The 203,716-nt window shown below is 36.1% G+C and overlaps 1 protein-coding gene and 1 long non-coding RNA gene across 2 annotated transcripts; one reads left to right on the top strand and one right to left on the bottom strand.

The window, feature by feature from the left end:
- Positions 1–21,632: 21,632 nt before the first annotated feature.
- LOC138145695 (uncharacterized) lies at positions 21,633–25,470 on the top strand. Its single transcript, XR_011164295.1, has 3 exons — positions 21,633–21,874; positions 22,390–22,463; positions 23,847–25,470. It is a non-coding gene; the product is annotated as an uncharacterized lncRNA (long non-coding RNA).
- A 12,073-nt stretch (positions 25,471–37,543) lies between these two features.
- Positions 37,544–177,718, bottom strand: LOC138145692 (heparan-sulfate 6-O-sulfotransferase 3-like). The gene is made up of 2 exons (XM_069067356.1): positions 176,425–177,718; positions 37,544–37,647 (listed from the first exon to the last, which is right to left on the bottom strand). Exons 1-2 carry the CDS (start codon positions 177,102–177,104, stop codon positions 37,629–37,631), a joined length of 699 nt encoding a protein of 232 aa, XP_068923457.1. The 5' UTR covers positions 177,105–177,718; the 3' UTR covers positions 37,544–37,628.
- Between the last annotated feature and the right edge of the window lie 25,998 nt (positions 177,719–203,716).

The following is a 203,716-nucleotide window of genomic DNA, read 5'->3' as shown; positions in this document are numbered from 1 at the left end:
AGAGAAGAGAAGAGAAGAGAAGAGAAGAGAAGAGAAGAGAAGAGAAGGCTGGATAAGTTATAATTTTTTTTTTTTTTTGCTTTTTGGAGGACAATTGGGGTTAAGCAACTTGCCCAAGGTTACACGGCTAGTTGTGTGTGTGCGCGCGCGTGTGTGTGTGTGTCTGTGTGTGTGTGTTAAGTGTCTGAGGTTGGAACCAAACTCAGGTCCTCCTGACTAGGGGGACCACCGTTTTACTCACTGTGCCACCTAGCCACCCCCGATAAGTTATAAATTAACATTCATCCACCAACAATTGAGAGGAAGTACCAAAAATCAATGTTACAAGTACAAAATGTAAAAATTTTCTCACTACTAGAAGGCTTGAATCTGCCTGATCCTGTGTCCCCACTGCAATACCTGAACTCAAGTTCCTTTGTTGAATTTAGTCAGATTCATACTCTGACCTCTTATTTCTGACACCATAAGAACTAGATTGGTAAATAACTCCATTCTGATGACAATTTCCATCATTCCATTGATATGCTGAATTCACCATTATTCTAGGGTTCACTCATTGGTTTCATGTTAAAAATAGCAAGTGTAGCAAATTTAAGGTTAGAATCATATTCTCTTAGTTAGGAGTCTCATAAATTATTTAGTCGAAACCTCCCAACTGAAGTATGAATTTCTTCTACAACATTCCCAACAAGTAAACATACAGGCTCTGCTCCAATGATGGGAGGCTCATTACCTAAGAAGTTATTCTGTTTGAGGAAGGAAGGAAGGAAGAAAGGAAGGAAGGAAGGAAGGAAGGAAGGAAGGAAGGAAGGAAGGAAGGAAGTAATTATTCAAAGTAATTATTCAAAAGGCTTTTGGACAGGAAAATATCAATTAAGCAATAGATAATTATTAAGCACCTATCATTACAAGATAACACATCAAGTGCTATGAAGGAAGGAAGGAAGGAAGGAAGGAAGGAAGGAAGGAAGGAAGGAAGGAAGGAAGGAAGGAAGGAAGGAAGGAATGGAAAGAGAAAGTATTTAATAAGCATTTACATAAGTATCCAGTACAAATATCTCATTTGATCCTCACAACAACCTTGGGAAGTAGGTACTATTATTATTCCCACTTTATAGTTGAGAAAACTAAGTTAGACAGACATAGCTAGTAAGTATCTAAGACCAGATTTGAACTCAGGTCTCTCTTTACTCCAGGTCAAATGCTCTATCCATTATGCCATCTAACTGCTTCTAATAACACTAAACAACAGAGAATTATGAAATTAGCTCCCAGTAACTTCCATCGCTTGGCCCCAGTTGTGCTTTCTGGGGCCAATTAAAATAATCCATCTTCTATGTGAAATTACCTAATTATGCCTAGCAACTTGCAGATAAAAAAATTTAAAAGGGAATAGTCAACACTAGATAAGAATATTAAGACAGATAATAGAAAACTTCAAATAAATCATCAGCAATTTTAGGTCCTTAAATGTTAGCTGTTCTGCCACAAGGAATTTGGTCATAATACCCGCTGTTTAGGTAGAGCCTCATAACCAGGGTGTGAGGTCTCTTTTGGGGGTAGAAAATGAGATAGAAGGTATTAATGAAGAAGAGATCCTTGGAATTTTGTTGCTGTTGCAGCTGAACACTTAGTTCAGGGCTCCAGTTGCACTCCTCAGGGCACTTGTTGAAATGGAACAATGACAGACAGCAACATCCCTACTCAACTTGGCAAAACTCCATAGCACTAGTGACCACATGGGTCTATGGGACTATGATCTAAATTCAACTGGAGGACAAAAGAATCTATTGCTGAAATATTCCACCTTCCTGATGAATTGGATCCAAAATTGATTAATTTCAACCACAAATAATTTGGGGTTGACTGTCTTATGTAAAGACATCTGGGAGGGAAATGACTGTACAAATGACAAACTATTGGTTTTTTAATGATTCCTGACACACACTACTGCTGCATTCCCCCTGCTCATCAGAACTACAACTCTGCCAGTAATTATTCAAAAGGCTTTTGGACAGGAAAATATCAATTAAGCAATAGATAATTATTAAGCACCTATCATTACAAGATAACACATCAAGTGCTATGAAGGAAAAATAAGTTTAAGCTCAGGCCCCTTGTTCTTAAAGAACAAAAACTCTCGTTAGCTTATAAAACACATTAATGGGGTATCACAAGAGCCTCAGTACATCATAATGGCATTTCTTTTTTCTCAATTACATGTCAAAAAAATTTTTAGCATTCATTTTTATAAGATTCTGAGTTCCAAATTTTTCTCCTTCCCTCCCTTTCCTGCTCTCTTCCTAAAATCATAGCCAATTTCATAGAGGTTATACATGTGCTAGCCTGTAAAACATCTTTCCATATTAGTCAGTTATGAAACAAGAAACAGATCAAAAGGGAAAAAACAGGGGTGGCCAGGTAGCACAGAAAGTAAGAGCACTGGCCCCAGTATAGGGATGACCTGGGGATTGAATCCAGACTCAGACACTTAGCACCTACCCAGAAACACCTGGCCATGTAACCTTGAGCAAGTTACTTAATCCCAATTGCTTAAAAAAAGGAAAAAACACAAAAAAGAATAAAGTAAGTGAAAAAAGTATACTTTGATCTGCATTCAGAATCCATAAGTTCTTTATCTGAAGGGGATACACTTTCCATCATGAGTCTTTTGGAATTGTCTTGGATCATTTTATTGCTGAGAAGAGCTAAGTCTATCATAGTTGAACACCACACAATGTTGTTGTTACTGTGTACAATGTTCTCCTGGTTCTGCTCATTTCCATCAATGTATACAAGTGTTTACAGGTTGTTCTGAAAATTGCCTGTTCATCATTTCTTATAGCACAATAGTATTCCATTACATTCATATACCAGTTTGATCACCCATTCCCCAATTGATGGGCATCCCCTCAATTTCCAATTTTCTTTCACCATGAAAAGGGTTGCTATAAATATTTTTTAACATGTAGGTCTTTTTTACCCTTTTATAATTTATTTGGTATACAGACATGGTAGTGGTATTTCTGGATCAAAGTATATGGACAATTTGCTATTTTGGCCATAATTCCAAATTACTCTCTAGAGTGATTGGATCAGTTCACAACTCCACCAACAATGCATTAGTGCCCTCATCTTATCCAATATTTATCACTTTCTTTTTTTGTCATATAAGCCAGTCTAATAGACATAGGGTGGTGCCTAAGAATTGTTTTAATTTGCAGTTCTCTAATCAAAACTGATTTAGAGCACTTCTTCAAATGCCAATAGATTGCTTTCATTTCTTCATCTGAAAACTGCCTATGCATATCCTTTGATCGTTTATCAATTTGAGGATGATCATATTCTTATAATTATAAGAATGATCATATTCTTATAAATTTGACTCAGTTCTCTATAAATTTCAGAAATAAGGATTCTGGTTATTGATTCACTCTGCTATCCACTTCTGTTTTATGGGAGACTTCATCTCATTCATATTCACAGTTATGATTACTAACTGTGTATTTCTCTCTATCCTATTTTTCCTCTTATTTTTCTTTCTCCTTTTACCCTTTCTCTCCTTCACAGAGTTTTGCTTCTATCTACAACCTCCCCCCATTTTCTCTTTCTTCTGTCAGTCCCCCTACCCCTTTACTTAATCTTCTTCCTACTTTCCTGTCAGGTAAGATATTTCTATATTCAACTGATTGTGTATATTATTCCTTCTTTGATCCAATTCTTATGAAAGTAAGGTTCAAGCAATGCCCAGTGTGTACATTCCCATTTCTCCCTCCACTATAATAGGTTTTTTTAGACCTCTTCATGTGAAATAATTTACCCCCATTCAGCCCCTCCCTTCCTTCTGTGCTTAGTGTACTCCTCTTTCTCATGCCTTAATTATTTTATGTCAATCCCTTAAATTCACCTTATACCAGTACACTCTATTCATACATATTCCTTCTGCTTGTACTATTAGTAATTTTTAAAATTACAATTATCACCTTCCCATGAAGGCATGTAAATAATTCAGTTCCATTGAATCCTTTATGTTTTCTTTTTTCCTTCTTAGTTTTCTCTTAGGTCTTCATGTTGAATATCAAATTTTTCTTGTTCAGTTCTGCTCTCCCTTTATGAAAGTTTAAAATCCCACCATTTCATTGAATGACCATATTTCCCTTGAAGGATTATGCTTAATTTTTGCCAGGTATGTGATTATATGTTGTAGGCCTAGTTCTTTTACCTTCCAGAATATCATGTTCAATGACTTCCATCCTTTAATGTTACAGTTGCTAAATCCTGTGTAATCCTGATTGTGGCTCCCTGATTTTAAATTGTTTCTGTTTTACCATTTGCCTTATTTTTTCCTTAACCTAATAGTTCTGAAATTGGCTATAAATGTTTCTTGGAGATTTTATTTTGAGGTGATCAGTGGATTCTTTTAATGCCTACTTTGCCCTTTGGTTCCAAGATATCAGGGCCATTTTCCTTGAAAATTTCTTGAAGGATGCTGTACATATCCTCCTTTTGATTATGGCTTTCAGGCAGTCCAATGATACTGACATTGTCTATCCTGGATTTATTTTCCAGGTCAGTTGTTTTTCCAATGAGGTATTTTGTATTTTCTTCTATTTTATCATTATTTTGAATCTGTTTGATTCTTGATGCCTCATGGAGCCACTAGATTCCACTTGCCCAATTCTAACTTTTAAAGTGCCATTTTCCTCAGTTAGCTTTTGTATTTCCTTTTCTACTTGGCCAATTGCACTTTTTTTTCAAGCAATTGGTGTTAAGTACTTGCTCAAGGTTACACGGCAAGGTGTTTCTGGGTGGGTGCTAAGTGTCTGAGCCCAGATTAAATCCCCAGGTCATCCTGACACTGGGGACAGTGCTCTTACTTTCTGTGCTACCTGGCTACCACATCAATTGCACTTTTTAAGAAGCTGTTTTCTTTTTCCAATCTATTGCTTCTTTTTTCAGATTTCTCTTACATCACTCTCATTTATTCTTCCAATTTTACTTCTACCTTAAGTATATGATTTTAATCTCCTTTTGAGCTCTTCCATGAGTTCTTTCTGGGCTTGAGACCATTTACTGTTTTTCTTTGGGACTTTGCCCATAGGTATTTTGACACTGTTTTCTTCTTCTGAGTTTGTCTTGATCTTCTCTGTCTCCATAATAATTTTCTATGGCCAGATTCTTTTTTTTGTTGTCATTTTTGTTTTGTTTTTTATCTTTTTTAGTCTTTTCCTTTTCTTTTAAATTTGAGCTCTGTTCCCAGGGTGGAAGGCCCACCACTGTCTCAGATTTCTTGTGACAGGTTCTACTGGCCCTGGTTGTTTACCTGGTATTGCACTGATGTTACCCTGAGGCCCCAGGGGACCCTGAGGTTCAAGTGTGCCTGGTGCTGCTGGAGACAATAGGGGTCTGACAGCTTACCTGGTATTGCATTGAGGTCCTAGTGTTGGTGTCTGGTATATGCTGAAGGTGGTGGAGTGGTTCTGCATTTCCCTAGGCTACAATGAAGCATATGGCAGTTGGGCTGCTGTAGGCTGCCTGTTTGCCTGGGTCTATGCTGAAGCACTGTGGTAGTTCTCTGGAACTGGCATCTGCCTGTTCCCCTGGCTATGTTGAGGCATGTGGAGGGTACTAGTGTTGACATTTGCCTGTTCCACTGCACTAGGGTGTTTGCTAAAGTGGAGCTTGTTGCTGGCTTGCAGGGAAGCTTCCTTTCCTGGACTGTGCTCCCCTTTTACCTGAGTGAGATAAACCTTTCCTACCAACATTTCAAGTTTCTTGGGCTAAAAGATTGTTTCAAATCATTTTTGCTTGTTCTGCTGTTCCAGTATTTGGTTTGGGGTGCTATTTTATGGTTGTTTAGAGGTGATTATGGGTGAGATATGGCAATTCATGACTTATTCCACAATCTTGGCTCCTGGAAATCTTCTAACAGACCATTTTTTAAGAAAAAATTTTCTTAAAAATGCATGAGACTCTTGTGACACCCTATATAAAGATGATTAACAATATAAGGAAATATATAAATATCAATTTTTTAAAAAATCTATCCTTGGACCAAGGATTAGATGCTTTGCCTTTCAAAATTTGAAAGGATCCAAAGGTGAGAGATTATAGATTGGGTGCCAGACAGAAAATATAAAAAGACTTTGAAAAGACAGAATAATGGAATCAATATGTGAAATTTAATAAGGCTAAGTATTTATATGTATCTAATTACTATTATTTTAAAATATTGCTACTCATCTAATATTTGTTAACTACACATGGGTTACACAAAGTACAAGATATGGAAGAGAAGGCTAGTTCATGTCAAGACATATGGGGTTTAATAAACTATTTTTTTTTGCCTTTTGGAGGGGGGAAGGCAGGGCAATTGGGGTTAAGTGACTTGGCCAAGGTCACACAACTAATAAGTGTTAAGTGTCTGAGGCTAGGTTTGAACTTAGGACCTTCTGACTTCAGGGCCGGTGTTCTATTTATTGCCCCAACTACCAACCCCTAAAGTGAATTTTCAATATGACTGAAGTATAATAATACAGCAACCTTAAAATATAAAGTAATCTAATGTTGCATAGAAAGACTTTTGTCCAAAAAGAGAGGGATGACATTTCTATGGTCCTAGTCAGAATACATCTCATATATTAAGCTCAGTCTTTTCTTCAGTATTTTAAAAATAAAATAGAGAGACTAGAAGACAGAACAGGATAACCAGATGGTTGGGAACCAAAGACAATTTGTGAATTGATGGAAGGAATTAGTGATATTTACAGCCTAGGAAAGAGAAGATTCAGGGGAGAGTATAACAACCTAAATTTTTTAAGACCTGTCCCATAGAATAGTACTTGGTGAGAAAGGGCAGATCTAGGAGCACTGCATGGAAGATATAGTTTTTGACTCAGTATAATAGAATGATTTCTAATAATTAAAACTCTCCCATAACAAAAGGGGAAGCCTCACTAGGTAGTGAGTGAGTTAGTTCTCCAGTGATGGAGATTTCCAAACAGAATCTGGATAAGTACTTCTCAGGTCCCTCCCACCTCCAGATCTATGACCTTGTCACCACTAGTTGGGCACATTATATAGAGTATTCCTGCTTAAGCTGAGATTGGACTCAATAAACTCTTAGATCCTCTCCAATTCAGATTATGTGACTCTAAGTCATTCTATTCTAAGGTTCCCCTATCTTCAAAAGAAGGAAAGGAGATACCACAAAATAACTCCATGGCTCTAAATTCAATGCCAGGATTTCCTTTTTTCTTCTCTTACTCAAACTAAGCATTGTCATTTTTCTTAGGTTTTGTGTGTTTTTTTTTTCCAAAGAGCTTAATCAGTTTTGTTACTTTTCCCTGGGACAGACCTTAGTTTTCTCAATCTTATTAAAGTAATGGAAGTTCATATCTGGACCTAACTAATACCTAATCAACTCTAAGTAAAATAATGGAATTACTTCATGGTTTCTGCCTGTTATGCCCTAATTCCAAATCAGTAATGGAATGATGATTTAGATTATATGGGATGATCTAGCAATAAAAGACAAAATTAGTGCCACAGTTCCTGATCATGTTCAACTAAATGGGTTATGAAGTAAAATTTCAATGCTGCTGATAAAGATTAAAATTAATGCTCAGAACATGCTGTGACTTTCAAGGCTTAGGCAAGTGAATTCTATTGAATATTGCTGTATATTAGCAGACACAGCATATGGTGATAGTACATTCTAACTTGATTTGGTTAGAGAGAGCTAGATGGCTTAGTAGACAGAATGCTGGGCCCAGAGTCAGGAAGACCTGAGTCAAAATCTGGCCTCAGACACTTACTACCTGTGTGACCCTGAACAATTCATTTAACCTCTTTGCATTAATTCACTGGAGAAGGAAATGGCAACACACTCTAACATCTTTGCCAAGAAAAACCCATGGACAGTACAGTCTATGGGGTTATGAAAGAGTCAGACACAACTGAACAACAACAATCTCAAACAAGGGGATGGGAAATCTCTATTCTCCTTAAGCAAAAACTAGTAGCTTGACAATAATACACAGATACAGAATATATCATATTTGGCTCAAATTGTGAGTAGGTTTTTCATGAACATTCGCAAGTTAAAGGATTCATCTCTATAACTAATACCAGAGATTTCAAATTCTACCTTCATTCTCTTCTGACAAAGTTACAAGAACTAGCCTATTCCCTCTTATTCTTTCTTGAAATTCCATAGACTTTATTCAAAAAAAGGTTTTTTTTTAACTTTATTTAAATAATGCAGAAGCATGTAGAAAGCATAGTGTCCTAATGTGTTTTGTATCATACTGAGAATAAGCAAGGCCTAATCCTTAGGCTGATTGCCAGTATTCCCTTTAAACTTTTGGCAAACCAATTATATTTCTAGGAAATAAATTAGTTTACCCTCCTGATCTTTTCAAACATAGCAGTCAAGTCTGCTGATAAAGCATGGTCTTTTCATGTGGGAGATTTGAAGTCAACAATTTCTACAAGGCTCTTTGTTATGAAACTGGCATTGAGGTGATAAGACTACTTTTTGGTTTTCAAGTCTTTAGAACAAAATGATCACCATGCCAACCTTCCTCTCTTCTCAGTACACCTAAAAAAACATTCTAATCTCACAAAGCTGCTTGGCCTATTGGATTCATCATTTACTGCTATAATGGGTGAGTATGATCAAAAAGAACACCGAATTCTGAATAGCTAATAAATAATTCTGCTTTTTTCACTAGTTATATTAATAAACTGTCTTTCACTCTTGGCAGGTTTTTGTTTTGTTATGTATTGCTTCATTCTCTTCTATTTGTTTGATTTGGATAAATTAAGATTCTTAAGAGTCCAGTTTCCTTTCATATTCAGGCTGCTTACGAGGGCCACTACTTTGAGAACAAAGGCTCATAGAAAGGAGATAATGATATGGAAGGATGTAGAGAATAGAAAGGTAGCCCACTAAAAGATTAATTTCTAAAGCAGTCTTTAGAGCACCTATATCAGCAATTTTCAACCTGAGGTCAATGGAAATTGAAAAGGATCCACAATAAAACTGAGACAAAGACTCATCTTGCTTTTAGACACTACTTTCAGACCATTATTCATTATGAATCATAGATAGGATTTAGAACTGGAAAGGACCTGGCAAATCACCTCTGCCAGACTCCTAAATTTACATAGGAAAAATGAGGTGATCTATGAAGTAGCAAAACTCATATTCGAACAAGCTACCTTTAACTTCAACACTTACACTCTTTATAAGTAATCTAAGACTGTTGTCCCAGGGTTACATGCTCTGGATTTACACAGTTTCTATTTGATCCCAGAGCTACCTGAAAAGATCTTTCTCTGGTTCATTTAGCTGCCTATTCAGAGTTCTCTTTGGGAAACCTCACTCTATAGGTTGTGTCTAGCTATACAAAAAATGTAGAAAATAGAGTATCTAGGCATGCCACTTTGTAACACAATTATCCCTGTGCTACCAATCCCAGCACTCCTTCTCCTGGGTCCTGCCTTTCTCTCCATCCCTGAGAAGGTTAGTACCAGACTCTATAAGGGATAAGCTGCCCTTTCTCCCAGCACAACAGTACATCCACAGTCAGACTATCCCTTTGCAGAACCATACATACCCACAACCCACCCCCAATTAAATTTGCTTTAGGCAAAATAATTTCTAATTATATTTCTGGTTCTACATAATCAAAGGCATTTTTGAAATGTTCCATCCATTTCAAAACCACCACCCTCTAGGGCCAGAGAGCAAAGGATGCATTTTACATCCTTGGTTCTATATGAAATTATGACTTCCTTGAAATGCTAAATTTCCATTCTTACATTAGCCACTATTTTAAATAAAAAATAAAGGTTGCAAAAACAGAGATGGAAATGCTATCAAAGTAACTCCTGAGCTGTAAGTGGGAAAAGGAGATAGTTACCAAAAGAGAACAATGAAGACCCATTTGTTTTGCAATGCACAAAAGGGAAGGAATAGATTTCTAAAATGTTGATTTAAAATTCCAATTTGCAATACTGTTTTGAGGTCAAACGAAAACGAAGAATGTGGCAGTATTAATCAGGTTGATAAACCTGCTCTAGACAATTCAGACTAATTTTTTTAAGTCCTTCACATTGTGGCATACACACACACACACACACCCCAACACGAAGATGATGAGTTCTTGGAACAGGAACTATCTTTTGCTATTTTTGGTACTCCTAGCATTTAGCAAAATGCCTGGTGCATAATATGTGCTTAATAAATGTTTGTTGACTGGTTTTTTCTTTTTTTTGTCTTTATTGATTTGTTTGTTTACTTTTAGTTTATATGATTCAGTTCCACAAGGCAGCATGCAATCAAGTATAGGATCTGTAAATACTTTCACATTAGACATTAGTCAGGTTGTAAAGAAGGATTACAACTGATGGAATGAATAATGGGAAAGAGGAAACAAAACCAAACAAGAAAAAGAAAGAGAACAGGTAGTTTGCTTCAGTCGCATTCAAACTCTGTTCTTTCTAGTACTTTCTCTGAATGTAAACATCTTCTTCCATCATGAGTCTTTTGGAGTTGTCTTATAACCTTGCATTGCTGAGAAGAGTCCAGCCAACAAAGCTGGTCGTCACATATATGTTGTGTCTGTAATTGTGTAAAAATTTCTGCTGGTTCTGCTCTTCTTCAGTTCATATAAGCCTCTCCAGGTAAACATGAAGTTCATCTGCTCCTCATTTCTTATAGCACAATAGTATTCCATTACATCATATACCACAACTTGGTTAGCCATTCCCCAATTGATGGGCATCTGTTAATTTCCAGTTCTTTGCCACCACAAAAAGAGCTGCTATAAATATTTTTGTACATATGGGTCTTCCTCCCACTTCTATGATCTCTTTGGGATATAACCCTAGAAGTGGTATTGCTGGGTTAAAAGGTCAAATAACTTTATTTATAGCCCTTTGGTCATAGTTCCAGATTGCTCTCCAGAATGGTTGAATCATTTCACAACTCCCCCAACAATGCATTAGTGTTCCTATTTTTCCACATCCTCTCCAGCATTTATCATTTTCCTGTATTGTCATTTTAGCCAATCTGACCGGTGAGATGTGGTACTGCTTGATTGATTCTAAACTACAACTGATGCTGAAGCAACATACATGTCCGAAACTGCTCATGAATCAGTCATTCTTTATTAGTTCATAGAGATATAATTCTTTCCCATAGTAACCTGCCCTTCATCCAAAAAGTGCTCCCTTGTAGCTGCTAATGTTATAACAAGTATAAGTTAATTTGTCTGTTGCTGTTGTGTTTAGTAGTTTGTAATATTGGTATTAAATGCTGCATTGTCAAAAAGAAACATGAATTTTGAGCAATCATAGAAGTTATTAAGAATACAGGAGCATCACAAGACCTAGAATATTTGACTTCAGAAGGTATACATTCTTTAATATAACTCAAACAAGCATGAAATAATTAGTAAATAGGACAGTATTTAATCAAGTGCTAAACTTTGTGATGAAATTTTATAGGATTACTGAGAAGCCACAGAAAGCTTCAAGAAAGAGGAAGTGTTTTAGTTTTGCCCACAGGGTGGGGAAGATAAGGATAATTAGAAAGAAGAAAGAAACATCCAAGTAGAGGGGAGGCACAGAAAAAAATTTGAGCATGTCATGTTCATAGGACAGTAAATGGACTGAATTGAGTGTATTCTGGGAGAATTATAAGAAATAAGTTGGGAGAGTTAGGATCTAGAAAGAACCTTAGAGGTCACTGAATTGAACATTGTCATTTTACAGAAAATGAAACAGAGAAATTCAATGACATGTTAGAATCACATAACTTAGCAACTAATCTAAAGTGGGATTAGAACCAAGGTCTTCCAAACTCCCAAATCCAAAACTTTATTCACTACAAAATGCTGCCTCTAAGACTGGGAAGAGATTTGAAAGCAAGCAAAGCAGCACAGACAGAAACATGGATTTATCACATTTTACTTCCCAAATTTTCTTTCAGTCAGAGAATAATTGATAAATTGGGATATATGGGGTATTCAAGGAGACTAAAACCTCTGGTGTGAGGGTTTGCTGAGCCCTTTTCAGGGCTTCTCATCTTCCTTTGCTGTTTATCCGCCACCCAATTCTCACCTGTGGCTGCAAGAAGCTGTAGCATGTGCAATGTCCACACATGTAAAAATGTGTCAGAAGAAGGGTTAAAACAGGTTGAGGTTAACCAATGGGTCTCAAAACCATCGTGAGTTAGAGAAATGTCAAAATGAAGCATGTGAAGACTTCCCCCAGTAGAATCATCAGAGGAGAGCAATTTGTTCCAATGGCCATGAAGATAGCTGAAGCAGGTGCTGTGGAGTGCTTAGAGCTTGATCAGACATCAAAGATACCAAGATCATCCACTGGATCCTTGGCCATAGCCAGTTACCTTTACTAGACTCTGTGACTCAGGAATAGAAAGTGAGGCTGATATCTTTGTGGCTCACTTAAATCCAATGCATGCTCAAGTCAAGACATTACCCCTGTGAAGTCATTGGTCCTCTTCAAAAACAAAGAATGAACAACAACAATTGATAAATCAAGATTGATCCCTTTGTTTTATTTGTAAGTCAAATATTAATAAGCAGGCAAATAAATAAGTTCAGTCAAAGCAGTTGAATTTTTCTATGTGTAGCTAAAATTACATAACTTTTTTTTTCGTTGAGATACAGCAATATTCCTATATGATTGCATAAATAAAGATCCCTACTATATAAATGATCGGTTTTTAGAAGTTCTAACTGAACAGAAAAAAGTGTCCAAAAAATGTATATCACTTAGCTTTTGGTGTGCTCTGTGGAAGTGATTCAATTCAACAATTCAATTCAATTAATATTTATTATTCCCCTTTATGCAAATTACTCTATGTCCTGGAGATATTGAAATTTAATTGTAAATTATAGTAATCGTGATGGTGCCAGTCTCTAACTTCAAGAACTTATATGATACTGTAAGCATCTTTCTCTAGTCATTCTACAAAACCAAGGATCTGTTTTCATCAATATGATTCATGTAAAGATGAAGTCAGAGATTCACAGAGAGGGGGTCAGAAATGCAATGATTTCACTAAGAACTCTTCACATAATAGTTAATGGTTTACTAAAGATATGAAACAGTAGTCACTAATTCTTGAGCAATTCTCATATATTATATACAATGTCTGCTTCCCTCTTCTACAAAAACCATGCAATAATGTAGTACTCATTATTTTCATCTTCATGTTCATAGTAACTGACAAGAAAAATGCATAATTGTTTTAAAAAAACAATGCAAACAGAAAAAACAAATATGATGGCTAGCAATGGAATTATGCTGTATTTTCTCACAGAGTTGACTTTATTTAACCATGAACAACAATTTCTTCTTTGTATGTCATCTTTCATATAAAAATGTTTAACCAATTGTCTTCAATTGATTGCTGACACATTTGTAACTAAATTAAGTTAATCCACTGCAAAAAAAATTCTCCAAATATGAGGGATATAAAATCTACTTACGTGATCTAACCATTACAACATTGTGACTTTTAATGCATTAGGGATTAAAGGACTCTACTGACTTTATTCTTTCTGGAATCTACCCTCAGTTGACTATTCTTCTTGGTCTATAGGACATGAATTGAGTACCTTACTTGATCACTGGGCCTCTCTATTAACTAATAATAATAACTGGTTTTTATATAGTTCTTTAAGGTTGGCAGAGTGCTTTACAAATATTAATTCCTTTTATCCACACAGCACTATGAAGTAGGTGCTATTAATATCCTCATTTTAGAGATGGGAAACTGAGGCTGGGAGAGGTTAAGTGATTTGTGAAGGGCCAGATAGCTAGTATCTGAGGCTTGATTTGAGCTCAGTTATGTCCTGCTTCCATGCTGAGCACCCTATTCACTGTAGCACTTAGCTTGACTCATTTAATTAGCTGCCTCCCATTTAACTTGTGGAGAATATTTACTAAACACATACTTTCCCTCCTAAATTCTCTACAAAATCTCTATACTTTTGTCATCCCAAAGGCACCATGATTATCCCTGTTTGCAAGCCCTATACCTTGTTATTATTCTGACTTTTCTCCATTTTTGCTTATATATTTCATCTAACACCCCATTCCTTGAGAAATGAGTTATCTTATTCACCAGCTTTTCTATCCATTTCCTCTTCCATAATGCCATCAAATTCACTGAACAAATATTGAGGCATGACAATATCTTGATACTTCAATGGGCTCTATGATCTTCTTGGTGTACATATACCCTCTAACTGTTCAGGTAACAACTTATCCATACTTTCTAATCATGTGAAATTCGTGTTCCTGCCCTCCCAAAATTCTCCTCAGATATCCCATGCAGAATACTAGAGATTTCCCTCTAGGTATCTTGTCATTAAAAAGTACTAGTGAAACACACGGATTAAGCAACTGTTCCTCATCAATTCCTCCTTCTTCTATTTCACACTGGCTCTAGAGCCTACCTAAATCTCTAAGAGAAGAGCTCATGTCTATTTCAGGACATGAATGCTCTGCCAAAAGGTTTCTCTAACAGCTACAGCCCTCATGATGGCTCTCTCTACCAAGATGTTTCTTTTGCAAATATATTCTTAATTAACCATAATGTTTAACTACTAAAACTATATACACTATCCTCTAATGCAGTAGATAACAGTTTCTGTTACATACCTTTCTCCATTTCTCCCTGCTCCAATTTGATCTGCATCCTGAATTCAAAATTACTTTCTCCATGTTTGACATTTTGACCATGTTAGTCCTCTACTCAAAATCCCCAAAGCTCCTTATATTAAATTTTATGTCTTTCACTATTTCAACATTACATTACAGCCTTCACTCTAGTGAGATGGACTTCCTGAAGTACCAGATTCCCTCCCTTTTCCCCTATGACAGTATCATGAGCTCACTTTTTTCCCTATAGCAAGTTTGGTCTTTGGATGAAAGACATATAAACACAAATTGTTATTTCATCTCTTTCTAGTCCCCATTTCATTATCTGCTTCATTATTTTCCCAATTTTCTTCTGTATTTTCTCCTTAGTCTTATAACTGACTTTGATTTGATTGCTTGTGTGTCTTTATTTTCCCTTCATTATCGCTGCATTTCTTTCCATTTCGGATTTTATTTATCTGTATCTCTACAAACAATATTTTATTGCCCAGGTGCTCTAAGCCCTTTGTAGGAACAAAATAATTCAATGTTTCCAAGTCCAACAACCACACTTCTGACTTCTGCTTTCAATAAGCTATAATGATTAATCTGTCAAATTAAATTGGAAAAAAAAGAGTGAATGACCAATATTGTCAGAACTGGAACACTTCAAAAGATACCAAGTCTTTCCTTGCTTCAAAATCCCATCTTTTCAAAAATATTCTTCTCCCCCTGTTGCAAGATTGTGAAAATCACAATGTCAAATAAGTCAAAATTGTAAGGGGAAGATGAGAGATAAATTTAAAAAAGAAGGACCACATTGGAAAGATGAACAGTAATGTGAAAGGCATTAGCCATGGCATGTACTTCTGGAAAAAGAGATGGGCTAGTCATATAGCAAGATTGAAGTTAAGAGAGGGATAGCCCAAGCTGCCCTAATAAGCACACAATGCTGAATGAATTCTAGCCTGCTGGGCAGATCCTCTATAAAAGATCTGGAGAAGACACAGGCAAGAACTGAACAGGATGAGAAGATATAAATGGGTTATAATCTTCATAGGAAACCAAATGCCATATGAGAACCAACTAAAAGAAGTAAGGATTCTGGAATCATGGTGGCTGTTTTCAAGTATTTGAAGGGTTGATATACAAAAGACATAAATACCCATAGAAAGAGATTAAGCTCATTATTTTTTACCTCAAAGAGTAAGAAATAGGTAGAATTGCTAAGAGGCAGATTTGGGCTTCAATGTAAAGGAAAAATTACCTATAGTTGTAGCTATCCCAAAAGTAGAAAGGGCTCCCCAGGAGGAAATAAGATCTCTCTCACAAGAGGTGTTCAAATAGAATTTGATTGGATGTAGACTTGACAGGCATTTTGTAAGGAGAACTTTTGTTCAGATAAAAATTGAATTAGATGACCTCTCCCTTCCCTTCCAACTCTGCTACTCTGAGATTTCTACTTAAGGTAAACTTGTCATATACCAATTATAAATATTTTGTGTGTCATGTAGATGCAAAGGTAAAGGTACTTACAACTCAACAGAAATTCTGCTATTTCTCATTCAGACATTTCTCCTGAGAGGAAAATAGACTCTTGAAAGAGCGCAAGGTCCTGGTGACTAATGGTGGGAATGGTAGCAGTGCCATATTGTTATCATAACCATCATGAACAAAAACCATAGCCAGCATTTATAAAGAGCTTTAAGATTTGCAAAGCATTTTATATGTATTAACTATTTCATTTGATCCTCACAAAAAAATGGTATGGTAGGTATTATTTTACAAATGAGAAAATTGAGTCTGGGAAAGGTTAAGAATATGAACCAGTGTCATGTATAGTATAGGAGGAAATATACGAACTCAAGGCTTCCAAGTTGAGCACTCTATCATACCTATATACCTAACTGCCTTGTTCTCACCAGAGGTGAACACACACACACACACACACACACACACACACACACAATTTTGCTCTTAAATAGTGTTTTTTTGGAGAATCTAAGAAGTTGCCTAAATCTCCTTCATTTTCCTCAAAAATGACAATAAATCAAGCCTCTAAAAGAATTCTGGAGCAGCAGAATCCACAAAAAGATGGAGTGAAATGATTTTGCAGTCTAAGATAACTGAAAAGGACTTCATGAAAGGTCTGTCTCTCTTGGGTAAAAGGGGAGTGCAACCCAGTGCAGGCAGTGCCCAGGCAAGCCAGCAGGAGGCTCTCAGCCACAGTATAGATCAGCAACCATGTCCCCATGGTCTAGGCTCAGCAGGTCTGTGTCACAACAGGATAGTTGTGAGACCTCCAGCTCCAGGGCAGCAGGCAAACTACCAACCCAAGAATCCAGGGCACAATAGGTATGATTATACTAGGCCACCCTAGCAAGGTGGGCAAGCCACAAAACCAGAGGTCCCAGTACAGAAAGCCAGTGACCAGACCCCTGGTCCCCAGTGCTAGAAGCTTGGGACAGTGCCCCCCATATTCCATTAGCACAGTTCAACTTTTTTAAAATGATCAAAAGAGAGCCCTGACCATAGAAAGTTACCATGGCAACAGGGAAGATCAAAACACAAAATAAGAAGAGAACAACATTGTTAAAATGCTGACATGCAAAGACTCAAAGGGGAATATGAATTGATCTCAAGCCCAAAAAAGTCGTCTTAGAAGACCTCAAAAAATATTTTAAAAATCAAGCAAGAGATATAGAAGAAAAATTCAGAAAAGAAATAAGAGTGGTGCAAGAGAATTAAAAAAAAACGAGTCAACAGCTTGGAAAAGGAAGCATAAAAACTGACTAAAGAAAAAAAATCCTTAAGAAATAGAATTGGTCAAATGGGGGAAAATAAATTCACTGAAGAAAAATGCACCTTATAAAATAGAAATGGCCAGATGTAAAAGGGAGTGCAAAAACTAATAGAAGAAAATAATTCCTTAAAAAATGGGATTGGGCAAGTGGAAGGTAATTACTCTATGAGACATCAAGAATCAGTCAAATAAAATCAAAAAGAATAAAAAAATAGAAGGAAATGTAAAATACTTCTTTGGAAAAAAAAAAAACAACTGACCTGAAAAATAGATACAGGAGAGACTAAAAACTCAAAAAGGAAATACTTCAAGCAGCCAAAAAGAAACAATTCAAATATCAAGAAGTATCAGAATTACAAATAACGGCAATTTCTACATTAAAAGATTGGGAGGCCTGGAATATGATATTCTGGTAGGTAACAGAGCTTGGATTACAACCAAAAATCAACTTCCATCAAAATCGAGTATAGTCTTTCAGGGGAAAAGATGAACATTCAATGAAATAGGTGACTCAAAATTTCCTGATGAAAAAAAACAGAACTGAGCAGAAAATTTGTTCTTCAAATATAAAACTCAAGAGAAGCATAAAAATGTAAACAGAAAAGAAAAAAAACATGGTATTCAGTAAGGTTAAACTGTTTGTATCCCTACATGGGAAGATAATGCTTGTAACTCCTAATTTGTGTGTGTGTGTGTGTGTTATGACAGTTAGTGGGAATATACTTAGATGCAGGATGTGTGTATAAGTTGACTTTGATGTGATGATTAAAAAAATTAAGTGGTGAAATAAAAAGGATTGTACTAGGAAAAAAGGAAAGTGAGGGGCAGAATGGGATTAATTGTATCACATGAAGAGGCATGAAAGACCAGTTACAGCAGAGGGAAAGATGGAAGGGGATGGGCATTGTTTGAACCTTACTCTCATTGCATTTGGCTCAAAGAGGGAATAACAAACACTTAGTTGGGTAAAGAAATCTATCATACCCTATAAGGAAGAGGAAAAGGAGAAAAAATAAAGGGAGGGGGGAGACTGATAGACAGCAGATCAGATTGAGAGAGGCAGTGGTTAAAAAAAAACTGGTGAGGAAGGACAAAGTGAAAGGAGAAAGAGAGATAAAAGTATGAACAGGGGAAAAATAAGATGGAGGGAAACACACAGTAATCATAACTGTGAATGGAAATGGAATGAATTCTCCCATAAAACAGAAGTGAATAGCAGAGTAGACTAAAATTTAGAATCCTACAATATGTTGTTTACAAGGACCATATTTGAAGCATAGAGAAAGAGTGTAAAGGCAAAAGACTAGAGAAGAATATATTATGCTTCAACTGAAGTAAAAAAAATTTTAAAGCAGGGGTGACAATCCTGATGTCAGATAAAGTAAAAGCAAAAACAGATATAATTTTAAAAGACAAGGAAGGAAACTACAGCTTGCTAAAAGGTAGCATAGACAATGAAGTGATGTCAGTACTAAACATCTATGCACCAAGTGGTATGGCATTAAATTCTTTTTTTTTTTTTTTGCTTTTTGGAGGGTGATTAAGTTTAAGTGACTTGCCCAAGGTCACTTGGCTAGTTTTTGTGGTAAGTGTCTGAGGTCAGATTTGAACTCAGATCCTCCTGACTCCAGTGCACCACCTAGCCACCCAACATCAAATTCTTAAAGGAAAAGTTAAGTGTAATTCAGGAACAAATAGCAAAACTATACTAGATCTCAACCTCCCCCACTCTGAACTAGACAAATCTAAACACAAAACAAATAACAAAGAAGTTAACAAGATGAATAGGATTTTAGAAAAGTTAGATATGATAAAATTCTGGAGAAAATTGAGTGGGGATAGAAATGAATATAGCTTTTTCTCAAAGTATATGGCACCTACACAAAAAACAACCATATATTAGAGCATAAAAATTTCACAATCAAATTCAGAAAGGTAAAAATATTAAATGCATCCTTTTCAGATTATGATGCAATAAAATTACATTTAATAAGTGATCATGGAAAGACAGATAAAAAATTAATTGGAAACCAAATAATCTCATCCTAAAGAATGAGATCAAACAACAAATCATAGAAATAATCAATAATTTCATCAAAGAGAATGACAATAATGAGAGAACATATCAAAATTTATGCAGTCAAAGCAATACTTAAGGGAAATTTTATATCTCTAAATGCTTACATGAATAAAATAGAGAAAAAGGAGATTGATGAATTAGACATGCAATTAAGAAAGTTAGAAAAAAAACAAATTTAAAATCCCCAATTAAACAAGTTGGAAATTGTGAAAATCAAAGGAGAAAATGATAAAATTAAAAGTAAGAAAACTATTGAACTAATAAAACTAAGATCTGGTTTTATGAAAAAATAATAAAATAGATAAATTTTTTATTAATTTGATTTTAAAAAAGAAAACCAAATTACCAGTATCAAAAATGAAAAGGGTAAATTCACCATCAATGAAGAAGAAATTAGATTAATAATCGGATATTTTGTACAACTATATGCCAATAAATCTTACAACCTAAGCAAAATGGATGAATATTTACAAAAATAGAAATTACCCAGATTTTTAAAAAGAGCAAATAAAACACTTAAATAATGCCATTTTAGACAAAGAAATTGAACAAGCCATCAATGAACTCCCTAAGAAAAAATCTGCAAGGCCAGATGAATTTACATGTGAATTCTACCAAACATTTAAAGAATAATTAATTCCAATATTATATAAACTATTTGGAAAAATAGGCAAAGAATGAGTCCTGTTAAATTTCTCTTATGACACTAAACTGATACCTAAGACAGGAAGAGGCAAAACAGAGAAAGAAAATTATAGACCAATTTCTCTAATGAATAATGATTCAAAAATTCTAAATAAAATATTACCAGAAAGATTACAACAACTTGTCACCAGGATAATACATTATGACCATGTGGGATTTATATCAGGAATTAAGGGCTGGTTCAATATTAAGAAAACTATCAGCATAATAGACTGTATCAATAACAAAACCAACAGAAATCATATGATTATCTTAATAGGTGCAGGAAAAGCTTTTGACAAAATGCAGCACCCATTATTACTGGAAAAAAACTAGAAAGCATAGAAATAAGTGGAGTTTTCTTTAAAATGATGAGTGGTATCTATCTAAAGCCATCAGTAAGTATTATCTGTAATGGAGAAAGCTAGAAGCCTTCCCAATAAAATCAGGGGTGCAACATGGTTGCTCATTATCATCAATGCTATTCCGTATTGTACTAGAAATACTAGATTTAGCAATAAGAGGAGAAAATAAAATTAAGAAATTAGAATAGGCAATGAGAAGATAATACTAACACTTTGCAGATCATATGATTTTAGAGCATCCTAGAGAACTGACTAAAAAACTTATTGAAATAATTAACAACTTTAGCAACATCACAGGATATAAACCCACATAAATCATCAGCATATCTACATACTACCAAGAAGGCTAAGCAGCAAGAGATAGAAAGAGACATTTCATTTAAAGTAACTGTAGACAATGTAAAATATTTGGGAGTCTATACGCCAATACAAACCCAAGAACTATATGAACACAATTACAAGATGCTTTTCACACAAATAGAGTGAGATCTAAATAACTGGAAAAATAGCAGTTGCTCATGGGTAGGCCACATAATGAAATAAAATGACAATTCTACCTAAATTAATTTACTTATTCAGTGCCATACCAATCAAGCTATCAAAAATTATTTTAGACAGCTAGAAAAAATAATTTTAAAAATTCATCTGGAAGAACAGTCAAAAATATAAAGGGAATCAATGAAAAAATTTCAAAGGAAGATGGCCCCATTTTACCAGACCTAAAATTATATTATAAAGCAGCAATCATCAAAACTATTGGGTCCTGGCTAAGAAGTTAAGTGTAGGGGCCTGTATCTCCTCTTTGGGTTTCAGGCAGCCTCTCTGAGTTCAGATCTGACATAACAAAATACAGAGCAATCAGCGATATGTGCTGATTTCATCTGTGGTCAGGGCACCCTAACTTCTGGGAAGTGCCGAGGCACCCAGATTGTGTGCTGTCACGCAATGTACCCTGTTTCCCTGAGATTATCTCTGGGACTAAGGGTCAGTGTGCAGGAGTATGCAAGCTGTTCTGGACACAGCCTCCCTGTTCTCTGATCGGCCCCCTACTTTCCTTCACGAGCTGTCCATGAGCACAGCAAGTGCACTTTGAGGATTTAAGGGCTGAAGCATGAGGAAGCTGGGATAGAGGAAGAGATGTAACAACACACCTGTCCTGCCTATAAAGCTGTGCCTCTTTCCATTTCCACTGACTCGACTTCTCCTTTATGAGACCATGAAGGACATGGCCAGCATGAACACTGGGGACCTGGGAAGGTAAGACTCAGTTAGAAACCTTGGGGTCACAACAAATGGCGCCCAAACAGGGACAAATAAAGTATGTGTAGTTTTAAAAGGGACCTTTTAGCTGAGCCCCCATGCTAGTGGAGAAGATAGAGGAGAAGCCCCAAGGGACCAGAGGAATTCTGGGGTTGGCTCAGGATGAAAATTGGGAATCCCCCCCCCATAATTAAGTCAGAGGAAACAGAGATTTGGGCTCAACAGCTATATATATAAGGCAGTTAAAGGCCAGGAACAGACCTTCCCACTTAAGGACCTGTGGAGATTTATTGAAAAAATTAAAGTGTTCTCTCCGTGGATAGAAGACATGGGCTTAGATAATCAGAAATGGGGCATAGTTGGGGAACAAATGATAACTTATTTGGTAAGTTGGGAGCCAGCCAGGAGAGAGAGGAGTGAGGGACTAATGGAAAAAGGACTCCAGCATTTCTTATGTCTCCCTTTTTTTCTATGGAATATATTAATGATATGTTTAACATCAAAAATAAAAGTTCCAGGGGCGGCTCGAACCATTCACTGTGATATAGCTGTCTTTGTTGGAAACAGATAAAAAGAAAATGATAAAGTAAGTTTTGCAAAAAATCTTTAACAATTTCTGAGCGCACTCTTCCTGTCATTTTCTCTCTCTGTTTTGTCTATGTGTCTCTGTGTGAAAGTGTGAGTAATCAAAAATCCTGTAAGGTTCAATATGCAGCTGGACTTTGCTTGGAATATTCTTATCTCTTTCCCTCCCCCTTCCTGAGGAGAGAGAAGGAGAAAAGAAAAATATTTTATTTTATAGATTATATGATGGTTGTATTAAGTCACAGAGTATAAAAAGAAGTATCAGGCATAAACTATTTGCATTAAAAAGTGTGAACAGAAGTTTTAAGATTGGGGCTGCTAGGTAGGTCAGTGAATAGAGAGCCCCGGTCCTGGAGTCAGAAGGACCTGAGTTCAAATCCATCCTCAGACACTTGACACACACTCAAAAAAACCTAGCAGTGTGAGCTTGGGCAAGTCACTTAACCCCAATTGCCCTACCTTCCCCTCCACTCCATGAAGCAAAATAATAATAATAAATTATAAGATCTTTAAAGTTTGAAAATCTCCACTTCATTCCACTCTGGCCAAGTGGAGTGAGGAGAAGGTGATAAGAAATAATAAGGGAATTTTTCCCTCAGACCAAAGGGCATATGAACAAGCATTTCCTGCCTCACTTATTAGAAAAATAAATCTGTGTATCAGAAAGAAACTGTAAGTCAATTGAATTCATGTGAAAAGTAAAAAGTATCACTCCTAATCTGATGCTAAAGATAAGTCAGATTCATTTTACTATTTGGCATTTAGGCAAATTGGAATATTTTCTAAGATCTGCTAAGAAAGATGAGATTTTGGGGGGAGTAGGCACCACTCCCCAAAAAATCACTTTTTCTAGAGAGGTCAAAGCTATCACTTTCAAAGAAGCTTTTCAAGGAGTGGACACATAAATAAAGTTTATTGGAGTAAAAGGTAAGACAGCTAGAAACCTTGGGGTCACAACAAATAGCACAATATATAGTTTCTTCACCTTTTTCCCCAAATATTCATAGGACTACACTAGATTACTCTTATTTTGATCAAAATGCTTATACTCTATGTAATCATGTTATAGTTTTCTGCTTCTATGGGTATTCTGACACAATTGAATGCTGATAATGTTCCTGCCACTAACAAACTTATTTCAATCTTTTTGTGACCATTTTAAAAATAATATTAACTATAGGCATACCCCTTATAATCAAGATATTACAACCTAGTTGCTAAATAATAAAAGGGGAACAATTAGCTGTATTAGCTACTGCTTTATGTACCCAAAATACATTAGCTAAATAAAAACATTGTTAAAAATGAGTATATACCAGCAGTAAAACAATGTGAAAGGTGCATACTCCCCAAAATGAAGGTAATGTGGAATTTATTACTGTAGGGGCAAGGCTGTGCTTACATATTTTCCAGAAGCTGGGGAACAACCAGTGAGGGTGCCAGAAAAGAAATGTCAAGGTGTGTACTCCGAATCACCAAGGAAGATGAAAAGGCTCCAGCAGCAGAAGAACTCACAGAGACAGAACATGGGAATAAAGAAGAAGAGGTCTCATAATGCAACCAAAACAAAAAAGTTATGCCCCCATGGGGGCAGATTGAATATTTTTATATCGACCCAAAGGACTGAAAAACCTGTTACCCCAGGATTTATGTTTCTTGCTGTGATCACTCTTCTTTCTACACAAACTGAATTGGTTCCATCCTGATTTATGTTTTGATATACCTACCCCTGTTGCATCACTTGTTTCATATATAACTGTAATTGGTGACTACATGTATTTAACCTCCTCAAGCCTTCCTTACTTCTACTAATGTAAATCATTTATAGATGATATAAGTCCATACTATAATTTATTGGAATACAACCTGCTTTAACTGTACTCTCAAACAATGTATTAGTGTTTATGATGTCATACTGTTTGTAGAACTACCCTCATTTGATTTTAGACTTTGGGGGAACCTGCACAAAAGCAATTTCTGGACTTTTACTCATGGAGTAATTGCAACTGTATCTTCTATTATTCTTCTCCAAAGTACTTATGGATACACCTGTCTATGTATGACTCCTCTGTATGGGATATTATTTTCATTCATTGTACTCCTGTGCTATGTATATCTAGTAGAGATTTGTACTATTCTTTTGTCTACTATCATTGATAATTTCAGCCACTGTGCCTTTGTATTTAGATAATAAGTTAAGGCAGAGACTTTCAGCAAAAATTGGATGCTTTAAAGGAAACTAGAATTTGTGAAAGACAGGCTCGCAGAAACTGAGTTTTGTTGAAGTGTGATTATAGATTTCATCCTATTTGAGTTATAACCAGGAAATATAATAGGTCTAATTATGATTGGCAAAAAGTTAAAAATAGTTTGTTAGGGAATTTTAGAAATACCTCCATAGGAGTGAATTTGGCACAATTTGATAAATTGATTTCCTGTATTAATGAGGCCTCCCTGGATAAAATTAAGGTGGACAATTTGGCACGACAAATTTAGGGTTCATTTCAGAGTTAAGTCCTTTGCATTGGCTATATATATTGCTTTCACCCCTTCTTCCTCTGGTTATATTGTATCTCCTTGCAATTTGCATTGTGAAATATGTAGTAGGTATTTTTATACAAACTCTCTATGCCTGTGTTTCCACCTCGTTATCCTTTTCCCCGTGATTTGTGAATAGTACATAATATGTAAATGAATGGCTTTTTGTTTATGGTAATTATCTCCTCATCTATTGCCCTCTCATGCAGAAATCCAAGAATCCCATGTCTTGCAGGACTCATAAGATTTGGTGCTCTGCGCCTAAAAGGAAGGGGGATTTGTAGGGGCCTGTAGCTCCTCTTTGCGTTTCAGGCAGCCTCTCTGAGTTCAGGTCTGACATAACAAGATACAGAGCAATCAGCGATATGTGCTGATCTCATCTGTGGTCAGGGCACCCTAACTTCTGGGAAGTGCCAAGGAGCCCAGATTGTGTGCTGTCACGCAATGTACCCTGTTTCCCTGAGATTATCTCTGGGACTAAGGGTTAGTGCGCAGGAGTATGCAAGCTGTTCTGGACACAGCCTCCCTGTTCTCTGATCGGCCCCCTACTTTCCTTCACGAGCTGTCCATGAGCACGGCAAGTGCACTTTGGGGATTAAGGGCCGAAGCTTGAGGAAGCTGGGTATAGAGCGAGAGATGTAACAACATGCCTGTCCTGCCAATAAATCTGTGCCTCTTTCCATTTCCACTGACTCAACTTCTCCTTTATGAGACCATGCAGGATGTGGCCAGCATACACACTGAGGACCTTGGAAAGTAAGACTCAGCTAGAAACCTTGGGGTCACAACAGTTGAGTAGTGGATCAGTGGAATAGGTGAGCTACAGTAGTAAATGACAATAGTTATCTACTGCTTGATAAACCCAACTCTCCAGTTTCTGGGATAAAAACTCATTATTTGACAAAAACTGTTAGGAAAACTGAAAAAAAAAAGTATGAAATTTGGCATAGACCAACATATCACATAGAATGCCAAGATGAAGTCAAAATGGGTACATGATTTAGACACAAAAAAAGTGATATCAGAACCAAAAAGGAGAGCAAGAAACAGTTTGTCTCTGAGATCTGTGGAGAAAGGAAGAATTTATGGTCAAACAAGAGACAGAGAGAATGATGTAATGCAAAATGGATATTTCTGATTACATTAAATTTTAAAAGTTTTCCACAAACAAACCAACACAACCAGGATTAGAAGGAAAGCAGAAAACTGGGAAACAATTTTTACTGTCAGTTTTCTTAACAAAGGCCTCATTTCTCAAATACATAAAGAACTAAATCTAATTTATAAGAAAACAAGTCATTCCCCAATTGATAAATGGTCAAAGGATGTGAACAGGCAGATTTCAAGTGAAGAAATTAAAACTATCTATAGTCACATGAAAAAAATGCTCTAAATCCCTCTTGATTAGAGAAATGCAAATTTAAACAACGCGGATGTACCATCTCACATGAATCAGATTGGCCAACATGACAGAAAAAGAAAATTATAAATGTTGGAGATGTAGGAAAATCTAGGAACACTAATCCATTGTTGGTGGAGTTGTGAACTAATCCAATCATTCTGGAGAGCAGTTTTTGCCTGAAGGGTAATGAAACTTTGCATACCCTTTGATCCAACAATACCATTACTAGGTCTGTATCCCAAAAAGATCATAAAAAAAGATAAAAAGACTTTCGTGTACAAAAATATTTATAGCAGTTTGTGTGTTATAGCAAAGAACTGGACATTGCAGGAATGCCCATCAGTGGGGGAATGGCTGAACAATTTGTCATATATAAATGTAATGGAATACTATTGTGCTATAAGAAATGATGAGCAGGTGAATTTCAGAAAAACCTGCAAAGATTTACAGGAATTATTGCTGAATGAAGTGAGCAGAACCAGGAGAACATCATACACAGTAACACTGTGCAAAGATCTATTATGATTGACTTAGGTCTTTTCAGAAATACAACGATCCCAGACAATTCCAAGAGACTCATAACAGAAAATGCTATCCACATCCAGAGAAAGAACTATAGAGTATGAATGCAAATTGAAGCATATTACATTTTCATGGCTTTTTCCTTTTGTTCTATTTCTTCTTTCACAAAATGACTTACATGGAAATGTGTTTCCATGATTGCACATGTATAACCTATATCAAACTGCTTGCCATCTTGAGAAGGGGCGAGGGAAAGGAGGAAGGGAAAATTATCTGGAACTCAAAAAATGAATGTTGAAAATTATCTTTATTAACCTTGGACAAGTTACTTAACTCCAAATGCCCTCCAAAAAAAGGCAAAAAAAAAAAGAAAATTATCTTTACATGTAATTTAAAAAATACTATTTATAAAAAATATCCTCCAAAAAATAAATAGTGGTTTTCAAAACCCATAATAGTTTTATTGACCAGCTAATTAACTATATGACTTCATTTTACAAATTTTACTATGTGTAGCAAGAACATAGAATGAAAATGCAAAGATTTTCTTATTTGTCAGGAATAGCCTATAGTAATAACCAAAGATGATATGCCCCATTAATTTAATAGTGACACAGGCCCAATCAAATTATAGTACAGAGCATTTGGAGGATGCATGGGCTAAAGCAGTGTCAAACCTAAAGCCAGAGGGCCATGGGCAAAATTCTGAAGTGCTGCCCAAATAAGATTAAAATGTTTAACAAAATAAATAAAAATACAATGTAACATTAATAATGTTAAATTGTGGCTTTCTAAATCAACATGCAGTCCACCTGGAACCCCTTCTATATGATTTTGATACCATGAGCCTAGAGTGCAGACAAATTCTGCATACTACTTCTATCAAATTTTGGTCAAGCTGTAGCTCCACGGGAAAAAGTAAATTAAAAAATACTTGCGTACAAAATGGTCCAAGTTTGTGTTGTGATAGTTCACTCTCACTTTCTCTTCCTGTGCCTAAAAACAGTCCTCATAGACTCACTTCACCTCTAAAGTTCACATAATCTATTCGACACTTTAGTATATTTTTGTCTTGGCTCTCCAATCAGATTCCAAATATCTTCAGGCAGGAACAATGTCTTGTTTCATCTGTATTTCCCACAGTGTTTTACACAGTGCTGAAACACTTAGTGGGTTCTCAATAAATAATTAGCAATTGATTGACTAATTAGAACAGATCTATGAGATACTATAGAAATCTGGAGCAGCTTAATTAAATTTATTACACTTCTCAAAATTCTCTTGTAGAGAGAAAAGTACCCACATTCAGACCCAAGAAACTTGGGTTGTGGTTTCAGTTTTGCCACCATCTTGCTATTTATTATATAAACTTTAGAAAACCACAACCTCTGTGAGTTTCAGTTCCCTGGTTTTTAAAATGGGGAGAAACAGTTGTACTAGATGATCTCTCCTTTCTAATACAAATATTCTATGTTAAATATCCCCCCTCAAAGCACCAGAGAAATTAGTAGAAAAGATGGAAGAAGTAGAAATTATTACTAATAGGTCTTGCCAAATAACTGCTCTGCATGGAACACTGTGTGTCATGTCTGGTGCTGCTAAGCACATAGCAAAATATATTTAAGAGAGAAGGAACCAAAAATGACTCCCTGGGGTCTTTAAGCAGAGATAACCCCAAACCCCCCTACTCCTACTTCTTGAATGAAATAGCCATCTCAGAAAGATAAGAAGTCTCTCTAGTTCCCAGTAAGTCACCCAGAGTGTGTTCTTAGAGACAATGACATAGGGTGTTTTTGTCTGTATTTGTCTGTCATTTTCCTTTTAAGTCATGGCCTTTGTAAGTGCTACAGAGATTCTGCACCTCATCACTTTCTGAACCTTCTCAGTTCTTCCTGAACCAACAGCACCTACCTCACAGGGTTGTTGTAAGAATCAAGTGAGATATTTGTAAAATGTTTAGCTTAGAAGCTTCCCCTGGTACCCACTAAACACTCTTTTTTTTTTCAATTGAACTGTGGTGGGTGTATGGGTGGATCTGGGATCTTGGGCAGAAGCTGAGAAGAGACAGGCCATCTTTCTCACACACTTCCATTTGACAGACTTCCAAGCCATAAAAATGATTATTCACCCAAGGATAGGGCTAAGAATATGGCTTCACTTCTGAAGATCCCCAGTCCTCAGAAGGTCCCAAGTGAGGCCTGGCAAGCCCAATCATTAATCCAGTTTGCCTCTTGGGAGACCAAGGTCATGCTAGTGAGTATTTATACTGGATATACTTAGTATGAGGAAACAAATCATAAGAGAAACAACCCTGACTATTCCTTAACTAGACAACCTATCCTGAAATTAATGAAAGATGACATAAAGGATTTTTGTTCACAACAGTTTAAAGCCATATTGTGTGGAGAGAATATGAATCATGTGCTAAAAACTATGTGGCTTCTTATCTAATTAATCATTTTTAAGCACGTCTCTCACTGCAGGATAGGGATTAGTGAAAAATGACCTGAAGGGGTTGAAATGTACAAAGCTTTTTTTAAATACCACAGTTAATAAATAAAAGCTAAAACCAACAGTTTTTCATGTTCTTTGATCAAATGTTGGCGAATCCAAAAGTGGGTGCCTTGACTAAGTAATAATGCACTACATTTATTTTATTTACAATCTGTACTTGTCTGACTACAGCCAGATAGGTGCCAACACATTAGCTCAATAGAGTTTCTACCTGAAATCTCAGCTTAATTAGGACCATTTATCACAATGACATCTGTTTTATAGGACCAGATCAAATTTATTACTGTTGTTCTGCTGGATCCCCACAAATGCTATTAAGATACTATTTTTAGCAGGAAAAAAACTATAGTTAAGTATTTATCTCAAAAAAGTATAGTAAACATATCTTTAGGGCTAAAGGAAAGAATTTTATACTTACAGAACTCCCACATTTACAAGTACAGCCTGATTTTCATTCACCATATCTGATCTGTGAGATTGTGTATGTGTTTAAAAAGCTAATGTATCAGCAACTGTTCTAAAAAAAAAAGCAACAAAATGTCAGTAACAAATATAAAGTTTATAAACTGACTAATCCAAATAATTACTGATAAGTAGCTAGGCGGTGCAGTTGACATAGATTCAGGGCAGACATCAGGGAAGACTGGAGTTCAAATTCAGCACTGGACATTTATTTGGCTGTGACTTTGGGCAAGCCACTTAAATTCTCTTTGCCTCACTTTCTCCATCTATAAAATGGGGATAATAATAGCACCTACCTCAAAGGGTTGTTGTAAGAATCAAATGAGATATTTGTAAAATGCTTAGCTTAGACAATATACAAATGCTAACTATTGTGATCATCATTGTCATCATCAATCACTATTGAACTGGTTAAGAATATAGCAGAGTTATTATCTCCATTATTCTAGCTGCCACTTTAATTAATATACCTAGATCATATTGTTTCTCCTCCTCCTTCTCCTTCCCCCATATCATACTTTTAATTCAGACAGAACTTGAAGTCCACTGAGACCCTCAGGTCTTTGTCATATAGCTGTCACCTAGATATTTCTCTCCCAAGCTAGTCTTATGCATGTTTGACAAGAATTAATTACTTCTATGATATTTCATCTTGCTAAATTCAGACAATTCCAATTTAGTGGGATCTTTTATCACTTTTCTTCCTACCCTCCTTCCTAAACATTTCTTCCTCTTTTTAACTTGAGGGACCTTTAAAGTGACCTTTAAAAAGCCAGGACAGACTTCCTTTAAAATGGGACAGTTGAGCTTAGCTTTGAAAGAAGCTAGGAAATATACTGGAGAGAGGGAAAGGAAGAAAGCAATCCAGAGATCTGGTACAACCTGGGTAAAGGCACATTGATTCAAACTCTTCTCAGAACTCTGCTCTTTAGGTATTATGACCTCTGAGACAGGAATATTAGGAGAAATGGACAATGCTATCATTTGAATTTCACCAAGTAATTCACCATACCACCAAAATCAGGTTCAAAAGAACAATTCTCCTGTATGTTTGTTTTGCCTCCTTGAAATACTGAATTTATTAGCAAATAAGTTATACATATCCTGATTTTAGCAGAAAGACATTCAATACTGATATAAATAGTTGAAATCCCCCATCACCACAACAATCTGCTTGTATGGTAGTTGTTTGTGATCTGCAGCCATCATCCATGTCTTCTCTCTGATTGAATGGTCTATAGTATAATCCTACTATGATGTTCCTTTTTTCCCTGAGATGTTTTCTATTTTGTCTCGCCTCTCAAGGGAATATAATGATGGTCTTAATATACATGCTGCTTCACTGTTTCTTTTAGCTAATGTTTCTTTATATAAAGGTTTATCAATACTTCCTTTGTCGTGCTCCAGTGAAGAGTTGCATTACACTAAATCTCAGTAATATCTGTGAGATCGTATTAACCAAGTAATAAAAATTATAAAATAAAATGTATTGCAGACTCACAATTAGGATTAATAAGAAAGAGTCAGAAATAGAAGAACTTTATTATTTATGTAGTCTTCTCTTTCTGTACTTTTCTCAGCAAAGGAGAATGACATCCATTTACCAATCCAACAACAATTAAGCACCTTTATGTTCAAAGCCTCATACTGAAAATTATCTAATGATGGAATTTAATAGAAAAAAAATTAATAGGTGGCACAGTGAATAGAACACCGGCCCTGGAATCATGAGGACCTGAGTTCAAATCCAGCCTCAGACACTTAACACACACACACAAACTAGCTGTGTGACCCTGGGCAAGTCACTTAACCCCAATTGCCCTCCAAAAAGCAAAAGCAAAAAAAAAATTGATAATGGAATTTAAGAGGAAAAAAGCACACTGGGCTCATCTGGGTATGATTCATTTTTCTTGCCTCCTGAAACATTTAAATTGTTACAGCAAAAGCAATTCTAAGTACAGATCAGTTCACCTACAATAGGTAATTGGGAAGAACAAGGTTTGATACATACTGACTTTGAAAATAATTTCACCCTATAGATACCTCTCATCTAGCACCAGTTAAATTTCCTGTTTACAAAGGATATGAGTGATTAAAATTCACATTTTGGGCCTCCAATGTACTTATAATACATACAAGAAATAAATTTTATTGTGAATGATTTCCTCAATTACCTAGTTACAAGGTAATACATTGCTGTGCACAAACCATGCACTGAACTTCAGAATAATTCAATTATATTTTTGAAAAAAATTTAATGTATTCCTGGTAACAATGCAAGTATGTTCCCTTTTTTAAGAGGCATGAATACTTATTTGAAGTGTTTAAAAAGAAAAACCTAAACTATCAGTAAGGCATGCAGAACAGGGCAGATAGTTTTTTTTAAAAGTACTAGAGTTTATGGGAAGTAATCATTCCAGATAAAATCCTGAGTACAGAATTAAGAGCATTGCATGCTAGGCCTGGTTCTGCTATTAGTTAGGTGTGGAATCTTGGACAAATTGTTTAGTCATTCTTCAACTGAGTTTCCTCATCTTTAAAATAGGGTAAATATTTACCCTACCGAAATTATAAAGTTCTGAAACTTTTTTTAAAGTTTTTTTTTATTGCCATAAACTAGTAAGCCACTTAGAAATTTTCCTAGTCAGAATTCAGATGTTGTTCACAAGACACTGCTGATCAGTGATATGACTAGAGCACCACACTAAACTTATCATGTACTGATGGCTGTATGCTTGACTAAATCTAAAGTAATACAATATTTAATGAGAAATTAGAGTCAAAGGATGTGAAGAAACACATGTGGCTCTAGGGCTAGACTGCAACTTGATATCATTGATCTTAATCCTTTCCCGCACACATTCGGTGAAATGATCTATATTCTCAAAATGAAAAACATAAAAAAGTAAGAGATTGATTCAGCCAATGGTTGAGATTGAATGCAGAACTAGTTTCTATTTCCCAGTCATTTTCATGAAAGGTGGTTTGAAACAGGAAATCAGATAGATAAGGCTAGAATTTGGGTTTAATGGCAGTATTACAGTAAATTAGATAATTGTGAAAAAATCATAGTGGTATGGGCATATAAACCAAAATATCACTGTGTAGATACTATATGATAAAGTAAAAATTGGAATTTTTTCATATCTATTTGAGAAAGGATCAAAATTTTTACACATCTCATGTTATTTCATTGTGTCATCGCAGCATAAATGTTATATTTTTAAAGGTTTACATTTAGAGAAAACCATTCCACTGACAGCATTACCAAAGTTGTGATTTTCGGTGCTACAGACAAGTTGGAGGAGCTGCTGTGTACCTTTGTTTTTCCACCCTCCAACCAGACCAAGGAACTCAATATACTGGAAGGCTAGGAAAGTTGTGGTGATTATTAGCCATCCCTTCCCTGAGCAGAGAAAGAGTGTTCCTAGCTGTGAAGACAGATTGCTATCATACATACAAAGGGTGCCCTTATACTTGAAGTTGTAGTGCCTTTGCCATTGGACAAAGACTACAGAATCTGCATTTAATGCTATGAGTTTATTTCAGTACTACCTCTTTGTCAGGACCTCCTCCTCTCTTCCCTTTAATTAAACAAGCATTTGCTAAGTAGCTGCTGTATGGAAAATATTGGAGTTATATGCATAAGATAAAAACTATACAATTTCTGCCCTTATGGAGCTTACCTTCTATTGGAGTGTACTAATAACAAGTATTTATTAAGCTTCTTCTGTGTTTCAGGTACTGTGCTATCCTATTAATAAGCAATATATTACATATAGTATTTTCTACTTTCCTGGTGGATAATATTCCACCTCAGATATAGCTACATATGACATATAACATAGACTACTTACATCACTATAGGTGACATGGGCCTAGAGAAAACAAAAAACTTTGTTATAATTTATTCATTCACATTAACCTCTTTTTAAAAAAACCTACCTATCAGCAACAATATTAAGAAGCCTTCTGATGAGACAACTTTTACTGTACTATCTGCCTAGAAAGCCCTACAGCAACACCAAAATATTTATGCACTAGCTATAAAAAGGTCATTTTGCTAAAAACCAAGAAGAATTCTATCATTAAATTGTGTGAGCTGAAGCATGTTTTAGATAAATGAAGAAAATAATGCTCTGAGAGGGAAAAGGAGGGAAACTAAAATATTGATAGCATCGGGGCCCCAAGTTTTAAACTGCATAATTATTCAACTAAAAATTCACTAACACACATAGTAAATCTCTGTAAATAAATTCATTTTGATTATCCTGCTGCTGATTCAGGAACAGTTACAGCCATCAGCACAATTACTAGCTGTTAAGCCTGAATAATGTGCTCCTATTTAAGCAGCAACACCAGAAAGAGAAATTCTCAAAAAGCTAGGCATGGCAAATAGGTTTTCTACAAAACCAATTAGCAAGTATAATTTCAGTGGACAGTTTTCATCAAGGAAAGCTAGGTACTCATGTTAGCCTTTATTGATCTTATTAACTCCTTGCCTTGGTACTGACCTAGTTCTATCTATTTTGCCTCTGATATTCTCTGGACTTTGCTCTTTAATTTCCTGTAGGATTAATCTCTGGCACAGAGAGAATGGGGATGGTGCGATTCCATGAGAGATGATGCTGGTCACCTTTCAACTACCAACATCTGTTGCATCTTATGAGGCCTGGACATTATGAGAAGTCTATTTCAAAGCCTTTATTTGCTCTCTCCATTATATGGGTTATGCCTCGTTAGGAAAAGAAATCAATTTTTTCCCCTGTGTACATTCTAAAGTAACTGGGGAGAAAATCACATTTATTGAACATTTCAAATGCCTTATGATGTATTAAATAAGGAATTTGATTTGGTATATTATTTCTTGAATTTTGCTGCCCACAGAAAAATAACTGATTTTGCCCAATTATACTGTCACTATTCACCATTCATGGATTTGAGTCATTATAAGCTTCAACATGCTGCAGTTTATAGCTCAGTCATTAAAACCACTCATAAAATTAAAAATGGTGCTATATAAGAGCTCAGCTGGGGGGAGAGGAATTTATATTCATGGTTAAAACCAACTATTTTTCCCTTAATTTTGAGTATATAAACTAATTTCTATCACATATATATGCAATCTAAACACACAGATTAGTTAGTGGGAACTCGTATTTTAAAAGCATTTTATACAACTCTATTTTAGACATTTCTAAATAAAACTTTAAAACACAGAAAAATGGACATAGTACCAATTTCGGGAAAGTTACCATAATATTGGAAAAACTCATTCTGACTTTTACATCCCTCACCCCCAATAATAGTTCTGTGAAAATGAGATACTCTTCATATTTATGCATGAAATAAATGTGAGATAGGAGACACAAAGAGGGAAAATACTTTAAAAACACAAAAAGGTTTTTTTTATGCTGTTCCTTACTTTTTGGACTAAACCATTCTGTGAAGAAGATGCTTGCTTTCTACATAGGTAATGCTCCCTCATGTTTGTAAGACTACTAATACCAATGAGTCTTAGGCAGCTGACCAAGGAGGTATATACAGTCATGTTCTCACCATTCAGCTGGTACCTCTCCTGTAAAACTTTAAAAATTATATCTAACATTGAAAAAAATAACATTTTCCTATCAATACATTTGACTAATTTTAAAATGTAAATATTGTGTGTATTATTCTATAAATCCACTGAGTAGGAAAGAATAAACTGATTGATATTAAAACTATTGTGTGGCAGTGGCAAAGTGACTAGAGAGGTCCTTCAAGTCAGCAAGAATTGGATTCAAGTCCACTAGCTGTGTGACTTTGAACATGTCATTTAATGCCTCAGTGCTCCCAAACAATTTTCTAAGATTTTAAGTTACAGGAGTTAAGAATCTATATTGGGTGGAGGCCGTGTTTACAATAGTTTTTCCCCATACTAATGAAATATTAAGTCCAGACCAATTAAAATTACTAAAAGATCAGGGACCCACAATTTGTTTTTCTCTAATATGGTTTAACTACCTCAAAGATAAAATAAAATCTCCAAAATATATTTTCTTTAATGAAATCAAATTTCCTTTAATCAAATCAAAATTCAAATAAAACAAGCAAAATTATGTATTACAATTACACTTGTGCATGTTCTTGTTTTATTCCTGTGGCTTTATAAAGAAGTTTTGTTTTGTTTGAGGCTAACTTTATCATTATATTTGTAGTGGGAAACCAAGGTTTTGGTGGCTGAACCACAATCCCTCAAGTTTTTCCTTTGACCCTAAGGCATAATTCATAAGAAGACCATGGCACCCCTAGACAAGATTAATTCCAATGACCACAAGATCAAATTCAGGAAGTTAATGAGGTGACCACAAGAATATCACATCATTTGGTTTGGCTAGATAGGATATGAGTCTGTAGTAGCCCAGAGTCAGATACAAATAATAATAATAATAATAAAAATGTCAATCTTATGAAACTATGAATAGTGAGAGATTCTTTGGAATAAAGTTTTTTTGTAAATAAAATTAATTAAAACAATTTCCACAGGAAGTATGCATGTAGTGGAAAGGGCACACAAGTTTCAATGGGCACAAGGTTGATAGAGCTTACTAGAGTCCTTTAAGAGTTCTTTGCATCAGAGAACCTAGATCAAGGCATGGCTGGTTCAGATAAGTTGTTTATGCTGAAGGTTAAAAGAATTACCAGCATTTATAATTAAAGCTATTCAGGTTATAAAAGGAGAGGGGAAAGACTAAAAAACTAAAAGTATTAGGGGTGTTTAAAATTTATTCAAGAGTCTGGCAGAGGGAAGATGCATTGAGCACTGCTTATCATAAAAATCACAGAAATTTCACTAGGAAAATCTTGACCTACTACAGTGTTGCTAAGTGATCTTAAATGATTGGACATACGGAAAAAAATACCATGAAAATTCTGCTCACCTCAGGAAAATCCAACACTAATGCCCACAGCAATTAATTGGCAATAATTATGTAGTTTCATCTTTAAAGTACCTTAACGAGAGCATACAAAACCACACTTCAACCTGTACCTCTCTGTTTGGACTCGCAGTGCTCTCCTTGTGCCCCCTTGGCAGAGGCTGGGCCCACTCACATGCCATAATGTGTAAGGCTTTATGTAGGCCGACCTCTTCCTCACTCACCTCCACAAGACTCCCTCTGTTATGCCCTAGAAACCTTCGTACCCTGGAAGCTCGCTCCATCCCATACTACATGATTCCCAAGTACCCTCCACAAATGTCGTCTCTCCCTCTGATTGGCTGATTCCTCCTAGAACCTTATTTTAAGGAAGAGGTTAAAAACAATCATGGTTAATAAATCCTTCTTGAGTTGACTGACCAAACTATCTATGTATTTAATGCAGAAAGCAGAGCAGTACTTTTGATGGTAGCTCTTCAGTTTCACCCAGTTACATAGGGTTTCAAAAGTGAAGATGTGATTGTTTTTGCTCATCCCACTAACTTTGAGTTTAATTGATTTTGCCTTATTAAGAGTCATCCTACTCTAATGATTCAGCCCACACTATAGGTGCCCCTCAATTCTTGGAAGCTGCACCAGCAGAGTTGGTTCTAATACATTCAACAGTATTTGACGGTGATTTAAGTGACAAGGCATTTGCCAGCACAAGACTAGGCTACTTACGTTTGAAGAGGCTGATCACTGGTGGGGTGGCCACCAGGAGATGACTTTGAGCCACAACAGTTCATGAACACACAGGAGACCGATTCTACTGAAGCATAGAGGAGCTAAAATAAACCCAACGCATCAAGATGAGAAACAAAAGTGCTTAGTTTGGAGGCAGAGTGTTTGGGCTTAAATCCCTGCTCTTAAATACTTAAATATGTCTGTATGATCATGAACAAGCCACCTACATTCTCCAGGCCTCAGTTGTCTTCAATTGTAAAATTAAGGAACTGGACCCAATGACCTATAAGGTCTTCTCTACTTCTGAAGCCATGATCCTTTGTAGTTGCTGATTCCTACAGTAGCTAGAAGTCTTTATAAAGGCTTGTAAATAAAATCTCAATTTCCAGGTAAAACTCTTTAATTCTGCTAAAGTGCATAGAAGAGAAAAAAATGCTAAAACATTGCAAAAGGAAAGTAAGTATGCTATTGACAAGGAGCACATGTGGAGGGGGAAAAACAGGAGAACATCCCCCTTAACATTGCTTACTTGATTGGTCGGGTAAGCCCCCTGATATTGGTTCAAGTGTATATCCAGAAGTTAATGTAATGGAATAATCAATTGTTTCTACATGTTATTTATTTTGAGAGCCAAATGAACCATTAACAGCCAAGATAATTACTTCTCATTCAGTGTGTTGAGTGCCACATTTAAAAAAATAGATATAGCATCTGCTTTCACACAGCAAGTAGTTTATATATGACAACTACAAGATAATTGAATACCTACCAGATACACAAAAGCACACATTCTTTGGGAGCATGATTATTCAGTTGTCATAGAGGTAGAAAAATGTATTCATACACTTTGCCCTCACCTCAACTATTAGAATAAAATAGTAAAAAATTCTGATTGAAGGGGAGAGAGGGCTGTTATAGGCATATGAAACAGCTGAAAATCATAACAAAAGGATCCAGTATAAGAATTGAGGTTTAACTTTTGTAAATACAGTGCAGGTAGTGAAAAATAGGAAACAAAGGTCAAAAATACTATCATTTGAACTGGACATAAAGCACTGCTTCCATCCATAATATCAGGGAGGGGAAATGAGAGGCACATAGGGGCATAAATGGGGATAGAACTTCATTGGAGCAAAAATGAAAAAAGAAACATTCTGAATCTACACTGTAAGGGTCATCCTAAGAATGATTTGTTTGACAAACTCAATAATCATTTCTCAAGTGTCTACAATGTACAGAGTAGAAGTAACCTGGCAATGTGAATATAGAGCTGATTTGGGAACCAAGAAGACCTGAAAGCAAGTCCTGCTGTTGACACATGCTGCTGGTACAACCCTGAGCAAGTCATTTAGCATTTTAATAAACCCAAACAACTCTAGAAGAACATAAATTACAAAGCAGGTGCTACTCTCCATTGATAGAATGATATTCCTCATCACTCCTGCCCTAACCCCACCCCTCCAAAGACCCTAACAATATTCTAAGTGATGAGGGAAATGTGAACACAAGACATGGTTCCTGGTCCTTGCCCTCATCTTCTAACATTGTATGATAAGGAATGTACCACGAATATGTACATTAGAGAGCCTACATCTGTAGCTTCCTTAATGAAAACTCCATTGGGGTAATATGGGGTAATTTTTCTGAAAAAAAAAATCAGTATTTAAATTTGTAAGGTCCAAGGTAAGCTGGTACAAAATGGTATAAAAATCCTTTGACCTAGCTCACATTTTATACATTAAGTCAAACCAAAAATAAGTTATCAACTATTCTGTCAGTACAGAAAATCAATATTTTCCTATCATGCCATCTACTTCAGTGGTGCAAGTTCATAAATTTAGCTACTGGATTTTCTTCTCTCTTTAGTTTCTAAAGGAAGAAAATAGCTTTTCAACAGTTAATCTTAGCCACTTACTATACAGAAGAATGAAAAGTGAAAACACTGTTATTTGAACATATATGTTCACCTTGCAAAGGATAGAATTCTTCATCATTGATGAGTTTTCTCTGGTTGAGAATTTTAGATCGATGTGTCCAATTTTCTTCCTTAAAGATTTAGCAACCAAGTAAGGCTAAAGGGACAAGGTGAAGGGACAGGCTTGATAATACTTTACATTTGTAAACACTTTACAATTTACAAAGTATTTTGAAAACCTAACTCCAGGCAGAAATTAAGCAGTTGAAATCCATGGGATTTTGTATATTTTGTTCATCTGAGGTGGGGACAAATTAGATTTATATAATACATATACATCAACATTGATATAAATGAGATTACTGGATTTATAGCTAGAAAAGACCCCCCAAAGTCCCTAATTTCAATCCCCTCAGTTTGCAAATAAAGAACCTGAGGTCCAATAAATAATTTTTGACTTGACAAAGGTCACAAAAGTTCTAAGTAACAGAGCTAGAATTTGAAATCGGGTTACCTGACTTCAAATCCAATACTTTTGCCACTAGATCAGTTTCTACAATGAGCCATTTTTTGGATAGATGGTTATGTAATGATATTTGGTCTGCCTGCATACTTGTTGACATTTTAAAGAAAACTATGGTAATATATATTAGCTATTTTGACCTAGTTATAAAGGATGTCATATTAAAATGATGCCCAGGGAATTTTTCACACAATTTCTATTTTTTTAGTTTATTTATTTACTTTTAGTTTACAACATCAGTTCCACATTCCCTTGAGTTTCAAATTTTCTCCCCCTCTTTCATCCTCCCTCCCCTACCATGGTGGCATGCAATCAAATATAGGCTCTACAAATACCTTCACATTAAACATTAGTCAAGTTGTAAAGAAGGATTATAACCAATGAAGTGAACAATGAGAAAGAGGAAACAAAACAAAGAGAGAGAGAGCAAGTGGTTTGCTTCAGTCTGCATTCAGACTCTGCAGTTCATTTTCTGAATGTGGATATCTCTTTCCATCATTAGTCTTTTAGAGTTGTTTTATAGCCTTGCATTGCTGAGAGGAATCCAGTCTATCAAAGTTAGTAACCACACATATGTTCACACAATCATTTCTTTCCTAAACACCCAGCAATGCCCAGTAAGGAGTAGAGTGACATGTGTCAGTATGTGGTGCTTTATAATAGGAAACACACATTTACTTAAACAGATTAATTATTGTAGCTAAATGATATGTTCATATAATGTCAAACTGTATACAACAAATTGGATTTTGTAAGTTTGATCCCAGAAAAGTTTCTATGTTCATCTTCTTGGCCACACTGGGTCAGACAAAAAAAATTCACTCTGACACAGATTGTAAGCTATACCTCAATCACCAGCAGGACTCATTATTTGGGAAATTGTGTGAATATACATTTAAGACTAGAAATCAGAGTTACATAGTCTTAGCATTTTTTATAACTTTATGAAAACTATCTAACCCTGTGTATCTTACCTTTCTACCTCCCATGTGTCTTCTTCATATGTGGTACAATGTACAGAATGCTGGATTTGGAATCAGGAAGATCTAAGTTCAAATCTTGACCCATATATTTACTGTTACCCTGGGGGAGTCATTTAACCTCTCTCAGCCTCAGTTTCTTCATCTGTAAAATGGAAACAACAAAACCATCTACCGCACAGGGGTGTTGAGAAGATTAAATAAGATGACATATCTAAAGCACTTTGCTTTAGAGTATCATATAAATGCTAGCTTAAAAATTGTTATTATATATGAGAATTCATCACTACAAAAGTCTTTGAGCTTGCCTGAGGAGATGTCAAGTGATAACAAGGGCTCAGTATAATACTTAGCCATGAATACTAAAGGTAAACCTTGTTGTGCCATCAGGATATAAAATATAAAATCATCTGAAAACACAACCTGAAAAATATCTCTGTATCCCAGGATGAAAAACAGAGAGAGAACTAGAGAGGAAGTTTGGTACCATGGACAAGGTTATGATAGCTTTGGAATCATGGGGCTTGGATTTAAAATCTGGCTCCAACATTTACTGCCTGCTTGATCTTGGATAAGTCACCCCATTTCACTGAGCTTCTATTTCTTCATCTATCAAATGAGAAAGCTAAAGTAGATGATCTTCTGATTCTAAATCTCCCATCCTGTGATCATGTGACCATAAGCACCAATGAGAAATGAGGAAGAAGGAATTTACAGAAACAAGGAAGACTCTCAGAAACCAATGTAGCAAAGTGAACAGAACCGATAAAACGATTCACAAAATATGTAAATGTAACAAGATACATAAATAGGACATATTAATGAGTGGAACATATACAAAAATAGACGTATTATAAAGATTAAGCTTGACCCCCAAAAAGAAATGAAAAACTCCCTCCTTTCTTTACAAAGGTAGGAGACTGGTTGCAAAACTTTGCATATAGGGGGGTGGAGCCAAGATGGCGGAGTAAACGCACGACCCTCCCGCGGCTCCGGCTTCCACCCTCCCCAATCCATGTAAAAAGGGGACTCTAAACAAACTTTGGAGCTGCAGAACCCACAAAATGACACAGAGAAGCTAACCTCCCACCGAGGACACCCCAGCAGGCCAGCAGGAATTGGCCAGTGCATCGCTCTGGGAGCAGAGCACAGCACCACACTGAGGCTTTAGCCCCAGGGCAGGCTTGACCAGCCGCCAGCCAGAGGGACTCCAGATCAGCAGCAGCTGTGGCCGTTTCCAGATTTATCAATACATAGATGCGAAGGACAAGGTGAGAGGCCAGTGCAGTCTGGACTTTGGGATCCAGTAAGTGGGAGTGCCTGGCTTTTACCCCCGGGGCAAGAAACCGCTGAGACGCCAGCACAGCCAGCCAGTGCCACGTGGCGGCTTCAGCTCCTGGCCTGCATAGTGTAGGGGGACCAAGCACCAGTCTGAGGGGTAATCGCTCTTGCTTTAACCTGCTTGGATCTGGATTGCAGTCTAGGGTGGAGGTCCTGGGGTGTGTGTCCAGCTTGCCAGAGCGAGTGGAGACCTCAGAGAGGGCACCCATCTAATACCTCTGGCAGCTGAGAAAACCCCAGCGTTTGGGGCGAAAACTCCCCTGTCTGGTGGCAGAGTCCTACTGTGGCAAAAAGCCCAAAAGTCAAATCATTGAGTGGCAAAATGAGCAGGCAAAGGAAACAAAGCAGACAGAAGATTCCAACATTACACTCCTATTTTGGGGATAAGAAGGAGCAAGGCATGGAACAGGAGGAAAACAGTGAAGTCAGTACTCCTGCACCAAAAGCTTCAAAGGAAAATACAAGCTGGTTACAGGCCATAGAGGACCTTAAGAAGCAGATAAGAGAAGTGGAGGAAAAATTGGGAAGAAAAATGAGAACAATGCAAGAAAATTATGAAATGAGAGTCAACAGCCTGACTGAAGAAAATAATACCTTAAAAAACAGACTGACTCAAATGGCAAAGGAGGCTCAAAAAGGCAATGAGGAGAAGAATGCCTTAAAAAGTCGAATTTGCCAGATGGAAAAAGAATCTCAAAAGCTCACTGAGGAGAATCATTGCTTCAGAATTAGATTGGAGCAAATGGAAGCTAATAACTTTATGAGAAATCAAGATGATGTTAAACAGATCCAAACAAATGAAAGAATAGAAGGCAATGTGAAATATCTCATGGGAAAAACCACTGACCTGGAAAATAGATCCAGGAGAGATAATTTAAAAATTACTGGACTGCCTGAGAGCCATGACCAAAGTAAGAGCCTGGAAAGCATCCTCCAGGAAGTTCTCAAAGAAAACTGCCCTGATGTTTTAGAACGAGAGGGCAAAGTAGAGGTTGAAAGAATCCACCGATCACCTGCTGAAAAAGATCCCAAAAAGAAAACTCCTAGGAATATTATAGCCAGGTTCCGGAATTCCCAGATTAAGGAGAGAATATTACAAGCAGCCAGGAAGAAACAATTTGAATATTGTGGACATACAATCAGGATAACCCAGGATCTGGCAGCTTCTACACTGAGGGATCGAAGGGCCTGGAATGTGATATTCCGGAGGTCAAGGGAGCTGGGATTAAAACCAAGAGTCACCTACCCAGCAAAACTGAGTATCATGTTTCAGGGGAAAATATGGTCATTCGGTGGAATACAGGACTTTCAAGCCTTCTTGCTGAAAAAACCAGAGTTGAATAGAAAATTTGACATTCAGATACAAGAAGCAAGAGAAGCATGAGAAGGTAAACAGGGAAAAGAAATCATAAGGAACTTATCAAAGTTATCAACTTATCAAAGAACTATTTTTTTATTTAAAGCAATCGGGGCTGAGTGGCTTGCTCGGGGTTGCACGGCCAGTTGTTGTTTCTGGGTGCGGTGCTGAGTGTCTGGAACCGGATTTGATCCGGGTCATCCCGGCACTGGGGCCGGTGCTCTTGCTTGCTGAGCCACCTGGCCAAAGTTGAACTATTAACATTCCTACATGGAAAAACAATAATTGTAACTTATGAAACTTTTCTCAGTAGTTGAAGGGATTAGAAATATATGTGTATATATATATATATGTGTGTGTGTGTGTGTGTGTGTATGTGTATATATATGTCTTTATATGAGGGTATGTGGGCATATGAATACATATGTGAATGTGTGTATATACATTTACAGGTATACATAGATAGAGGGCATGGGACCAATTTAACAGGAAGGGATGAGACTTAAAAGGTGAAATTAAGAGGTGAGAGGAATATAATGAGAGGAGATGGGGAGAGACAGAGTGGGGCAAACTATCTCATACAGAAGAGGCAAGGGAAAATGGTTACAATGGAGGGGAAGAATAGAAAGGCAAAAGGGAATGGGTCAACCTTATTCCTATTGAATCTGGCTTGAGGAGGGAGGGAAATACACACTAAATAGGGGATCTCACCCTCCAGGAGAATAGGGGGGGAAGGGGATGTGAGGGGGGATGATGGAAGGGAGGGCAGGCTGGGGGGGAGGGAATGAATCTGGAATTGAAAGTTTTAAAATCAAATATTCAAATATATATATATATATATATGTATATATATATATACTATTATTAATACCATCTTACATGTTATTAAGAAAAAAAAAGATATACAGGCACTGAGGCATAGAGATCCACTGGAAAAGTTGAAACGGGTATGGGAGAAAATATGGGAGAGAGCAGATTGGAGGTGGGGATATCCTGTGGGACTGCTGTTTTGGGGGGATGGGTGGGGGAAAAACGGGGAGAAAATTTGTAACTCAAAATCTGGCGGAAACGAATGATGTAAATTAGAAGTTAATAAAGCATTAAAAAAATAAAAAAAACAAAAAAAACTTTGCATATATTATCTAAATTGTTTAACGTGTTGTTTAGTTGAACTAAATAGCCTTTCTCCTATCTTTGAATGAATCTTTGTTATAAATGAAGCTATCCAGGGAGGGATATATTCAGGAATTAAGGTATTATAAAAACAAAAGGTATTGAATTTTTTAGAAAAAAATTTTTTTTCCTTTGGTAATATGGACCTGTTATTTTATAACAGGTAGGGAATTCCAAGTGCAACTTGTTCCACCAGTATAACTTGTCAACTCATATCCAATTTATACTTTGGAACTTGACCTGGGCATTGAGGGGCTGAATGACTTATACATGATCACCTTCTTCTTGGAGTAGAACTTGAACCCAAGCCTTTCTTATTTCTAAAGTCTGCTCACTATCTACAAGGTTATACTGTTCCTTGGGGTATTCTAATTCCATGTTTTTAAAAAAATTTTCTTTTTTCCTCTTCCCTACAAAGAAAAACTGAAATTTAGGAAGAAGGAAATTGCTGACAAAATAATCAAAATCAATAAAGTTTAGTGACTTTGATACTCTCAACATTGTCAAAGAAATTTAAGCAGAATATAATTGTGTTCTTTGACTTTACTACAACTATCACAATATACTGTTGAAAAATACCTTCCTGGGATGAGGTAAAGAACAAAACTTCCATTTACTTTGGTTAGCTTCCTGTTATCAGCTACTTTTACCAGTGTCTCAACAAAGAGCAGACATTTAGTAAATTTGTGCTTGATTGAATGATTGTTCTTCTAAATACTGCATCTGATGGATCCACAGACATGGATTCTTAGATACAGGCTTCTGGGGACCATTCTAAATATAAATATTCCTTGTAAATAATCATCAGATATTATGAGCCTCAATTTCTTCTTTAAACAAATGTTTACTGACTGCCTACTATATGTCATTTGCTTTTCCACATCATCAAAAAATATAGTACCTAGGGAGATACCTAAACTTTTAAAAACTCAAGATTATTTTCTTTAGTGCAGTGGCAAAGAATTGGAAATTGAAGGGATACCCAGCAATAGGGGAATGGTTAAACAAGTTGTGGTATATGATTGTGATGGAATACTATTATGCTAAAAGAAATGATGAACAAGACGGTTTCAGAAAAACCCAGGAAGACTTACATGAACTGATGCAAAGTAAAGTGAGGAGAACCAGGAGAATATTGTAGATAGGAACAGCATAATTGCAATGACATTCAACAGTAAAAAGACTTAGCTACTCTGATCAAGACAATAATGCAAAAAATTCCAAAGGACCCATGATGAAAAATGCTATTCACATCCAGAGAGACAACAGGTGAACTCTAGGTGAAGATTTAAGCATACTTATTTTTCATTTCTTTTTTTTATTTTTAATAACATGGCTAATATGCAAATATGCTTTACACCATTTCATAGATATAATTGTATTATATTATTTCCTTTTTCAGTAAGTGTGGAGGAGAGTGAGAAAATTTGGGACTTGATTTTTTAAATGAATTCTAAGAATAAAATAAATTATAGATGTAAACATAGACATAAATTATATTGTTTAGGAAAGTATGCAAAGTTACATTCACTGTGTATGCTGTTCTGTAACTTCTCTATAAGACATCTGACAGAAAGAACTTTTAGATATTCTTCACACTTCACCAAATTCAACTAAAGAGAAATGGGGCTAAAGAGAAATGGGTTAAGGTTTTATCATCTTTCCCACACCCTAATTTTAGGACATGAAAATGATCCTAGGGTCATAGATTTAAAGCTGAAAGGAATCTTAGACATCATTTAGTTCAATTCCTTAATTCTACTAATGAAAAAATAGGCTTATAGTGTAGGAGTAATTTGCCCAGAGTTACACAGATAGTAAGTGGCAGAACTCAAAATTGAACCCAGGCCCTTTAACACCAAAGTCAGCCCAAAATGAATTTACCATAAAACATTTTCATTGATTATATACAATATTTATTTCTGAGATGGTCTGTCAGTGTGGAATCTATCCAAAAAGGAAACAGTTATATTCAAATATAGAAAGTAATAGGGTTTTACTCACTCACCCAGATACATTAGTCTTCAGCAAGAAATATTTTAAAATGAAAGTTCTCATAGCAGTACAATGTGAATTGGGAACTTTCCCATCCATAATCAAGACTGGGGATTTTCCTGGAGAAACATTTTCCTCTCCCCAGGAAAGTGACAGGACTTAAAAGTCTGTAGCTATAGAAGAAATAAATATGTGATAACTTCTATCTGCCTTGATAATACTGATCCATCCTGATGTCCTTTGAGACAGCTGAGTCAGTTCTGAGGTCCCAGTTATTATGGAGGCATCCCAATGTTATAGAAATGTAAATTTTTAAGATCTTCCCTGCCCCTAGGTTAAGTGCACCTGGAGCTTGTGGTGGGAGGCTTATTTTTTTCAGGAACAGCCACACCTTGGGGCTTTGTGATTGGACAGTGGGTCAAGAGGGTTGTTACATTCTCTGACCAAGGAGAAGGCTATATAAACTCTGATATGAGACTTTGTTTTGCGGCTCATTTTGAGAAGTGTGTGACTTGACCAGATGAGACTCTGGGCAACCATTGTTGAGCATCCCAGGTTTGAAAACCCAGATGTTGATGCTTCCCTCTCTGGTAACTGTGATTAGGTATGGATGTATGTAATGGTTGGACAGTTTTGGAAGCCTGTCTGCTGAAATGTTTCTCTGTCTTGTGACTTCTGCTTGTAACTCTGAAGTTCGGGCTGCTGACTTTTTTCCCCTGAAATAGGTAAATGATATGTTTGATTGATTAAAGCAAGATTGTTAACCCATTTTGAGTTGCTTTCCTTTTGAAAAGCAGATCTAAGAAGCCATGTTGGCAGCCACACTGGGGATGCTGGGGTGCTTGCTGCTATACCCAAGGAGGACTAACTGGAAAAAAAATGAATAACCCTGGTTCCTTCCAATATCAACCTAGAATCTGAACAGAGATATAGAGGAAGCTGAAACATATGCTTTTTTCCATTTCTAGAAGTATCACAAACTAACAGCAGTTGCTGGTTTGTTATAAGCCTCTGTCCCAGCCCAAATTCTGAGAAGAGTCTCAGAATCTCTGAAAGGCCACCATGTATCAGTGTAAATAGAAGAGAGAAAACTGCAGCGAAATTTAATCATTTCAGCAGAGTGTATGGCCCCTCATGAGGAATGGAAGATTACTGAACAGTCTCTCAGATAGCTGTCCTATGTGAGGAGTTATGGTATATGTAGTAGCTTAGAAGCAGGAGAGGGTCAGAGACATACATGGAAAGACAAGTAGGCTGATCGGGCTAAAGTAGAGAAAGTGTACAGCTGTATACAAAAAGATAAGAGGAGTTTAAATCTTTCTTGCTTAATACTAATGTCACTGGGTGAACCAGTAAAATCCTATTACTTCCTATATAGAAATATAGCAGTCTCTCTTTTGTATAGACTCCACACTGATAGAGAATATCAGAAATAGATATTGTATATAATCAATGAGAATGTTTTATGGTTAAGTTCATCTTGGACTGACTTTGGAGTTAAAGTAGCTGGACAAAGAGAAAGGAAGACTACAAAGGGGTTAGTAGCTGGAAGGTCTTTACAAGTTTCACAACAAATTTTAAACTGATGTTAGAGGCATCCAAATAAGAGAAAATCTTTTGTCTAAACCTTCTGCTCCTTCCTTCTTTCCATAGAGAGTAAAAAGTAGATCTTTGTAATGTTAATGGGATTGAAGATCTTCCTCACCCATTAATATGCCTCTAGTGGAGCCCACTAAGGAAGCTTGCTTAGGGGAGGCTTGCTTGTAGGAAAGCTTTCACACCTTTTGTTAATTTCTAATTAGTCACTGTGCTGTGATACCTTCTGGATCTGAGAAGTGTATACCAACTCTGAGTTGGTATTTTGCTTTGGAGACATCACCTATGAGAAGGATCTTGTGACTCCCTGGTCAGATTCTGAGTGACCATATCTTCAGAGCTCCCTGACTGCTCAGATGTAAATGTTCTCTTGATCCAGGGATGTATATAAAGTGTATACTTGGTTCAGGCAGTCAGAGCCCTCTCTGTTGGCCTTTATTTCTCTGATTATATTTCCTCTGACATTCAGGGTGCTGACTTTTCCCTTGAGCTAGTGAATTAGTGAATGTTATGTTAAAAGATTGTTGACCCCTTAAAGAGTCATCTTTCCTAGTAAAGCAGATATAAGAACATGGGCTAGCAGCCATCCTGGTTATGCCAGTGTGGTTGCTGCTACAATCTTTAAAGAGATTCACTATAAAACCTATATTGGTGTCAGATAATTTATTTTCTGAAAACATTAGGAAGAAGATTTGTGGAAAGGGAAGAATTTTTATAGCCACTGCAATGTATCATATTTCTCAAAAATAAAAAGGTGTTAATCTTGGGTTATTTCAAAGTAGAACCATATTTGTGTCAGTTTCTGTGTACAAAACTATCACCTTTTTAATTACATATTTTATTCAAGCTTATAATTTACCAGCTATTGACTAAAAAGTTTTAATTTCTTTGATCTCTTATGCAGCATAAATCACTTATTTTCTGGGTAGTGCCAAAACAATGAGAGACAGCAGGGTGGAATGGAGAAAGGACTAGCCTTGGAGTCAGGAGAATCGGGTTTTACTATCTGTCTCTGATACATACCAGCTGTGTTATCATGGACAAGTCACCTAACTTCTTTGCACCCCAGGCAAATCTCTATGACTATGGGTCACATACAGTTGCCAATTACATTAAAGCTCCAATCTAGATCCATAAAGATATGGGGAAATTAGTTTGTATGGAAAAGTGTGATAAAAATTTTTAATTATTATTGCTCAGTATTATCAAGCTTTCACTAAGGTCATTATCTAACAGCTTTTTATAAAAAGACACTCATAATATGCTTGGTGCTTTCAAAACAGCCCCTGACTATTGTAGCTTTCCATCTTAATCTGGAAACCTACAACGTTTTACAAAGTAGTAAGACAAACATATGATACGGTTCAAAAATTCACAGAATTTTAGAGTTGGAAGGGACCCAGCTCTACAGGAAATTAAAATTTAATATAACATTATATTAATATTACCAAAGAAACATAACTATTCATACAAAGAATTTTTTTAGTTTTCTCTATTAATTTTTAAAATTTATTTGCTATACTTCCTGTGTTTGTTCATAAGAAAAACAACTAGACCAAAAATGTTATAAAGAATACAATTCAACTAATCTGAAAAAAAAATAAAGTTTCTTATACATTTTATGAGAATGGTGATTAAATTGGACATACCCTTTGACCCAGCCATCCCACTACTGGATATATGCCCCAGAAAGGTCAAAAAGAGAGGAATACAAAAGTCCAATTTATAGCAAAACATTCGTAGTCCCACATTTTGCAATAGCAAATAACTAGATAACAAATAATAATATATCATAATAACATAATAAATAACAAAGTGAATGTGCATTAACTTGGGGATTAGATGAGAACATTATCATTTGTAAATGCAATGAAATACTATTGCACAATAAGAAATAATGAGAATAAAGAACTTAGTGAAACTTTTGATGATTTGTATGAAATAATTGGGTTATCAGAAACAGAACAAACTCAATGACTTTAATAATATAAATGAAAGGAATACTGAAAGAAACCAAAATGATAACTTTAAAAAACATACTTGGCCCTAGGGAACAGAAAATGAAGTATAACTCTCCCTTCTTGACTGAGAAGTAGGGAGCCATATGGTCAGAGTGCTATTACATTGTCATAAGTGGTCACTTCTACCACATGTTTTTGTTTAACTATTTTTCTTTGCAACAAATAAGCATCCATTTTGGGAGAGTGGAGAAGTGTGAAGTAGAATATCCAGAAATGAGAGAGACAGGAGAGAGACCATAATAATAAAATAAATAATTTTATTATTTCAGAGATCTCAGGGATGAGAAAACTCCCTATACTAATGTAGATTGTCACCTTCTCAGCAAAGTATAATCTAAAAAACTTGCAATAAGCACTGAAAGGTTAATTGCAAATGCCTAGGTCAAACAGTCAGGTGAATTAGAAGCCGCTCTTGAACCCAATCTTAATGTCTCCAAGGCTGGAAATCCATCCATTATGCCTTTCATCAAAGAAATAACTAAAGTATAAAAACTGAAAGCAGCAATACCATATTTTCTTTAAAAGGGGCCTCCTATACCAGGTGAGAACCAGGAAATTTAAATGAAAAGAAAGAATGTTTGATGAGAAAAATGTGAGGCAACTTTATTTCCATCAGCAATTTTAATAGTATAGGGTCTCTAACAGTCAGAGAGCTTTACACATTAAATAGCACCAAACTCTAACTCTTTCCATATGCTTATGTCCTATCATCTGAAAATCTGGTAAAGATAAAACAAGTGAGTTTAATCATACTTCAGCTTGAAGAATGAATAAAAGTATAGACAGTCCAATACCCTAGAAGATAAGACTAACAGAGGTTTGAAGCCTATCATTTGGCATTTCTACCTCTCCATTCAGTTATCAGGCAGTGTACCACTTGCCACCAATAATCATATAACAATAAGAAGTTTCTAGCCTTGCCTACCAATTGGGGAATGACTGAAAAAGTTGTGATATTTGATGGTGATGGAATACTATTGTGCTATAAGAAATGAAAAGTAGCCTGGGAAGACTTACATAAACTTATGCGAACTGATGCAAAGTGAAGTAAGCAGACCCAGGAAAATGTACTACATAAGAACAATGTTGTACTATGATCAACTGTGAATGACTTGGGTATTTTCAACAATATAATGATCTAACACAATTCTGAAAAACTTATGATAATAAATGCTATCCACCTCCAAATAAAGAATTGATGGAGTCTGAATACAAATTGAAACATACTTTTTTTAGATTATTATTTTTCTCATTTTTTGGTCTGTGGTTTCTTTCACAATGTGGTTAATATAGAAATATGTTTTGCATGACTTCACATGTATAATCTATATCAAGGGTGGGGTAGGAGCAGGAAGGAGGGAGAGAATTTAGAACTTAAAATTAAAAAAAATGTTAAGAATTATATTTACATTTAATTGGAAAAAGTGAAATATGGAAATCCTCAAAAAAAAGTTTCTAGCCTGGACCTTTCCATGATGGAACTGGGTGTAAGTGGCAGGGAAATAAAAAAAAATTTAAAAACTTGGTCCAAGAGAGCCAAGAACAAAAGACAGGAGCCCAGAAGGGGAAGAGATTGGTAGAAGGCTCGCAACACAAAAGCTGCAAATGTATATTGTGAAAATCACATACACAAGAAATTAAAACACATTCTGTAGGTTATGACAAATATGCTTTCTCATAGATGTTTCCTAAACAGTGGGCCACAGGGCAGCAATTTGAGAGATATATACCCTAAAACGTTGCTTCAACACTCCTTCCCAAAGGGGCTTCAGTCTTTAAAACAACAGAGAAGTGAATTTGACCTATAGTTATTAAAGAAGCCATGTGCAGAGATTTGGAAATGAATGTGAATGCCAGTGTTATGTTTAAGGCATTTTTATCCTTCCTTCTAGTGGCAAAGGGAGTGCTTTGCCCTTAGGCTAGTAACTGCTTTGCATTTAACTTAATTCTTCTGAATAAAGTTTAACTTTGTTTTGCTTCTCTCTGGCCTAATAGTAAAGCCTCCAAAGCCCATCAAACTAGAATCTAAGTTTTCCTGCACAGCCTTTGAACAGGCTATTGGCTGAAAAATTTAAAAAGTCCTTATGCTGCTTTGTAGCCAATAGGCTAATAATATTTTAAATCAGTTGTTCCCTGCCTCTAGCTTTCAGTGCTAATTAAAAAGTAAAGTATGTTATAATTCGTAAACTCCTCGATATTGCCTTGGAACAAATTATAAGCTAGCTTTTGAAAATCAAAATAAAATTATGTACACAGAAGCAAAGCAAAGCAGAAATTAGAACAAAAAAAATCAATAGATGTTTAATGGTTCTCATTCCTTTGTAGCAAATACTCAGTTATTAATATTAATTGAAAGCTAAATAGTCACTTCACTACATAATGTAGCCCACTGTGAGTTCTTATCCAATGAGTTTATAATCACTAAAGAGTTCAAAAGTAAGATGACTGAGAAGCTAATGAGGAATACATAACTAGCATAAAAGCTTTCATAAATGTTCCATTTCCTTTAACTAAAGCACTGTACTGGTAACAGAGATTATGGCTATGTACAGTCATGCCACCATATAATTTGTAATAGAAATAATAGTTCAGCATTAGAGAGAGTCTGTACTAGTGGTTTCATTTATATCATTTATTCATACACATAGGGAACTCCGGAATGAGGAAATTCCCATTACCAAATTGTCAGCACTTTTTCTGCAACTTAAAGTGTTAGACAGTTTCCTCCAGTAGTAGAAGTGTAAAGTTACTTATTCAGGTTCCCAAAGAAGTTAGTCTTCCCAGTTCAAAGATTGGCTCTCTATTCACTGTGCCATGTTGCCTCTTGGTTTAGTATTACACAAGAAAAATGTTAAGAGCTAGTGTTGTTGCTGGTTTCATTCTGACACTAAATAAAAACCCAGACATATATTATTCCCTGCTATTATAAAAAAGAGCTGAGAAGGATTAGCTTTCCTGGTTTCTCTTACTGTTCACATGAGAAAAGCTTTATGTCTATGACAGAACCAATAATCCTAAATAGGTTTGAATCCATAGTGTTGAAGAATTATCTCAAAACATGGTAAAGAGTCCTGGGTTGATCCACAATTAGAAGGCATGACATGGATGCAGAACCAACAAAGGAAACTGAGAAGTAGATGTCAGATAGAAGAAAAGAGCTGTGTCATGAAAGTCCAGAGAGGAGAATATCCAGGAGGAAAATGGTGATGAACAAGTTTGAAGCATAGATACCTGAGAAAAGGACATTGTATTTGGTGAATAATAAATCACAGATAACATTGGATAGAGTAGTTTCAGTTAAATGATATGGGGAAAACCAGATTGCAAAGGGTTTAGAAGAGAGTGACAAGATGGGAAATGAAGGCATCAAGTGTAGATGACTTTCTTCAAGGAGTTCATCCAAGGTAAGGGAGGGATATAAAATGATAAACAGGGATTGTAGGATCAAGTAAGGGGTTTTGTTTTGCAGGCTGTACTAGAGGAAGTATATGGAAAGGAGTTGAGATCAAGGATACATATAGAAAGGGTGGCCTGGGCGAGAATAAGGTCACATTTTCAGTCAAGATTGAAGTGAAAAAAGAGTAGAGGAAGATGTCTGAGTACTATGAGATGAGGAAGAGATGAGGCCATTTGCAATGGCCTCAATTTTTTCAATGAAGTATGAGGTGAGGTGAAATATAAGATAAGTAGTCCAACTCAATTGAAGCAAAGGGTTCATGAAAGGGAGGACAAGGACATAAGGCAGCAAAGGTACCCTGGGACTGGATCACGAAGTGTTTAGAATGTTAAGCATTAAACTTCATTCAATAGGGAATAAAGAACAATTGAAGATTTTTTTTAAAGCAATTGGGTTTAAGTAACTTGCCCAAGTTTACACGGCCAGTTACTTCTGGGTGTGGTGCTAAGTATCTAAGCCCAGATTTGATCCCCAGGTCATCCCAACACTGGAGCCAGTGCTCTTACTCACTGAGCCACCTGGCCGCCCCACAATTGAAGATTTTATACCAAAGAAATTAATGATGAAGAAATTCTCCTTTCTCACCAGCATGTCCTACTGACACCTCAAAGTTCAACACATCCAAAAATGTACCCATTTCCCAAAAATACCCTGCTCCCTTCCATCTAATTTTTCTAAACATGGCAATGACACCACAATTTTCTCAATTACTCATATCTGTAAGCTTAATGACCTTCCTTCTCCCTCATCTGACACAATAAGTTACCAACATCTGTCAATAATATTACCCTAACATCCCTGGCTTTCATCTCCTTTATACTTCCACTACAACTGCTCAATTTTATGTCCTCTTTCATTTCCTAGACTATCATAACAATTTACAAATTGGGCTTCCTCAAATCTTCCCATTCCAATTCAATGTTCATACCACTCCCCCAGTTATCCTAAAAACACCTTTACTCAAACATCTTCCCTGTCTCTTTTGACAACTGACTACAATCTGAACCCAAGTTATCCTTCCTTCTTTGTCTCATACTCCTCTCCATTACTATTCTATGTTCTAGTCAAATTGGTTCATGTTTTCCATGTCATTTCCCTCCCCAGTTCTTACCCAGCTTTTTCCCATCTCTGTGCCCTTGCTCACCTCATCCTGCAAAACTGGTAGGTACTCACCCTCCAGCACTACCTGACTTCCTTTCTATTGAAATCTCTAGTTTTGTTCAAAGCCCAACCCATGTGCAACCTCTTTCATGAGGGCTACCCTAACCCCTATGACTTCTCTGCTGAAAGATATCTCTACCCCTTCTAAATCCCTCAGAGCCTTTAGTCTAGACCAATGTTTCTTAAACATTTTTCTACTTGAGAACCTTTCAGCACTTCTTAAACTGGGGGTGGTGACCACATTTGGGGGTTGTGACTCACAGTTTAAGAAGTACTGGACTAAACCACTCTTTTATGTTTGTCACTCTTAATTTCATATTTAATTTTTATATGTTTTTCTCCAATTCATTTAAAGGTTCCTTTAAATAAGGATATGCGTCATATCTATCTTTGGATTTCTGGGGCTTAGCACAGCTCTTCATACATAGCAGAACAACATGTTTGTTTAATTGGATTGAATAACTTTTAGAATAATACTCTGGAATCATTGTGGAGAATGATCTGAATAGTGGAGAAACCAGAAAGAAGATGAACATTTCTTCTGGACAAGAATCAATGAAGGCCTGAAGCAGGATGGCAATGAGAATGGAAAGGTAGAAATAGGCTTACGAGATATTTCAGTAACATCTAAGAAAAGCACAAAATCATAACACCTGAGGTTTAAATCTGTGATTCTATAAAAAAATGATGAGAAACATCCATTTTCAATCTAGTAAAAAAAATACATTATTTATCTAATAGCATTAGGAACTCTAGAATTCCTCCCTGGAAATGTATCTTCTCCGTCTTAGAGCTTTAAAATGATTAGGTTAAAACTGGATCAATGGCTTATGTAAAACATAGCTGACAGGAAGGCTATGCAATATTTTTGTGGCCACTGTCAATTTATAGGGATAGAATAAGCTATGTTCCTTAAAGGAGAGACCTAAAGAAGATGTTCAATAACATAGCACCTGATGATGAAGACTATGGCAAAAGAAATGCAATGAACACAATTGAACTTTAAAATCACAGTGCATGGAGTGCATAAACAATTGTCACCCTTAATCAATTTTTACATCAAGCAGAACTCCCTGTACAGTCCTGCTGGCAGCTATCCACTATGAAGCTGTATTCTTCCCTGACAGAATTTATACACACACTTGAAGACATGTAGTGCTATGAAGATGGATTGAGCATGCCACTGGGATTGTGGGTAGGCACTGAGTAGAGAAGATGCATTGGAAAGGATAAAATATCTCTGCAAGAATTTTTTTAAAGCTTTGAAGCTAAACAGTGGTTCCTTTTATCAACCAAAAGCCCAAAGACAGCATTAAAGATTTTCTTGTATTATTCATTATTATTTTCAGGAAGAGGTAGAGCATTACTAAATAGGGAAATTTACAGGAAACATGCTCCATCTTCTAGTTTGACACCACTGAGTCCACTAATGTGTTTTTAATTCACTTTTGAAGTTTTAGTATGTTAAAAGGAAAATTCTCATTCTAAGAGTAACTCTGACCTATGAGTGGTCCAGGCCCAGCCCTTTCCAATATGCTCTTCTTATGAGAGAGATATATTTTATTTCCAGAGATCAGAATGTTGTCCTCCCAAAAAATCATTAATTATATTATTAGCATGAATTCCAAGGAGTACATATGAATTCCAAGGCTAAGCAAGAGAAAAACTCTAATGAATCTTTAAAAGTCAGACTGGATTAAAGATCTAGAGAAGGAATAGATGTTAGAAACATCCAGCTCAACTCTCATATTTTACAGATAAGGAACCTGAAGCCCAGATAAGTTAAAAGGTAGCTTGCTGGTAGCACAGCACAAAGAAGGCATGGCCTGGAGTCATGGGATACCAAAATTCAAATTTGGCCTCAGGCATTTATTGGCTGTGTGACCCTAGGCAAGTCACTTAACCTCTGTTTGTTCCAGTTTCCTCAATTGTAAAAGGGGGATAATTATAGGAGCTACCTCCCAGGGTTGTTGTGTGAATCAAATAAGTTATTATTTGTTTTAAAAAAGTACTTAGTTTGGTGCACAGTAGATGCTATATAGATGCTTATTCCCTTCTCTTTCCCTTTCCCCACTTCTTAAGTGACTTGCCCAAGGTAAAACAAACAGAAAGCACCAAAATGAGGAAATATATAGGTATAGATACAGATAGGTAGGTAGATAGATGAAGAAGTGTGGATATAGGACCTCTGACTCCAAAGTCAATTGGTCTTACCAATATACCATATTATCTTCTAGAAGATTAATGACCTAATAAACATCATGATGAGTAGCTTTAAGAAGGTTTGAAACATCAAATTTTCAGTAAGAACAGTTAAGTATTTAGATGTTCTTTCAAATATAGACTGACCCTTAAGTCATGTATCTCTACTACAGTAATAAGATACACAGACATATTAGCACTTCATAAGGGATAGAAAGATCCAAGTCATATCTTTGTGACAAGGAACTTTGAAGATGTCCACAAAAGTTCTATTTACTCTCATTTTGGGTTTTTTTTTTCCAACATCTGTCTTCCATTTCCCACCCAGTTATCTTTGCTTAAATTATCCCCTGAGCCTCCACAATCTGATAGGTAAGGGGTAGAACCTCAGAATTTCTTTAATTTTCATTCCTATAATTATTAGTGATATAGAGTATTTTTCATATGATTTTTGATAGGATTCCTCCTTTGAAAACAGTCTGCTCATGTCCTTTGACCATTTATCATTCAAGGAACTGCTATCCCATTAGAGTATGATAGAAAAGCATCAAAGGAATTAGACACTTGTTTTTAGACAGGAAGTCCTCAAAGAAAGTTATTTTCTCAGGAGAGACTCTTTAAATCAAAATAAAGGGAAGTACTTAATAAAGGTGCCAGTAAAGGTGTCTGGGTTGAATCTGGTCTTGCTATAGAAACAATCTTTAATGGTGTAATGGCAAGCAAAGGAGTACTTAGCTCCTTGTTTTAGTTATTCAAACACTTAGCCCTTAGTTTCAGCTCTTCAAGTGCCTTTGAACCTCTGCCTGTGATTATATCAAGTCTTTGTTAGAAACAGAACTTGCCAAACCCACAGTGGGAGGGACTTGCCAAAGACTAGAACAGGAAGGACATAAGAGGAAGGGGCAGAGCAGAAAGGAGGTGATGATATAAAAGCTGGGACTGAGCAGAACTGAGAAGAACACTTGTGGTGCCTGGCACTCTGTTTGTTCTGTCTGTGTTGATTTGTACTTGTGTTACTTTGTCAGATAGAAACAGCCTGTCTGTTGACTTCTGCTGATTTCACAGACAGAAAGTGAATTGAAATGATAGTGCTGGTAACATTTGTGAATACTGTTGTGACTCTGCTAAGCTTGATGTGTGTCGATATTATTGTGGCTCTGTTAAACCTTGTCTTCCCAGAAACAGGAGCTGGAACAGGAGCTGAGAGCTGCCTAGCTGTGAATCCAGGTGACAGTTGGGTGAATTCAGTCAAGAGCTGGGAGCATGGAAGAAGAAACATGGGATTTGGAAGTTATCCCTGAGTCAAGATGAAAGGACTTCTACTTGGGTACTTAGTGCTGACTGACAAGATTAAGAATGTGACCTAGGGGTGGGACACCTTTGTATTTTGTACATTATACATCTTAAGGATGATTGCTCCTTAAGGATGATTCAGTTAAAGAAGTCAGTCTCCAATCAAGAGGAAAGAAACACTTTAGATGGGTACTTTATATTGATTAATTCAGATTGTGACTTATCATTGTGAATGTTGAACTTTGGTTTCTGTGAATGTTTTGCTTTAGTTTATTGATGAATAAATAGAGAGTTCACTATACTATGTGGTCAGAGTCTTAAAAGCTATTCATAGCAGCAGTCCTCAGGAGAACTGTTTGTGTTTGGCTTTACAGATGGCTAGGGGGGAGATGACTTGGGGGGGGAGGGGAAGTGCGGTACTACATGTTTGACCAAAGATAAGATGTTTAGCCTTTTAAAGAAAAGGACAAAAATGTCATATTTAATCAATTTTAAATTGTATGTAAACTGGACAAAAGAAAATAAGAATATACAAAATATAATAAAGAACTCTCTTTTTAAACACAAGTCCAAAATTTAAAACTACATTGTAAGTTTAAAGTTACTAAACAAATCACAATGAAAAAAAAAAAAAAAAGAACAGTGCAGCAAGCCTCAAATCTAGGCAGGATCCTGTCTCTGACATGTGACCTGTCTGAGCAGAATTAAATGTTACCTATTCTAAAAGGCAATGGGTCAAAAACTAATTTACATTTATATACAGAAAGAAATAAGTTTATTTAGTGCCCATGGAAGATATGCACTGATAGAGGAGCAGGTAAAGGCAGGTATCTGGAGACCTCTCACTTGCTTTGGACTGTAACAGTTTCAGATTCTTTCAGGATTTGAGGGTCCCCAGCCAATTCTTGAGTATGAGTCATAGCCATTATTTCCTTAGATAAATAAAGAACTCTTAATGATTGGGTGACCAAGGATCAGTCATGGCCTGTAATTATTGTTCAGTCTTATCCAAGTCTTCATGACCCTGTTTGGGGTTTTCTTGGCATACCAGATCCTGGAGATACAGGAGTGGTTTGCCATGTCCTTCTCCAGCTCATTTTACAGATGAGAAATTGAGTCAAACAGGGTCAAGTAACTTACCTAGGGTCTCACAACTAGAAAGTATTTGAGGTCAGATTTGAACTTGTGAAGATGAGTCTTCGGACTCCAAGCCTAGAACTCTATACCTACTCCATCTAACTGCTCCATGGCCTACCATTGCAAGTGGATTGATTGAAATTTCAGGTGTTCTTGAGAAAAGCTTCTTTTTTGTTCTTATCTTATAGTTTCTTCCAAAATGCCAGGGGAATAAGGATAGGGTTATTGGGGGAAGGAAACATTTCTCCCTTGCTTCACTATTATATTTTGAGAGCTGCCCAAAGGCAGTTATCAGGCCAGCATCAACCTCTGCTTCATTGGGATCAGAGTCTCATGAAGTTTGGTTATTTGGGAATGAAAGTACCATATGGTGGACTCCATCTAACACTAAATAACAGCATGAGAAGGGATAGCTGATCTTCATTTGCCACTTATTAGAAGTTCCCTGCATGTCATCTGTTGCCTTCAAACAAAGCCCTGCATCCTATTAAGTCATAAGGATAAATGAAAAATTTGGCAACTAAAGCATAGACTCCCCTAATCTACCCAACCCTACACGTATATAAGACAATATTTAGTCAGGTTCAAGTGATCTGGGTTCAAATCCTAATTCTTTTCTTTTGTTGAATTTATTATGTACTTTACTTTTTTTTCCTCTTTTTATTTTCATTTTTTTTTCTTTTTTCAAATGCTTTATTTACTTCTGATTTACATCATTCATTTCCACCAGATTTTGAGTTACAAATTTTCTCCCTGGTTTTCCCCCACCCACCTCCCCAAAATAGCAGTCCCACAGGATATCCCCTCCTCCAATCTGCTCTCTCCCATATCTTTTCCCATAATCCCTTTGACTTTTCCAGTAGGGCATGGTGGCTCTCTATGCCCCAGTACCTGCATATCTTATTTCCCAATTACATGTAAAATAGTATTAATAATAGTATATATTTAAACATTTGATTTTAAAACTTTGAATTCCAGATTCATTTTCTTCCTCCCTTGTCACCTACCCTTACTGGGAAGATAAGCAATTCAGTATAGGTTGTACATGTGTAGCTAATGCAAAACATTACCATAGTAGTTAAATTGTAAAAGACTGACTATATTTCCCTCCCTCCTATCCCACCACCCACTTGTTCTATTCTCTACTTTGATCCTGTCCCTTTTCAAAAGTGGGTGCTTCCAATTTCCCTGCCCCCCAAGCTGCCCTGCCTTCCATTATCTCCCCTCTCATGCCCTTCCCCCTATTTAGTGTTTATTTCATTCCCTCCCCAAGCCAAATTAAATGAGAATAAGGTTGACCCATTCCCTTTTGCCTTCCTATTCTTCCCCTCCATTGTAACCATTTTCCCTTGCCCCTTCTATATAAGATAGTTTACCCCATTCTGTCTCTCCCAATCTCCTCTCATTATATTCCTCTCTCACCTCTTAATTTCACCTTTTATGTATCATCCCTTCCTATTAAATTGGTCCTGTGCCCTCTATCTATGTATAACTGTAAACATATATACACATATTCACATATGCATTCATATACCCATATACCCTCATATATAGACATATATATATATATATTTATATTCCCTTCAACTATTTTCATACTGAGAAAAGTTTCATCAGTTACAATTATCATTTTTCCATGTAGGAATGTAAATAGTTCAACTTTGATAAGTTCCTTATGATTTCTTTTCCCTGTTTACCTTCTCATGTTTCTCTTGCTTCTCGTATCTGAATGTCAAATTTTCTATTAAGCTCTGTTTTTTTCTTCAAGAATCCTTGAAAGTCCTCTATTCCACTGAATGACCATATTTTCCCTTGAAACATGATACCCAGTTTTACTGGGTAGGTGATTTTTGGTTTTAATCTCAGCTCTTTGACTGCCAGAATATCATATTCCAAGCCTTTCAATCCCTCAGTGTAGAAGCTGCCAGAAGCTGTGTTATCCTGATTTTTTTTCCCCACAATATTCAAACTGTTTCTTCCTGGCTGCTTGTAATATTCTCTCCTTAAACTGGAAATTCTGGAAGCTGGCTATAATATTCCTAGGAGTTTTCTTTTTGGGATCTTTTTCAGGATGTGGTCAGTGGATTCTTTCAACCTCTATTTTGCCCTCTGGTTCTAAAACATCAGGGCAGTTTTCCTTGAGAACTTCTTGGAGGATGATTTCTAGGTTCTTTCTTTGATTATGGCTTTCAGGTACTCCAACAATTTTTAAATTATCTCTCCTGGATCTCTTTTCCAGGTCAGTGTTTTTTTTTTCTAATGAGATATTTCACATTGCCTTCTATTCTTTCATTTGTTTGGATCTGTTTAACAGCATCTTGATTTCTCATAAAGTCATTAGCTTCCATTTGCTCCAATCTAATTCTGAAGCAATGATTCTCCACAATGAGCTTTTGAGATTCTTTTTCCATCTGGCAAATTTGGCTTTTTAAGGCATTCTTCTCCTCATTGCCTTTTTGAGTCTCTTTTTCCATTTGAATGTCTATTTTTTAAGATGTTATTTTCTTCAGTCAGGCTGTTGACTCTCATTTCATAATTTTCTTACATCGTTCTCATTTCTCTTCCCAATTTTTCCTCCACTTCTCTTATCTGCTTCTTAAGGTCCTCTATGGACTGTAACCACCTCATATTTTCCTTTCAAGCTTTTGGTGCAGGAGTTCTGACTTCACTATTTTCCTCCTGTTCCATGCTTTGATCCTTTTTGTCCCCAAAATAGGAGTCTAATGTTGGATTCTTCTGTTTGCTTTGCTTCCTTTGCCTGGTCATGTTGTCACTCAATTACTTGACTTTTGGGCTTTTTGCCACAGTAGAACTTTGCTACCAGACAGAGGAGCTTCATTCCAAATGCTGGGGTTTTCTCAGCTGCCAGAGGTATTAGTTGGGTGTCCTCTCTGAAGCCTCCACACGCTCTGGCAAGCTGGTCACAAACTCCAGGACCTCCACCCTAGATCACAATCCAGATGCAGGCCGGTTAAAGCAAAAGCAGTTTACCCCTCAGACTGGTTGCTTGGTCCTGCTACACTCTGCAGGCCAGGAGCTGAAGCTGCAACATGGTGGGGGCTTCACCCCAGGTGCAAAAGCTGATGCACTCCCAACTTCTGGGTACCAAGTCCACACTGCACTGAACTCTCACTTTGTCCTTAGAATCTATGTGTTGATAATTCTAGACTGCCACAGCTGCTGGTGATCTGGAGTCCCTCCATCTGGTGGTTGGTCAGGCCTCTCCTGGGGCTAAAACCTCTGGCTTGGGCAGGGCTGGGCTTGGGTCCCAGAGTGCTGCTCTGGCTGCTTGCTGCCAGCCTGCTGGGCTATTCTCAGTGGGAAGTTAGCTTCTCTGTGTCATTTTGTGGGTTCTGGAGCTCCAAAGTTTGTTCAGAGTCCCCTTTTACATGAATTGGAGGTGGTAGGAGGTGGTAGGAGCCGGAGCCGCACGGAGGTCCTGTTTCTACTCCGCCATCTTTCAAATTCTAATTCTGAGAATTTATCTGAGTAACATCAGTTATTTAACATTTTGGGGCTTCAGGAAAATGGAAGATGTAGGAAAGAATAGATCCCTATATTCCCTTCACCATCTAAATCTATTCTCCAGCTTGTTTTGGTCTTACTTATAGCACCTGCCACAGGCAAGTTCTATACAGTGTAATCTGTGTGAAAAGGATTCCTAACCATATATTAGTCTTTTAATGTTTGCCCATTGTGTTCATGGATGAAATAAAAAACAGAAGTGATAACTTTGAAGCCAAACAACAAAACACATAAACTACACATAAGTCTATTGGGCAATGAAGAATAAAGGCAAATAAAGAATATATAAAAAACATTGCAAGGATCAAGAAATTACCTTGTGTTGGAGAAGAGGAAGGAAGAGAAAGAAACTGATTCAGAGAATTTTCAAGAGCTTGATCAATAATGCATATATATGAGCAGAATGGGGGCAAATGGAGTGATACTACTTAGAGAGAAAATCAGAACATCTCATAAAGAAATCCCCTTCATATTCTTTAATTACTTACAATAACAGAAAATGCTGATCCTGGTATGTACAATTTATTTGCATTTTCAAAAATTCTAGATCAGACTCTAAAGTCCTGGGGTATTTTATATACACACAGAGAGAAGAATCACCTCTGAAAGCAACTAGACTTTCCCCTATATCATATCATCAAACTTTCAGCACTCATTCACAGAACCATAGAGTGAATGATAATAAAAAGTCAAAGTTTAACTTGTGTATGTGTAACAGAGGATTCAGCAGGAGAAAGGGTATAAAAGAAAGGTTAAAAAATGGTCCAGCCATTGCCTAGAATCAGATGTACTCTCTCTTCCAGGATTTGGGTCAGGATGTGAGGCCTGCAAGGGCAAATTCTAATGAAATCTCCAGGGCTTTACCCTTCTCAGTTTTGAATTGCAGAAGATGGGAGCATGTAACCTTTGCTCCCTAAACCATCTTTATCTTTCCTTCTCTACTTTTCTCAAAGGGACAGCAGTTTGTGAAGCAATTCCATTTTTATTACTCGCACTGAAAGTGCAAGGCCTTTGCAAAAATACCTAGACTAGTCCCTTCATTGTCAGGATTTTTAAAAATTATTCATTACTGAGGATCCAGATTATAGATACCTAAAAATGAAGATTTTATTAGTCCAGAGATGGGCTCCTTCATCACATATGTAAAATCAATCCATCACTTCATCTCAAGCACCTGCCATGTGCCAGGCAAAAGACAACCCCTGCACTCAAGGATCTTACAACCTGATAATCTAATGGAATAGATGATGATGAAGTTCTATAACTCTCCCTTATTCTGAACAACTTTCTCTACACAAAATGATTTTCCACCTTAACTTTTAAAAAGAGTCCTATATAAAACTTCAGAAAAAAGAACAGTTTAAAATTAGTAAAGAATTGATCACCTTTCATAGCAAAATCTGGAAACAAAGTAAGTACCCATGAAAGGACAATGAAGCACAATTGAAAGAATGCTTTCTCTGCAGCAAAAGAATCTGTGTTCAAATTTCACTTTTGCCCATCTCTAGCAATATTACCTTGGCCAAGGCATTGAATCTCTCTATACCTCTCTTCCCTCATCTATAAGATGATATGTCTAGATGGTCTCTGATGTCCCTGCTTGAGATCTACGATCTATCCCATAATGAAAATGGCAATTATGAAGAATGCAGAAAAACACAGGAAGACATACAAAGTAAAAGAAGCAGAAGCAGAAGAACAGTGCACTTTGACTGCAATAATGAACCCAAAAACAACACTCAAAAGAAATTCAATTCATGATAATGACCAGTTTTGACCTCTGACACCTCTTTTTGATGGACAAGCAGAAGACTTCATGTGCAGAATGCTACTAAGCCCATTAGTCATAATCACTAAGACTGTTCATTTAGGAGAACTTTTTGTTTTCATTAAAAGGAAAGATTCGATTTGGGGGAGGGAGGTGTGAATGAGGAGGAAGACTGTGGAGGAATAACTATTGTTACTATGTAAAAATAAAAGGCATCAATAAAACAAAATTTGTAAAATACTCATGAAGAAAAAAAAATATATTCTTTCCTTCTTTTTAGCCTTGCTATTTCATTCTTATTAAGGTTTCTTCCTTATTTCTTATAGTCTTTTAACTTGGACTTTTTTCATGGGTTGTTTTTAAACTACTACATGGTAAATATATTAGATATTACACATTGTCCACATTTTCCTCAAAGAGGATCAAACTTTACCAGTAGGACATGTTTGCAAAGCGAACCCCCCCCCCATATGATGAATAATGTATATCCTTCTCTGGAATAAAATTCTTATCAAGACAAATGGCATATAACTGGGTGTCTCTACTGACTTTAGAGATCTGTCAATAGATAATGGTCAGCATCTAAACAAAACATACTCAAATAAACATTCAAGAATTGCCCATGATTTTCTGCTTCTAATTAACACCACATGACAAAATCTATTATTAATAATGGCTAATTTGTTAATGTTTAAACAAGAGGAGTTTACCACAGAGAATATGTTCAGCAAAAGCAATAGGAAAAAGTAGCTGAAATTAATTGTCAGAGTGCTATGTAATTTTGAGAAACTTTACATCTTCTATCTCCAAATTCAACAAGCAATGTAATTCAGTGCAAACAACATTAATTTTCTGCTATATTCAAGGCACTAGACAAAGTGCCAGAAAACAAAGACAAAAAATAGTCATGACTCCATGAATGCTTAATCTCTACTTAAGGAATTTATATTGAATCTTAAAATTTTGTGATTTTGTTCAAAGGATTATAAATGTACATATATGCATACACATATATTGGCACTGTTACATACACATATGTGTGCACACATATGCACATGTATACATAGATTGACCACAGAAATACTTAAGGGGGAAATTGTTTTTATCTTAGCAACAAAAATAAAAATATATTTGGAATTTTGTCATGCTATGTCAATCCCTAGAAAACATGATGCAGTTCTTTTGATTTTTAGGTTTGTTCTTTTTTTTTTCCTTTTTCAATGCTGCCCAATATTATTAATAAAATAAGAATAAGAACATGAAAATCTGAATTTAAAATATACTGGAAGTGATGGTTGAAGAACAAAGTTTTTCAGCTTCCAACAGATGAGGTGATAGAGTGTGACAGAGTAGAATGAGTACTGAATTTGGAATCAGAGAACCTAGGTTCAAATAAGAACTTCATCACTTCATACCCACAAGACTTTAGGCAAGTTATTTTACCAATATAGACTTCAGTTGTCTTTTCTTTCACTGTAAAGGATTAGACTAGATTGCTTAGAGGGTTCTTAATAGCTGTAAATCCTATTGTTTATAAGAAGAGAGCAATTCTCCCTTTAAATTGTTTATAGGGATATATAAGATTAACCAGTAATCTTACTATTTTAAAAAGTAATTGTCAGCTATAAGAAAAAGCAATACTTTTCATTAAGATCTTACTCCCCAAATGTAAAAATTTATCCTGCAAATATTTAATTAGTGTTTTCCCTGATGAATTACCTCCATTTTCAACCTTGGTCAACCTAAAAATGAGCTTCTTGATCAATTTAGTAAGCAAAATTATTTTAGAAATGAAAGATTTATTGTGATATCATTAAGATATAAGGGCTCATCACATTTTTAGCAACTGCTTGGAATTGATTGCTATGTCCCAGGAGCACTGGCAACTTCTGAGTTTTTGTAATTGTAGCATTTACCGAGTTAAAAACCCAATAAAACCAGACTGAGAATATTTTTCCCCAGACCAGAAACGTTCTTCTTCCTCACCTCTGTCTGTTAGAAGCCCTGTTTTCCTTCTAAGATCAACTCAAGCACACCGGGCCACTTTCTATATATGTTTCCCTCAAGCTGATATTATCTTCTATACCAATATTACCTACCTTGTATCTACTCCATATAGATTTAGTCTATATCTACAGATGTACATATTGTTTCCACCATTAGAATATAAGCTCCTCGAGGGGAAGGACTGGTTGGCCTTTGTCTTTGCATTCTCAATTACTAGCACAGTGTCTGGCAAATAGTTGATGTTAAATAAAGTTGTTGTTCAATCATGTTCAATTCTTTGTGACCCCATGGACCATAGCACACCAATACTGTTCATGAAGTTTTCTTGGCAAAAATACTAGAATGGTTTGCCATTTCCTTCTCCAATGAATTAAGTCAAACAGAAGTCAATTAATTTGCCCACGGTCACACAGCTAGTAAGAATCTAAGGCTAGATTTGAGCTCTGGTCTTCCTGACTGCAGACTCAGCACTGTGTTCACTGAGCCAACTAGCTCACCCCAAGGCAAACAGAGATTAAGTCATTTGCCCAGGGTTGCACAGCTAGTAAATTCTAACATTGGATTTTAACTCAGGTCTTCCTAACTCTAGGCCCAGCACTCTATCTACTAAGCCATTTAGCCTACTCTGTTAAATAAATACTTGTTGCTTAAGTAAAGACCAACAAAAATTATAGAATAAGGAATGTTATATAGTTCTGAAAGCATAGCTCTGTGTGTGTTTTTTAAAAGAAACACTCTAATATACTAAAAAGATCACTAGACTAGAATTCAGAAAACCTTAGTGGTATTTCTGGCTCTACAACCAACTAATGAGGTTAATGTAATGGTATTTGGTCTTAAGGGAGTAATTTAATCTCTCTGAGTCTCACTTTTTTCATCTTTAAAATAGAGATAACTGACTTCTCCTTCCTACCTTACAGAGACATTGTGAAAATCAAATGAGACAATGTCTACAAAAGAGCTTTGAAAACTCTAAAGCTACACACAAAGACAAGCAATTAAGATAATGATACGAAATAAAAATACTGCTAGCAGGTTCCATGTGATAAATATTCCCAAACAAAGAGCATTCAGAGATACAAACCAAAGAAGGGTTCCTTCTGAACTGGAAAAAAAAAAACATTTCTGGGGGTGGGGGGCAAAGACCTGATCTGGCTTCAGGTAATATTCATAATCTGTAGGACTGGCTTAGAGGTATGAGGTTGCTCCAAGGGAAATCAAGGGTGGATATGAGTTTCTGGGTTGAATTAGACCTCTCCTTTACTGCTCTACCCACCTGTAATATAAAAATTTAAAGAACAACTATAGTACTATCTGATCTTTCCATGAGGCCTTTGTAAAGGTCAAAACCAAACCATTCTTCTGGGAAAGGAGAGTGAAGCAAAAGTTGAAAAAGGTATTTTACTCTGTTAGATTTTCAATATGGTGCTAAAACAAACAGCCACAAAAGCAATTTCCAGCTTGACAAAATACCCCTAAGTTGAATAAATTTGAGTATCTATAACACTATTAAGTGCCTAGCACAAGTATGTTTGATCTCTCATTTCTTTGAAGGAAGGACTCTACAATTAAATTAACATTTAGTCTGTCAGTGGTCTTACTTCCAGTACTCTTTGGTCCTGTTAAGAACAAAAGAAGTACCAAGAGACAAGGTTCCTACTCTTAAGAAACTTACAAAATTTTGCTCTTCTCAGAAACTGTCTCTAACTCCAGCCACTCAGACTGTATAGTTAAGATTCTACTGTGTAACTTTACATTTTTCCCACTGTTTTGTAATTATTTTATAGTGGTTTGATATATACACACATACATACACACATATGTATGTGTACAATAAAACACATGTGCATGCATATGTGTATACATATATGTTTTGTGTGTATGTACAAGTTCTTTCTCCCTAGATTACAAACTCCTCAAAGAGAAAGACCTTGCTTTCAATGTTTTCAATCTCCCTAAGTGGTTGGAAAAGGTAAGGAGACACAAGTGTTACATTGGATCCTCCTCTAAATTAAAAGAAACAAAGCAAAGTTTCCAGCATATTGAATAGGTTGGCTAAGGAAGACTTATGGAAAAATTGATGATAGTAACTTAGAGTAGAAGCATAAAACCATCGAAGATGTTTCTTGGCATACAGCCTGAAAGGATAATTCAGGGAAACCCAAACAGTGTAGACAAAGTAGCTTTCTGAATCCTCTAGAGAGCATGATTCTAAAATTTAGCCTTTCAAGAAATACTGAGGACTTTCCAGGTAATATCAGCTCTAAGAGTTGTCTCTGGATCACTCCAAGTTCAGGAGTTCCTGAGTTCAATCTCCAATCTTCTAAAGAGAGACTTCATAGTATTTCCTGATCCTTAAAGAAGAAAGAAGATCCTCCTGTACCATGTTCTACTTGGAGCACAGAAAGCAGAAGCAACTTTAGGGAAGTATTAGCAACAACTTTAAGCCCAAGGTTGCAGGAAGCAGTATACTAACTTTGGGTGTATTTGTGAAACAGTGTGCATCAGGTATAAGGGGAAGATGTATTATTACTACTTTTCTTACTATGACATTTCAGTAAATGTCTTTAAGATTCATGAGCTATTCTTTTTGAAGTATAGACTCACAGAGTGCTTTGAACCTGGATACTTGTTTCATTAGAGGAACCCACACTGAAAGAACATTTTTTTTGAGAAGGGACAATGACACTGGTATGATCTCTAAATATGTATTTGTTTATTATGAATAGGAGATACAAATTGAACTGGGCCCATAACTGAATATGAGAAGAAAAAGAGTCATGACTAAATTTAGAAAATGGTATAACATTTTAAATAATTCCAAACAATGTACTCACTGCCATAGAGTCATATTTTCTAAATCATTAACATTCTCCCAGTGATATTACATAGATGTGAATCATATTATACCATGATCTCAGAAGAATCAAAATTTCAAAAGACATAAGGGACAATGGAAAAGCATACAGTGGGGCAGCTAGGAGGTGCAGTGAGTAGAACACCAGCCCTGGAGTCAGGAGTACCTGAGTTCAAATATGACCTCAGACACTTGACACTCTTACTAGCTATGTGACCTTGGGTAAATCACTTAAGCCCAATTACCCTGCCTTCCTCCCTCCAAATAAAAAGAAAGAAAGCAGAAGAAAAAGAAAAGTGACACCAACATCAAAGACAGGCAGGGTATAAAAAGATGAGTCAATCATTTGTTATGAGGAACGGGTAACAAATGATAAGCTTGTATAAACAAAATATTAAATGAACAGTGATTTGCAGAGATCCTTGAGAATAGAATCTATGTCTGTTGTTAGAGGATCTGGGTTCATACTCTAACTTTGCTATGGGAAATTTTCTTGGGAAAATCCCCTTACCTTTCCAGGTCTCACTTTCTCCACCTGTAAAATGAGGGGATTGGATATAATGACCTTCAATATCAACTTCCAACCCTAAATATATGTTTCTATAACTTATTGGAAGACTTAAGCCTCAAGAATCAAAGAGGATAAGAAAGTATGGTTGGATTATGATGATAGTAGTGGAGATACTACCCACACTGATAAAAATATGGATTATATAAAGGTCTGCAAATTCAATTGCATATTGAATATCAATTATAATCAAATACAAGCTCCTTAAGGGCAGAAAATGTTTAATTATTACATTTGTAACTCCAGCATCTACAATAATTCCAGGTATACTCCAGATGTTAAATAAATTTCTACTGAATTGAACATTGGTAAACAACCTCTTGCACAAATACAAGGGATAATTAAGTGAATCTACATCTGGATTCACAGCTTTCATGTATCAGTCTTTTTCATATTACCTTACGCGAAATTTTTCTTTTTGCTTTTCTTTTTTTTTTTTTTTCAGACCTTGCCAGAGACTGTTTGCAATCTAGAAAGCTGCTACTGGTTTCTGGAGTCATTTAGTTCATATCACCTATTGGCACTACTAAACAATAAATGGAATGTCATGATAACCAATAAGAGGTCCTTGAAATGATCAAATCTATGACTCCATTGGGTTGGACATAAAAAGAAAAGTGGATAAAAATATTTCAAAATGTTTTTGTGTTGTGAGCTGAAACATCCATTCATTCAAACATTTATTGAATATCTATTAACTGTAATGCACTTCCATGACTAAATGCTAAATCCTGAGGGAAATGCAAAAAGTAAACAAAATAGGGACTTTGCTGCCAATGACTTTATAATCTACCAGTAGATGTTAGGAAATGTACACAAACAGTATGATGAGTGCACAAAGAAAATAATATTAAATAATGTGAAATCAGAGAAGGAAAAAATCAGAAGGATCTCAAAACAGGGAAAGCAGAAGAAACACTTAATTTCTTTTATTTTTTTTTTCTTTTTGTAGGGAGGAAGGCAGAAGGAGTCAGGTCCTCCTGACTCCTGGTCCAGTGATCTATTCACTGCATCACCTAGCCATCCCAGAAACACTTGTTTTCTGAGGAACTTTTTTGTATATGTGCAAAGATTTCTACTCATTGCTAAGCATAATAATCACAGGTGACATTCTAGGAAAACAGTTCAATTGCCAAAATGTCTGAATCTAAATGGCTTATAGTAAGAAATACAAATGAACAGAATGTCAAAGACAAACTGAAATTTTTTTTGAAATATGTCTTCAGTTTATCACAATTAAAAGTACAACAGTTTTGCACTGTGCTATGAATTTATACTGTGTTGAGAATCAGACTAATTTTTTTAAGCTTAGTACTATATATAGTTGAAAATGAATTGTATAAACTTAGCCACATTGGGTAACTTAGATTGAAATATATGACAAAATTATAAAATGTTCCAATTATGTAAAGTAAAATTTAATAACTTAAATGTAATTAGCTACTATTTACTAAAAACCAAATATATACAGTAATAGGACATGGACACTAAGAAGTTGGTATTTTCTTAATCAAAATTTCATAGTTAATTAACTCATCCACTCAATCACACCAATAGGGTCACATATGCATTCAATCACAAGAATTTTAGACTCAGAAGGAACCTCTGTGGCTATTTAGTCCAACTGATATTTGAAAAGGAATTCCCTGAAGAATGATCACCTACCCTCTATTTGAAGACCTCCAAGGAAGGGGAACCCACTACCTCCAAAATCAACATGAACTACCTGTGGGATTGTTCTATTTCTTAGGAAGTTTTTCTTGACATCGAGCCTAAATTTGCATTTTTTGAATTAAAGGCTTAACCAGGAAGAATGAGTAGAAGTTGCACCAGAGCTGGGACTGCCAGGCTTGCAGCACCCAGGAAGGCACACAATGAAGGATTTTTAAATATTATTTTTTATAAATTCATATATTTTTAATGCAATACAATTATGATTGCCACTGCTTGAAGATATTTATTTTGTGAGGTCACTTGTCTAAGACTGGAGCTGTGAAGAAAGCACAGTGAATAGTAATACATACAACATATAATTTTTAAATGATAAGGAACATAGTTTTCAAATCTTGCCTTAGACACACAAATACATTTTTTGAGCTCTTACAAATCTACTATTTTCTAAATTAGAAGACATGAAAATAAATAAGACATAGCCCTGGCCTCAAAAAGCTTACAACCCTGTAGTGGAGACAAAGTGTATATGAATCAATACAATACAAATAAGAATATAATTTAAAATTACAATGTACTGAAAAAAATCAGAAGAGGTAGATATCACTGCCAGGTGTGATAAATTGGGCATAGGCTTCATGATGAAAGTGTTGTTTGAGTTGAGCGAGTAGGGTTAATAGGACTTTATCAGTCAGATGTGAGGAGAGGACTTTTCATAATAGGTAAGGGTGTGGCTAAAACCACCATACTCCATTTTAGCCTCAATACCCAAACTAGGTAAGGGCATATGCTTTATACTTAGTGCTAAAACTCAGAATTGGATGCACGTTGCACAAGAAATATGTTGGGATAGATTGAAGAAACTTGGCCATGCCCAGATTGTTCTCTATAAATTAACAAGTAACCATTCATATGAAAGGTTGGAGGAGGTGTAAAGAAAAGATAAATCCCCCGAGTAGAAACTTGTGAGAGAAAAGAGAAGTCTTGGGTACAACTTTAACTTAGGTCTCCTTCCTTCCCATCACCTTTGGTCAAAGGAGGAACTTTAAGCCTCAGATGGGTTCCATCTTCCCAAGAGTGCCATAGTTGCATCCCTAGATCAGCTGATGCTTGTTTATTCTTTAGGAATTTAAAAGAGAAAGTATATAGATTCATGACTCCACAAAAGGAGCCTCGGAAAGAAACAACAGTATACGTAGAAGGAACTTCTTCCAACTAAAAGAACTATGACTTACTCCTTTGCCTCATGTGCTCTCTAAGCTTGAGCCTGCTTTCACCTCTATGCATTCAACTTGCAGGAGAGTGTGTCATAGACTTTATGGGGAACATTTTAGGGGAATGTTTGTACCAATTTCTTATTGTACCATCTTAGTAAAGACTCTATTCTAAGAGGGAATTAAGATTGACTGACCAAAATGATTCAACTGAATAGTCTTGTGGGGAAGCAAAAAGAGGGGAGTTTAAATTGATGGAATTAGAGAACAGACTTGTATGGGGATCTAACACTTACCTTTGAGAGGGGAATTGTGATAAAGATGTTCATGGCTAATTTGGGCTATAAGCAATAATGTACTTAAGCTTAAGCAAATGTACAGAAGTGGGAGATTACATAGGATATATTTAGGGACATTAAGTAGCCTAGTTTGGATGGAGAATAAAGTACCTAAAAGGGTACTGTGTGAAATGAGACTGAAGTCAGCTTCACTCTCATTGCGAAGATCCTTGAATGTCAGCTGGAGTATTTTGTATTTGTTTTGTTTTGGTTTTGGGGGCTTTTTTTGGAGGGGGTAAGGTAGGGCAATTGGGGTTAAGTGACTTGCCCAAGGTCACAAGGCTAGTTTTTGTGTTAAGTGTCTGAGGGCAGATTTGAACTCAGGTCCTCCTGACTCCAGGCCCAGTGCTCTATTCACTGTGCTACCTAGCTGCACTAAGGTGGAGTACTTTGAATTTTATATAAGTGTTTATTATTGTTGTAGGGCATTGATTAAAGGAGTAACCTGATAAAACTAAAGATCTTGTCAGAAGATAAGCCTTTGTATGGGAATGTTGGTGTAACTGATAATCAAAAGACTTACCCAATCAACTTGATGTCTGCTGCTTATAGGGTATGAGTCTCTCTGTCTCTCTGTCTCTGTCTCTTCCTCTCTCTCTCCATATAGACATATACACATATGCACAAAAATGTATCTGCATGTATATATGTATGCATATGCATACATATGTATATGCATATTATAGTGTATATGTGTGTACAGTAGAGAGTGTGACCATGTCTTCTGGAGGATGGGTTTCAATGACTGGAGCTATTCTCAAGAATAATTAATTGGCTTAGTCTTTTGGGACAGAATCTGCCTCATTGCACTGGCTTATAAAAGTAGTCTTACTGAGGACTCAGACTTCTTTTTGTCTTTTCACTCACTCTATTCTATTTGAGAGATACTGAAAGTTCAATCTTGGGAGTTTCTTGAATATCCTACCTGTCCAATAGTCATTTATGTCTGCCTGCATCAGAATAGACATATGCTCATCCATGTGGCCCGAGAAGAGTTTCAGGATACTTGTGCCATTGTTTTTCACAAGAAATTTTTAAATGGGCTTTCCCAGATGGAGAAACAGCTGTAGCTGGGACAGTGGTAGAATATTAAGAGTTTCTACAGAAGCACAATGGTAGACTTATCAAATTGATTAAGGAACTACATTGATTTACTGGACAGTGCCTGCCCTGCAAGAAATCACAAAATCAAGAATCCTAAAATCTAGCCATCTAGTCAGAAAAGAAATATTTGGGGGACAGCAATAGCTAAAGGGGTTGCTTTATGAGGAGCTCCAAATTCAAGTGGTTGAGGAACTTATTCTCTATCCAGAAAAGGAACATTTCCTGAAAACTATACTTTTTGGGGGGAGAGTGGGGGAAGGGAGAGACAAAAGGATTGCCTTTGTAACCTGGACAATGTAAATGCCTAATGACTAGCTTTTCTAGGGTAGTTCTGAGGGTTGTCTCTTTTGAAACCTAAAGTTTAAGGTTCATGGAATCTATACTTCTAGTCAGAGAAGAGGATATTTCCTGAGCAGTCTGCTTCTTGTAGAGAGAAGAGAATTATCCATGAGGCTCTCACTGTTAGGGTATCATCAAGGAATGAAAAACACAATAATTGGAATAAAAGGCCAGGACTTTGCTCTTCTCTCTTTCCTTGAATTATTTGAATAGTACAGGTCCGACAGAAAAAGAGCTGCCTATTTAGTAGCCTCAAAATCAATTTACGGGGTGGCCAGGTAGCACAGCGAGTAAGAGCATCAGCCCCAGTGTCGGGATGACCTGAGGGATCGAATCCGGGCTCAGACACTTAGCACCCACCCAGAAACACCTGGCCGTGTAACCTTGAGCAAGTTACTTAACCCCAATTGCTTAAAAAAAAATCTATTTACATTCTTGGGGATTTCAAATCCCCAGATGTCTCTGAAGAGTATAATAGGGATACAACAGATTATTGGGGTACTACCTTTCTCCTTTTCATTACTACTGTAGCAACAATAGTTCATGCCACCATCTTCTTTCCTAAATTATGGGAAAATCCTCCTAATCAGTTTCCCTGACTTCAGAATTATTCTCTCTCTAATCCATTGTTTTACACTATTACTAAACATTACAAAATATACAAAATATAATGAATTTCTGTGATCATTTCACTTCCTTTCTCACAAATCTTCAGTTTTCCACTACCTAGAAAATGAAGCATAAATTGGATCCTGGCATTCAATGTTGCCCACAATTTGTCTTCAACCTAACTTTCTACCCTTGTATGATCCTATGTTTCTTAATATAGTCTATATTACAATCAAACTGGATTACTCTCTGCTCCCTATTTTGATCCTCCTCTCATATTACTATGATTTTGCTGAAATGTATCATCCATTATAGGTGACTAGGTGGTACAATGAATAGAGTACCAGCCCTGAAGTCAGGAGGACCTGAGTCAAATCTGGCCTCAGATACTTAACACAAAAAGTAGCCTTGTGACCCTGGGCAAGTCACTTAACCCCAATTGCCCTGCCCTCCCCCCTCCAAAAAAAAAAAAAAAAAAAAGAAATATACCACCCATTAGTCCTCTCTGCCAACTTAAACTCCCTATGTGGAAGTTCCTTCATAAAAGACCCAGAGCTGGGAGCTTCTCCCACATGAAGATTTTAACTTTCCATCACTATACATTCTAACCTGAAAGAAATCTCTCCTTGCTCAAATTTCTAAGACCAGCTTTGTTTAGAGCTCTACTCTGCAAATACTTGTGCATGAATGTGTCACCCCTTTGACACCATAGATCATTTAGGGGCACATTCTAGGCTTCCCCCCCAACTCCTTGTATAGCACAATTCTTTTACTAAATATTTGTCGAATTTGAAATAAATATAGGGTGAGTCCCAAAAGTCCTAGTGAAATTTAAGCTTTAACACAGAAATTACAGAATTTTAATTTAAATTTACATATTAAATTTAATTTTAATTTAAATTACAGAAATTTAATACAGAAAGACAACTAGATGGCTCAATGGATAGAGGGCTGGGTCTGGATTTAGGAAGACTTGAGTTCATATTCACCCTTAGATATTTAGCAGCTGTATAACCCAGGGTAAATTATTTAACCTCTGCCTTAATCCACTGTAATGGTGTAGCAGCAAGCACCCCAAGCATGTCCTCAGGGTTTGCTGCTACCACAGGTTCTTGGATCTGCTTTGTTAAAGGAAAGCAACTCAAAATGGGTTAACAAGCTTACTTTAATCAGTCAGACATATATCGTTTACCTTGTTCAGGAGAAAAGGTCAGCACCCTGAACCTCAAAGTATACAGGCATAATTATCAAGACAGAAACATCAAGTACAGATTTCCAAACTGTCCAACCATTATATCCATACCCAGTCAACATCTGGGTTTCCACATTCTGGGTTTTTCAAAGCCGGGGGACTCTCAACAACTGGCTTCCCAGAATTCAGATCAAATCACAGAATACTTCTCAAAGTGAGTCCCAAAACAAAGCTACACATCAGGGCTTATATAGCCTTCTCCTGGCTCAGAGAATGTAACAACCTTATTGACCCACTGGCCAATCAAAAAGTATCTACTGAAAAACAAGCCTCCCACCCCAGGCTCCAGGTGCAAGTTAGCCTAGGGGCAGGGAAGATCTTTAAAATTTACACTCTCATTACAAATGGCAAGCAAAGGCAACTTCCCAAGGTTCAAAATACCAGCATAGGTGCTCTCCATTTTATTCACTGACAAATTAACAACAGAGAGAATCAACATATAGCATAATTCAAAATATGGCATTTACCAAGTATAATTCAATAATCTCCAAGTACTACCCCACCCATGGATATTATAATTCATTTAGTCAATCCCAAAGACCCTCTTCTAAGTACTACTCCACCCCTAGGCTATACATTCATTTAGTCCATCACAAAGCCCCTCTTCTCAAATGGAGATTGGTTTTCAATCATAAGTAAAGTACATTCATTTGTTTAATCACAGAGCACAAAAAGGTCAAAAGTTCCCCACCCTTGGATTACAAGTGAATAGGCCATCTACCCCAGAGTTACAACAAGCTTAAGCACAGAATTTAATACCCAAAGATAGGTCTTTTCTTCATCTTGATAAGAGGCAAGTTCTCAGCAATCTTTGTTCCTAGGGAGACAAAGCCTAGCATGGCCACAAGATACATTGCCAGTATCTTCAAGAATTCACTCTCTGTCTGCAGAACAGTCTCAGGAGCTCTGAACCAACAGCAATGTTCTAGGACCTCTGCAACAACAGGACTGTCCTTCACCAGTGGACAGATCTGGCAAAACAACATCAAAACAGACAGACAAAGTACCAGCATAACAGCCGTGTCTCCTCAGTCCTTGGCAGCTCTGGGTGGCAGCTCTCAAAAGTCCTGGGCAATTCAAACTGGCCCTCAGCAATACTCTCAGTTTCTCTCTGCCTCCAAGGTGCTGCTTCCAAAAAGTTCTTCTGCCTCTCACTTTTCTTGTGTCTCTCTAAATTTTTGTCACCAGCTCCTCTCAGTTCAGCCCTCTCTTTTCACGTCAACAAGTCCATCCCACAAGTGGGATTCACAAGCTCTGGGTTTTAACACAATCAATTTGAAAACCAAGCCAATACAGGGGGATCTTTCTATTCCATTACTATTACATTCCACCTCTCCAGGATCCTTGGCCTTACAATCTCAATCTAAATGGCCATGGATCCTGGAACAAATAGAGGCACTATGCTTTCTAATCCTTGCCGACTACGTCATAATGTAATGCTAAGCAAAGGCAACTTCCCAAGATTCAAAATACCAGCATAGGTGCTCTCCATTTTATTCAGTGACAAATTGAGAACAGAGAGAATCAACATATAGCATAATTCAAAATACAGCATTTACCAAGTGTAATTTAATAATCTCCAAGTACTACCCCACCCCTGGACATTATAATTCATTTAGTCAATCCCAAAGACTCTCTTCTAAGTATTACTCCACCCCTAGGCTGTACATTCATTTAGTCAACCACAAAGCCCCTCTTCTCAAATGGAGATTAGTTTCCAATCATAAGTAAAGTACATTCTGTTACATCCACTGGAAAATGAAATGGCAAATTATTCCAGTATCTTTGCCAAGAAAACCCCATAAGAGGTCATGAAGAGTCAGACATGACTGAATAACTACAAATATTCAGGGATGCTTTGTATATGGTCATATTTATTTTCTGTTTTTAAATTGATAAACTGAACATTTTATACCTTCAGAAAAATATTTCCCATATTTTCCCCAATATATTAAATATAATGGTTCCATCTTCTCTCACACATTAAGGAACACAGAAAAAATAACTGTGTAGCCAATAAATGACTTTCAAAAATAGATAAACCAAAATGCTAAAGTTGGAACTTGAAAATAAAGACAGAAAATCCCAGCAGTTAAAAAATGTGACTGCTCTGTGTGAGGGCAAGTACAAAGAAGTAATAGAAAAATACATTTATTGAAAACGCTATAGGAAGGTGAAGTGAAAGAGAAAGCAGAAATATTTCAAATTGATGAATTATAAATGATCAAGAATGAACTAAGCTTACAGGTGACAATTTCATGATGCTTTAGAACAAAAAAAAACTAGAATGAAGCAGGATTGGTTACAAGCAGAATTAACAAAATATCAGGGTGGTAGAATAAGGGAAATAAATTCCCAGTCCGATCAGTTCAAGGGATCACAATAGCACATACCAACATGAACATTCGTTTTCACTGTTTTGCAAAAAAAAAAAAAAAAAAGGATATACCTGATGCTATGCAGCTGCTGAACTATACAATCTCTGTTGGATAACCTGACTATTCATTTAAGTACCTAAATACCATTTTCTTTTCCTGTTGACTTTTAGAGGGAAGAAAAAAGGAGAAAACCAGAAAAACTCAGTGCATCATGACTGCTGCCCATATTTATAACCTTGGGGTTTTAATCAACATAATTTATTCTTCAAAAGAAAAAAATTAACAGTCTCCTAGAATATTAGCCAATGGATGACTTAGAAAAATTACATTGTTGATTAATTCAATTTGATGAACAATTACTGAGTGTTTATTATTTGCTAGCCATTGTCTTAGATGATAGGAATACAAAGACAAAAAGATTGCTTGCTCAAGTAGTCAATGTCCCTGCCTCTTATCAGTGATTCCATTTGCTTATAGAATTTAACAGAAAAGGAACTCTCTAAACCCTGGTTTTCAGGGGGATTTCACAGATACAGGTTACAGTAGAAATTCTCACGTCTTCTGACATAAATGCCATTTTAATATGCAACTAAATATTTTGGCCAACATTTTATAAATTTCATCCTCAAGTTAAGAGCTCTTGAGTAAAAGCTACCTAGTTCTGATAATTTGCTTCATCTAATTCATCAGTTCGTGCTAATGGTAAACGTTACCTAAAACTAATATGGGGAATCTTCAGCGAAGATGGCAGCTTTGCTTATGTTCCTGCCCTGTCCTGAAGCACACTTTTTACACTATCAAGTGTTTTTTTACTCGTTTTCTAGCTGGCTTCCTCGTTTTATATTGTTTTAAAGCTTTAATCAGCCAGTTGTCCTGATCTATATCTTTTTTTTTTTTTTTCGCCTTTTTGGAGGGCAATTAGGGTTAAGTAACTTGCCCAAGGTTACATGGCTAGTATTTTTCTGTGGGTTTTAAGTGTCTCAGGCCGGAACCGAACTCCAGTCCTCCCCACTCCAGGGCCGGTGCTTTACTCACTGCGCCACCTAGCTGCCCCTCCTGATCTATATCTTGCCACTGGACCCAGATGCCTCCAGAGGAAAGAGCAAGGCTGGTGACTTTGCACATCCCTCCGCACTTAAATCCAGTTTGGTCCTAAGTCATGACATCACCTTTCAGAAGTCATGATTCTCTTCAAGTACTAAACACAAAGAACAAATAATGAATAAACAAAATCTTTAATCATAACCTTTGAAATCCCTTGAAGTTATTCCCTAAATGTTTTAGGATTCTAATTTCTTCTTTCCACTTAACCTGTTACACTTTGTCTTTCTGTTTTTTTTTTCCAGAGGTGCATTTTGTCTGCCTTTGAAAGCCTCACTCCATCTGCCAAAGAGTCATAAAGGTTTTTTTGTTTTTTTTTTTCTGTCTGATGTTTTTTCTTCTATGGCAAATATTTTTCCCTCTCAGCTTCCAATAAAGTGTTATTGTTTGGGGGGGAGGAGGTTAAGTCTCTTGACATCCCATGATATTTTAACTTTCATCTTTTTCTGTCCTCATACTGTTCTTTGATGATAGTTACCTCTCCTAAAACTGAATAACTGAGTAATGGATTATGGAGTGAGTTAAGGAATGGGAAGGACTCCTCTCTTCAGCAACAAAAATGAATTAGTACAGTATTAACTGTTTTGTGGCAGTCCATTTAACAAATGCATTCTGTATTCATGTTAGTTCCTGTCTTGGACTTTAGGACTGAAATATTTCTTTTCCTTTTGAATTCTAAAATGCTTTAATCTGAAGTCACATGTTTTACATCAAAACAAAATCTTACACTCCTCTTCCCAACGAAATATTCAAATGATCTAATTAAGGCTCTCATTACTTTTACCTAGCTCCACCTTGTAACTTCCCAATGTTTTAAAATATTTCCACTTTGGTACCATCTGCCTTGACAAATAATTTATAATAGAGATATTTGACCATAATTTTTGTTATTTTAGTACTAATCTACCTATACATATTCATAATAATACCGTTCTATCAAGTTTCTCGAGTGCCAAATGTTTCAAGATCTTCCCTTGCTGCCAAGAATTCACTTAACCATTTAATTCTCTAGTCTTATTAAAAGTGAAAGCATTTCTTTTTCTTTAATACATTTCCATATTACTTTATTTATTCCCAAGTGTCCCAAAATATTTTTAGTGTCTACTGTGTTTTCTAAAATATTAATTTATTTTTAGTTTTCAACATTCACTTCTATAAGATTTTGAGTTCTAAATTTTCTCTCCCTTCTCCTCCTCCATTCCCAAGACAGCATGCAATCTGATATAGGGCTCTACATATACATTCATATTAAACATATTTTCATATTAGTCATATTGTGAAGAATAATCAGAACCAAGGGAAGGAACCATGAGAAAAAAAAGAAACAAAAAAAAGAGTAAACAGTATGCTTCAATTTGCATTCAGACTCCATAGTTCTTTTTCTGAATGTGGATAGCATTTTTCATCATGAGTTTTTTGGGGTTGTCTTAGATCCTTGTGTTGCTGAGAAGAGCTAAGTTTATCAAAGTTAGCAATCTCAGTGTGGTTGCTACTGTGTACAATGCTCTCCTCATCCTGCTCACTTCCTTCAGGATCAGTTCAAGTATGTCTTTCCAGGTTTTTCTGAGGTCCACCTGCTCATCATTTCTTATAGCACAATATTATTCTATAACATTTGTACTCCACAACTTCTTCAGCAATTCCCCAATTAATGGGCATCCCCTCAATTTCCAATTATTGGCCACCACAAAAGAGCTTCTATATATATTTTTGTATATGTGAGTCATTTTCCTATTTTTATGATCTCTTTGGAATACACACCTAGAAGTGGTATTGCTGGGTAAAGGGGTATGTACAGTTTTATAGTACTGTGGGCATACTTCCAAATTGCTCTCAAGAATGGTTGGATCAGTTTATAACTCCACTAACAATGCATTAGTGTTCCCATATCTTTTTTCCCATATCTTCTCCAACATTTATCATTTTCCTGTTTTGACAAATTAGCCAATCTGATAGGTGTGAGTTTGTACCTCAGAGCTGTTTTGATTTGCATTACTCTAATCAATAGGGATTTAGAGCCTTTTTCATATGACTATAGATAACTTTAATTCCTTCCACTGAAAACTGCCTATATGAATAGGCAAGAATCCTTCATGATCCATCTATCAATTGGGGAATGACTTGTCGTCTTATAAATTTGACTCAGTTCTGTATACATTTTAGAAATGAGGCCCTTATCAGAGATACTAGTTATAATAGTTTTTCCCAGCTTTCTGCTTCCCTTCTAATCTTGTTTGCATTGGCTTGGTTTATACAAAATATTTTCAACTTAATGTAATCAATATTATCAATTTTGCATTTCATAATGTTCTCTATCTCTTCTTTGGTGATAAATTCTTCCCTTTTCTATAGATCTGACAGTTAAACTATTCCTTGCTCTTCTAGTTTGCTTATAGTATCATCCTTTGTATCTAAATTCTGTACCCATTTTGACTTTATCTTGGTATACAGTGTAAGATGTTGGTCTATGCCTAGTTTCTACTATACTATTTTCCAGTCTTCCCAGAAGTTTTTGTTAAATAGCGAGTTCTTATCCCAGAAACTGAAGTCTTTAGGCTTATCAAGCAGTAGATTACTATATGCATTGACTACTGTGTCTTGCGTAACTAACCTATTCCACTAATCCACCACTCTATTTCTTAGACAGTACTAAGTAATTTTCATGATTGCTACCTTATAATACAATTTCAGATTCAGTTGGGTAGGCCACTACCCTTGCATTTCTTTTCATTAATTCTTTTGATAATGTGGAACTTTTGTTCCTTCAGATGAATTTTATTATAATTTTTTCTAGCTCCATAAAATGATTTCTGGTAGTTTGGTTGGTATGGCATTAAATAAGTAAATTAATTTAGGTAGAATTGTTATTCTATAAATATGTAATATTTATATTATATAAATACAAATATATCCAGCAATGGATATTTTTCCAATTATTTACATCTGTCACTTTTCACACAAATAAAGTCAGGTCTAAGTTATTGAAAAAACATCCATTGCTCATGGGTAGGCCAAGCTAATACAATAAAAATGACAATTCTACCTACATTAATTTACTTATGCAGTGCCATACCAACCAAACTACCAGAAATCATTTTATGGAGCTAGAAAAAATTATAATAAAATTCATCTGAAAGAACAAAAGGCCTAGAATATCAAAGGAATTAACAAAAGCATTTCTACATTTCAGATTTACTTTTATAACACTTTCTACACTAACTAGCTGTGTCTAAGCAGCTATATTTTTATCATTCTCTCTGTATTTAAAAAAACAACAACAACATTTTCCTAACAGTCTAAATAAAACTTTTATCAGTCAGAAAGAGCTCTGAAGTCAGAAATTCTGAATTGAAATCGTATTTCTAATACTTGCTAGCTTTGGGACCAAAGGCAAGTTATTTGACCTCAACTTATGACTCAATAAAATAAAGTTATACTTGCATCACCTGCCTCAAAGGGTGCTTATGAAGAAAATGTCTTGTAACCCTTAAAGTACTACATAAATGTGGATTGTTATTGTTTCTTATTGGCTGTCTCCCCATTTCTAAGTTTTCTACCACTTTTTTTTTATTTTTCAAAGAGGTTTTTGTCCTTACAACTTGAATTTAAGTAAATACATTGACTGGGTCATTGCCATACAGAATCAAGTCCCTGGAAGATCTGAAGGACCATCTTAGGGGTTTCCAGTAGCATACCAAAAGTAATGTTCAAATTCCTATGCCTAACATTTAAAGTCCTATACAATGTTTGTACAATACTAATATGGTAGCCAAGGAGTTAATACTGTGTTTGAATACTGGGGTCAGGAAGGCCTGGTAAAGAGCTGGCTTAGAGTCCTGAGATGTTAAGTGCCCCACAATGGTATTTTCATCAGCCTCACTGGCTATATTTTAACAATTAATCTCAATGATACAGGGAAGAGAGGAAGGAGTATGTAAGTACAACAGGATTTATCAAACAACATGAATCTCTAAGAAAACTATAGGAATGCTAACCCAGAAAAGACCCTGTCAGGATAACTAGAGGATGACCCGAGCTAATGATAAACAAACACAACAGAGAAAACCTTTATTGTGCAGAGCTATACCATTGTATGCCAGTGATATTATGAAAGTAAGCAACAGCAGAAGTAGAACACTAAGTACCAATGCTTATCATTTGAAAAAAATCAAATGAAAAGTGATGAGTATAAGGGATATAGTAAGAAAAAGAGATGTAGAATACTGAATATAAAATGCTATATTCCTACAGGAAGTTCAAACTAGAGCTTTGAATGCACCACAGTTTCATTCCCTATGACTACTATGGTCTACATGTTCTCAATAAAGTAATTAGAAAAATACTGGTTTCCTTTATGCTAAATCTGATTCCAGAAGTCCATAATGGAAAAAGAGTCAGAGATCAACATGTTACTTTTCAGACTCATTTCTAAGCATCTAACGCTCAAGATAAAGTGAACTGTTTTACATCCTTTAAATATCCAGTGTTCTCTCCCAGTTCTGTCCCTTCACTCATCTTATTTCTTGTGTCTGAAATTCTCAACTTCTTGACCTGATTATTTCCAACCCAAATGTTCCTCCTTGAAGCATTTGCTGGTCCCCCTAAGATATAATACTTAGTTTAATCCATCTCTGATGCCTGTAAAACCTAATACTGTATAAAACTCTTACCCTATAATGTTATACTTTTACTAGACTAAAAGTTCCATAAATAAAGGAACTATATCTTGTCTAAACTTTATACCTATCCAAATTTCTAAGATAGTGCACTATATAAGTGGGTAATTAACAATATTTGTGGACACACTACATCATTGTTTTTTTTTTCCACTACTACATTCTTGATGGCTACCAAAAGGTCCAATCAGACTAGAAATAACTTGAAAGTATGCTAAGAAAAAAAAAGTAATAAAGAATGCCATACCCTTCCACCTAGACCTCCCATCGCTAGATATATATCCCAAAGAAGTTAAAGAGTTTTTTAAAAGGGTCCCATATGCACCAAAATATTTGGAAACAAAGTAGGTATCCATCAATTGGGGAATAACTAAACAAATTATATCACATTAATGTTATGAATTATTACTTTACTGCAAGAAATAAATATGAAAAATAAAGAGAAATAGGGAAAGACACATATGAACTGATGCAAAAGAGGTAGAACTAGAAAAACAGTACACATGAGGAATACAATAATATAAATGGAAAGCACAACAATAACAAAAATAGAAACTGAATGCTACATAATCATAATGAGCAAGTTTCACACCCAAAGAAGAGTTATAAGAATGCACTACCCTCCCTCCTTTTCAGAGATGGAGACACTACTGTTAGGGAACACTACATGTAATGTTGGACTTGGTTGATGTATGGGTTAGTTTGGCTAAACCATTTTTTCCCTTTCTTTTTAATTTTGTTATAAAAACAGCTGTTTGAGTGAAGGCAGGGGATGGAATATTCTGGGAAATGTAAGTGATATCCATAAACTATAAATGAATAAATATATATTTAATAAATTTAATGCCTATTTAACTGATATTCTAAACACATGTAAGTATAGTTTTTTATGATATCATGATATTAACTAACTTAAAAATTTGTCCCTTTGTTTTACTCTCAACTGCTTTAACTAATTACTGGCCATTTAGTAACATTTGACCACACTCTCAAAAAAAGGATATGAATACATTTTGAAAATTGGAAGGCACTATGCAATTGTATATTTTATCATAAGAAATGAACATTATTTGAAACAACAGTCTCTGAAACTAATTCTTCCACTATCGGCAGGAACACATGACTAGACATTGAAGTCAACAACTGCCAAGGTTAACCTGAGGCAAAATGCACATAAGCAAGAATATAGTTAAACAAATAAACTCACTGGCATGACCAGCTGTAATGGGAATGTAAATTTTTAAGATCTTCCCTGCCCCTAGGCTAGAGTGTACCTGGAGCCTGGGGTGGGAGGCTTGTTTTTCAGTAGATACTTTTTGATTGGCTAGTGGGTCCTAAAGGTTGTTACATTCTCTGAGCCAGGAGAAGGCTATATAAGCCCTGATGTGTAGCTTTGTTTTGGGGGCTCACTTTTAGAAGTGTTCTGTGATTTGATCATATGAGACTCTGGGAAGCCATTGGTTGTTGAGAGCTCCCCCCCCGCCCCCAGCTTTGAAAAACCCAGATGCTGATTTGGTATGGATGTAATGATTGGACAGTTTGGAAATCTGTCTACTTGATCTGTTTCTGTCTTGATAATTCTGTCTGTATATTCTGAAGTTCGGGGTGCTGACCTTTTCCCCCTGAATTAGGTAAACGATACTTAATTGACTGATTAAAGTAAGCTTGTTAACCCATTTTGATTTGCTTTCTTTTATCAAAGCAGATCCAAGAACCTGTGTTGGCAGACACCCTGGGGACACTGGGGTGCTTGCTGATACACCAGCATAAAAGCTATGCCTTTTTAAGTGTTGATAAAGCAAAATTGATGAAAGTGGAAGATTAGCATCTTCCTTGCCCTACTTGTCCTCTCCTCAATGCTGTATTGCCAGAAGTCCTAAATGCTCATCATCAGGTGGACAAAGTCAAATCAGTTGCTCATAGTATTAAAAGCTCTTATGTTAGAACATGAAAATAGGATAATGGATTATAAACATTTTCAAGGTTCTCTTCCACTCTATGATTCTACCCTTATAAAATTTTAACTCAGAAAACTTTTTTTAGCTGTAATACTTTAAAAGGAATGATCCCTGCCCATACACAAAAAGAGGTTGTTTTTTTTTTTCTATTTGTCTAAATTAGTGTTTAGTACACATTACATGAGCATTTGTTGAATAATCAATTTTAGACTGCTATATGACTATGAGACAGTGTGGTATAATGGATAGAGAATAGGCCTTAGAGTCAAATAGATCTGGCATTAAGTCATTCTTAGCTCTGATACATGCTAGCTATGTGACCAAGAGTTAGTCACTCAATGCCCAGATAATTATCTGACACAATAAACTACAAATGAACTGCTGAACTTCATTGCTGAAGGGAATTTTCATACCATTTTAATGGCAGTTAGATGACCCAATATATAGAGTACTGAGCCTAGAATTAAGAAGACTTGAGCTCAAATCCAGCCTCAGACACCTACTAGCTATGTGAATCCTGGCAATTCACTTTATCTCTGTTATTCCTTGGTTTCTACAACTGTTAAATGAAGGTAATAATAGCACCTACCTCTCAAAATTGTTGTGAAGATCATGTGAGAAAAAATTAGCAAAACATAATGGTGGGCAGATGGTAAAAAAAAAAACTCTGATCATACCTTTATTATCTCTGGGATGAAGAGAAATGTACTGAAAGCTAATGAAGTAATTTTTAAAAACACTCACCATGTACTCTCCACATAAAAGTCCTAGGAGATAAGTAATGCAAATAGTATTATCCACATTTCAAATATAAAGTAACTGAAGTTCAAAGAGATGCTCATTGTCACACATTAATTAAGTCTTAGACAAAGGATTCAAATCCAAGTCTCCTGGCTTCAATCCCAATACTCGAAGCAACTGTATTTTCTTATGCTTTAAAGACATCATTTTAGAATTGGGAAGATTGCTCAACATGTACCCATGAGGAGGAAGTGGTCTTTTTGTGGAAGCTCTGGCAGTGCTTCTATGTGCTCAGAGTAAAGATGATTTGAAATGCTCAAAGAACTTTCTTCAATGACCATTGCTCTATCATCACCCTTTAGGGATGATCTTTCCTTCACGCTAAAGAGAATACTTAATCAGGTCCCTCATGAACTCTCTCTCCCCGCCAAAACATAAGTCAAAGTAGAAATTCCTTACAATACTTGTAGGCCCACATTTTTGTTCATTCCTAAGGTAAAGAAGGCAACAAGAATTTCAAGCACATAAAATTTTATTGCCAATAAAAACTTTCCGATTTGTGAAATTCTGTAAAACAGTCTACAAATGGAAAAAGTAAGGTTTTAATGACACCTAGAATAATTATAAGCACTGACTTGTACTTATCAAATTAGGCCCATATCTATAAAAAATTAATCATAAAACATTAATGTAGAAATTAATATTTAATATATTAAAATCATACATTAAGTACTTCATGTATATACCAAGTGAATTTATATGTTATATAAAATATATTCATGTGCACAGATTTATAAATAGGTTTAAAGAAGTTTTCATGAAATTTTAATGATTTCTTACATGCATTGCCTGACACTTGCAAATAACATTTTAATTAATTACCTATTCATGAAACACTTGGGTACTTGAAAGATTCAGTATGATTAATGTAATATTAGTATATCTATGGACAAAATAAAAATTGTCCAATAAAGCTTTTCTCAAGACACCTTGTATATGGAAAACACTGCAGCTCAGTAAATGACCCAATGGACTGGCAGATAATGCTTCATTCTGTTCTGGAAGAGGTCTGGTCTCTTCTTGCTCTATTTGATTTAGGCCAGACATATCACAGGGGAGATCCTCAGAGAAGATGGTGCACACACTGCACTTAAGAGCCTCAGGAAGCTAATTTAAAAATAGACCAATGTCCTCCTGAATAAGTACAAAACTCAGGATTGTAATGAAGGAGGTAGATGGAAAGAAGATAAAACTCTGCTGACTGGAAGAAAAAATATCCAATGTTCAAGAGCCAAAGATATAAGAAGAATAGCAAAACTTTCATGACTAAGGGGGAAAGGATCTCTCCATGGTCTTCTCCAGTAAGTTCACATTTAGATGCTCACTTCTGGCACCACAGTTTAAGAAGGACATGACTGAGCAAAATAATGTCCAGTAGAAAGGAACAAAAATTATGAGGGGCCAATATGGACTTAATTCGATGAGTACAAGTCAATGCTTATAATAATTCAAATATCATCAAAACCTTACTTTTCCCATTCATAAGGGTTATCTGTTAAAGTATTTGTTAACTTTATCTGTAATCTTTCAAACATTACAAAATTCAGGGAGGACAGGACATCTGGCTTCAAGTACGTAAGATCATAGGGTCACCCACTGAAAACTGTACGTGACCACAGAGGCAATCTTTTCCAAAGCACTACCGCCCTCTTTTCATCGCTGAGTCAACTGAGAATAAGGAGGATTAAAGTTATTTACCCAAGGTCACAGGCTGTAAGCACTAGAGGTGTTCTTTGAACCCAAGCTATCTGACTCCAGAACCAATGAATTCTCTCAACTTTAAAGGAGCACTGGATAAAAGTTGCAAAGAGGAAAATTCAATCTTGATATCAGGAAAACTTTGCAATTAATTATAGCTATATTTTATCCCAATGTGGATTGGGCTGCCTCCAAGAATAATGGATTCTCCCTCATTTGAGATTTTTGGACAATGACTTCTTGCTGAGGGTGTTTTCAGATATGGATTTGTCTAAATGGTCACTAAAATCCTGCCCCAAATGAAGATTCTGTAATTCTGATTTCCTTCAAAGATACACTAAGGAAACTGTTCTATACTGAGATGAATAGTTTTACTTCATCTTGTGGGGATCAGGGAGTTCTGAATATGTCATTTGCTTTCAGTGAGAGAAAAAAAGGTTGTGGAGAAAGGAATTCATAAGATCAAAAATTTAAAGCTAGAATAGGTCATAGATACCATCTGGTCCAACTTGCTCATTTCATACATGAAGAACCTAAGGCACAGAAAGTTGCCTAAGGTTAAACAAGCAGTAAGGGACAGAACAGGGATTTGAACCTAAATCTCCTGATTCCTGATCCAGTATTCTTTCTGCTGTTCTGCCTTGCCCCCAATGTAATAGTGAGTGGGATGCTAGGAAAGAGAAACTGCTGGCAGGTAAAAGACGCCAATGATTGGTTCCAAGTAAATCAGGGACGGGGAACTTGTGGTCTTGATGCCCCATGTTGCCTTCTGGGTGCTTGGGTGCAGCCTTTTGACTGAGTTCAAGTTTTACAGAACAAATCTTTTTATTAAGGAGATTTGTTCTATGAAGTTTGGATTCAGTAAATGGGTCACACTTGACGACTTAGAGGTCCACATGTGGCTTCAAGGCTGCAGTTTCCCCAGCCCTGATTCTAAGTCCAAAATTGCTATTGAGTACTTACTGAATGAAGGACAAACACCTCAGCCCTTTACAATCAACTCCAATTTATCTTCTCACCCTTATTTTCCCCTTCCCTTCAAACACAGACATTCCACTCAAACTAAACAACTTATTATTCCCAGATCTCTTCCTGCATTTTGCTGCCTTTGTGCTCAATGTCTGAAATGGTTTGCCCCTACCCAAAGCTTAGCTTCACTTCTTTCAAATGTCAGGCACTGCTTCCACCATGACTATTTTCCTGAGATTCTCCCTTCCTGCCACTGATTAACCAATCAAGAAGCATGTGAGTCCTCATTTATTTTGGAAAGTTACAGGGATGGTGAACAGACCCCTAGGGGAGTAGATTGACATACCCTTTCCTGGAGCAGTGACAGAATTGATTTGATTATGGCTCAAAAACTGGAAGGGGAGCAGCTGGCAAAAACAAACAAGGCCCACATGCTTGTTGACTGATTCATTACAAAGGAGAGGTCAAATAGTAGCTGGAAAGATTCCAGAAATGGAGCATCTCAGGGAAGGGGTTAACTATATAATAAAACTAAATTGTGTTTATTTAAAAAATGCATCCCTCGTGTTGAGTTATTTTTATAAAAGTAAAAATATAGAACTATCTAAAAAGCTTAGGAATCATGGCAAGGATTACAAGATTAATACAAAATTGACTGAGGGAGTGTCAATGCTATTCAATGCATATACTCAGAGTTTTAGTTGAGAACATAACCATGCTTTAGACTTCATATTTGGTCATCATGAGTTCAATAAAATTCCTGAAAAATTATTTAAAACTTGTCACACTTAAAATCCTTTATGTAATGACCCTCATTTAACACTGCACTAATAAATTTTCACTTTAATTAGAAGTCATATAATTTTCTAAAAATTATTTGCTGTACCAAAGAATTGCTTATGTTATAGTATCTAACAAAGTCTAAAAAAAGGAAGAAATCAATACATCAGCTCTCCCTTTTCCCCATATCCAATCAGTTACCAAGTCCTATAGTTTCTACCCTCATAACATCTCATGTAAACACTCCCTTCTTTCCCCTGACTCAGTCACCATCCTGGTGCAGCCCCTATCATTCAATGGCTAGACTACTGCAATAGACTTCTGGTTAGCTTTCCCACATCAAGTCTCTCCCCCACTCCAATCCCGCCTTCCACTCTGCTGTCAAATGATCTTCCTAAAACATGGTCTGATCATGTCATCCCCACTCCCATTCAACACATTCAATAAGCTTCAAAGGCCCTCTACTAACTTCAGCACTAATTATAAAACCTCTGTTTAACATTCAAAAGCCCCTAAAAAATCTTGCCCCTTACTGTCTCTCCAGTCTTCTTACATTTTACTCCACTTTCTCCCCACCGTACAACATACTTTTTTTTAAAGCAATCGGGGTTAAGTAACTTGCTCAAGGTTACACGGCCAGTTATTATTTGTGGGTGTGGTGCTGGGTATCTGAGGCCAGATTTGATCCAGGTCATCCCGACACTGGAGCCGGTGCTCTTACTCGATGAGCCACCTGGCCACCCCTAAGCAATTGGGGTTAAGTAACTTGCTCAAGGTTACACGGCCAGGTGTTTCTGGATGGGTGCTAAGTGTCTGAGCCTGGGATTCAATCTCCAGGTCTTCTCAACACTGGATCCGGTGCTCTTACTCGTTGTGCTACCTGCAACATACTTTTCTATCCAGCGACACGGAAGACTTCCTACTCCTCTAGCAAGACACTATTTCTTTATTCTGGTCATTTGTATTAGTTGACCCCACACCTAGAACTCTCTTCTTTCCCAGCTCTGCCTCCATATTTCTTCCTTCCCTGACTTCCTTCAAATTTCAGCAAAATGATACCTTCTGCAAGAAGCATTTCCCTACCCCCTTAATCATAGTCCATTCCCTCTGAAATTACCCCCCCCATTTTGTCATATATATAATCATTTGTACATAGTTGTTCACATGTTGTCTTCTCCATTTAGTCTGTGAGGTTCTTGAAAGCAGGGGCTATTATTTTGTTGGGTGGTTAGTTTGTGCCTTTCTTTGTATGCCCAGAGTTTAGCACAGTGCCTGGTACATGGTAGCTACTTAATGAATGTGTGTTATTGACTTGATTGGTGTTCTTAGTTACCTAGTACATCCAGGCATCTTCCAATCAACTCCCTAGTCATTCAATCACTCTTGGCCTTCCCAATATAAAAATAGATAACTATAACACAATATGAAATACTAAATTCATTAGAGGTGCTAATCAAATGTTATGGGAGGTCTGGGGAAAAGGTTTCACTAACTTGGGGTAAGATTTGAGTTGAGCTTTAAAGAATAGGTAGGAATTCACTGGGTGAATAAAGTGAGAAGCGGGGTTTTCCAGGCAAAGGGGAACAGCATTAGTAAAGGGGTGAGAAAGCATAAGGTATGTTTGAGGATAGTGTAGTATAGTTTGACGGAGGACAGAATATAAAATAGTGTTGGAAAGATTCAGATTATACAGTTTCAAATATTAGGCAAGGAACTGAAATTTATTCAGTGTTCAGAGGTAAACTAATGAAGATTTTTAAGGAGAGGAGTTACACCCGTCAGATTCATACATAAAACCATAGCATCTCATGGGCTTAGATACATTTGTATTGTAGCAAAATCGTACTTAATCTTCTGGGAAAATCTTATCTGTTGTTTCAGGGAAACTATATTTAGCACTATGTTTGAACTGCCTTTGTTATGTATATTACAGATTTACCGAAAGATTTTATACTAATATGTATTTTATGGATTCATAAAATATGCCTAAAAAGAAGCCCTAAAGCCTTTTGAAAGGAATCCTTCCAAATATCATGGGGAAAAATCACTTTACAATAACAATTCTAGGATATCAGAAGAAACTATAGCAAAGTACCAAGAATCAATCTTGTGGCTTCACTGAATATTTAAAACTATATTTTCCACAACTTGGGTCATATTTCTTAGAATGCCAGCAAACCATAAAATGTTTTTCCATTTTTATACATATTTAAGAACTCACAGGTAATATTTCTAAACTCTCATACCAAATGAACCTTTGCTTGCAGCTGTACTGTTGAATAAGAAATTGCCAGTGTTGGCAGATTCAAAACTTCTGCTGAGAAGAATTTACCATGTGACAGGTAGCAAAATAATCTCACTGGTTGGGAACTCATCTGGGACAATTATTCATGTCAAATTTGCTTCAATCAAGAAAGCTTCATTATGAACTCTACAAGCTTGCTGACCTAATAGCATAACATTTAAGAAATCCTCCAAATTCAGCATTGAAACAGAGGATATGACTATGCAATATAAAAGTCATTCCATCACCAGACCATTCATCAAGTAATCTAGTGAATCTGTGATGTCATCAATATGGATATTCCAGCAATGCTGATGGAAATGTATGACTCATGTCAATGACCTCCATTATGTTCAGCAGGATGTGCCAGGGGCCTTTATGGCCTTCTGTTGACATTACACCAGTGTAGGACATAAATAGTCCATCAGGTATCCCCTTGCTTTTGTTATATAACAAACACTAATTCATCTTTTATCATAGGTACCTAGTGATGTCTTTTATTATGTATCTATGTGGTTCCTTCTTTATTATATGTTGTAGGATGCTTATGACTACCATATACTTTCAGATTGCTCTTTCAGTGATATTCACATTTGAATTTTAAGACACTATAGAGTTCCATGTCTCACAATCATACACCATCTCTGTGAAGCATTACTCTTACAATGACCAATCTTTGTCATTAAGTCATTAAGAAGTTTTGCAATTTCCCCAAGGCAGTCCAACTTGCTCCCATTCTAGTTAATTTCAGGGCAATCTCACAGTCCTTTTGTAGAATTGATTAGGAAATATAAATGACTGAACAATGAATAATGGTTCTGGTGAGAAGTCTATTTTAAATAAATGGATAAACATCAAATATCTTAGTTTTAGGTAAAGCAGAGCTATAAGGGTCACATTATAGTATCCCTGGACCCCATAAACTATTGTCTTGGTATAGAAGCAAAGTTGTCCTACATGAGTATCTGAGGATACTTTAATGATATCAAGCCCTACAACACAGTAGCCATTTTAGAACAAAATGTTCACAGATTGCAAGGTAAAGGCCATATTAAAGTTTTTACCTAAAGGACCAGAAAGAAGAACTACATTACTTTCCATTATCCCTCATAACAATCCCTTAACCTCATCCCCAAAAGGTGGAATGTGTTTGATATCAGAGAATCAGCAAGAGATAAGCAGGCCTTCACTTAACAACCTGTTTATTGCTATAGAACTACCCTGACCAAAACTACATTTTAGAAATCAGTATAGTCTCAAAAGAGAATAAAAAATAGAACTCAAAAAGAACCAGAAACTTAAAGGAACTAATTAAGAAAAGGAAGGAAGGAAGGAAGGAAGGAAGGAAGGAAGGAAGGAAGGAAGGAAGGAAGGAAGGATTAATAACATTGCACTATATCACACCTGATATCCATGCATGCATGATATTGAAACATAAGACAAAAAAGGGGGGAAACAAAAAGTACTGTTCTTTTATATCTTCACCACCTCACAATAGCCCCAAACAGACAACCTTGTAAAGTTTCATATTTTCTAGGGTTGTGTATATGATATTTATATCTTTGTCTGAGATTCTAATGTGCTCATATGGGCCTTACATTTTGTTCTCCAGGTTAGGTTTGCACATCTATTTTTTGCCTGTCACCAGGAAATTGTTGGTGCTACTGCTTAAATCAATATAGCAATTTAGGAATGACCAATTTTAGGACTGAAATGAATATATACTTATGGAAAAGGTATATATTTATTTAAGTATATATTTTGATAAAAACTGTATTTTCTTTTAAAATAACAACACAAAGCAGCTAATTAATTTACCCAGCATGGATAAGCCAAACAATAGCAAATAGCACAAAAAGGTGGAGAGTAGGTAGTGTAGAACCTTATAAGTACCCCAAATGTATACTTTATTGCTAGCTGTGATAACTGTGCTTTGGGCTTCAGAATATTCTCTTTCTGTCCCTTTTTTTAACTATTATGTTCACACTACTTTATCACTGCCTGTGTTACTTAGAGCCACAGGGTAGCCAATATCCACTCTGGCCTTTCTGGAACAACTACCCCTCTGGAACTGGTGGAAGCAGCCTTCTCTGCTAGTTTTCCTTCTGAAGCAAGCCCTCTATATTGGAAGTCTGGCACCAAATAAGACTCGCCACAGCTAGTTCTAATTAGCAGTCCTTGGGGGAGATGATTCAGAAGTCTCACTTTTTAATCTGAACAGGATATTTTCAACCACAGTCAAGGTAGTTTAAACAAAGTTAAACCATTTAATACAACAATCATTAGTCTTTTTAAAAATAGTTTTCTTCACATTAACATAATACTTAAGTATAGTTTTGAAAATCATTACCCAGCTTTTTTTAAATGTCATTGATACTTTTTGCTTTTTATATAACCTTTCTTTCCAAATATATCCCCTCTCCTCCATTACCCAGAGAGCCATCCCCTGTAATAAAAAAGAGGAAGAAAAAGGTCAGAGTCTGACAATATATTCAGTGTTCCACAAGACATAGTTCCCCTTCCCTATAGGAAAAAGGATCATATTTTTCTATGAGACAAGTGATTCCCCAGCTATAAACAATGCTTTAAGGTATATTTATACAAATAAAGCAGATTTCTGTTTGAAGAATTATATGAAATCTTTCAGAGGTAATCTTACATTGGATTTTAAGTCAAAAATTGTGAGTTAAGACCCTGACTCTGCTACTTATTACCTGAGGGGCATGTAAAAGTGTTATCACACTAGAAATAGTGCTAGACCTCCTTCCAAATGACCTGAATTTAAATCCTACCTTGGAAATGCATTGGCTGCATCATTGAACCTCTCTAAATTTCTGTTTCTGAATCAATCAAATTGGATGAATGATAACTAGACAACCTACCTCACAAACATAAAGTTCTTTGCAAACCTTAGGATACTATAGGTAAGTAGCAACTTTTATTATTATATGTAACACTGGGCATCTCAATTACCTTCTCTGGGAATGCTTCCTCACCTATATAATGAGAGGATCCAACAACATGAGTTCTAAGGTCCCTATTATCCTAACCCTTAACTTTGATATTTAGCGACTGAGATCTCTGTCATAAGAAGCATTTCAAAAAGTTAGACTATAAACAGAAAGAAATAATATAAGTCAAAGACATGTGTTGGATAATAGTAACAACAGTTACATAAAGTCTTCATAGAAACTCCAGATCATTGGAAGTATTGTTGAATCTATTGAATCATTTGTTCTCAGACACACACACACACACACACACACACACACACACACACATACGTACAGGGAAATACATTACTTGTCCTCAGCTCTTAACCTTTAAGGCTGCCTGAACTGAAGGCAGATCTCTTAGGTCCCACATTCACATTCAAGAAAAATCCTAAAATTCTTACCACAGTGAATAAGGATCCAGAAAGTCAATGAAAATTATATAAAGTTATTTCTTCCTCCCCAGAACTACACAGTAAAAAGATAGCCAGGTGCCAAAAGAGAAAAGGAAAGTAAAACAAATGACATCACAAGTAAACAAGCTGACAGCCTGGTAGAATTCCCAGAAGTAGACAAGACCTATATAACTTTCCATGACCTGTGTCCATAGGCAGTCAGAGCCAAAAATTGTCTATCCCAAGAAAGCCCCAAGGGGGGAAGCTTAGAAGCCCCAGGGAACATAAAAACCAGGGCAGCATGGCAAAGCTCAGACCAGGACACATTAAGCAGTTTTAACTTCCTTCCAATTCTATATTAGGATGCCATAAAAGACGCTGAAGACCTAGCACTCAGAACCTCAAAAGCCTAAGCCCTTTGGTGCTGGACATCAGCTCTGGAACTCAGGAGGCCTAAGGAAAGAACAAACAGAACTGATAACCTTCCACAAGAGCCCAGGGGAGATGGAGAGTATAGCCTGAACTTGGCACAAAGCCCCAATTCAGGAATTGAACTAGATAAAGAGCAAATCAAACATCTACCAGAATGAAAATGATTTAAGATCTAGAAATTCCCCCAAAACAAAAAGGGAAAATGGATTTTTTCACAATTAATATATGAATATCTAGGAGAAACAAAGCAAGATATTTTAAAAGTGAAAAAAAAATACAGAGGAAAGAATTTGAAGACACATAAATAGCTTAGGAATGAAAGTGGTACACTTTACACAAATAACCTATTCCTAAACTAGACCCAACAGAAGTCAAATAACTGCCTGAGATAAAAAGAACAATCAAACAAAAGCAAAAGTTGAAAAATTAAAGAAAATATAAGGTGTGTAATATTAAAAAAAACAATCTGGGAAAAAAACATCAAGGAGAGATCATTTAAGGATCATTAGAAATCTAAATACTATAACAAAAACAAAGTCTTCATATTATATTCTACAAATCATAAATTAATGCTGCCCAGCTCCATTATAATCAGAGGGAGAAACAATGATAGAAAGAATCCACTGATCTCCTCCTGAATGAAGCTTCAAAAGGAAAAGTCCCAGGAATGTCATAGCCAAAATCCAGAGCTCCCATATAAAAGAAAAAAAAAATACTTCAAGCACGCAGAAATAAGCAGTTCAAGAATCAGGGAAGCCTAATGAAGAAAACACAAGACCTAGCAGCTTCAGCTTTAAATAAGAGATCTTGGAATCAGATATTCCAAAAATCAAAAGATAAAAGCTTACAACCAAGAATAACTTACCCTGCAAAGCTAAGTATAGTCATATGGGGGAAAATGGTTTTTAATATACCAAAGTATTTAAAAACATTTCTGATAAAAAGATCAGAAATGAATGAGAACTTTGAAATACAAAGACAAACATTGACAAACATCAAAAAAAAACCTAGAAAAGAAATAATTTAAGCAATTGGAAGGGATTGTTTGATGATGATTTGGTGCTAACATTCTAATGTGAAAGAAGAAACAAGTTCTCCTTCAGAATATTAATGCCTTCAACCAGTCAATAAGCATTTATTAAATGTTTCCTGGGGTGGCTAGGTGGCACAGTGAGTAAAGCACCGGCCCCTGAGTCAGGAGAACCTGAGTTCGGTTCCAGCCTCAGACACTTAACACCCACACAAAAAAACTAGCTCTGTAAACTTGGGCAAGTTACTTAACCCCAACTGCCCTCCAAAAGCCAAAAAAAAAATGTTTCCTACTTGGCAAGTATATGAAGAAAGAGAAAAGGAGCCCCTTTGTTCAAGAAGCTCACATTCTGATGTGGGAGGCAAATTTTAAAAAATTTACATATGAGACATATATGGGCCCTTTGGAGGTAACATCAGAACACAATTTCAGAGACTCTTTGGTAGTATGGACTAATACAGAGACAAGTGAGAAGAATCAAGAGTACAATTTATATAAGCACTATGGCATTTGAAAGACTGGAGAATTTTGATTAATGCTATGACCTATCATGACTCCAGAAGACCTATGACAAAATGTGTTACCACATCTCCTGACGGAGAGGTCAAGGACTCAAGGTACAGAAAGAAATATACATTTTCAGATTTGGTCACTGTGCCGTTTGTTTAACTATGGTTATTTGTACAAGGATGATTTTTTCCCCTTTCTCTTATTTTTTAACTGGAGGAGAGCTGGGGTTAGCAAAGTGATGCCAAAAAAGACCATTGAAACTTTTCTTTTTTTTTGTTTTATTTTTTAAAGAAATTTGGGTTAAGTAACTTGCTCAAGGTTACACAGCCAGTTATTTCTGGGTGTGGTGCTAAGTATCTGAGCCCAGATTTGATCCCAGGTCATCTTGACTCTGGGGCCAGTGCTCTTACTCGCTGAGCCACCTGGCCACCCTGAAACATTTCTTAATACACAGAAGAGAATATAAAGAAGTTTAGAAGAGTATACAGTCAATCAGAACCACTTTGAAAATTACATATGCATTATATTGTATTTTTCTCTAAAAAAATAAGAGATGAAATAGAGATGTCTAGTTTCAGGTAAAATCCTCTTGTTTATGTGCTGTTGTGTATATGGATGCTCTTTCTCTCTTCTCTTCAGAAGAAAAATAAATAAATTTAAAAAGAAACATGGTTTAAAAAAGTAGAAATGAAGCAAGGATAAAGTGCCAAAGCCTAGAGTCAGGAAAACTCATCTTCCTAAATTCAAATCTGACCTCAGATACTTACTAGATGTGTGACCCTGAGCAAGTCACAACCCTGTTTGGTTCAGTTTCTTCATCTGTAAAATGAGCTGGAGAAGTAAATGGAAAACCACTCCACTATCTTTGCCAAGAAAACCCCAAATGGAGTGAAGAACAGCTGGACATAACTGAAAAAAACTCAGCAACAACAAACCACACTGCAAGTCAGTGACAGCCATGGCAGAAGAATTTTAAGTATTTTTACTACCAATATAAGGGCTCCCTCCATTAGGCAGCAATGAAAAAAAACAAAAACAAAATAAAGCCTGTATACCAGCTATAATTTTTTTCAGATTTTCCTTCACAATTTGAAGCCTGCAGGAGAATATTCCATATCAGGAGGGCAGCAGCTCCTTGAACTCTCTTTTGACATCAAAATGAAGAGAAAAACCTTTTTCACAACAGAGCGAACAAAATTGACCTTTAAATAATCTGCAGGATTCCTTTTACATTCAGTACATATAATTAAAAATAGATTCCAAAATGAAACAAATATGTAAACAAAGTGTTTCACAGTACTGATTATTAATCACAGCATCAAAATGTCTAGGCTGACAAGGGGAGTTCTTGTTGACATATCCTATTTTTAAAGGATTTGAAAAACCACAAGCAGTGAACAATTTTAATTCATTCTAAATTCTACCGCAGTCCACATTGTCTTAGTGATTTCTCAAACCCATATTTCTTATAGTGTTTTTTAATCACACTTAGCAACAAATATTATAGCTATTATTGTACATAGCATACTTCTATTGAAATACCAAAACTATAGGTTGCAAGTCATAAGGTTTCCTCTTTACCCCCCCATGAACCCCAGTTTCTTGCTCATGTCCTGTCATATTTGTATAAGATCCAGTATGATCATATGTAGCTTTCAATTTCTCTTTGATACATTTCTATTCTTCTATTTAGCATTGTACCTTTTCCTAAAAACTGTAGAAATGGAATCAAATATATCAAAACTAATAAATAAATCGCAAAAATGAACTCCCTTGAGTAAATTCTAAACTCTGTTTTTCCACAGTGAACACAGAGTAAAGCAGGAAAAATACATGAGACTAACTAATGTTTTATGTACTTCAAATCAAGACAAGAGAATGAATGACTGTGCTTCTTGACACTGGACTAAGCCATATTTAACTATATATTTGCACTATGGACAGGGATTATTGATGCTATGAACCTATGTTATATTCCCATTTCTTTTGCACTTGGTTGGAGGAAGGAACACATCTCAACAAAATCCAAACAAAATAGGAGTTAAAATGAATAAATTCTGTACTGACCAATTGTGACTAAGAAAACATTTAAGAGCAGAACAAAAAATCATCTGTCTGAAAGGATATAAGTATCATTCTGGCTAGTCATGAGCCCAGAATATATGATTTATTGATATCTCTTTTAAGATGATAAATTATAAAATATTTAATAAGTTATTTATAATTTTTATAATCCTCAAAATACTATGTTAATCCTTATCCAAGATATACTATTATAACAAAGTAGGCCAAGTTCATTTCATTATCAGTGAGTCAACAAGATTTTATTAAGTACCTACAGTATACCAAGCACTGTGATGGGCAATGGATGTTACTGGACAGAGTTTTCAGGGACAGTAGGCCACAGATAATCTCTTCAAAATGCTACCCTGCAGTCCTCTGGGAAAATGCTCTGTTCAACTCTGAGATACAAATAGGATCATAGATTCAGAATTTTTCCAATAAATTACATCACACACTTATACCAACAGAAATAGCCTGACCTATAAACTTTACTGCATCTCAGAAACTTTTTTTTCAGATGTGATGTTATTCTAAACATTCTTAATTTCAATAAGTTCTTATTAAGTACCCACAAAATGCAAGACTCTCCTCTCAAGGAGTTTACAATATAATGGGAAGGGGGATAATGGAAAAACATGTTTCTAAATTATTATAACACAAGGAAAAATGTGATCAAGACAAAACAGAGGTCTAAAGTTCTGTGAGAAAAATTATAGGAAAGCCATTGTCTTCATCTGGGTCATTCAAGACAGTCTTCACAGAGGACTTGAGATCTGAGAACTTGGGTGCTTGCAGTGGTAGCTGAAGGGAGGGAACACTGAGTTTAATATTAGTCAGCAATATATTAATAAATACTAAATTAGAAATAATGAAAACAAAAGGAGAGACTAATGAAATTGAAATTAAGAAAACTGCTGAATTAATAAATAAAACTAAGAGCTGGTTTTATGGGGAAAAATCAATAAAATTGATAGACCTTTAGTCAATATGATAAAAAAAAGAAAGAAGAAAACCAAATTATGAGTATCACAAAGGAAAAGGGTGAATCTACCTAGAAGGGAGGGAAATAGCAGTAAGGGGAGAGGGAGTTCACAGGGAGGGAACACCGAGGGAAGTGGTGGTCAAAAGGAAAACCCTTAAGGAGGGGAAGGGAAAAGGAAGAAACAAAAAAATAAGCAGGGGAAAGAATAGGGTGGAGGGAAAGAGACAGTTGTCTAGAGCACTGAGGTTAAGTGACTTGCCCAGAATCATGCAGCTAGTATGTGCAAGAAGTAGAATTTGAACTCAGGTCTTCCTGTCTCTAAGGCTATCTCTATCCACTATGACATGCTTGCTTCACTATTAAATTATTATCTCCATACAATTTTCCCAAGTCACTACCATTAGCAGAAGTGGTGGTGCCAAGAACAGAGGGTTAGATTTCCAGTCAGGTAGACCTGAGTTCAAATCCTGCCTGAGATAAGTTACTTATCTGTGAGATGTTAGACAAGATACTTGACATCTTTCAGTCTCAGTTTCCTCATCTATAAAAAAGCAGATAATATTAGTAATACCCTCATAATGTTGTTAGGATCAAATGAAAATACACATATAAAGTGCTTTGCAAACCTTAAATCACTTTATAAATACTAGCTACTTTTATATGTTGTCCTCACAAGTTAAAATTCTATTGATTTATTGTTTACAATGTTAGGAAAACAGTTATAAATTAAGTTCAACTGACTATGTTTTTTTTTTCTTTTAGTCCAGTACTATGATTTAATCAAGTAGTGAACTAAATATAGAAACTCCATCCATTGATGCAAACTTATCTTTAACTTGTGGTCTTAGCTGTTAGGTTCTTGAGAGGTTAAGGTACTGACCTATAGTCATATAGCTAGTATGGATCAGAGGTAGACTTGGACCTAGATCTTCCCAACTCAAAATCCAGCTCAATAACTTCAGTACTCTGCTTCTCGATATTATTAGAGGAGGAATTCAAGTCAAAATAACCAGTCTTACTTTTTTAACCTTAATTCCAAATGTACAACTGAACATTCATTTATTCAACAGAGTTTTAGGACTAGCAAAAGAAACTTAATGATAGAGAAAGCACAACTAGGCCAGAGGTTTAAATGTCTTGATGTGCCAAAGAAAATCAAACCTATATATGCAAATTTGAATCAGGATTGCTAATGAAACAACCTGACATTAATATTGTAATTCTGCCTTTCAGAAGGGAGATCATTTTCTCATACATGTTGAAATGTGTTTGAACCTACTCAATGTTTCTGTTTGAATTGTTTTCTCTGTCTTCTCATTACTATTTGAGAAATAATTACCTTTTATCAATGTTTTAAAACCTATAACTATGATAAGCCCTTTGGAAGCCCTAACTTAAAATTATTTTAAGGAAGGCTCCATTTTTTAATGATAAGTCATACCACTTCACACAGTACACTCTTTTCCAAATCAAAATTTTTGTCCAACTCTCAAATATATTGTCTAATGAATAAGATAACCATTGCTGCTTTACCATTAATCTCTAGTGCATTTTGAGAGGCAGTCTCAGAGCCTTAAGGGTCTCTTTTATATCCAACATATTTTTATTCACCTTAATTTTACTTATCAATTATCATTTAAATTAATACCAATGAGATTTTAAATAAACTAAAATTGTTGTTATTGTTCAGTCATGTCCAATTCTTCCTGAGCCCATTTGAGGTTTCCTTGGAAAAGATACTTGAATGGTTTGCTATTTCCTTCTCCAGCTCATTTCACAAATGAGGAAACTAAGACAAACAGGGTTAAATGACTTGACCAGTATTACATGGCTAGTAAGTGTCAGCAATCACATTTGAACTCGGGTCTTCCCAACTCCACCCCCAGCCCTCTATCGACTACACTACCTTTCAAATATAAAGCTCTAGGGATATGAGAGTAGCGTTAACTTAGTGGATTCTCTTTCCTCTAACACAATTGACAACATTTAAATTTTAAACATTGAGATGCTTTATTTCTAATGCATGGTACAACAATTTAATGAAACTCAAATAAAATTAATTATTTTGTAATTACAAACTCTAAAAAAAAAAATCCAAGAATGTACCTACTTCCAATTCATAAGTGCTGTATTACATAATTTCAGATATTCTAAGTCCTGAACATCAGTACAAACCCTTCCCCCCAAAAAAAACTATTCAAAACTTATAGTTGATGTGATCCTTAATATGAAAATTCTGTAGACTCAGTCTTGATTAAAAGTGAATTTAGAAAGAAAATTTTATCAGATTCATTTAATGTATCCTGAACAGGAGTTCCTTAAATAAAACAATTTTCATTAATTAAACTTTCGTATCACTGATTAAATTATTTGCATTTTAGTACATCTTTCTGATATTACATGTTTATTCAAATTTAAAATAACATGTAGAAATTTTTATGACTAGAATTCAAAGTAAAGAATTAACATCTGAATGCATTAAAGTGTCCAAAAAGTCATAAATATATTGTTTTGAGTATTTTTACAAAAATAAATTTAAATATATTCTAGAGTACTAAACAAAATACAATATGCTCTAAAAACAGGTGGACATGGAGGATCTCATGTTGTCGATAATAAATGTACTATGGGAGCTAGCCAAACCAGAGAGTTCATTTAGATGTAATATCACTCTCCCCATAGTAGAGGAGAAAGAAAGATAAAGCTGCTTTGACTCAGTTGTTAAATGAAGCATCCTGCTCAAGAAAGATAAAATGATCAGCTGGTGTCTCCTAACCTTTGAATGGATTAGATACAGGCTCTCATGTCATTCCTACAGAATTTTTTTTGTTAGACATTTTTCAATCATGTCTGACTCTTCATGACCCCATTTGTGGTTTTCTTGGCAGAGACTGAAATTGTTTACCATTTTCTTCTCTAGCTCATTTTACAGATGAAGAAACTAAGACAAATAGAGTGAAGCAACTTGCCAGGGTTACACAGCTAGTAAGTTACACAGATTTGAACTCAGAAAAGGAGTCCTCCTGACTCCAGACCTGGCAATCTATCCACTGCACCACCAGCTGCCCATATTTTTTTTTTCTGTTCCTACAGAAAGGTATAGGATAATCCTTACAGCAAATTTCACCAGGTAATATAATTTGTCAAGGCCAGGGGTGGTGAACCTGTGACCTTGAGGCCACATGAGGCTTTCTAGATCCAGAATTTTGACTGAGTCTAAATTTTATAGAACAAATCCATTTGTTGTGTGAAGTCTGGACTGAGTCAAAGGGCTATATTTGAGGTCCTCAAGGGCCACATGTGACCTTGAGGCCACAGGTTCTCCATCCAGTCAAGGCTAAGATCAGAGCCAGGACTAAAAAAAGGCAATATAGAAAGGTTTCTGAGTTTTAATACACAAATGGATGTAATGAGTGACTGTTTTTTAATATTATTTTGTTGGTACAGTATATGACATTCATCATTGCAAATTGCAACTTTCTAAACCTTTTATCCTTTGCAGTTTTTGCTTATGTCTTTCCATAAATCCTCCATAGCGAATACACCAAGAGTCTTAGAGGCTTTCCTTTGGTTTTTTTACTGTCTCAGTGACAGCAATGTATCCCTCAGATTTTCCCATTTTATCTGATTCTTACCATAGCACTGATTGCCTCTGTTTGTGGTTAGAAATGTCTTAATATTATCTTTTATACAACTCTGGGTAAATATATTATTACTTTTTCAAAAACACATATTGTAATATCATAAAATTGAGTAATTTATTCTGTACTAAGTCAAATCATAAACGTTGAAAATGAAGGCTCAAAGCCCCTGATAGACAGTAATCCAAAAATGTACTTTTTCTAAAATGTGCCAAAAGTACACAAATGTTTTATTGCAGTTAGGATTAAGAATCCAATCCAAATGAATATATTATCATAAAAAATTTTTGTTTCAAATTTTAGTTTTTTTGATTAGCACAAATATATTTTAATCCCTCTTACCTTTTTCCCCATTGGGACAAAAGGAAAACTTTTGTAACAAATATGCATAGTGAAGCAAAACAAATTCCCACATGATCCATATAAAAAAGACCTTTTCTGCACCATTGGTCAATCACCTCCCTGTCATGATGTAGGTCTCATTTTTCATTTTTAGTTCTCTAGAATTATAGTTCATCATTGTAATCATGACAGTTCTTAAGTTTTTCAAAATTATTTGTCCTTACAATATGGTGGCTTTTGCATAAATTGTCATCCTGGATCTGTTCTTTCAATGGAGATAATTTATATTTTGCAGACATTTCTCCATTTCTTCTAAATTCTCATTCTTTTTATATAATTTATTTATTTTTTTGTTTTCAACATTCATTTTTATAAGATTTTGAATTCTAAATTTTCTCCCCCTCATGCACCTCTCCACATAACACAGCATGCAATCTGATATAAGCTTTACTTATACATTTGTATTAAACATATTTTTGCATTAGTCAAAGAATTAAAATTAATAGGAGGAACCAAAAGAAAGAAGAAACAAAAAAACAATAACAACAAAAGAAAAGAAGAGCAAATAGTATGTTTACATCTGCATTCAGCCTCCAAAGTTCTTTCTCTGGATAGAAGCATTTTCCATCATGAGTCTTGTGGAGTTGTCTTAAATCCTTCCATTGCTTAAAACTAAGTCTATCAAAGCCAGTCAATCACACAATGTTGCTGTTTCCTGGTTCTGCTCACTTTTCATCGGTTCATGTAAGTCTTTCCAGGTTTTTCTAAAGTCTGCCTGCTCATCATTTCTTATAGAACAATAGCATTCTATTATATTCATATACTACAACTTGTTCAGCCATTCCCCAACAAAAGGGAATCCCCTCAATTTGCAATTCTTTGCCACCACAAAAAAGAGCTTCTGTAAATATTTTTTTATATATGGGTCCTTTTCTCATTCTTATGATCTCTTTGGAATACAGACCTAAAAGTGGTATTGCTAGGTAAAAAGGTATACGCAGTTTTATAGCACTTTGGGCATAGTTTCAAATTGCTCTCTAGAATGGTTGAATCAGTTCACAACTCCACCCACAATAAAATGCATTGTTGTTCCAACTTTCCCACATCTTCTCCAACATTTATTATTTTCCTATATTGTCATGTTAGCCAATCTGATAATTGTGAGGTGGTACCTCAGAGCTCTTTTGATTTGCATTTCCCTAATCAATAGGGATTTACAGCATTTTTTCATATGCCTATAGATAGCTTTAATTTCTTCCTCTGAAAATTGCCTGTTCATATCCTTCATGATCCATCTATCAATTGGTGAATGATTTGTATTATAAATTTGACAGTTCTCTATATTTTTTAGAAATGAGGTCTTTATCAGAAACTGTTTTAAGAGTTGTTTGCCAGCTTTCTGCTTCCCTTCTAATCTTGATTGCATTGACTTGGTTTGTGAAAAATATTTTCAATTTAATGTAATCAAAACCATCCATTTTGTATTTCATAATGTTCTCTATCTCTTGGCTGATCATAAATTCTTCCCTTCTGTTGCAGCAAGCACCCATACCCAGGGTGGCTGCCAACAGAGGTTCTTAGATCTGTTTTTCTAAAGGTAAGCAACTCAAAATGGGTTAACAATCTTGCTTTAATCAATCAAACATATCATTTACCTAGTTCAGGGAAAAAAAGTCAGCACCCCAAACTTCAGAGTATACAGAGGTTACAAGCAAAAATTACAAAACACAGAAAAAAAAAACAGATCAAGCAGACAGGCCTCCAACTGTCCAACCATTACATCCATACCTAGTCAGTTACCAGAGAGGGAAGCACCAACATCTGGGTTTTTCAAAGCCGGGAGGTTCTCAATGGCTGCCCAGAGTCTCTCTGGTCAAATCACACAATATTTCTCAAAGTAAGCCCTAATACAAAGCCTCACACCAGGGTTTATATAGCCTTCTCCTAGCTCAGAGAATGTAACCTTCCCCTCTGGCCACAGGCTCCAGGTGCACTTAAGCCTATCAAAGGGCCTAGGGGAAGGGAAGATCTTAAATTTACATTCCCATTACACCTTCATAGATCTGAGAGGTAAACTAGTCTTTGCTTTTCTAGCTTGCTTAGAGAATCAGTCTTCATGTCTTAACCATGTGCCCATTTTAACTACCTTGATATACAGGATAAGATGTTGGTTTATGCCTACTTTCTGCCATACTGTTTTCCAGTTTTCCCAGCAGTTTTTGTTAAACAGTGAGTTCTTATCCCAGAAACTGCAGTCTTTGGATTTCTCAAATAGTAGATTGCTATAGTCATTGACTATGGTGTCTTCTATACCTATCCTACTGAACTTGTTCACCACTCTTTTTCTTAGCCAGGACCAAGCAGTTTTGATCATTGCTGCTATATAATACAATTTCAGATTTGGAATGGCTAGCCCACTTTCCCTTGCATTTCTTTTCATTAATTTCCTTGATACTAGACATTTTGTTCTTCCAGATGAATTTTACTGTTTTCTCTAGCTCTATAAACAAAAGTTTTGTTAGATTGATTGGTATTATACTAAATAAGTAAATTGGTTTAAGTGGAATTATCATTTTTATTGTATTAGCTCAGCCTACCCATGAGCAGGTGATATTTTTCCAATTGTATAGATCTGACTTTATTTGTGTGAAAAGTATTGTAATTGTTTTCATATAGTTCCTTGATTTGTTTTGGCAGATAGTCTCCCAAATATTTGATAATGTCTACAGTAACTTTAAATGGAATTTCTCTTTCTATCTCTTGCAGTTGTGCTTTTTAGTAATATATAGAAATGCCAATGATTTACATGGGTTTATTTTATATTCTGCAACTTTGCTAAATTTGCTTATGATTTCAAATAATTTTTTACTTGATTCTCTAGGATTCTCTAAATACACCATCATATCATCTACAAAAAGTGATATTCATTTTTTCTTTGCCTATTCTAATTCCTTCAACATATTTTTCTTCACTTATTGCTAAAGTGAACATTTCTAGTACAATATTGAGTAACAGTGGTGATAATGAACATCCTTGTTTCACCCCCAGTCTTACTGGAAATGTTTCTACCTAATCCCCATTACACATAGTGCTTGCTCATGATTTTAGATAGGTGCTACCAAAAATTTTAAGGAAGACTCCATTTATTCCTATGTTCTCTGGTGTTCTTAATAGGAATGACTCTTGTATTTTATCCCTGCATTCCTGGTATAAATCCTACCTAGTCGTAGTGTATCATTCCCATGATAAATTGCTATAATCTTTTTCCTAATATTTTATTTAAAATTTTTGACATCTATATTCATTGGGGAAATTGGTCTATAGTTTTCTCTCTCTTTTGACTCTTCCCACTTTAGTTATCAGCACTATATTTGTAGCATAAGAAGAATTTGGTAGGAACTCTTCTTTGTCTATTTTCCCAAAACAGTTTATAGAATATTAGAAATAATTGTTCTTCAAGTGTTTGAGAGAATTCATTTGTAAATCCATTTGGCCCTGAAGATTTTTTCTTATGGGGTTCATTGATGGTTTGTTCTATTTCTTTTTCTGAAATTAGGTTAAGTATTTTATTTCCACTTCTGTTCTTCTGGGCAATTAAAATTTTTGTAAATATTCATCCATTTCACTAAGCAAAATAGCTCCAAATTATTATTTTGATTTCCTCTTCACTGGTAGTGAATTCACCCTTTCATTTTTTATACTATGATTTGGTTTCCTTCTTTCTTTTTTAAATTGAATTAACCAAAATTTTATTATTTATTTATAAAAGCAGCTCTTATTTTTATTTATTAGTGCAATAGTTTTTTTTTTTATTTCAATTTTATTAATCTGTCCTTTGGTTTTCAGAATTTCTAATTTGGCATTTAATTTGGGTTTTTTAATTGTTCAGTTTCTAATTTTTTAGTTCCATGCCCAGTTCATTCATCTCTTCTTTCTCTCTTTTATCCATGTAAATAATTAGAGATATAAAACTTTCCCTATGAACCACTTTTGCTGCACTTATTTTGGTATGTTGTCTCATTATTGTCATTTTCTTGGATGAAATTTTTTATTGTTTTCATGATTTGTTGCTTGATTCGCTCATTCTTTAGGACTAAATTATTTAGTTTCCAATTAATTTTTAATCTATCTCCCATCTATCTCCCCTTTATTCCATGTAATTTTTGTTGTATTGAGATATGAAAGGGATACATTTAATATGTCTGCCTTTTTGCATTGCATTGTGAGGTTCTTATGCCCTAATTCATGGTCAATTTTTGTGTAGGTATCATGTGCCACCAAGAAAAAGGTATATCCTTTCTATCCCCATTCAATTTTCTCCAAAGGTCAATCATACCCAACTTTTCTAAAATTCTATTCATCTCCTTAACTTCTTGCTTGTTTGTTTTGTGGTTAGATTTATCTAGTTCTGACATAAGGAATGATTATGTATTTTAATTATCTTCACTGATATTATAAAATAAGAAACATATAGAATTAATGAAAGAAAATTTACACTTGGACAAGATTAAAATGCTTTGGCTATCAAAAATACAGTACTAATATTAAAAAAAATCACTAATGTGTATCGCAATAAAAGCCCCTTTCTGAAAGTATGTATTTAAAAGCAAGAACTAGCATTATTTGCCCTAAAAAAGAGAAATTTTCCAAATAAAAACAAGGATAAGGAAAAGATATCTACTGTCGACATTGTCATGTGAGATAATGCCAACTATAAAAAAAAATGATTGAAGGTCTAGGAAAAGAGAAGACAAAGTATCTCTATTTGCAGATACAGTGGCTTACTTAGATAAGTCCAGGCATTCAATGAAATGAAAAAATTAATCCAAAATCAGTAACTTCAGTAACGTAGCACAGTATAAAATTAACTCACCAAAATCATAACACTGTGTGTTATTTGAAAAAAAAAGATAAATTCCATTCAAAATAGCCATGATTTTAAAAAAATATTTATTATTAAATATTTTAATTTATTAAAGTACCAAAGTAACAACCAAATTAAAGTATTAAAACACCAAAATAAAATTATAACTTGCATAAATATAACTTTGAAACAAGTTTCACATAAATTACAGAAGACAAAAAATTAAAGAGACATTCATTATTTGTGGCAGGGTCGTGTCAATAGGATACTACCTAAGTTAAAAGATTTAGTGCTATAGCAATCAAGTTATTCCTTTATAAGACTAGTCAAATATGATACCAAAATTCTCTTTGAGGAAAAGTCTAGAAGCACAAAAGGAAATAATAAGTAAGAAGGGGGTCTCCCCTCCTTGTCATGGCAGAGGTACTTGCATAGCTCAATGAAACTATGAGTTATGCTGTGCAGAATTACTCAAGACAGACAGGTCATGGAGAGTTCTGACAAAAAGTGATCCACTGGAGCAGGAAATGGCAAATCACTCTAATATTTTTTTCCAGGAAAACCCCATGAACCCTATTAAAATATAACACTGGAATAGCATGTATGGTCTAGAGGGTCATAAAAAGTCAGACATGACAGAACAACTAAAAAACAACAAAAAAAGAAGGGGACCTAGAAATATTTCATGTCAAATTATATTATTAAACAGTACTCATAAAATTATTTGGTCATGGATGGATTGGGAACTTCACTGTTGAAGGAAGCAAGCAAATCAAGATCATAGATCAATTCCAATATTTCATTGATTAAGAAACGGAAAAGTAGGTCAGTGAAATATACTCTATAACCATGACTCAGAAGCAATCACAGAAGCCCCATGTTGGATGAACCCATGGACACAAAGCAATGTGGAAAACACTCCTTTTTCAATGAGAATTTCTGAGACAACTGGAAAGTAGTTGGGCAATTAATAGGTTTAGACCAGGATCTTATAAAACATACCACAATAAGCTCCAAAGAAATATGGAACCTAACTATAAAAAGTAACATAATACAAAGATGAGAAAATAAGACTATGTGGTTATGATTAGAATTTTCAATTAAGAAAGGAATGTGTGATTATAAACTATAAGAAGGCAATCTTGATTATTTAAAATTACATTTTTGTGAAAAAAGAAACAGCATGGTAAAAATACGAGAAGAAATAATATTGCAGAAATCTTTGCCTTACATGTTTCTGATAAAAGTCTAATATGAAAGATAAATTGAAATTTGATACAAAAATATGATTAGTTATTCCCAATTCCTCACACTCCCCTATCATAATTATCATCATCATCATCAACTGATATGTATATAACTCTTTGATTATTCAAAATGCTTTATATAACTTACTTCATTTGATCCTCATAAGAACTCTATGAGGTAGGTAACCCCATTTTACACATTAGGAAATTGAGATTAAAAGAGAATCTATTGCTTGTTCAGGATCATATAACTAATAATAATCAGAATCAGGATTGGAATCCAAGTCTTCCTTACTCAAAATCCAGGACTATATCCACTATAGCATATTGCTTATTCTCATATATAAAGAAAATGTATGAGTGAATATGTAAAGGATTGGTAATTTCATCAGCATAGGGAAGTCTTGATTTTCCAATATGAGAACTTTCTCAACTGATGCATATTCTAACATACAGATGATATACATAAGTCATAGGTATATTAGAGAAAGACAGACTGATGTGCTTAAAGTTACACAGCTTATTATTAGAGAGATTTCAACTTCTTTTGTATATTTTGAGTACATAGTTTTTGTTTTCCTCTGTGCAGAGAAAACTGACATAGAGATAGCAACAATAACACCTCAAAAATTTCCTGGTTGTGTAACTCTGAGAAAATACACATGTAAACATTAACTTAAAATAATAATAATGACCATTTTTTTTTTTTTTGCTTTTTCACCCATCCCAATGACTATTCAAAAGCCAGGAACTTCCCAAAGAGTCAGAAGGTACTAAGTATTTCAAATTCCAAAAACTATAAATTTACATATATAATGTATGTGTGTGCATGCATGTGTGTTATATGTATGTGTATATTATGTGTGTACACCTACATATATACAGCCACCTGTATGCGTGTGTGTATATAACATGTGTGTATTTTATGCATGTATGTATAAAACAACTAGTGTTATAGGTAGCATCTGAACCATAAGATTTAAACACTGGCTGTGCATCCCTGACTCTGTGTACATGTGTGTATATATGTGTACATGTATATATACACATATGTATAATAACGAAAAATAATATTTTACATGTGTGTATATACACACATATGTATAACTTAAACAAATAATAACAATCTTTTTTTGATTCTGCAATATTTTCCTATAACCACTCAGAATACTCATGCCTATATATTAAGAATATTTTCCCCCAGGAAAGAATCAGAAAATACTAGGTATGGGAAACATTAAACAAGAATTTTTTAATGAAATTGCCTAGATCCTAAATTTCTCCATCAGTTTATTTTTTCTGCACAATCCAATCATCAGCTGGTTAGAGTAAAAGTCTAAGTAAACACTAAATTATAAGAAAGAAGAGAAAAAGGCAACCAATTGCAATAACTCTAACTGAGTCTCTTTAGACACATTGCCAACACTGAAAAAAATAGAAAACAGAAAAAAACTGAAGACTTTTATTCTAATTATTACTATATTATATCTTTCCTAGAAAAGTCGGACTGATCTAAAATAGTCACCACAACTAAGTATCTGAAACAGCTGGGATTCAGAAATGACCTTAGCCAAAAAATACTAAATGTTCTTGCTAAGCAGAAAGCCATGGCAACTAGGGACAACAATGGTTTAGAAAGAATGTACATTTTTTTTTTTACATTTTATACAGGAGAATGATGGCATATTAATCACCTAGCCACTATGCTGGCAATTGAGAATATGGAGATAAAATAAAATGTTGGAATTTTCACACACAAAAAAATTATATAGGCAATAAGACAGATGCACAAATAATTATAAGCAGCACAAGCCCATAACAAACATTTGAGAAAAGCTTGCTTGTAGTCTGGTGTAAAGTCTAAGTGAGCCATATTATTCTGTGCATTTTCAGTTTGGAATGGAAGGACAACAAATGAAATAGCAATTTGGGACATAGCTCTCTCCAGTCAGGAAGCAGAGTTCTACTGTGGCAAAGAGCTCAAAAGTCAAGTAATTGGATGCCAATATGAGCAAGCAATAGAAGCACAAACAGACTTACAATCCTTTTGGGGGGATAGAACCCCTGAATCAAAGTCTCCGAGAAAAATATGAATTTGTTACAGGCCATGGAGGAGCTCAAGAAGGATTTTGAAAATCAAGTAAGAGAAGTAGGGGAAAAATTGGAAAGAAAAATGAGAATGATGCAATAAAATCATGGAAAGTGAGTCAATAGCCTGCTAAAGGAGACCCAGAAATACACTGAAGAAAATAACACCATGAAAAAAAAAACTTAAATGTCAAAAGAGGCCCAAAAAGCCAATGAGGAGAAGAATGCTTTAAAAAGCTGAATTTACCAGATGGAAAAGAAATTTCAAAAACTCACTGAAGAGAATAACTACTTCAAAATTAGATTAGAGCAATTGGAAACTAATGACTTTATGAGAAGCCAAGACACTATAAAAACAGATACAAACAAATGAAAAAAGAGAAGGCAATGTGAAATATCTCATTGGAAAAACCACTGACCTGGAAAATAGATCCAGGAGAGATAATTTTAAAATTATTGGACTACCTGAAAGCCATGGTCAAAAAAAAAGAGCCTAGATACCATCTTTCAAGAAATTATCAAGTAAAATTGTCCTGATATTCTAAAACCAGAGGGCAAAATAGAAATTGAAAGAATTCACTGATCACCTCTTGAAAAAGATCCCAAAACAAAAACCCCTAGAAATATTATAGCCAAATTCCAGAGTTCCCAGGTCAAGGAGAATATACTCCAAGCAGTCAGGAAGAAACAATTTGAGTATTGTGGAAACACAATCAGGATAACACAAGACCTAGCAGCTTCTACATTAAGGGATCAAAGGGCTTAGAATATGATATTCTGGAGGTCAAAGGAGCTAGGTTTAAAACCAAGAATCACCCACCCAGCAAAACTGAGTATAATGCTACAGGGAAAAATATGGCCATTCAATGAAACAGAGGACTTTAAAGCATTCTTGATGTAAAAACCAGAGCTGAACAGAAAACTTGACTTTCAAATACAAGAAGCAAGAGAAGCATGAGAAGGTAAATGGGAAAAAGAAATCATAAATAACTTATTAAAGTTGAACCATTTTCATTCCTACATGTGTAATGTAATACCAAGCAAAGGCAACTTCCCAGGTTCAAAATACCAGCATAGGTGCTCTCTATTTTATTCAGTGACCAACCAAGAACAGAGAAGATTAAAACATGACATCATTCAAAATACAGCATTTACTAAGTGTGATTAAATAATCTCCAAGTACTACCCCACCCCAGGATCTTCCAATCATTCAATGAATTACAAAGTCCCTGTTCTAAATACTTCTCCACCCCTAGGCTATACCTTAATTAAGTCCACCACAAAGTCCCTCTTCTCAAATGGAGATTAGTTTCCAAACATAGGTAAAGTACCTTCATTTGTCAATCACAGAGCACAATAAGGTCAAAAGTTCCCCACCCCTGGATCACAATTGAATCTACCCCAGAGTTACATCAAGTTTAAACACAGCACTTAATACCCAAATGGAGGTCTTTTCTTCATCTTGACACGAGGCAAGTTCTCAGCAATCTTAGTTCCTGGGGAGACAAGGCTTAGCAAGGCCATAAGATACATTGCCAGTCCCTTCATGAATTTATCCTCTGTCTGTAGAACAGTCCTAGAACCCCTGAACACATTAGCAAAGCCCTCTCCCAGGATTTCTGTAAACATACAACAAGAAAATCCTTCTTCAGGGCTTCTGAACCAACAGAAAGGCTCCCAGACCCCTGCAACAACAGCACTGTCCCTCACCAGTGGACAGTATTCACTCTATCTGCAGGACAGTCTCCAGACCCCTGCAACAACAGTACTGTCCCTCACCAGTGGACAGTATTCACTCTCTGTCTGCAGGACAGTCGCAGGCCTTCTTAGCGAACAGCCAGGTTCCAGGACTTTTTCAACAAAAGGACAGTCTTTCACCAGTGGACAAATCTGGCAAAATAACATCAAAACAGACAGACAAAGTACCAGCAAAACAGCCATGTCTCCTCAGTCCTTGGCAGCTCAGGGGGCAGGTCTCAAAAGTCCAGGGCAATTCAAAGCAGCCACCAGCAATTCTCTTAGTCTCTCTCTCTCCACGAGGTGCTGCTTCCAAAAAGATCTTCCGCCTCTCTCCTGTCTCTCCAAATCTACATCACCAGCTCCTCCCACTTCAGGACTTTCTTTTCACATCAACAAGCCCATCCCACAGGTGGGATTAACAAACTCTGGGTTTTAATACAATCAATTTGAAAACCAAGCCAATACAGGGGAATCTTTAATTGCCATTACTATCACAACATGGAAAAACAATAATTGTAACCCATAAGCCTTTTCTCAGTATGAAGATAGTTGAAGGGAATATACATATACACATACATACATATACATGTGTATATATAGGAAGATGTATGTATATACAAATATATATATGTGTGTGGGTATTTTTATGTTTATGTATACATAGACAGAAGGCACAGAATGAGTTGAATATGAAGGGATGATATCTAAAAAATAAAATTAAGAGGTGAAAGAGGAATTTATTGGGAGAAGAAGAAAGGGAGCAATAAATTAGGGTAAATTAATCTCATATAAAAGAGGCAAGAGAAAACTGTTACAATGGAGGGGAAGAGCAGGACGGTAAAAGGGAATGGGACAGACAGCTTGATTCTCATTGAATTTTGCCTAAGGAGGGAATAACATACACATTCAACAGGGTATCTTACCCTACAGGAAAATAGGGGGCTAGGGGATAAGAGGGGGGAGGATAGAAAGGAGGGAAGATTGGGGGAGAGGGTAGTTAGAAGCAAACATTTTTTAAAACGGATAGGGTCAAAGGAGAAAATAGATTAAGTGGGGGGTAGGATGGAGGGGAATATAGTGAGTCTTTCACAATATAACTACTATGGAAATGATGTGGGTAACTACACATGTACAATCTATATTGAATTGCTTATCTTCACAGTGGGGGTCAGTAAGGAGGGAAGAAGGGAAACAAATCTGGAACTCAGCGTTTTAAAAACAAATGTTAAAAAATTTGTGGGGTTTTTATATGCAACTGGGAAATAAGATATACAGGTACTAGGGTATAGAAACCCATCTTGCCCTACTAGAAAGTTAAGGGGGGGATGAAGGAAGAAATATAAGAGAGAACAGGTGGGGGAGGAGGTATTCAGTAGGCTTGCTATTTGGGGGTGGGAGAGGAGAAAGATGGGGAGAGAAAAAAATGTAAGTCAAAATCTTGTGGAAATGAATGTTGAAAACTAAAAATAAATAAATTTATAAAAGTTAAAAAAACAAAATCCATATGAAGGAAGATCAAGAATAGTAGGATCATCATAAAATAATCATGAAGAAAAAGTGAAGGAAATGAGTCTAGATCTCCAACTATATTTTAAAGTACTAATCATAAAAAAATTATTTAATACTAATTTTAAAATAGAGAGGTTAATCAGTGGAACCAATTGGGTACATAATCTACAGAAGCAAACACATTAGCATAATGTCCAATAAATCTAAAGATAAAATTCAATAAACCTCCAGTTACTGAAGAGAAGGATTCACCACTTAGCAAAACTTCCAGAAACCTGAACAGCAGTCTGATGGTAATTAATTTTACAATACCACCTCATGCTATATACCAAGAAGAGCTCCAGATGGATACATGACCTAGATATAAAAGATCACATCACAAACAAATGAGAAGAGTAAGGAAGAAATTAATTTTTGGATCTACAGATTCAAAAGTAATAGGAGAGTTCATGATGAAGCAGAGGATAAAAACTTTTTTTTGCACAAATAAATCTAATGTAATTAAAATTAGAAAGGAAACAGGTAAATGGGGAAAAGGCTTTGCAGTTAGTTTCTCTGACAAAAAAAAACTCATAACCATGATATACATAAGGAACTAATTCAAATGTCTAATACTAAGAACCATTCTCCACTAAATAGTCAAGAAATGTGAATAGGTAGTTTTCAAAGGAAAATGCCTAAGTATCAATAACCACATTTTAAAATGAAATCTCCAATTAGATAAATGAAAATTAAAGCAAATTTAAAGTTCTACCTTGCATTCATCAGACTGGCAAAGATATCCAAAAAAAGCAAAGTCAGAAATGCTAGAGGATCTGTGGGAAAACCGGCTTACGCTGGTACACTAGCACTGGAGCTGAGAATTGGTGCAGCCATTCTGGGAAGCAAAGCAATTTGGAACTATGCCCAGAAAGATACCAACATGAATAAGCTCTGACTCAAATTACCATTAATCAGCCTATGCCACCAAGGAAAACAGTGAAAGATGAAAAGAGATAGATAGACTGATAGATAAAAACATACATGCATATGTACATACTTACACATGTATGTGTGTATAAACTCTTTCATGGTAATCAAAATTGTAAAACTAAGGGGGTGCCCTCCTATTTGTGAAAGGCTAAACAAAATGTACTCTCATGCTCTTTGAGTCAAAAAGGCAATCTAAATTATGCTCAGGATTTCTTAAAGGGACACAAATGAGAGGCAGAGATTTAAAGGAAGGAGTAGGGACCTTAAAAGTTGAGCAGCAGTGCTGAGGGACAGTATCTTCTTTTCTGAATGTGATTTAATGAGCTGAGCCAGAGTCAGAAGCACAGGGGCAATAGGCATAAGTAGAAATCAAAAGGAAGAAGGCTTGGTGTAACAGAGAAGGTAAAGACTCAAGAGAGACACTGGGCTCCTACAGACAACTTGAAGCAGAAGATTTGAACTGAGCTGCCAGTTGCATTCACTTCTTTAAGGATTAGGAGAAGTTTTGGTTTTAGAGGGGTTTTATGTCTGCTTTTCCCCTACTTCTCCCTAGGCTTGTCCAGTAACAGATTCTGCCTCCTTCTTTTACTTAAACATTTCCTATACCCTGAATTTTGCCTCACACATAAAAGGTCAAAAGTTACTGAAAAATAAAGATAATTTTAATTTAAGTCAGAAAGCCAAACATCTAATGTTAGGAATTTTCTAACTGGGACTTTTCAGCTATTGTGATTGTACTCCCAGCTTTTTATCTGATCAAACCTATGTAAAATACCAAAGGAGAGGCCCACAAGGACCTGAGGAGTTATTATTTTTTTCCCTAGGGAAAGAAAAGCAAAATAAATGTTGTAACAAAAAGTGCCTAATTAGATCTCTGGGGATAAAATGGGTATAGGGGAGATGGCTGTGAGAAGTACTAGCCTGTCAAATGTGCCCTCCAAAGCAACAACCACAATGATCCATGATAAGTGTGTATTACAATTAATTTTTGTAATTACATTTGTATTACAATTGCAATTAATACAATTTTAGGGGAAGATCCTAGCAGTTTGCAGGATCAGAAAAGGTCTCAGCCTGGAGGTGGCATTTGAGCTGAGCTTTGAAGAAAAGTAGGGATTCTAAGAGGCAGGGGAAAGGAGGGTATCATGGGTACCTGTAAGATGAAACAGCAAGAAGGCTTGTTTGGCTGGACTGGAGAGTGCACAAAGGGAAATGAAGAAATGAAGGGCTCAGTTGTTTACAAAAGATTTAGAGGGAAATGTAGACAAGAATCACACAGAGTGAGAAAGCATAGAGTTTAGAATCTGCATGGTTAGAGTGCTTCTTCTGATAAAATCACAGATGGTTCAAAATATAATAATACTAATGATAATGATAACAATAGCATTTACACAGGATTTTAAGGTTTACAAGGCATTTTACGAGTATTATTGCACAACAACCCTGGTGCTATTTTTAACCTAATTTTATAGATGAGAAAATTGAGGCCCACAGAGGTTTAGAGCTGCCACAAAGACAGTAAGTGTCTGAGGTGTAATTCGAACTCTAGTCTTTCTGATTCCAGGTACTGTGCTCTCTTTATTACACCACCTAGCTGCATGAAAGCTTAAAGGGGCTTATTTGGAAACAATATGTACTTTTTGTTTTCTCATTTAATGAAGGAAATATTTTCTTTGGCTTTTGCACCTGCCATATCTAAAAAATTCTTTGCTCTCACCTGCAAGTTCTCTTGATTTTTCTATGTCCACATATGTCATTGTATGCCTTGTTCCTGGTCTGTACTTCTTTTTATACCTATTTTTGAGGCATTTTAGATCTTTGTTTTACAGACTAGTTCAGCCACCTTAGTTTGACCCTATTATTTCACTCTGCTCTACTTTGGAAATGTTGTTTCTTAAAAGCAGCATCTAGTTCATTTTGAATCTTTTGTACTCTCTTCCCTCTTATTTCCTTAAGCTTATTGAAGTTGACTTTCCAACAATTCATTTTCTTCAGTTGGCTCTTTGACTTCCTTTTATGTTTGACCAAAGCATTCTATTCTTTAAATGAGTTTTCTTAATTAACTTAGATGCTCATTAAAGATAAATGACTAATGCATGTAGAGCAAAAGTCAGAAAAAAATGGCTGAATTACAAAAGACATAGTGTCAATTCCACCCCTCCTACAAATATGTACATACCACTTCACATCTACTTGGCATTTCTAACTAACCACCTTCAGTTTCTTATTTAACTATTTTTTCATCTACAATCCATCAACCATACTGTAATTATGCGTATGTGTGGGTATACACTGCCCAGTAGTCACTCCAATTGATAACTAGTGATACTTCAATGCCTTTATGATTTTTTACCATAAAAGCTGAGAATTTCTAGCTTGGCAAGATTGAAGAAGAGCCCAAATATTTAATATCCATCAATGAAATGATATGTTGCTAATTTCTGTAAGACTAGTACAGTAAGCTTGCTGAAGTACAGCTTAAGAATGTTTAGTGAAAGACATGCTATTCTTCTACCTGACAAAGTATTCATATTTTAGATTTGGATTGTATTAGATGATCTTTGGTCCTTTCCAGCTCTAATATTTTATTATCCCATTGTGTGTTGGGCAGGTGGGGAGGGGAAGAATTAGGTTACATATACACAAAAAACAGCCTTAGGTCATTACTGGAAAATCAAGATTTCTAATGACCCATAGTTATTGTGATGCCTAAAACAGAAATATCAGTTCTGGAAATTATTCTTAATTTAAATTAATCACATTTTATGAGGAGTTGCCCATTTTAATCTTTTTTTAAATTTTCACTTTTTAACCAATAGAAGAGGATAGTTCCATGCATAACAAATTCTCACAAGCCTGGATCCCTTTGATCTATCAAGAATTTACCATATGGCATCAAGTTCACTTAAAGTGGAATGCAAAATAAGTAAAAAACACATCAAGGGGCAGCTAGGTGGTGTAGTGAATAGAGCACCGGCCCTGGAGTCAGGAGGACCTGAGTTCAAATCCAGCCTCAGACACTTGACACACAAGCTGTGTGACTTTGGGCAAGTCACTTAACCCCAATTGCCCTCCAAAAAAAAAAATACATCAAATCAGGCAGCAAGTGAGCCTTCATCCATTTTTCCCAAACTATAGGAGTTTTACCTACAAGTTCCATTGAAAATTGTTTGTTGGGGGCAGCTAGGTGGTGCAGTGAATAGAGCATCAGCCCTAGAGTCAGGAGGACCTGAGTTCAAATCCGGCCTCAGACACAACACAAAAACTAGCCATGTGACCTTGGGCAAGTCACTTAACCCCAATTGCCCTGCCCTCTCCCCTCCAAAAATCAAAAAATAAATAAATAAATAAAATTATTTGATATATATCTGCTATACATAAAGCCCTCTGCCAAATAATGTGAAGATTTAATGATAAATGAGGTATTATTCCTGCCATATACAAGCTTACAATTATGTCAAGGAGACACAAATAACTATAACCCAAATAGGAGCATAAGTAAAAGACAATGTTATGATAGGAAAAAGGGTCATTTCCAAATGTTAGAAACAGGGATGTCTTCATGGGCAAGGTGATATTTGAGTTAGGTCTTGAAAGATAAATAGGCTTTAATGAACAGTATTTAAAGTCAGTATAGGTGGGGGGTGGTCAGTCAGAAAGAATGCAAATTGTATTTTTTATGTACAATGAAAACAGACATTTATTTTGTGTTCACTTTTTCAGTACCTGGGTTCAAACAGCACCACTGTCACTACCTGTGTAACTTTGGATAAATGGTCAAACCTCCCTGGGAGGTTGTCTCATATGTAAAATGAGGTGGTTGGGAGAGATGACTTCTGAACATGCTTCCAGCTCTAAAACTGTGACCCTATGAGACTACACTGTCCTGCCTACCTTTCTGAATTTGTTGCTTTCCAGCAGTCAGTGTAGCAAAGGGGATAGAGAGAAGTCCTCAAACACAGAAAGATATAGTTTCAGTCCCACCTCTGATTGTGAACTAAGCAAATTCAGTCTCTTGGTGCCCCCCCCCCAAAATTCTCAAACTAGAAGTTGCATAACAGTTTCCAACCTGTATTGACGGAGGAATTTTTCTAGTGAGGAGTTCCCTACACAAACAAAATCACAAGTCTTGATCTCTCCAACCCCCCAAAAAATGTTTGTTTGCATTTAAGAACTAATCGAGAAAAATTTAAGAACTAATCAAGAAAAAAAAACTAATCAAGACAAATAATTAGGTATCCTGTTAAATTCAAGTGTATTTCTTAGAAGTTTTCCTCCTTGGATTTGCAACAAAAAAGCCCTTTTCCCCACATTTATATATCAATATACCCACCAACCAACCATCATATTTTTGTTGGGCACCTACTATGTGTAGGTGGATAATATACAGGGATATAGATACATGGGTCTAGATCAATTAAAAAAAATAGATGCTATAAAATATAGTTTTGTAGCATCTAGCATAGGTCATTCCAAATAGATAGCACCCAACTAATATCTGTTGAATGAAACTTACAAGCTATCATACAGATGTTTTTCATTTTAGCTAAAAAGACAATTCTCTGTTATTGCTCAGTTATTACTTTAAAACTAATTTTGGGACTTTTCATTAAAATAGAACAGGCAATAAAAGTCATGATTAATTTATCAGAAAATATATTTTGTTCTTCTTTCCCTATGAACTATTTATATTTGTAACACAAAACTTCTTGTCTTATAGAAAGAGTAATTGTAAAAATAAAAAGTCATCAGTCAATCAACAACCATTTATCAAGGATTTACTTTGTGTCAAGCATTGTGCTAATCAAATCATCAAGAAGTAAGCCACCCATATTTGGTTTTGGAATACAGAAACACAAATTCTTCCTCAGAATTTGCCTTGATTTCTTCATGCCTTAGTTCTTCTTAATATAATTTTTGCTCCTGTTCTCTCCACCCTGTACCTAACAAATTGCCTGATAGGAATTTAATCATTGTTCATAGATTGATTCATGCATCCATTTATCCATTCACTCATTCATTTTGACAATAGGAGGTAAGTTTTCTAGTCACCAAAAAATTCACAAAACAAATAGAAGCTGGCTATATGTCCTGATATGCTTGATACTTATAATGGAATCATGAGGGGCAAATTAACATGGTAGGTAGATAGTGAGTAGATCTTAGAGTCAGGAAAAATTTCTGTTCAAATTTAACACATTCTGTCTATGTGACCTTGAGTAAATCACTTAATCTCAGTGTTTTAGGCAATTCTAAAACTGTCCGTTGCAGAACAATTGCTGACATATATTAAAAGACAGAGTTCTTTCTTCACTGAGGTGAAGCAGTAGGTCCTTCCTAAAATGGCAGCCCCAAGGAAGAAGTCACCAATTCATAAAGGAGAGTCTTGGAATGAGTGCTGCTCTAGGGTGAAAATGTGTCAAGAGAAGAGAAGGAATAAGAAGAGAGCATAGGCAGGAGTGAGTGAGGGGAAGAATCAGTAGGATCTTTCCCAAAATGGTGATGAGGAAACTGAGGTACTAGATGTGACTTTTCCAAGAAGAAAAGCAGAAGACCTGAATAATCTGCAAAATTCAATGGTTTTTTCTTAAATGATTGAATAAACTGTTTTTAGAAAGGGTGACATGGCACCCTACAGAGCATCACTGAGGAGAATGCTTCAATGACAACATGCTTTAACTACATACAGGACCTAAAATATGCACATTTCAAAGGTACATGCTTATCCATATTATACAGCAATCAATCAAAGTAATAAACATGACAAACACAGCAAAGCTGTCTAGCTACTTCAATAACACTATTGATAGACCTACAGGGAAAATCCCACTTAACTATAAGCAATTGTTTACACATAAAACAATCAACAAACAGACATTGCTTTAGCATAAGTGTAACATTTAAAACATGGTAAAATGGACATAACAGCAAGTCAAATAAGCATATTCATGCAGTATTTCATATGTACAGCAGTAAGAATATGTAATTATATTCAAGGCACATTTCCCACAAGTGATCTATAGTATTGTCGTCTAGAGACATATGTAACTCTATCAGAAGATAGAGTTTCAGGTTTACCTGAAACATCATAACTCAGCCTAGTGATTGGTCTAATATGCCTAGTTCTGTTGCAACTGACAGATTTCTCAGTTTCTATCCCTGAGCTAGTAGTTGGTAAGGGCTGACCATCAAGATCATTATCGAATTGCTTGTCTCTGGACTGGAAACCATGTCAGATTGGCTATCAATGTTTGAGTTCTATGAGTTGAATCTATACCCAAGAAGTCTCTGTAGCAATTCTGTACAGGAGAAGACTTGCTTCAAGTTTTTTTCTGTATGCTCTTGAGTCTGCAGTAGCTTCAGGTGCATCCAGCTTCCAGCTTTGAGAGAGAAGATGGATGATGCCAACCTCAGTTCAGAAAGAAGCTGGCGGGGGAGGAGCTAGCAATCTCCATCATGTTCCTATCACAAGATTGCTACACTTTGAGGAATTTCCCCTTGGGTAAGATATGGAACATATTCATTCTTTCTCTCTCTCTCTCTCATCCCCAGTGGGAGAGTTCCTTCACTGTTCTGTCTAATATATATTCTCCTAAGTATATTTTCTCTGATTTTTGTTCCTATCAATTTGGATAGATGGTCTTCTTTGGAGAGGGAGACAGAGAAAGAGAGACAGAGAGAAAGGCAGAGACAGAGACAGCAAAGGACAGAAACAGAGGGGGGGAGAGAGAGAATACATGAACCAATCTGTATTCTTTTTCACTGTTATCATTTTAAGGATGAAGAAATCATCTCAAGGACCTAAATCACATTAAGTATTATTTTAAGAAATCACTTCAACTTAGATGTCTTAAAGATTCATCCTTCTAATTACTTACATTAAGCTCTGTAGACAAGTATTTCACAGTTAGACATGAATCTTTTGTATCTAGAAACAACTATGAGATCATTTGCATAAATACAAAGTGGTTAAGAAGCACATGAGCATCACTATTTTTACTCCAACTTTTTGTTTTGATCAGTAAAAAGCTTCTGGTAGCCCAGTGAAATTTGAGAGTTCATTATTTTATTTTGTGCTGATTATTAGTTTAATTATTATGTAAAAGTGAGATATTCATGCATTTCCTTCTATCAATAGATCACTGTGCAGCCACAAAGTCACTTTAAATGAAGTGGGAAGAGTTTGCTGCCTACATTATGTTATGGTAATGAATTATTTTAAAAGATGTCAAGTTATGCTTGAAGAGTTTTACATAAAATAAGGTTTGTGTCAGAGAAAGGCTGAGGGAAGAGAGTGGTGTAAGACATCAGAAACTAAACAATTTTTGGAGTATTTTATTTTTTCCTAATTACATGTTGAGACAATTTTTAAGCATTAATTTTTAAAAGGTTTTGAGTTTCAAGTTTTTCTCCTTCGCTCTCTCCCCTCCATTCATCTGAAAATGGTAGGCAATTTCATATAGATTATACATGTGCTATCATGTAAAACATCTCCTTATCACAATTGTGAAAGAAGAAACAGATCAATAGGAAAGAAAAAATGATGAAGAACAAAGTAAGTGAAAAATATACTTCAATTTGCATTCAGAGTTCTTCAGTTCTTTTTCAGGACATGGATATGTTTTCTTTCATGAGTCCTTTTTACTTGTCTTGGATAATTCTGTTGATGAAAAGAGGTGAATTATTCATAGTTGATCATCACACAAAGTTGCTGATACTGTGTACATTGTTTTCCTGGTTCTAATCATTTCACTTTGCATCAGTTTGCACAAGTCTTTCTAGTTTCTTTTTTCTAATTTTCCTATTCATCACTTCTTATTGCACAATAATATTTCATTACATTCATATAGCACAGCTTGTTCAGCCATTCCACAATTGACAGGCACCAGGTCAGTTTTCAATATTTTGCCACCATAATAAAGGCTGCTATAAATATTTTTACACATGTAGGTCCTTTCCCCTTTTTCATGATCTCTTTGGGATACAGATCTAGTACTTGTATTGCTGGATCAAAGGGTATGCACAATTTGGTTGCCCTTTGGGACATAGCTCCAAATTGATTTCCAGAATAGTTGGATCAGTTCACAACTCCACCAACAGTGCATTAGTGTCCCAATTTTCCCACATCTTCTCTAACATTTATGATTTTCCTTATTTTTCATACCAGTCAATGTATAGGGTTGTACCTCAGAGTTGTTTTAATTTGCATTTCTCTAATCAAAAGTGATTTAGAGTACTTCTCCATATGCCTATAAATATCTTTGATTTCTTCATCTGAAAACTGTCTGTTCATATCCGTTGACCATTAATCAATTTGGGAATGACATGTATTCTCATAAATTTGACTCAATTCTCTATATATTTGATAAATAAGGTCTTTATCAGAGACACTTGCTATAAAGATTGTTTCCCACCTTTCTGCTTTCCTTATCTTGGTTGCATTGGTTTTGTCTGTACAAAAGTTTTTTTCTTTTATTCTAATATAATCAACAATATCTATTTTATATTTCATAATGCCTGTAACTCATGTAACTTCTTTAAGAATCTGGATGCTATACCACTTGGTGCATATATGTTTAGTATTGATATTGCTTCATTATCTATGGTACCTTTTAGCAAAGTGTAGTTTCCTTTCTTATCTCTTTTAATTAGGTCTTTTTTTGCTTTTACTTTGTCTGAGATCAGGATTGCTAACTTTGCTTTTTTTTTTTACTTCAGTTGAAACATAATAGATTCTTCTGCAGCCCCTTATCTTTACTCTGTGTGTGTCTCTCTACTTCAAGTGTGTTTCTTGTAAACAATATATTGTAGAGTTCTGATTTTTTTATTTACTCTTCTGCTTTCATTTTAAGAGAGCACTCATCGCATTCACATTCCCAGTTATGATTACTAACTGTATTCCCCTCCATCCTATTTTTCCTCCTGTTTGCCCACTCTCTCCTTTCACCCTTTCCCTCCTTACCATTGTTTTGCTTCTGTCTACCACCTCCCATGATCTGACCTTCCTTCTCTCAGTCCCCACCCCTTTCTTTGACCTCCTCACCTTCTAGTTCCCTATCAGGGAAGATAGATTTCTGTATTCAACTGATTATGTATATGATTCCCTTTTTGAGCCAATACTGATGAGAGTAAGATTCAAACAATGCCCATTGCCCACCCTCCCATCTTTCCCTCCTCTGTAATAAGTCTTTTGTGTCTCTTCATATGATATGATTTACCCCATTCTACCTTTGCCTTTTTTCTGCATGAAGTGTACTCTTTCACATCCCTTAATTATTTTATGTCATTCTCTCAAATTAATCCTGTGCCAGTATCATCTGTCTATATATGTTCCTTTTAGCTGTATTATTAGTGATTCCATTTTTTATGAATTACAAGTATTATCTTCTCATGTAGGGATGTAAACAGTTAAATTCTAATGAACCCCTTGTGTTTTCTTTTCCCTATTTACCTCCTTATGCTTCTCTTGGGTCTTGATGTTGGAGGTGAAATTTTTGGTTTAATTCTGGTCTCCTTATGAAAACTTGAAATACTTCTAGTTCATTGAATGACCATCTTTCCCCTGATGTATTCTTAATTTTGCCAGGTAAGTGATTGTAGTCCTAGCTCCTTTGCCCTCTGGAATATCATGTTCCATGACTTCCAATCCTTTAATATTACAGCTGCCAAGTCCTGTGTAATCCTGATTCTGGCTCCCTGATATTTGAATTGTTTCTCTGTCACCACTTGCAGTATTTTTTCTTTCACCTGATAGTTCTGAAATTTGGCTATGATATTACTTGGAATTTTTATTTTGGGATCTCTTCCCTGGGGTGATAGGTGGATTCTTTCAATGCCTTTTTTGCCCTTTGGTTCCAGGATATCAGGGCAGTTTTCATTGATAATTTCTTGAAAGGTGCTGTCTGGGTTCTATTTTTTGTTATGACTTTCAGGTAGTCCAATGATTCTGACATTTTCTTTCCTGGATCTATTTTTGAGGTCAGTTGTTTTCCTCATGAGGTATTTTACATTTCCTTCTATTTTTTCATTATTTGGATTTGATTGATTCTTGATGTCTCATAGAGTCATTAGCTTCCACTAGTCCAATTCTGGCTTTTAAAGTATTGTTTTCCTTAGTTTTTGTACTTTTCCATTTGGCCAAATGTACCTTTAGAGGAGTTGTTTTCTTCAGTGGGTCTTTGTATCTCCTTTTCCACTTGGCCAATTCTACTTTTTAAGCAGCTGTTTTCTTTTTCTAGGCTGTTGACTTTTTTCATACTTCTCTTGCAGCACTTTCATTTCTTTTCCTCCTTTTTCTTCTATCTCTTCTATGATATTTAAGCTCCTTTTTGAGTTCTTCCATAAGTTCTTTCTGGGCTTGAAAAGACTTCCCATTTTCCTTTGGGGTTTTGCCCATTGGTGTTTTGACATTGTCGTCCTCTTCTGAGTTTGTATCTTGATCTTCACTGTCTCCATAATAACTTTCTATGGTCAGATTCTTTTGTTGTTGTTGTTGCTCATCTTTTTAATTTTTTTTACCTTTTTGTCTTTCTTTTAAATTTGATCTCTACTCCCAGAGGAAAGGGACATTGTCTCAGGCTTCTGGTGCCAGGGGCCATGGGCCCTGGATGTTTACCTGGCTTTGTGCTGATGTTGCTCTGAGGCCCAGAGGGGACCCTTGTGTCTGGTGCTATGCTGAGAGGGTGTAGTGGGGAGTGACTGGGGCTCCTGGAGACCATAGGAGTTTGTCAGCTTACCTGGTACCGAGACTTGTGAGGTATTTCTGAATTTCACCAGGATGCACTGAAGCACATGGTGGTCTCGTCACTGAGAGATGTCTTTTTCTTTAGACACCTGTAAGGTTGGCATCCATTTGTTTGCTCAGGTCTATAATGAAACCCATAGAGGTCTGACCACTGGAGGTTACCTGTTTGCCCAAGACTACACTGAAGCACTTGGTAGTTCTCAGAGCTGGAGAATGCCTGCTTCCCTCTGTATACTGAGGCATGGGGAGGGTACTGGTGTTGGCATTTTCCAGCTCCACTACCCTGGAGCTCAGAATCTGGTTTGCTGGGGTGGTGCTTGCTACTGCTTTGTTGGGATACTTCCTGTCATGGACTACTTTCCTCTTCTATCCAAGTGAGGCAAACTATCTTCCAAGTTTCTTAGGCTCAAAGATTGTTTCACTCCATCTTTTTGCTGCTTCTGTTGTCCTAAGGCTTTGTTTTGGGGTGCTACTTTATGGTCATTTGGAGGTGAATATGGAAGAGTTACAGAGATTTACTGCTTACTTTGCTATCTTGGGTCCCAGAAGTCTTACTCACTAAACATTTTTTTTTCTTTTTGGAGGGCAATTGGTATTAAGTGACTTGCCCAAGATCACAACGCTAGGTTTTATGTTAAGTGTCTGAGTCCAGATTTGAACTCAGATCCTCCTGACTCCAGGGCTGGTACTCCAGGGCTGGTGCTCCATTCAATGTCACCTAGCCACCCTTAAACTAAATACTTTGTTTGTTTTTTGGAGGGCAACTGGGCTTAAGTGACGTGCCCAAGGTCACATGGCTAGTTTCTGTGTTAAGTGTCTAAGGCCGGATTTGAACTCAGTTCCTCCTGACTCCAGGGCCAGTGCTCTATTCACTAGCCCCGCCTAAATAATTTTTAAAACCACAACTGAGGTCTTCTGAAATTATCAGTACTTTAAATATGATTTATCTTTTTTTTAAAAAAATATGTAAATAAAAAAGCATATTGCTGCTTTTGATTTCCAAAAGCAGGGATAAAAGTAGGTCTACATTTTTCTGAAAAATATGTAGAACTTGTTATAAAGAAAAAAATATCTCTTAAATAAAAATGAGACTAAAATACTTAATTTCATCATTTTGTTTTACAAGCTCTGTGCCATCTACCTAGGATATCTATTTTTATAAATGTCTAGCCCAGTGGTGGGTAATCTGCTAATTCAAGGCCACATGTGGGCCTCCAGGTCCTCAAGTGTGGCCCTTTGACTGAATCCAAACTTCACAGAATAAACCCCCTTATTAAAAGATTTTTTTTAACTAGGCCTCAGTCAAAAGGCTGTACCCAAGGACCTAGAAGCCCCCTAAACTCTAGTGCAATGTTCTTTTCAAAAAGTATACTACTTCCCCTAAAAGAATAAAAGTAGGTCCAATGAAAGATTTTAAAATTATAATAGTCTATCCAATGAAGTCCAATAGAATTTTCTTTCAGTAGACCCAAAATGGTCAGCTTGCAATATTAATCAAAAACAGAAAAAGCCAGGAGTATGATATATGTGATATATATGTCATAACTGGCTCTCCAGTAAGGAAAAAGTATGCAACGTATATTCAAGTTTAATTTGCATTGTTAATATTTTCCCTGCCCTGGAGTCAGGAGGACCTGAGTTCAAGTCCAGACTCAGACACTTGACACACTTACTAGCTGTGTGACCTTGGGCAAGTCACTTAACCCCAACTGGCCTGCCTTCCCCCTCCAAAAAGCAAAAAAAAAAAAAAATCTCTTGGTCACTTTTTAAAGTCTAGACAATCAAAAAATAGTCAATCAAGCTATCATTTTTAGCATTTACTGATTTCAGAAGTATAAATGAGCCCACTGTAAATTTACCAATCCGTTTTAGCAAGGGCATATGAGCTAGCCCCAATATCCCTTGGGTATAGGGATGAAAACAGGTGCGAAGGAATCATAATTCGTCCAATGGACTGGAAATTATATGGATGATATTCCTTCCACAGCATAGAAACAACTAAACTACTTAGCTAAAATAATTAGAAACAGAAAATACCAGATGGCATGTGCTTCTTCACTTCTTCCTTTCCTTTCACCTCCCTCCTCCCCAGACAGGTGAATTCCCTTTCCAGTTGCATTAAGAAGCCCTACTAGTTATGGCTCTAGGGCTAAATGAGAGAATCTGGATGGATGAGTCCAGTCATGTAATACATTGAGTCAGCAGAGTCAGAAATGGTTGTGGGAATTCAATTCAATTGAATACAAATTTATTGGGTGCTACATTCCCTGTGCTGTCCTAAGTACTAAGGATACAGTGCCCACCAACTTTCCAGAGAAGTTGCAAATTGTCTTTAGTCTCCTCTTGAATCTTACCATTTGGAATCATGTCCATTCCAAGTCACCGGCTGTTTTCCCTAAGTCAATACTGTTGTACTTTAGAGGGTAACAGGGCTGGTCCTATAATTACTGAAGTGAATTCACCTACTATCACCATGCCAGGAATTTTACTCATGTTTTATCCACTAAAGCTTCTTCTATAAGATACACAGGCAGTCAGTTGATATAGTAGATAGTGCTGGTCTTAATGTCAGAAATAACTGAGTTCAAATCCTGCCTCAGACACTGACTAGCTGTGTTACCCTGAGCAAGTCATTTAACATCTCTAGGCCTAAATTTCATCAGGTCCAAAATGGAGATATTAATAGCACCTACCTCCCAGAGTTGTTGTGAGGACCAAATAAGATAATCTACAGAAAGTGCTTTACCAACATTAGAGGACTATGTACACGCTAGCTATTATTCTTATTCTCATTATCCACTGCCCACTGGATTATCCATATCATTATCCATTGTTATATGGAATAAACTATCCAAAAATGAAAATGGGATAATACTACTAGAAATTTACAGGAAATGTGTGCTATGCAAACATTATTTGAGCTGTTATATTTTATATCCTTTACTTGTTAAATGTGAGGTAGTATGGCCCTTGGAATTTGGAAGACTTGGATTCAAATTCCACATATGACACATAGTGTCTATACAGCAAGTCATTTTATTACTTAGTGCTTTGGACTATCCTTGAAGACTCTAACATACAGAGTACGTACCAAACTGAGTTGGTAGAAGGAATCACCTCACTGAGAGTTCCCTAGAGCAATATAACCTTAGGTCCTGTCAAAAAAATAAAACCTCAGCTTGGTAAAATAAGCTGAAAACAAATTACTTTTTGAAACACAACGTTTTGGGTGGTTATTTAACAAGTTTTTCTTTCTTCATCTGGACTTCTGATTTCACTGGTAAAGGGAACTCCTAGTAAAGAAACTCTTTCACCGAGACTGACAACTCTTCACAACTTAGAATTGTCAAAAGTTGCCTAGAACGTTGCTTCTTAAACTGTGAGTCTCGAACTCATATGGAGTCCTGTAACAATGCGGGGGTAGTTAAAATTTAGCAACAGTAAAAAGTTTCTGAAAATGCAACAAACCAAAAATTAATTCAAAATCAAAGGTGTAATAAATCCAAGCTGTTTCTGGAAGGGCTTGCCCATGTTGCATCATATGACTTCAGTGCAGTCTTGGTTCTGAACACACAATGTGCCAAGTTATCAAATGACACACGTTTAAAACTTAAGTTTCCTAAAAAGTTAAGTGAACTTTGACTTGGAATTAAGGCAGAATTTCCAGCAATTTCTGAAATGGCCCTAAACATACTTCTGCTATTTTGTTCTATTTATTTATGTAAGGCAGCATTCCCAGCATTGATGATTATGAAATCAAAATATCGATCAACTCAGAAAAATGTTAAAGATGCTCTACATCCTGTAGGATCAAATATTCTGCCAAGATTTAATTCATTATGTAAAAATAAACAAGCAAATCCATCTCATTAGTATGCAAATTTGCTTTCATCTTTAATAAATGGTAAAAATTATATGTACACCAAAAATTATTTTAAAATAAATTTATTATTTATTATTGGTAAATGTTTGATTTGCATACCTATTTTATATACCTACATATCTGAGGATGCATAAAAATTTCTTGGGCAAGAAGGGGTCACAAATGGAAAAAGTCTAAGCCCTAACCTAGAACATTGCAAAGTCAAATAATTTCCCTAAGGTCTCATGGTCAGTGTGAGTCACAGATAGAACTTGAACTTAGCCCTTCTGACTCTAAGACAGACTTCCTATTCACTGAACCATGTATCTTTCAGTACTACAGGGAGAAAAAAGTTCTTTATTCATTTTTTACAATAGGAAAGAGTAACTCATTCTTAATTTATTAGATGACATTTTTCAGCCTCTTACATCTGTCAAATTATGGGATTCATTTTATCAGTGATGTAGGGTTATGATGTTAGGTCTTTTTATTGTAATCCATTTTTATGTATTCTTTCATTTGATTTGTGGCTTTCATTATTGAGAGTCCTCAGTTAAGTTCCAATAGTATAAGCAGTCAGAAATATGTAGAAATATGTAGGAATCACCACAGTTATTAACATGGTTACTCATAGAAATTACATAAGTAACCAGACAGATAAAACTTAGAGTCTTAAATACTTTTGGAATATTTTTATCACATTTTAAAAATGTTAGCACATAATATATATTCTGACCTAATTACAATTAAACTCACTAAAGAAATAATTTCAGGTAAGAAAGAAAAATATGATACAAGAGTTCCATATTATGTACCTGTACTGTATCAGATCCTTCCTCCATGGAAGATTGCTATTATTTATTGTGTATATTTATGTGTATGTATTTTGTGTATATATTTATTGTGTACTTTTTTTTCCTTCTCTTTGTAAAGGTTGGCACCTAGAAAGCAGCTAACCCAAAGAGCTCAGAAACAGGAATTGGAGTTGGGTTGAGGATGAGGTTTGAATTAAAGCACATAGTTTTAAATGGAAAGTATTTGGGGTCTAAAAGCAAATGATCTGAAGAAACTTTGAACATATGGTCAAGTTCAAAGGAACATTATCATGGAGGCCTAGACTGTATCATCATGGGGACAAAATAACTTCCATAAGGAGGGGAGAGAGACACCAATCAAGTTTAAAAAAAAAGTTTTTGTGTTCAAGAAACTTACAATCTAATGAGAAAGAAATGTACTGGGAATGGGGAAATGATGGAATGTCCAAAGAAATGCAGCAAGGTGAGAAATAAAGATATGGCTGGCCTGGGGGCCCTCCTTCAAAGGAGAGTTCTGGGAAAAGCTCTTTGCCCAGCCCTTCAATCAGAGGAATCCCAAGGGTAGTGAATACAGATGAAATGTAAGCTCCAGAACTGATGTGATCTTACAAAAATGTTCCTGGGGGCAGGAATGAGCAATTAGGTGGAACAGTGGATTGAGTTTGGGCCTGAAGTCAAGATGACCTAGGTTCAAATCCTGCTCACTAGATGGTGATCCTGGGCAATGTCACTTAATTGCTATAGACTTCCATTTCCTCAACTGTAAAATGTGGATAATAATAGTACCTGCCTCACTGATTCTCTACACTCATTTATGTATACCATCAGAAATCAATGACAAGGCTCCCGGCCAAGTCCATGACCAGAGGATAAAGGTTAAAAGAAATGATTATAACTTCCTCATTGACCAGAGGATCAGAAAAAGTCTTAGGGATGCATATTAAAGGGTATGCTTGTTAAGACCCAGATCTCCCATCCCAAAAAATATGACACCGAATTCTACCTTAATCCTAGTTTCTTCCCTCAGTTGTTTATCTTCAGATGTGTACTGTGTTTATTTAGTTTGTACATAATTGCTTTCATGCTGGCTCCTCCATTAGTGTGAGCTCCTCAAGTGCAGGAACTATTTTTTGCCTTTCTTTGTACTTCCATTGCATAACACAGTGCCTGGCATATGGGGAGCACTTAAAAAATACTTGTTGATTGACTGAAAATTGAGGCCTGCCTGAAGCTGATTCTAGAAGGGCTGAAACCTCTGACAAAAGGCTCTCTCCTTGGCTTTGCCAAAATGAATCCACCTACTTACTATAAATGGAGATATAATCAAAGACCTTACACAAACACGTCAGGGAATTCTCTCAACATTGAGGGAGATGTATGCCTGTCAGTAGGGGTCCAATGACTGTGGGTCAAAGATATGAGACCAAATTGAAATCAAAGAAATTTATTAACGTGTCCCAGATTCCTGGGGTACAGATTCATTTTGTATAACCTTTCAAGCCTAATAATAGTATAGAGCCAATCAGCAGCATTCTATACCTTAAGATAGATAAGTAAAACATCTCACAGGAGAGGAAAGGGTAACGAAAGGGGGATGAGTCAAGGCAGAAAAGGGAGTGTTGGAAGCACAATTGGCAGAATTTATTATCAGAATAAGAAAACATCCCCTGCTCAAAGGGAGGAGACAATGGAGAAGAGACTTCTTAATTAATTAATAATATATTAATAAATAATTATTTAATTTTACAATTGTGAAAGAAGTCCTTTTAGAAAAAACTGCAGGGACTCTTATCTAAGGTCATCAAGTAGTTATTACAAAAGCAGATAAATGGACACTTTACTATGTCTTTGAACCGTTTGTTAATATTCTGTTTCTCCTTCAACAAGGTTGGAGGACTTTATACTATTAGGCTACCATATGGTTGTGGGATTAGTTCACCAAAATGTTGCAAGATAATTGTGGTTCCTGTTCTCTACACACACAAGATTGGTGAACCAATCTGAGGAGACCTAGTAGAGGCCAGAAGTCAAAACAAGGAAACAAAGAAGAAATATCTGATTCCTGTGCAGTTATATAAAAACAAAATCAAAGGTCCATGAAGTGACAAGAATTTAGGATTCATGGCTTTAGGGAACCTTTGGTGAATTAATAAAGCCTCCAGAAATTTTATATTTGTAACCCCTCTACCCATTCCTCTAGGGCTTAGTAGAAAATTCATAAAACCACATAAAGAAAGGCTATGTGTTTTCAGAAAAGAGGTGGCAAGGCAGAAGGCTGACGGCAGCATCTTCTTCCGTAGGTTAAGCAAAATGTTGAAGGACTCAGGTTAATAACAGAGAGGAAACATCAGCAAGAAACCAAAAAGGAACCACCTTCAAGCAAAGCAAAGAGTTCAACAATGAAGACCAGGCTAGCAGGGAGAGCTGAAATCACATAAAGTAGGAGCTGGATGTAACCATCAAGGACAGCCCCTATCTTTTACATATTATGAAACAGAGGCAGACAGAGGCAAAATGTTCCCTCTTAGCACCTTCTTCTGAGATTAACTCCAATTTATCATGTATATGGCTTTTTGTACATAGTTGCTTGCACACTATCTTTCCCATTAGACTGTGATCTCCTTAAGAACAAGAACTAGCTTTTTGTTTGGGGTTTTTGTGGGGGTTGGCCTTTCTTTTTATTTCCATTGCTTATCATGGTGCTTGGCACACAAATGACAGTAAATGCTAGCTGACTTACTGACAAGTATAGAAGGCCTATGGCATAAGAAAAGATCAATTATTTCACAGCTTCATTTCTATAGAGGGAAAGCAGTATATATTGAGACATTATGGGACTGGGAGACAAGAGAAGTCCCAAAGTGCTGCATTTCACAAAATGTTAGGAATGCATCTCTCCTACAATCACAAGAAAAGTGAAGGAAAGAATAAGTTAATTGCATGGGCATTTTTGGCATCAGTATTTGGAAAGATGAGATAACAGAGATCAAGGCATATTAAACTCTATATGTCTAAAAGTTAACTCATTATGTTTCCCCTTAAAATTTCTCATCTCCTAAGCTCCCTCATTTCTGTCAAAGTCACCACCACCACCTCCATAAGAATAGCAAACATTTATTAAATGCTTACTATATACCAAGCACTGTTCTCATTACTAGGACACAAAGAAAGGGGGAAAATGGTTCCCACCTTCAAGAAGCATGCATTCTAATGTGACAACAACATGGAAACAACCATATATAATACAAGATATATACAGGGTAAATTGGAAGGTGTTTAGAGGAGAAGGCATTAAAATTAAGAGGATTAAAGGAAGTCTTATAGAAGGTAGGATTTTAAGTGAGACTTGAAGGAAACCAGCAGCAGTAAGTAGCAGTAAGAAGGAAAGAGAAATTTCTAGCCTGTGAAAATATACTACACAGAAAAGTATTTTTTGTGTGCAAGTGATAGTAAGCAGGTTGTATTGTAGAGCATGTGATAGGGCATAAAGGGTAAGAAAACTGGAAAAGTTGAAAAAGGTCATGTTATGAAGAGCTTTGAATATCAAACAGGCGATTTAATAATTCTGCACTTGGGGTAAGAGGAAGTCAGTGAATTTTAATTAATGAGTGGGGAGAACGAAATGGTCAGACTTGTAGTTCATAAAAGATTACTTTAGTTGCAGGGTACAGAATGGAGGATCAAGTCCAGGTGTGGCGGGGACTCCATCACTTGCTGCTAGAACTAAAAAGGATAAATAAAAGAGAACCAGACTCCAAGTTCAAGTCAAGGGGTCACTGAGCCAAAAGATTAGAAGGGGAAGGCAGTTTCCCAACTCAGCTCATGATATCCATGCTGTGGATGAGCAGGACCTTCACTCCCTTAAATGCAACTCAAAAGAGAGTAAGACTGGCCCAGTCTGGAAGTCTTAAAGATACAGCCTGTTCCAGCTATGCAATCAATGGAAGAGAAGCTATTCCCACCCACTTCGTAGGTCAATGCAGAATGTTCTCTCTCAGAAGTAGGTCTCTCTCCATCTTAGGTGGGCATGTGTGAAACCCAGATGCACATTTATCCATTGCCGCTCTCTCTTATTTTAATTCACGTGGTATAGCAGAAAAAGAACTGGATTTGGAATTGGAGGACACGATTTCAAATACTGGCTCTGCTACTTACAACTTTCAGGATCATGGACAACATTTAATCTCACTAAGCCTCAGTTGCCCAGTCTGTAAAAATGGAGGGAGGTTAGCACTGAACCTATGAGCCTATAAACCACCTATTGTTTCTATTTCTGTCCTTTGAGGCTAAACAAAATAAACTCCTCTTTGATATGATAGCTCTTCAAATTTTTTAGGACAGCAATCAGGTATATCTTTCCTCAGGTCTCCAGACTAACTATATTCCTAGATTTTACAATTGAATTTCATATGGCATTGTTTTGGGTGCCCTATTATAACAATTTGTACTAGGTGACTGGGCCATGTGGACCTTGAGAAAGAAGCCTTTGATGTTTCAGAATCAATGCTGTGGCTTTTTCAGAAAGCTTATTTTTGAACACAATCCATACCTTTAACTTCAGAATGTTGATGAAGTTGGTCTATTTTAGCAGTCTTCACTAACTCCAACTCTGACAGATGCTAGTAAATCAAAACTCTAAGGATTTTTTTTAGTAAATAAGAAGTTACCTGTTCTCGCATGTGCTAATGCTGCAGGATCCATAAAAATAAAAACTTCTGATTACTGTAGAATTCCATCATCCCAAAATTTTCAAAGATGTTACACCTGTTGTTTACAATGCACAAGCTAATACATATGGTCTGTAAGTAACACAAAATAGAATCTGCCTGCTTCAATTCTCTCACTTTCAGTGAAAGATCATTGCAGAACAAATGGTTTATCTGAAGATCGTTAAGCTACTCTATTGTTAAACAAGTGTAGATTTCATCCCAGGTAAGTACCCTTACTATCTGAGAACATTTTTACCATTTTCCACTCTCAATGTTACATTACTGATTCTACCTATACTGCAAAGTTATTCATAACATGAAATGTTATTACAAAAATAGAATTTAATGAGAAACCTGATTTGCTGGTATAGGAAATACATAAGACATTCAATCTTATTTTCAGATAAAAGATTAAATTTTAATGCTGCCAATACCTGGAATTCTGTTCAAGAATAAATATTAAAAAGAGTTTAGACAAACTTGTGGCCTAGAATGTTTTCAGCAGAAATATCACTTTTATCTGACAATGGTTGTAAAGAGCATAAATGTAGCCTGAATGAGACCTCAGGGCTCATCTGCTCCAGCTCTTATTTTATAGATAAGGAAATGGGTCCAGGAAGGGTAAGTGACATGCCTAAGAGCATAGAGGCAGTAAGTGTCAGAGGTGGGATTTGAACCCAAATTTTCTTATTACAAAATCAGTGTTCTTTCCCCTACAACAAGACTACAAGACTTGGGAGTAACCTTCCTCAAAACACTCTAACATAAGTTCTTTGACAGTAAGTATTATATAACCTTGTATTTGTATCCCTAGTACCCAGCAGAATGCCTAGCACATACTAGGTGCTTAATCAATCTTTGTGGATTGATTGACTTATTCTTCATATTACATAAACTATTAATTCACACAAGACAAAGAATGGTAAGCAGGATGGGAAAGAGATACTTGTGGTCCATTACTTGTCATGCAGAAATCACACATAATATGCTAAATAGATATGAAAAATTAAAATGTGATAGTAAAGACGATATATTTCTGGAATATGAGAAAATTGCTAAAGACAAAACTGTGTCTGCCTTTGATTCACTAATTATATTTCCTAAAAGAAAGTTATGTTATGCTGCTTAGTTGAACAATCAATCAGCAAGAGTGCATGAAGTTCTTATTTTAAAAGAGATACTTTGATAGATGCTAGGGCAAAGACATCCCTGTCTTCAACGAGCTTATATTCTACTATGAAAGATAACCATGGGGCAGCTAGGTGGCACAGTGAATAGAGGACTGGCCCTGGAGTCAGGAGGACCTGAGTTCAAATCCAGCCTCAGACATTTAACAAAAAAACTAGCCGTGTGACCCTGGGCAAGTCACTTAACCCCAATTGCCCTCCAAAAAGAAAAGAAAGATAACCATACAAAAATGGGAATACACAAGATACATACAATGTACCCTTAGAGGGAAAAACAGCAATCCACCATCTTCCCTGCTTTACTCTAGACTCATAAAAAAGACAAATAACTGAAAGGAAAGCTTTGTCAGAGACACAAGATAACGAATTCCAGGTAAATATACTACATTTTTCCTGTGCTATATACTATCTGCATATGTATTTATAGCAGCACGTTTAGTATATGACAACAGCTGCTACATATCATGATGTCCTTCCACTCCAGTATCTCATTGTAGGACCTTGGTTCACAAAGCTTATGTTAACAAGACATACCGCTAGAGGGTGTTACCAGGCTAGAAAAACCTAGTAAAGGAATTTGTGTCTGTTATATAAAGATCAGCCTAGCCTTGTTTGTAAAGGTTTACATCAGATTGATGCTAGGATAATTAGATTTAATTTTTCATTCCGTAGAATTCTTGAAAACCGTCTAAGTCGTATAGGAGCTGCGATATACACCACTAGAGGGAGCACCAAGATTATATGGACTCCTGCAGTCCCTTCCAATTCTAAAGCTATGATGCTATGATGATGATGTCAATGATATAACAGATCCTTAAAGTATGATAATATAATGATGGTATCGAATTATTGAGAAAATACTATAGTTAAAAATGTGGGAAACTGTAGAGTACCCTTTGGGAGGATTTATTTTTAAAAATAAATAAAAGTGTTCTAGAAAAACATGCAAAATATACACCCAGGTACATTTTTACTGTAGCTTTTTGCCGTCTCTCCTAATTATGTTCTAACCCCAGCTTTTCACAACTATTCTCATATCATTCATGGGACCAATGAAGAAGAAGTGAAAAGGAACCTCAAAAGTCACCTAGTCCAGCTCCCTTAATTTTGTAGATGAAGGAACTAAGGCCTTGAAAGTGTGTGACAGATAGGTGCTACAGTGGATAGAGTATCAGCCCTGGAATCAGAAAGACCCGAGTACAAATTCAGACTCAGACTCTTATTGATCATGTGACCCTGAGCAAGTCACTTACCCTAAAGAAATAAAATATGATTTGTTCGTGGCAAGTGGCAGAAAGGACATTTGAACTCACATTCTCTGACTCCAAAGCCCACCCTTTTTCCATTGCACCACTATCAAAGTCTTTTATTCTTTTTTCCTCCTTTTCTTCTTCCATCCCCTTATTCAAGCTTCCCCCTCCTTCTCTTCCTTCTTTCTTTCCTTTCTTCTTTTTTACTGGTGACTAAATACTATGCAGTGATTCATTTGATGTATCACAACTTAGTTTATCTAGAATATTACTGATAACAAGTTTTGTCATATCATATAATGATCCCACAGTATCTGGATTGCTTATCAGCATGTAGAGTTCTTCAGCTTCTCCAGGCTTCAGTTTCTTAATCTGTAAAATCAAGGGTTTGGACTAAATTATTTCTAAATTATCTTTTAACTCTAAAATTTTATAATTTTATTTATCTGTATCCTGTCACAGAAAAAAATAACAAGAATCTTTGTATCAGTTACCCTTTAGAAGTTCTGAGTCTTGGTGGATCTGCTCACCATGAAATAGACCACACCTTAACTTTACTATAGTAACTATCTATTTTTGGCCACCTGATCTCAACAGCAATTCAAGAGAAAATGACCATTGGCAATGTAATCTGTTCTGCCTTTGACCACCAAGATATAAATTAGGGTGCCAGATTATAAGTAACCTTAAATATTCTCTAAATTTGGATGTCAATGAAGAAAATCAAATAGGTCAGTTTTCCCATTTACAAATGAATCTTTTCCACATGAGCCAAAATTTGAAGATAATTTTTGTTACTCAGTTTTCTCATCTCTAGGCTAAACTTATTAATGTTATCACCTGAATCAGTGATGGCCTAAAGACTATGTTCATAAATGTAAATTGTTTCTTCTCACATGCTCTGACTTTTTTGCATAGCAATCCATTCTTTCATCTCCATTTTCTGTCTATCATTTGTTCATATTACCTGGCTTCATTCAGCTAGATAGGTTTCTTCCCTTCTACTCCCCAGATTTGTCCAGCCATTTAACGATAGCAATATTTTATTTATCCAGAATCAAAATTAATTTTCCATTTAATTGAATATTAACCCTGCAAGTGCTGAAACTTTATTTCTTATAGAAATTTTTTCTAAACATATTTCTGTCTGTACCTTCTTTAAAAGGAGTGAACTGGATGTAATTTCACATTTTATTAGTGACCATAATATAATGACATGCTCAGAGTTTATTGAAGTGAATAAGATTTAATTTTCCTTTTTATATAAATGTATTTTTATCAGAAAAAAATACTGTTCTAGAGTGGTAAACCCTGAGTGTAACAAAATGTGACCATCAGAGATTACTCAGGTATGTAGTGCTGAACTACCCTTAAAATGCAAAGCTATTATTATTTTATTCTCTCTACATCTTGTTACCAACTACTTTCTCTGCTGTTACTTATTGCTACTATTAGACTATCATTCATCCCTGTACCTATTTGTCACATTCTCTTATTCACACTCTAACATTTTTCCTGTTCTTCCTCTATCCTAACAATAATAATTATAACATCTGATATTTATGTAGCACTTTCGGGTTTTTATAAATCTTTATATCCATTATATCACTGGATTCTCAAAGCAACATTGAGAGGTATTCTAGCCAATGAGAATGTATCTTGCATTCTGATTGCCAAAGAGACCAATCCCATTTTATCATGTCTAACAGAACATTCATCTATTTCTACTTTTGCTCACTGATTAAAGGCACTTCCCCATAATTCCTTGGAGGTTTGGTGCTATCTATGTTTGTGGCACTGTATTTAAAGTAAAGGAAAAAACCTGAATTCAAATTGTGTATCTATCACTTGCTATCTCTGTGACCTTGGACATCACTTCCCCTCTGTGGATATCAATTTCTTCATTTGTAAATTGAAGGGGAGACTAAGTGATCTCTAAGGATCCTTCCAGCACTAAATTATATGAATCTATAAGTGAGGTCACTGAAAGTCTAACCTCTTCCACACAGTAAAAACACAATAAATATTTTTAATTAATTAATTGAAGTAAGAGATTATTACATATGGTGGGCTATTTTTGAATCCAGAAGATGCTAAACACAGCAGGACAAATCTGGTAACCAGTGCCCAGGCCATTACTGAAGATGGGGGAGGGGGAGAGACCCTCAGGTATTTGGGCCTGCCCTACAGTTACTAGATCACCATTATTAAAGTGTTGTCCTTTCAATAAGATGCTACTTTAGATCCATTGTTAGTGATGCTTAAAATTATTTCTCTGGGAGCAGAAAGTGTCAGATTGCTCTGAATCATTAGGACTCACTCTATTACCTAGGATCTAGTCATTAATGGCCTTCATTTTTAAGAAAGTTGGCCAGATGGCAGGTACAATCTGAGATGACAGAAAAGAGATTTTCTCTAGAAAAGTAAAGATATGTTGTGTCTTCTAAAACTGAACTTGCAACCCAGGCCTTGTTAACCACTTAACTAATTGGTTCATATAGTAAACTCACAGACTCTCTTACAAAGAAATTATAATCTCTGTGTTCCTTCCTTCCACAAGAGTACCAGGAGAAATCCTAGTTAAATCACAAAACTGGATGTCCACAGCAGTAATTAAAAGATTCTGGGGACTAGGTCTAAACCATGAGTCTCTACTGTCTATGGAACATTTGTTCACTTCCTGGTTATCCTTTGAAGATACAGAGGTATGAAGTTACTAGTTGTCTTAATATGGTTTCCTTACTCACCAAAGGTAAAATAAGTAGGTGAGAACCTCTTTATATGGGTTTATTAACTTTGACTTTATCACTCAGGAGTTTTTACAATCATATTTCTCTTCCCCCTCTTTTAGAGATCCAGGAGATAGAGCATTGAAGGGAGAGAAGAATTTCAAAGAAAATCAAAGATAATGAAATTTTTGGCAAGGCTTGCAAATAAGAGAGAGGATTAGCAGTACTCATGTAAAAAAAGAAAAGGAATGAAGTTAAAAGGGAGATATTTCTCAAACGGATGAAATGCATGAGATGTCCTTGACTTCTTTAGTAACAGAATTTTAAACCCAAAAGGTTATAATGCCCCAGACTTATCCTTCTGAATTTTTCCAACAGATGAGGAAATTAAGACTCAGAGAGTTTATACAAATTGATCAAGATCCCACACTTTCTTAGCAAGAGAGTCAAAGCTAGAATTTGGTAATTTTGACTCCTAGTTCTTTTCACCATACCATGTTTCTGTTTACATCATGGACAGTTCCTTAGAAAATAGAAGAAACAAGGAGAAGCTAAGAGTTGGAAGAATCAATGGAATGAGGAGAATAAGAAACCAATAAATTTATAGTGGAAAAAGTATAGAACTAAAATAAAGACTATATACTTCTGCAAGGGAGAGGAAACCATAAGGAAAACAAGTTTGGAAAGAGAAATCCAAAATATCTTTGTGGTCCAGGGAAAGGACTAGGTGATAAGATGCCTATGAGAGTTGACAGCAAGGGAAATGTGAAATATGGCAAGGGAGATGTACTCAGAATTTTAAAAGGTGAAGGTACACTGTGCTTTGCAAATAACACCAAAACTTTCACAAACACCTAGTATTAAAGGAGTGCTAATTACAGATAATGATAAAATAATGCTGCCCAGAAAGAGGTTGAACCAATTTAAATCTAATTCACCTTGTTTAGAAATTTTGCTGAGACTTCTCTGTAGACACTTTTAGTGTTCTAGTAAAACCACTCCAAATGGATTTATAGTTCAGCATTTCATGAGCAAGATAATGGAAGAAAAGTCTTACACCCTAAAAATTAGAACGTCAACAAAGTTGTTCTTGTGACACTAGGATGTAATTCAGCCAGTAAGATCAGAAGTCCTATATAGTACTTGTTAAAAAAATATTACCCTATCAAAATTGTTACTCCCCCAAAACTCAGACACTGTACCTGGAACCTAGGTGTCTTATTTGTCTATATTTGGCATCAGATACATAGTAGCTAAGTGACTCTGGGCAAGTCTTAACCTCTGTTTTCCTCTGTTTTTTCATATGTAAAAATATTACTCATAAGAGTAACATCACCTACCCCACAGAAGAGTTGCTAAAAATATAAAAGAGATGATATTTGAAAAATGCTTTTAAAACCTTAAGGCGCTATTTAAGTTATATTGTTTTGGTGGTGGTGGTGGTGGTGGTGGTGGTGGTGGTGGTGGTGGTAGTGGTGGTGGTGGTGGTGGAATAGGAATGGAAATGGGCTAGGGAATCAATGTAGCATATTTTAAAAGTAAAAGAAAATCCTCAACTAAACTATAATATTCCCCCAAACTAGTCCTTACATTCAAGTGACTTCCAAATTTATACCTTTAGTCTGTATGTCTAGTTTTATTTGGGATGTGTCCACAAGTTCAGTTTTTGATATGTTCAGTTTCAGGCATTCTTCTCTCTCCCATCCCCAATAAATTTCACTTCTTCAATTTGTTCAATAATATCAATGAAAATATCTCCCATATATCCCATGCTTGCCTCTTTCCTTTTGTCTCTTCTTATCATAATCAAGGAGACAAAACAGTGAACTGTGATGACAAGAAGTTAGTAGAAATTGTGAGTAGCTCTAACAGTTTAACAATCTCTATCCCACTCTGACGCCACCTATAGGCTGCAGATAAAAACAGAAATAGAACCTCCAGCCTAGAGTAGAATTACACAGGCAATTATCCTTGAGAGAGGAAGAGAGACCTGAGACTGAAATACAGCAGAATGCCATGTGTTATTGATAGGTGGTTTTTCCTGCCAGTCTGTTACTTTTTATTGTATGTTTGTGTCACTGGTGGTGTTTGGATATGCAACCTCAGTCTCCTCGTCTGTAAAATAGGGATGATAATAACAGCACTTATTTAACAGACTTGTTAATGACATCATATATTAAAGTATTTTTCAAGCTTCAAAGCATCTATATGAATGTGACGTATTATTGTTAATTCTCCCAAAGTCAGCAGTAGAAGAATCCCTGAAACTTTCTGAGTCCATTCCTATTCTTTCTGGTATGTATATGTCAGAAATCTTTCAGAAGTACATTCAAAAAGTAATCAAATACCCTTGAGTCTTCCATCATGAAACCAATTAATTCCATCCCTCACTCTACTTTAACAGGCATAGTGTTACACCTGGATTAACACCACAGCAATCAATCAATAAACTTATCAAGTGTGCACTATGTACTAAGTTGCACAGGGGATAGAATGCCAGGCCTGGAATCAGGAAGACCCTTTTTCTTGAGTTCAAATCTGGCTTCAGTCATCTACTAGTTGTGTCACCCAGGGCAAATCACTTAGTCCGGTTTGCCTCAGTTTCCTCATCTATAAAATAAGCTAGAGAAGGAAATGGCAAATCATTCCACCAGCATCCTTCCCAAGAAAACCCCAAATATGGTCATGAAGAGTAGGATGTGACTGAAAAGACAGAACAACAACATGTTCTAGCTACTGTGATAAACACTGGAGATACAAAAAGAGGCAAAAAATAGTCCTTACTTATAAGGAGCACATGGTTACTGGTCTTGCTTTCCAAAACTTCTCCCCATACATCAATTCATCTTAAGTGTGGCAACCAAAACTATCATTACAAAACATAACTGCCAATATTTAATACCTCTGGTCAAAAATTTAAAATACTTTGTACTTATTTGTCTCTAATGGTAGCCATCACTAGGGCAGGGAGGTGGGGAAGGATGAAGAAAAAACTTACATGATACCCTTATTATATATTTAAAATGAATCACAAGTTTCACATGAAGATTTGCAGTTTCATGAATAATCATCTTTTTATGCTACATTATGGAAATACTTGTTTTATTCCATAAATTAAAAATAAAATAATATTTTCAAAAAGAACTTGAGAAAAAAAGAATGTTCCAAACTATCCACTGGACCAAATCTAGATAGAATGGCCCAGAATGTATCCAATGATATTCTATCAAATGTCCGTCTCCCTACCTCCACTTAGCTAATTTATTGGATCACTTCACCAATAGCTGCTTTTCTCTCAGTAAGATAATTTTCCTTATCTCCTAACCACATGTCTTTGCCATTCCTGTTTTTCTTCGTGCTATGTCCCCTTCTAGAATGACTTTCTTCAAAACAAGTACAGAAACTATACTACCTTAAACTTGTTCATATGAGCCTTTATAATTATTCTCTAGTTATTCTATGCATATGTGTAGCAGCAAGCACCCCAAGCGTCCTCAGGGTTGCTGCCACCACAGGTTCTTGGATCTGCTTTGATAAAGGAAAGCAACTCAAAATGGGTTAACAAACTTACTTTAATCAGTCAGACATATATCGTTTACCTACCTTGTTCAGGGGGAAAAGGTCAGCACCCCGAACTTCAAAGTATACAGGCAGAATTATCAAGACAGAAACAGATCAAGTAGACAGCTTTCCAAACTGTCCAGCCATTACATCCATACCCAATCAACATCTGGGTTTTTCAAAGCCTGGGGGGCTCCAGACAACGGCTTCCCAGAATCCATATCAAATCACAGAACACTTCTCAAAGTGAGCCCCCAAAACAGAGCCTCACATCAGGGCTTATATAGCCTTCTCCTGGCTCAGAGAATGTAACAACCTTATTGACTCACTGGCCAATCAAGAAGTATCTACTGAAAAACAAGCCTCCCACCCCAGGCTCCAGGTGCACTTTAGCCTAGGGGCAGGGAAGATTCCCATTACGATATGCCATATGAGCTTAATTAGACTATAACTACCTGGGAATGGACTTTTTACTTGCTCTATATTCCCCATAGGGCTTGGTATAGAGCTGTGCACATCTTCCAAGAATTAGTGAATATGTAATAGGAGACTGGACAGTGAGGGTACATCCCCAGAGGATGCCTGTGCAGTGTGCTCTCCTCTGAGTCAACCCCTGTGAGATTATCCTGCTTCTGGAGATAGGCAATGAAAAACATGCACAGGTATGCTCTGACTGATACTTATTCAATTACCATGATGGAAAAAAAGCCTTTTAAATGACTACTAAGCCAGAACTAAGTGTGCATACAAAAGGCTCCAACAGATGAACTAGATGGCTTTCTCCTCCCTAGTGGTAATCAAGGCAAGAAATACTTATAATGGGGGTGGCTAGGTGATGCAGTGAATAGAGTACTGTCCCTGGAGTCAGGAGGATATGAGTTCAAATGTGGCCTCAGACACTTAACACTTACTAGCTGTGTGACTTTGGGCAAGTCGCTTAACCCCAATTGCCCTCTTTTTACCCCTCCTAAAACTGCAAAAAAAAAAGAAAAAAAAGAAATACTTATAAGTATCTGGGTAAGAAAAATAGGCAACTGATACTATGTCAATGGCATTTTCTCCCCAGCTGAGGCAACACATGACCCTGAATGCATTGTTGCTCGGTTTTTTGTCTCTATTATGCTTCTTTTCTACTCTTGAATTATTATTAGAGATGGAGCTGATAATGCTGAGACCTTGAGAACTTCAGTGACTGAAAGAGTGATCAAAGGTCCAAGGGCCAATCTCAGGAAGGAGCCCACCCTGAGAAGCAAGTCACTAGATTCATTCCAGCAGAGGATCAACCAAGACACTGTGTCCTATAAACAAGGAGTGACTCATCCATTAGCTATACTACACCCATAATTGAACTTGGTGGTAGACACTACTTTATTTGAGACTTATTGGGAGTACAGAAGAGAGAGAGCACCCCTGGTTTCAGAAGTTGTTGTAATCTGGTTCTTGCTATATATTTCCAATAAACATTCCTTTATTCAAGTGAATTGATAGTAAATAGTAACAGATTTAAATGATACTGGTGGAAAACTAGCTGGAACTAAATGGTATAAGGGTAGTAATCACTTGGGTTTAATATGAGGAGACTATACCAGAATGGGGCTGGAACTTAAAACAATTGAAAGACAATCCCACCCTCCAGAGGTACACCTATAACCATGAAGGAAAGATGTACCTGCCTTCTGGGTACTTGCTTACCAGTATAAGTAGGACTTAGGATAAGGACTTTCAGAACTTATAAAAATTACAAAGGGATGAAACTGAAATGAAATGTGAATAGGGAACTTCCAGTGAGGAAATTCCCTCTACCAATGTGATTAGCAACTGCTCTGCAGGTTATATTGTGGTCTTGGAGAGTTACCTTTGTCACTGAGAGTTTAAGTGACTTGCCTAGGGACACACAATCGGTATTTGCCAGAGGTAGGACTTAAACCCAAGACTTTCTGACTTTGAAGCCAGTTTCCTGAATGAATAAATCTCACTATAAAAAGGAAATAACAAAATGAAGAGGAAAATGACATTTCATTGTCAACCTCTTTAAATCACCCATCAAAAAAATCATATTGTCAGGATTTGTGCAGGTCAATGTTGTTTTTGAGCTATATTGCTGTATTTAGTAGTTTCCAAATCCTGTTGGTTTCACATGCTCAAAAAATACTTTGTAAACACAAGAGACCTTTATTTCTGTCTTTGCTTAAATTATTATAAAAATGGTTGACCCATTAGTCTTCAAATTATTCTGCATAGGAACCTTTCGTTAAAATGCACACATGAATCTAGAAGGTTTTTACTCACTGGCCAGAAGTAATTTTTGTTATATTTGTAGTTAAAAGGAAAACCAAGTATCTTATGACTGATTCAATATATTATCCCATCTTAAATCAGTCCAAATAAAGAGTGCCTACATGTTCAACTCAATTATAGGAATTATTATCCTATAGCCAAAATTGATATCTTTTATAGTGATAAAGTCAAAGTCATGAATACAAATGGAAGATATTGATTTGGGGGAAACTCCCTCAAAGAGTAAAGCAATTAAGAGGCCTTCAGAAGGTCTTGCTGCCAGATTCCCAGACAGTGAAGAGCTCATGGTCTAAGAGAGAAAAAGCTCTGCATTTGAATGAACCTCTCCTGAAATATTACGTGAAATGACCAAAGGAACCACCCACTGTTCTAACAGTGAATATAGTCTATTCTTGAGCATATTGTATTGCTACCCCAATTTCGAAAACTCATCCTCCACACATGTTGAACTGTAGATTGACAGTAACTCCAAAATCTTTCTTCCCATTTTATATTTCATACCAAAATGATCCTCAGTATTGTCCTTTTGTAGTACCCAAGATTCTATCGTCTTTCATCATTGACTGTTGATTTAATTCCACAAAATTTCTCCACATTCACTCTATGGTTACACTTTCCTCATATCTGGGGTTCCCAAAATGCTCTCAGCTTCCTTCTTTTCTCCACTAGAGCTTCCCAGAGAATACATAGTTATAACTTATCACCAACATTTGCTTAGCGTTATAGTTACTTAGTTATATAAAGATCACTCTTCTAGATACATACAAAATTAAGGAAACAATGGACCTTTAATACTAAGAATTTAGAATTCAATTTTGGAGAAAGGAGACTGAAAAAAATATGTGAGAAAATCTATAGAAAAACAAGGACAGGAGCAGCTAGGTGGTGCAGTGAATAGAGCACCAGCCCTGGAATCAGGAGGACCTGAGTTCAAATTTAGCCTCAGACATTAAACCCTTACTAGCTGTGTGACCTTGAGCAAATTACTAAACCCCAATTGCCCCGCCTTCCCTCTCCAAAAGAAAAGAAAAAGAAAAAGAAACAAGGACATATTAATGTAGCACAAGAAGATCCTAGTTTGGCTATTTGTTGTTGTTTAGATGTATAGTCTAAAGACATCTGTAAGACAGACTTTCAAATAGCTTCACAGTCTGTTTTCCAATTTCACAACACTCACAAGTAAGTTAACTTGTTCTATGTGTCATTAGTAATTCATGACTTGCTTGTGAAAGTGCAGGACCAGCACTACTACAGACCTAATACAATGAATATCTTATTAGAAAGAAATTAACAAATGAATTGTTGTCGATCGATAGGTGTAGAAAAGAAAATTACAATGATAGTAAAGCATAAATAATTTATACACTATTGATTTTTCATTACATTAATTATTCTTTATAGCACATATAAGGAACTTGGCAAGTAAGCTTTTAAAGCATAGAAATTTATCTGCGGTTTTGTTTCAGGTTTGCTTCTGAGGGTGAAACAGGAGTGAACGATGCATAACAGCTCACAGTAAAATTAACAATAAGCATGCATGAAATAATACTTTTAGTTCATCTCATTTAAATCAGATCCTTCATGCTGAGCTGAAATTGTTAAATACAATAATGACTTTTTCTAATGAAAGCATTTAATAATCCATCCTTTTCAGGTAAAATGACAAAATAATGTACCCTTTGAAGCCAAAGTGAAAAGGAAACTTTCACCTGATGCATCTCTTATAAGCTCAAAAAATAGAGTAATTCTCCTAGAGCCAATGCATGCCACTGAAGCAATCAAATTTGCTGGACTACCTTTACAAGTAACTGCTGAGGCAGGGACATTATGAGTGATCAAAGAAAATCTTAATTGCTTGCACTCACAACCTTATATTTGGCCGCATATTCAAATGAAACTATAACATCTATGGTATCACACACTATGATTGTCATGTAACAGTGTCATAAACATATAGTCTAGAATGAGGAAGATATGTACATCTTCTCTATGAAAGGCAATCCTCCATCAAAGGCTCTCCATTGCTATTCACTCTCTTCTGTCACAGATGTAGAGAATAAGTATATTAAATATCCTGGGCTTTATAGGTATCTGCATTTATACAGGATATTTATAAGTATCTTCAAATTGAACAAATGCTCAACAGTATATGAAAAGGAGTTTTGATATTAGAATCTCTGGTCTTTGTAATAGTGAAATTTATGGCTGAAGAATTTGGAGCCCATATACTTGAAAAACTACAAAACATGGGTCTACAAAGCTTTTACATGGCAAAGGTGATTATACAAGGGTGTATGGTTCCAACACTTTATATTTTCTAATATTTAAGTGCTCCTATAGATCTGTGATCTCATCATATCCTCATCTATGTCCCATCAGAAATTCCCCACAGGGAGTTTACCCAGTATTCTGGGGACCTACCTCATATTCTCTTCTCATTGTATGGATACCAAAGGAGCCCATAAGCTGTCCATCAGTTGTCTTTTGTTCTTCTTCTATGGCCATCCCATCATTTATTCTGGTGATACACTTCTCTGCTGACATCTTTTGCAATTCTCCTGCAGAATCCCTTATTTGTACTATGTTGCAACATACTGACACCCATTATGCAACTCCTCTTTGTCCTTTGAGTGACCTATACATCCTATTTTTCAAAGACTATAATATTGGTGACTGGCAGTCATGCAACATCACTGGAAGTATACTGCTATTAAAAAGATGGACCTTAATTTCCGAGAGAAACTTGGGTCACTGAAATAACTAGATGCCTATTTCCAAAAAAAAATCTAATTTGCTTTATTTTTCTGGTTTATTTTTGAATGTTACTCATTGTCCATTTGTAGTGACTGTCCCAAATATGTTGTCTTTATTGTCCAGACTATAATATGTAATTGTATAGACAACTGATAGACTTTATTGATGAATATATATTTTCTGAAAGTCAATATATGATCAAAATTAAGAGTAGAAAGAAAATTAAGTAAGTCAATCAAAAAGAATTTGTTAAGTGCTAACTATAACTTTGTTAAGTCCAGGGAATATAAATAAAAGCAAAACAGTCCCTGCCTTTAAAAATGTTTACATTCCACAGGGGAGTTAACATTTAAATAACTAGGCAATACAAGATATAGAAAGAGTGGATGGAAAGTAATCTCAAAGAAGAAGGTACTTGTAGCTGGGGTAGAGAGAGGATTAAAAAAGTGTTTTGTAAAAGGTAAGATTTGGATTAATCTTGAACAAAGCTTGGGAAGCAAATAGAGGTCCAGGGAGAACATTCCAGGCATCAAGGACAGTCAGTGCAAAGACATAAAGTGCAGAAATGGCTTGTCATCTGCAAGGAATGGCAAATAGACCAATCTGGATTATAAAGTAGGTAAAGGGAGAAAAATATAAGAATTCTGGTAAGGTAGAAGGAATCAGGCTTAAATGCCAAAAGAGAATATTCTTTATTTGATTCTTGAGGCAATAGGGAGGCATTCTAGTTTACTGAATAGAGGACTGACTATGCCTTTAAAAAAAAATTAGTTTGGCAGTTGAGTAGAGGTTGGATTAGAATTGAGAGGGACTTGAGGTAGGCAAAACAATTACAAGGTTATTGCCATAGCACAAGAGAGAGATGATACCTAAACTAGGGTGGAAACAAAGGAGCTTATACAAGAAATGTTGCAAAAGTAGAAGCAATAACATTCATTGAGGGATCTGATATATGGAGTGACTAGGAGTAAGTAGATGAGGATGACAGTGAGACTGCAAGCCTTAGGGACAAGGAGGATGGTGGTTTACTGGATATCAATTAGGAAGTTTAGAATAGGGGAGGTTTGTGAGAGAAAGATAAGGAGTTCTATTTTAGACATGGTGAGTTTGAGGTGCTTTGTAGTATATCTAGTTTGTCCACAAATATTTTAGTGATATGGAAGAGTCACTCAGGAGGGCAACTGGGACTGGACATACAGATCTAGTAATTATCACCATACAAATGATAATTGAAGCCATAGGAGCTGATGAGATCACTGAGTGAGGTAATATAAAGAGAAATGAAAAGAGGGTCCCAGAGAAAGCCTTGGAAGATACAGTTAATTTTATGTCATGGATAAAAAAATAGAAAAGAATATGGAGAAAAAAAAGATCAGACATATAGAAGAGAACACAAAGAAAAACAGTGTCATGAAAACCCAAAAAGGAGAAAACATACAGTAGGAGATTATCAGTATTGACAAATTTTGAATAGTTGTCAAAAAAGGATAAGGATTGAGAAAAGACCATTCCATTTGACAGGTAAGAGATCACTGGTAACTTTGGAGACAGCAGTTTTACTTAAATCATGAGATCAGAGGAAGGTTTATAAGAAAGTGAAGGAGGAAATGGAGATACCTATGTTAGAGTTTTCTCAAGAAGTTTAACAGAGAAGGGGGAAAAGGTATGGGAGTATTACCTAAAAGGGATGGTAAGATCAAGTGAGGTTTCTTTTAAGGATAAGGAAAACATAGGCAGAAGAGAAGGAGTCAGTAGATAGAAAGAGACTGAACATGAGAGAGTGGGGATTATACTGAGGGAAATGTGCTATGGAAGATGGGATGGAATAAAGGGTACATGTAAAATGATTGGTGATGGCAATGAAAAGAGGCAACTCTTCATATAATACTGGAGTAAAAGGATATAGAAGAATGTCTGAGCTGTATGAGAAAGGAAGTAGGGAGAAATGGGAACTTTTGGAGAATGGCCTGAATTTTTCTGTAATGTATGAAACACATTCCTCAGAAGAGAGGGTATGAGAAGGTTCTATGAAAGGATTAAAGAAGGACAAGAAGGTACAGAATAGCCATTGTAAAAAGTGAGATGGGAAAGTGATTAGGAAGGAGTACAATGATTGCCTTGAGGCAGGGGCGGGTCCAGTTGAGATTATCAATATGAATTTGTAGTGGATCCACTCAACTTGGTATTATGATTTCCTCCAGCTCCATTAAACAGCACAGTAATAGGAGTGGATGGCACAGATGGTGAGACTAATCCAGGGTTGGTATTTAGCAAGGCATGGTTGGCAATAGGATAAGGGAGCAAGAGATTCAAAAGGATAGTATTGAGTTGATTAGTCAATGGATTGAAATTGTTAAATAAACAAAATTTATAGCAAATATAAAAAAAATGCCTAGAAAAAAACTGGAGAGTGAAGGGATTGAAGGTCACAGTGCAAAGAACAGTGTTAAGTCCTAAGGCATAGGAAGATATGGAATGATATAAAATTATGATCAGATAAAGTAATTTCATAGAAGTGTTCATGAAAGTGAAGTCAGTGATGACAAGATTAATGGTCTGACCATCTTTGTGTGTAGCTGAGGTGGAATGGATGAAGGCAGGAAAAGATGGAAGGAAAGAAATACACTATTATTAAGCACTTACTATGTGCCAAGCACTATGCTAAGTTCTTTATAAATATCTCATTTGGAAGATATTTTATATGAATTAAATTTGTGGAGGAACTAAGATGTTAGGTTATTTGAGGGAATATCATTAAATATGTTGAAGTCTACTAATATAAGGATAGAAGATGTGAAGAGGATAAAAATTATAAGCCCAGTACTGTACTTATTGACAAAGAACAGGAAATGCACTGGGTTTCAATATATGATAGCCACTAGAATTTAAATTGAGTGACAAGTTTGGATAGTGTGAACCTCATAGGAGAAGAGGTTACTTAGTGTCCTGAGAAGGTCTATAAATGTCAATAGGGAATAAGGAATATTCTGACCTCTCTGCTATGACCAGAAAAAATTAAGTAGCTGTGGATTTAGAAGGTTTGTTCAATGCAAGTGGGATACAAAATTGCTGGAATGAGAGTATTAAGAAGTATTGGCAAACATGATACAGCATGGTATATCTGACAAGACATGAGCCTCATGTATAATGACTTTATGTACATAAAGCACTTTGTAAACTTTTAGGTGCGATACAAATGTCAGGTGTCATTATTATTAACTTTGTGATCCTATAAGCTTACATTCAGATTTCCATTCATACACATTGTTATCCTATTTCTGGTGATAAAGAAACTTCATTCACTACTCTTTTCAGATCAAACATTTCAGGTAGAATAGAATAGAACCAGTGACAACTCTGTAGTGTACAAAATGCAATTATTAAATATCCCATACTTCAAAAATAAATATGTATGTGCATGCATACATATATACATTCATGCATGCATGCATACACAAAAGGCATCATGGTAAAGTTTAAATAGAAGTAGCCTCTGAAACCTGGGAGACAGATTCAAATCTTTCATCTGAAACATACTGTTTGTGTGATCCTGGTCAAGTCACTTAAGTTTTAGTCAACTCTCAAAGACTATATCTGAGTTAGTGACAAAAGCTTTGCTAAAAAAGAACTTGATTTTCTGGGAGTACCCTTTTGTTTTGGGCTGAGACCAACTCAAGATAGTTCATTGGTGCTTTAGTTTTGATGCTGGAACAAAATGAGACATTTCTAAGTCATTCAACGGTTAACAAGAGGAATTTCTTTAGCCATAGAAAAAAAAGAATATTCAATAAGGATAGTTACTAAGATTGCCTTGAGTTTATTCAATTGAGTGAAGCTCCCACTGTGGTCCACCAGCCAAAAACCAAAAAACTCCTTGAACTTCTTATTGCTAATTTGTACTGAGGAAAGGAAGTGATGTGAACAATCTGAGCCTTTCGTGCCCTGGGCCAACCAAGTCTGGAAGAATGTTTCAATACTTTTTAAGGAAAAATCAGACTGACTCATAAGGAGGGAGGGGTTGGAAATTGGTCCTACCATAACTCTGACAAATGAAAATCAAAGTTTTCTTATTTACATATAAATCACTTCTAAAAACATACATATCTAAGTATGTATATATGTATATATAGAAATGAAATACACTTGCATATATTATGCACATACACACATACAACACCTCAAATTCTTTGTAGAGGAAGAGGGAAATGTTTTGGAAATCTGACAAGTAAAACACAAACATTTTGGGTCAATATGCCAACAAACAACTCAATTTTTTTTGAGACTAAGTTTCCCTAATTTCACTAGCTAGAAATATACCAACATTTTGAGGAACTACTAATTGCACAAAAACTTTGATCTGCTCCATTTCTAATCAGGCCAGTGAACATCCATTTATGTTGCCTGGTGGCCCTGTCATCTAGAGGTAGGCATTACCATATTGGTCCTAGACTTAGTGAAATACCCAATCAGCTTTAGCCCTTCTGCAACTCAGGACTCCTGAGCTAAAGTGGTCCACCAGTCCCAGCCTCCACAATATTGGGGGTTTGCCACATTTAAGTGTCTTCAAATTAAAAAAAAAAACCTATGCTACTTAAGTAAAATGCAGTGTGTAAAGCCCAATATCTGGTTGTGAAAGTAACACAGTACATATGGCTTCTTTAAAAAGTGTAAAAATATGTGTTTAGAATAACCACAAAATGCCAAGGACCTGTGATGTCTTTTCACACTAAGGCAGCTCACAACCCATCTATAGCTTAGTAGCTAAGCTTTAGAGAGTCACCTGAATCTCAATGAAATTAAATAGCTTTCATGTTCATGAAGCAAGTATCGCACAAGATTTTAGCTACAGTCTTTCTGTTTACACACTTATAATAGAAAACTACAAATATGCATATACTTACATGTAGCTCACTTAACTTCATTGTTAGAATTGTAATTTAGTTTTTATATTCTTAACTTGGTAATTCATTAATTGCCCACTTTAAACTATAAAATAATGGATAGAAGGCAGAATAAAAAAGAATACTTATCACTTAATCAGCATTTAATTAGCACTCATTTTATGCTTCAAATGATGAGTTGCTTTTTTTCATTAAGAACAATTCTTGTGAAACACAACTTTGAATTTATTTCTCCATAATCCTAATTTGAAAAAATCCAGAAGCAGAATAAAAAGTGGATGACTGAATTCCATAGACTTTCTTTTTCTAAATTATTCATCATTTTCTTTCACATGAAGCAATGCAGACAGATCAGATAAATCCTGTGAGAGAAATAATTTAAAACTCTACCCAACAATTACTTATGATATAGATATAGATATATTCTGTAAGGCTACTAAATCAGGTGTTGAAAACCTAGCCCACATGGTCCAAAGACAAAACATCTGTGTTGTGACCCAAGTTGAAACCAAAATTGTAAAGTTTCCCTTTGATCCCCTCCCTTCACCTTTATAATAACTCTCTTCTGTATCCTTACCCCCTTCCTCATTATGTGCACTGATTCTTTACACACACACACACACACACACACACACACACACACACATCACAATAATACTATGACTAGAAATTCTCTCCCCAGAAGTTGAGTAAGCCTCCAAAATTATCCTTCTAGCCACTCACCTAATTAGCCACCACCCTTATAGCTAGTGGCGTGCTTGAAATAGTTCATACAGGTTCACAATAGAAAATTGTTAATTTTTCATTTTGGGCATTAATACATCAGAAATCAGCAAAGAAAGTGTTGAAGAAAATGTTAATGCAGATTAAACTTTAAAATGTGTCATGCCAAATTGTTTTTTTTTCCAGAAAACTTGAAATACATTTACCAGCACATTACCACCTACAACTCACTTCACCACCTCTCCCAGCTCCTAATAAAACTCCTATTCCACAGTTTTTGTTAACTTTGGCAAGAGTTTAAGGGAAAAACTAACCAAACAAAATAATTTTCACTACAGAGTGAATAATGCATACGCTTAACTGGGGTGGAGTTATGTTCATCTTAAAACAGAAAGTTCTTCATCCTAGTGAGTTTCTAATTGGTGGGATATTTTTGGAAGAGGAACCTTGAAATGTTTCTCAATTTTAGACAAGTATTAGAATGCGATAAAAGAAAAGATACTACGACTAGAGTCAAGAAATCCCTTAGTTAAAATACTGTTTCTTGCATTTCTCACTTTGACCACAAGCAATGAACTTAATTATTTGAGCATCAGTTTTCTTATAAATAAAACAGAAATAAAAATAACTATAGTTCATCAGATTGATGTGCAAACATAAGACATGAAGAGTTTGCAAACCTTAAAGTTTTAGGCCAACTCCAAGTTTTATGTAGTGGTGTGAATAGTAATAGTAGTATTCATAATTCCTGCTATCAATTCCAGAACTTGACATACATGTCCCAGAAGACAAAAAAACAGGGTGAATGACTTGGTACCCCACTTCTAAAAGATGACCCCCAAAAACTAAAGAATTTGTTTCAGTATTAATATTACTAATTAATAATCAATGACTTAAGTCATCAAATGGTCACTTGTTAAGTTGCCTAAAGTAAATAGCAACTTATATCAGAAAATTCAGTGACTATAGGGAACGTGAAATATCCTTCTAAGAATAAAGTAATTTTTAAAAAGACATAGCTTTTAGCTTATTCAGAACTTTCTGTAAATTTACTTATAGCTTACTATCACTATGATTTGGTACTATATGACTTCCTTTTGTTTGGGCTAAATTCACCCTAGAGCATACATAGCTCTTCTCATGAAAGGCAAATACCTTGCTAACCTTAGGAAAAATCCCCTATTGTGATTTGTGGGCTCATTATATTTCTTTTTTCAGAATTTATTTATTTATTGTTTTCAACATTCCTTTCCACAAGATTTTGAGTTCAAAATTTTCTCCCTATCTCTCCCCTACCCCCACCCCAAGATGGCATGCATACTGATTACCCTTTGCCCCAGTTTTCCTTCCCTTTTATCCCCTCCATCCCCCCTTACCCTCTTCCTCCTTACTTTCTTGTAGGGCAAGATGGATTTCTATATCCCATTGCCTATATATCTTATTTACCGGTTGTATCTAAAAACAATTTTTTCACATTTGTTTTTAAAACTTTGAGTTTCAGATTCTCTTCCTTCTTCCTTCCTCACCTACCCCCATTGACAAAACCAGCAATCCAATATAGGTTATACATGTGTAGTTATGCAAAACACTTCCATAGTAGTCATATTGTGAAAGACTAACTATATTTCCCTCCATCCTATTGCGCTCCCCCCAATTTATTCTACTTTCTCCTTTGATCCTGTCCATTTTCAAAAGGGTTTGCTTCTAACTATTCCCTTCCTCAATCTGCTCTCCCTTCTATCATCCCCCCTCTCATCCCCTTCCCCTCTACTTTCCTGTAGGCTAAGATACCTAATTAAGTGGGTATGTTATTCCCTCATTAACCCAAATCCAGTTAAGATTGACTCATTCTCTTTCACCTCCCTGCTCTTCCCCTCCATTGTAACAGTTTTGTCTTTCCTCTTTTATATGAGATAATTTAACCTATTCTATCTCTTCCTTTCTCCTTATCTCAATATATTCCTTTCTTATCCCTAAATTGTATTTTTTAGTCATCATCCCTTCATATTCAATTCTTCCTGTGCACCCCCCCTCGTGTGTGTGTGTGTGTGTGTGTGTGTGTGTGTGTGTGTGTTCCCTTCAACTATCCTAATACTGAGAAAAGTCTCATGAGTTACAAATATTTCCATGTAGGAATGAATGTAAACAGTTCAACTCTAATAAATTTCTTATGATTTCTCTTTCTTGTTTACCTTTTCATACTTCTCTTGATTCTTCTATTTGAAAGACAAATTTTCTGTTCAGCTCTGATCTTTTCATCAAGAACACTTGAAAGCACTCTATTTCATTGAATTTACATTTTTCACCTGAAGTAATTATACTCAGTTTTGCTAGGTAGGTGATTCTTGGTTTTAATTCTAGCTCCTCTGATCTCTGGAATATCATATTTCAAGCCCATAGATCTCTTAATGTAGAACCTGCTAGATCTTGTGTTATTCTGATTGTGTTTTCACAATACTCAAATTGTTTCTTCCTGACTACTTATAATATTTTCACCTTCACCTGGGAACTCTGGAATTTGTCTACAATATTTCTAGGAATTTTTCTTCTTGGGATCTTTTTCAAGAGGAAATCTCTGATTCTAGAATTTCAGGGCAGTTTTCCTTGATAATTTCTTGAATCATGATGTCTAGGTTATTTTTTTTGTCATGGCTTTCAGGTAGTCCAATAATTTCTAAATTATCTCTCCTGAACTTATTTTCCAGGTCAATTATTTTCCCAATTAGATACTTCACATTATCTTATATTTTTCATTCTTCTGGATCAGTTTTATAATATCTTAATTAATTCCATAATAGCTTCCATTTGGTCCATACTAATTTTTAAGAAATTATTTTATATTACATTTTATATGGATATTGTAAACACATTTGAATATAATATAATGGTTATTTAGTGATTCCTTCTGACTTAATGTTACTTCCATTATTATGTACTCTACATGGATCAGTAGAAAAGCTTCATGGTAATACATGGGAAACTTCAATATATATAGTATAAACTGGCTTCATTAGCTTCTTCTTCAAAACAAAAGGACATGTGAAGAAAAGAATTTGGAAATATCCATTTCCACATATTAAGAATTCTGCTCTCAATCAATGGGGAGAAAAGGAATAATAGGGTATCTTAAATGAAGGAGATAGTAAGGAAAAGTTTAGGTTCCTTTCCCTGAAAAAGATAGTTTTCCTAAAGAAAAAGACATTCAAAGGAAAAAAAGAATTATTTCATCTGAAAAATCTTCTGAACTCCCTGGGAACATGGACACCCTCATGATATTCCAATATAAGCCAACTACTCTTACAAGGATATCCCTATGTTGGTTATTAGGTGAAAATGAGATAGGACAGGCCAAGAATGCCCAGAACCCACAAACTATATCAATATGCTAATAAGGATAACAGATTTAGGATGGTCCTAGTCATGGGTAAGTATGAAATTTGTCGGATGTCAGGAGAATTTGGCTGTGTGTCTAAGCAGGCTCACAATCAAAGTTAGAAAGGTAAAGATTAATTGCTAGCAGAAGATGTTCTGGCAGGCAGGCAGAATCATGGTGGGAGTAGGTGGAGATGGATCTGTCAGTAGGCAAGAGGATAAAAACCAAGAAGGAAATTGGTTTTCTTTGGGAGATATGGAAACAGACAGTAGATCAGCCAACAGACCTGAGGTTTAGGGACAACTAAGCCACTAGGTAGGGTACCCATACAGAAATATATAGAATAAGACAGTGAACTAGGGTACAAGGTAGGACTTAGTCATATAGAATAAGGTACTATCCCAATTACTTAGTACCAAGTTTCAAGGTCAGAGTGGAAGCAATAGCAAAGCAGATGTGAGGTCAAAGATCCTTTTATTTCCCCTTCATAGGGTTGGACTTGGTACTAGAGCCTAGAGTGGAGCTAAGTCAATTTGTGATGGTGAAGTGACATCAGTTTTTGGACATTTAAGGGGATGTGGGTGCAGAGATCAAACTCTTGATAACATGGGGTTATAGTTCTAGTCCCATAGCATCTAGTTCCAGCACTAACATAACAATGAGGGATTTCCAGCTTAAGGACAGAACTGAGTAAGCCTATTTCTCTAAGAATAAAGAGCTATGCTTCTCCTGAGGAGCTCTCCAGGGTTCTGAACCCTCTCTGTCAGATCTATGACTCCTGCCTACCTTGAGCTTTGCCCTCCTTTTTTAAAGAGCTCTAGTACCAGCAACCCATGTCCTCACTGATATCAATTAACCTAATAACTAGCCATGGTTCTACTTCAACTACCACCTACTTACCCTGATGCCTGTTCCTACATTGTCTTGAACTGTCAGCCTATTTTCCCATTTTGTTCTTAAGAGAAGGAAAAGAAAAAATGCCTTTTGCAATCTTTGTAATATAAAGATATTTAAGTTACCAAAAAGCAATATGGGGTAACAGCATGGAAGCATACAGGAAAAAGAGATCTACTGTTATGAGAAATCACTAAAAGGAGTCTTGTATTTAAAGTATTCTTGTTAATAAAATTATAGTTTCTATGTAGCAGACGTGTCAACCAGACTATTCTGTCAACCAGGGCACTTGTGCCTTGATTTCAAAATTGGAGATTTAGGTTTATTGGTTGACTTAGTTTTTCTGGAAACATCTTTGGAATAAAAAAGTAAAACATCTTGCCTAAAATTTAGGCTTGCATTTCTTTATAAAATAGATTGCTGAAACTGTAAGCTTAACTTAGATTTCTGGGGGGAAATATAGAAGGTATTTATACAGAGATGATACTGAGAACTTAGAAAAGGAAGCAGAATTCACTAAAAGTCAGCATAAGTCCAATAAGAACAAGTTGTGCCAGGCTAATCTCATTTCTTTAGTAAGAGTGTCACAATTAAGTTATATTAGGGAATGACATAGAGCATTTTGGATTTGTAAAGCAAATTTGTAAATGTAAAACATTTTACATTTGTAAATGTAAAACATTTTACAAAGTCTCTCACAATTTCTTTGTCAATAAAATGAAAAGATAATGAGATGAATAATAGTACACTAATTTAGAACTGATTAAACAACTGAACCCAAATATTAGTGATCCATGGATTGATATTAACCTAGGACAATGATTAATAAATGTTTTTGTGTCATGGAGCCCTTTGGCATCTAATTGTGAGACCCATGGACTCCTTTACAGAATAATTGTTTTGATTAATAATTAAAAGAAATTCTAAACTTTAGTAAGGGTTTAGTGAAATTTTAGAGACCCTCTGAAATTTATCCATATAACCACTGAACCTTAAAGTAGGAATCCCTGACCTAGAGGAAAATCTCTAGTGGAATGCACTAGAGCTCTTAGCTTGGCCCTATTTTGACAATTTCAATCAATAGATAAAAGTATAGACAGTATGTTTATGAAACTTATGGATGACATGAAACTAGGAGGAATATCTAATATGCTCAATAATAGAATTGAGATCCAAAAAGAGCTTAACTTGTTCACTTCTCCTCTCTCAAATTCATCCTCTGAACAGCTGACAACATAATCTTCCTAAAGCTCATCTCTGATAACATCACTACTCTGATTAAAAAAACAACTTTTATGACTTCCCATAGCCTTTATGATAAAATACAAACTTCTCAACTTAGTGTTTAAAACCTTTTATAGTCATACTCCAGTCTACTTTTACAGGTGAAAGATAAATTATATGAAATGATCTTTTTACCGTATTTTCTGTTTCTGACTTTGGAAACAATGAATCAAGAAACATAGTCTGTCATAACAAATAACAGAAACTTTTCTTAAGATTAGCATGGTAGCTCACTTTCTTTAAATAGAACTAGCTCCTGGTGAGAGTCAAGCCCAGGCAAAAGGGAGGGATCCTATTACCAGCTCTCATTCATTCATTCAACCAATTAACAAGCATGTACTAAGCACATACTACACGCAAGATAAAAACAAAATGTCTTCTTCCTTCAAGGTAAAATTAATTGCTCAGGATCACGTAACTAGTAAGTACATAGCTAGTAAGTAAACTCAGGTATTTGGGGGGTTTGGTTTTTTGTTGTTGTTTGTTGCTTTTTGGAGGGGAAAAGGCAGGGCAATTGGGGTTAAGTGCCTTGTTCTAGGACACATGGTTAGTAAGTGTTAAGTTTCTGAGGCTGGACTTGAACTCAGGCCTTCCTGAGTTTAGGGCTGGTGCTCTATTCACTGCACCACCTAGCAGCCCTGTTTCTCCCCCATTCTTGTTCATATTTTCACTCTTAATGCAAACATGTTCCCTCTGTTGACTATCTCCAATTTCTCCTATATATAACTTGCTTTTGCATAGTTGTTTTCAAGTTGTCTCCCTTATTCGATTATAAGCTCCTTGAGAGCAGGTTTTTCTCTGTATTCTCAGTGCTTATCACAGTGCTTGGCATATAGAGGATACCTGATAAGTACTAGTTGACTGACTGACAATAGAGAGTTGGCAACGTACAGCTCACAACCACAAAAAAGTGACTAGGGCAATCGATTAATTTCCATAAACAAATCTCCAGAAGTAAACTATCTGGATCATTTTAACAACCAGAAGCACTGTACATTAAAAGTAAAGGTAACATAAACCTAAAGTCTAGATAGCCAGTGATACCTAATGGTTCTGTTAGTTAGAGATTTATCAGTTTCTATCTCAATGCTTGAAAAATTCTACTCCATATTCTACCTTGCCTCAGATTTAAAATTAATAATTACCATTTAAATCATTTTTCCAGATATTTCCATTGAGCTGAATTTAATGGAAAAGTATAAAAAGCTAAATAATGTACTACCGTGTTTCCCCGATAATAAGACACTGTCTTATTAAATTTTTTGGACAGAAAAACACCAGCAGGCTTATTTTCAGGGGAGGGCTTATTTTAATGAACATTGACAGCAATTTTAATAAACAGGTAAATGTGAACCAAAAAATGTATCTTTATTCAATAAGCAAATCACTGGGGAAGAACAGGATGACGTGCTCACTGCTGCAGCTCTGATTGGATGCAGCTCGGAGCGCGGCGTGCATTTCACTGGGGGGGACGGTAATGTAGCGTGTAGCGCATGGGATCACCTTCACTACAGTAGCAATCTCAATAGGGCTTATTTTCGGGGGAGGGCTTATTTTAGAGGAATCTTGCACAGTAAGGGGAGGGCTTATTTCGGGATAGGTCTTATTATTGGGGAAACACGGTATTGTTTCTGTTAAATGTCCACGAAAATTAGAAAGCTTAAAAATTTGAACATGCAGGGGCAGCTAGATGGTGCCATGGAATCAGAAGAACCTGAGTTCAAGTCTAGCCTCAGACACATGACACACTTACTAGCTGTGTGATCTTGGGCAAGTCACTTAACCCCAATTGCCTTGCCTTCCTCCCTCCAAAAAAGAAATTTGAACATGAACAGCCAGCACAAGGCACAAATATTTCACCTACCTAAAGCTACAGAAGTTTCAGGCTCAGAGTCTAAAATCAAATAATAGGGAGCCAAGATTGCAGAGTTTAGGCTGCAATTCAGCAAACTCACCCATCATTCCCCTCCAAACAACTTTAAAATAATGTCTCAAATTGCATTCTGGAGTGGCAGAGCCAACAAAAGGCAGAGATAAGACATTTTCGCAACCCAGAAAAACAGTAGGTGGGGGGAGAAATCTGTGACCCTGAGGTTGGAGCTGACCCAGAACACAGCAGACACTGTGGCAACACCAACAACAGGCCATGAAGGGAGCTACAGCCAGGCAGCAGCGGCTTCCAGAGTTCTGAAAGCAGAGACATTAAGGGAGTCGGAAAACTAGTGAGAAAGAAATCACACAGGACCTTTTGCTGACACTGGATTGCCTATATGCAGTCATGGGTTGTAGTTCCAGCTTGAAGAAGAGCACTAGCACTTGCAGCTGCAGGAGAGCAGGAGAGCAGGGGCACAGGGGCCCTGTTCACAGTTTCAGGGCCAAGAGGAATGATAGCACTTGAGGTTACAGGGGAGTAGGGATCCTTGTCATACTTCTGGATTGGAGAAGAGTGCTTGTGGTCACTCACAAGGGAGCAAGGAACCTGGTCACAGCTCCAGGGCCAAGAAGAATGACAGCACTTGCAGCTGCAGGGGTACAATACACTTTCCTTGGTAAAGACCAGAGTACAGAGCAGGAAAGCAGTGACCACACTCTCCTTGGATCATGCTCCCTTGAAAGCACTGAAAACTCACAGACCCCCAAAAGCAGCTCTGAAAACAGAAGCATGAAAAACCTGAAGCTTGGAGCAGTGCCCCTTACCCCCCAGATACAGAGCCCAACTTTAAAGTTCAAATCATAGAAATAGACAATAAAAATGAACAAACAACAAGAAAATAACTTGACCATTAAAAGTTACTATTGTGAGAGAGAAGATCAAGACACAAACTCAGAAAAAGACATCAAAGTAAAAATGTCTACAAGCAAGGCCTCAAAGATAAATGTGAATTTGACACAAGTCCAACAAGAATTCCTAGAAGAGCTCAAAAATGATTTTAAAAATCAAATAAGAAAGATGGAGTAAAATGGGGGGATGAGAGTGATGGAAGAAAATTATGAAAAGAAGTCAACAACTTGGTAATAGATGAAAAAAATGAAGAAAATAACACCTTGAAAAACAGAATTGACCAATTTGTAAAATGAGGCACAAAAATCCATGGAAGAATTCCTCAAAAAGTTGAATTTGCCAAATGGAAAAGGGTATTTTGGAAGGAAGGAGAATAGAATTTTAGAAAAATTGATATGATATACTTCTGGAAAATATTAAATTGAAAAAAAAAGAAGTATGCCTTTTCTTTGCTGTACATGACACCTTCACAAACATTGACCATGTGAAAAAAAAAACTTCACAAGCAAATGAAGAAAAGCATCCTTTTCAGACCAAAGCACAATAAAAATTACATTCAATAAAGGTCCATGGGAACATAGATAAACTCTCTATAGTCATATAAAAATGCTCTAAATAACTACTGATTAGAGAAATGTGAATTAAAATTCTGAGATACCACCTGACATCTTTCTGATTGGTAAATATGACAGAAAAAGGAAAATGGCAAATGTTGGTGTGGATGTGGAAAAATAAGGACATTAATGCAGTAGTGGTGGAGTTGTAAACTGATCCAATCATTCTGGAGAGATCCAATCATTTGGAACTAAGGCCAAAAGTCTATAAAACTGCATATCCTTTGACTCAGCAATACCTCTACTACCTCCATATCCTCCAAAAAATCAAAGAAAAAGAACCTATATATACAAAAATATTTATGGTAGCTCTTTTTGTGGTGGCAAAGAATTGAAAATTGAGGAAATACCCACCAATTGTAGAATGGTTGAACAAGCTATAACATATGATTTTAATGGAATACTATTGTGCTACAAGAAATGATGAGTAGTATGGTTTCAGAAAATAAATGGAAAGTGTTGTATGAACTGATGCAAAATGAAATGGGCAGAACCAGGAGAACATTTTACATATTAACAGTAATATTTTATGCTGATCATCTGTGAATGACTTTGCTATTTTCAGCAATACAATGATTCAAAACAATATCAAAGGACTTAGCATGAAAAATACTATCCACATTCAGAGAAAGAACTGATGGAGTTTGATGAAGACTGAAGCATAATTTTTCACTTTATTCTTCTTGTTCTTTTTGCAACATTGCTAACATGGAAATATGTTTTGCAGGATTTTTTTTTTGCCTTTTGGAGGGCAATTGGGGTTAAGTAACTTGCCCAAGGTTACACGGCTAGTTTTTTTGTGTGGGTATTAAGTGTCTGAGGACGGAACTGAATTCGGGTCCTCCTGACTCTGGGGCCAGAGCTTTACTCACTGCACCACCTAGCCGCCCCTGCATGATTTCTCATGTATAATTGATATCATATTTCTTGCCTTCTTAATGGGCAGGGGAGGGTGTGTAAGAATTTAGAATTTAATTTTTTAATGATGTTAAAAAATAAATGATAAATTTTAAAAATAAAATCAGATCAAATAAGGAGTCTTAGGAGATTTGCCATCTCTCTAAATTGAATAATGGCTTCAAAAATAATATATGGACCTTAAGGTACTTCTTCATAATTTATAGTCATCTTCAAGATAAAAATCTTCACTCCCTTCAACTATCTTCTCTATATCACCATCATTATTTCCTTCTTTCAGACAAGGTGCACATTATCATTGTCACTATGAAAATGAGGTACTCAGAACTTAATAAAATACCAGATGTGTGGTCTGAAGGACAGAGATTTACATACCTTGGGTTAGATAATGTCATTTTACTAATGTAACAGATGAGTGTAATAGCTTTTCATCCAGATACATTGCACTATATTACAACCTCTGAGATTTTTCTCATATGAACTGCTGTTGTCTCACCATCTTTTTTGTATAATTTTTTGGAGGGGGAAAGGCAAGGCAATTGGTGTTAAGTGATTTGCCCAAGGTGACACAGCTAGCTAGTAAGTATGTCAAGTGTCTGGGGCTGGATTTGAACTCAGGTCCTCCTTACTATAGGGCCAGTGCTCTATTCACTGCACCACCTAGCTGCTCAAAGTTGAAAAGGAAAAAAGCTTATGGTGTGCATAGCAGCACGAGAGGATACAAAATATGTAACAATAAATTTTCATTTTAAGAAAGCCTATATGATAAATAATACTCATTATGCTGAGAATTGTCCATTTTTCTTGATTTCCTTGTGAGTTTTCTTTTGTTCACTGCTGTGCACTTTTTTACTTTGTTCTTTTTTTCCCTTCCCCTAAATCCCCCAAAGACCAGAATAAAGTTTAGATATGTTTCTCTATAGCTATAAATATATACATAAACATATAATTATATATAAACACATATGTATAAATGTATAATTTATTTTTGAACCTTAAATAAAAAGTTTTATATTTATCACTGTTAAATATTGTTTTATTGGTTTTTCTCTAGAATTCTGAATCTTGTTTTGTCATTTTTATATTAGCTATACTGTGTGATACTAGGAAAGAAACTTACCTCTCAGTGATCTAGTCACTAACTGCAGAGAAAGTACAACTTGCATAGATGGCATTTCCTCTCCCAAGAGTTTCCTATACTAATGAAATCACAGGAGTCATCTAGTTAGAATATAAGATGGAATACTGGACTTAGCATCAGTAATACCTGAGTTTGAATCCGGCCTCAGCCATTCATTAGCAATGTGATCCTGGCAAGTCATTTAACCTCTCCAAACCTCAGTTGAATCATCTGTAAAATGTAGGTCATAAGGTGTTGTGATGATCAGATAATATAATATAAATTACTTTCTAAATGTTAAAGCAAGCATATCATTGTTATTGTTATCCCTGTCTCTTTTGCAAATAGATTTGATAAGTATGACTTCTGTCACTCCTCTGCCCAAAAAGGTCTTATACTTCCCTCTTGCCTCCAGGATAAATATAAACTTTTCTATTTGACTTTTAAAGCTCTTGTCAAGCTTTCCTTTTGAAGGCTTATTACACGTGTCTCTTTCATGAATTCTGCCTTCTAGCCAAACTGACCTGTTTGTTGTTCCCCAATACAGGATTGGATCTCCTACTTTTGCATCTTTCTTTCTGCACAAGTTGTCCTTGATATTTAGTCTCTCCTAACTCTGCCTTAAAGACTCCTTAGATTCCTTCAAAATACTTCCTATAGGAAGCCTATACTGACCATCATAATTGCTAGTATCCTCTCACCAACATAATTACTTTGTATCTATTTTGGTGTTTTTTGGTAAAAAAAAAAATGTTATTCATTTTAAACTTTAAAAAAGAACATGTCATGTACACAGCAGAACATAAGAGAGAATTCAACATAAAATGAAAAATTTCCATTTCAAGAAAATCCATATAATAAGCACTACACATTGTTTTCAAAGCTACTCAGCTTTCTTTGCTTCCTTGTAGGTTTTCTATTTTGTTTCTATTTCATATATAATCTTTGTATACGTGTTTCTTTCTCCTCTACTTCTCCCCACCCCATAGAATATAAGCTACTTGAAGGCTTCATTTTGTCCTTGTATCCCTGGAATCTAGCACAGTTCTTGGCATAAAGAAAGTTTTCAAAAAATGCTTGTGGCATGAATGAATGTCTCCACCCAAGTCATGGATAAAATCAGTAATAAGTAAAAAAAAAACCCTTTATCATATTACTAGGGACATTTCTTTATGTTGATTTCTGTCTACATATTGATTTCAGTATGTGTGTGTGTATGTGCGTGTGTGTGTGTGTGTGTGTGTGTGTGTGTGTGTATTCAGAACTGTTGCTTAAGGAAGTGTGACTTCAATTAAATATACTATCAGCCAGGCTATATATCTTCATCTTATCTATAAGAATTTCCTGGAAGAGTTTGTAAAGTATCTTGCTGGATGATAGTGTAAGCTAGACAAATCTAGAGCTAAACAACAATGCCATAAGAATGCCAATTTTATGAATTATTTGGATAAAAATAGAATGCATGCTTATCAGATCTATTTCTTGGAGGCATAGCCATTAGAATACATGATAATAACACTTGATCTATCAGCCTATCAAACCAGACAAGGAAAAGTTAGTCTGGCCTGATTTCTTCTTAGTAGCCTCTTGTTCCTCAATTCAAAGATTTATGAAACACAGAAGCTTAGATAAGAATGTAGCAACAGCTTGAAAACTACTTCCTTCTGTAGAAAAGCAATCTCTTTAACAAAGAGAAAGGAGTCTTTCAGTGAAATAGTAACCAGAATTCTTCTTTACCCAAGGGTACTCTGAAAAGCTACCTTTGCTAAGGATCTGACCCAGGACTAACAGAGTCTCTACCCAAAGGACCAGTTAGAATTTGATCTGGAATTGTGCTTTGAATGAATAATTTTCTAAGTCAGAACTCCTCAAAGTAAAAAATCATCTTTGAGAAGGCTTATTCGTTCATTAACATTTACTATATAACCACAAAAGCCCCTAACACTGTATCAATAAACCACCACAGAAAGCATTATCCCTGTCCTTGGAAGACAAACACATAGTTTATTCCATTCTTACAGCATTTTCAAAATGGGAAAAGATACTCATATGTCTAGAATAGGTTAGGCAGACCTAGAGGCAGAGGGATAATGGAATTTCTGAAGACTTTTTCGAGCCCATCATTTCTATGATCCTATGTTTGACATCACAAATGGTCAGGGGATTACAATGGACAGAACCCTAGCAAAGAAATCAGAAAATGTGGCACAGTCATTTACTGGCCATGCAACCTTAGTGAAGTCATTTAACTTCTTAGAGCATCATTTTCCTTAATTGTAAGATGGTGATAACAATACCTTGCCCTGACTACCTCACAAGATTGTTGTAAGACTGTCAAATGATTTCATGAAGTGAGATAATAAGGGTCAACAATAGGAAATATTTTCCATAGAGTGAGGATGCTACTTTCTCTACAACATCATCCCTAAGACTCAATGAGATATCTACCAGGCTTTTCCTACTCCTTTTCTGGCTCACAATTAAAAAATACTGCCAATAGTGAAATATGGATAGAGAATCCCTATTCACATTGAAGGAGCCCACAGAATACTTTGGAAAATACTGTTTATGAAAAATATATTGATTGACTGGTTCTCTCCAAGAAATAATTAGTTCCCAAGGCTGTAATTGAATTGATGTTATTCAATGCAACAAACATTTATTAAGTACCTCATATGCAAAACTCATAATAACTGACAGAATCCTGATCCTATGAAATCATGACTTAATTTTTCCTCTATTGACTCTTTCTCTAGAGTCAAAATTACCTAACAACTTTATGCCTTGGCAAATCCTGAATGGTTCTTCCATTTATCTATTACATTTCCCACTGTAGGGAAAAGAAATTACAAGCAAAATATAAATATATATATATATATATAAATGTATTTAAAATCTCACTTGAACCATATAGCAATTCATTGAGGCAGATATTAGCAGTATTATTATATATACTGATAGATAGATAGATAGATAGATAGATAGATAGATAGATAGATAGATAGAGACATGTATTGGTATTATCATATATTGATATGTATCAGTATGTACCATATATCAGTATATATGACTGTTAATATCTGTATATATAAATATATATAACTGATAATACTTGCCTCAATAAGTTGCTATATTGTTTGAATGAGATGATATATGCAAAATGCTTTACAAACTTTAAATTACTCTGTAAGTATGTTATTATTAAAAAGCCCAACTCTGCTACTTCATAGCTGTATTTAACCTCTTAGACCCTCAGTTTTTCATCTATAAAAGTTGCAGGTTGAATTAGATGATCTACAAGGTCTGTTTCAGTTGAAAATTCTACAATCATTGAAACAAGACAAAACAAAAGCAGGGAATTAAAATGAGATTTTATAATAAATAAATTCCCTGATATCTTCAAAGAAAGGAACCTTCTATTTCAGCTGGTTATCATCTCTGTTCTGAAAAAGAGCCTCCCATGCATGCTTTCAAAATGAAAGATTAACACTAAGACAGACTGTGTGGAACAATAGCCCAGGGGCCAAACTGTAACTACCATTTCCCTAATTTAGGTGACAAAGGAGACTAGGCCCTACCTAAAGAGCAAAACTGTGCTGCAAAATTTAATTAAACATCATGGGTCAAAAACTGAAGTAAAAGTAAAAATAGAAATGCAGAAAATATAGCAAGGAATAATTACCAAAAAAAAAAAAAAGAAAGAAAAAGGAGAAACAGTAAGGCTACCTTTGTAGCATTTATTAACAAATTAATACAAACATACAATTTAAAAAGAGAAAAAAAGGAATTTAAGACCCAGATATTTACAAAAGAACTAAGGGAAAACAAATACCAAAAATTAAAAGAGAAAGGGCTGCATAATATAGATGGCTTCACACATAAATCAAAGCAAGCAAGTCCCCAAAATGCCAAATGGGACATACAATCAAAGAAAAGAAATGACTGAAATATCCTTGTCCAGCTGAAGGAGATAAAAAATGCAATATGAGAGCACAAGGAAAATATTCAAAGTAATAGATACTCCAACCAAGTCAAGTCAGCAAGCATGTATTTAGTACCTATTATGTGCCAAGCAATATATTAAATGATGGGGACATGAAGAAAGACAGAAACAGTCCCTGAGTTCAAGGAGTTCCCAATTTAACAAATAATTTTTTTTAAATGATGGATAGAAATCAACAGCAATGGGATAAAAGAGCAAAAATATTGGAAATGGGGAAACAATAGTAATGGGATAAAGAAGAAAATATAGAGCAGTTAAATTCTAGTTACCTCCATACTAATTGGTCTAGATAATTAAGGTCTATATACAGCTGTGGCCAGTCAGTACTTGAGCTTCATTCTCCCTCTCACCATATTCACAGGCTAATTTCCCCACCATTTCTATCCAGTTGATTCCCAGTACAGTAGGTCAGGAAAAACTGGAACATTTGTCTCATTTGTGAAAGCAAATGCCAAGATGATATTTCTCCCCCACTCCAGGTATTGATGTTTAATATGATCAATAGCTATTTTTAGGGTCCCACTAATAGGAAATTCCCCATGATACCCTGCAGGACTAGCTTTACTCATCCCAACTATACTCCCCATTCTCCTCCCCCTCCAGGTCTCTTTAGCTCACATATCTGTGGGGTTTAAGGTATACAATAGGTTTTCCTGACCTCAAAGGAAAGGCAAACATAATAACTATTCTTCTCAGCTATTCTTACTACTACCCTGACTGTTCATTAAGGCTGTTCTTATGACAATAGGCAATCTTCTATATAGTATGCTTCCAGGAGCACTGGGAAAACATTCTTGCCCTCTCCCTCCTTATCAAATAACTCCCTAATCCCCTGAATCATATCTTAAGTTCCACATTTAATATTTTAAAGCCTGTTAAAAGGCCATGTATACATGGGAGGAATAATAGGGAAGTATCAATCACTTAAACCTTGGTGTGAATGACTTCACCAGATCCCTTCCTATAAGGAGGTTAAATGGGGGAATAGTTGGAAAAATATGGGGTATTCTTAGATGGGGAGAAGAAAGAAATACAGAAGGGGGTATCTGAAGAATAACTTTAATTTATTATTTTGCCTCAGGCCAGTCCAGTTCTTCAAGTAAAAATAATTATCTTGCTCCCCACATAGAAACATATAATCTGTCATTTTCTATTGTAGATGATTGTGCATTTTCCGTTATTGAGGGTAATCCAGTAGATCATAGAAAATTACGAACCAGTAAGGACTGGCAAATAATTATATCTCTGCTACTCTGGACAGTCACAATTTTCAGCTCCTGCTATCACCTCATCACCTACTCTCCCCTAGTCCCTTAATACAGTGCTTCTCAAATAAAACAGAACTATTTTTCCCACAGTACCTAAATAAGAAAGAAATGGAAATACTCCAGGGCACCATAAAAAGTGGGACAGAAAAATAACACTATAAAGATCAGAAAACAAAGGGAAAGCTAGAACAAGGTGATCAGTGCCTAATAACCTGAAATTCAATGTAGAATATATTAATTGTGAATAGCTGGCACACACACACAAAAAATAGTTTGCTCAATAGAAAGCATGTGTTGGGAATATTTTGTCACATATGTGAAAATCTCAGCCAATAAATATAGAAATGGAGGGTTTGTGCAGAAGGAAGACTGCTATTTGTAGTGAGTTCAGTTAGCTATATAGCATTTACTACTTCTAGCATTCAGCATCATTTCACAGGTAAGTCAAAATTTCCATCTCTGTTGGAAATTTCTTCTTGTCCTAGCATTGTACAGTGGAAAGAGAATTGGGCCTGGATTTGAATGCTTGCTATTCTACTTACTACCCATGTGGCCTTAGATATGTCACTTAACTTAAAGCAGGTTCTCTTTTTTGCTCTCCAAAATGAATCAGTTAAAATGGATTATGTCAAAGGCCCCTATGTTTGAGTACTGTATAATGCACTGTTGAAAAGAGAGAGACAAACAAAAATTTTGGTTTAACCCAAGATTAGTTCTGAAAACTTTAAAGAGTACTATATTAAGAGGACAAAGGTCAAAGGAAGATAAGTGGCAAGGAACTCTCCAAAAAAGTGTATTACTGACTTGGACAACAGAGTATAAATATATTATGTTCTGAATTAGCCATTTATTGAGAAGCAAAGTTTGAAAGGATGAGTGTGACCATCTAATACCATATATAACCACAAATCTTTGTAAAAAGATTTAATAAATGCACTAAGCAAGAGGTAGTCACAATACTATGACCTTCATTTCAAATTTCAAGTCATTTCTTATTCTGACAGAAGCCTATTTTTAAATAGGAGAAACAAAGGTCCTTGAAAAACCACCACGGTAAAATTCCCATAATGAAATTATGTTCATTCTCAGAGGAATGAGGTAGAATTAGATGCTCCAGTGGTGCTGAATTCCTAAATCTGGGTAGCTTCCAGATAGCTACTGTAAGTGTCAAATGGGCTGGGGGTGGGGAGGAACCATCTACCATAAACCAACTAAGAATGAGCTTTTTAATTTCTAGTTCTTGACCACAAAATTTCTAGAAACGGTGTTAAAACACTGTTTAAATATTTCATTTTTTAAGATAAGGAATAGGGTTGAGAACAGTATTAAAATTGTAATAGCTGGTAAAAGTATCCACCCAAAATCTTTGCCCATGCCCTTCTTAAAGAATGGCAACAGAATAAGTGTTTTCATTGGTTATTCAAATGTAAAGGTTTCCTAATTCCCAACTATACTTTTTAAAAACATTAATCACTTCTACACTGGAAGAAAAGGACAGTGTTACACATTCATGTCCCAGGAGCCAGCTAGCACATTGTCAGGAACAGAGTAGATGCTCAATAAATATTTGTTCAAGATACGCATAAACAAACGTAAAGAGTCCTGCTAAGAGGCAACATCTTGAGTTCAAAACACTAGATGCTGAATAGCTTGGACCAGATCAACCCTCTGCGTCTGTCAAGGAAGAGCAAGGGTTTTAATTTCTCTTCTGAAAGAACATCAAGCCGGCCGTGCTACAATGGCTGAGCGTTGCTTATAGTAGAAGTATTTTCTTTCTTTTTTTCACCTGGGACATCCAGCATGGAGGCTATTAGCGTATCTGAGGAGCAGTTTGCCCACTCTATATTTTCCACGCACACAACTCTCATTCATTTATTTGCTTTCTTAACTAATTTGGAAGATTATGCATAAGATATAACTTTCCCCTGGATCTAACCCTTCACCTTTGAACCAAGAGGCCCACAAGCAATACATATATACCCAGTCTTTCTAAATTTCTTTAAATATGGGGGAGGGAGAGGATGGGGTAAGGAGTGAGTTCAAGACCAGAGGATCAGACAGAGGTTCTTTTTTTACCTCCTTCCACTACCCCCAAGCCCAAGAGTAGTACTTTGGTCCAGCACACGCGCTGGAGAGGAATTGCCCTGTGTCTGAGAAATAAGAGGTAAGGGAAGGAGGGTGATAATCATAGTGTCAGGAAGAAAAAAAGTGTCCGAAAGAGAATGACCGTACCTGGTGCGGCTGTGGTTTCGGGGGCAGTCCTTCTTCTCCATGATGGCCGGCACACAGTTGGTGAGCTCTGTCCAGTCGGCGTGCAGCCCACAGCTCCAGCCCGTGGAGAAGCGCGAAAAGAGCCACGTCTCCTTTTTGCCCGGTCGGTGGCAGGTGCATTTTTTCTGGCCAGGCTTGCAGCTACAGGGCTGCTCCAGGCGGATATTCTTCACTAGGTGCCGCCCGAAGGTCGTGCCCCCGGTTTTCTGGATGTGCAAGAAGACGATCACGTCCCGCCCTTTGATGTTGAAATCCACGAAACGAGTCAGGTCCTTCACCGAGAAGTTGAAGCGGGGCACAAATTTGGGCAGAGAGCCGTTGTCCGGGGACTCTCGGTCCTGCTCTTCCTCCTCCTCTTCCAACTCCTCGAATTCTTCCTCTGCCTCCTGCACTGACCCAGAGAGCTGTGCCGCCGGTGCCCTGGAAATCTCAGCTTGCTGGTCCCGGGGCGGGGGTTGCGGCTGGTCCTCTTGAGGACCCGCTGGGGCGGCTGCAGCCTGGCCCGACTCCCCAGCGCGGAACTTGTCCCCGAAGTTGGTGCAGGAACTAGTGCAGGTGGGGGACACGTACTGGTACATGATGATCAGGAATAGGAGCGTGAGCACAGGCGTGAGCAGCCACTTGTTGAACCTCTCATCCATGGTCCTGCTCTCAGGCCAGAAGGCGAAGCGGCGGCGGTGGGGGGGGCGGCGGCAGCTGCTCCACTGAAAGCCCGCGCTGAAGTTTGGACTCCGGGCTGCGGCTCGGAGCCCGCCGCACCTCCATCCCCCTGTGGCCAGGCAGGCGGGACCCTCCGCAAAGGCGTCTGGCTGGCTGGCTGCACTCCGGCACTCTGGCGGCTTGCTGCTGCTGGCTCCCGCGGGGCTAAGGGAAGGTGGAAAAGCGAACCTGGCTCCCCTAGCCCACCGCTACTGCGGAGGAGAAAGAGAAGGAGGAGGGCGAAGATGAGGTGCCCGTACCCGGCACTAAGGGGCGGCGGCTGCGCGAAGACAGTTCCGGAGCTCAAAAGATACTCTCCCTCTACTCTCCCCCTGGACTCCTAGATCCGTTAGTCCTGCGGCTAGCCAGAGAAGGAGAGAGCTGTCAAGCGTCTCTCAGACCAGAAACGCGCCTCAGGGAGCCAGACTGCCGCGGGCTCCTAAGCACTTACTAGCTGCTCTCGAGTCCTCAACCTTCCCCTCTGGTAACTGAAAACCAGTGCTTCGACCCACACCCAGAGGCTTCATCTTCTTCAGAAGGAGCATGGGTACCAGGAAACAGGAGGAGGAGCTTCGGCCCCTGGCCCCTCACAATGCCCCGCCCGCCCTAGCCCCTGCTCTACCCACCACCACCACCCAGGCACCCTCCCACTCTGGGAAGCCTTGGGGCAAGGAGAGCGCCCAGCTGCGTGCTGGCTGGCTTTTAGCTGCCAGCCCCGCCCCCCCCCCCCCCCCCTGCAAGTTTGCAGATGAGCCAGGGGGAGCAGAGAGAGAAAGGAGCCTCAGGCGAGTCAGTGCACCGCCTCTTCGGAGAAGTCCCACTGCTGCTTCAGGTCTGTCAGCCAGATACAGAGGCGCGCGCGCGCGCTCGCGAAAGACTGGCACCACCGCTACCCACCAGCCGGTGTGACAAGGAGTCCTCCTACCCGCAGCAAAAACCTGCCCAAGGTACGGAGCATGCGCCAAACCATTCCCCGGCCCTAGAGGAGTTTCCAGGGGAGGAGTCCAAGTCTCTTGGTTTTTTAGCTACTCCCTGAGAGTATGGAATATGGGTAGGTGAGAATTCTGTCAGCTGGACACTGGAAAGGGGTGTGAAGATTAAGGAGGTAAACTGGGAAGGAATCTTTCGCAAGTGTTAGGACCATTAATTTAAGACGTCTTAAATATGCAGCTTCCTTCTGCTGTGAGCACAGACACAAACCTGACTAGTTTTATTTGAAGAATCCGATACCTAAGCACCCACCAGCATGACTTGTTTGCAGTAGACTCCCAGTAGAGGAGACTGCACACTCGCTATCAGTCCAGGTGTTGGCTGGCCTCTTTTCCGCAATGGAAACTTACCAGAGACTATTTTTTTTTCTTTTCATCTCTAGAATTTGGCTACCTGCCCACAAAGAAAATCTTACTTCGATTTTAAAATCTTAATCTGTTTTTCACAAACTACAACCTGTCTTTTATTCTGGTATATCCAGCACCTACAATAGGACTTAGTATCTTAGAAGCTTTAGAACTGGAAGGGTTATCATTGGTCACTTAATTCAGTCTGCCTAAATATTTATTCAACCAAAAACATTTTTTTCCTAAGTAGGTACTACGTGCAAAGGTACTGTGCTATGATTAGGGATAAATACTCTATAAGACAGCATTCTTTTCTTCAAGCAACTTAAATTCTAGTTTCAAATACATGTTAGTACTATATATATATTAGTACTAAGATGTTGTTGAAGTCCTATTTTTAAAAAATCTTAGAAAACAATTGAGGATAAATATTTAACTTTTGTTTTATTTTCACTTAAGTTCTGACTTCATTAATTCTTTTTTATCAAGCTTTTGTATTTGGAGAATCAGTGAATCTGGGTTCCATGCTAAGCTCTACCACTTGCTAGGCTCTGTCACTTTGGGCAAGTCAATTAACTTATCTGGTTCTTAGTTTACTTATCTGACCAGTGAGGTAATTTCAGGAGCTACCGTTTAAGTTATCTTACAAATTGGTCATATCTTTATTCCTATAATAGTATGTGTCTTGTCACCTATATTCCAGACCAGGAGCCATGTCTTATGTATCTATATTTCTCCATAGCCTAGGACAAGGGATTTATTGTACAAAGCACACAATTAATGAATGCTTATGGACTTAAGCATTTACTATGATACACATCATCAAAATTGGACAAAATACACTCTCATTGAATTGGACTCCCCTTTCCTCTACATTCACACTCCTTATTCTGACTTTAAAGTCTAAATAGAGCATGGTTTTTAATGTCATGAGGAATGAGAAATATGCTCCATGTCCTCCCATTCAACCAGCCTCCTATCTACATGCAACCTCACATCATCATAAGAAGCTACCTGACTTATTTAAGATCCAGGAGCTACCACAGCACAAGCTGCATTTATAATCCTCACTTGTGCCTATTATGTCATATTAATCTCCATACCCTTGTTTTGTCATAAGAAAATTGTCTTTCATAATTATTTCATAATATATGTCTTTTAGTACTGTGGCAAGAATAGAAATCTTTCAGGGTACTCTTAAAGTAAGCTTTGATTGAAATTAAGTTTATTCATTTTCCTAGTTGGATGTGACCTATCACATAAAAGCTCTGGTGCCCTGTTCTCCCTTCTGTATCTTCAAATATATGGACAACTATAAAACCGCCCCAGACTCTCAACCAATACTAGTAGCAAAGGTATTTGGCAAGATGAATTACCCCTTACTTCCTAATATCTTGTTTGCTTCCATATTTTTTCTCATTTATCTATAAAATCCTGTTAATCACATTGTAGTATACTCCAAAGCAAGAAACTGATATAACAAAAACTCATTGAAACACAATAGCATTTCCTAAGCACATATTGTTAATCACGTCTTTGCTTCAGATAAAAATAATGCAAACTTCTATATCACCTGGTTGAAAAATTTTTATCATTTTATACTACAGTAGGTTTAAAAAAGATAATCAAGGCCATAGAAACCCACTTAGCATATAAAAAGGCAAAATTCAGAATGGAGAAATTGTATTTTTAATGTTGTCTTTGGTAATAATGCTGTCTTTAGTAATAATATAGAGAGCACAAAACTTTTCCAAATCTTTGGATTGTCCTCTCACAATTAACTTGGGACATAGAAAGGGCAAGTATTGGGAGACTCATAAAATGTTAGAGTCCAAAGGCTCCTCTTCATTTAACTGAAGAAAATGGGGTGCAGAGATTGTCCTTTGTTCGTAAGGAAATCAATAGCATATCTAACTCAGGTTGTCTGATTCCTAAACTGGTGTTCTTCACACTACATCCCACTAACTCCCCCCTTAAGGGTCACATTGCAGAGTTAAAGAAACAAATAGAAAGAAATTTGATGGTTTGCATCAGATCACACATTGAGCTACACATATTGTAGATCCACTCCTGGAATCCACACTACTGTATTGCTCTAAGTTAACACCTTAAAACAAATTTTACCCTTTGTTCTAAAAAATTCAGTGTTCACTTAGCAAGGAGCAGAAGAGGCCCTTACTTCCTGACCACTCAACTCCTGCAGCTATTTGAGTCAAAAGACAGGAAGAGACAAAGAAGCAGCAGTACAACTTTAAAATAGCCCCTTTTTGCTTTAGTGGTTCAGCCAATGGACTCACAAAAATAAGGAAGCAATCAGGTTCTAAAGTATTTGTTCTTGTTGATTAGCCATGTCCCAATGCTGGCCTACAAATAAAGAAAAGCTAGTATTAATACTAACACTAATAATAATTATTATTATTAATACTATATTAATACTGTCCCTACTACTAAATTAGTACTAATGCTATAACACAATTACTAATAAAACTATTATTGATAATATAACAACAATACTACTATTATTAGCTAATAATAATACTAACTAATACTAATTCATTTTCAAAAGGCAAATGCAATCAATACTTAGGAGATGAGATTTTGGGGATAGATGGACAGAAAAAAATTTGACTAGGCCAAATATAACGAGCTGTATTGCCTCCCAAAATATTAAGGCATTGGCAAATTAAAATGATGCTTTTTCTGCATTTTGCTTTCCTTACATCAGTATGAGTATGCAATGGAATTGTAATGGGCTAGAGCAGGTCTGGACAATTGAAATAAAGCACAAAATTAAAGAAATTACATGCTTAATTAAGGTAATTACTCAAGCAATTTGTTTTTTTTTTTCCTTTGCTTATATAGCTAAAGCAATCAGTCACAGTTGTGGTCTTACTCTCATAGCTGTGGAATGGCCTCTGAACTCTGATCAGAGTTCTAATATCATTGTAATAAACAGACTCCCTCCCTTGCAAGAGCAAATTCCAAGTTAAGGTAAAAGCAATATAAACCTTCTAAAATTGAATCTTGTCTAAGTAGAAAGGAAAAGAATGTGTGCCTGTATCCTACCATGGTTGCTCCACAATGACACCAGCTGGCAAATGTTTCTGGCTAACAGATTTCAGATCCTGCACAAATTATTAAAATAATAAAAATAATATTTTCAATGTGTATTCATCCACTACTTTTGCCAGTCTAGCAATAAGCCTAACACTATATGTGAAAAACTTTGTTTACTTTATTTTTATGCCTTCATAAAATGTACTGCAATTATTTCTTTTCCTGCTTAATTCTCCCTTATTCCTTTCTGTTATGTCTTCTATTTCACTACTTGATCATTATTTATTTCACTTGGTCCCTAATTCTGTCAGGCAAATTGTTATCTACCAAGATTCAAAGTTTTGGCTATAACAGTCCCCATTTAATCAGATTGAAAAGGGAGACTTCATTTTAACTTCTCTTGTAGCATAAACAACTTTTGTGCTATAAAAGGAAATATCTGGAAAGACAGAGATAGACAAACTGAGCAAACTACAGGGGAAGGTTTTGGTCATTCAGTAATTTTGTAGACACAAGTAGGAAAACAGAAATGTACCTTTAATTGGAGGTGAAAGTTAAAAGAACTTGTCAAGTCATTAACAGCAATAACATCTTCAAAAAATAGAAAACCTCCTATTAACTACACCATAGAGTTTATTTTCTATTTATAAACAAAAAAACCGCCCCCGGTCTAAGCAGTCCTGCCAAAAACCATCCATGCTCTCTGAAACATGGGATGGGGGGGCAGGGTGAGGAAGATGGACTGCTAGAAATTATTGTGAGTAGTCAAAAGGCACTATACAGAAAGAGCAGTATGCAAGAGTTGAGAGGATACTGATGTCCTACACTTTCTAACAGATATGACTACATCCTGCTCTCTAGGTGACCTAGCTCACCTCGGTTAAATACTACATTTTATAGTTATTTAAATTATGTCAGCCATATATTTACTAGAACTGACTTATCAGCATTTTGATGATGGTTCCGAGCCATGTATTTTCTCTCATCCCCTACCATGATGCTTTACACATGCTTCACTTTGCTAATCAGTCAGTAAGCATTTATTAAGCACCTACTTTGTGCCAAGCACTGTGCTAGCATCTGTCTATACAAATACAAGTTTTTAAAAAAAAATACTGACCCTAGCCTCAAGAAGCTTACAATCTAATAAGGGAAGACCACACGCAAAAGGAAACTAAAAATGGGGGTGGGGAAGGAGACTGAGATATGCAGTGTGTGTTGGCACATGTTAAGGAAGTCTAAAGGAGGGTGACTAGGTGGTTCAGTGAACAGAGCACCAGACCTGGAGTCAGGAGGACCTGAGTTCAAATCTGACCTCAGACACTTAACACTTACTAGCCATGTGACCTTGGGCAAGTCACTTAACCCCAATTTCCCTCCAAAAAGCAAAAAAGAAAAAGAAGTCTAAAGGAGACCAATAGCAGGGTAGCCAGTAAGAAATTATAAAAAGATTGTGCAAAGCCCCTTTCTTATTTAATAACCCTGGATCTCATGGCTCTGCCCTCCAGCCAGAGAGTGAGTATCAAGCAGATTTAATATTGCAATATGAGATTTCCCAATGATGAGTTTCCTGAGGGAAGAAGACATAATGTTCCAAAAGCAGGGTATCTGGGAGAAAATGGACAGAAGACTGTGCTGAACCCATTTATTAAACAGAGGACCTGTAACTCAAAGCCCAGGGACTCTATTTACTCCAGTAGATCTGTAGTATAATTACTAAGGCTAGTACCCCTAATTGTGAAGATCATAACCCATTCATGCCTTTTCATCCCTCCAGATATGCCTTCAATAAAGCATTGGGGATGAGAGAAATCCATAGAGTATATTACAAACCTTCCTTTCTATCTCTTTATATTGTGAGGATACCACTGAAACATACAGGTATCCCTCTGGCACCCTTCACTCTTTCTACATGAGTGACATTCCTTATTTTCCAGTCATTCATCTCCTTGGTCCTATATTTTATGCATATGATAAATCATATCAGATTCCTTGAAAGAAATAAAAACACAGATAGTCTTGTTTGGCAATCCTCTGATTGCATCAAAAGGAAATATATGCAGGCCAAAAGTCTACACTTGGCTGTCCAGTGTAGACTTCAAATCAAACAAGGATTTTCTGTGGCAGGTAGTCCTCCAGAGATGCTCCTCTTTGTACCTCACATTATGATAATTGCATCAAAACTTCATGCCATTGCACAGCTTCCTAAATGAAATCTATAACAACTCAAGAAAGTTATACACACACAAAAGCCGAGTGGATAAAGAATATTTATTGTCCAGAATAATATGCATTTAAATCAGTAAGACATAAAGCTTCTCCATCCCTTCATGGACATATTTCTTGGACAAATACTTTATATGAACAATGAACTGGTCCCAGAAATTTAACTTTACACACAGTAAATGAGAAAATAATAAAAATAGTTCATATTTATGTCATGCTTAATGCTTAATAACAGAATTTCATAGGCATTTCATTTAAGCCTCATCTATACGAGATAGGCAGCACAAGTATTATTCCCATTTAGCAGATGCAAAAACTTAGGCTTAGTAAGTAACTTGCCCAAGATCATTTAGCTAGTAAACAGCAAAGCTATAACTTAAATCTTGGTCTTTTGAGTCCAAATCCAGTTCTCTTTTACTGAAGTGAATTTCAATTGAATTTAATTAAATCATAAATGAAAATATATTTGCATTTTATAAGTGGGCTCAAATTTCACAGTCCTTATGGCTAATATCATAGAAGCAAGCTCAGCAAATATATTTTCATTTTCTAATAGCTCTGTCAAATCAAAAGACATTAGTTAAACAGACTATTGGCATTAGAAATAGAAGTTAAAACTCATGTATAATTTATTAATTCATTAGTTGTTCCTCACTTCAGACGTCGACTACACAAGTGATAATAGGTTTTTGAAAGTTGTTTTCTCATTTGCAATCATAAATTCTTAGACCAAAACAAGCTCCTAAGTGGTATTTTAGTATATTGTAAGATCATAGATTTAGAGCCAGAAGGACCTCAGAGGTCATCTGTTTAAAATTTCTCATTTTAAGGATGCTGAGGCTTATAGAATTTAAATGACTTTTCCAAGGTCATACAGTAGTAAGAGAGAGCAGAGATTTTAACCATGGTCTTCTATCCCCAAATCCAGAGTTCCCCACCCCCAGAGACCATACATTATTTTCCTTCATTGGGATAACACTTTAATTGCCCTTTGAAGATATAGATAGTTTAATCTCCTTTAAAATCTCCAGAAAAGTTTCTACATAAAGTTGTATATCATCCTATCTAACTAGTTTTTTCATCACTCTGGAAATTTATATATAACCTAAAGTGTGGTGAACACGTATTTTCTGCTTTAGTATAAATTTTGAACCACTGCTAGTAACTTTTTTATAATGACCTTTCACCTATATATGAACTTGAATATGGTACATTTTCCCATTCTATTGATGAGTGTGTTATACAAGACTGAAATAAATGTCTTGATAAATTTAAGCTATAATATATCTAGTCTTCACTCCTCAATCATAACTGTCACCTTGACATAGGAGGGTATTAGATGATTTTGAAAATATTCGTTCTTTATAAAATCATGCTATCTAGTTATTTCTTAGAATCTATTTCTCTTCAAGGTCATTGCAATATATATATATGCTTGTATATACATACATATACACATATATTCACATCTCTATATGCATATATACATATATGTACATGCATATGATTATTTCCTTTCAGATATAACATTTTAAGCCAATAAATACTTCTTGATCACAGAAGAGCATACTACATTTTGTATAGTATACTATAAAATAAGCACATCCAATATAGCTAGAGATGTTTCTCTAGCTATAATAATTTTCTCTTGGCAGCATATTCTAAGAAATAATTTCTGATAATGTCTCTCTAGTCAAACTAGATTCAAACCCCAGTATTCCAGCTATAGTGTAGTTTATATATTTTATTCAATCTCTTGACATAGTTATTTCTAATATGTGTTGAAAGCAAAAAATAGTCAATGGTCAACACATGTGCTCCATTTATTACATGTAACATGAAGAAAACTGGAGAAAGATACCAATCGCATTAGGTAGATCTCTTGTAAAGGACTTCCAGGAGGGCATGGATAAGAGTTGCACAGGATGAAACAGAATGGAGGGGAATGGGATAACTTTGGATGTAGAACCCAAATCTATAAGATCATAAAGCCATTTGTAAGAACCATTTGTATGGCAACATGTTGTGAACCTCAACCTCATTCATCTGATTTACTCTGATTCAGCTCAAGATGCCCAAATTCAATACACTTTTTTGCACAAAAAGTCATTTTGGAACAGTTGCTTTTTCATTATTCTTCATCTAAGGAGTGTGGCTGACTATTGAGCTCCCTCTCCAGTGAAATGCTCTTAAACATTTAATCGCTAATTCTTTCCAACTATTGTTAGTTGAAGTGTAGCACTTGTAATTTTATAAGGCAATGTTACATCATTTAAGCATGTAACTCTAAGGTGCTGTCCCAATGCAGCAAATGCAAAAACATCTCATTTCCCTGAAAAAAGAAAATTGAAACATCTGTCTTGCTATGACTTTGTTGTGAGTCATTCTATGTGCTAAATGCACAAAATGGTAGAGGGAGAAAAAAAAAACTGAATCATGTGCCTCATGATGGTTACTAATCCAAAATGAGCACATCACCCACTGAGGAGCCAGCTTTCAAGGTTTATTTGTTTATGGTTTAAATGAAACAACAGCCATTTAACTGCTATTCTCTCCTCTTTGTGGTTTCTGCTTTTGAATACAGTAATACAAAAGTGATAGACAGCTGGCCTTGGAGTCAGGAACACATACTACCTCTGACATCTACTATATACGTGACCCTGGGCAAGTTATCAAAAAAAACTTTTTGTAACCAAGAGTTTAGCTTTTTTTAAACTTGGAATCCCTTAAACATATTAAATTACAAGTCTCACACCTCTTCCCCAAAACCCTCACAAACACACACACACACACACACACACACACACACACACATACACACGTGCATTTTTTAAAAGCAGCTCACACTCCCATTTTAGGTAATTTTCCAAATTACTGAAGTGATTAAAATTAACATTTTAATTGATTATCATTTTTAAAATACCAGACACATTCCTCCACCTCAATTAATACAACATAAGAAACATAATTTAACATTTTTCCATTTATGAATTCATCAATTCATTCAGCATTTATTGAGCACATACTAATGTACCAATAGCTGCCATGGATACAAAGACAAAAATGAAACTGCCCTTGTCTAAAAGAACTTGCATTCTATTTGGGGGGAAATTTCATCTTCACAGAAAAAATAAACAAGATAATTTCTGGGAAAGAGCATTAGAAAGCAAGGCAATCAGAATAGGCTTCTTGTACAGGGAGGCATTTGAACTGAGTCATAAAGGAAACTAAGATTCTGCAAGGTAAAAGTGAGAAAAGAGTATGGCAATGACTCAATAGCATAATTATGAACATATTGAATACAAAGATGCCTTCAGAGACTACTGAAATCAAGAGAAATTAGCATGCCATTTTGCAAAATGCCCCCCATCAATTGCACAGATGTTCATGTGCCTTTAGCATAGCCTGGTGATCTGTCTATAAGTACTAAAAATGTGTAGTTATTTGCCCCTATATTATGGAAATGTTCTATTTTCTCTTCTATGTCCTTCTTGTGATTAGTCTTTTTTAATGGTATATCTACTTCTCTGTTCTTGAGTCACATCTCATCCACCGCAGCAACTATGTCAAAGCTTTTCCTCTCCTTATATCCCTAGCTGAGAAAAGAAGAGGAGGAGGAGGAGGAAGAGGAAGAGAGGAGGAGGAGAAAGAGAAGGAGGAGGAGGAAGAAGAGAAGGAGGAGGAGGAGGAAGAGGAAGAGAGGAGGAGGAGGAAGACAGTCTTCTCTTTTACTAACAACTTTGAGGCCATGTGATAGGAGTTGCTTTATCTCCCCTTAGTTCCTTAGTATTCTTCTCCCTTTAAGTTGTAGGATGAGGGTAACAACAAGCTGGAGCAGTTCTTATTGTGACACAAAACTGAGAGGTAAAAAGAAAATAAGAAAGGAGGTGAAAAAACGTCTAGAAGTTTGATTTCTTCAGAAGAGTATGTCTGGAGGATAATGATCCAGATAGTGAAGGGACTCAAAACCATTACTTACAAAGAGGAGGAAGTATGATAGTTCTAGCAAGTGTCCCCTGGAGTCAAAGTATCTGGGTTCAAATATCCCTTCTGCCACTTACTACTTGTGTAACCCCAAGCAAATCACTTAACATTTTCAGCCTCAGTTTACTCATCTGTAAAATGACCTCTAAAGTCCCCTCTATCCCTAGATTTAAGATTTTCTAGGGATTAATAAAAAGAATCTGAGATATATAACCTGAAGAGAAGACTGGTGAAGGGAGATATTATAGTTGATGTCAAATATTTGATAGGTTGTCATGAGGAAGATGAATTAGATATCTTTCTTGACAGAAGCCAGAACTAGAAGCACAAAACAGTATTTGCTGAACAACAAATTTCAGCTCAGTATACAATTTCCTAACAATTAGACCTATCATTTGTATGGCATCTAAGGCATTCCACAACCTCGTTCCATTTTTCTTTTCCAGTCACTTCATGCTACTATCTCATACAACTCTCCTCCACTATCTTTGTATGTTTAAGTCAAACTGAAGTACTTGACCTGACTAGGTAACTAGGTCAATCACCAGTGTTGAGACAGGAAGCAGTTCCATTCCAGAGGAGAGAGGAGAAGAGCATGGCCATTCCTTCAGCCTACATTGACATGTCAGTACAGTCATGGTCCAGATAAATCTTCCTATCTAGAGTGGGCTATTCTTGACTGAGAAGGCTTCAAGCTGGAACGTGAGACAGGAATCAGGGGAGATGAAACGACAGGAGTACAGAAGTAAAGAATGGTGTTAAACATTCCTGAACTCTACCACGACAAGTATCTTTTTCCCCCAGAAAGCAGACCGGGATAGGGGTGAAATTCTAGTCCTTAAATGAGCTTTCCCCTGAAAGAGAAGAATCTAGACGTCTGATAAATTTCCTTCTATCTTTCATTTCCTCTTTCCTATCATTTCCATCTGAAAGTATGGAGATTTAAAGTCTCTATTTTCCTTTTTAAACTTTTTTTTTTTTACCAGTACAGTAGTATGTTATATGGCTTTCTCAAAACAGAAGATAATATCACTCTCAATTTTTCTGCTCACACATTTTTAATTGTCTTCAGAAAATGCAAACAGGGTAGATCCAGTTTGGGGATAATATGGAATAAGTGTATGCATAAGCAGAACTAACTGAAATGTTTAGTTTCCAATTTAAAAGCAAGTGGCTACTTGAGCTATTATTGCATTTTATAAATAATTCTATAAAACTTTCAAAAGCATAATTATAAAAAATAGCAGAAAGTAGGGGTTTCCTTCTAGTCCCCAGCCTAAATAAGTCTTTTATTCAATGTTGTAGCTAAAGTAAATCAGTTTGTTTGAATATGCCTAGAAGCTAGATAATCCCCCTTTTCCCTCAAAGAAACAGACCAGCAGAGACAGAGAAACAGAAAGATAGAGACAATGAGGAACAGAGAGATGGAAGAAACAGTACAGACAGAGAACAAAAGGAGAGGCCTCACACTGAGGTAGCCCCAATTTGGAAAAATAGGCATGATGTGGAAGACTTTCACCTTTTTCCCTAGAGAGAGGAAGGAGTACCAGCTAGCCAACTTTGCTTTACACAGTGACACCTACTGCATTTAGAGAGGAAAAGATTTTACTAGATTTGTTTTCGTTAAGAAGAAAGTGATGACTTCTTTTTCTGTTTCTCCAAAAAAAGTATGGTAAATCTTTTTCTCTTTTTTTATCTGTTCAAAAGGATTTCCCCATAGGGAAGGAAATCTTATATTTCCATAAAATAGGTATAGTTTGAAGTATAATTTGAGTGATACAAAGAAAGTATTTTCTCCAAATTATTTCCCCAAATGCCTGTCATTGATGTTTGAAATCCCACTATTAAATATTAATTCCTTTGGGTTCTCAAATAATCATCTATTAACATATGAATACTCCTTGAAGGAAAATATGAAAGTTTATTAAATTTAACATGGGTTTATTACAGTACTACGGCCCTTTGACTGACTCCAAACTTCACAGAAGTTTCCTCTTAAGAAAAGGATTTGTTCTATAAATCTTGGACTCAGTCAAAAGGCCACACCCAAGGACCTTGAAGGCTATATGTGGGCTCAAGGCCACAGGTTCCCCAGTGCTGTATTCAATCTTTTCCAAACTAAAAGCAAGCGTCTGTAATGGGAATGTAAATTTTAAAGATCTTCCCTGCCCCTAGGCTAAAGTGCATCTGGAGCCTGGGGTGGGAGGCTTGTTTTTCAGTAGATACTTCTTGATTGGCCAGTGAGTCAATAAGGTTATTACATTCTCTGAGCCAGGAGAAGGCTATATAAGCCCTGATGTGTAGCTTTGTTTTAGGGCTCACTTTGAGAAGTGTTCTGTGATTTGATCAGATGAAACTCTGGGAAGCCATTGTCCAGGGCCCCCCTGGCTTTGAAAAACCCAGATATGGTTTGGATTTGGTATGGATATAATGGTTGGACAGTTTGGAAATCTGTCTACTTGATATATTTCTGTCTTGATAATTCTGTCTGTATATTCTGAAGTTTGGGGTGCTGACCTTTTTCCCCTGAACTAGGTAAACAATACATATTTGACTGATTAAAGTAAGCTTGTTAACCCATTTTGAGTTGCTTTCCTTTATCAAAGCAGATCCAAGAACCTGTGTTGGCAGCGACCCTGGGGATGGTGGGGTGCTTGCCGATACTGCATCTCATGGAATGATATGCAAATATTGGAGTTTTGAAAAAAAGAAAGGGATCTATAGTTATTGGGATCACTGCCTAAAGAACACACTGGAATGCAGCCATGCCTTGGAGAGTGGGAGGTGAAAACGAAGTTCAAGTGTAAAGAGAAGGGCACTAAGAGCAAAGATGAAGACAAACTTTCTATTATATTATCGACTTTTAGTGCCTTTCTGGGCCAGCAAGGTGGTACAGTTGTGTTTGTCCTTCATTTTCAAAGAGGACCATGGCAGCAGGGAAATGGTGACATGTCTTGCAGTTGACTTTGATTTGAGTGAGGAAGAACTTTACTGGCTAGATTTCTTTCTTCTTTTCTTCCTTCCTTCCTTCCTTCCTTCCTTCCTTCCTTCCTTCCTTCCTTCCTTCCTTCCTTCCTTCCTTCCTTCCTTTCTTCCTTTCTTTTTCTTTTTCCTTTCACTAAATTTTAAACCCAGCTCACCCTGTAGCTCATAGATTGGACCTTTTGGTTCAATTGGACAAGATAGACAGTAGGTCCCTGCACAAGCTCCACTTAATGACTATATTTTGGGCCCTCCTGTCTTAGAGTAAATGTCAATGGTAACTGTTTCTCTTTAGAACAGCAACCCTAAGGGTCTTCGCCTCCCAGCTTGATTTTCTTCTTTTTTTCTAATTAAAGGGGCCACCCATCCCTTGACTCACTTCTTAAAGAGGCCTACTCACTCAATGGGCATTACCTCACTCTAAGTAAAAAGGCCTTAGCCTAAAAGGGCCAGGGTCTCCCATTGCATCCTGAGTCATCTCCAGTCATCCTGAGGAATATCTGGTCACTGTATCCAGATGGCTCTGGAAGAGAAAGTAAGGCTGGTGCTCTTGCACAGCCCTCCTTACTCAAATCAAAGCCAACTGCAAGTCATGTCATCATTTCCATGATGGTCCCATGGTCCTCTTCAAAAATAAAGGACAAACACAAGGGTGCAGAGGATAGAGTACCCCACCTGGAGTCAGGAAGACATCTTCCTGAGTTCAAATCTGCCCTCAGACACTTAATAACTGTGTAATTCTGGGTAAGTCATTTAACCCTATTTGCCTCAGTTTCCCCATCTATAAAATAAGCTGGAGAAAGAAATGGCAAGCCACTCGAGTATCTTTGCCAAGAAAATCCCAAATGGTGTAATTAAGAGTCAGAGATGACTGAACAACAAAAGTACCTTTTTATTTTCACCAAAAACATACCTTTCTCTTCTCCAGTTCTTTGACAGCAATATGTGAAGCGTAAGTATGAAAACATAATAACAACTCCAAAATCAATAACTCTAGTATGCTCACTTTTACTAAATGAAGATAACTCAAGTATAAATTGGAAAGCAGCTAGTAGAGTATACAGATTTAGGTTTGGCATATAGGTTACATATAATCCTCTCTTCCTTGCTAAACCCTCCACAGGGAAACTATGACCTGATATATGACCTTCACCTAAAATTCTCATAATTCCAATCCAATCAGGTCACCTGTTGGAAAGTTATTGGGATGATTTCTATCCTTCCATCAACATTTTTTCCATAACCTAGCAACTTAAGGGTCACTCTTGGGGGAAAGTGGTGAATTTAGTCAGAGAGTCTAGGTTTAAAATTATTGGCGACCTATGTCACTTTTGGCAAGTCATTCAAACTTGTGTCATAGTCTCAGGTTCTACATTTGTAAAATAAAAGTGGTGTCCTAAATGTTCTGTCTTTAAAGTAATTTCTAACTCTCAATCCATGTTCTTTCTGTTTAACCATGTCCTATCTAATGATTTCTGAATCTCCCTCTGTTCTATAGATAATTCTTTTTATGTCTAATTGTTCATTGTTGTGAGTTCATCTCTCACTTCTTAGAATACTTAGAAAACTCTGAGCAGTAGCTCAGCTCTCTTGGAACCTCTAGAGGGCAACATAAAATCAAGTCTTTGCTGAGGCCTCTAGTGGCCACATAGCTCTTAGAAGAAACAGTTTTGGGGTTTTTTTGTTGCTATTGTTGTTTTTTGTTTGTTTTAAAGGAACTTGATTAAAGTTTTCAAGAGTTGAACTAGGAAAATAGATTTTTTTAAGCAGACCTGTGATTTCATTGGCAGATCTAACTCCTAGGTAAGGAAACTCCATCTGCCAATGTAAATCAGCATCTTCTCTGCAATTTATGGTCTTGAAGAGTTACCTGTGGCACTGAGAGATTAAATGCATTGGTCAGGGACATTCAGCTTGTATACCAGAGGGATAACTTGAAACTAAATATTCTTGATTCCAAGACTAGCTCTCTATCCATAATGCATATTGCTCTTCCCTGGTATAATAAAGAAATAAATTTAAGAACCAAAAGAGCGGTCACTTCTATCTAGCTTATCTGTGATTCAGCATTGTAAAACTTAGGTTCAAATCCCATCTCTGCCACTCCCTACCTCTGTGACCTCAGACAAGTCATTTAACCATTCTTCATCTATAAACCGAAGGTGTTTTGCTAAATCAGAAAAGTTCTTAATTTTTTTGTGTCATGGATTTTGGCAATATGGTGAAGCCCATGCATGCCTTCTCAGAAGAATGTTTTAAAATGCGTAAAATAAAGTACATAGAATACAAAGGAAACCAAATGCATTGAAATAATCATAAAGTTCTTAAAAGTTTATGGACCCTAAGTTAAGACACCTAGACTAGATGGTATATGAAACCTATCTCTATAACTCCCAAGGTCAGTTCTCATCAAAATGAACTGGAGGCTCTCCACTAAGAGGAAGATGTACAAGGACATATATTTTGCACAGGCATCTCTTATAATTTGGTCTCTCCTCTTTGATTCCTTCTCCTGAGTATAGATGTCCGTATTATTTCTATATGTATTAGCTATCCATTTGGCTTCATATAGACTGAAGCTTATATTTTGTCTTCCCCAATGTCACTATACCTCATCTTGGTATCTGAACTCCCTCTCCTGTTATGTTTTCGGCTGCATGAAGATATTGACTCCACCTTCAGTGGCTGTCCTAAATATTTCCCTTTTGCCTATAGTTCGTAGGATATCAGTATGATGAACGCTGAGGTCAGGCATAAGTTGACAAATATTCCTTCAGTTCAGGCCAGCTTTCATAATCAATAAAAGGGCCCTCTCAGGATGTGGTAGTATAGAGAAGTATTTTCTGAATGCCAGTCAAAAGAGAAGTTTTACTAGTCCATAAAGCTTTTATTATCAAAGATTCTTACTTATCCAAACCTATAAACTTTAAAAACTAACCACCTTACATCCTGATATTTACAAACCCAGTTCTTCCCTTCTCCTCAAATCATGATCCCTACCTCCTGAGCTGGGAAAATCTAATGCACTTGGGCTTCAGAGGGAGGAGCAATAGAGAATCTAGACATTTTATCATGCTGCAGTATAGTTTAAAAGGGCCAACATTCTCCTGTCAATGTGCAAATTCAGGCATCTAGAGGACTTTCCAATAACCTCAAATCCCTCTTCGTAAGTCCCCTGAACCTTAGAGAAAAAAAAAAGGCACAGAAGCAAATAAAGTCCTAGGAATACACTTGGATGTGCCATAATTCTTCAAGAGAAATATGCAGACTAACTCCAATAATGACCCTGAGTGGAGTATATTTACTGATTATTGAATAATTTATATTTGAAGTTCTTCCCTTGCCTACACAAGCAAACAAACAAGATTAATAGTATAAACAATTTTCATTAAAGTTTATAGGATGGTATCCTCAAAATAACCCTGTGATACAGGCATGCAAATATTACTATCCCTACATTATAGACTACAAACTGAGACACTAAAAAGTTAATTAGCTTTCCATTATCACACTCTGAAGTAGAATCTCTGACACAAAACCAGACAATTTTCTATATGTGTTTATATGCTAGTGTGTATTTACATGTGTGTGTGTGTGTCAAAGGGAGGACCTAGAAGTGACTATGTAGATAAAGTATACCAATTCCTCGTCCTAGCTCACTATAATCATAGGAAATCAGGGAAGAAGCAACTAGTACTGGAGATGAATTCAGAATCTTTTAGAAATAGTCGAGTCCTTAAGTCTAAAAGGATAGTAAGTATATGAAAAGAAAATATTTATTTATTCTCTTACCCTAATTATTTTATCACTAGATTTATTATCTATATTTACTGTTTCAAGTATATCTTTTCACGATAACTATAACAGTTATAGTTAATGGTTCTTCCTTGTTTCGGCCTCCCTACTGATCAGTAAAGGTGAAACTTCTGGATGTTTGAGGATTGTTTATTTTGCATTAAATGTATTTTTTTAATTAACAAAGATGTATTTTGTCAATTTCTCCTCTCCTCATTGAAAAAAGAAAAGGGAAAACTAAACCCTCATAACAAATATGCAGAGTCAAGCGATATAAATTCCTATATTATCATTATTCAAAAAAAGATATATTTCTCATTTTGCATCCTAAATCCTATTATTGTTCTGTCAGAAGATGGGTAGTTTGCTTCATAACCCATCCTCTGGAACTGTGATTGGCATTGATCAAAAATCTTAAACCTTTCATTGTTGTTTGTTATTATAATATTGTGGTTCTGCTCTCTTTTATCCTTCCTTATGGTATAGTAATATCCCATTGCATCTATGTACCATAATCTGTTCAGCCATTCCTTCACTGATAGGTAGTGCCTTAGTTTCCAGTTCTTTGCCATCAGGAAAAGGGTTTCTATAAATATTTTTAAAATGAATGTCTCTTTTTTGCTTTCTGGCACAACTGAAGTATATTATAACCCAGACGGGAACCAAAGGATTGACTCTCTTAGCGGGTGAGACTCTGCCTACAAAGAACCAAGGATTATATAATTTAGAAATTGCAAAGCAGTAACCAGGAAGAGAACAAAGGCTTTGGTTGAACCTTTTATAAAACTCACTCCTTGTTAATAATTGTTAGTATTAATCACAGTCTTTTTTTTTCTCCTAGTACCCCATATTCATACACAAATCAAAAAAGCCCCATGAAGAAATCTTAGGTACATAAAAATAGTCCTGACAAGAAGTAGAACATACCCAACTTAGAATACCTTACTGATCATAGCAGTTTACCACTGGCCAGTGAAGGGATGAACTCTCCAAAAATCTAGGCCCTATGTTTAAAAAGAGCCCTACAACCAAAGCGTTTGTTCTCTTCTTTGCTACTGCTCTGCAACTTCTAAATCATGCGATCCCAGGAAAGTGACTTAATTTTTCCAGACATAAGATTCCAGCTGGCATATAGAGGCTGGCTACCAGACAGTAAATGGTCAGATTCTTTAAAAATCCAGGCCTTTTAAAAAAAATAATCCTATGAAGAATTCTCAGTCACCCCTCTCATTACCACTGTGAAGAAATCCCCAGCACACTGACTGGGGCTAATACTAACAAGTATTCACGAGCAATAGGTTTTATAGAAGGCTACAATCAAAGTCTTTGCTCTCTTCCATGTTATTGCTCTGCAACTTTTAAATTGGATAATCCCAGGAAAGTCCCTTAGGTTTTTTGGACCACAGCTACCACATAGATAAAATTAAGTGGGTGGGATTACTAAATGATCTCTAAGGTCTCTTCCAACACTTAATCCCAGAATACCAGATGGCGTTGTTAGGTATACACTAATAGAAATTAGGATTAAATTTCCTTATAGGTAAATTTCCACAATGATTTAATAGCCTTCAGTCAAGTTTTTAGCTTATTCCCACAACCCCAATGACACATATAGACACATGAATGCTTTTCAGAGCTCCTCTGGAAAATACACAAAAAATTTCTCCCTCTGGTCCTCCTATACTTGATTCCTAAAGTAAGAAACCTCAAGGAACCACACAAAAATTACACAGGGAGTAGAAAAATTAAATTAAATTAACATTAACATTGAGGGTTCAAAAGATACATTGATCCTCCTGTGATTTCAACCTGCTATTCAGAAAAAAATATATACCTGAATGATGCTGCAACCTCTATGGCATGTTCAGAAACAAAGCAGCTGGTTTAGCAGCAGCAATAAACTTCTGACACAGCTTTTTTTTAATGCCTACCTGTAATTAGCCCCTCCATGGGCATAATTACCAGCACCTGCCCCCAAACTACTGGCATGAGCTACCCTGCATGCTAATACTCACTGATAACAAATATGATTCTTATGCTGATATATAGGATCACTCTATAGAATACAGAGTATGCATAGACCTTAGAGAATATCTAGTTCAACACATTTATTTAATAAAAAAAGAAAACTAATGCCCAAAAATGTTAAATCCCAGAAAGTCCAAGAAATAGTAAGTAGTAAAACCATAGTAAGTAGTAGAGAACCCAGGTTCTCTCATTCCAAATGCTTTAAACTTTACAAAAACTTTACACTGTAACTTTATATTGTAAATTCTCTTAAGAAAGGCATTTCTAACAAGTTAGTAAATAAGACAGTCTTATCTATGAGCCCTATTTACTTATCATTAGTGAAAACTTTGGTCTATTTTGCTATCAGATTAGAGCAGAAGCTCTTCAGAGTTTCCATGGACATAGAACAAAAATGGGTTTACAAACACACCCCTATGTATTTAAATCTCAAAGTAAAAAACCTCAGGGAACCACACAAAACTCACATATGATGTAGAAAAGAGACCAAAGTACTATATCATTAAGGGTCCAGAAGATACCCTCAGTCATTTCATTCAGTCATCCACAATATATACATCATTGTAATTCCAACTATGATAAGAGTCACGAGAGAGATATAAAATTGAGAGGGGGAGAGATCATTTCTGTTTTGGGAGCTCAAAGAAGTCTTAATGGAAGATGTGGCATCTGAACTTGGCTTTGAAGGCTAAGACAGATTTCAGTAGGTTGATATGTGGAAGCAGAATTCTAAGTCAACAGAATGGCATGAATGAGTTGTTAAGGAAGTAGAAAAGTGGAAGACCTCTTAGAGCAAATGTTGGGAATATGTACAGTAAGAGTAGAGGATCCTGAATTGTTTTCCATATTTTGCTTCATATTTTTCCTTCTTCTGATGCGAAGAATACTAGAAGTGCACTGAGAGGACCTGGGTTCAAACACCACCTCCACTACTTCCAGCTTTTATCTTTAATCAAGTCTCTCAACATCTCTGAGACTCATCTGTTGCGTAAGATAATCAGACTAGATTAACTCTAAGTTCTTTTTTCTCAGTTCCAGGTCCCATTATCGTATTATATTTCATAAAACATAAGTCTGTCCCTAGTTACTTCTTAATCATCAAAACAACATGGAAGTCTGTAGGCGATTTGGGAGACAGTGAGGAACCTCCACTTAAGAATTCATTTTCCATTTATATTCCAGTTACAACATAGGTATCATTTTTTTTCATTTCTGAAAATTCCATTCTTCTTTATGTTCTCAGGTGAATACTCTTTCATCCCTACCACCCTATTTACAATGGTCTTTGCAGTTCATTACTTTCTACCACATACATGGCTTCTTGTTGATGCATCCCATGGGTAGCATAGCCAAGCCTACCCTGTTTTGAATATTCATGACTCCTCCTGTGCAATGAAAATATAACCCAAGTCCAACAGCTGTCAACACTAGAAAATTCTTTTTTTCTAAGATTAAGATTATAGGGTACACCTGCAGATAAATGTTATTACATCTTTCTAGGCACATCTATTAAGCAAAGAGATATTATAGTCATCGATTCCCACAAAATCTGTTAATAACCAACAGCATCAGGTGCACACAAGTAGAAGGTAGTTAAGGACACCCTGCTACTGCCAAGAACAATCCCCTGGAGCCTCTCCTTCCTAATCTTTTACTCCCACAAATACATAAGACAAGAAAGTAAGTGCAGAACTAATGTAAAACCCAGGGGGCAGAAAGTAATAGGAAACTAAACTACTCAAGCTTCCCAGCTCTCTGGAGAAAATCACTTCTAAACAATTACGGTACATTTTGTTAGCATCATTTTCTCCAAGCCAATAAGCAGTATAGTTTCAGGATAACAAGGGAAAAGTACAAGAAAATGGTGGAATGCAAAAGAAAACTTTGAGTTGAATTTTTTGGTTAAATAAAAGTTAATTATTTTTCATCAGTTGATTTACAAAAAAACTTCCCACATCTGTTAAAAATTAATTTAAATGTTCATTGTGACCTTTGGATTGCATCATTCTTGTCAATGTCTGCAAAATAGTGGCTTATATGACATCAGAACTAAGACAACCTTACTGTAAGCTTCATCATGATTGTATATTATCAAAATTATCATAGAGAAACATAGATGGATAATCTACTCTGCAAAGCATAATATTCATTAGAGGGGAGGGAGACAAACATGTTGAGAAGACTGAAGGCATTGCTTACATATGCAAGAGGGTACCACCATTAGACAAATGATGACAATCAGTCCTACATTTACTTTACACTACATTTAGGAAATATGTCCTCACCTATCTCAAAACCAGAAGGAAAGAGGATCTGCAATGAAACTGTTGGATGAAATTCAACAAGGCAAAACATACCTTCTCTCAGAACAAGTATCTTAGAGTTGTAAGCATTTGCCACAACCATGGTAAACCACTATGTTTTATATGTTCCAGTTATAGATGGTGATAAACATACTTGTGGAATCTCCAAAATGTCTTTCCTCAGCATCCCTTTGGAGAATAATGAAAAAACAGCCCCAAAGAGAATCTGTAACAATAGTTGGCAGTTCTTCTATAACCCTTTTAGTTTACTAAACACTTCTCACTCTCTGAGGTTTTGGTGAATAGTTATACATAGGATTTTGGGTAGTAGTTAGTACCTGCTGATAATCACTAGGATTTAAAATAAAGTTACCAAAAGAAAAAATGAACATCATCATCCTTCAATTTTAAGCTAAAAATAATAATTAAATGTTTACTGTAAGGTACTAGGTAAGTACAAAAGTATATACACAATAATCTCTGTTCTTACAAAGCTTTCATTATGATAAGAGAAAAATGTATGTGTATGTAAGTGTATATTCATACACCTACATGTATGTGCATGCACATATACTCATATATACCCATATATGTATACATACATATAAGGGTATATGTTTATATATACATATATGTATGTATGTTTGTGTGTGTGTATAAAACTTTGTACATACATAGGAATTATACAAAGTCTCATGACTCAAGGTAAGAAATATTTTTGTATTAGGGTTCAGGACAGGGAAGCAATCAAAAGAGTCTTCATGAAGTGATATTTAAACTAGGTCTTTAAGTATCCTTTGAGAAGAGTAAGAGTTGATAAGATGGTCATGGACTATGTAGCAGTCCAATGAGCCTGGTTATTCAGTCCTCTTTTACCTATGAAATATTCTTTCAACAGGGTGTCTCTATTTCATGGTTTAACATATTCCTACTCACGGGCCTTAACCCTGATACTCCTTGAAACTGTTCCTTTCTTATGCTTCTGGTAAAAATAAAAAGCCAATTCCAAAGCAAATCATGACCAGAGAACAAATGAAAAAGCATTTATGAAGTACTTACTACATTCCAGTTATGGTCCTAAACTCTAGAGATACAAATATGGAGAGGAACCATCCATGCTGCCAAGGAACTATATTCTGATAGGAAGAGGCAATACAAACAGGATAGCAGTGACCAGGGAAAGGTTCTGGTCTAGGGAACAATAAAAATAGTAAATAGATCTATAGGGCAGTCAACTGACTGCCCCCTTTTCAGAAGCAGTGTTGTTATTGATTTGATTACTATACCCAAAGGAAGATAAGTTGGATAGTAATGTCTGTGTGTGGTAACAAAAAGATGACAAAATGACCTGGATGGACATGTAGATGAGATGTGAAGGTGAATATATTGTATATTAAGAGGACACTTTATCACTAATCAAGATAGTTGAACCTGGGCAAGTGGGGTACAGAGTATGGGGGAGGGCTAAGGAGGAGGGCAGTGTTCCAAATATTTCAAAGATTAGTCTATCAATATCCTGAGGAACTGAGAGCATGGATTCTGGAGGTCCATTTCAAAGGTTTAGTGTATAATATGTTGGCCCAGGTAGGGAGAAGCATGAGAGTAGCAACAGGCATAGAGATGGAAAGATGTCCTTGATGGACATCTGGAAGGGTAAAGGTAAAAGATAAAATATGATCTGGGACCCAGAGCCATGCCTGATTCCTAACCTGCCTTGAACCTGAAAGCCTATTACCTAACTGACACAACTTTATTCACGGGTCGGCTTGTTTGCAATATAATTTCAATTAGACCTTCATTTGAGAGACTCCATTAGAGAATACTTGCCTCAAATCAAATAAAATTCTGTTTATACATACACACACACACACACACACACACACATACATATTTATAGCAATGCCTGGTGAAAAGTAGACTCTCTATAAATGCTTATTTGTTCCCCTTTTTCCTATGACTCAAATATAAAAAAATCACAGTAACACACACTAGCTATGTCAAAACAACCAGAAACTTAGCTATGTCAACCTAGCCAAGAAACTTAACCTCTCAAGGTCCTAGGCAACATTCTAAAATGACAGTTGCCATGGTAAAGGTCATTTACTCACCAAAAACCAAACTGCCTTAATAAAACAATAGATGTGGACTATTTTTAAAGGGTTAGAACCCTGTGATGTTGTATTTATTTTTTTAATGTAAAAAAGCTGGCTCATGACTACACCTTTTATGGATTCATGCTCCTAGAGACTGTATAAAATCCTAACTTATTAAGCTAGCCCATTACACTGTTATTTAGTCACTGCAATAGTGTCCAACTCTTCATGACCCCATTTAGGGTTTTCTTGGCAAAGATAGAGTGGTTTACCATTTCCTTCTCTGGCTCATTTTATAGATGAGGAAACAAAGGCAAACAGGGTTAAATGACTTGCCCAGGTTCATTCAGCTAGTGAGTGTCTGAGGTCAGATTTCAACTCAGGAAGATGAGTCTTCCTGACTCCAGGCCCAGCACTATATCCACTGTGCCACCTAGCTGCCTGTTATACTGCCTAACCTTAGAAAAGCAGGTTCTCGGGGTGGCCAGGTGGCTCAGCGAGTAAGAGCACCGGCTCCAGTGTCGGGATGACCTGGGGATCAAATCTGGGCTCATATACTTAGCACCACACCCAGAAATAACTGGCCGTGTAACCTTGAGCAAGTTACTTAACCCCAGTTGCTTAAAAAAAAAAAAAAGAAAAGAAAAGCAGGTTCTTCAGTTGGATGAAGGCTAGAGTCTACCATAATAGACTCTAGACTTAAAATCCCATCTGCTAGTCACCCAACCAAATGTGCCATCATTTTATGGATGACCCAGAAGCAGATGATGCGATACAACATATCCTAGTGTACTTGACTATTTATGGGTCAGTCCTAACTATAGGCAAAGTATGCATGTTCTTGCTGTATATCTACAATAATATGTGACCCCAATTAAAATAGCAATGAAAGTGGACTCCATGGGGCAGCTAGGTGGTGCAGTGAATATAGCACCAGCCCTGGAGTCAGGAGGACCTGAGTTCAAATCCAGCCTCAGACACTTATCACAAAACTAGCCATGTGACCTTGGGCAAATCACTTAACCCCAATTGCCTTACCTTCCCCTCTTCAAAATGCAAAAAAAGAAAGAAAGAAAGAAAGAAAGAAAGAAAGAAAGAAAGAAAGAAAGAAAGAAAGAAAGAAAGAAAGAAAGAAAGAAAGAAAGAAAGAAAGAAAGAAAGAAAGAAAGAAAGAAAGAAAGAAAGAAAGAAAGAAAGAAAGCAGGCTCCTTCTTTGACTCAAACCTAAACCCTGACTCAAAGTCCCACTGGACTGACATAGATGATAGTTACTTTGCTACCTCATTTAGACACATAGACTATATACTCTTCTCAGTCACTTTGGTCTCCTGAATTTTGGAAGGCAGTGTGGTATAATAGAAAGGATACTGGTTCCAGTGTCACAGGAAATGGATTCAAATGCCACCTCTAATACTTATTAGCTTTTTGACCTTGGGTAATTCAATTAACCACCCTGGGCTACAGTTTCCTCAGCTGCAAAATGAGTGAGTAAAGTTAGGTAGTCTCTGGTGTCCCTTCCAGCCCATGGCATAGCCGGCAAATTTCAAAGCTGGTAGTATTCACCTTTATTTTTAACTCTTCCTATAGGGACTGAATTCACAATACACCAGAAACACTGCTTCAAAGACTGACTGCATATTTAATTGTGATAAACATTATGATTTTCTAGTTAGTGTACTTATAAAATTATTATTCCTTCATTTTTAACATTTAAAAAATTGAGTTTGAATTTCTCTTTCTTCATACATACATGTGAAACTATGCAATACATTTTCATATTAGCCATGTTTTTTTTAAAAAGGCAAAAAATAAAATTTAAAAATTATACTTTAATTTGCACTCAGAGTTCATCAGTTCTCTCTCTGGAGATGGATAACATTTTTCATCATGGATCCATTGGCATTGTCTTGGATCAAAGTAGCAAAATCTTTCACGGTTGACCACTGTTAAAATATTGCTGACTATGTATAATGATCTCCCAGTTCTGCTCATTTCATTCTGCATCAATTCATGCAGGTCTTCCCAGGTGTTCCTGAAACAATCTCGGTCATCATTTCTTATAGAACAAAAGAATTCCATCAGAATAATATACCCCAACTTGTTCAGCCATTCCCCAATGGATGAACATGCCCTCAATTCCCAATTCTTTACCGCCATGATGAGAACTCATTATAAATATTTTTGTATGTATAAGTCCTTTATTTTGTCTGGGGGAGTGGGATCTCTCTGTGACACAGAACTAGTAGTGCTATTGCTGGATCAAAGGGTATGCAGTGTTGTACGCTTTGGGAAATAGTTCCAAATTATTCTCCAGAATGGTTAGACCAGTTTACAACTCTACCAACAATGCATTAGTGTCCCTGTTTTTTTTTTCCTCATTGGTTTACTGCTAACAAACTTTTATGATAACATATACTTTAATAATAAACAATTAATATGAACAGTATTTTGATTTAGTGCTTCCTTTCAAGTATACAACAAGACAGTAACCACTACAGTTAAGATCAAGTGGCAAATGGGACAGCTAGGTGGCATAGTGAATCAGAACACCAGTCCTGGAGTCAGGAGGACCTGAGTTCAAATCCAGACTTAGACACTTAACACAAAAACTAGTCATGTGACCTTGGGCAATTCACTTAATCCCAATTGCCCTACCTTCCCCCCTCCAAAAAGAAAGGAAGGAAGGAAGGAAGGAAGGAAGGAAGAAAGAAAGAAAGAAAGAAAGAAAGAAAGAAAGAAAGAAAGAAAG

The sequence above is a fragment of the Petaurus breviceps genome, unplaced genomic scaffold (assembly GCF_028583685.1).
Source record: "Petaurus breviceps papuanus isolate PSGF00001 unplaced genomic scaffold, PetGlider_PUasm1.0 90743, whole genome shotgun sequence".
Lineage (NCBI taxonomy): Eukaryota > Metazoa > Chordata > Mammalia > Diprotodontia > Petauridae > Petaurus > Petaurus breviceps.
This window is presented reverse-complemented; position numbering and strand designations above follow the sequence as displayed.

Excerpts from the sequence above, each read along its gene's own strand:
- LOC138145692 (XM_069067356.1), bottom strand. The coding sequence starts at position 177,104 with ATGGATGAGAGGTTCAACAAGTGGCTGCTCACGCCTGTGCTCACGCTC.